We start from the raw sequence: 288,358 nt of genomic DNA on the forward strand, positions 1-288,358 counted from the left end.
ACATCCTCTTCCTTAATATCTACATTCTTAAGCTTTTCAATCCACTGCAAGTCATCCCTACAATCGCCAAGGTCCTTTTCCATATTGAATACTGAAGCAAAGTATTCATTAAGCACCTCTACTATTTCCTCTGGTTCCATGCACACTCTTCCATTGTCACACTTTATTGGTCCTATTCACTCACATTTTATCCTCTTGCTCTTCAAATACTTGTAGAATGCTTTGGGGTTTTACTTAATCCTGTCCACCAAGACCTCTTCATGGCCCCTTCTGGCTCTTCTAATTTCATTCTTAAGATCCTTCCTCTACCCCTTATAATCTTCTAAATTCATATCATTACCTAGATTTTTGAACCTTTTGTCAGCTTTTCTTTTCTTCTTGACTAGATTTACAACATCCTTTGTGCACCATGGATCTTGTACTTTACCATCCTTTCCTTGTCTCATTGGAACATATCTACTCAGAACCCCACGCAAATATCCCCTGTACATTTGCTACATTTCTTCCATATGTTTCCCTGAGAACATCTGTTTCCAACAGAATATCAAAAACAAGGGAGCATACATTTATGAGCAACAAACACAAAATGCTGCCTGGCCTGCTGTGTTCCACCAGCATTTTGTGTATGTTGCTTGAATTTCCAGCATCTGCAGATATCCTCATGTTTGAGCATACATTTATGAGTATTGGTTTATTATTGTTACATGAAAAGTATGACTCGTATACTGATCATTTAGATTAAATCATTATACAGTGCATTGAACTAGATTCAAGATTGTTTAATATCATTTCCGATACACAAGTGTAAAAGAAAACAAAATAATTGCTACTCTGGATCTGATGCAGCACAAAAAAACCCACAATAATTTAAAGAACACAACAATTAAAAAACACAATAAATACAAATACTGTATATAATATAACTAATATACAAAATTTGATTGTATGTCCGTAAAGTGATGCTAGGCACAGGAATGCCTGTGCATAAAGTGTCTGTCAGGAAATGATAAAATGGCGGTGGTTGGGGTTGTGGAGGGTGGGTTAGTGGGTGGAGGTGTTGCTCAGTCTTACTGCTTGGGGGAAGTAACTGTTTTTGAGTCTGGTGGTCCTGGCATGGTTGCTACATCGCCTCCTCCCTGATGGGAGTGGAACAACCAGTCCAGGAGTGGGATAGGTGGGATCCTTCATGAAGTTACTGGCCCTTTTCTGGCACCCTTCTGTATATATGTATATATATTCTTGATGGTGGGTAGACTTGTGCCAGTGAAGCATTGAGCAGTTTTGTCTACCTGTTGCAGAGGCTTCCTGCCCCCCACAGTGCAGTTTCTGTACATTGCAATGATGTAGTGTGCTAGAATGCTATCTACTGCACATCTGTCGAGTTTGTGAGTATGGATGTGCGTGGTCTAGCTCAGCACACAGCTCTGGGGGGCACCTGTGTTGAAGACGATGGGGAGGGAGGAGCGGTTCTGCATCCCGACTTCCATTAGGAACACCAACAGCCTCCTGTGCAGTGGTGTATTTTGACTGAGGATTAGGAGTTTGTTCATCAAGGGCTGTGGGACAATCGTGCTGAATGCCGAATTGAAATCCAGAATTAGCATTCTGTCAATAGTGTCCTTGTTTTCTTCGGGTGTCAGGGCCAGGTGCAGGACAGACACTATGGCATCTATCGTAGAGTGGTTCTGCCGTTAAGCATGTTGGTGAGTGTCTGATGTGACAGGAAGAAAGTTTTTGATACAGTATGTGTCATTGTCAGCCATTCATGGTGATGGCATCAGTGCCACCGGACAGCAGTCATTTAGTTTTAAAGGTGTAGAGTTCTTTGGTACAGGAATGATGGTGGCTGGTCTGAAGCATGTGGGAATAGCAGCCTGGATGAGTGAAGTGTTGAAGATGTCCGTGAAGACATCATTGAGCTGGTGTGCATACTCTGTGAGTACTCAGCCTGGGATGTTGACTGGCCCGGCTGCCTTATAGGAATTGATTCGTTGCTGTTGCAAACAATGGCTGCTCACTTGGGAGGGGTGTAGATTTCATGGCCGGCATTGTGTTGCGTGACTCGAAGCATGCGTAAAGGCTAGCACAAGGTAAAATGAGAACAATGCAGGATAAGGTGCAAAGGTTACCAAAAAAGTGCAGTGCAGTAGCCAATGAAGCGCAAGATTATAGCGAGGCCGAGAGTCCATCTCATCATATGAAAAATCCATTTGAGAGTCTGATAACAATAGATATGTGTGTTACATGCTTTCAAGCATTTGTATCTTCTCCCTGATGGGAGAGAATGTCTGAGATGGGTGGGCTCATTGATTATAATGCCAACTTTACTGAGGTAGCAAGAAGTGCAGACAGAGTCCATAAAATGGAGTCTGGTTCTTGTGTTGTGCTGAGCTTAGCCACAACTCTCTGTAGTTTCTTGCAATCAAATGCAGAACAGTTGCCTGACAAAAAAGTTATGCATCCAGTCAGAATGCTTTCAGTGGTGTATCAATAAAAATCAGTAAGAGTCAGTGGGGACCTGCTGAATTTCCTGAGGAGTAGAGGCATTTTTTGGTTGTGATGTCAATGTGATTGGGCCAGGACCAGCTATTGGTGATGTTCGTACCTAGGCACTTGAAGCTCCCTAACCTTTCTGAAGTCAATGACCAGCTCTTTTAAATTGTTGACATTGAGGTCATGACTCTAAACTCTGTATCTCCTTCCTGAACTCTGATTCATTGTTATTTGGGATATGGCCTACTTCTGTGGTATCATCTGTAAACTTGTAGGTGGAGTTGGAGTGGAATCCAGCCACACAGTCATGAGTGACAGTGAGTAGAGTAGGCAGCTGAGGAAGCAATCTTGTGGAGCACCAGTGTTTAGAATAATTGAGGCAGAGGTGTTGTTGCCTACCATTAGTGATTATGGTCTGTTGGTCAAGAAGTCAAGGATCCAGTTGGAGAGGGAAGAATTGACTTTCAGGATCTGAAGCTTGATGATGAACTTCGAATGTTTGGAATTACATTGAAGGTGGAGCTTTAGACAATCGATAATAGTCTGAAATTGCTTTCCCTGCAACACTCAGTTGTTCTTTCCAACTCTGACACTCAGTAACATCTAGCATCACATATTGACACTAGATCGATGCTGAGGGCATCCAAAAAGTACAGAGGGTAGCCCATTTTTAACTCTGGTCTTAGTTACAAGAAATCACTTGAGCCAATTGATTTTGCAACATGAATAGTGTGTTAAGACTTGCATTTAATCATCCATGGATTGTGGCCACTGCTGTCAAAGCCATTATTTACTGTCCGGACTTAAATTCCTTTGGGAAAGAGGTGGAATATCATTTGCTTGGAAATAGGCAACACATTCGCTGGTAGAAGGCCAGGTACCAATAAAGTACATTGTGCCACATCACATGTTGAATGGCATTGCAAGCTTACAAAGGATGCAGAGTATGGTCCAATTATAACTCTGCCTTTAGTTGCAAGACAGGCTCCAAGAACTGGACTCAATACACTAGCTGAAGGCATAACAATAAGATGGGCATTAGCTTTTGGTCAAATTTGGGGGAAAAGGAACTCTTTGGGGAGGAAATGAAAGAGTGAAGTTTCAGATATATTTTAAGGGTTTGTAGGAGATCAACATGATCTGCTCAAATTATTTCCATGTAAGAGGATTGAAAAGTGCATTACGGGTGATGTACTAAAGATATCCTTTACCATTGTTCTTGAGCACAACCAGATATGACGACTGTCAGTTTGATATGTAAGGGTTGAGTTATAACCAAACAGAGGTGGCTAAAGTTCATACAGAACAGAAAAAGATTTATGAGAATGTCACATTGAAATTTAGACTTTTTTGTGATGGCAGAATTCATGCCTAGATACTTTCCATTCTGAAGATGTCTTTTGTGAGTGATAATTGATTGTTGTGAGTTTGAAGCTGCAGGTGCTGGTGTTAGGGGAATTGACTACAGCTGTAGCAGCTGATTTGGCATGTTCTCATTTTCCAGTCAAATTGGCAGTCCCGTTGCACCAGTCAACACTATCAGAATTCCCATCCATATGCTAATACTACCCACTGTTATTCCTCCCCTTCTTTGGATCTCTTCCAGACTTTTGATAGGTGCAACAGGATTCTGGAAATATTAATAAATAAAAACCCCATGCTCCTGTCATTGAGATTCATCTTTGCAGTAGATCTTCAAATGCCAAATATTTCTGCCAACTCTTGACAGCTGAGAACATTTAAGTGCTTGAAATGGAAAACATCATATTAATAGAGGCTTTTTATATATGATTAAAGCAGTGTGCCATGGGAATTGTCCACTACTTCCACTCTGGATAAAGTAATCTCAGTGCTCTGCAATAGACCTTGAGGGTCTCCGTGAACTGGAACCTGGTGTGCTCTTGCCTCTGTCACCGTCTGTAGAATACACAAGTTTGGAGATTACCATTTGTAGATCTAGTCTCTTAACTAAAGTATTAACTACTGTAATACAAAAGAGTTTGCTGAAGCTTGAAATCCAAAGCAGCACGCACAAAATGCTGGAGGAACTCAGCTGGTCTTCTCCCTTCTCTTCCAGTCCCAAAGAAAAATTCCAGTCCACAAATGACCTGACCTGCTGTGTTCCTTCAGCATTTTGTGTGTCTTGTTGTTAATTTCTTTACCAGGGCTTGTGCAATGAAGAATCATTAAATCTTCATCACCATTTCCTGCAGTGCAGTACATTGCTGCCTGGCCAATTTGCAGCCCACTAGTATTAGAAAGGAAAACAAGGATGTACATGTTATGGGTTGGACCACCATGTGGATACACCCATGATCTCACATTGTGTATATTTTTTGGATGATAATTGAGTGGAGAGAGGGAGGGGGTAGTGCAAAGGTTTTGTTTGTCCCAGGCTGGGGCTTAGCACTCACCTTTGAAGAGATTTTGGTAAAAATTGTGGTAAAAGCAGATGTTTACAGCAGCAGTTTCTGGTTGAAGGGGAGAAGCAGGCTTGGACATGAGAATATGTTCATCCTCACCAGTTCCAAGTCCATCGCCAAAACTCTATTTACATGAATCACTTCTTATCCAGAGTGGAGAAGAAATGCAGAGTATCTGTCCTTTTCCCACTTAGTTGCTGTTGCTTGCTACTGTGCCACACTTGGCCCTTCACTAGAGAAATACTGACAACTAAGCAGTGCATTTGAGTGGTGTGCCTGTCATGGTTGAGCAGCTAGTAGTTTGTACATACTGTAAAATATGACATGAGGCTTGTAGCCATCGTGCGTGTGGTTTGGTGGAGCATGTGAATGAGTATGAGGGGCTACTTGATGGAGATACTTGATAGGTGGAATTTACAGGAACTGGTTTTGAAGGCCACTCACAGATCCTGGCACAGGAGTCAATCTTTGATCCCTGCAATAATGCATCCAAAGAATTGATTAACTCCTGATATTCATTTTTTCTCATTGCCTTTGTAATACATGCCTGAATGTCACAGCACCTCCTCTTGCTAAAGATTTCCAGCGTCATATCAAAAAAATACAAACACTCCATTTTGTACTGTTTCACCAAGTTGCATTTGCTACTGCATTAAACCTCTTCATTTGCTTAATCCAAAATGCATCTCCTCATTATAAAATGCAGGTTACTTTGATTCTGGCATAGTCCTGGAGGAGTGGAAGATTATAAATGTCACTCCACTCTTTAAGAAGGGAGGAAGGCAAAAGAAAAGAAACTACAGGCCAGTTAGCCCACCCTCAGTGGCTGGAAAAGTGTTGGGAGTCTATTATTAAGAATGATGTTTCGAGGTACTTGGAGACTATTTATAAAGTAAGTCAAAGTCAGCATGATTTCTGTAAAGGAAAATCTAGCCTGACAAATCTGTTAAGAGTTCTTTGAGGAAGAAACAAACAGGGTGGATAAAGGAAAGGCAGTGGATGCCATTCACTTGGATTTTCAGAAAGCATTTGATAAGATGCCACACAAGCTGCTGAACAAGATAAAATCCAATGTCATTACAGGAAAGATACTGGCATGGTTAGCAGAATGGCTGACAAGCAGGAGACAGTGAGTGGGAATAAAAGGGGCCTTTTCTGGTTAGCTGCTGGTGACTAGTGGTGTTCCTCGGCGTCTGTATTGGGACAGCTTCTTTTTACATTGTTTGTCAGTGATTTGGAGAACGTAATTGATGGCTTTGTGGCAAAGTTTGGGGATGATACGAAGATAGGTGGAGTGTTAGGTAGTGCTAAAGAAGCAATGTGATTGCAACAGGAATTAGACAAATTGGAAGAATGGGCAAAAAAGTGGCAGATGAAATACAGTGTTGGGAAATGTACGATAATGCAATTTGGTAAAAGGAACAATTATGCAGACTGTTATCTAAATAGGGAGAAGGCTCAAACATCAGAGGTGCAGAGGTACTTTGGAATCTTCGTGCAAGACTCCCAGAAGGTTAATTTACAGGTTGCATCTGTGGTAAAGAAGGCAAATACAGTGTTGCCATTTATTTCAAGAGAAATAAAATAGTCAGGCCGCACCTTATTGTCAACAGTTTTGGGCCCCATATCTCAGAATGGATGTGTTGTCTTTGGAGAGAGTCAAGAGGAGGCTTACGTGAATAATCCTGGGAATGAAGGGGTTATCCTGGGAATAAGGAGTATTTGGCAGCTTTGGGCCCGTATTCACTGGAATTTAGAAGAATATGGGAGAATGCCATTGAAAGCTACCAAGTGTTGAAAGGACTAGATAGGGTGGATGTAGAGAGGATGGTGGGGGTATCCAGAACTAGGGGGCACAGCCTCAAAACTGAGGGACGATCCTTTAGAACAGAGGTAAGGTGGAATTATTTTAGCCAGAGAGTAGTAAATCTGTGGAATGCTCTGTCACAGACTGTGGTGGAGGCCAAACCCATGTGTATTTGAGGGGGAAGCTGATGATTTCCTGATCGGTCAGGGCATCAAAGGATATGGAGAGAAGGCAGATGTATGGGGTTGAGTGGGATCCAGGATCAGCCATGATGGAATAGTGAAGTAGACTCGATGGGCTGAATGGCCTAATTCTGCTGCTACCTTAGAAGGTATTAGCAACTCAAAAGGAATAGACCCTCTTGTTGAGGTATTAATCAACTGAACCTTTTGGTTACATGTTTCTTGGTTTTTGCAATTATGTTAATGAATAAGCAGGATTAAATTTGTGTCTTGTGCCTTGTCTGTACCCAGCTGGCTGGGCATCTGTTAATCACACATTATCACAAATCTAATTTATTCCCCCCTTACCTGAGAAAGCACAATTTTGATTCAGTTGCATTCTTTCAATGCTTTAGCAATAGTTTTCATGGATGTTGAAACTCAATTGTTTTGGTTTTACTGCATATTTTGCTGATGTTTACCTTTTAGTTCTTAAGTCATTTTAAGCAACCTTTATGGAGTTTAAAATGTTTGTATTTAGTATCCAATAGCTAAAAATTGGCATATCAGGAAGAGTGATAATGAAGGGTGCCATAAGAAGTCTTATACATTCTGTATGTCTTAGTAAGTGGCAATTATGCTATAAGGGTGGCTGGTAAGCATATATGGTCTCCAGATTTATAGAAGGATTGAATACAAAAGCTTAGAGTTAATGCTGAATCTTTAAAAAAATAGCTAGGCAACAACTTTGGCCAATTCACTTCAAGAAGGACAAGATCATTTAAGAAGGAATGCAAAAAAAATTGCTTTAATGAATTCGGGGATAAGGAACTTCTGCTTCAAGGGCAGAATGGACAAACTGTAGTTCTGCTTTTCGGGGTAAACAAATGTATTGATATATCTGTATGAGATCCTGTTTAGTTAAAAAGATTAAATTGAATGATTGGTGCTGCAGGTTAAAAATTTTGGTCAAAAGTTTCAAGAGGATGTGAAGAAAAACTTTTAAAAAGAGTTCAAATCTGGAGCTCACGCCTGTTGGAAGTGTGAAAATAACGTGAATCAGAGCTTTCAGGAAGGAATTGGATAGGTACTCAAGGCAAAGCAATTAGCTGAAGAAAAAAAATGGAAATAGAAATAAAAGAATTATTCTAGGATCTCGAGGCCCAGTTCTACGATGAACATTTTCCTTTTAGAGCTTTAGCAGTCTTACATTTTATAATGGAAGAAGCACCACTATTTTCTATTAGAGCTGTCTCTTATCAGGAGTAGACATTGAATATCACACAGTAAATGGTTGTTTCCAAGATGTCCAATGTCCAATCTACATATAATAGATAAATGTTTTAATGACATTTTCATGGTGATAAAATTCAAAAGAGCTCTTCAAAAAGCAAGGATTATATTTCATAGAAAGTCTGCATTAATAATACATCAAATCAATTTTAAATAACTAAATATATGTCAGGACAAGAAAGGTCTACAGTGATTGGCTCTGCTCACTAGCAGATTAGTACTAACCGCGCTCCTTAACCTTGAAGTGCTTAATTATAATGGTGATATTCAAAATGCAGAATTTTCTATTGTCCTCTAATTATCAATTTAAATCAGATTTCAAAAATATGAAAAAATAAACATGCTTTCAGCATATGATTAGTTAACAGGTTGGTGATTGTTCATAACCAATCCCAGTGTTTTGCATGTTCTAAACTTTCCCCTTAATTTATTAAGATGTGGATTGATCAGATTCAGTGCTATAACTTTGAAATGAGTATGTCAATATGAGCTTAATTCACATGTCACCTGCATCGTGACAGGGCTGCTTGGCTACTGCATAATTTGAAACTTAAAATGCCAGCTGTAGATACATTTAGTATTCCATGAGCAGTCTGACAATCCACACAAACATTAACATTTCAGAATGAAATACCAACTGTGAACTTAGTCAACCAGTGAAGGACAATGTGACATCTCTTCCAGGCTGTATTTCCATTTTTAGGAATAGTTGATATTATGCATGAAAATGTCAAATACTGACAATGCAATCTTCCTCAAGTATAGTAGCAAAAGCCTTGAAGTGGCTTACAAGCAAAAACTTTAAACTCAAATTCACTTCTAACTTTGCATGTTTTGCACAATTTCTTTGAATGTTGGCCCCCTCCCTTCAAATTATTTGAGAAAAAGAAAATAATTTCCAATGATAAAAGTTTCACACTTATCAATACTACACCGTTGTACTTTGAGTACTTGTTTAGATATTCCACAACTAGTCAATGAGTCTCACTTAATAGATTCAGTGGCTGGAGGGACTATTGAATGGGGGATTTCACCAGTATGAGTGACCTTGCACCTCCGGAGTGTGGGGGTGGGGTGAGTGAGTGCATTATCGGATGAGATGCTGGTAGCTCTTCAATAAATAAAGAAGATCTGGGAAATGTTGAAAAATGCAGACTCCACTGTTCAAGGAGATTCCTCCAGAGGACTCAGTAGAGAGGCAGGAAAGGAGGATAGGGGTAGTACTTATGCAGGACCCAGTTATCTCTCCAAGTACAAGCAAGGAGAAGGATTAAACCAGAGAACTTTAATCCAGTGAGGTACCAAAAATGATTTCACCAATTGCCGAATGAACCTCAGTCACTGTCAATCAAGCACAGTTGCTCTTATTCAAATATCATTCAATCAAAAGCTGAAATTACTAGAAGCACTCACACTGCAAGCAGCAACAGTGGGGAGAGAAACAGAGTTAGCATTTTGGGTCAAGTACCTTTCTGCAGATCAGGAAAATTAAGCGGAGGAAAGCTAGGTCAGAGTGTGAACGGGAATGGAGAATTAAAGTCACGGGCATCTAGAAGGTCTGATGCTGAAGAGTCCTTGCTTTGAGCTGCAATGCAGATGTGAACGCATACTTGGTTTCTCTGTAGAGAAATCAACATCATGATCTTGGAATGCTGCTCACTAAAGCAGAAGTATGGTAAATGGAAAAGCAAACACACACAAAATGCTGGAGGAACTCAGCAGGCCAGGCAGCATCTATGGAAAAGAATCCAGTTGATGTTTTGGTCCGAGACTCTTCGGCAGGACTGGAGAAAAAAAAAATGAGGGGTAAGTTTAAAAGGTGCGGGGTGGGAGGGGAGAGAGAGAAACACAAGGTGATAGGTGAAACTGGGAGGGGGAGGGATGAAGTAAAGAGCTGGGAAGTTGACAGGTGAAAGAGATACAGGGCTGGATATGGGCGAGTCTGTTAGAAGAGAACAGAAGGCCATGGAGGAAAGGAAAGTGAAGAGGGGCACCAGAGGGAGGCGATGAGCAGGCAAGGAGATAAAGTGAGAGAAGGAAAGGGGATGGGGACTGGTGAAGGAGAGGGCAGCGGTGCCATTATTGGAAATTCGAGAAATTAATGTTCGTGCTATTAGATTGGAGTCTACCCAGACAGAATGGAAGGTATTGCTCCTCCAACCTGAGTGTGGCCTCATTATGACAGTAGAGGAGCCCATGGATTGACATATCGGAATGGGAATGGGAAGCGGAATTAAAATGGGTGGCCATTGGGAGATCCCGGTTCTTCAGTTGAATGGAGCATAGGTGCTCGGCGAAACGGTCTCCCAATCTACATCTGGTCTTGCCAATATACAGGAGGCCATGCCAGGAGCACCAGACACGGTATATAACCCCAAAAGACTCACAGGTGAAGTGTTGACTCACCTGGAAGGACTGTTTGGGGCCCTGAATGGTAGTGAGGGTAGATAGAAAAGGTTTGTTGGCGAGTGCAGTAAAATGTGATTGAAAGGAAGACAGGAAGGCGCGATCAAGGGAAAAAAGGAACACTCGAGCAGGAGGTGTCATCATCGGAGCGGATATGACAGAGACTGATAAACTGGGAGAATGGACTAGAGGTTTGCAGGATTCAGGATTGAGGAAGCGTGGTCAAGAAAGACACTGGATTCTGTGACCTTGGAAATCAGAGGAGGGAAGAATCAGAAATGGACCATGTGAACGTGAGAGCAAAGTGAACATTTATTCATTCAAACATTCAAACCCTATGCATTCACACATTTAATAATTTAAGCCACATAGACATCCCCCACAGCAAGGCTGCTTCACCTTTCGTGGAAAACTGTGCTTGGCAAATTGCAAGATGTTACAAATATCTTTGCCTCCAGCCTGAAGGAGCCCTCTGCACATATTACATTGCCATCTTTATCTGAGAGTCACTGGAAGTATTGTCCTTGCTTTGTTCTGAGGCTTCTGAGACAGATGCTGCTGCAGCAAATGAAGCATTTCAGTGAGGACGTTTTTACTACAGTTCTGCTGTCTCTCGCTGGTCTTTGGTCATGTTAGTGAAAGAGAATTGCTCCCTGAACAAAGTGGATGAATAAAACCTCTGGATGATTACTGATAAAAAGGATGTGCTAAGGTATTTAATAGTTGGCAGTGGAGAAAGTCAAAGAGAGCTGGCTACCGTAGATAACTACCTCAGGTGAACCACAAGGGGACACTGGAGACTGCTGGTATCAGTGAAGGGTCTTATTAATTTGTAGTGGAATGTGGTCTGCGGTGTGAAGTGTAGTTAATATTTCAGGTTAGTGCCTTTCAGAGCTAAAATATGGTCATTAAGCTGAAATAACTCAGTTATCTCTCTTTTTATTTCAGATATCCAGCTTCTTCTGTATTTTGCTAATACCTCATTCATCCTTTTATGCTCTTTGAAGTCAATAAGTACAGAGGTGAGGGATCATGGATTCTTGGGCCTTTGCTTATGTAATAGGTGTGGTAAAACAAATATCAGCTCTTTCTTTCAGCTTTCAGGTATAATGTCTGAGCCAGACTCATGATGTGTTACATTTGAACATAAAATCAAAGTATTAGAAAAGTTCAGTAGCTCAGGCAGCTTCATGAAGGGAGGAAAGCAGAGTTAAAATTTTGGGTCAATAATGGCATAACAAATTTCCGGCAGTTAATGTATCTATTGCTTTTGACCTAAATTCTGACCGTGCTTATTGCAAGTATTAGACACCAGGACTGAAGGGAATAACTTCCAATTTGTTCCTCTTGTGCTTTCAAGCTATTTTCTGATTGTACATTTTTGCAATTACTTATTGCAATTTTCACTTTACCAGTAAAAGAGGGTTTTATCAGCATGAGTATAAGTAGGCCACAAACTTCTGAAGCCCAGTTTAAATTAGGGAAAAGAAAAAGAGTCAAGCTTTTCATGTTCTTGCCACAAGTACATGCGGCTGAGTGAAATAAAAAATTGAAGAGTGCCAAATAACTTGTAGCTATTAAAAGTTGATTAATGCTGATGTTGTAATTCTCTTTAAAATAAAATGAATTTCACTCATTATGAATAGCTTATACTCAATGGATTTTTTTCAAAAAAAGCCCTTATTTCAAATTTCTTAATATCTGAACATAAAATTGGTTGTAACTTCAGTTAACTGTAGATTTTCAGTGGCTATGTGCGCATTTAAAATTATTTTAAATGTCCTCCAGCTGTGTAAAAAATCCATTTTTTAATTCCTTGCTTTAACTTGTGTTATCAGGTCCATACACTGCCCTTGGCTCCAGCTCTTTCTTTGAGTTCAAATTCCTTTTTCAGCCCTAGAATCAAAACAACAATTTCACACTCTAGTGATATTGGGTATGTGATATAGTGTAGGTGAAATTTATCAAGGTAAAGAAGGACAAGCTGGCTATCTTACAGTAAATCCTGACATCTAGAATTATTTTGAACTTCTTACACTCGGGCAAATGTCAGATTTCTTTGGCTATTGGCAAATCCAGGAAAATAGTTGTTCCCCTTCACCCAGAGATCTTGCTCATTTTCAGAATGCAGACTGAGGCTGAACAAGTTGTAAGGAACCAAAACTGCAAAATATTAGCACTGGACTATGTTTTGCTGACATAATGGATTGCGAATTTCTCAATTAGAATACATAACCAGATAGGCCATAGGATTTTAGGTTTCTTTGAGGTGTGCTCTGCAGGTTAATTAACCTTAATTGAATGCAGTTTCTGCATATCAGCCAATGTTATTTTACAATAGATGACATTATCTGCAATAACTACAGATAAACACTCGCACACAAGCCGATATAAGCTCTGCTTGCACGAAGCACTTCATTCATTATTTTCATGCATTGTGTATGACGGTGTATAATTGAGGGACAGCTGTTCTGTTTCAATTAGGGGTTTTTAAGAATAAATAAGAATGGTGAGCAAAGGGAGACTGAAATTCCCGACACAATGCTCAGAATGAGTGTAAGGATGTTTTGACACTTTCAAAAACTGAAATATGTAAGTCTTTGTCCTTAAGTACTGGGTAATTTAGATAAGACCAATAAAGTAGCAATTTTTAAAATGTTATATATCTCTCAAAGTATGGCTGAATGAGTATTGAAAATGAAATAATTATCTGCAACTACCCAGAGAGCAGAGCGTCATTGAACAATCACAGCTGAACTCTAATGAATTGTGAAAAACCAATGGTGCAACCACCACAGTTTTATTAGAACTCATAATATTTGGATCCCATTAAAATTCACTGAAATTTCACAAGGTAAATTGGCGTAAAAGGCTATTACTGCAGCTCTGATGTAAGCCTTCACATTTAAAAACATTTATAAGGCAACATCTGTCAGCAGGAATGGGAGTCAGCTGGCATAAAAAGCAAAAGCATGCAACTTTGCTCTTTGATGCCAGCTGTTTTAAGGGCAAGTCTCTGTTCCAAAGCAACTGCATGTCAAGTCATTCACTTACAGATCTCAAATAAGTTGAGACGTTTTACACCTGTAAAACATATAAGAATAACAAATAATGAACCACACTAGAATTTACAAACCACAAATCTAACATTTATGGTAGAATTCACCTCCATTCAGGGCCCCAAACAGTTCTTCCAGATGAAGCAACACAGGGGTTGTCTATTGTGTCCAGTGCTCCCGAAGCAGCCTCCTCTACATTGACGAGACCCACCGTAAATTAGCGGATGCTTCGCTGAGCACCTCTGCTTATCTGTCAGAAGCAGAACTTCCTGGCGGTGAAACTTTTTAATTCCAATTCCAATTCCCGTCCTGACATGTTGGTCCGTAGCCTCTCCCTGTGTCACGACGAGGATGGAGTAACACATTATATTCCATTTGGGTAGCTTCCAACCTGATGGCATGAACATCAATTTCTCCCTCCAGTTAAAAAAAATTACCCTACCCCTCACCTCTCCTTCTATTCCCCATTTTGGCTTCTTACCTCTCCTCACTTGTCTATCACCTTCCCTTGGATCCCCTCCTCCTTCTCTTTCTCCTGTGGTCCACACTCTGCTCCTATCACATTCTTCCTGTCCAGCCCTTCACCTTTCCTACCCACCTGGTTTCACCTATTGTCTTCTAGCTATCCTCCTTCTCCATCCCCCAACTTTTTATTCAGTCCTGAAAAAGGGTTTTGGCCTGATAGAGCAAGTGTTTATTAATTTCCAGATATGCTGCCGAGGCCTGACCTGCTGAGTTCTTTCACCATTTTGTACGTGTCGCTTTGGATTTCCAACATCTGCAGAATTTCTTGTATTTATGGTAGAAAAAAACACTTCGTGATGATAAAGGGAAATTAAGCATGATAATATCATCTTACCAGTTCAGATGGAAGGTCGTTCATTCTGTTACTGCCTGGAATGTTGGAGATTTTCAACATTTTCTTGTATTTTCAATTTGCGGTACTATGTTGCAGATATTGGATATAATTAAAGATGTTAAAAGCATCCCTCTAGTATGGTAACATAAGTAACCATAACCAGTAAAAGGATTCACTTCATCTATCCACAGGTTTAAACTCCTCTACTTTCTTGCGTAGGTCTGAGGTAATTTAGAAAAACTGTGATTCAATCAATTTTTGAAGTGTCCATCAGAGACAAATTGATGAAAGTTAAAATCCCACTCTTAAAGATAGCCATAATTCTTACAGTAGGCACATAAGTAAATCTTAAGAAAACATTACTCCCCCAACCCTTCAAAAACCTAACTAAATTCAAGAAGTTTTGCAGTGTTTCTATCTTTGCAACAAAATATGAAGAATACTCTCAGAAAGCAGGCGATCAAGCCATCTGCAGATTTCCTCATGTTTGAGTTGAGCACTGAGTATGGAAGGAGAAGGAGGGAGGGGATGACATTTCATTCATTGTTTTATATATCCTATATGTTTTATATTTCCACATGTAGTAGGCAAATTGTAGTGCTGAAGTTTATAGAGGTGTTGAGGTTTATTGTTCCATGAAATGATGTGCACATGTCAGATGGAGGCAGAGTAACTGAAGAGATGTACACTCCTTGCACAGCCATTTTGAGGCTTGTATCCACCTCAAACATGCTCTGGACAACACTCAAGAAACCAAGTTTGAGCAAAAGGAAGAATTCCCACACCCATGTCATTTGATGAGATCATCATTTGCCTGCACGTTTCTTGGTTATTTGGTTGAAGGAAACTCGCTGTTCCCATTGGTACTGAACTCTGAGTACTGCAGGATGGTACCTGCCTACTTGCCACCCAGAACGTATATCCAGAAAGATGCCAGAAAAGATCTGGTAGCATCATGAAAGATTCTACCCACCCTTCTCATGAACTGCTTATCCCATTTCCATCAGGGAGGAGGCTACGTAGTATCCATGCCAGGACCACCAGACTCAAAAACAGTTATTAATCTATGTATATAAGCTATCTTATGTATTTATATTTGGTGAATGTTGTATTATTTTCATATTTTTTTTTCAGCTTAAAGTCTGAGGGAAGGGCATAGCCAAGCCCATTTGTTTCTCAATCACTGGGAACTTTTGACTATTCTGGTGTTTAGTATTGTAGTTTTCTGGAGATTTTCATAAGTATTGCTGGGTAGGCCTAATTGTTTAATGCTATTGTGTAGTTGGGAAGATACCAGTTGTAGATATTACTATTAAGACCATGTATACTCTGTTCATGTTCCATAGTCTTTCAATTTCCTTTTTAATTCAGAATATGTCTGGTTGTTTGTTACTTATTGATTTGGGTATGTTATATTGTTCTTGCTTGTTTTCCTATAATATAACATCTGGAGATTGTCCAATCTGTAATAATGGATCAGTCATGATATAATTTGTAGGACTCTAACTCTAAAAGTGTATCAGTCTTGTATTTATAGTGAGGTATGGTGTCTCTAATGAGTTTATATTTTAAAGCAAGATTTTGGTGAGTGATGTTTACCACTTGACTGTGCCTGTCTTAAGGAATCAAATTGAATTAGACAGCTGCAGGATCCTGTAATGTGTTAGATTATTTCTGATTTCTCCTGGCATTTTCTGCATTTATCATCTTGAGTTTGTTGGTCTTTTATTATGTATTTTTGATATTTTTTGTGTTAACCACCTCACTGTGTATTGCCACAAGGAACAGCTTTCTTTCTGGAAAGAGGTCTCCTACTCTGAGCCAGGCATTTGACTCTTCCTTGTTTGCTCAGATCGAGGGCACATCCTTCATGGAGGGTCATGCTCTTCCCATTAGTTAACTTTTCTTCTATAGTGATAATTTCTTAATTTTTCTGGGTTATACTTTCTTTTAAGTTTAGTGGAATGCACTTCTTATCAGAATTATATATGTTTACATGGAGTGCTGAATCCTGTTTTTGTTGATGAAAGTATATTCTTATAAGTTTTATCCTGACTGTTGTGTAATTTTTTTTGTCTGTTCTTCATCTTCCTCCTTCTGTCCTGCATTGTGTAACTCTAAGTATATTTTAGTGTATATAATGTTTTCTAAAATTTGTCATCTTGGTTCTTATTTCTCTTTGCATATTTTCCAGATTGGTTTTGGACCATGATATTATGGCAAAAGAATATGATTATAATGGTAAAGTGAAATAGTCTATCACCTTTGTTATATTTTTATTATTGAGCACAGTTTAGTAGATTTTCTTAAGCCTTCAAGTAAGTTCTGTGAAAAGTTTCCTTTTATCACACTATGATCTATTTTCTTTGTTTATTGATATCCCAAAAGCGAATATGTTTCATATACATCCATCAGTTTTATTGCATCTTACTGCTCAGTCTTACACTCTATGAGCTCTGTTGGACCTTTCTTTATGTTTAACACTCTGCACTTATCTAGACCAAAGTTCATGTTCATATCTTTAGAAAATAGTTCTTCTATTTGAATTAATTACTTTGACTTCACTGATGAAGGACCGTGTAATTTAAAATCATCCATGTATAGAAGGTGTGTCAAGGTATAATTCATTTGAAAGCCTTTGATTTGTTATCCTATTTTCATCTAGATTCAGTAAATGTATTGTGTGTGGTCTCAACTTCGTCATCAGCATACTGTGAAGGCTCTAAAACTGTGTTTTTGCTAATACTGTCTGGCTGTGGAGTAGTTGCTGAAGTAATTCTATTTTCATCAGCACTCTGGGGGGAAGAGATCTTCATTACTTTCTTGTATAGTATTGCTCTGGTCTTTACCTCTTTCTACCTCTTGTGCTACTTCATATTTTATTTGCTTAACATGTCTGTGGGGATGAAGTTATTTTTTACTCTCACTCTATGTTGATTTGATGATTTTGTGCATTTCCTTGCATGAAGGAATATTATACTGTGAACTGTTGATGAAGTTTGTCCTTGTATAAGTACATAAGAAGTAATAGGTCATCTGACCTATTGAAAATGCTTAGCCATTCAATAAGATCATGGCTGATCTGGCCATGGACTCATCTCCACCTACCTGCCTTTTCCTCATAACCCTTAATTCTCTTGCTATGCAATAATCTATCCAGCCTTGTCTGAAACATATTTACTGAGGTAGCTTCCACTGTTTCATTAGGCAAAGAACTCCATAGATTCACCACTCCTTGGGAAAAGCCGTTCCTCTTCATCTCCATCCCAGATCTACTCTCCCGAACCTTGAGGCTATGTCACCTAGTTCTTGTATACTGTCATGTCAGCCTCAAGTTCCATAATGATGTATTTGCTTCCAATGACTATTTCATATGTGTCTTTCTTCTCATAACTTTTTGAGTGTTCTTAGTTGTGATGCACCATCAATAACTCACTCTGAGACGTAAAGGTGAGATATTGGCTTTTATTGACTGGAAGAAGGACCCAGCAGTGAGTGACCACCATACTACATCCTGGAGACTGAGAGGCCGGGCTCAGGCCTCGATCGCCTTTATACAGGGGCCTGTGGGAGGAGCCACAGGAGCAGTCAGCAGGGGGTGTGTCCAGACAGGCACATGTAGTTCACCACATTCACCCCCCCTTTGTTTTAAAAGAGTCCCCATGTGGCGAAGTTTTTTACAGGTTAAGTCTATCAGGTGGTCGAATCTGTCGCTGCGATCTACATAGCACCGGCTGTGATTGCACCGATGCCGGCGGTGGCGGTGATTGCACAGGAGACGGAGGTTGTGCTGGTTCCAGCCCACTAGGCGTCAGTGATCCCTCATGCATGTGCGAGGCGCCTGTTATATATGCGTACGAAACGCCCGGTATATGAGTGTCGTGAGGAGTCTGTGTAGGGCCTGGTGAGCGCGGTGTCACCTCAGGTGCTGGGTTCATAGTTACCGGAGAGTGTTCAGGGTAGTGGTCTGCTGCACCTGCGGGTGCCAGGTCGCGGATGGAGACCGTGTCCTCCCGCCCATCAGGTAAGACCACGTAGGCATACTGGGGGTTCGCATGTAGAAGGTGAACCCTCTCGACCAGCGGGGAGTATTTATTACTCCTCACACGTTTCTGGAGCAGCACTGGCCCTGGGGACGTCAGCCAAACTGGTAGGGTGGTCCCAGTGACAGACTTCCTGGGAAAAGAGAATAGGAGTTCGTGAGGGGTGGCATTGGTGGACGTACATAACAGGGAGCGGATAGAGTGGAGTGCCTCGGGGAGGACCTCCTGACATCGAGAGACCGGCAACCCTTTTGATTTAAGGGCTGAAAGTGTGGCCTTCCACACTGTGGCATTCTCCCTCTCCACCATTCTCCCTCTCCACCTGTCCATTTCCCCGGGGATTAAAACTCATGGTCCGACTAGTAGCAATGCCCCTAGCTAGTAGGTACCGGTGCAGCTCGTCCCTCATAAAGGAGGACCCTCTATCACTATGGATATAGTAGGGATACCCAAACAGAGTGAAGAGCCGGCGCAGGGCTTTTATGACGGACGTGGTAGTGGTGTCGGGGCAGGGAATGGCAAAGGGGAACGGTGAGGACTCGTTGATGACATTGAGAAAACAGACATTGCGGTCGGTGGAGGGTAGGGGGCCCTTAAAGTCAACATTCAGTCGCTCAAAAGGGCGGGTGGCCTTGACAAGTTGCACCGTGTCAGGACGGCAGAAGTGCGGTTTGCACTCAGCGCAAATTTGGCAGTCCCTGGTCATCGTCCTGATGTCCTCCAGGGAGTACGGCAGGTTCTGGGCTTTCACGAAATGGTAAAATCGGGTGACCCCCGGATGGCAAAAATGTGCATGAAGGGCGTATAGCTGGTCGAGCTGTGCGCTAGCACATGTTCCCCAGGATAGGGCATCAGGGGGCTCATTGAGTCTGCCAGGCCGGTACAGGATATCATAGTTGTAGGTGGAGAGTTCTATTCTCCACCGCAAAATCTTATCATTTTTGATTTTGCCCCACTGTTGGTTGCTGAACATGAACGCAACCGAGCGCTGGTCGGTCAGCAAGGTGAACCTTTTGCCAGCAAGATAGTGCCTCCAGTGCCTAACAGCCTCCACTATGGCCTGAGCTTCTTTCTCCACTGCGGAGTGCCGAATTTCAGAGCCTTGGAGGGTACGAGAAAAGAATGCTACTGGCCTGCTTTCCTGATTGAGGGTAGCAGCCAGAGCGAAATCGGAGGCGTCACACTCTAGTTGGAAGGGAATGGTCTCGTCCACCGCATGCATCGTAGCTTTGGCAAAGTCCCCTTTAATGCAGCTGAAGGCCGCGCAGGCCTCAGCAGAGAGGGGAAACGTGGTAGACTTGACCAGGGGGCAGGCCTTGTCTGCGTAATGGGGGACCCATTGGGCATAATAGGAAAAAAAACCCAGGCACCGTCTGAGGGCTTTGAGAGTGGTGGGAAGAGGGAGATCTAACAGGGGGTGCATACGGTCGGGATCAGGGCCAATGACCCCGTTTTCCACGACATACCCAAGGATAGCGAGTCGGATGGTTCCGAACACACACTTGTCCCTGTTATAAGTAAGGTTCAGAGCTGCGGCCACTTGGAGAAATCGTTGGAGGTTGGCGTCGTGATCCGGCCAGTCGCGACCACAGATGGTGATGTTATCCAGATAGGGAAATGTGGCCTGCTGTTGGCACTGGTCCACCATCCGGTCCATTTCCCTCTGGAAGACAGAGACACCATTCGTGACACCGAAGGGGATGCGCAGGAAGTGATAGAGCCTGCCGCCCGCCTCGAAGGCGGTGTAGGGGCAGTCCTCTGGTCGGATGGGGAGCTGGTGATAAGCGGATTTCAGATCTATTGTCGAGTACACCTTGTACTGAGCAATCTGATTGACCATACCCGCAATGCGGGGTAGGGGGTACGCGTCAAGCTGCGTGAACCTATTGATGGTTTGACTATAGTCCACGACCATCCTATTTTTCTGCCCAGTCCGAACAACACCACCTGGGCCCTTCAAGGGCTTGTGCTTGGCTCAATGATCCCCTCCCTGAGCAGCTGCTGCACCTCTGACTGAATGAAGGCCCTGTACCCCACGCCGTACCTCCTGCTTTTAGTTGCCACAGGTTTACAGTCGGGGGTCAGGTTGGTGAACAGCAGTGGGGGAGGGACCTTGAGGGTGGAGAGACTGCAAGTGGTGTCGGTAGTGCAGCTGTCGGCATGGTGCTGGATGGGACGTGTGGGCCCGTGTGTGTGTGTGGTCAGTAGTGATGAAGTCCCATAGAACTGAGGATTCCGGACAGTGAGTGGTGGGAGGAACCCGTCATATGCCATAGTCACACTTTTGAGATGGCTCTGGAAGTCCAGCCCCAATAGCACAGGTGCGCACAGTTTAGGCATGACCAGTAGCGCGAAGTTCCGATATTCTGTGCCTTGCACCACCAATGTCGTTACACAACCCGCCCGGAATGCAACCCAGAAGCCAAATTGATCCTCTGACTTACCGGCTGTGTCATGAGTCCACAGCGTTGCACTGTGTCCAGGTGAATAAAACTCTCAGTGCTGCCCGTATCAAACAGGCATCTAGTCCTGTGCCCCTCCACCAGGATGTCCATCATTGACCTTGTAAGCTGGTGTGGGGCGCTTTGGTCGAGGGTTATGGTGGCCAGAGTTGAACTGCCGTCTTGGTGCCCGGTAAACACTGGCGGGTCGGGGGCGGGGCATGCTGACGCAGACAAAGATGGCCGCCCACATCCGGGCATGCAAGATGGCGGCCCCCATGTCTCACCCGTAGCGCTGCACTCCGCTCGTAGTTTAGACTTACAGACCTTGGCGAAATGGCCCCGCTTTCCGCAGCTGGAGCAGGTAGCTTCTCGCGCCGGGCAGTGTTTTCGGGGATGTTTCCCGACTCCACAGAAAGAACACAGCACGGGCTTTCGATGGGCCACAGCCGTGATCAGGTTTGGGGAGCTCGTGGAATCGCGACTGGCAGCGGCGTTGGCGAATTCACTTGTGGGAACCGGCAGCGGCGGGGTCTGAGGCGTCCACGGAACCGGCGGGGAATTGCGTGGCTGGACAGCATCAGCGCTGTGCAGAGCAGCCTCCAGAGTGCTGGCCGTCTCGATCGCCAAGTGTAAGGTAAGATCAACTTTTTCCAGCAGCCGCTGGCGCACGTACACTGACCTCAGTCCTGTAACAAAGGCGTCTCGCACTAGCAGCTCCGCATGCTGTTCTGCCGTGAGTGTCTTGCAGTCACAAGTTCGGACGAGTGTCTGTAATGCTCGGAGAAACTCGGCGCTCGATTCTCCAGGTTGCTGTCGCCGGGTAGCTAAACAATGTCTTGCGTAGACGGTGTTCACCGGCCGCAGGTACTGTCTTTTGAGGACGTGCAGTGCCCCATCGTAGGTCGGCAGGTCTCTGATAATTGAATAAACTTTTGGGGTGACCCTCGAGAGGAGAATTCTGTGCATAACGGCAGGGTCAGTCGCACGAACCTCCTCCAAGCATGATTGGAAGCATGCAAGCCAGAGTTCAAAAGCAAGAGCTGCTTCAGGGTCTTGGGGGTCCAAATCCAATCTTTCCGGATGTAAAACGGTTTCCATGTTTTAAAACTTCCAGTCAATAAAATTGATGCACCATCAATAACTCACTCTGAGACGTAAAGGCGAGATATCGGCTTTTATTGACTGGAAGAAGGAACAAGCAGTGAGTGACCACCATACTACATCCTGGAGACTGAGAGGCCGGGCTCAGGCCTTGATCGCCTTTATACAGGGGTCTGTGGGAGGAGCCACAGGAGCAGTCAGCAGGGGGCGTGTCCAGACAGGCACACGTAGTTCACCACAAGTTGTAAGTGGACTGCTCCCTTAAGAAATACCTACAGCAATCACAGCCTGTAGTGTTGGTAGCTACTCTGGATGCTGGCTGTATTTTTTGGAGATCCCTGCTGCCTGTCCATCTATTCAGCATTACACCATGAGTCTTACTGTCAAGTCCCATGCTAGGTCCAGTTGTGCCCTAGTGATCCCCAGGCAGTTTTACTCTGTTCCATAGACATATCTCCATTTCCAAAAATGAAAGTCTATTGCTTTTTATACCTACATCCATATTTTGGTTTCAGCTGCCCATAACATGGAGAACAGACACTGACCAGAGCACTACCCAGACTGTGTACGTAAGTGCCTGGATTTATTTCTGCTTTGGTCCGTGAGTGGTATTTTATCTTCCACCTGACTGCATATCTACAGAGCATTCCCCAATCCACCACCTAGGGACAGAAAACCCTGCAAGGGGGCTATATTATTATTATACTTTTATTTTTACTTAGCGAGTGCTGGTGAAACTTAAGGTACAAGCATAGCCAAGCACATTCATTTCTCAACTGCTAGGAACTTTATCCTAGTAGTGTTTTTTGTATTGTGGCTTTCTGAAGATTGACATAAAAATATCGCTGTGTAGGCCTCACACACAATATGCTGGAGGAACTCAGCAGGCCAGGCAGCATCAATGGAAAAAAGTACAGTCGGCATTTTGGATCTTGGCCTGAAACATCAACTGTACTCTTTTCCATAGATGCTGCCTGGCCTGCTGAGTTCTGTCAGCATTTTGTGTGTGTTGCTTTGATTTCCAGCATCTGCAGATGTGCTGCATAACGCCTAATTGTTTAGTGTCATTGTGTGGTGACTTTGGGATGATACCAGTTGTAGATAATATTATTGTGAGAGTACAGTATTTACTTTAAGCAACACCCACAAAATGCTGGAGGAACTCAGCAGGTCTGTCAGCATCTATGGAAATAAATAAACAGTCGACATTTCAGGCTGAGACCTTTCTTCAGGACTGAGAAGGAAGGAGGTGGATACCAGAATAAAAAGGTGGGGGGAGAGGAAAGAGACCAGCTAGACGGTGTGAGGTGAAGATGGGTGTTTGGGAAAGGTCAAGGACTGGAGAAGAAGGAATCTGATAGGAAAGGAGAGTGGACTATAGGAGAAAGGGAAGGAGGAGGCAATCCAGGGGGAAGTAACAGACAAGTGTGAAGAGGTAAAAGGTCAAAGTGAGAAACAGAGGATGGGGGAGGAGCATATTTGTTTACTGGAAGGAGAATTCGATATCCAAGCCATCAGGTTGGAGGCTACCCAGACGGAATATAAGATGTCGTTCCTGCAACCCCAGGGTGGCTTCATCTTGACACAAGAGGAGGCCATAGACTGACACGTCAGAACAAGAATGGGAATTAAAATTAAAATGTTTGAAAAGTCCCGCTTGAGGTAGATGGAGCAGAGGTGCAAAGTGGTGTCCCAATTCATGATGGGTCTTACCATTGTAGGAGAGACTACTTCAAGAGCACCAGACACAATAGATGACTCCAGCTGATATTCAGGTGAAACATTGCCTCATATGGAAGGGCTGCATGGGTCCCTGAATAGAGGTGAGGGAGGACATATATGGGCAGGAGTACCACTTAGGCTGTTTGCAGGGATAAGTGCTGGGAGGGAGGTTAGTGGGGAGGAACAAATAAACAAGGAAATCCTAGAGGAAGCAATCCCTGCAAAAAGCAGAAAGAGGGGACGGTAAAGATATGTTTTGTGGTTGGATCTGTTTGGAGATGCCAGAAGTTGTGAAGGGTAATGTTGTTGGCCAGAAAGAATGACAATCTTCAGATCAGTGAATTCAAATGAATCAAGGACAGTGGAAGCAATCTTTGTTCTTGCCGTGTGCTTGGGGGAATGGAGGCTGCCATTTTGTGAAGACACTCGATTCTCCATTTTGTGAGCTTGACATGCTGGACTTGATTCGTGTTTTGAAGAAGACACAAAGATTCTTCAGGTTATCTGCTGGACTGGTGGTCATTTCCAAATAAGGAGTTATTTGTGAGGTGTTCTTTGGTTGGCTATAACATGCAGGATTGTGAATGCTTGAGGCGATTCGAGCTCATTGCTGACTGAGTGTGGTGAACTACATATACCTGTCTGGACACGCCCCCCACTGCTGACTGCTCCTGTAGCTCCTCCCACTGACCCCGGTATAAAGGCGATTGGAGACACAGCCCCGGCCTCAGTCTCCAGGATGTTGTGTGGTGGTCACTTGCTGCTTGTTCTTTCTTCCAGCCAATAAAAGCCTACCTTAACCCATGTCTCAGAGGTATTGATGGTGCATCAATTTTATTGGCTGGAAGTTCTAAAACATGGAAAGCATTTTTACGTCAGGAAAAATTGGACATTGATCCTCAAGACTCAGAAGCAGCTCTTGCCTTTGAACTCTGGCTTGCATGCTTCCAATCCTACTTGGAACAGATTCCCATGACTGAGACCGCTATTATGCACAGAATCCTCCTTTCGAGGGTCACCCTGAAAGTTTACTCCTTTAACGGGACCTGCCGACCTACCAAGGGGCACTAGATGCCCTCAAAAGACAGTACCTGTGGCCGGTGAACACCGTCTACGCAAGACATTGCTTAGCGACGCAGCAGCAGCGAACCGGTGAGTCGAGCGGGGAGTTTCTCCGAGCCCTACAGACACTCGTGCGGGCCTGCGACTGCAGGGGACTGACAGCGGAACAACATTCGGAGCTGCTAGTAAGAGACACCTTCGTTACGGGGATCAGGTCAGTGTACGTGCGCCAGCGGCTGCAGGAAAATGCTGATCTTACCTTACATTCGGCGATCGAGACAGCCGACATGTTGGAGGCTGCTCTGCACAACGTTGACACTGTCCAGCTGCGCGATCCCCTGCCGGTTCCGTGGTCGCTGCAGACCCTGCCACCCGCGAGTAATTCGACCTCGGCTGCTGCCACTCGCGAGTCCACGAACTCCCCGAAACCGACCACAGCTGCTGCCAGTCACAAGTCCGCACAGTGTTACTTCTGCGGCCTCAAAAAGCACCCCCGAAAACACTGCCCGGCCCGAGAAGCGACCTGCTCCAGCTGCGGGAAGAAGGGCCATTTCGCCAAGGTCTGTAGGTCTGAACCATGAGCAGGGTTGAGCAGCGCCGCGTGTGAGGCATGGGGGCCGCCATCTTGCCTGCCCGCCTCGTGTGGGACATCGGGGCGGCCATCTTTGTCAACGCCACCTCGCCCCGCCCCCGATCCACGGGTGCTTACCAGGCACCAAGACGGCGGTTCAACTCTGGCCTCCGTAACCCTCGACCAAAGCACCCTACACCAGCTTGCAAGGTCAATGATGGACATCCTGGTGGAGGGGCACAGGACTAGCTGCCTGTTTGACACGGGCAGCACTGAGAGTTTTATTGACCTGGACATGGTGCAATGCTGCAGACTCGTGACACGACCGGTAAGCCAGAGGGTCACGATGGCTTCTGGGTCACATTCCACAGACATCTGGTTGTGTAGTGACATTGGTGGTGCAGGGCACAGAATATCAGGACTTTGCACTACTGGTCATGCCTCAACTGTGTGCGCCTGTGCTATTGGGGCTGGACTTCCAGAGCCACCTCAAAAGTGTGACTATGGCATATGATGGGCCCCTCCCACCACTCACTGTCAGGAATCCTCAGTTTTGTGGGACTTCGTCATATACCCTGCTACTGACCACACACACACACCGACCCACACATCCCACCCAGCACCATGCCGACAGCTGCACTACTGACTCCACTTGCAGTCTCTCCACCCTCAAGATCCCTCCCCCACTGCTGTTCACCAACCTGACCCCCGACTGTAAACCTGTGGCAACTACAAGCAGGAGGTACAGCGCGGGGGACCGGGCCTTCATTCAGTCGGAGGTGCAGCGGCTGCTCAGGGAGGGGATCATTGAGCCAAGCACAGGTCCTTGGAGGGCCCAGGTGGTTGTTGTTCGGACCGGGCAGAAAAATAGGATGGTCTTGGACTATAGCCAAACCATCAATAGGTTCACGCAGCTTGACGCGAACCCCCTACCCTGCTTCATGGATATGGTCAACCAGATAGCTCAGTACAAGGTGTACTCGACTATAGATCTGAAATCCACTTATCACCAGCTCCCCATCCACCCAGAGGACCACCCCTACACCACCTTCGAGGCAGGTGGCAGGCTCTATCACTTCCTGCATGTCCCCTTTGGTGTCACAAATGGTGTCTCTGTCTTCCAGAGGGAAATGGACCGGATGGTGGACCAGTGCCAACTGAAGGCCACATTTCCCTATCTGGATAACATCACCATCTGTGGTCATGACTGGCTGGATCACAATGCCAACCTCCAACGATTTTTCCAAGTGGCCAAAGCCCTGAGCCTTACTTATAACAGGGACAAGTGTGTGTTCAGAACCACGTAACTCGCTATTGTTGGGTATGTCATTGAGAACGGGGTCATTGGCTCTGATCCTGACCGTATGTGCCCCCTGTTAGAACTCCCTCTTCCCACCACCCTCAGAGCCTCAGACGGTGCCTGGGCTTCTTTTCCTATTACGCCCAATGGGTCCCCCATTACGCAGACAAAGCCCACCCCCGGTCAAGTCTACCACATTTCCCCTCTCTGCTGAGGCCTGCGCGGCCTTCAGCCGCATTATAGGGAACATTGCCAAAGCAACAATGCATGCGGTGGACAAGAACATTCCCTTCCAAGTAGATGGTGACGCCTCCGATTTCACACTGGCTGCTACCCTCAATCAGGCAGGCAGGCCAGTAGCATTCTTTTCTCGTACCCTTCAAGGCCCTGAAATTCGGCACTCTGCAGTGGCGAAAGAAGCCCAGGCCATAGTGGAAGCTATTAGGCACTGGAGGCACTATCTCGCCGGCAAAAGGTTCACCTTGCTGACCGACCAATGCTCAGTGCGTTCATGTTCAGCAACCAACAGCGGGGCAAAATCAAAAATGATAAGATTTTGCGGTGGAGAATAGAACTCTCCACCTATAACTATGACATCCTGTACCGGCCTGGAAGGCTCAATGAGCCCCCTGATGCCCTATCCCGGGGAGCGAGTGCCAGCGCGCAGCTCGACCAGTTATACGCCCTCCATGCAGATATTTGCCACCCGGGGAACAGCTGATTTTACCATTTCGTGAAAGCCTGGAACCTGCCATACTCCCTGGAGGACATCAGGACGATGACCAGGGACTGCCAAGTCTGCGCTGAGTGCAAACCGCACTTCTACCTTCCTGAAAAGGCACAACTTATCAGGGCCACCCGCCCCTTTGCACGACTGAGTGTTGACTTTAAGGGCCCCCTTCCCTCCACCGATCGCAATGTCTACTTTCTCAACATTATCAACGAGTACTCGCGGTTCCCCTCTGCCATTCCCTGCCCCGACACCACTGCCACGTCCGTCATAAAAGCCCTGCGCCTGCTCTTCACTCTGTTCGGATATTCCTGCTATATCCACAGTGATAGAGGGTCCTCCTTAATGAGTGACGAGCTGCACCAGTACCTGCTGGCTAGGGGCATTGCTACTAGTAGGACCACGAGCTATAATCCCGGGGGAATGGACAGGTGGAGAGGGAGAATGCCGCAGTGTGGAAGGCCACACTTTTAGCCCGAAAGTCAAAAGGGTTGCCGGTCTCTCGATGTCAGGAGGTCCTCCCCGAGGCACTCCACTCTATCCACTCCCTGTTATGTACGTCCACCAATGCCATCCCTCATGAGCACCTATTTTCTTTTCCCAGGAAGTCTGCCACTGGGACCACCCTACTGGCTTGGCTGACATCCCCAGGGCCAGTGCTGCTCCGGAAACATGCGAGGAGCAATAAATACTCCCCGCTGGTCGAGAGGGTTCACCTACTACATGTGAAACCCCAGTATGCCTATGTGGTCTTACCTGGGCGGGAGGACATGGTCTCCGTCCGCGACCTGGCGCCCGCAGGAGCAGCAGACCACTACCCCAAACACTCCACGGTAACTATGAACCCTGTACCCGAGGTGACACCGCGCACACCGAGCCCTACACAGACTCCTCACGACACTCCTATACCGGGCGTCTCGCACACGCATATACCAGGCGCCTTGCACACGCATGAGGGATCACTGACGCCTAGTGGGCTGACACCTCCAGTCAGGCCGGAACCAGCACAACCACCGTCTCTGGTGCAATCACCACCGGCACCTGTGCAATCACAGCCGGTGCTACGTAGATCGCAGCGACTGTTTCGACCACCTGATAGACTTAACCTGTAAATATACTTGTAAGAAACTTTGCCCCATGGGGACTCTCTTTTAAAAGAAAAGGGGGGTGAATGTGGTGAACTACATATACCTGTCTGGACATGCCCCCCCCCCCCCCCCCCCCGCTGACTGCTCCTGTGGTTCCTCCCACTGACTGTGGCTCCTCCCACGGACCCCGGTATAAAGGCGATTGGAGACACAGCTCCGGCCTCAGTCTCCAGGATGTAGTGTGGTGGTCACTTGCTGCTTGTTCTTTCTTCCAGCCAATAAAAGCCTACCTTAACCCATGTCTCAGAGTTATTGATGGTGCATCACTGAGAACAAAGAGCCATGAGTCAGCAACAGTCTGTTGATGGGAAGAGGACAATAGATGGATGCTGGCTTGGATCTGAGCCAATGACCAGGTGTTAAAGGCCAGACACATGACCTGTGGCCAATAACACAGGAATGACACTTTTGAATTGATAAGCAATGGATATAAAAGTGGCTGCTTTGTGTGTGCCGGTGGCGGTAACTTCGAGGAATAACCATCGCAGATACAAGTGAGAAGAACCCTGCGTGAAGCACGTGGAGAGTGAGTCGGGACCACGAGGAACAAGGAACGCCTGGCCAGCGTAAATTCCTCCGCCCGGGTAATACCTTTGCTATTCTTTGACTATCCAGGAGAGCCAGGGATACTTAGCAGGTGTGCGCACAAGGTATTTAGTGTATGAATTCACTTATTAGTTAGTTTGAACAATAAAGGTAATTGTCAGTAAATACAGATCTCTCTGTGCCTCACTCAGAATCGTTGGAAGAGGTAGAAGCGGTATCTCTCTTTCTTTTTCCAACAATGTGTTTGTGGGCAAGGAAAAGAGGAACTACCACTATTAAGGCAGCAAGAAGAAAGGGTGAGCACGGATGTACGGGAAATGGAGGAGATACGGGTGACAGTAGAGTTTACAGTATACCCTCTTCATGTTCCATAGTTGTTCAACATTCCTCTTTTAACTCAGCATATTTCTGGTATTTTTCACATGTTGATTTCTGTATGTTAAGTGTATTTGGGATGTCTATATCAAGTTGTTCTCACTTGTTTATCCTGTAGTATTATATCTGGACAGTTTTTATGGATTGTTCTGCTATAACAATGGATCAGTCATAATATGATTTGTAGAACTCTGACCCTAAAGCTGGATCACAATTGCACTTATAATAAGATATGGGGCCTTTTATGCATTTGTCTTTTAAAGGAAAATCTTAGTGAGTGATGTTTGCCTTTTGATTGTGCCTGTGTAAGTAATCAGATTGAGATAAACTGCTGCAGGATCTTGTCATGTGCTGGGTTGCTTCTGATTTCACTTGGCATTTTCTGCATTTATTGTCTCAATTATTTTAATCTTTTATTACATGTTTTTGATGTTTTTCTGTTAACCACCTCATCCTGTATTGTTACGGGAAACCCTTCTGTGTCTGGGAAGAGGTCTCTAATTCTGAGCCCGGCATTCGATGCATTCATGTCGACATCTAGTCTGCTCAGATTGTGATATTATTATTATTATTATTATTATTATTAACATTGTTATTGTGTTCTTTATATTTTGTGTTTTTTTTTTGTGCTGCATCGGACCTGGAGTAACATTCTCCGTAAAATGTGTGCAGAAAATGATATTAAAAAATCTTGAATCTTAAATCTTACAGTTTATCTTTTCTAACTTCTGAGGTGAAGGTTGTTCTGATGTTTAGATCAATGTTAGTATTTTAGTGGTAGTCCCACCAAGCCTCCAGTGTAAACAGTAGTAATGGAGGCAACATGAGGAGACGCCAGAGAAGGGTAGAGCTTTGGTCAGGAGGGCTTCTTCTCCATATTCTTCCAGGAGAAACATTCCTGGCTCTGTTTACCCGAGGAGCATATATTGCTGAATATTTGTCTAGTCATTGTTGGTATGATGATTGAGATCTGTCACCTGCTACAGGCACAGCTCCAGTCCATGTCTGCTGAGCTCTTCCTGTTGCCCAGGCAGCAGCAGAGAATGTTTATCATCTCCATCCCCTCTGCGTTTATATGAAAACAAAGGCTTTCTATCTGAGGAGAAGGCAATGCTTCTGTCAGCAGCACATAAACAGCTCATGCAATGCAATAATGGTTCTTTCCTTACCTAAACAGAAGTGTGGTCTCTGCTGAAAAGATCTGCCTAACACACTCCTGTCAATGAAAGTGTACAAAAAGGCGTCTAACTCCTGTGCATTGCCCATTCTACCAACAGCTATACTCCAGGGACTGTCATCAACCAGTGATGGACCTGAATAGTCCACTTGATTAGTGACTGCAGGAGTATATTGTCCACTGTTCTGGTTTAAGTTGACCAGTGACTACTTAATGGCAGCAAAGAACAAAACAACGGAAAGTACTATATACCTTATTAATAATATTTTATTGATAATGATCAATGTTAACAGTGGAGGGGCAAGCGAAGGGTGGTTGAGGCAAGTGGATGTGAGCAGTAGAAGAGTGGAGGTGCAGGTGGGGCATGGTTGTGGCAAGCGGAGTAGGGATCGAAGCAGAGTCAAGGGAGAGTCCCTGAGAGTGAAAAATGACCTGTTGTCTTATTGATTTGAGTGCCAGGTTGAATTGGAAAGGTTGGGTATGGGCTGAATCGTGGCGGTGGGGTCCAAGCCCCAGAGTGGTCCGAGAACTAGGACCGATCCGATGTTTGGATGATTTAAGTGCTGGGCCAGGTTGAAAAGGTCAAGGTGCTGGGACCGGAGGGGAGGTGAGGGCTGGTTCTAGCTGGTTCTGCTTGCTGCTCTGCAAAGCTGAACTTCAGCGCTGGCTGAAGTGATTCCTGGCTGTGATCTTGTCTTGCAATATTTACTTGGCTTTGCGATGAACTGCGGCTGTTGTCTGCTCCAGCTGCAGTGATGTCTGCCTTTGTGTCTTTTGTAGAAGTCCGCTTCTGAATGCTATTTGCTTACGTTTAATGTCTGCACAATTTGATTGTCTTCTCTCTCTGTACATTGGTTGTTTGACAGTCTTACTTTTAATGGGTTCCTTTGAAGTTTCTTTGTTCTGTGGCTGCCTGTAAGGAGATGAATTTCAAGGTTGCATAATGCATACATATTTTGAAAATAAATGCACTTTGAACATAGAACTTTTGATTCATTATTCTTGAAGAAACAAATCAAGTTTTCAGAGGAATATTCTCCACATGGCTCTGGAGCTCAGTTCCAAAGCCATTTTAGGAGCTTTAATTCATTCAGGCTGCTGCATCGTTTATCAAACATCCACTACAGTGCACCATCCATTAACATCACAATACAACATAGCTATTGCCAACTTGTCAAGTGTTCCTCAAAAACACACTCTTATCCAAGACTTCCAGCTGTGGCAAAAGCCACGTCGGCTTGAGGACTGAGAAGAGCAGTGTAAATAACATGACTACGGGGATAATGAATCCCTCCTGACTTCCCAATATTTCACACTTTTGATGAGGTGATTGCAAGAAAAAAAGAGAAACTCAAATCCCTGATTATCAATTTCCAGACTACCACATCTTTGTCTGCTTAAGGATAAATCATAAATACGAGATCCAAACAAGTCAGCATATCAAATAATATTTATATTTCCAAACAAACATCGAAGCTATTTATCCTCCTTGTGTGTACCCTTAACGTCTCCTATCAGTCTTTCTCTTCATTATATTTGCACAGAATGTTTTCTCAGTGGCTGCCGTCTTTCTTCTTTTAGACATTCTTTAAAGCTTACTTAGTTCATAAAGCTCTTGGTTAGTGTTAGTTATCTGTTCTAGTATTGTCTATGTGGTGCAATGCCAAACTTTACTTAACAACACTGCCATGCATCTTCTTGGGACATTTAGCAAAATAAACATGTTACATAAATAAAGTTATTGTTTTGAATTCATGTTAATTCAATATTCCATAACTGCCAGATGTCTGCCTTTGTTCTTTTATGCTGATAACTAATTGTTAGTTTGCAAAATAATGATATAACTCACTGACCAGCAGATATTCTTTATTCATTTCTCTGTACTAACACAATTAACTCCTACATCTGCAGCTCTATGCACATTATAACAAGAAGAATTTCAAATCATCTTCATCCGATTATGTTTGTTTCCAAGCTCTTTTTCATTACTGTGGATTTCTGTCAATTTGGCCATAGGTTAAGAATTTGGGACAAATCATAAAGAGCAATAAGTAATTGAGAAAATAGCCAGCATTCCTTTCATTTAGCTGGGACACTTTGCTGCTTAATTGAGACTGGAGGATGTTGCTGAACAGTTTCTAACTAGTGTCAGTCACATCCATTTGTATGGTCATTAGACAGTATACCATGCTTAGAGCGAACAAGGTTTAAATAGCATCATCTGCATGTGTTTGTGTTCAAAAAGCAGAGATTTTTATCACTGAGAGTGTTGTGTACTTAATGTTTTAATAATATTTGTATATTGGTTGATTAACCATTTCTGTGTGTTGAAATAATTCATTATGGGTTATATGTATAAATACACTAACTGCATATGACATCACACTACCACATGATAAGTGCGTGACTTGCTTAAAAGTAATGAAGTAGTTACACCCAGACTTCCTGTATCTTCCTTTAATTAGTTTAATGTTCTGAAGTTACAAAACATAACAGATGTTGGCAAGAAATAAAGAGTAAGGCAATTCATAACTGTTTTGCTCGCCGCGGTTTCAAGCATTCAGGCTTGGAGATGCCAGACAAGGCAAGCAGTGAAAATGAAACAATTTCACTGTTTCAACAAGTTAGAAGCTATGAAGAATTTGAAAGTATTGACACAACAATATGCACTGGATGAATTCCTCCATTGATAACTACTAGGAACTAAGACATAGTTTTATAATATTGTAGTAGTATAGGTAGTGTTCTAATCTGTTTTGTATTTCATTTAAATACATAAGTTTTATACAGTTAAACAGTAGTTTGTCTTTTTAATACATTTTTCCATGATCATTCAGATAATTGGGGCAGCCACTTAATAGGGCCTAAATGTATTGGTCTCGATGAGTCTCAGTTAACCAGAATCCACTGTATTTAAAATCAGAATCAGATTTGGTTTATTATCACTGGGCATGTGTTCTGAAATTTGTTAACTTCACAGAAGCAGTACAATGCAATACATGATAATATAGAAAGAAAAAAAGTAGTAAATAAGTAAACCAATTATTGTTGGTATATATATATATATATATATATATGTGTGTGTATATTAAATAGATGAAAAATAGTACACAAACAGAAGTAACTTATATTTAAAAAAAGTGAGGTAGTGTTTGTCGGTTCAATATCCATTTAGGAATCAGATGGCAGGGGGGAAGAAACTGTTCCTGAATTGCTGAGTGTGTGTCTTTGGGTTTCTGTATCTCTTTCCTGATGGCAGCAATGAGAAGAGGGCATGTCCTGGGTGATGAGGGTCCTTAATAATGGATGTTGCCTTTCTGATGGACCACTCCTCGAAGATGACTTGGATACGAGATGGAGCTGACTAATTTTACAACTTTCTGTAGCTTCTTTTGGCCCTGTGCAATAGCCACCCCCTCCATACCAGAGAGTGATGCAGTCTGTCGGAATGCTCTCCACTGTACATCTATAGAAGTTTTTGAGTGTTTTAGGTGACATACCAAATCTCTCCAAACTCTTAATGAAATAAAATTTTTACATCCACTTTAAGAGTTTAAGCAACATTTTAAATATTGCAAATCAATTCATCCATTGAATTGTCTACATGTCTTTTAAAGAGTCCATTAAAGTTCTGGATTGAATGCATCAATTTAAGCTTTTGTAAAAACCCTAAATTTTGATGGATGGTTGCATTTCTGTTAGCATCTACTAATTATTTCTGGAATCCTTGTGGAATGGGTTGAATTTTAAGCATTAGGTTTTAAACACAAAACACATAGTTACATATTCAGCAATCTGTAAACTAGTTTATGATGCACTTAGACTCTACTCACATAACTCCTTTCATTTCTTGATGTGATTCCATTGACTGGAAATTGGTGGAAAACTGAGCAGAGTTCTATTTCTAAATAAATTTACTTGTACTTGCTAATTCAACTATGAAGCACCTAGTATTATTTTGATTTAAGTAATTTTCAATAAGTTAAAAATTACTCATAGATGAAGGACTGTTCAACATCATGCTTACTCTCCCTTTCATCCTTTTTTCTCCCTCCTTTTCCGTCAATGGTTTAGAATTTAGAACTTAGCAAATCAAGTAAATTGCAGATGTTAGCAAACTAACATAAAATACTGGAAGCCCTTCCACAGAAAATACTGGAAACCCTTCCACAGATGCTGCCTGACCTGGCGTGTGTTATCTGCATTTTCTGTTTATAATTTAAGCTGTGCTAGAAGTGCAATGTAATGTGGAACGGGGTCTGGTTCTGCCAAATGGATGTGTCACTGCAACTGCAGAGGGCAGTGTTTGCTAAAATTCCCTTGTCCTTGCACAGGGGAACCTGCTCACAAATTTTGCATCAGGTTAGACAAGCTGCAAGATGCAAAGGTCCATTAGTTTCATAACGTTGTGAAGAATAACACAAGAATGCATTAATTTAAGCTTTTGTAAAAACCCTAAATTTTGATGGATGGTTGCATTTCTGTTAGCATCTACTAATTATTTCTGGAATCCTTGTGGAATGGGTTGAATTTTAAGCATTAGGTTTTAAACACAAAACACATAGTTGTGAAGAATAACAAGTTTCACAACTTTACTAGTTATTTGTAATATTTTAAATTATTTTTAAGTCCTTTTGGTGATTTTACATTTTATTTTTTTTATTTTTACATTTTAATTTTTAAAATTTTTACATTTTATATATTTTTAAATTTTTACATTTTAATATTTTTGTATTCAAAAATATTACTATAATAACCTGTGAATGCTTCTGAATACAAAAGATATTCTAGTCTTCCCATGTGAGTTAGTTATATCTGTAGGGTTTCACTAGTTAGGTTCAGATGTTCTTGGCTAGCAGGTCCAATCTCATGAAACTGAACCACGTGAATGTAGGACTACTGAGTGATGAGTGCAGGCTGCATGCTCCAGGCGAGGAAAGCTGGAGCATTGAGATCATCCACTGCTTAACATTGCAGAAGTGATGAAACAAACCTGGTTCTAGATAACAGTCAGTTTAGACATTAGCTTTGTTGGAGTTGTCAGTCAGATATTGCTGGCCACTTACTGCAATTAAAAAAACAGGCTACATTCTTCATCAACTTTCTCATGACATTCTAATACTTCCCCCAAAATTTGCAAATGTCTCTGGTATTCAATACAGTTCTGTAATTTCCCTCAGCAGTCTTCTTATTCCCAAGAGCCTTCACAGAATGTATAAATTCCACCCTCCACAGATATCTTTTTCCATTGTTTTTGCAATGGTTAATGTTTTATACAATGACTAAATATTTCTCGTTTCCTTGAGTTCAGGCATTGAGGAACCTTTAAATGTGAACCATGCTTTTCAATGATGAATGCCAGATTTCCCCCGTCCATTTACTAATGAGGCACTGGAGTCATAGAATAATGCAACATAGAAACAGGAACCTCTACACATCTAGTCCATGCCGAACTATTAATCTGTCTAGCTTCATTGACCTGCACACAGACCACAGCCCTCCATACCCTTCCCATCCACGTACAGTACCTATCCAAGTTTTTCTTAAATGCTGACATCAAGCCTGCATCCACTACTTGTGATGGCAGATCGTTCCACACTCTCACCACTCTTTGAGTGAAAAACCTCCCCCTCATGTTCCACTTAAATGTTTCACTTTTCACCCTTAACCCATGACCTCCAGTCTCAGTCTCGCCCAACCTCAGAGTAAATGCAAGTAGTTTTTTTTTCCACCACCTGTACCCCCCATAATTTTGTATACTTCTATCAAATTCTTCTGTGCTCTAAGAATAAACTCCTAACCTATTCAACCTTTCCCTGTAACTCAGATCCTCAAGTCCTGGCAACATTCTGGTAAATCTTCTCTGCATTCTTGTTGACAATTTTTTTCTATAGGTAAGTGACCAAAGCTACACATACTGCTCCAAATTAGGCTTCACCAACACCTTATACAACTTCAACATAATATCCCAACTACAGTACTCAATGCTTTGATTTATGTAGGCCAACGTGCCAAAAGAATTCTTTACGTTTTACCTACCTGTGACACCGTATTCAAGGAATTATGGTCAAAGATTAACTATTTAATCTCTCTGTTTTATGATATGCAGGAATGCAATTATTTATGCAGATGTTTGGTGTAAATCACTTTAATATAATTTTTGTGGCAGGTCATCAAAAGATGATGTCATGAAAGGCCATCATTTTCTCATTTCTCCATTTGAATGAAACATCATTTCTGGCTTTGATTGTCATGGTCACTGAGGGTAAATATGGAATGTTAGCAGGTGGCCAATGCATTACATGCCGTGCATGGAAATCTACCATCACATCTATCATTTCCAACAAGACAATCTAATTTTGAAATGTAGATTTATATTTGAACCAATTTTCAGCCATATATATTCTAGATAGAGGTTAGATGAAATCCAAATAATTATTTATTACTAAATAATAGCATCAATCAAATAGTACAATCTGCCCAACTATAGCAGTTCAAAAGGTCTCTCATCACCACCTTCTCAAGGGCAACGAGGGATGAGAGATAAATACTAATCTTGTGACATGATTCATTTTTATGGAGGCAGCTTTGTTAAATATATAAAGCAGGAGTTATAAGTCTAAATCACTATTATCATCTATAATTCCTGTTTTAAATGACAAAAGTGGAAAGGATAATGATGTCATACTGTATCTATTCACTGAACAGCATACTCCAAGATTAAAAGAATTAAGTTTCCTATTAGTGACAACTTATGCATCAGCATTTTACAGAATAATTCCATGATTCTTAATTTGCTATCTTAAAAAGGGCGAAGCAAATAGTATTGACGGCTACTTATGCTCAAATGAAATAACAACATCAGAAGAGGGAAAGCAGGGTACTTTGAGCACTCCGGGGTTGGTGTTGACCTGTGCAGATTGGCTCAAAATAGCCAAGAGTGACTGAGCAGCACATGCTGAAATATTTTCAAGAGTGTATTATATAAACACACCAATAAAATATAAATGCTACACATGATAAAGATTATATAATGTTAAATACCACACAATATTTAACATCATGTAACAGCTTGTTTGTACGTGTTGACAGCAACATTTTGCTGCCTGCTTACATTTGGCCTTGCCTGAGAAATTGGACTGTCAAATCAACCGACTCTGGAGATTAGCGAAATTCATTTCATATTTAGTTATTCCTTTCAGCCATAGTGTAAGCTTCATTTTCCATTTGAGAGTTTTAGTTACGGCCCTGTTTAGCCTAGCATTTATTGTTTTCTTCTCCCTCTGACTCTGTTCACATTAAAGTCTGTGAACTATCGATCCACTTAAGTGTCTCTTGCTCCACACTTGGCCCATATCCGAACTCGGTGACAACAAAAATATAAATTGTGAAGAGCCTTTATGAGTGAATACGTAGGTTGTAGAATCAGTTCAGAATAGTGGTTATTGAAGTTATCTACACTGAAAGACCATTGTACATGCAAAGTATCAATTTTAGACTAAATTTAAATCACAGAAAGAATCACATAGCAGGCTTGAATACCTTCACCTCCCACAAAGCAAAACCAAGCAACGTAAATGACAGTGAGTTTTGTCTCCAAGATATGCTCGCTTTGGCCAACGGAACATGGAGGCACCTACACAAACCCTAATAATCCCTGATGACCCTGAGATCTCAGTCTCTTATGTCGATGTGAGAGAAATGCTTCAGGAGGAGAATGCACAGAAAGCATTAGCCCACATGATGTACTTGGTAGAGTACTGAAGAGCTGGGCAAATCAACTGGTTGGAGCATTTATGAACGTCTTCAATCTCTCACTTCAGCAGTCTGAATATCCACCTGCTTCAAGCAAGTATTAATCATACCGGTGCCTAAGAAGAATGTGGTAACCTGCTCCATTGACCATAATCCAGTAGCACTTATATCCACAATGATTAAGTGCATCAAGAAGGTACTCATGAAGCATATCGACTCCTGCGTGAGGAGCAACCTAGATCTGCTACAATTTGCCTACCGGCACAACAGGCCAACAGCAGATACCATTTCATTGGCTCTTCACTCAACACTGGGACATTTGGACTATGAAGGCACATATTTTAGAATGTTCTTCATTGACTACAGCTCAGCATACAATACTACTTGGATTTTCAGAAAGCCTTTGATTAACTTGCAAGTTGAGTCTGTGGTGAGGAAGGCAAATGCAATGTTAGCACTCGTTTCAAGAGGACCAGTGTATAAAGACAAGGATGTAACATTGAGACTTTATAAATCACTGGTGAGACCTCACTTAGAGTACTGTGAGCAGTTTTGGGCCCATTATCTTAGAAAGGATGTGCGGAAACTGGAGAAGGTTCAAAGGAGGTTTATGAAAATGATTCCAGGATTAAACGGCTTGTCATGTGAAAACCATTTGCTGACTCTGGGCTTTTATTCACTGGAATTCTGAAGAATGAGAGGTGACCTAATTGAAACCTATGGAATGGTGAAATGTCTTGATAGAATGGATGAGGAGAGGATATTTCCTATGGTGGGAGTGTCTAAGACTGCCTCATAATAGAAGGGTGTTCTTTTAGAATGGAGATGAGGCGAAATTTCTTTAGCCAGTGAGTGGTGAATCTGTGGAATTCATTGTCCCAGGCAGTTGTGCAGACCGTCTTTATGTAAATTTAAGGCAGAGTTTGATAAATTCTTGACTGGTCATGAGGGGAAGGCCGAAGATTGGGGCCGAGAGGAAAAATGGATCACCCATGAGGTAATTGGAGAGCAGATTCGACAGGCCAAATGGCCTAAATCTGTTCCGATATCTTATGGTCTTATTATCCCCTCAAAATTGATCACCAAGTTCTAAGTCCTGGTCCTCGATACCTCTCGGTGCAAATGGATCTTCAATTTCCTCACTGGCAGTGTCATGGTCTGGTCCGTGATGACCACGTTCTGGTTCACGGTCTGGTCCACGGACTCCGGACTCCGGGTCTTCTGGCTGTCCATTGTTTCAGTTAGGCTTAATCACAGGCACCTAATTCTTATATTGGGGCTGGAATAAAAGTGGCCCTGGATTTGAGTGTGGTTGCAGGTTTGTCTTGTCAGTATCCTGTCCTTGCCTCTGTGGGATAAGTCAGGCTGTTCTTGCTGTTACCCTACGGTGGGATCTGTCCCTTTCTGTCCTTGCCTCCATTGGCTAATTCAGGCTGTCTTTGCCATTACCCTGAGGTTGGACTGTTCCCTTCCTTCCCTCTGAAGCCTGGCCTGAAGCCCTGCCGGCAACCTCGCCTGTATCGCCGACAAGTTCAGCCGCCTCTTTGTGTCCCGCCTTGATGCACACTGAGACGTAAGGCGAGATATCGGCTTTTATTGACTGGAAGAAGGAACCAGGAGTGAGTGTCCATCATACTATGTCCTGGAGACTGAGGCCGAGCATGAGGCCTCAGATCGCCTTTATACAGGGGCCTGTGGGAGGAGCCACAGGAGCAGTCAGCAGGGGGCGTGTCCCGACAGGCACATAGTTCACCACACACCTCTTACTGTCTCTTTGTGTCACTGTGTTTAGTATCCGTGTATGAGTCCTGGCCCTATGTCCTGACTCTGTGTTCTGTGTTCCTGTGCTCCAGTCCAAAGCTCAGTGTTCCAGTGCTCAAGTCCAAGGCTCCGTGGAAGTTCCATTCCATGTTCAAAGCTCCGAGGAGGTTCCAGTCTGTGTCCAAGTCCAAGTCGTAGCCTAGGCCCTGAGTCCTGGTCTCGTCCGGGGCATAGACCATGCCCAACTATGCCTCTCCCTGCTTCTGCTTTGCTCTCCCTCGATCAAGACCAAGTCTGAGCTTCATGTCCTCGTCCAGCCCTGGAGTCCCACGCCCAGTCCTGTTGCCTTGCCATGTCCAGTCCTCACCTGGATCCGGAGTCCGAGCCCGAGTCAAGACCCAAGTTCCGTGTCCCTGTCCAGTCTCTGGCTCAAAGTCCTTGTCCAGGTTCCCAGTTCCCAGTTCCCAGTTCCTTGTCCAGGTCCCACTTTCCTACTCTAGTCCTAGCCCATGCCCTGTCTCCTAGTCTTGTCCAGCATAATTTCTTCCCCACTTCCCTTGCTTTCTTGATACACCTAGTCCTCTCCCTAGTACTTCAGTGTCTGTGTCTTGCATTTGGGTCAGTTCTCAATGCCTACCTTATGACAGGCAGAGCCCCCAGTCAGAATGGATTTGCAACATCAGCTGATGATCCTTCATCAGCAGAGCCACATCAGAGCTGTGTGCTTGGCCCCTTCTCTACTCAGTTTGTACTTATGATTGTGGGCTACATACTGCTCCAAATCTGTGTATCAGTTTGCTGATGACACCACTGTTGTTAACTGAATCAAAGGTAGTGGTGAATCGATATCTGGGAGGGAGATTGAAAATCTTACTGAATGGTGTCACAATAAGAGCCTCTCATTCAGTGTCAGCAAATCCAAAGAGCTGATTATCATCTACAGGAGGAAGATGATGATGGTCCATAAGCTGCTCCTCCTTTTGCCATATATATGATGAAATTTTAGAATCAATAGTTTCAAAAAAGGATTTTGGAATGAAGATTGGTACCGTTTGGAAAAGATATAAAAATTTAGGTAAGATAATCATTTTAATAGCATTGATTCGACCAATCAATGCTATAGACAGTAAGGACCATTTAGTGAGCAATTGTTTAACCTGGTATATTAAAGCTAAAAAATGGACATTAAATAAATCCTTATGTTTTTTAGTAATCTTAACACATAGTTAAGTAAAATAATCTGCAACCAATCTAAATTGTAAACGTCTATAAACTGGAACATGCATATTTAAAGGGAAAAGTTCACTCTTATTAAGATTCAGTTAAGATTGTGATTCAGCTGGGAGCTCAGAGAATTCGACCGTGTAGGTAGGATTTAAGCCTACCTGGTCAATACCTGTGGAGGAGGGGAACTGCGCAGGTGCGAGTGACATCAGCGTCGAGCGCGCACTTTAAAAGGCAGGATTTCTTTTCAGAGCGGGCAGCGGAGTCTGTGGAAGCAGAGTCCTGGGCTTTAGCTAAGTGGGCTTCGGCGTAAGGGGACTTCGGTAAACCTGTGTGATTGCTCGCTGAGGGGAAGAAGGTAAGGTCGCTAGGTGCTTTTTAGACTTATTCTATTAATCCAGTTCAGGTTTGGGGGAGACAGTCAGAGCAGTGGTGTGCTCCGTATGCAGTATGTGGTAAGTCAGGGTCAACACAGTTGTCCCTGATGACCACACCTGCAAAAGGTGCGTTCAGCTGCAGCTCCTATCAGCCCGAGTTAGGGAGTTGGAGCGGGAGCTGGATGAACTACGGATCATTCGGGAGGTGGAGGCAGAGATAGATAGGAGTTATCAGGAGGTAGTCACACCAAAAAACCAAGAAGTAGGCAGATGGGCGACGGTCCAGAGAGGCAGGGGGAGCAGGCAGAGAGAGAAGAGCACCCCTGCGGCCATTCCCATTAACAATAAGTATACCGTACTGGATACTGTTGATGGGGATGACCTACCAGGAATGAGTTGTAGTGGTCCTGCCTCTGGCACAGAGGTTGAACCGTCAACTAGAAAGGGGAGGAGGGAGGAGAAGAGAGCGATAGTTTTAGGGGATTCTATAGTCAGGGGGGCAGATAGGAGATTTTGTGGGGCAGATCGGGAGTCTAGGATGGTATGTTGCCTCCCTGGTGCCAGGGTCCGGGACATCTCAAATCGGGTGCAGGCTATTCTTGAGAACGAGGGCATGAACCCAGATGTAGTGGTCCATGTAGGGACCAACGATGTAGGTAAGGTGAGTGAGGGGGTCCTGCTTAGAGAGTTCAGGGAGTTAGGAATGAAGCTGAAAGGCAGGACCTCCAGGGTGACAATCTCGGGATTGCTACCTGTGCCACGTGCGAGTGAGGCGAAGAATAGAATGATTATGCACATTAATACGAGGCTGAGAGCATGGTGCAGGAAGGAAGAGTTCAGGTTTTTGGATAATTGGTCTTTGTTCCAGTAACATTGGGATCTGTTTCGAAGGGATGGTCTACATCTGAACCGGAGGGGTACTAACATTCTTGCAGGAATGTTTGCCAGTGCTGCTCGGGGGGGGGGGGGTTTAAACTAGATGTGCAGGGGGCAGGGATCCAGATCCAGAGGGTTGGTCAGAAGGTGCATGGGGTTAAATGTGTAGAAGGTTTGGGTGATCTTGAGAAGGTCATCAAAATTCAAGGTGCAATTAGCCCGATGGAAGTTCAAGGAGCTGGGTTAGGTACAATAGACAGTGTTTTAAGCAAAGAGAGGAGGAATGGGCTAAGAATTCTATACTTGAATGCGCGTAGTGTCAAAAATAAGACAGATGAGCTTGAAGCTCAGATGAAAATGGGGAACTACGATATTGTTGGGATAACGGAGACATGGCTGCAAGGGGATCAGGCCTGGGAATTGAGTGTACCAGGGTATACGTGCTATCGTAGAGACAGAAATATGGGAAGAGGGGGTGGGGTGGCTCTGTTGGTGAGGAATGAGATTCAGTCCTTAGCAAGAGGTGACTTGGGAACAGGGGAAGTAGAGTCTGTGTGGATTGAGCTGAGGAACAGTAAGGGTAAAAAGACCCTAATGGGTGTTGTGTACAGGCCCCCAAACAGTAGCGTGGATATTGGGTACAAGTTGATTAGGGAGTTAACATTGGCATGTGCTGAAGGTAATGCAGTCGTTATGGGAGATTTCAACATGCAGGTGAACTGGGAGAATCAGGTAGGTGCTGGACCCCAGGATAGGGAGTTTGTGGAGTGTCTAAGGGATGTATTTTTGGAACAGCTTGTGCTTGAGCCAACCAGGAATGAGGCTATTTTGGACTTGGTGATGTGTAATGAACAGGAATTGATAAGTGATCTTGAAGTAAAGGAGCCATTAGGAAGTAGTGATCATAACATGATAAGTTTTTATCTACAATTTGAGATGGATAAGGGCGGATCAGAGGTGTCAGTGTTGCAATTAAATAAAGGAGACTACGGAGCCATGAGGGAAGAGCTGGCCAAAGTTAAATGGGTGGATGCCCTGGCAGGAAAGACAGTGGATCAGCAGTGGCAGATATTCTTGGGGATAATACAAAAGATGCAAAAGCAGTTCATTCCAATGAGAAGGAAGGATTCAAAGAGGGGGAAGGGGCCACAGTGGTTGACAAAGGAAGTCAGAGATTGTATAGCATTAAAGAAAAAGAAGTATGACAGGGCTAAGATGAGTGGGAATACAGATGATTGGGAAAGTTTTAAGGAACAGCAGATCTTAACTAAAAAAGCAATATGGAGAGAAAAAATCAGGTATGAGCTCAGTCTAGCCAGGAATATAAAAGGGGATAGCAAAAGCTTTTTTAGCTATGTGAAGAGAAAGAAGATAGTTAAGAACAATGTTGGCCCCTTGAAGAATGAATTGGGAGAAATTGTTATGGGAAACAGGGAAATGGCAACAGAATTTAATGCGTACTTTAGATCTGTCTTCACCAGGGAGGACACAAGCAATCTCCCAGATGTATGGATGGGCCAGGGTCATAAGATATCAGAGGAATTGAGACAGATTGACATTAGGAAAGAAACTGTGATGAGTAGACTGGTAGGACTGGAGGCTAATAAATCCCCGGGTCCAGATGGTCTGCATCCGAGGGTTCTAAAAGAGGTGGCTCAGGAAATTGTGGATGCATTGGTAATCATTTTCCAATGTTCCTTAGATTCAGGATCAGTTCCTGAAGATTGGAGAGTGGCTAATGTTATCCCACTTTTCAAGAAGGGAGGGAAGGAGAAAACGGAGAACTATCACCCTGTTAGCCTAACGTCAGTCGTGGGGAAGATGCTTGAGTCCATTATTAAGGACGAAATAGTGGCACATCTTGATGGCAGTAATAGGATTAGGCTGAGCCAGCATGGATTTACCAAGGGCAAATCATGCTTGACTAATCTGTTGGAGTTTTTTGAGGGTGTAACAAGGATGTTAGACGAGGGTAAGCCAGTGGATGTTGTGTACCTAGATTTTCAGAAGGCATTCGATAAGGTGCCACATAGGAGATTGGTGAGTAAAATCAGAGCTCATGGCATTGGGGGCAGGGTTTCAACATGGATAGAAAACTGGTTGGCAGATAGAAAGCAAAGGGTAGCAGTGAATGGGTGTTTCTCGGACTGGTTGGAGGTGACTAGTGGGGTACCACAGGGCTCTGTATCGGGACCACAGCTCTTTACGATTTATGTCAACGATTTAGATGAGGGCATTGAAAACTATATCAGCAAGTTTGCTGACGATACTAAACTGGGTGGCAGTGTGACATGCGAAGAGGACGTTAGGAGAATACAGGGAGACTTGGATAGGCTGGGTGAGTGGGCAGATACTTGGCAGATGTCATTCAATGTGAATAAATGTGAAGTTATCCACTTTGGAAGCAGGAACAAGAGGGCAGAGTATTTTCTGAACGGTGTAGAGTTAGGTAAGGGAGAAATGCAAAGAGACCTAGGAGTCCTAGTTCAACAGTCAATGAAGGTGAATGAGCAAGTGCAACAGGCAGTGAAGAGGGCAAATGGAATGTTGGCCTTTATTACAAGGGGAATTGAGTACAAGAGCAAGGATGTCCTTTTGCATTTGTACAGGGCCCTGGTGAGACCACACCTGGAATATTGTGTACAGTTTTGGTCTCCAGGTTTAAGGAAGGACATTCTGGCAATTGAGGAAGTGCAACGTAGATTCACTAGGTTGATTCCTGGGATGGCAGGGCTGTCTTACGCAAAGAGATTGGAGAGATTGGGCTTGTACACGCTGGAATTGAGGAGATTGAGAGGGGATCTGATTGAAACGTTTAAGATAATTAAAGGATTTGATAGGATTGAGGCAGGAAATATGTTCCAGATGTTGGGAGAGTCCAGTACCAGAGGGCATGGATTGAGAATAAGAGGTCAGTTATTTAAAACAGAGTTGAGGAAGAGTTTCTTCTCCCAGAGAGTTGTGGAGGTGTGAAATGCACTGCCTCGGAAGACGGTGGAGGCCAATTCCCTGGATGCTTTCAAGAAGGAGCTAGATAGATATCTGATGGATAGGGGAATCAAGGGATATGGGGACAAGGCAGGGACTGGGTATTGATAGTGAATGATCAGCCATGATCTCAGAATGGCGGTGCAGACTCAAGGGGCCGAATGGTCTACTTCTGTACCTATTGTCTATTGTCTATTGTTTATAACCAGAAAAGTTACTAAACTGAGCAAGCAAGGATATAACAGCAGGAATAGATTTCTCAGGATTTGAAATATTTAATAATAAATCATCTGCATATAATGATAACCTGTGTATCACATTTCTGCGGGAAATGACAAATATAGAAGGTGAGTCATGAATAGCAATAGCTAATGGTTCTGGGCAATATCAAATAACAATGGGCTAAGATGACAACATTGCCTAGTTCCCCGAAACAACTGAAAAAAAGGGGATCTTGTATTATTGTTAAGTACCGAAGCTGTAGGGGCATAATATATCAATTTAACCCAAGATATAAATTGCGGGCTAAAATTAAATTTCTCAAGCATATTAAGTAAGTATGACCATTCAACTCTGGAATGCTTTCTCAGCATCCAATGAGGTAACACATTCTGGAGTTCTAGCTGAGGGAGTATAAAAATATTCATTAATCTCCTAATATTAAAGGACGAATAGCAGTTTTTAATAAATCTGGTCTGATCAACTGAAATAATCCGAGGCAATACATTCTCCAGTCTAGTTGCCACTATTTTCGAAAAAATCATAGAATCTACATTCAATAAGGATATAGGCCTATATGATGCACACTCAGTGGGATCTTTATCTTTTTTAAGAATTAAGGAAATAGAGGCACCATAAAAAGATTGTGGTAATTTACCTATAAATAATGCATCCTTAAAAATTTTACGTAGCCAGGGAGAAAGTATAGTGGAGAAGGATTTTAAAAATTCTACTGTATCATCATCTGGGCCAGGTGCTTTACCTGAATTCATCGAAGAAATAGCATCTTTTATTTCTTGTTCCATAATAGGAGTGTCTAATACTAAACATTCATTAGGTGATAATTTTGGAACATTCAATTTCCTTAAGAATTCATGCATTATAGCGGGGTCATCAGGAGATTCCTATTGATATAAGGAGGTATAAAATTCTTGAAAAGATTTGTTTATCTCATCATGATCAACCATCATAGTTCCATCTCATTTACAAATTCTAATAATCTGGTTTAACTGAAGAAGATTTCAATTGACTAGCCAATAGTTTACCAAATTTATCACCATGTAAACAAAAATGACTCCTAGTCTTAATTAATTAATTTTCAATCGAGGATGTTAAAAGTAAACTATGCTCCATTTGAAGTTTGACCCTTTTTTATAAAGCCCCTGACTAGGAGCAATAGAGTATATCTTGTCAATTGCTTTAATCTTATAAACCAGCATACAAATCTCTTTATTAATTCGTTTTTTCAGTCAAGTAGAATATGAGATAATTTGTCCACGGATGTATGCTTTAAAAGTATCCCATGAAACCCTGCTGGAAATTTCATCTGTAGAGTTTGTTGAAAAGAAACAAATCAATCTGTTCCTTAATGAAATTCAGGAGGTCCGAGTCATGTAGTAATACAGAATTGAATTGCCATTGTCCAAAACTAGTAGGCGTATCCATTAGAGTTTCAGTGGCGCATGGTCAGAGATGACAATGGAATCATAATTACAGGCAGTAACAGAGGGAGTTAGACGAGAGTCAACAAAAAGTAGTCAGTTCTAGAATAAATATGCTAAACATGAGAAAAGAATGAAAACTCTTTTGCCTTTGGTTGTAGAAATCTCCAAATGTCTGAAATTCCAAAATCAAGGATAAAGAAATTAATAAAGGTAGCTGTATTTGGAAGTGCCTGATTAGACTTAGATCTATCCATTGAAGGATTTAAACAACAATTAAAATCTCCACCCATTATCAACATATAGTCATTTAAATTGGAAAGGGATGTAAATAAGTATTGAAAAGATTCAGGATAATCAATATTCGGAGCATAAACATTAACCATAACCACTTTTTTATTACAGAGTAGGCCAGTGATTGCCAAACATCTACCATTTGACTCCGAAATTGTTTCGTAATGAACAAATGAAATAGACGAATCTATAAAAATAGAAACACCTTTCATTTTAGCCTGAGAATTCAAATGGTATTATTGATCTTTCCAAAATCTGAAAAAAATGCTGATTATCCTCTTTCCTCACATGAGCTTCTTGTGCAAAAATAATACCTTGAAAATTTTTTCTGTTTAATTGGATGATTTAAACAGTTTGTATTCCACAAAACAAAATTAATAATCTTATCCATCATAATAAAACCTGCAATACGGTACGTAAAGGGTTAACCAGAATACAAACTCATGAACTTGGATGAGGAGAAAAGGTTCAAAGAGGAACCAGAAGTTACGACATATCGGAAATTTTAGTAGTTTCGAAGTAGCCCAGGTGAAAAAATCTAATCTAAAAAGAAAGAAAGCCCCTCCCCCCACCCAAAAATACCTGGAAAAAAGCCAGAGATTGGCCAAGAGGTAAACTAAAGCTAAATCTATCTCCATCTCTCCTGATGGCAGCCCAAAAGATAAAAGCTTTTAAAGAAAAGCTACCCATAAAACAAAAAATATATGATGAATATTATCAAAAAAAAGTAAAAAACTACCGCTATTTTTCTTTTAGAAAAGATTTAAATCATGAAGCAGAGTACTAAGATACTAATATTTCAGAAAAAGGAGAAAGCAATCACCAGTTCATTTTGTTGATTAGTATCACACATAAACAATTGAAAATGATGCAGCAGGAAAAGAAGGTCTTATGGAAAGAATAAAGCAGGATGACATCTTAAAATGTAAAAAAAAAGAGAGCAAATGTAACTCCATTCAAAAAAAAAGAAATCGAACACCTAAACATCTACTAAATAATTTCAAAAAATAAATAAAAAGCAGAATCCCAAAAGGGAACAGAAAAGTTAATCTAAAAATACTAGAAAAATGCCTACAGTAGAAACCGGAGAAGAGAACCCTCACATTCGTGTAGCAATTTCAACGTTCACCACTTTCAAAGTCTGCCAAGTCAGAAACAATTCTGTTGGAGCCATGGTTGTTAATAATTTGTTTTTCCCATAAATCTCGTTGAAAATCATCCACATATATAAAATTAACTGCATTCTTTGTCTTTTTACAGTTCCTTCAGCATGGTCCTCAGTGAGTTTCAAAGGTTACAGTTAACCCTTCAAAGTCCAAAATAAATTTATTATCGAAGTATGTATATGTCATCATACACTACATTAAGGTTCATTTTCTTGCAGGTGTTCACAAGAAACTAAAGAAACACCATGAAAATCTATGCACAATGTCCTCCTCACCATTGAGCACACCTGCATGAAGTGTTGTCACAGAAAAGCATCAGGGACCCCCACCACCCATGTCAAGCTCCCTTCTCACTGCAGCCATCAGGAAGAAGGTACAGGAGCCTTGGGACTCACACCACCGGGTTCAGGAACAGTAATTATCCCTCAACAAAAGGGGATAACTTCACTTGCCCTATCATTGAAATGAGAGATTAGCTATCCAAGACAACACCAAAAAGGAAAACTAAAGCATCTGAGACAAGAACACCTATTCATCAATTGGTATCTTACATATTAAGAGTAGGAAATGTAATTCTTGGTGGATTTCTGAACATAGGAATGAGTTAACTTTTTTAGATAACCAAGGAAGTTCACTGATTCAACTGGATTATGGTTGATTTGCATCTAGATCTCCAACTAAATATCTTGGAACACTTGGATTTTTATTCTTTTAATTCTATCTAAAAACACAAAACTCAGTTTGGATGTTTTCTATTGACTCAAAGTTAATATGTTCATTGGGATGAAAGCCCTAGATATACACATGCTTTATGTGAAAGCTAGCTTCCTGCTATTAATTCTCAGAGTCCCAGCTCTAATTTTGAGTGTATATCCTCCTAGTCTATTTAAGACAATACATTAACATTCATCTATGAGTACACGACTTAAAAATTAATGGTAGTTGAATGAAAAGGCAGTATCATGAGCATGGATATCACTCTAAGTTAATAGTAACCAATTATTCAAAACTGCCTGAAAAAAGAATAATAAAGGGGACCAAGTAAGCAACTGATCCTTTGACTTACAGAGCACTCAAATGAATTGAAACATTAAACAGTATTGTGATGTTTTTTTTTCCATGAAAAGTGCATTGGGATGTTCAGAAGGGAAATTAATTTAGAATTCAGGATTTATAATAGATTTATATGCTAGGGTCTGGCATTTCATGGCAAGATAAGTGTGTTATCTCTCACACCAGATTAAACAAGAATGAATAGTTTGAAAATTGCCTCACCATCCTTTATCATCAGTGCTCAAGATAAAACTCTTATCTCAAAACAAAATGCTGGTACTCAGGATATGTTTGAACAATGTATAAAATATTCACTCCACATTCTGTCCATCATTTAGCAATCACAGTTACACTTCAGGCTTAAAAAAGGGGCTGCAGCAAGTGAAGGAATGAAAGAAGTAAATCAACGGTTTCAAGAAGAATTGGTCATCGTTGTTGGTCTGATTTCATCCTCTGTTACAACTACTGGGTCTCAGTTTTCTTTTAAACATGCAAATGATCATCTCTGAAATTTATTATTAATATGTAAATTTATGGTACCTTACGAAAGGAACTACTGTATTGATTTACATCAGTATTATAATAATTTAATGAAGTTGCAATATATTTTAATTTCAGAAATTGTTTATTGGTTTCAGAATAATTTTCCTGATTTAAAGGAAGATGCTGTGAAAAACTCTAGCAGTGTGCCAGGTGTTGAAGGGTGTGAGGGAAGAGAAGTGAGCGCAGTTACTGGTGGCACAATGGCATCAGCGCCGGACTCCGGAGCGAAGACTCCCAAGTTCGAATCCAAGTCAGGCCACCCCTGAGCACACTTTCCATCCGTGCCAGGTTGAGTGTTGAACTAGCCACTCGGCCTCATAAAAATAAATACAAGGGTCAAGTCAGGAACGTTCATATCGTGAACCGGTTAATCGGAAAGGAGACCAATCCTGACACAAGAATGGCTGACCGTCCGGTGCAACACTCTAAAAATTTACAATTACAAGGGAGAAGGTGCTCAAAAAGCTGAAAGACCTATAGGTACATAAGTCACCCAGGCCAGATGAACTGTGCCCTAGGGTTCTGAAAGAGGTAGTGGTAGTAATTGTGGAGGCAAGGATCAGTGGACTCTGGCATGGGTCTGGAGGAATGGAAAATTGAAAATGTCACTCAACTCTTTAAGAAAGGAGGGAGACAGCAAAAAGGAAATTATAGACCAGTTAGCCTAACCTCAGTGGTTGTTGGAGTGGGAAAATGTTGGAGTCAATTGTTAAGGATGAGGTTATGGAGTATTTGGTGACACAAGACAAGATAGAACAAATTCAGCATGGTTTCCTTAAGATAAAATCCTGCCTGATGAACCTGTTGGAATTCTTTGATGAGATTACAAGTAGGATAGATAAAGGGAATGCAGTGGATGTTGTATATTTGGATTTTCAGAAAGCCTTTGACAAGATGCCACACATGAAGCTGCATGGTATTAAGAGCCCATGGTATTACAGGAAAGTTACTGGCATGTTTGGAACATTGGCTGTTTGGTAGGAGGCAGTGAGTGGGAATAAAAGTATCCTTTTCTGGTTGTCTGCCAGTGATTACTGGTGCTCTGCAGGCGTCGATGTTGGAACCACTTCATTTTATTATATCAATGATTTAGATGATGGAAAAGATGGCTTTGTTGCCAAGTTTGCAGGTGATATGAAAATTGATGGAGGAGCAGGCAATGCTGAGAAATCAGGCAGGCTGCAGAAGGACCTAAACAGATTAGGAGAATGGGAAAGAAAGTGGCAAATGAAATGCAGTGTTGGAAAATACACGGTCATGCACTTTGGTAGAAGAAGTAAATGAGCAGACTATTTTCAAAATGGGGAGAAAATTTTAAAATCTGAGATGCACAGGGACTTGAGAGTCATTGTGCAGAACTCTCTAAAGGTTATCTTGCAGGTTGAGTCAATGGTTAGGAAGGCAAATGCAATGTTAGCATTCATTTCAAGGTCCAAAATGTACGAGCAGGGATGTGATGCTGAGGTTTTATAAGAGTATTGGGAGGCCTCACCTCCTCTTAAAAAAAATTGTGCTGGTATTGGAGAGGGTTCAGCGGAGAGCAGAGCCTCAGGATAGAGGAACGTCCATTTAAAACAGAGATGAGGAGAAATTTCTTAGCCTTGGAGTGGTGAATTTGCAGAATTTGTTACTACCGGCAGCTACAGAGGCCAAGTCATTGGGTGTATTTAAGGTGTAGATTGATAAGTTCTTGGTTATGGGGAGAAGGCTAGAGAGTGGGGCTAAGGAAGGGAAAAAAAAGGATCAACTATGATCATTTGGCGGAGCAAACTCAATGGGCCAAATGGCCTAATTCTGCTCCTAAGTCTCATGTTCAAATGGACTAAATTTTATAAATCTGCTACACTTACGTTGCAGGACCATTTCAGTTGAGAAATTATTTCAGGTAATATTTTGCTGCATTGTAGGTACCGAGGAATGAAATGCAATTATAGTGTCTTGACAACTGTCAGCAACAATCACCTTTCCTAAGCCTGTAGTTGCAAAGGCATTTGGTTTCTATTTTAAATAGATAATGGTAACCAAGATATTAGCATACAATACTTTAACAATATAAAAAGGGGTTGACCGTACTAGTTTAATAGATATGTCAAGTCAAGTCAACTTTTATTGTCATTTTGACCATAACTGCCGGTACAGTGCATGGTAAAAATGAGACAACGTTTTTCAGGACCATGGTGTTACATGACACAGTACAAAAAACTAGACTGAACTACGTAATAAAAAAAAACAACACAGAGAAAGCTATACTAGACTACAGACCTACACTGGACTGCATAAAGTGCACAAAAACAGTGCAGGCATTACAATAAATAATAAACAGGACAGTAGGGCAAGGTGTCAGTCCAGGCTTCGGGTATTGAGGAATCTGATAGCTTGGGGGAAGAAACTGTCACATAGTCTGGTCGTGAGAGCCTGAATGCTTTGGAGCCTTTTCCCAGATGGCAGGAAGGAGAAGAGATTGTATGAGGGGTGCATGGGGTCCTTCATAATGCTGTTTCCTTTGCGGATGCAGCGTGTAGTGTAAATGTCTGAGATGGCGTGAAGAGAGACCCCAATGATCTTCTCAGCTGACCTCATTATCTGCTGTAGGGTCTTGCGATCCGAGATGATGCAAATTCCAAACCAGGCAGTGATGCAGCTGCTCAGGATGCTCTCAATACAACCCCTGTAGAATGTGATGAGGATGGGGGTGGGGGGGGTGGGAGATGGACTTTCCTCAGCCTTCGCAAAAAGTAGAGACGCTGCGGGGCTTTCTTTGCTATGGAGCTGATGTTGAGGGACCAGGTGAGATTCTCCATCAGGTGAACACCAAGAGATTTGGTGCTCTTTACGATCTCTACCGAGGAGCTGTTGATGTTCAGTGGGGAGTGGTCGCTCTGTGCCATCCTGAAGTCAACAACCAACTCTTTTGTTTTGTTCACATTCAGAGACAGGTTGTTGGCTCTGCACTAGTCCGTTAGCCGCTACACCTCCTCTCTGTAAGCTGACTCATCGTACTTGCTGATGAGACCCACCACGGTCGTGTCATCGTCGAACTTGATGATATGGTTCGAGCTGTGTGTTGCAGCACAGTTGTGGGTCAGCAGAGTGAACAGCAGTGGACTGAGCACAAAGCCCTGGGGAGCCCCCGTGCTCAGTGTGATGGTGTTGGAGATGCTGCTCCCAATCCGAACTGACTGAGGTCTCCCAGTCAGGAAGTCTAGGATCCAGTTGCAGAGGGAGATGTTCAAGCCCAGTAGGCTCAGCTTTCCAATCAGTTTCTGAAGGATGATTGTGTTGAATGCTGAACTGAAGTCTATGAACATGTGTCTTTTTTGTCCACGTGGGTTAGGGCCAGGTGGAGGGTGGTGGCAATGGCATCATCTGTTGAGCAGTTGGGACGGTACACAAACTGCAGGGGGTCCAGTGAGGGGGGCAGCAGGGTCTTGATATGCCTCATGACGAGCCTCTTGAAACACTTCATGATGATGGATGTAAGTGCAACGGGACGGTAGTCATTTAGGCAGGACTTGGTATGCCTTGCTAATAGTTCAAAAACGTTGCTTTAGGTGAAGTTTTTATTTTCTCTCCCATAATAATTGCACTTCCAAGAAATCACAAATTTTGCCCACTAAAGTTTCTTCAGGATGTATTTAAGTCTTTGTGTTCTTGGGGATGACAGCTTGGTTTGTGGAAGAAGCATTCTGCATAACCGTTGCTGCATGTAGATGAATCTGTGTTTTGCTAGAGTGGAAGAGTGATGATGGTTCACAAATTGAAGTCTCATGATGCCACAAAATTGATCAGCAATTCTCTTGTTTGAAGGGGAAATTAGTTCAAAGTGCAATATGTTTTGAATGTTGCTGGTAGAAGTTAGGCTTTATATTCTGAAGTGTCATTTGCTCTGAGCTGAAAAATTTAATGGGTTCTTCCTATGCAGGTCTTAGACCAATTCTGAGAATCTGTCATAGGTATGCCTCCTTTCCTTCCATAAGGGGTCTGTTTTTGTCAGTTTCTGCCCCCTCTCTATTCTCGACAGACCCAATCATCGCACAACAAAAATCCATATAGATATTTGGGTGGCATAGACCACCCCAATCTTGAAACCAGTCATCCCAGCCTCTCATCCAGTAAACCCCACAGCCAGATAAGGTACTCCATGCACGGCTTATTGAGAAGGTAAGAAGGCATGTGATCCAAGGGGACATTGCTTTGTGGATCCAGAATTGGTTTGCCCACAGAAGGCAAAGAGTGGTTGTAGACGGGTCATATCCTGCATGGAGGTTGGTCACCAGTGGAGTGCCTCAGGGATCTGTTCTGGGATCCTTACTCTTCATGATTTTTATAAATGACCTGGATGAGGAAGTGGAGGGATGGGTTAGTAAGTTTGCTGATGACACAAAGGTTGGGGATATGGATAGTAAGGAGGGCTGTCAGAGGTTACAGTGGGACATTGATAGACTGCAAAATTGGACTGAGAAGTGGCAGCTGGAGTTCAACCCAGATAAGTGTGAGGCGGTTCATTTTGGTAGGTCAAATATAATGGCAGAATATAGTATTGGTGGTAAGACTCTTGGCAGTGTGGACGATCAGAGGGATCTTGGGGTCCGAGTCCGTAGGATGCTCAAAGCAGCTATGCAGGTTGACTCTGTGATTAAGAAGGCATACGGTGTATTGGCCTTCATCAATCATGGATTTGAATTTAGGAGCCGAGAGGTAATGTTGCACCTATATAGGACCCTGGTCAGACCCCACTTGGAATACTGTGCTCAGTTCTGGTCACCTCATTACAGAAAGGATGTGGAAGCCATTGAAAGCATGCAGAGGAGATTTACAAGGATGTTGCCTGGATTGGGGAGCATGCCTTATGAGAATGGATTGAGTGAACTCGGCCTTTTCTCCTTGGAACAACGGAGGATGAGAGGTGGCCTGATAGAGGTGTATAAGATGATGAGAGGCATTGACCATATGGATAGTCAGAGGCTTTTTCCCAGGGTTGAAATGGTTGTCACAAGAGGACACAGGTTTAAGGTGCTGGTGAGTAGGTACAGAGGAGATGTCAGGGGTGAGTTCTTTACTCAGAGAGTGGTGAGTTCATGGAATGGGTTGCCGGCAATGGTGGTGGAGGCGGATACAATAGGGTCTTTTAAGAGAGTTTTGGATAAGTACATAGAGCTTAGTCAAAAAGAGGGCTATAGGCAAGTCTAGTTATTTCTAAGGTAGGAACATGTTAGGCACAACTTTTTGGGCCGAACGGCCTGCATTGTGCTGTAAGTTTTCTATGTTTCTATAAATCCGCACCCGGGGTCCTCAGTGCAAAAAAGGCTTCTAACTGCCTTATCAACTTACACACCGATCTGCTCCAGCTAGCATTCACATATTCACTTGCCACTGATTACTCATAGCTAATGCTTCTCCTGACCTTCTTTCTACATGGGGTTATGGAGGCATATTCAGCCGAAACACAATAGATTCCTGTTTTAATTCAAATGCTCTGAACTGGTGCAGCACGTGAAAAAAATCTTTGCTTTTGTAAGGCAGATTCTGTAGCAGCTAATCCTTGATCTGTTGGCTTAACTACATTCCAAACAGAGATCCCGGCCAAGGCAGCACTTGGCTGATTGTGCACTGACTGATAAATGTGCATTTGTAGTTAGTAGCAGACTGCTGGGCTACTACTTTTCTAAGTCTTTACATGTGTGTTCTGTGTGGATCTACTAGTTTCCTAGTAGATCAAATCAATGACAAAATCAATCTGATCACCAACAGGAAAAGAAGCACGTAAACTTTTCTGTTGAGTAAGATGTGGTTTATTTTGTGTCTGCGTTAAAAATAATGTTGTACTTTTGAACTAAAATCATCAGTTAAAACGTGCTACCTGGTGGCAAGGCATGGTTAGTAGGTTTGCAGACTAATCATAAAACTGATGATAGCATGGATAGTGAAGGTTATACAAGATTGCAACAGGACCTTGATCAGAAATAATGGGCTAGAAATGGCAGATATTGTACTTTGTAAGATAAAACAGTACAGGACTTGCGCAACTATAGATCAGAAAGACCAAGATGTTCAGGTACATAGTGGCAACAGAGGTAGGGAGTGTAATGAAAAAGGTATTTGGCTTGGTTGGCTTAATTGGTCAGAATTGAATTCAGGAGCTGTGTAAAATGTTGATAAGACCAGATATGGAATGCTGCATACAGTTCCGGATGTCTTGCCATTAAACTGGAGAAAGTGCAAGATTGATTTCTGATTATGTTACCTGAACTGGAGGGCTTGGGTAATAAGGAGAGGCTAGCTGGGGTCACTTTTGAGCCTCAACCCTGGTGAAATAGGGGCATGCCTGTCCTAGCATGTGAATTCAATTTCGGTGGACTGGTCGAATGAGATCAATAGAGAGATCCATTGGCCAGGAGGGCAGTTCTTCAATGCTTCATGGAGAGTGAAGGGCATAACAAGACACAGAAGAAGTCATGGTCATCTATTGCAACTAAGGATGACACCAGTTTGTTGACGACTACTCCTAACACTGGACTTCGACTTCTGAGCTTGAGAGAATGGGGCTACCTAGGTGCAATGGCTTTTCCACTTTAGAATCTCTCCCCAACAGGTTTCCTATCATTGTTGAATATGAAGGACAACCAACCAGATAGGTTCCTGCACCTTTCCCTGGAGAATTGGAGAACTGGAAGCTGAGGGGTGACCTTAAATGGATGTATAAAATAACGAGAGGCAGAGAAAAGTTGAGTAGCCAAAGTCTTTTCCCTGGGTAGGGGCATCCAAAATCAGAGGCATGGATTTAATTTAAAGAAGAAAAATGGAACCTGCTGCCAGAATAAGTGGTAAAAGTGAGTACAAGTATGACACTTTAAAGGCATTTAAGCAGTTAAAAGTTTAGGGGAATATTGGTCAGTTTCAGGCAAATAGGACCAGCTCAGTGATGCCACTTAATTGGCATGGACAATTTGGTCCAATGGTCCCGCTTCCATACAGTACGTTTCTATAGCTCCATGTTTCTAAGAAATGGGGCTGGGATATAACCTCTTTTGAAAAGGTTCCTGAAATTGGCTGTGAATCTGCTTTAAATATTTGCTCAGAATTGGAGCTGGAATAGAAAGTGGAAGTAAGTACACTCTCTTTATTTGGAACTAAAATGAAGTAGAAGAGAGAAGGTTTACAACAGTAAGAAACCTTTGAGAACACCACAGAAAGAAGTGATTTTATTAACCTGTAAAACAGCATCAAATTTCTCCCTTATAGTTTCACTTCATCTTGGAATTAATTTTCAAGCTTTAACATTAAAAACAAATATTTTACAAAGATGTGATACAGATACTGAAATAAGCGCAATAGCTCATCTTTCACTGATTTCTGCTCAGCACAATTGTAAGGGATGAATAGATTCAGAGGCACTCAAAATTAACAGCATCAAACCACCTGGGGAAATCACTTTTCTTTTATAATTTCCACAACTATTTACTCAATGTCCTGAGTGCATGGATAACAATGAAAGGAGAACGATGACAAGGAGAATAAGAAGCAATACAAACTGAATGGCACAATGTAGGAAAAGAAATTCCTGGGACTTTGTTCACAGAAATCTTTGACATTGTGAGGCCAATTCTGAAGCAATTTGAGCGCAAACACGCCGTCAACCCAGTGTTACATAATCTGTGAATTATTGGATGTCTTAAAGTTCCACCATAATTAGCATCTGGTGAGAAGACACTCTGCTTCTCTGCCAAATAGTGCCAGAACTGATTTGAATGATAAAGAAACTGAGGAACTACTGAATCACAAAGGTAGGAGCTTCCTGGATTCAAAGATCTACCATTTTTCACAGAAAAAGAAACAGATTCATTGTTACCTGAGGACAGAGCCACCATCTAAAGAATTGAGGTTGGATGGTCTGAGGGAAACTGGCTCAACAACTCACTGATAGATGTGATACAGGTGAACTATTATTCAGTGCTGTCAATACCATCCATGGCTGAAACATTTAAAGCCCCACTCCACTAAAAGTTGAGGAAAAAAGAGAGACCTCATCTAACACAGGAGAAGAAAAGATTGCCCAGTGAAAGGAACTCTTCAAAGCCTCCTCAGCCAGAATTCTCCCTTGATGTACCTTAACCTCATCCCAGAGCAACCTTATCACCAGTCCTGAATGGCAAGGAGTCTCAAAGGTTACTTACCAACAGAACTTCAAACGAGGCCTCAGGAGTAATGATTTGTACAGATTCATCATCCTCTAGTTCAAGGAATTTTTTCCTCATCTCTGTTCTAATTGTATGCCACTCTATTTTGAGGCTTTTGTCCTAGACTCCTCCAACATAGGAAACATTATCTCCAAATCCACTCTGTCTAGGTCTTTGAATATTCAATAGGTTTCAATGAGATCCCCTCTTATTCTTCTAAACCCTAGTGAATATAGGTCCAAAACCATCAAACACTCCTCATACATTAACCCTTTCATTTGACTTATTCTGTTATTTATTATTTCATCCTAGGACTATAGTCTTCTCTAATTCAATGCTAACATCACATTTGCCTACTTTTTATCATTGACTCAATCAGCAAATTAACCTTCAAGGACTCCCAAGTCTCTTTGCACCTCTGATTTTTACATTTTCTCCACATTTTGAAAACAATCTATGCCTTTATTCCTTCCCCCAATGTACATGACCGTACACTTTCCCATTCTCCCAAGTCCTTCTGCAGACTACCTGTTTCCTCAACACTACCTGCCCTTCCACCTACCTTTGTATCATTTGCAAACTTGACTTCAAAGCCATCAACTCTGTCATCCAAATTATTGACATATAATGTGAAAAGGAATAGTTCCAATATTGACCCCTTGTCACCAGCAGCAAACCAGAAAAAGCCCCCCTGATTCTGATTCTTTGCCTTCTGCCAGTCAGCCAGTCTTCTATCCATGCTGATATCTTTCCTGTAATATCATGGGCTCTTGTTTCATTAAGCAGGCTCACGTGTGGCACCTTATCAATGGCCTTCTTAGAATTCAAGAAAACAATATTCTCTGATTCTCCTTTGTCTATTCTGCCTGTTATGTCCTCAAAGACTTCCAACAAATTTGTTAGGCCTGATTTCCCCTTGAGGAAACATGCTCTATTCTTTAATGTGTCACAAGTACCCTAAAACCTTAATCTTAACAGGACTTCGACAACTTCCCGACCACCAAAGTCAGGCTAACTGGCCTGTAATTTCCTTTCTTCTACTTCACTCCCTCGTGAAGAGTGGAGTGCAACTTGCAACTTTGCTCTTTTCTGGAACCATTCTTGAAAAATCATTACTAATTTCTCCACAGTTTCTTCAGCTATGTCTTTCAGAACCATGAGGTGTAGTCCATCTGGTCCAGGTGGTTTATCTACCTTCAGACCTTTCAGCTTCCTAAGCATCTTCAACTGCACTGACAAAGCTATAAGCAGCCCTGTGGCCCCACAGGTGACAGTACTGGCTCCCTTTCTGTTTACCCTGTATATGTCAAACTTTAGATACAACATTGAGTCATGTCTGCAGAAATTCACTGACTCCGCAACAGTGGGTGTATAAAGGGAGGATGAATACAGGGTCCCTGTGGAGGACTTTGTCAAACGGTGCAAGCTGAATCACCTGCAGCTCAACATCAGTAAGGAGAAGGTGATGGACTGTAGGAAGACAAATCCTGCACTGCTCCTTGCTACTATTGATGGTGAGCATGTTGATTTGGTGAGGACCTACAAGTACCTGGGGATGCACCGGGATGACAGACAAGTGGAGCACCAACACAGAAGCTGTGTACATGAAGGGCCAAAGTCACCTTTAGTTCCTGAAGAGACTGAGGTCCTTTGGAGTACTCAGGCCTTTCCTTCGCACATTCTACCAGTCTGTTGTTGCCAGTACAATCTTCTGTGCAGTGGTGTGCTGGGGCAATGACATCAACATGGGTGATGCCAACAAACTCAATAAACTGATTAGAAAGGTTGGCTCTATTATAGGAATCAAACTGGACACACTGTGGTAGAACAAAGGACCTTACTGAAAATCCTGGCAATTCTGGACAATGTTTCTCACCTTCTGCATGTCACCTTGGTGATAGATTTTAAACAGATTTTAAACAGTAACAGTAATAGCATTTTTAGTAATTTAGTAATAGACTATGACAACTGCGCTGCTCCAAAGAGCGCTAGATGAGTTCATTCTTACTCTTGGCCATTAGGCTCTATAACAAATCAACCTATAGCTGGTAAAGTGATGATCCCCTTCTGTTAGACTGTTTGAGGTGACTTAATTTTTATTCTTTCTTACTACTCTTCTATTTGTATATCTGTACACTTGTAATGCTACTGTGACACTGTAATTTCCTTTGGGATCAATAAGGAGTGTCCCCTAACACTCCTGAATTTCTGGAATACTGCTAGTGCTTTCTAAAATGAGACAGACACAAAATACTTACTCAGTTCATCCATCATTTCCTTGTTCCCCATTACTACCTCTCCAGCATCATTTTCCAGTGGTCCGATATCCACTCTCTTTTACTCTTTATATATCTGAAAAAAACAGTTTACCTTCATATTTCAACCTTGGCCAGCTCCTCTCTCATGCCTCTGAAAGTCACTTTACTCCACTGTAATACTGATACATCTGAATTTATCTTCTCTCTCTCAAACTGCAGGGTCAATTCTACCATATTGTGATTACTGTCTCCCAAGGGTTCCTTTACCTTAAGCTCCCTAATCAAATCTGGTTCATTACACAACACTCAATCCAGAATTGACTTCCCCTATTGGATCTCAGCATCTAAAATCCATCAAGATAGAAATAGGAGCAAGCTATAGTTGATCACAATGGCTGTCTAAGATGAAAATTTGGTATAACCAGAATATTTTCTTCACATCAATAAAAATGTGAAATGGTTTGATCATCACAATGGGAACTGATGTTATTATAGATTGTATATTAACTCAAGGTGTATCACTATCAGCAGTGATCAGAATGTTAGCGTAATCAGTGCAATCATAGATCTGTCAACATGAGAGGAAGCAAGTTTAATAAATGCAAGAAAACTATAATTAGAAATACTCTCATCAGAATCTCAGAAAATTTGATAAAATTTTCAAAAATTGTTCTTCCTTCATTAATCTATCTCACATAGAAGCATAAAGAGAATGCTCATAATCCATCTGATTGATTTATAAGAATTATTACATTATAAGTTACCTATTTTTGGCTTGATCTATTCAAGACTCATTAGGAAAGCCAGTAAAGGTTTTCACTATTGATGCAGAAGACAGCAGATGGCATTAGAGCACTGTCCTTCACTTAAACCCCTAATTACATAATCCATGAAGATGATTAGAGCAATGCAGGAAAAAATATTCCACCCCATTGTGAATGCCTGCTTCAATTTGTTCTTTGGCTATTTTTTGTAGCTTTGTTTCATTAATTGTGCTTAGGGATTCTTAATAAAACAGGTTAACCGTTTTACTTGATTGAACATCTGACAAGAACTTACACGATTAATTGAACCATCCTAATTAAAGTTCTATTTGATAATTGCAAAATATAGTCTGTGAAATATTTGTTGCTTTTGTTTGATTTTCATGTAGATGAAATATTAATTAATGTTCACATTTTCAATGCAAGCAGCCAAATTCTAGGTGAACTAATTGATCACTGAAAGTGATTTGAACACTTTAATCAGAATTTTCCAAAACACTTATGTGTCTATTTTGATTTTGCAGAATGATTAGAATGTCCATTGAATTTTAAATGCTGTTTCAATTTGAATTAATTTTATGTACATTATCTATTTATTATGGAATAATTGCTAAAGTTATCATGACGTGGAAGATTTTACAATGAATGCACAAGTATATACCCAAATGAATGAAATAAAATGTAATTAAAATATTACTGTAAAAATGTTGTGTTTAACTGTTATTTAACATGGAATGAAGCACATCAGGTCACCTTACATTTCATTTACTAATCAGTAGAAGGAAGTATGCAAGATTATTAAAAGCAATCTCCACTTGGCAAACTGACATAAGAGAACTTGACGTAGTTAAAACAATAGTTAACTAAATATTTACTGTAGCTCTAAATAAAGAGTCCTTCTTTAAAGTGGACTTTTTTCATTTCATCACTGGGGATTAAACAAAAGGCACACAGAAATGCCAGAGCAAACCAACTAATGAAACTCGACACAAAATTGACAATTCATTCAGTGCCTGTAACTACCTGGGGTAATAACTGTGCAGAAGAGAAACAGTAAATCCGAGACCAGACACAGGCATAACAAAGAAAGCAATCATAAAAGGAGGTCAAAGCAGTGGCAAAGTAGGAGACTATCAGCATGCTAATTCTATCTACTGGTATTAATTTGATGGATATAATAAATTTCATATTATATCTTCCCAAAATGGAAAGGGAGTATTTTTTAAAATTTATTGATACAACACAGTAATAGGCCTTTCCGGCCCAACAAGCCCACGCCAGCCAGTAACACCCATGTGACCTATAAACCTACTAACCTGTTCATCTTAGGAATGTGGGGGGAAGTGGAGCACTGGATGAAACCCACCCAGTCATGGGGAGAACATACAAATTTCTTACAGAGGCACTGCAACGGTATTATGCAGCCATTATGTTACCATTGCCACCACTAGCATGAGATCTGCAGACCTCCAACCTACACTCTCTCAACTGAGCTATAGGGTCAAAGAGTCAGAGAAAAGCACTACACAGAAACAGGCCCTTCAACCCCATCTAGTCCATACTAAACCATTTAAACAGCCTTCTCCCATTGTCCTCCAACAGAACTATAGACCTCCATACACCTACCATCCATGAACCTATCTAAACTTCTCCGAATCATTGAAAACGAGCTGGCATGCACCACTGTGATGAGAGTCCTTGATGAGGACGAATTGGACCCAAATTCTGGAGAACCTGAAGCAAGGCTTGAGGCATGGTATTACACTGGATATGAGCTCAAAACCAACGCTAGATGATATCATGAATATGTTTGAGCATTGAACCACAGTTCAGGTTTTCCTTAAATACTCAATTCTCGGTGCTCAAAACATGATTGCCAGTTAGTCAGACTGTCCTGAACCCTTAAAGGGGCTGTGCCAGCTGTCCATACACTAGGGAATTCAAGCATCTCAGTCCCAGAAGCAAGCGCAGTTGGGAGCGTCTCATAACACCTATCATATGATTAATTCTCTTGGGGAAGTTCCTTACCTGCTCTGTTCTATATTCTGTCTCTGCATGAATATTGGCATTGAGCATCAGAGTTGTGTAGATTAAGATCATATGATTGGGCACATGGAAATATGTTCAATGCACTTAGCTGGAGGACCAACATAGCCATTTAATCTCACTTCCAAAACAGTATTGTAATCAGCTTGACTCAGTTACTGATACTTGCAGCTCTGAATATAAATTTTAGAGTCGATCTTTCATATTGGTTGACTGTATGTTGCCCATGTAGCAGGCGTCCAACTCCGTGCAGCTGATGAATCCAAAGGAGAAGCAGATATCTGTACAATAGATCAGTGTCACGGGAGCTGCCAGTCAGAGTTGAACTCAATGTAGGACTGCCATTAGGGAATCCAGCTCTGGAATTTTCCTCGGAGTTTACTCCCGAAGCCTTCCCCTTGTATAGACACAAGGCAGAGGTTTGAGATCAGAGATTTCCTTCTCTTAGATGAGCTGCTAACCACGGCTGACAAGCTCTATCTGCCCAAAGTGAATGGTTTTATAGCACCAGTAACCTGTTTTTGCACCCTTTCCTGTCAGTAGAAACACTTCTGTGGGGCTTAGTAGCCCAGGCCTGGAGGTGGATTGGGCAGATTAAATGCTCCCTATGGCATAGGTCTCAAAATTAAACTTATGACTCTGGTTGATTCCCAAGTGATACTGAAAGAAGAATTACTCTGATCAGCATGATATTTCTGATAGAAACAATGGGCTCAGACTTGTTGATCAATATTAAAAATTTATTAAAATAATTCGAAAAATGTTTGGAGTTCAGTGGATCATTATATTAGATGGAGAAACTTTTAAAAGGTTTGCTTTCTGCAGACCATGGAATCCTGCTGTCTTTAAAATATTGACTGGAAGCTGATGTTAAGAAGCTGCTGGCAGTTCTATACTATCATTTACTATTAATATCTAGCTCATTGGCTCAGACCATTCCCAATGCAGCCAGCTAGAGTACATGTATTTTCTTGAACTTAATGATACCAGTGTAACAGACAGGACTGATGTTTACTCTTGAAGCCCCAGTCCTCAAATGGTGTAATGATCTAGACAGAATTAATCTCATCCATAAAAAATATCTGCAACCTTCCCAGCTCTACAAGCTCCCAATGCTGACAAAATATTCCAACATTGTCAAGACCAAGTCATTGGATATATTTAAAACGGAGGATGATAGATTCTTGATTAGTAAGGGCATCAAAGGTTACAGGGAGAAGGAAAGAAAATGGAGTTGAGATGGATAGTAAATCAGTCATGATGAAATGGTAGAGCAGACTCAATGAGCTGAGTAGCCTAATTTTGCTCCTCTGTCTTATGGTCTAAGACATGAGTTGTCACTACAATGAAGTTTGGTTGAACCAGAGAGAGTGCAGAGATTTATGAATTTCATGCCAGGGCTGTATATTCTAAGTATGAGGAAAGACAGCTAATCTGGTGTTGATTTCTGTGGAAAAGAAAAGGCTGTAAGATTTGATTAAGGTGTATAAAGATATTGGTGCCAAAAAAGAATAAATGGGAGGAAAGTAATTCTGGAGACTCACAAGTCTGTAGATGTTGGACTCTGGAGGGACCAACAAAACACCAGAGGAACTGGAGACACCATAGGTCTGGCAGCAGCTGTGCAGGGAAATGAGCAGTTGACATTTCAGGTCAAGACCTTTCATCTGGAACTAGTTCTCTTGGTAAAGTTTTCAAAAGTACTTTAACTCCAAGGCAACACACACCAAATGCTGGAGGAACTCTGCAGGCCTGGTAGCATCTATGGAAAAAAGTACAATCAACGTTTTGGGCCATAGATGCTGTCTGGCCTGCTGAGTTTCTCCAGAAGTTGTGTGTGTGTTGTCTCTCTTGTTATTGATTTGATTACTACACTGCAAAGTCTCTTCCAGGGATGCCTACTCTGAAGAAGTTTAAATCTTCCCTTCGACAGTTCAGTGAAATCCTCTCTCACTGCTCCCCCTCTGTGATCTCTGCTGCCCTCTGACTGTTCGACCACATGCTTACACAGATCCACTACTACATTATTTTCTTTTTATAAAGCAGTCCTGCTGAAAGGTCTTGGTCCAAAACCTCAACTGTACCCTTTTCCATAGATGCTGCCTGGCTTGCTGAGATCCTCCAGCATTCTGTGTGTGTTGCTTGGATTTCTAGCATCTGTTGATTCTCTCTTGTTTGTGATTTGATTAACTCCAAGGCTTTTGAAGTTAAAGTAATTGGAAGGATGGCTAGCAGGGAGATGAGGAAAAGTATCCTCATTTGGAGGCTGGTAGAGATCTAGAACTTGCTGTCTGAAGATTGGTAGCAGGTGCCTGAACGCCTTTAAACAGATCAGCAGCAAGTTGTAAAGTATGGAGACACACAGAACTGCAGATGCAGGAATGTAGAGCAAGAATATAACCTTCTGAAGGAACACAGCAGCTCAGGCAGCAGCTACGGATGGAAATGGACTGTTGACAGACTGAGACCGTACATCTGGATTGACAGAGTAGAGGGTCAGGGGTGACCAGTGTAAATGGGTGAGTTGTAGAGCGGGGCAAGAGTTGCCAATTGATGTGAATCCAGATGAGGAGGGATTGGTTGGTAGATGGAGTCATGGGGAAGGGTAGGGAAAAGAAAGCCCAAAAGGGTGGGAAGTGAAAAGTGGAGACAAAATGCAGCACATTGTGGAAATTAATAAGAAAGGAAAGTGGCAGAGACAAACGAGGGAGAGAAGGTGAGCAGAAGGGAACAGTGGGAGGAATGTGAGGGTGATGAGCAGTTGGAATGTGTGGGAGGGAAAGGAAATTGAATGACAGGGGCTGGACAGAAGAAAATCTGAGAGAGGACATGGTTAGATAAGGAGAGAGAAGAAGACAGAAGAGGAGCAGGTTATCCGAAACTGGAGAATTCGACGTTCATGCCACCCACGTTATGGACACATAGGTGGAACTGAGGTGTTATTCTTCTAGTTTGCACTTGGTAGCTGAGTAGGCAGGTGGCAGAAAGATCAGTGTGGGAAAAGGAAGGAGGATGAGGAGCTAAGTTGTTTATTCTGTATAGCATTGATGAACTTGAGGTCTGCACATTCTGTAATTCAATGATAAGAAATTAATTAAATGGTCCTTGGTCAGGAAAAGCAACATACAATCATGCACGGTGTGAAGCTTAAATATTCAATCATTCTATGAAGCACCTTCCAGACTTCTTCTCTTTTTATCCAACCAGATTGCTTTTTTTTTGGTGACACTTTCCTACCTTTGTCTCCAGTGATTGCTTGTGGGCTAAAAATTCAGAATAATAAAGCAAAAGTAGACAGCTCAGATATCAATGTGTATATAACTTTTCCATCCAGGACACCATGCTCTTAATTGGAAATTTAAGATGTTGAAATTAATTAGCACTTTAAATATCAACTCCAAAGTAAATGCCACAACAACATTTTAAAAAGTCATTTCATTTGACATGAAAAGTCCAAAATCAGTGCATTCAAAGCAGCACCAGCTCGAGAGACCATTGCCTTCGCATTGTTGAAGGTGCAGGGTGGTTGTGGCATAGCGTGCGTGGGCAGAAACAAGGCAGGGAGTCTTGGGCTTGAGACTGGGGAACAAGCCAATGTTTGGTCTTGAATGTGGAGCTGATTCAAAGCAGCAAATCCGAGGTGTGACGAGGCAGAGTCGGGGTGGCAGGGCCCTGATCTGAGAGCGAGGAGCGATTTCAGTTCCGTACCAGATTGAAAAGGTCAGCATGTTGGTGCCAGAAGAGAGGAATGGGCCGGTGTTCAGCTCGCTGCTCACAAGGATTACTCGTCTCTGCGCTGAACTGAGGCTGGGGCCTAGAACTAACGTGCTGCTGGATTGGCTGCAACTGGCTTCGTGGCTGTGGACTCAATTTTGTGAACTTCGTTCCTGAATCTTATTTGCTTACTTTTATTGTTTGCATGATTTGCACATTGGGTGTTTGATGGTCTTTTTTAACCGGTTCTATTGGGCCTCTTTGTTTTGTGGCTGCCTGTAAGGACACGAATCTCAAGGTTGTATATTGTATTCATATTTTGATAATAGATGTACTTTGCAATTTGAGCTTACACAATAAATTAATCTTAGTGATTTTTGGCCAGAGAATTTATCACTTCAACAAGAATAACCGAACAAATGACTACTTGTAATTTGAGAGAAGAAAATGTTACTGTGTTATTTGTATTGGAAAACGACAACATCAATTCACTAGACATTTTGAGAACTTTCACACTTACTTATAGGTTTATTTATATACAGCTGTTATTGTGAAATGAAGAAGCAGATATTTGAAACCTCAGTCACTTTTTCCCTAAATCTCCTCTTTCTGTCTTATTTGTAAGATGAAAGTCAATGAAGAAAAACTTGGCAAATTTTGCTTCATTTTGCTTTACTTAGAAATCACAGAATCCAATTTGGCAGGTGAAGCTCTGCTACAGCACCCGAAAATGCTATCCCTTGGATCTGTCCCCATACTGACTTCCTGTCTGGATCCATCCCCATACTGACTTCTAAGGCAGGACTTTGTAAAATTTTCATTTGAGCAATGTTCCACTTCCAGCGGTCAGATCTCCAGTAGTTTAATCAAAAATACTACCCAGATTATCAGTGCCACTCTCCCACCTCTTTACTTCCGGAATGAAACAACTAAACCTTGGAATATCCAACAGCTATTTCTGTCCTTATGACAGCCACGTCTGTAATGACCACACATTGCAGTTCTAAAGGCTTTTAGCAAATTTGTACCAACTCTCAGCCCATCGAGTATTGATGGATAGATATCATGCTGGCTTCTTCAGATTCTTTCCCTTGATTTTCATAGAGAAGAGCAAAGCTGAAAATTGATTCTTCACTAGCATTGTCTATAATGAATGCACTCATAAAAATTCAATTAAATTAAGTAATCTCTGTAACCTCTACCAAATAATTCTTCAGTTCCATTACTTACATTGAAATAGAGACAAGGACTTCAGCCATCAAGTCTTTTCCACCATGTAATTAGTTGATGGCTTATCTAGTCTTAATTATCTACCTGTTTTGAATCTATTTGCATTACTAGATTAGAATTCATGTCATTTCATCTGAATAAATAATTCCCACCTCACTAAAATTTATATTTTATTAAAATATGTTCCTTATATGCATTAATCTGAGTATACCTACTTGGAAATGTGTGCCTTGTAATACTAATTATAACATGCTTCTGCAAAGTTCTTTTAAAGTTTGATTGGACATTATGTCCCACTGTTTCCAGCATTCTCCTCTGTCCTCCAAAGGATGTTTTGTCTTAGCAGTCCAGGTTTTTGTGGAGTGTAGTTGTGACTGGGTAGCTGGTGGCTTTCTGATGGCTTTCCAAAACATTCATTCTTTAGATATGGAACTTTGCAATGAGATTGGGCTGGCCCATTAGACTGCAGTGGCAAAAAACAACCCAAGAAGTGACTATCAATCTTACGGCGATGAAACGGAGAAGTTGGAATAAAGGGGAGACTCTTTCAAAATTCCAGCTCAGAATTCATTCACCAAAAAGCATAGTTCTACAGGAGCAGGAGATCTTTAGTGACTTCTGAAGCATCTTAATTTGTCTTAATGTTCCAGGTATGCAGAGAAAAATACCTTGAACACACAGATGCCTTTTTCATAAACTGTCACCAAGCCATTGCTAATAGTGTTGCACGGAGGCTCTGTTAGCTGGTTCACTGGTGGCATATTTTCAACTCAGTCATGGGATTATAATAATCAGGGTAGGATAGGATTATTGATCTATCCTGCTATCCTTCCAATGCTCCCATGTAAAATATCTATTGAACTCTAGAATTTCTGAGCGCCTTGGGAAATAGCAGCAAGGGATTTGCAATCTTGTTGAACATCTCTAGTGACCCTCAGAATTGACATTTTCAGATCCTGTTCATTTTAAGCTTGCTAAATCTTTCCACTTTTCTTCTTTGTTATGGAGAGATTTTCAGTTTGCATCCTTCTTCCACATCTTTCACAAATAAGGCAGATCACTCTCTTGTATCTAGCCATCCCCCATTCCTTCCAGCAGGATAAAAAGAGAGCTTTAGTTATTCCCATTTTCTTTCGTTCTTTTCTCATCTCTTGCTATCCAGATAACATTCTGCACACCCATTGTTATTGTTTGCTGTTATTCCATGTACTTCAAAATGCAAAGCTTTTCATGTACATCTTACATTACTGTTGGCAGATGACTAACTTTAAAAATATGTATATTAAATTTTAGGTGCACCATTACATATCACGCTCAGAATTGTATAGTTACACATCATTTTTCCATAGTAATTTTGGTCATTTTTATCACAATAAACATTGCAAATACACATAAAATAATAATTTTGCATGCAAGTGCATTATAGAATATTGTTTACTGTCTTTGATTTTCAGTAAGGATTTTGAATCTAATTTTACAAACAGTTTGCAATGAATGCCACTTTAGAAAAAGTTGCTCCTGTGTCAATGCTCTTAATATAGGAGATTCTTGTAAATCTTGCTAACTTTTTGCTTAATCAGTGTTAATATTCTATAAAATCATGGAGATTCAATACAAAGAAGGTTAAATCCTAAACAAAGTGAACAGTACAAATGGGCATGAAAAGAAAGCAGTAATCACACATAACAATTTGTTAACTCTTCACCAAGCTTGCAAGATTATATTCCAATGAAAATTCATTAACAATAGAATATCTATTTTAGATAAAATGAATTACATTTTTGTTTGTATTCCATCCCTATTTCCTCTTACCAATTTTATTGATGCACTATAGAAAGCATTTTGTCTCGATCCATAACAGCCTGGTATGGCAACTGCTCTGCATGTAACTGCAAGAAACTGCAGAGGATTGTGGACACAACACAACACATCACAGGAACCAGCTTCCCTTCTGTGGACTCTGTCTATACTTCTTGCTGCCTCAGTAAATCAGCCTGCATAATCAAAATTCCCCATCCTTCTTAGACATCCTCTCTTTTCCCCTCTCCCATCGGACAGAAGATACAGAAGCCTGAAAGCACATACCACCAGGCTCAAGGCAGGTTTTATCCCATTGTTATCGGACTCTTAAATGGATCTCTTGTACTATTCGGAGGATTCTTGATGTCACAATCTATCTCATTATGATCTTGCCTTTATTGTTTACCTGCACTGCACTTTTTTGATAGGTTTGACATTTTATTCTGCATTGTTATTATTTTACCTCATTTTAGCTCAATGCACTGTGTAATGATTTGATCTGCATCAATAGTAAGCAAGCTTTTCACTGTATCTTGGTACATATGACAATAATAAACCAGTGCCGATACCAACTCTTTCGCACTGAAGTTGGGATCCACTGTTTTACTAATTTGATTTTTGGACTGGAATTAATAGCTTAAGTTAATCTTCACAATTTAAAAACTGAGCCTAACTCTGTTGGGAGCTTTTCCGTTAACAGGCTGTAGTTTCAAGCCCTGCCTAAGATTTAACTGCATAATCTAAGCTGAGACCCCAGTGGAATGCTGCAATATCTGTGCTACCATTTTATGGATGAGATGCTCAGTGGAGGGTCTGTATGGATGTTGATTTAAAGCAGCAATTATCACTCTTCGGAACAGAGCTGTTCAGGTCTCTTCCCTAAGGTTCATCCCTAAGTCCATGTCATGCAATGGAATCATGTCTGGCCCTCTTACTCTCTCCCCAAATCCAATAGTGCCTTTTATTTTATGTTTAACAATCAATTTACCTACTCCACGGTCTTCTACAGGTTCACCACACTCTGTTTTAAGATCTTTCATCATGGGAAAAAACTAAATGTCTTTCAGTATCATGTAGACCTGTAACACCATCTGTCACTTTCTTTCCACAAATGTAGACTGTCCTGCTGAGTTCCTTCGGCAGTTCAGCTTTGCTTCAGGTTCCACCAACTGTAGTCTTCTGTGCCACAGTTAATATAAATGTTTGGTGATCTCAAAGTATTATTAGAAATAACTCAATGGTATTATAGCTCAGAAGAACACAGCAAAAAAAAAGCTTACTGCAAATAATTGGTTCCATTTGGTGGGTGGATATTAGAGTAGCTGGTCTACTGCTGAGAGGGTTTTTGTTTGAATCTTTCTGGAAATTACATAACTGTTTTAGCCAGGGAAACGTTTCAGGTAATCTAACTTGTGTGGGTGGTTGAACTCAGGAGAGGAAATATTAACAATGTTTTTTATTATTTAGCGATGCTTGTCAAATGGAAAGCAGAAAATCAGTGTTCTGCTACATGGCTCTCCAAGTCAGATACAAACACCTGCTGGTTTTCTTGAAGGATAGGCTGATGGATGAAGTGTCAGAGTGTACCCTTGGACTGTAGATCTGACATTGTCAGAAGAAGAAGTGGGAAGCAAATAGGAAAAAAGAAACAATCGAAGTATACTGTATTTCTACACAACTGAAAAAGGTTATGCAAAACCAAAATTGTGTGCAGATTAAAACAACATAATTTGGCACAGCCCTTTATTAAACATAAACCAATTAAAATAGAGTAAGAAAATGAATAACATGTTTAGGACAGACAAAATAAATTATTTCTCCCCACAGAGAAGCCAGCAGCTGGAATAGTTTGCTGAATCAAGGACATGACTCATTTAACAAACAGGTGGGTGTTGTAATGGAAACGCAACAGGCTGGAATTTCAGTTGAAGAAGATCAATGAGTTAACAGATTTTCTTCATCTAAATCAAATTTGTTTAGACTTAATATGTAGCAGCCCTGAATGTGCTTACCAGAACAACATTAAACTGGTGAAAAGTCTCTTGCTTGATAAGTGCAAGCAGACCTTCTATAGACACACAGTGAAGGGTATCCTAACCCAGTGGAGAGCATCATAGTCTGGTATGGAATGGAAAAGGCTTCAGAAAGTGTTGGATACAACCCAGCCTATCACAGTACAGGCAAAACCCACCACACCAATGACTACATTTACATGGAGTACTGCCAAAGAAATCAGTATCCATCATCCAGAAATCTCACCATGCTCTTCCTACTACCATTGGTACAGAAGACCTTAGTTTCATACCACCAGGTTCAGGAACAGTTACTACCTTATGACCGTCAGGGACCTGAAGGTCATGCTGATGACTCATAAAGGTCAGTGACTCCCATGATTGGTTCTGCAGCCGAAGAATAAAGGTTGAAGGCGGAGTTGGCAAGTCTGGAAGTTGACGCTTTATGTTGGTGTGTCCATAAGTTGGAGACCCGATGTCTGCAGGTCTATGTTCAGGCCTGGAATGAGCTTGGTAAATCCTGAGGTTGGCAACCCATGCGAGTTTGGGATTTGAGGCCCGTAGTTCAAAGTCCAGTGCTTGGGTGAGTCTTGGGGTCAATACTGGAAGGCAAAGTCTGAATTTGGTGAGTCTGGAAGTCAAAGTCCAGGGTAGGAGGGGGTCAGGAAGTTGAAGCCTGATGTCTGTGAGTTTGTGATTCTGGGCCAGAGATCTGGAGGTTGGCGGTCCAAATGCAGCTCGTCCTGTAGTTAGAATCTCTCTGTGTGTTGAGGGATGAGAGAGAGGAAAAGGTCTTGTTTTGTTTCTTCTCTACATGACTCTCTTGTCCACATGTTCTTCCCCATGGTCTCCCTCCTGGTGAGGATCTCTGCCCCTAAGTCTTCCCCCTTACCACCATACTGGTCTCCAAGCAGTTTTTTCAGGTGAGGCAACACGTTACCTGCAAGCCTGTGGGGTCAACTATTGTATCAGTTGTTCTCAGAGTGGTTATGTCTATATCAGTGAGACCCAACAAAGATTGGGGACTGCTTTGTCATGCACTTTTGTTCCATTTGCCTTAAAAGGCAGGAACTTCAGCAGGCCACGCATTTCAATTTGACTTTCCATTCCCATTCCCATTCCAAAATGTCTGTCCATGGCCATCTCTTGAGCCACAATGAGAGTACACTCAGGTTGGAGGCGTAACACCTCGTATTCCATCTGGGTAGCCTCCAACCTGATGGCAATGACATAATTTCTCCCCCCTCCACCTTTTCTCTTTTTTGATTCCACGCTCTGGTTCCCCTCTCACTCTCCCTCTTCTCCTCACCTGCCCATCACCTCCCTCTGGTTGCCCTCCTCATACCCTTTCTTCTATGTTCCATTATCCTTCCCTATCAGATTTTGTCTTCTTCAGTCCTTTAACTCTTCCACCACTCACCTCGCCGCTTCTTACTTGAGTCCCCCTCCCCACCCATCATGCTCCTTCCCTCTCACCTGGTCTCACCTATCACCTACCAGCATGTACTCCTTCCCCTGCCCCTACTTTATTCTGGCTTCTGTCCTTTCCTTTCCCATCTTGAAAAAGGGTCTCAGCCCAGATGTCGACTGTTTATTCCCCTCCATAAATGCTGTGGATCTTGCTGAGTTCCTCCAGCATTTTGTGTGTGTTGCTTTTGTTCTGCTTTTGTTGTTGTTGTTCATGCTTGTGTTGTTCTGCTGAACATTTTGAACAGAATGTGTGGCGTTACTTGTGGGCAGTTCCCACCCCATTCTTCAAGATCCAAGGTTTAAGATTCAATATTCAAGACTGTTTATTGTAATTTCCTCTACACAAGTGTAAAGAGAACAAAATAATTATTACTCTGGATTAATGCAGCACAAAAAAAACACAAGATAAAGAACACAATAATGACAAAACAATATAAATGTAAATCCATAAAACAGCTTATATACAAAGATTGATTTATGTCCATAAAGTGATGCAAGGCACAGGAGTGTCTGTCTGTACCTCAGATGACTCTGACAGGAAATGATAAAGTAGTGGTGGTGGGGTGGGTAAGTGGGTGATCAGTCGTACAGCTTGGGTAAATAAACTTTTTGAGTTGATAGTCTTCGTGTGGACGCTACGTAGCCTTTTCCCTGGTGGAACTGGGACAAACAGTCCATGAGCAGAGTGGGTGAGATCCTTTATGATGTTGGTGGCCTTTTTCCAGAACCTTTCTGTATATACTTCCTCGATGGTAGATAATCTGGTGCTGGTGAAGCATTGGGTGGTTTTAACTACTCATTGTAGGGTGTTTCTATACCAGTCTCAGTGGTGTTTCTATACCATGCAGTGCTGTTTCTATACCTTGCAGTGATGTTTCTATACCATGCAGTGCTGTTTCCACACCATGCAGTGATATAGCATGTTAGGATGCTGTCTACTGCAGTATATTCAGACACAGTGGCCCCGGGGCCAATCAAGGGTGTATTCTTTTTGTCCTGTGCATCTTTTTTATGATCATGAGTGATTGCTGGAGACTAAGAACATCAAATGCTACTGTATCCAATTAACATGTTTCTCCATAGCGATGGAGCTGGACTAGACTTATTGTATACTATTGTTGTGTTGTCACCCAGAACTGTGATGTACCACTGTGCTGTGACAGCGCGTGGTGCAATTGATTGTCTTGGATGTTTTTATTAGGATTGTAAAACCCTGTTAGATATTGGTAATGTAGTATAATGCAAGTCCAGTTCACTGGTTCATTGTTGAAACTAATAGCAGAGGATCTGCATTGCCTCTCCTTCCAGAGGTGCTGCTATTCAGTGTTCATTCAGTGGAATAACAAGCTAGAACGAGACAACAGTAATGCCTCTAAGGGATTTAAGTGATATTATTTTTCTTTTATTTTTTCTTTATGACCATATGTTTTCTGACATCTGACATATGTGCTATTTGTGTCAGTGATTTGGATGATGGAATTGATGGCTTTGTAGCCAGGTTTGCGGACAATATAAAGATAGGTGGAAGGCAGGTAGTGTTGAAGAAGCTGGAAGTGTGCAGAAGAATTTCGACAGATTGGGATAATGGGCAAAGAATTGTCAGGTGGAATGCAGTGTAGTGAAGTGTATGGTCATTCTCTTGGGTAGAAGGAATAAATGTGTAGACTATTTTCTAAATGGGCAGAAAATTCAAAAGTCAGAGGGGCAAAGGGACTTGAAAGTTCTCGTGCAGGATTCTCTAAAGTTAACTTGCAGGTTGAGTCAGTGGTAAGCAAGATGAATACAATGTTAGCATTCATTTCCAGAGAAAGAGAATATAAAATCAAGGACGTAATTCTGATGCTTTATAAGGCATTGGTTAGACCACACTTGGTGCATTGTAAGCAGTTTTAGGCCCCTTATCTAAGAAAAGATGTGTTGGCATTGGATAGGATCCAGAAGAGGTTCCCGGAATGAAATGGTTAATGTGTGAGGAGGATTTGATGGTCCTGGGCCTGTATTCTTTTGAGTTTATAAGAATGAGGAGGGAACTCAGTGAAACCTATTGGATTTTGAAAGGCCCAGATAGAGTGGATTTGAAGAGGATGCTTCCTATCGTGGTGTAGTCCAGATCCAGAGGTGTCAACCTCTGAATACAAGGATGTCCCTTTAGAACAGAGATGAGGAGAAATTTCTTTAGCCAGAGGGTAGTGAATCTTTGGAATTAATTGCCACAGGCAGATGTGGAGGCCATTTCACTGTGTATATTTCAAGCAAAGGTTGATAGGTTCCAGATTAATCTAATTATCAAAGGTTATGAGAGGGGGTATGGGGTTGAGAGGGATATGATTGAATAGCAGAGCAGCCTTGATGGACCAAATGGTCTAACTGCGCTCCTATGTCTTATAGTCTCATGAAAAAAATCCATTTTAAACTGACAGAAGCTGCTAGGTATCAACTGTACTGGCTAATAGAAGTAATCCATAAGTATTATGACCATCAATAAAAAATGCATTTAATCCACTGCACTTTGTCTGAATGGAGTAACTGTCATGTTTGCTGCTTAGGGATATATAATATATTTGAAAAAATCTGGAAAAAGTGTTCTGTAAAGTGTTTCGTATACAGTACTAGTTCTTCCATAATGGCTTTTCAATGTACTGGTAACAATATCCCATTTTTTTTTACCCCATTTTATTCTCTTACTGCATATTACCTAAACCTTAATTCCTGGCTGTCTGTTTCAACATCAGACAATTAAAAATAGATTATTTTCAGTGAACTACTACAATGACTTTTTTCTGAACTCAATCCTTATCCATCCAGAGATGTGACCAGACCCTTCTGGGCAGAAGTTACATCCTTCTTGATGTGGTAATTGCATAAAGGTGTATACAATGATGTAATGTTGGCACAATGCTTCTTTGGGAGCACAAAGAGAGGATCTGAGATTATGTTGTCACTGGACAATTTATTGTTGGGCAATCCTGGATTAATCTGGTTTTCTAAGCACTCCGCTGAATTGCGATTTTTCATTCGTAAATGGACTTCTCCATCAAATGTATAAATCCAGCTAGCACTAAATTGCCAGCTTTTATCCTTTCCCCATCCAGCACCATAAATTTCTAAGTTCCTAAAGCTGGCGCACTACAGTGCTGCCTTCCTCACCTCATTATCCAAATATTCCTGGCTTCCTGAATACCAGAAGCCTCACAGCTATATCAGAACCACACCCTCTGTTCCCCCACAAAACACCATTTCCCTTTGCCATCTAAACATTCCTTTGTGGATTGTCATCAACTCTTGCTGACCGCACTTGGGTTATTGTATCCCGTTCTGGTAACTCATTACAGGAAGGATGTGGAAGCTTTAGAGAGGAGGTTTACCAGGATGCTGCCTGGATGAGAGCATATCTTATGAGGAAAGGTTGAGCAAGCTACGACTTTCCTCTTTGGAGTTAAGAGGGATAGAAGGTGACTTGATAGAGGCATATAGATGATAAGAGGTATTGACTGAGTGGACATCCCTTTTCCCAGGGTAGAAATGGCTAATATGAGAGGACGTAATTTTAAGGTGATTGGAAGAAAGCATGGGGTGGATGCTAGAGGTAGTTTTTTTTAAACGTGAATGGTGGGTGAGTGGAATGTGCTGCCGGGGTACAGGTAGAGGCAAATACATTAGAAACATTTAAGAGACTCTTAGAAAGGCACATAGATGAAAGAAAAGCAGAGAGCAATGCAGGACAGGAGCAGTAGATGGATCTTGGGAGTATCTTAAAAGGTTGGTATAACATTATGAGCCAAAGTGCCTGTACTGTGCTGAACTGTTTGACGTTTTATGTTCTATGTCCACAGTAGGCAGTGGAAGAAGAATCTCTTGGACACTAACAGGATCAATTCAATGTAACTGAAGGTAGTATGAATTCAAGGCTGAGTGGTATCAGTCTAGTTTAATATCACCATAGTAATTAATTGCTGCTGGACAGAAAAATGTGAACATTTAGCCAGCTGCTCTCTGTTATAGTACATGAATGAGTACAGAGTTAGATTCTAGTTCTTTAAATAAATTCCAGATGCAAAAGAAATGGCAGTTGCATTATCATCATGTTCATGTGAATACAAGTATTATTGTTAAGCATTAATTAGTTCTTATATAAATTACCAGTTTTTTGGTAATTTTGCTGCAGTACTGCTTCTTATCCAAAGCACCTCATGGCATCAGTATTCATATACAGGGAATATACTTTTTGAGTAAATAGTCTTTGAAATTCTGGCCTTTAATAAAAGGGAGAATACATGATTCATGAAAACATAATAACATACATATGGAAGTAATTTCCTTTTGCATTTGCTGGATTCATTTTTGACTGTTTTCATTTGTTATTAATAATTGGTCTACTAAAGTGAAATAAACCATTACATTATGTTTGGTAAGTTAAATTATATACAGAGAAATAAACTGATATTGAATGCTATCATAGTAATTGGTGCATGTAATTTTATTTGGCTTATAGTATGTATATATGAGACTAGCTGCTTAAAATACTGTTGCAACAGCTTCAGTGCATTCATGGATATACAAATAACACAATAGGTATAATTAATAATGCTAATATTATTTTCCTCGTGTTTGAAATCTGATGCAATTTACTTAGAAGTCAAATAGACTGGTTTTAGATTTAACCTATGAACCAAAAGCTCCCAAGAGGCTACTTATCAATTATTGGACCACTTAGGTGCTCAGGGTAGCTAACTAACACAATAGGATCCATTTAAAAGAAATTGCTTACAAAATTTATTCAATTTGTCCAGAGCCTACTATTTTTCTTGGTTTAGTACCCGATGTAACAATTAGTAGAATGAGTTTTTAATTAAGTTAACTAAACAACAACTTTATTTAGAAATTTCTTGGCAGCTGAAAAGAGGCATTATGTGAATGGTATGCGATGTTCCACTTGCACATGAGGAGAAGAGGGGGATGTGGAGACTGTGCGTGAAAGAGGCCAAGGGGAGGGGACTGCAGTGGATGAGAACACTGGGTTAGGGCATCATGGCAGAACTTGCAATCAGTTCTGGGTTTGCTGGACTTGGGCTTCTCTTGAGCTGTTTAGGATGACTGATTGAGCTGAGTTGTGACTGGGTTGGATATGTAAAGATTCTGATCATCGATGGGGTTTGGGTTTGGCGGGCTATACTTGGAGGGGGATTGCTTTTACAAGATGTGTCTAACCGAAGCTGAATTCTGGGTTGGATCCCAGAGGCTGCTGGTTGCTCAAGCAGGTCCCCCTCTGTTCTGACAAAACAGTGTTAAGTTGTATTGTTATCCAATTTCTATATGAGTGACCTGTGCTACCCGCAAGCCATTCATATTGAACATGAATAACAATGATGACTGTGGTATCCAGCCAAATGTTTACAAGTAATTAGCAATGTTGTTCAAAGGTTCAAAGGTTCATTTATTGTCAATGCATGCAGTATACAACTCTGAGATTCGCCTTCTCCAGATAGTCATGAAACAAAGAAACCCATGGAAGTTGTTCAAAGAAAAACATCGAAACACTACCCCCACAAAAAAGAATGGCAACATGATTGTCAACCCCCAAACCCCTCTTCCCTACGCAAAGAACCTACCAAAATGCACCAAGCGGCAACAAGAACATTAACCCCCAAACTCCCTCCTCTCACACAAAAAACCAACAAATCACACCACATGGATTAGAAAAATGGGTGAAAACACAGATTATACAAAGCACAAGACTGAAAAAGTCCGAAGTACTATCCATAAACACAGAACTTTGGTAACATCCTCTGACTGCATCAAGAGAGAGTGATATCACTTGAATGCAGAGGCCTACCCTCTGCCAATAGGCCGCCACACAGAGTCCTTCTCCAGGGCATCAGAAAGATCCATCCCAGCAGCGATTAAAAGGTAGGTCGTCGGTGCTGAACTCTCGCTCACCTTCTGCATTCACCTCAACGTTTCAATTTTCCACAATGCTTTAATCAGCAAAATGGAGTTGATCATCAGCTTTAAGTTTTTTCGCCTCAATGTCGCTCGACCTCATGCTCGTTTCCTGGAATCTTCTCAGAGACAGCAAACACTAGATCGCTGAATGAATCTCCAGATGGTAAATCACAGGCTCTAACAGTCCACAAACTCATTTAAGATGAAAAGCAGATGTAAAAGAAGTGAAATAAGCAGTTTTGTGGATTATCTGGAGGATTTTGTCCAAGGAAGCATTGTATGGTGATGCCATCTTGACCATGTTCAAAACATCTCCAACATTGGTATATTGACTGGATCCAGGAGGAGAATTTGAAATCAAATGCTAAACCTTTTAGCTTTATTGCATTCCTTTTTCTTATCATAGTTGATGCTTTAGTTTTGCCCAGTCATAGAAAGTGATGGGCACAGCCCAGTCCATTACAAACAATCTCAGACCACCACAGAATATATTTACTTGGTGCATTGCCACAAGAGAGCAGTATCTCTCATCAAAGAAACTCCACCATCCAGGCCACAGCCTGTTCTTGCTACTGCCATCAGACAGGAGAACCAGATGCTGGTTCAGAAAGAGTGATTCAGATTCAGTTTATTGTCATTTAGAAACCACAAATGCAATGCAGTTAAAAAATGAGACAACGTTCTCCGGAATGATATCACAAAAGCATATGACAAAACAGACTACACCAGAAAATCCACATAACGTTTGGCAATCCCCAATCCAGTGTTAGGAGAAGCCGCTGCTTATTAATATCGCGCTACCATCTTAGTGTGTTCCCTGGAAAGGAGCTCCAAATCCACCAGACAAACAAGACCAAAAACTAAAGCTACAAGATCTGCACAAAAACACATAGTTACAACAGTGCAAACAATAGCATAATTGATAAAAAAACAGACCATGGGCACAGTAAATATAGTCCAAAGATGTTAAAGGACTATAAGTTCAAAAGAAATCACCACACAGTTTCTACAAGTCCCCAGGGTCACGACGGACTCACCATCCCACGCCGGCAGCAGAAGGGAATACCCCCGCTATGGACTTCCACGGCGCCGCCCAACTCAGCCTCGCAGACGCAGCACACAATGAAAGTTCCGTCGAACCCAGCCTTGCAGATGCAGCACACACCAAAAGTGATCTGACCGCAGCGGACTCCGAGTCCGTCGAACCTCCGAGCTGACAACCATCCCCTCTGGCACAGCTTCTCCGAGCACCATCCTCTGCCGAGCATATTACAACTGCCCTGCCAACAGCCATTGGCAACGCGACCCCGAGGGCTGGGGGCCTGTTCTTCCCAGCAGAGTCCTGGACCTCACAGCAGCAGCAGCAACGAAGAAGGTCTTCCTGGAGATTTTCCCAATGTTCCTCCGTGCTCCCACATCCGTTTTCAATCGATTATGATTGCGCACGGCACCCCACTTCACAAATACCAGATAATCAGCTCCGGAGTGGCTGCTGCAAGCTGCGTTGCACCGCCATCTTGGAATCATAATATTACCCTACAACAGCGATTCCCAATCTTTATTATGCCAAGGACCCCTACTATTAACCAAGGGGTCCGTGGACCCCAGGTTGGAAAACCCTGCCCTGAAACAATCTAGCTCTTAAATCAGTGTGGCTATCTTTATTCACCAGTCTGATCCAATTCTATGACCTACAGACTCTTTACAACTCATGTTCTCAATGTTATTTTTATTTGCACTGCTTGTCTTCTTCTGCACATCAGTTGTTTGTTAGTCTTTGCCTGTTAAGTATAGATTTTCTTAAAATTCTATTGCATTTCTGTTTTCCTGGAAATGTTTGCGAAAATATGAATCTCAAGACGGTATATGGTAACATATACAGAATAAATTTACTTTGAATTTTGATCTTTCAACTTTGTTGTTACTGTGAATCACAACTTAACAGTGGATGAAGTAGTTGAGGTAGCTAAAGCTTAGTTGCAAATAGATGTGTTTCCTTGAAATACTAGTTTTAATAATGTTTATGTAGTACTATGTCAGGGTCATTTATGAGATGCACAACATTATATATTTGGCATAAACAAGAGGCCATATTACCCATAGCAAATACAATTGGTGAGCCTTTGGTCATATTGTAAATCTGAAAAGCTGACACTGTTCAAGGTTATTAATGCTTAGAAATAAACTGTGCAATTATTTGTTGAAATTGATATATCCATTTGTTGAAGATATTGTTACTATTTTAAAACATTCAATTATGCCTTGCTTTACTTAAACACAATGAACCTGGTTTTGTGGAAAGTGTTAACAGTACATATGTAACTTCTGACATTTTCCCAGATAACTTCCATCACCTTTGTAACTTCCACCTGAATGTGCAAGTTCTGAATTTTCCATGACCTGTCTATTCGTATACTCTGACACTAAGAAGTGGTCACAATGTTGGAGTATTTCCCCATCAAGTGATGGGAAATCTGCCCAGACAAACTGCACTTATTTAGCAAAACATTAACAATACACTTTGAAGTTTTCAAAATAACCCAGGCAGAATTTTACTCAATATTTTTGGCTAGTTGGTATAGCACTTTGTTAGTATATAAAATTACGTGCTATGTTATCTGAATTAAAAGTGTTGCATGCGTTCTTGCAATCAAATCAGATCTGAGACTTGGTGAGCCACAATTTTTCAAACTATGTGCATTACTTAATTTGCATTAAAGTTAATACATTGTATGTTTGCTCAAATGTATAATTGCATCTTCTGTCTCTCCTAATTATTTTAGCAGTAATTTTGACATTAAGGAGATCTGATTCTTAATCTTATGGAATTTCAATCAATCCCTTTTCATAGTCTGATTTTAAAGCTGTCACCATCCCTCCCCTATCATTTGACCTATTCATTCCAGTGGTCTACCCAGATTCCTATAACCTCTGATTTAATTGAAAACTATTCAAGTGGAACTTTGTCAGAAGCTTTCCAAATGTCTGAGTAAACTATTTTAGGGTTAATGCTGTCTATATCCTGAGAAATCAATGAACTTGCTGACCAGGATTTTCTTCTTCTCATTTGAAGCTGGTTGACTCTTTAATCTCAAATTCTTTCCCCTAACATCATTTCTGCAGTTATCTAATGCTCTCAGACTGTCTTCCTAAATTGTACCTGAAGTAAGCTTATTTTCTCATCAGAGCTGTTTACTGTATCTGCTGTATTTGCTGACCTACACTGGCAGCTTGTTATTGATCAATTTTAACTTTAGATGTTTTAAAACCACTCTATATCTTTAATTTCTCAGTGCCTGTATGTTATTCCTTCTATTATTAAAGGGCAATTAGAAGTTTGGCACAGAATCAATATTACTACTACATCTTATATAAAGTATTATAAAAATGAAAGTTGTTGTTGTTGCTTTCATTCACTTCTGAGCAATAAGTTAGCATTTCATCTTAAAGGGCCTTGCTCAAAAATCACCCTTGACAATAACACCTCCTGACCAAAAGGCATATCACAACATCATTTTATTCACAAGGAAAGGGCCATACATACACTGAAGCCTGTATGATAGGAAAGAGTATGAAGATTTCAGGAGTGAAGTCATTAAAATGATTCAGTAGGCAAAGGGGAACTTGAAATTAAAACAAGAAATTGGAAACAGTTTCCATTGATCAATAAAAAGCAGGAAGTTAAGAAAGGGAGTATAGTCAATATGAAACAGAAGGGACAATGCAACAGGTAACAGGCAGAAATATTAAATTATAATTTAACTTCAGTATTTATCAAGATGGTAAAGTAGGTAGGCATGACATTGAAGTGAGTGCATTTAAGATACAAATTGTGCATCTAATAAATAAGGTAAGTAAATGATTAAAAATTAATTCAAATCCTGGTCCAGATAGATTGCATTCATGTATTTAAAAAAATCTAAGGAAGTGATAGAAGAAGCATTGTTCCCAATCTTAAATAACTCACTAAAAAAGGCATAGTTCCAGTATAATAACAAAAGCTATGGTAACACCTACATTTAAGAACATGGCCTAGGAATTAGTAACTAGTCAGTTTATCACCGGGAAAAGGAATAACAGTGGTATACTTATTCAAGAAGCAAATAGAACCAGAAGTGTATTATTAATAATCCGTCTGGTTTTCAAAAGGGAAATCCTTGCTTGATGAAGTAAATGACATTTTTGAGGAGGCAATAGAATCCAGACCATGGTGAAGTAATAGGTGTTACTTATAAAGCTATTTAAAAGTCCTTAACAGAATAAGGACAGAATATCAGTGTTAGGAAACAAGAATGGATTGCTAACTTCACAGACAATATGCTAGAGGAACTCAGCAGGCAGGCAGTATCTATGGAAAAGAGTAAACAGTCAACACTCGGGTTGAGAACCTTCAGCGGGACAGGAGAAAAAAAATGAGGAGTACATTTAAAAGGTGGGAGGAGGGGAGGGAGAAATACAAGGTGGTAGGTGAAACTGGGAGGGGGAGGGGTGAAGTAAAGAGCTGGGAGGTTGATTGGTGAAAGGGATACGGGGCTGGAGAAGGAGGAATCTAATAAGAGAGGACGGAAGGCCATGGAAGAAAAGGAAGGTCGAACAGCAGAGGGAGGTGATGGGCAGGCAAAGAGATAAAGTGAGAGAGGGAAAAGGGGATGGGGAATGGTTAAGGGGTGGGAAGGGGGCATTTCTGGAAATCTGAGAAATTGTTCATGCCATTAGGTTGGAGGCGACACAGACAGAATATGAGATGTTGTTCTTCCACCCTGTGTGTGGCCTCATCACCAAAAAAAAACTTAATGGAGAGTTCAAAGAGTAGTGTGAATGTGGAAATGACTACCAGAGAGAATGACTGAATTGAAAAATATAAACAATATCCATCCTCGAGTGAGATTTCAACGTGTCTCTGATTCACTAGTTCAAGTACTAGTTAGTGACTTGACTATTATACTTCCATTGCTCTATCTCATCATGTCCCCACATTTCTTCCTTCCATTTGCTTTGCTGCAATCTTCTCACTCCCGCTCAGAGTGTACTTGGCAGTGTGGAACTGAGGCTGCAGTCTGGCTGCTCTGAGGTATGCAGCTCTCATGCCCAACTATAGTGTAAGCAGGGTAAGGCAGGCTTCATATCAACAAAATAATTTGCTTTGACTCCTGAATGATATTTGGGACTCTGTCCTGTAGCTTCCTTACACATGTAATTCATATGCATAGAAAAAAAAAACAGGTTAAAAATTCAGATGTGCACTGCCTAATCATATAATCATATATAACAATCACAGCACGGAAACAGGCCATCTTGGCCCTCCTAGTCCGTGCCGAACTCTTAATCTCACCTAGTCCCACCTACCCGCACTCAGCCCATAACCCTCCACTCCTTTCCTGTCCATATACCTATCTAATTTTATCTTAAATGACACAACTGAACTGGCCTCTACTACTTCTACAGGAAACTCATTCCACACAGCTATCACTCTCTGAGTAAAGAAATACCCCCTCGTGTTTCCCTTAAACTTCTGCCCCCTAACTCTCAAATCATGTCATCTAGTTTGAATCTCCCCTACTCTCAATGGAAACAGCCTATTCACATCAACTCTATCTATCCCTCACAAAATTTTAAATACCTCGATCAAATCCCCCCTCAACCTTCTACGCTCCAATGAATAGAGACCTAACTTGTTCAACCTTTCTCTATAGCTTAAGTGCTGAAACCCAGGTAACATCCTAGTAAATCGTCTCTGCACTCTCTCTAATTTATTGATATCTTTCCTATAATTCGGTGACCAGAACTGCACACAATATTCTAAATTTGGCCTTACCAATGCCTTGTACAATTTTAACATTACATTCCAACTTCTGTACTCAATGCTTTGATTTATAAAGGCCAACATTCCAAAAGCCTTCTTCATCACCCTATCTACATGAGACTCCACCTTCAGGGAACTATGCACTGTTATTCCTAGATCTCTCTGTTCCTCTGCATTCCTCAATGCCCTACCATTTACGCTGTATGTTCTATTTGGATTATTCCTGCCAAAATGTAGAACCTCACACTTCTCAGCATTAAACTGCACCTGCCAACGTTCAGCCCATTCTTCTAACTGGCATAAATCTCCATGCAAGCTTTGAAAACCCACCTCATTATCCACAACACCTCCTACCTTAGTATCATCGGCATACTTACTAATCCAATTTACCACCCCATCATCCAGATCATTTATGTATATTACAAACAACATTGGGCCCAAAACAGATCCCTGAGGCACCCCGCTAGTCACCGGCCTCCATCCCGATAAACAATTATCCGCCACTACTCTCTGACATCTCCCATCTAGCCACTGTTGAATCCAGTTTATTACTCCAGCATTAATACCTAACGACTGAACCTTCTTAACTAACCTTCCATGTGGAACTTTGTCAAAGACTTTGCTGAAGTCCATATAGACTACATCCACTGCCTTACCCTCGTCAACATTCCTCGTAACTTCTTCAAAAAATTCAATAAGGTTTGTCAAACATGACCTTCCACGCACGAATCCATGCTGGCTACTCCTAATCAGATCCTGTCTATCCAGATAATTATTAATACTATCTCTAAGAATACTTTCCATTAATTTACCTACCACTGATGTCAAACTGACAGGTCTATAATTGCTAGGCTTACTGCTAGAACCCTTTTTAAACAATGGAACCACATGAGCAATACGCCAATCCTCCGGCACAATTCCCATTTCTAATGACATCTTAAAGATCTCTGTCAGAGCTCCTGCTATTTCTACACAAACTTCCCTCAAGGCCCTGGGGAATATCCTGTCAGGACACGCAGATTTATCCACTTTTAAATTTCTTAAAAGCACCAGTACTTCCACCTCTTTAATTGTCATAGGTTCCATAACTTCCTTACTTGTTTCCCACACCTTACAAAATTCAATATCCTTCTCCTTAGTGAATACCGAAGAGAAGAAATCGTTCAAAATCTCTTGCATCTCCCTCGGCTCCACACATAGCTGACCACTCTGATTCTCTAAGGGGCCAATTTTATCCCTCACTATCCTCTTGCTTTTAATATAACTGTAGAAACCTATCGGATTTACTTTCACCTTATTTGCCAAACCAACCTCGTATCTTCTTTTAGCTTTTCTAATCTCTTTCTTAAGATTCCTTTTACATTCTTTATATTCCTCGAGCAATTCCTTTACTCCATGCTGCCTATATCTATTGTAAATATCCCTCTTTTTCCGAACCAAATTTCTAATATCCCTTGAAAACCATGGTGCTTTCAAACCTTTAGCCTTTCCTTTCAACCTAACAGGAACATAAAGATTCTGTACCCTCATAATTTCACCCTTAAATGACCTCCATATCTCTATTACATCATTCCCATAAAACAACTTGACCCAATCCACTCTCTCTAAATCCCTTCACATCTCCTCAAAGTTAGCCTTTCTCCAATCAAAAATCTCAACTCTAGGTCCTGTCCTGTCCTTCTCCATAATTATATTGAAGCTAATGCTATTGTGATCACTGGACCTGAAGTGCTCCCCAACACATACATCTGTCAGCTGACCTATCGCATTCCCTAACAGGAGATCCAACACTGCCCCATCTCTAGTCGGTACTTCTATGTGTTGTTGCAAAAAACTATCCTGTACACATTTCACAAACTCTAAACCATCCAGCCCTTTTACAGAATGAGCTTCCCAGTCTATGTGTGGAAAATTAAAATCTCCCACAATCACCACCCTGTGTTTACTACAAATATCTGCTATCTCCTTACACATTTGCTCTTCCAACTCATGCTCCCCATTAGCTGGCCTATAATACACTCCTATCAGTGTTACTACACCCTTCCCATTCCTCAATTCCACCCAAATAGCCTCCCTAGAGGAGCTCTCTAATCTATCTTTCCAAAGCACCGCCATAAGACTTTCTCGGACAAGCAATGCAACACCTCCTCCTCTGGCCCCTCCTACTCTATCACACCTGAAGCAACTAAATCCAGGTATATTTAGTTGCCAATCACCCCCTTCCTGCAACCATGTTTCACTAATAGCTACAACATCATAATTCCAGGTATCAATCCACGCTTTAAGCTCATCCACCTTTCTTACAATGCTCCTAGCATTAAAATAGATACATTTAAGATAATCTCCACCCTCTCCTCTCTTTTCATCCCTAACAATGCATTCAAATTTATTATCCTTTTCTTTCTTCTCCCCTTCATCTTCGGGCTGAGCGCATCCCTTCTCCATCACCTGTCTTTCCTCCCTCTCACACTGTCTATTTACTTGCTCTACTGGTGAACTAACCTCCTCTCCCATGATTTCCTCAAATTGATTCCCACCCCCCCCCCCCCGTCTTACTAGTTTAAAGTCTGCCCTGTAGCCCTAGCAAACCTCCCCACTAGGATATTGGTCCCCCTAGGATTCAAGTGTAACCCGTCCTTCTTGAACAGGTCACGCCTGCCCTAGAAGAGGTCCCAATGATCCAGAAACTTGATTCCCTGCCCCCTGCTCCAAACACACAGCCACGCATTCATCCTCCACCTAATTCTATTCCTACTCTCACTGTCGCGTGGCACAGGCAGTAATCCCGAGATTACTACCTTTGCGGTCCTTCTTCTTAACTGCCTTCCTAACTCCCTATACTCTCGTTTCAGGACCTCTTCCCCTTTCCTACCTATGTCATTGGTACCTACATGTACCACGACCTCTGGCTCCTCACCCTCCCACTTCAGGATATCTTGGACGCGATCAGAAACGTCCCGAACCCTGGCACCAGGGAGGCAAATTACCATCCGGGACTCCCGATCACCTCCACAGAACCACCTGTCTGAACCCCTGACTATCGAGTCCCCTATTACTATGGTCCTCTTTCTTCTATCCCTACCCTTCTGAGCTACAGGGCCGTCCTCTGTGCCGGAGGCCCGGCCACTGTCACTTCCACCAGGAAGGCTGTCCCCCCCAACAGTACTCAAACATGAGTACTTATTGTCAAGGGGTACAGCCACTGGGGTACTCTCTAGTACCTGCCTCTTCCCATTCCTGACCGTGACCCACCTATCTGCCTCCCGTGGCCCCGGAGTGACCACCTGCCTGTAACTCCTCTCTATCACCTCCTCACTCTCCCTGACCAGGCGAAGGTCATCGAGCTGCAGCTCCAGTTCCCTAACTCGGTCCCTCAGGAGCTGCAGTTCGGTGCACCTGGCGCAGATGTGGACGTCCGGGAGGCTTGGAGACTCCAGGACCTCCCACATCCGACACCGAGAACAACAAGCTGCCCAATACTTCCTGAAAAACTGAAAAATAACAAGAACTAAAAGATAAGCCTACTGTGCCCTTTTCTGCCTAAGCCCCCTGAGCCCAAGCCCTACACTCTGCTCCCGGCGCACTCCGCTGCCCGCTTCATAAGGCTGCGTTCTTTTTATATCTTCCCTCCTTCCCAGGCCTCCTCACGCTCCTGCGCAGTCCCGCCTCTCAGAACTCCGATCTGAGACGCAATTGGACAATTTGAAAATGGCCGCTGCCGCACTTCCTCTCAACGCCTCGCTGTCCTCTTCCAAAAGAGAACTACCTCACTCAGTCTCTCCTTTTTTATATCTTCCCTCCTTCCCGGGCCTCCTCACGCACCTGCGCAGTCCCGCCTCTCAGAACTCTGATCTGAGAAGCAATTGGACAATTTGAAAATGGCTGCCGCCGCACTTCCTCTCAAAGCCTCGCTGTCCTCTTCCAAAAGATAAATCTTTTATCTTATGATTTTCCAAATCATAATGTACTAGATGGCTGCTATTGGGTTATTAAAAGAAACATCACCATGTTTTGCATGAAACAATCTATAAACCAGAAAATAATTGCTGGGTCAATGTTTTGATGTGTTCTTTCAGCACTACTGACTTGGCCTTTGGAGGGTTCACTATATTGCTGAAGTGCTGCACTTTGCTTCCCATTCCATCTCTATAGCAGCATTGCCGACCAATCACCAATGATCCTACTCTGGTGGTGGCTTATCCCCGGCTCCTTCACAAACTCCGGCTGCTCTTTCTTTTATAAGTAGGGTTAGAAATCCAAAAGATATCAACTTTGTTAATAGACTTGAAGACAGATAGCTCCCTCAAGCTACTGAAGAATGTAAGAAGAGTCTACATAAAATTAATAGTGATGAGGAATGAAGTATCTAGTAAATGAGTATATCTTAATGTATGGCAAATGCCACAATGTGCTTCTCAGCTATGCAGTGTCTCTTTAAACCAGGACTTAAATTTGATTGGAGAAAGATATTGCGTATACTGGAAACCTGAAGCAAAAATGGAAAATGATGGATGCAGTCAGCAGATCAAGTGGAACCTGCAGGGAGAGAAATAGAGGAAACATTTAAGGTCAAAGACTCTTCATTGTAACCGGAAGAGTGAGATAGAATGTGTCCATTGATATCCAACACAAGCTTAAGTAACAGTATCTGATCTTCCATATGGGAACATGGAAGCCCTCAGAATTTAATATTGAATGTAACAATTTTTTAAAGCTATCTTCAAATTATTTCTTTTCCTCTTTTCTGTCTCCAACTGCGAGCGTTTAAACTAACGGTTACCTTTGGTTTACACCCTTTCAACAGACTTTCCACTTGTTCTCCTCTGGCCCATCATTGTAAAGTAAGGCCATTTTTTTCTCAGTTTCTGATGAAGGCTTGTTAACCTAAGATGTTGACCCTGCATCTCTGCCCACAGTCTCTGCCAACTGATTCCAGCAATTCCTTGTTAATTCAATTTAATTTGAGATCCCTCCAAATTTCATCTCAACAGATTGATGTGAAGCACCATCTCATGGGCAGGAGGGAAGGTTAAATATTATGAAGTTCAAAGTTCAAAGTAAATTTATTATCTAAGTATGTATATGTCACCATATACTACCCTGAGATTCATTTTCTTACAGGCAGTTGCAGTACAACGAAAATACAGTAGAATCAAGAAAAACTACAAATAAAGACTAACCAACTAACTATATTCAAAAGAAGGCAAACTGGGCAAATACAAAAAAAACCCAAATAATAATAAGTAACTATATAATACTGAGAAAATGAGTTGTAGAATCAGTTCAGTTTTGAGCTAAGTGAAGTTACTTAGGCTGGTTTAGGAGCCTGATGGTTGAAGGGAAATAACTGTTACTGAACCCCGTGGTATGGCGACAGTGAAAAGAGAGCATGGCGTGGATGGTGGGGGTCTTTGATGATGCATGCTGCTTTCTTGTGGCAGTGCACTTTGTAGATGCTCAATGATGGTGAGGCATTTTTCTGTGATTAATGGCTTTATACACCACTTTTTTGTAGGCTTTTCCATTATTAGGCATTGGTGTTTCCATACAAACCTGTGGTGCATCCAGTCAGGATACTCTCCACTGTACATCTATAGAACAGGACAGTACTTAAATTTATATATACATAGGGCTGCCTGTGCGGGATGCATCAAAGTAATGATTACAACAGATTGTTGCTGATGTTTAATTCAGACCAATGTTCTGGTCTGAAACTGTCAAACCTGAAAGGACATAATTACCAAGCCACATCCTCTCGAGACCCAGAACATTTTTTGGTACATGGTCTTCTGACTCAGAATTTAGTGCAGATCAATGCATTTTGATTAGGTGTAAGAGAGAATTCATGAAAGGCTAGACGCCCAAAAACAAAGTTTTTGGAATAATAATATTAGAGGAATAATATAAAATGCACTGAGATATTATAAAAGAATCTGAGAATGATGGAGCAGACACAGAAAAGAAAATAAGGATGTAAGAAACAAACACAATAGAAAATGGTTTATGAGGTGAAAAGGGTGTCACATCAAAGATACTCAACTGGTACTTTAGTTCAATCACTACTGCAGAATGTGAAATTGGTTACTGGAGATTTCTGAAGTGTATATAAAAGAGTCATTAGATGAAATGTAGATATATACAAAAGGAAACTTGATTAAAAATTAATGGAGCTCAACAGAAAAAATTCACTAGGCCAGATGTTATACATTCCAAACTATTGACCTAAAGTGGCATGATAGTGTGGATGATTAAAAACAATGTATTTTTAATAAATGTTCAGAAATAGGCTATGCAATAAAGGATCAAAGGTTTATAAATATTAGTATTCTTTTTAAGACAGTAGACCAGAATAAATAAGGATATGATAGGCTCATTAATCCTCCTTTAATGTGGCTCTGGTTACATTCCTGGAGCTCATAAACTGGAGTTTTTTTCTGTTTATACTCTAATCAGTAAAACAAAACACAGTTATCCTTTTCTCCAGCTTCCAACTTCCAACTTCCATTTCTCCAAACTGTGGTGTTTTTCCCCTCCCCCTTCTTCATTTCCCCACTCTGGCATCTTGCTTCTTCTCCTCATCTGCCTGTCACCCCTGCATGGTACCCCCCCACTCCTTCCATTTCTCCCATTATCCACTCTCCCCTCCTATCAGATTACTTCTTCTCCAGCCTTTTTCCTTTTACACTTATCAGCTCCCAGCCTCTTACATTATACCTTCTCTCCACCCACAGCTTACCTATCACCTTCTAGCTTGTCCTTCTACCCCCCTCATCCAACCCCCACCTTCTTATTCTGGGATCTTTCCTCTTCCTTTCCAGTCCTGATGAAGGGTCTCGGCCAAAAATTTCGATTGTTTATTTCCATCCAGATCCTGCCTGACATTTTGAGTTCTGCTAGCATTGCTCTGAATTTCCAGCATCTGCAGGATCTCTTGTGTTGTGCTCAAATTCTTCATTAATTTGAAGTTAGTATGATTTTCTGGAGGTGTTTGAAAAAGATGCCGGACAAAAATTTAGCATTGAAATAATGGGATATGAGAGACAAAATACGAGGGGTGATTGATAAGTTTGTGGCCTAAGGTAGAAGGAGTCAATTTTAGAAAACCTAGCACATTTATTTTTCAACATAGTCTCCTCCTACACGTACACACTTAGTCCTGTGGTCGTGGGGCATACGGATCCATTCTTTGTAGAAGTGTTCCACAGCAGGGGTGATTGATAAGTTTGTGACCTAAGGTAGAAGGAGATGAGTTACTAACTTCAATCTTTCTGCATTTTCACTCAAGGAGTTGAACTGCTCGTGCATGTAACAAGAGCGTCTTGGACCTCCAGGTGGTCTACAGCAAGGGTGATTGATAAGTTTGTGGCCTAAGGTGGAAGGAAATGAGTTATACAGCTCTTGTTACAGGCACGTGCAGTTCAACTCTTTGAATGAAAATGCAAAAAAGTTTTAATATCTCCTTCTACTTTAGGACATGAACTTATCAATCACCCCTGCTGTGGACCATTTCTGGAGGTCCAAGACACCAACCTCTACAAAGAAGGGATCCGTATGCTCCACAACCACTGGACTAAGTGTGTAAATGTAGGAAAAAGAAATGTGCTAGGTTTTCTAAAATTGACTCCTTCAACCTTAGGCCATGAACTTATCAATCACCCCTCGTATAGAGTCACAGAGCAACAGCAAGGATGTAATACTGTGGCTTTCTGAGACTCCATATTTAAGAAAGAATGTGTTGGCAGGAGACTTACAGGAATGATCCCAGGAAAGAAAAGGTAAATGTATGAGGAACATTTGATGGCTTTGGGGCTGTAATCACTGGAATTTAGAATGATGAAAGGAGATCTCATTGAAACCTATGGAATATTGAAAAGCGTGGATAGAGTGGGTGTGGAGAAGATGATTCCAATAGTTGGAGAGTCTAAGAGCAGAGAGCACAGCCTCAGATTGCACAGATATTCCATTAGTACAGAGATGAGGAGGAATTTCTTTAGCCAGAGGGTGGTGAATCTGTGGACTTTATTACCACAAGCAGCTGTGGAGACCATGCCATTGGGTATATTTAAAGTGGAGTTTGATAGGTCCTTGATTAATAAGAATGTCAAAAGTTACAGAGAGAAACAGGGGAATGGATTTGAAAGAGATTAATCAGTTAGCCGTCATTGAATGGTGGAGGAGAATTGATGGGCTGAGTGGCTTATTTCTACTCCAATGTCTTATGGTCTTAAGGAAAGGAGGAAAGAGATAGCTGGAATTGATTCCCAATGAGATAGCATGGAATCTATGGGCCCAAAGGCCACCTTCTGTACCATTTTAAATAAGAAGGCAAAATTAAAGATCTCAGTTTAATACACCAAATAATACAATGGCAGGATAGAGAGCAAAGAGGAGTGGGTGAACTGATTTGTTGGAGATTGACAGGCATGTATGTTATTAGCAGACAATGGTGGCATGCTTCTCGGATCTGTATTGCTGCAGCTTTGTCTTAGCCATGGGCACAGGATGAATGAAATAAAACATTGGTAATGACACACAAGATAGAAATCAATTTAAAATTGGAGGAAGAATGCAAAATATTGTGGAAGGATATAGGTCATTAAAGTGTACAAGTTGGTAGAAAATGCTGAAAAATGTCAAATGCTGCATTTTGTGGTGGGAAAATATCATCAGTGAGGAAAAGTCACTGTAATAGTCACTTGTGTCTTTCTGCAGACGATGTTATTTTAGCTGGTGCATTCAGCAAGGTAACATGCCAGGAGGATGAGATTCTCATTAAATCTTGTGTCAGTGATGTCATTCCAATTCTGGCTACTCGCAAGCTGTGAAAGAGACCCTTCACCTCTTATATGCTACTGAGACCCAAACTACTTGCAGAAGTCAGCTCATAGCAATGGAAAAGTGCTACAAAGTTTTCTTCATAAAATCCTTCCAAATTCACAGGAAGTGTGCCACTGTCCTCTTTCATTCCCTCACTGGTGCTCCAGGTACTCTCAGTCAGGAACATCGGGCAACTCATGTCATTTAGATGTCTGACACCAGACTCTAATATGATGACTCGATGACTCATTTGGAACTCTATTATGGGAGCATATTAGACTTAGAAAAAAATAGAATTCAAGGATGTACCCAAATCTTCCTAGAAGAAATGTAGCAGCTCCTTGACGCTTGGGAACTTCTGGCCCATGACAAAGTCAAAAAGATTTATTTGGGATAGTATTAAGAACCTCTGTGTATTAGGAACACTCAGAAGATTAAGGGGCAGAAGTTATGCCTCAACTACCCATAAACTGACCTTCCTGTCTGCTCTGTAGAAGAGTCTGCAGCACCCGCATCTGCCTCATTTACCCACATAAAACAGGAATGGAAGGAACATCCTCTGTTCTAAGTGCCTGACTTAAACATAGGATTTCATTATAACCCTGAGGGAGGCCATTCAACCCACTGAGTCAATGATGTTTAGAGCCACCACTTATTTCTTCATAATCTAACTTTTCTCCAATACTCATCAACTCCCCCCAGTTCTTTTACCATTTACCTAAACTGACAATTTCTGTCACCTATTAACCCACCAACAATCGTTTTCAGATGTGGGAGGAAACCAGAGCACCCAAAGGAAACTCGTCCAGGGAGAACATAGGAAGTCCACACAGTCAGCATCCTAGGGGAGGATTAAACCTGCGTTGGTTGAGCTGTGAATAAGCAGTACAATCTGTCTCATGGCTTGAGCCTCCTCCTAACATTCAGCCGACCATGACTAACCATTCCCATTGGTCCTCTGCCATAATCTCCAGCAGTTCTTGCCTGATCTGTCATCAATGAAATATTATTGAAGCAAAATCGAGGCTTGAATCTCAACTACAGTCTGCATATTAATATAGCCCAATGCTTATGAAAGCACAGAGGAGCATACCTAAATCTTAGTTTGACCTTTGTCTCCAGAAACAATTGGGACTTTTTTAGTAATTCCATTTTAAATGGAACTAGTCCTTGTAAAAGGAGGAATATCAAGGGATTCAGCAAAAAAATGGGTAGGGAGATGGGATTTCAGTAGATCGATGGTTATGGTGGCAGAACTGAAATCACAAATTTGCCTCATGCTCTAAGCACTGAAATTTGTGTTTGCTGACATGCTAAACAGGAGTTATGCCGATGGGGATGAGTAGCGCTCTGCACTTGACATATTGATCAATTGAAGTTAGTTTAACCAAATATCAGGAAGGCAACCAGCTTTCTTCGAGCATAAAGTTGGCTATATTGTATCATTTGGACACCATGCATAGAAGAAAACCAAGGAAGGTTCACAGTATTTCCAGGAAAATGTGAGATGACTTCTGCTCACCATTTTAACACCATTTTAATTTCAGGCAGATTTCCTCATGGAATTGTGATCTATTCTTGATGTTCCTCAATGGGAGCACCCGGAAGATGCATCATGCCGAGATGCATGAGCAGGGAAATCTGTTTCATTATTACAACTGTCATAAAATACTAATGAGAGTGCATTGAAGAATGCACGATACCATTTCTTCTCAGGAATCCCTGTGTTGAAATTCCCTCTAATGATGTTATTTCATAAACATTACATCCAAGTTACTGAGCAGCTTCGAGAATCCATTTCAGAAAAAATTCTAGATAAAGTACTTAATTGATCTGGGAACTTAATTTAAAAAATAGAGAAGTATTGAATTGTATCAGAAAAAAACTGTAAACATTAACCCTTTAAATTATATGTTCTATCAAAAGTCAATCATTTAATTGCCTTTGGATATATGGGATATACAGTATGCTATATACAGAGGTTTTACATAACACAGACTGTCTAATGTAAATAAAAAAGGGTCATAAACCTTGAAGTTCTTTTGCTATTCAAAACATATGGAAAACCGTAACAATTCAGAGTAACCACACTGGAGATTCATGTCATTATTTTCAGTAGATAGTTCTGATGAATTAAGTACCAATCCTTGAGGACTTGAACCTATGAACATGGCTACAAGCAGCAGCCTGAAAAGATCCTCAGCCTGAATAATTCAGTTCAGTGGAATGTGCCTTGCCTTGGTTTGAAATGTTTCCCTTCAGTTTAAAGAGATTAGCAGTTGCTCTGCACAGTTGTTCCCACTGAAAGGTTACTTTGACACATCCTTGAAAAGATTTCTACAGCTTTCAAGGCACAATTCCACTTCCAGGCACATGGATCTGATATATGATGGGCACCAGAAGGCCAGCAAATGAAATCCCAAGCTAATTCTGTGCCCTGTTTAATAGGGCCTCATGGTAAATCATGAATAAGTCAAGAATTTCTAAAGCGATCTAGTTTAAAATTCCTGTCAGAACATGTTACTACATATTCTGGCTATATTTGTCTTTCTGTGCTGACAGTGCTGGCTTACTCTGGTGAATATTTTGCTACTTATATTCCCTTTGCAGGCTTTTTATACAAGGAGGCAATAAATGAGATTTAAGGTGAATGTTCTTGTTCTTAGAAATGGACCACTTTATTTGCCTGTAAGAAGGATATAACACTGACTAACCATGTTCTGTTTATGTTCATGTCGATTTTGACATTGATTGTATAGTCTTTTCCTGGAGAACGAGGAACAAATGGCTTAGTGGCTATTGCAAAAATACACTATAACTGAATAACCTCGAAAATTAGTAATATCCACAGTGGCTTGTTATTGTGTGTGTGTGTGTGTGTGTGTGTGTGAGAGAGAGAGAGAGAGATGGACTTGTTGATGCTGATAGTGAGGCAGCCTTACACCTAGAAAAGTCTTTCCTTTATAGCACCAGTGTAGAGAGAAAGAAAACAAGATTAAATCTGGGCTGGGTCAGGTTACCAATGAGAGAGGATCATGGGAGCTGGGGTGGCTGTGGATCAGATTGAGGTAAGAGTTGAGACGTGGTAAATCAAAGACTCACAATCAGGGGGGTGGCTGGAGTTCAGGTCTGGGGCTTTGGGTGAGGTGATTGATGTGAGGGCATCAGACTAATCAGTATGTGTGGAGGATGTAGCATGTGCCTCTATATTGAGTGTTATTTGGGAGAGTGAATTAGTGTTAATCCTATAGACGAGGGATGGGGACAAAAAGAAAGCATAAATAAGTAATATGGGAGCATTTTTGTAGACAGCTTGATGCAAAGCAAAGTTAATGGCATTGTATTACCTGCTGCCATATGTCCCCATTAAACTATTTAATTAATAACCAATTCCAAAGAAAACAATGCAGATGTAATAAATACTCTACTGGTCAAACAGTGGTATAACTGACCCCTGTTCTGCATGCAGCAGAGGGATCAAATACACTTTCTATCCGTTCCCCATTTCTCACATCAGTCACACCTAGTACAACTAATGCCGTCTTATCCATTTGAATGGGAGACATCATCTTCATAAAAATGATAGGTGGAGGTAAGTGGTATGTTTTTTAAAACTTTAATTAATTATAATGTTTTAAATTAATTTACAAAATGTTTAATTTGGATTTAAGTGAATGAATTATGGTTATTAATATTTCTTAATTGTTTAAATGTTTTAATATTGCTTAAACGTTGTTTGCCATTCTTCAAATATTTCTGATTGTTGGAGTAATTTCATAACAGTGGAAAAAGCCTTCTAATAGCACAAAGAGCAGCTTGTGGGATGGGCCTAAGCATCTACCACTTATGCGACGAGAGCTATGTCTGGTACAATTTCCCCACCTTTTTATTCTGGCTTCTGCCCCCTTTCTTTCCAGTCCTGATGAAAGGTCTCGGCCTGATATACCGACTTTTATTCTCCTCCCCATAGACACTTTCTGAGTTCTGAGTTCTTCCAGCATTTTTGTGTGTTGCTCAAGATTTCCAGCATTAGTAGAAGCTCATGTCAAATATCAGGAAAACATATTTTTTCGAGATGATGAAGTATGATTGCATGTCAAGTTATTGTCAATGTTTGGAAGCAATTATAAATTATAATGTTCCTAATCTAGTTTTGTAAAGGAGATAATTTTTGTGTTATATCCTGCAAACTGTGGTTACAGATCATTGTAATTTTGGTTAAATGTAAAAATGGCAATCTGGATTCAATGCTTCTAACATTGTAGTAGTGAACTTCAAAAAGTCCATTATTAGTTGACCATTCTCTGAATGGTCAGAGAAAGAAAGTGCCAAATTATTCCAAAACTTAATGAATAACGTCAATTGACTTGAGGCTTAAAGATGAAAATATCTAATGTTAAAAATCAACAAACTACAAATCCTGAATATCAAAAATGAAAGCAGAATACCCTGTAAACATTCAGCAGGTCGTAACATCTGTGGAGAGAGACGCAGAGTTAATTCTTCAGGTCAACATCTCTTCTTCAGGCTATCTGATCATTATGAGTTGCTTGGACATAATGCCTCCCATTTCACTGCTTTATTTTCTGATGTGTAAAGCTGAGTGAATAGACCTCCATTCCAGAAACAACCCATAAAACTGAATGAGCCTTAAACTGGCTTTTGGACAGTTTGTGTCTTTTTCTGATATTCAGAAATATTAAACTCCAATCAAACAGATCTAACTAATTTAACTGAATTATATAATTAAACTATAAGAAATAGAATTGATTAATGACATTAAGATACTAACAGCTATAGAATATTAAACATTGCAAGGTATTTCCAGCACTTACCTGCACGGGGTTTGTAAGTATACCCATACGCATCTAGCACCCCCTAGAGTAAGGGTCTGAGCCTGGAGGAGAAGCGCCTCTGACTTGAACTCAGGTGACACTTTCTCCATCCCTGACTTTGTTGTGGTCCCCTGGCCTGTGGGAATCCTTCAAAATGCTTGGTTTTATGCATTAATCTTCAGACACTCAATCAATACTCATACCTTCAGCTTCTGAGCAGTCCCTTGGTGTCAAGGATGTCAAGAACTTTGTGAGTTCTAAGTGACTAGGGGCCAAATGTGAAAACCCAAAAATCTTACACAGCTGTGGCAGGAATGTTCATGCATTTTCTTTAAAGGAATCCACATTTTTCATTGACTCTAATTGTCCAAAATTGTCAGAGCCACTGAAAACCCCTTTTCTTCAACCCTGGTCACTATTGTATAGAATCACATCTCCCCCATAACTCACACATACCGGACCCCACTCTGTTCTTCTTGCAGTCCTCCAATCTCATAAACAATTATTCACATCACCTTATATAATATGCTTTTACTCTTATCCCTTGGTCTTAATGACCATACATGTTTGGTCAGAGCTATCTTTGTTCACATTATTTCTAATAACAATCAGGGTCTGCAGCATATCCTTGGGAAATTACAAATCCACAATCCATATCATATTTAATGGAAACAATGATACATGTATGGTGTATGTATTAGCTTCCCAGTTCTTTAAACTTTAACTTTCTCAGCCAGGCTCCACATGTTGCCCTATGATTGCTGATGCTGATGCTAGTGCTGTCACATGATGCTGATGACACAAAGATTGGAGATGTGGATAGTGTAGAGGGCAGTCAGAGGTTACAGCGGGACATTGATAGGATACAAAACTGGGCTGAGAAGTGGCAGATGGAGTTCAACCCAGATAAGTGTGAGGTGATTATTTTGGTAGGTCAAACATGATGGCAGAATATAGCATTAATGGCAAGACTCTTGGCAGTGTGAAGGATCAGAGGGATCTTGGGCTCTGAGTCCATAGGACACTCATAGCTACTACACAGGTTGACTCTGTGGTTAAGAAGGCATACGGTGCATTGGCTTTCAACAATCGTGGGATTGAGTTTAAGAGCTGAGAGGTAATATTGCAGCTTTATAGGACCCTGGTCAGACCCCACTTGGAGTACTGTGCTCAGTTCTGCTCACCTCACTACAGGAAGGATGTGGAAACCATAGAAAGGGTGCAGAGGAGATTTACAAGGATGTTGCCTGGATTGGGGAACATGCCATATGAAAATAGGTTGAGTGAACTTGGCCTTTTCTCCTTGGAGCGACGGAGGATGAGAGGTGACCTGATAGAGGTATTCAAGATAATGAGAAGCATTGATCGTGTGGATAGTCAGAGGCTTCTTCCCAGGGCTGAAATGGCTAGCACGAGAGGGCATAGTTTTAAGGTGCATGGAGGTAGGTACAGAGGAGATGTCAGGGGTAAGTTGTTTCTGCAGAGTGTGGTAAGTGCGTGGAATGGGCTGCCGGCAGTGGTGGTGGAGGTGGAAATGACAGGGTCTTTTAAGAGATTCCTGGATGACTACACGAAGCTTAGAAAAATAGAGGGCTGTGGATAAAGCCTAGGTAGTTTTAAGGTGAGGATATGTTTGGCACAGCTTTGTGGGCTGAAGAGCCTGTATTGTGCTGTAGGTTTTCTATGTTCCTATGATTACATTCCTACAATTGTTCAAAAATAAAAATCAATAACAGCTTATTTGTTGTTACACCAGACAACTTTCTAAACACATCTACTTTTTTCATTCTGTCCCACAGCCTGAATGACCTGTCTCTCTCTCTCTGACTCCAGACTCCTGTGCATCCCCTCTTCCTCTCACCCCACCAATAGCAGCTATACCTTTAACCATTTCAGACTTACAATGAAGAAGACATCTTATCTCCCCATTTCACAAAAATCCCCTAAGATCCTCTTTGAAATTAGTATTCATATTTTTCCCTGGCCACCTAAAAAACTACTTTGTTTGACTTTGAAAACAGATTTGTAATGGGATTTAGTACCATTCTAAGCTACAAGGGTTATCATTGTACAGAATTTGACCTGGCTTTGCGTAAAGCTGTCACGGGTACCCATATCCACAACACCAGTGAAACGAAAATACATGCTGAGGAAAAGTGTTAAATAATTTTCCAGAAATTACTAATCATATACAAATATTTGAACATCTTGAAATAATTCAGAAACAAATCATATAAAGTTTAGTAACTAAAATATTCTTTTGAGGATGATTTTTAAGTATTACATGTTTAAATTTGTTTTTTTTTAAACACTGTATCGTTAACAGATGCCGGCATTTGCTTCTGCCAATGTGGATTTAGAATGCACCAAATGGCATTCATCTTCTGCCATTCTAGTCATCACTAATGCTATGCCACAGATATAAAGAGGAAGCCATGAGTACATGAAGGCAATGAACCAAATAAGGATTTGAATATTCATTTTTATTCCTATTGTTTGTGTTCCAAATGGTGAAAAGCTAGAAAAAGCAGCAATTCAAGGAAACACATTAAATGTCACTGACAATACAGAAGAAAGTTAGGAAGGTTAATGCTATGTTGGGATCAAAACGGAAGATATTGAGAACACTAATCAGGTCAGGCAGCATTTCTAGAAAGGGAAATAGAGACTTTTCAGATCAAAGGTCCTTCATCAGTAGAGTTTTTATTTCAGGTTTCCAGCAATTGCAATTTTTAGTTTCTCAATTGTGATACTCCTACATTTCAGTACAAATAGATTATAATATATTTTTTAAAAAATCAAAGGTTATACAGCAATGGCTGGATTATAACTAGAACACACTGAGTATTCTAGGTGCTGTAGTGAAGGATTGGTGGCAAGGATCTGTAGATTAATGGATGTTGAATTATGATTCTGAAATTTGGTTCCATTATGTTTATAGAGCTGAATTTCAGAAACAAAGTTGTACTTGTTCACTTTATGCATTTAGCATATATAAAATACCCTAAATTTCTACCCTTTAGGCTTCAAAATTCATTTAGAGTAGTAGATTATACAGAGTACGGTATATATACATAAGTTTATAGGTTAAATTGTGATTTGGTCAAAACTTTCAAAATATTAAGGGACCAGACAGTACAGGGAGAGAGAAGATACTTCTTCTTGTCTGCAATGAGGGATTTTGTCCATACAAGCACACAAATTAGGTGAAGGAGTGGTCATTTATCACTTTAACTTAGCTGTGCCATTCAATGAAATCATTGCTGATCTGACTTAAACCTCATCTCCAAGTTCCCATATTCCCATGTTAACCCTTCCTTATCAAAAAAATTCTCTGCCTAAGAGTATAAATAACTTCCACTGTATTTTGAGGAAGAGATTTTCAAAGCTCACATTTCTCTCAAAGATAACCCAACCAGGGTTAGAAAGCTGTAACATAATGTTTACGTTTTTTTGCATTGTGGTCTGTTCATATTGAAAGTCTAGAATATCATTAATTGAGAAACAAAAGAATTGCAAATACTAGAAATCTGGAAATATTTTGCCTCACCTCAGTCATAAATGAGTAATCACTCAATTTTTAACGGGGACCCTTACTTGTGTATAATCGCACATGAGGAAATACCCTCTGCACATCCACCCTATCAAGTCCTCTTTGAATCTTTTGTTTCAATCAATATTCCACTTGTTCCTATAAGCTCCTGATTCTGCCATTTTGCCCAATTTTTCCTCATAAAATAACCTGATTATTCCAGGCTGAGGTCAAATAAGCCTTCTCTGAACTGCTTGCAATAAATTAAAAACTTCACTAAATAAGAAGACCGATACTCTTTAACTCCTGTACTCCTGAGGTCAAAATATTTTATATCCACTGCTTTCCCTTTTCCACTGCATTAGTAGAAGTGACTCCTTGAGGAATGAATTTAGGATGCACTTCAATACTCAATGGTTGGAACTCTTTTCTACATGATATTCAATGCTGGGTCAATTGCTATTAATGGATCCAAGATTGACTTTCTTTGGTTAACCAGGAGCGGTCAGGGATGTGGAGTAAAGGAAATTAAACAAAGTTAAGCTGTATTTGCAATGATGGAACTTTACATATGTGAGGGGGTAAATCACTTTGACCTGTCCTGTGTAGCTACCAGCTAAGTTCAAGTTGTCAGTCTTGAAATTATACCAAAGACAGCAGCAGCATAAAAGCACATAAAATTTACAGGAAAGATGTTCTTCTCTGCTATTTTAATCAGAATGTAGACTGGTTTATATTTATTGCTGCCTTTATTATTACTAATTATAGTTTGCAAAGGCAGAAGCTAAAACAAAATTCAGCTTAAGAGACTCTAAATTCCTCCAGCATATTGGAATGTGACCCCCAGTTGCAGCCCTTTTCCATCACTGGTGTTCATTAATGATCTACAGAGATTTTAATTTCCTGGTATGGCCTTGATTATTGTATATTCTTCAATATCTGATGGATCATGACAATCCTACTCCATTTATTCATTGATTAATGATTCCCCTTTGCAAAAGCCTATCATGTTGACCTAATTTTAATTTTCAAAACAACCTTTTACTAGTGGAACTAAAACACAAGCATACTCACTATCTTTCCAAGATAAGAATCCAGATTCACAAAGACAATTAAATAAATTAAACTTAAACTAGTTGTTATAATGGTAGCCTGCAAAACCCTTTTGGTTCTCTATGCTACTCAAGGGTGGAAATCTATAGTAATGCTCAAAATGTAGTTAAAAAACAAGTGTATACATTGCATTTTCTTATTATTCATTAATGGAACATGAGCATTGCTGGCAAGATTATCATTTATTATCCATCCTTAACTACTCTTGAGACATTTATAGTGGACTGCAAACTTGAACAACTGCAGTCAGTACTTCAAAGGATAGTCCCATAGGAATGTCCAGTAGGGAGTTCCAGTGACGATGAAGGAACTGCAACAGACAATATTTTCAAGTAAGCATAGAGTATGAACTGGAAACTAAAATGGTGATAACTCCCCTTCTTGACTGATGTGTCAGGTATTGGACATATTGTCAAAGAAGCTTTGCTCAACTACTGCAGGTTATATTAATGACAAGGTTTCTGTTAAGCAATATCGATGGAAGGAATTAACATTTGAAGTGACAGGCAAAACAATATTTAAGTAGAATACTTTGACTTGGCTGGTAATGAGCTTCCTGAATAATATTTGGCAGTACTCTCATTCAAGTATGGTGAATATTAAATCACATGTCTAGACCTTATGGATAGCAGTAGATAATGATTTCAACAATCCTGATACTAATAACTATCAGTATAATGGTTAATTTCTCTCAGTGGAGGTGACTAATACTCAAATGGTACTTATCAATCCAAGAAGATGAAAGAAAAGATTACCATTCCGAAGGGGGAAGACACCAGAATAAAAGGTAGGGGGAGGATAAAGAGGACAAGTGGAATGTAATAGATGAAGCCTGGTGTGTGTGAAAGGTAAAGGGCTGGAGAAGAAGGAATCTTTTAGGAGAAGACAGTGATCTATGGGTGAAAGGGAAGAAGGAAGGGCAACGGGCTAAGGATAAGATGTATGAGGCCAGAGTGGGGAATGGAAGTAGAGGAAAGGGGAAGGGGAAAAAGAAGAAGAAAGGTTACCGGAAGAAGAAATTGATGTTCATGCCAACAGGTTGGAGGCTACTTAGAATATGAGGTATTGCTTCTCCATCCTGAGAGTTACCTCATTGTGGCTGAAGAGAAAGCCATAGACTGACATGTTGGAATGGGAATGGAGATAGGAATTAAAATGGATGACCACCAGGAAATTCTGCTTTTGGTGGTTGGAGCGGAGTTGCTCTGCAAAGCAGTATCCTAACATGTCAGGTCTTACTAATGTAGCAGAGGTGACATCAGAAGCACCAGACACATAGATGTCCCCAACAGAAGTGTTGCCTCACGTGGAAGGACTGTTTGGAGCCTTGAATGGAGATGAGGGAGGAGGTGAATAGCAGGTGAAACATTTTCTATTGTTTGTAGGGATATGTTCCAGGAGGGAGACAAAGATGACCAGAAATGCTCACGTTCACATTGTATGAAGAGTGGTAACTCAGTTGCATATCTGGCAATGCAAACTCTAGTTATAGCATGCAGCCTTTTCCAATGAGATAACATGTAGTCCTGGTAATTCTGAGATAATTTTCTGTTCTTCATTAAATTATGGCTATTCCCCTGAAATAATAATTACAGCGACACAAAAGACTACAGATGCTGGAATATTGAACAGCAAAAAATAACTGCTGAAGGTCCTCAGTCCTGATGTAGGGTTTCGACTCAAAGCATCAACATTTCCTTTCCACTCACAGATGCTGATCGTCCCACTGAAATCCTCCAGTGGACTGTTTGTTAACAATATTGATTGTCTGGGGAATCTTTTAGGTCTTGAGTTTACACTTTAACAAATTCGATTTTAATGTTGCTCTTGGCCTTCAGGCTAGATTTCAGCTGTGAGTATCTATCCCATTTATCGCAGTAATGGTGCCTTGGAGCACTGTGTAAAAGATGAAGTCAAGGATATTTCCATGCCTGAAGAATCCCACACCATCTGCTCCAGGAGCAGTTCTTTTGGTACTGGCTTGGGTCAAGCAGATGTGGTGATGCCATTGATTTCCCCTCCCTGGGTTCATACTTGAACCTTACTGCTCTTCAACATTCTGATACTTTGGCTTAACATTCTTGTGGAGAGACTTAGGAATGTGCTGTTTGCCAGTGATGTCAGTGGTGTCCTTGTAAGATGTGCAAAATTAATCACCCCTCTATTTTGTCCAATAGCTCAGAGAATATTGACCAGAGGAACAGAGAACTCAAGACAAAGATAACTGGAAAAAGATTCCTTTAAAACTTCATGAATTAACAACTGGACAGCTTTTATTATTCCCAGCCAACATGTTGAGCATGAAAAAGTTCATCCCTTCTTTAATGAGACAGATGCACATCTGCCAGGGAGCTAACTTGACTGCTGCATAGTTTTGAACAAACTCATCCACCATCTTTTTCCATTTACTATTCCAAGTCCCTCCTTAAGCACCACTAGTCCATAGATGTGTTGACATTATCCTTCACCTCATCCAACTGCCTTTAGAGGTTTGACCTATGAAACAGGAAACTCAAGACAAAATTTTTGGAATGCGGACGGAAGATTTTTCAATGTTTGCTTCACTTAAAATCAGCAAAAAATTATCAATAAAACATTACAAATATCTGATTGCACCTTTATGCATTCAGTGAACCCTAATTACCCAAAATCATGCATAGTAAAGTCACATAAACTATATTCTCCAATTACAAATAAAATTAATAACAGCAGTTATTAATTAACTGGAATGAATCTGCAACTCATATGTATTTTTATCAGTGAGAAGTCAGTTTGGTAGTGACTAGATGTGGCTTTTTAAGTTCCCTTTCTAACAGCAGCCTCTACTACTATTTTTGCAGCAACTTTATAACCTCAAACCCGGGATTTTATCTAGGAGTTTCTGTTTTCTTGCAAGCTCAGCTATTCCTGGAAAACATGTGTAGAGCTCAGTCAAGTGATGCCAGAGGTCCAAATATCTCTGGCAATCCCAGCATGTAATGAGTTCTAACATCCCAGAGAGGAGAAGAAATGGTAGTAGTGAGAAGTCCAAAGAATTTAGTGCAATGACCAAGCACCTGGAGCAATGCCAGAAGATGGAAATGAGTTTACTCGATTTGACAAGTTCTGTGTTCAGATCATGTTAGTTTAAGTAGAAAAATGAAGCCTTGCAGCATGCACACTGTCCACACAACAGCAACATTTACAGCCCAATTCACAGGTATATAGGCTCGCACCTGCATGAGCATGCACATGCATACAGATTTAGACATAAACAGACACAGGCAAAAACACATACATAGAGAAACAAATACGTATAAAGCTATGCATAGCTCATTCACTTTGAAAGCATGTTTTCAATTGCCCTCATGCAATCTTTTCACCCTCAGAACTACTTTGTAACTCGCATAGTTGACCATCAACCCCCACACCCTTCCTACATCCATGTGTATACACACACACACACACACACACTTTTGTTCCAATATTGACATATTGCAGATATGGCGACCAAGTATAATTTGTAAGAAACTACCAGTCCTCACAGCAATGAGAAAGAGCCCCTCAGTAGTCTGGAGTTCCCCATAAGAGTCTGAATCTTTAAGAGGATGAGATCTACTCAGACTGGAACTGTGTGTATCACAAATGAAGGTTGGCAGATTTCTATACGGGTTTATTTTATTACTCTTCCCTCATGTGATGGTCTCCTGAATTTTCCTCCTAAATGCACAATGCCCTTCATCATTTACATGGCTCAATTATTTTGTTCCCCTTTATACTCATGAACTGAAGAATGACAATAAACCGTCCTGAATCTTGCTTTATCATTGTAGAGACTATCCCCACTCAGGCCGCGAGCAAGGAAGAGGAGGAAAGGTAGGAGGGCCTTTTATCATTTATGCCTGCTATCAGTCACCTGACAGATGTTAGAAAGAAGACACAAGAGATTTTGCGGATGCCAGTTATGTTGAGCAACACACAAAAAAAATGCTGGAGTTATCTCCCTATGGAAAGGAATAAAGAGTCAATGTCTCAAGCCAAAAGCCTTCATCAGGACTGGGAAGAAAGGGGAAAATAAACAGAGTAAGAAGGTGGGGGGGAGGAGAAGGAGTAGAGTCTGGGAGGTGATAGGTGAAGCCAGGTAAGGGGGAAGTTGGGTGAAGGAGGGGGCATGACTTGAGAAGCTGGGAGGTGATAGGTGGAGAGTGTAAAGGGCTGAAGATGAAGACATTTGATAGGAGTGGAGAGTAGCTCAAGGAAGAAAGGGAAGGAGGAGCGGTACCAAAGAGAGGTGATAAGCAGGTGAGATGAAGAGAAGAGCTAAGAGAGAAGTTAGAATAGGGAATGGAAAAAGATAGAGGGGGGGGGTGGTATCTACCTGCTTTCCCCCCTCACCTGTGACTTTATATCTTGTATTCATTCCCCTGGCCCCCACCACCTTAGTCTGGCTTCTCCCCCCTCCTCCACCAGTCCTGATGAAGGATTGACTATTCCTTTCCATCGATGCTGCCTGACCTACTGAGTTCCTCCAGCATGTGCGTGTGTTACTTTAAGTAGCAGTGCCAGTGGCCTCCCGATTGCTACATCCTGCGATATGTGGTGTAGATCAGCCACCACTGCCTGGAATGACCACAGGCAACAAAGCTAAATGAATCCATTTCAGACGGAGTAGACTGCAGGCACTTGGCTGCAAAGGGTGACAGATATTGTTAACAATCACTTAAACATCTATTAGCCCTTGGGCATGTTGCCCTGCAGAGAGCTGGATACCAGAGCACAGATCCCTGCATACTGATGCAGGATAAGTTGTTCCAAAATGAATCTTCCCGTCTACCCACAGGACACTAATTTATAGCAGGTATTAAAGAGTTATTCTGTCGCCTCCTGCAGAACGACGAGTAGAGCCACAGTCTCAATGTCATTAAGACCTGTATTTGATCTTGAGTTCAGGTATTATATGTTTTCCCTGTGATTGCTGTAACTGAAAGTCTTGCTGGCTGCTAAATTGGGCACTGCAAATTACCCCTTAGTATGGCCCAGAGGCAAAAGAAATTGAAAGAGTGTTGAGGGGCATATGGGAGAGAATGGGTTGCAGGAGATAGGAAAAGAAGGAGCGGTACTGCTAGGATTTCTCTGCCAGAAACTTGCACTGACCCAATCACCTGAATGGTCTGTGTTATAATGAGTACCCTATCTGTTTTCTGAGTCTAGCCTGTGCAAAAAAACACAGCATCACAGAAGAATCTCAGAGACAATAATTGGAAAAATCTCCCACCATGCCCCTGAAGCATCTTGTGGTCACTACCCAGGCAGCCATCAAGATGGCAATTCTGGGGAAAAGAATGCTGGCTCTCTTCTGCCAATTTAAATAGCACTAGATGGATCTGTTCTCCTGCATTTCTAAAGCAGAGACTACAAATGCTGAAAATGAATTGACAGGTGTCATTCTCTATGTGCCCTAAGAACCAACTGCAAGTGCCTTTAGGAGCATAAGGTTGAAGTTCAAGCAACACACCCAAAATGCTGGAGGAACTCAGCAGGTCAGGCAACATCTATGGAGAGAGATGAACAGTGGACAATTTGGGCTGAGGTTTTCTGAGTCCTGATCTGCTGAGATCCTCCAGCATTTGGTGGTACGTTATGCAAGAATTCCAGCATCGCAGAATCTTGTGTGCCTCTGCAATGTGAGTAAATGTCTGGTTTGTTGGGTATTGTGTGTATTAAACTAGTTGCATATATTAGTTAGAAATAGCTTCCATGCAGCCTCAGGATAATGTTAATTAAAGCTGTTTTTACTTTGTATTGTATGAAGTGACCTTCCATTGCCCACTGAGAATTACCATTTTCCTAGGCAAACAACATTTGGGCCTATTAGGATGCCCCTACGGCTTAGAAAAGAATTTGTTTTTCTCTCTTTGAAATGGCATGCTCAGTTAAAATAAAGCGCAAAAAAAGATTAACTTTACATTTCGCATACCCATCTTCGTGCTTTGTTTTATCTGTGTATTTTACCCCTGATTTGAAACTCATACTTATGGTAATGTGAAGTAAAAAAAATCCCAGAATAATGGTTAAATAAATTCAGACCAAGCTTTCTCTCTGAAAGGCAAACCATTAAACCTGAATTTCATGATCTCTAAAGGCTACACTTTCTATCTCCTTGACTAACGTTGCTTTCAGACACCAGTCTCCTGAGCTTAAGTAAAATGTTACATCTGTGCAGACGGCTATAAGTAGATTATGATAATTTTTTTCTTAATATTCATAAACAGATTATTTTCATCTTTTGAAATGAAGCACAGGGCTTCTAGAGAAAATGTGAGGCTAGTATATACAGCCTGGTCCTGGATCATTGTTTCTAAATTAATGTATAGAATTAGTCAGTGTTCACACAATAGTATTGCTAATCCAAGAGAGCAGAACAAAAAAAATGATAAAACCTGGACAGCACAAGCCAAACTTACTATTAGAAATAATTCCTTCACAGCTGGAATTATATCATGAAGCAGCTTATGATTCAGTCTCCACTTAAGCAGCTCCTCTTCCCCACTGCAAAGAAGCTGCAAGCAAACTGACCAAGTAATGTGTAGTTAAAAGCCTGGAAAAAATGTCAGTATTAAATGGTGATAGTTACAGCAGGCTGTATTAGATGGCCTTAATTTCCCAATTCATCCTTAACATAACGAAATGGGGCTTGTTACAATAAATATTTACCATTGAGGCATTCAAAGAAAATGAGTCACCTAGGCTTGGGTAGAAGTCTTTTTTTATTGAAATGCTGCTTTTTTCTCTTATTATTAGCTGCTATGTGTTCTGTTATCCTTGATAATTTTCTCCATTAGATACACCAAGTAGATTTGTAACACAGCCTCATAAGTGGCTAGTTCATCAACAAAATATGTTTTAAACTCCCCCAATGCTGTTCATTTTCATAATTTTGTCATGAAATATTATATAACACTGCATAAAACATGCTGAAACATTACAGTAAACACCACAAATATTGATCTCTTCAATTTGTATTAGGTAATGAATGCAAAAGTAAATTTCTTTATCATCAAGTTTTATTGATTTTGTGATTTTCAATTGCCAAATGAATTTAACATATTTAAAATTATAAATATTCAAAAGCAATATGTTTGTGAATTATTAGTTAACTTACCAATGGAATTTTTGGTTTTCTGTTTTGTCAGACAATAATTTATTTATGAAACTTAATAATCAAATAATCATTATAACTACTGTACCCATGCAAAATGAAGGCAATGGCTTAAGTAGTTATACATTTAGCTGCATAGAAAAATTTGATGGCATTGGGGATAGATATTGGATAAGCTATAAAATATATGCTACCACCCCAACTGGATCCCCTTCAACTCGCCTAGCGACACAACCAATCAACAGATGACGCAATGACCACTGTTCTACACACTGTCCTTACACATCTGGAGAAGAAGGATGCTTATGTGAGAATGCTGTTCTTGGACTACAGTTCAGCATTCAACACCATAGTTCCATCCAGGCTTGACGAGAAGCTCAGAAACCTTGACCTTGACCCTGCCTTGTGTAGCTGAATCCGGGACTTTCTGTCAAATCACCAGAGGATGGTAAGAGTGGGCTCCCTCACCTCCATCCCTCTGACTCTCAACACAGGAACCCCTCAGGGCTGTGTATTAAGTCCCCTCCTTTACTCCCTGTATATCCATGACTGTGTCACCACCCACAGCTCTAATCTGCTAACTAAATTAGCTGATGACACCACATTGCTTGGTCTAATCTCAAGCAATAATGAGGTGGCCTACAGGGAAGAAGTCATCTCTCCGACACAGTGGTGTCAAGAAAGCAACCTCTCTCTCAATGTTGCAAACACAAGGTGCTGGTTGTGGATTACAGGAGGAATGGAGACAGGCTAACCCCTATGGACATCAATGGATCTGGAGTTGAGAGGGTAAACTGCTTTAAGTTCCTCGGCATCCACCTCACCGAGGACCTCATGTGGTCTGTACACACCAGCTGTGTGGTGGCAAAGGTACAACAACACCTCTTTCACCTCAAACGGTTGAGAAAGTTTGGTATGGGCTCCTAAATGCCAAGGACTTTCTACAGGGGCACAATTGAGAGCATCCAGACTGGCTGCATCACTGCCTGGGGTAAATGTACCTCCCTTAATCACAGGATTCTGCAGAGAGTGGTGCGAGCAGCCCAGTGCATCTGTAGTTGTGAACTTCCCATGATTCGGACATTTACAAAGACAGGTGTGAGAAAAGGGCTTAAAGGACTATTGGGGATCTGGTCACCCAAACCACAATCTATTCCACCTGCTACCATCCGGGAAGTGGTACCGAGGCATAAAAGCCAGGACCAACAGGCTCCGGGACAGCTTCTTCCACCAGGCCATCGGACTGATTAACTCACGCTGATTTGAGAGTATTTTTACGTGACATTGACAGTTCCATTTATTATATATTATTATAAATTACTATGATTGCACATTTAGGCAGAGATATAATGATGATTTTTACTCCTCATGTAAGTGAAGGATGTAAGAAATAAAGTCAATTCAATTCAATATCCATCATAGCTGACTGCATTGTTCTTTTCTTTTGGTGTAACATATTTTTTCAGTCAAACTCCATCCAGAATTTAAATGAAATGAAAAAGTGGTGTGTTATTCATGTAAAAATCCAGATATGTTCTTCAGTCTCCTGCAGTGCTATTTGGTTGTTCCTTAACCACACTGGACGTCCAAATAACCTCGGAGTGAACAAACCTCTCACTTTTTGTCTCAAAGTTTCAATACATATTTCTTGGACTTAATACCCAGTAATCTACTAATATTCTTGATCCTTCTCTCCTACGCCATTTATTGCTGCATGTTTGTCTGTGAATTAATTTCCTTCTTTTACCAACCTCCCTTCCAAAGATCAGGGCCAAGAAATTCTCCTGCATGTCAGCAACGACAACAAAAGTATTTAGAAGAGCACTCTTCATACAAGTGACGTAGCTCAAAGTACTTTTCAACGGGATAAAGTGTAAACATGAAAATAAAAGACAAGAAAAATGAAGATAGCAGAAAAACTAAGTTAAATAAACCGGTTTTGAGCTGAGTCAAAAAGTGTCACCTGAATCTGCATCCCTTATAGTTTCAGATACTCAGTTTCATAGTTTAGGAGCGTAGTTTAAAGAAGCTGACTTGCCAGTTTTCTTTTGAGGGAGATTGTTTAAGAGACAGGCAGAATAAGACCTGAGAGCTCGAGGAGGTTTTATAAAACCGAAGCAATTCAGTGACATCCCAGACCATTCAGAGCTTTACAAGCAAGTAAGGGAACTCTAAAATTAATTCTAATAGATATAGGAAGCCGATGCAGAGTAGTTAGGATAGGAGTGACATACACCCTCATCCTAGTTTTAGTAAAAGCTCAAGCAGTGGCAATCTGAATTAGTTGAAGACTCATCACAAAATTTTAAGCACACCCTCAGGTAAGTTCAAGTAAAGCTGATGTATTTTGCGTTCAGATATTACAATATGGCAGATTTGGTCCATGACACATAACCCTTTGGTGACATTTGGTATGTATAGCGATGTAAAGTAATGTACAACACACTTTTTAACATTCCTTACCTATGAGGCCTGTGATTGGCAAAGGCTACTCATAAGTCATTCATTGCCATCCAGCTAGGTTATGCTATTATGCTTATTTCATCCTTAAGCTTGTCTGAGGATGCTGTTTACCTCTCTAAACAACTTTATCATCATCACTTCTAATCCTAACCAAGTATACCCACCACAGCCAACCATGACACAAGGCTTCCAGAAAGGACAATTTAATATATCCTGTAATTTCTAGCTCTATACATCTATTCTTTCCTCACTCTCAGGTCGTTGATTAGCGCTATGCCTTTTTTCTTGGAAATGGTTCCGCAGTTTGATACAACAGTTGTCAAAGCTATTGATACTCAATAATCGACATCCAATGTGGTCATTTCTGTGCTCAGGTTGTCATGTGACCAGCTGCTGGTGGCATTCTGTTCACCACAGTCAGACCAGCATCACTCCTTGGGGCGAGATGGTAGCACGGCAGTTATTACAATTGCTTCACAGCACCTGTGATCACAGAGCTGAGAACCTGTACTTCTGACCAACAAGGTGTTTCAATTACTTTTGCCTTATTTTTCTAGGTGCCGGAAACATTTATATTCTGAGACAACATATTTGATCAGTGGAATGTAGAACAGGATCTACCAATTTCTGTGAACCTCTGCATAACTCATTCAAAGTCTGAGGATTCTTTTTAAAATGTGCTCACTGAACAAAAAAATTGCCTTTTTAAATGCTTTGTGATAATGTAGTCCCTAAAGGCCAATGCTTATTTCAAACTGGAATCTCACAGACTGCCATTTTAACCAAACCAATTATCGAATGAGCATATGGGTCATTTAAATGTTCAGATATTCTACTATGGCACATTGTTCTTTTCAAGAAGATTGTATCTATTCTTACTTTGGTTTTGTGATAGTAAAATTGCTTGTTGTACTATTTAATCAAACACATGGAGAAAATCTGACTTCCATTTATTTTTAACTAGATTCCCTACTGGGTCAAATTTGTTTGAGCTGCGGCAATTTTCTTTTTCATTCTGCAATCTTATGTGTTAAATATCAAACTGGTGCACTAAATATATGTGAAGCATCAGAAAAATTGGGATATTTCATGGAAACTATAATGTATATAGGAAGAATAATCATGAGTTTTCACATTTGAGCTGTTCATTGTTTTCAAACATAGAACAGTGAGTGTTTCTTTCAATGTGAATGTACAAGCTGTCTTGGATGGGGTGACTTCTTCACTTCATTTTGTTTATTGGTTGGTATTTTGGTTAAATGTTAACCAATATTAAAATGTAAGAAGATCCATCCACTTCTTGGTCAAATCTCATCTTCCTTTAGAAGACAGGCCGTACCCTTAATACAGCAATATCCAATATATTATTAAATTTCTGAAAATCAAGACATACTCATAATGAAACAATGTGGAATCCTACCTATCAGATAAAGGAGTAATGGAATTTAGTTCACAAAGTTCAAAGTAAATTTATTATCAGAATATGTATGGTATATTTCACCATAAACTACCCTGAGATTAAGTTTTTCCATTAGGTCCAGATTGATGAAGTTGCACATAAGTATTAACCCATTCTTTGATTATGCAAAATTAAGTTGTCGTAAGTGACTGAATAGTGCAGGAGATCGAATAGGATTGTAGTAAGGAAAATGCATTATACTAAGTGGAAATCTACAAAAAAAAACAAAGTTTTGAAATGGTAATTATAGATTAGTATGAAGTACAGCTGGGAAGGAAGATATCTGGAATTCTTTGCTGCAGAAATGGTGTAACATTCCTATTCCTATGGTGAAGATTGGCTGCAAAGCTGATGAATTATTTGAGTGAATGTACCAATACAGTCATCCATGTACAGGACAACAGGTGATGGAGTGGGCCAAGCAGGACTGAAACAAGTCCTGTTTCACATATCTGCTCCACATATCCTACAAAAGATAGGCATACTTTGGGACAATGTCAGTTCCCACAGATTTTGTATATTGTTATTGATCTGGAGAAAAAGAGTGGAGTGGAAGAAAAAGTTATCTCATGTAAGAACCTGTTATTCCAAAATTAGTGTGGTGACAAAAGCAAAATCAATAAGCCTCTGTTCAGGGAAGAAATTGTTTACTTGTATTTTCAGAAGGCACTGGAAAAGTGCCGCACATGAAGCTGCTTAACAAGTTAAGAGCCTATGGTATTACAGGAAAGGTGCTAGCATGGATAGAAGATTGGCTGGCTGGCAAGAGTCCAAGAGTGGGAATAAAAGTAGACTTTTCTGTTTGGCTGCAGGTGACAGGTGGTGCTCCACAGTGTCAGAAGCACAGCGTAATGTGCTTCTTTTCACATTATATGTTAATGATCTAGATGACAGAATTGATGGTTTTGTGGCCAAATTTGTAAACAATACAAAGATAGATGGAAGGACAAGTAGCATTGTGGAGGCAGAGGTCTTAGACAGATTGGGAGAATAGGCAAAGAAGTGGCAGATGGAATGTAATGTAGGGAAGTATATGGTCTTGAACTTTGGTAGAAGGAATAAAGTTGTGGACTTTTTTATAAATGGGAAGAATATTCAAAACTCAAAGGTGCAAAGGGATTTGTAAGTCCTTGTACAGAATTCCCTAAAGGTCAACTAACAGGTTGAGTCAGTGAAAAGGAAGGCAATTCCAATGTTAGCATTTATTTCAAGAGGACTAGAATGTAACAGCAAGAGTGTGATGCTAATGCTTTAGAAGGCACTGGTCAGACTACTCTTGGAGTACTGTGAGCAGTTTTGGGCCCCTTATCAAATAAAAGATGTACCGGAATTGGAGAGGGTCCAAAGGAGATTCATGAGAATAATTCCGGGAATAAAAGGGTGAAAGTATGAGGTTAGGTATAATGGATAGATTTTTGATTAGTCAGGGCATCAAAGGTTACAGGGAAAAGGCAGAAAAGTGGGGTTGAGAGGAATAACAAATCAGTCATGTCAGGGCAGACTTGACGGCTGAATGGCCTAACTATTTTGGTCTAAGTGGAGGATTTTTAATTTATCTCGGCATCAGATGGAGATGTAGACAGATTTTTATACCACAGTGCGGATCTAAAGTTTGGAAGCAGGGACGTAGAGATGGTCAAAATGGTGGAAGGCACGTGCAGTGTCACTGAAAGAAGAGGGAAGGATTTAGATGAGAGGAGAACGAATGGAGTCAAGATGGGAGAAATTGTCAGGAAAGGTAATGTAGGCTCGATCCAAAAGCAGAACAGTAGAGGCGACTTAGTGGTAAATGATTAATAATAGACTGCAAAATAACAAGCCATGAGGGGCCACAAAACAAGTGAGAACAGAAACTAAATAGAGAAGACATTAAGGTAACTTTAGGCAGGGAGAGTGATGGCTAGGAACAACTGGCTGAGTCCCAAGAAGCTCTGCAGCTGTGCAGCTGGGAACTTTCAATGGTGGTGCACACTTTTCCTGGGTTCATGGTACTGAAAGGACGAAGCCCAGGAAGGAAATAACTCTGGTGTGGAACTGGCATTTCTCTAACTTGCAGTACAGTTGCTTTTTCAGAAGGCACTGAAGGACTAAATGACAGACAAACATATACCTGTACAGCATGTCTCAGAGGATCCCGTTAACGCAGGCTTGGAAAACAGCTGGACTGAAGGCATCATGGTGCCCAACGGGTATTGTGAGGAGGATGCACATGAGGTTGTATGCACGCCGTAGGTTCAGTTAGGTAAAGATCTGGGCCTTGCAGAGTGTTTTGAGTGCCCTATCCATCAAGAGGGGAGGGTAGTGGAACTTAATGGTGATTTTGTTGAGTCTGTTACTAACCCCGTAACTGGGTGTCTTACTAGCAAAGATAGGAGTATCCGTTGGAGTCTGGTGATACTATTTTCAACAGTATTTATTAGTAAAAATACACAAAAATAATATCTATGCAAATATACAGATAATATACATCATCAATATTAAACCTAAAAGTGCGTGTATAATAATAATCATTAAGAAATAAGCTCTATTGTTGTCTAGGGGATAATGAATTGTCCGATGGAAATATAAAGTTCAGTTCAGTTCATGCAGGCTGCGGTAGTTGTTGGTTGCTGTGTTGCAATTGTTGGAGAGAGAGAGAGAAGGACTCATCACCCAGGCAAGGGTGGACACACACACACAAGCCCCCACCGGTCTCGTAGCGTCTCTCCTGGTGCATCTGAGGGGTGTTCCCCAGACCTTACTTTTATCCCCACTCACGGGGTCTCAGGTGTCAATCAGGTTGGGATGATGCAAACCCAGCCCACTCTGGTTGCCCCCTGAGGGGTTTCAATGAATAGAACAGTACCTAGTAGACAAACCTTCTCCAAAAGACAATAGCAGTAATCAGTGGTTCCGTTCCGCTTTTGTTAGGAGGAGACATTCCACTTTGTGTATCTCAGCGTTGTCTCTCTCTCATTAACTGACATGAGCTGTTTATCAATAACAACTGTCGTGGCAGATTTCCTTTTGTCCCTTTCATTCCCTTGGTAGCAGCCTTGAAATAGTAGCGATTTGCGATTTCTCCAAAAAGGGGGGGGGGGGGGCGACTTTGCACCCTTCTGCCCATCAGAGTTGCTCCTCATTCGTAACAAGTCCACAGTCATATATGCTGGGATGAAGACTCACATCTTTCTTTTTGACAAAGATGAATCCAGCACCTGTTGGGGACTGAGATGGGCGAACAAAGCCATGTTATTGTGCTTCCCTGATGACTTGGGTCTTAGGAGGAGAGAGAGAGAATGGGTGGCTTAACGTAGTGGTGGTATCCAGACAGATGTCAATTGTGTAGTAGTGTGGTCTGTGAGGTAGCAGGGCCCTGGCTTCGCTTTTATAGAAGGTGAAGGAGAAGTCATTATATTCCTCTGGAGGCTTGGTGAGGACAAGGATTTCCTCCATCTCGGCAGATACACGGGGTGAAGTCAACTGAGGTTGCAGGTAGGTGGTCCAACAGGTGCATCCCCAACTCAGCAGTATACCTAATAACCAAGTAAAGTGAGGATCCTAGCAGAGAGCCAGGAGTAATGCAGGATGAGGTGAGTGTTAGGTGAGCTGATCAGGAGGAACTGGACGGACTCACAGTGCTCTCCAACGCTCCTATACATAGCCTGTAACAAGGATCTACCGCTTAGTAATAATGATCAGAGTGACACAGAGAGAATCTGAAATTACTGACCAGTACTTTTATTGTCTCAACAGAAGAACACATGAATGTACACAACTGAATACCTGTGTGCACACCTACTAAGTTTTATTGACCCTCCATGAACAGCCAAAGAGTAGAGAGGGTAATACCAATAAAAGGAGTCTATGCTGGCCATGTGGTCCTCTGATCTTTATGTGTCTGTGGGGACTTCCACATTCATGATGGTGGGTCTCTGGAGAGAGTTATCACTGCCACTGCATTTAAAATATCTGTTTTTATATTCAGCCTTAACAATTCAAATATTGCATTTCAGTGTTTATTGGCTATGGGTCATCTGACTGACCTTCAATACCTTGTTATTGGCTCTAGTCCAAGCCAGCATCCATTTATTGTCCATCCTTCATAGGTGACAACTAGTAATTTAATCTAAATCAGTTACCAAACTAATAACCAGCTTGAACCACTCAGGGCAGACACAGACCACACCATTCACAAACCTGCATGTTATACTATATCAAAGAACACTTCACAAATAACTTCCTATTTGGAAATAATCTCTCATCTAGCAAATTACCTGGAGCATCATCAGATCTATTTGAAAACACTGATCCAGCTGAACAAAACCATTTCACAAAATGGATGATGAAGAGCAGCTTCACAAAATGGCAGTCTCCATCTCCTTCAAGAACATGGCAAGAGAAAAGACGATTGATTTGTATGCTTCCACTGTCCTTGATTCATTTGAATTCACTGATTTTTAGACTGTAGGTTTTTCTGGCCAACAATGACTATGTAATGCCAGATGCTGAGTGTGGCATTATGGTCGGAGGGAGCTATGAGGAGGTGTCAGAGATGTGTCACATTTGGCCTCTGCAGGATCGATGTCAATTCACCAGATCACAACAGCACCACTCTTGTCAGTGAATCTGATGATGATAAAGAGGTTGGTCATTAGTGAATGGAGTACCACAAGTTCAGAAGGGTGAAGGTCAAAGTGCATAAGGGGAGTAAAAGATTAACATGATCAATTCTGTGTCAGCAGTTTGAAATTATTAGATCTAGAGAGGGTAAGGGGCTAATCAATTTGTTTCACCGACATCATTACTCCATCACTATCACTGTCACTATATCACCAAGCTCCTACCCGATGGCCCTGTTGGAACACTTTTATCATACAGATTACTGCAGCTCAAACGGTAGCAAAAGTGTCACCTTCTCAAAGACAACCTGTAAGGGGTTAACTACTGGGCTTGACAGTTAAGTTTCCATCACAAAATAAAGCTGAGGGTAGCTCTAGAGGAACAAAAGATTATCCAGGACTTTCAACAGAATTTGATATTTCTTCATTCCATAAATATGAAATTTAGTATTAGAACCAGTTTGCTAAATGCATACTATCGCATTGAGGTAGTCAACTTCATAATAATGTTTTAAATAAAAATGGGAAATACAATGTTACAAGAGAATTTTAAAAAATAATTACAGGTAATGTCTTTAAGTATTTAGCAAAGGGTCACCATGACCGTGTATTTGGGAGATGAATGAAAGAAAGTGATTAAAGAGCAAATAAGGAACATACATAGAAAAAATACATGTTTTATTTTATCGTTTATCATCTCAAGATGATAGTGCATTTCTTGCAGGCAAAGAACTACTTTTATTTTATCTGTTGCAATTCTGCGGTGTAGGAAATACTGCAGTCAATTTCATGCAACAGAATTCCACAAAGAAGGCAATATGGCAATGGCTAGATAGCACAAAATGCCGAAGGGACTCCAGAATTTCTATGTGTGTGCTTTGCTTTGGATTTGCAGCATCTGCGGATTTTCTCATGTTAATGGCCAGATCATTTGTTTTAGTGACATAACTGAGAATAAACATTGGCAGGCACACTGAGGATAAGATTGCTGCTCATCTTAGAATTCATTTATAGTGACTTGACAGAGTTTCAATTTTAAATCTTTTTTTTCTGAAGATGACAGTGCTGTACTGGAGAGTCAACCCAGATTCTTACTCTCAAGTCCTGAAGTAGGACTTGCACCCACAATCTTCTGACTTTAAAGCAAAGACGCAACAACTGAAACACAGCCGAATAAGAAGAACTGAAGTGTGTGAACATTCATATCTGGCAGACAGGGATGGTAATGAAAGTATGTGACGACATAATGAATAGAAACCACCTGAAAAGAGAATCAGAACAAATTCAGCTATAGGCTAAAGAAAGAGAGAGAAAACTGCAGAATACTAAAAGAGATCAATGAAACACCCTGATTAAAAATAAGTGCTGTTCCTTGTCAGTGCTCCCAGCAATGTTTAACATTTAAACCGGGGTCAGATTAATGAATACCTTTATATTTCACACCTCTGATCTATTTAAATTACCCCTTGAATGGTACTCATGTTGTACCCGTTGCTTCTTCGACTAAGGACAATGGAACAGGAGATTCAACACACTGGAGCTCCAAGAGTAGTACAGCTTATTTTGTGTGATATTTTTCATCTGCATTATTTCAGTGGCTTTCTTGCACATTGCTTTTTGTTATCTTTCAAGAGATCTTTATGCCAGATATTGTCAGCCCATTTCAGTTACAGTGAAAGCATTTACAAGTACTCATCAGAAAGCAGAGAGCACAAAAAGGGACATGAAAGAAATGATTACAGTAAAGCTTTCCTCTACATCCTTTACTACAAACCAACACAAGGTACAGCTAATAATGTGTGATACTTTTAAGATATCCCATTCAGAACTTCTTTCATTGAACTGGTACACAATGAAAGAAAATACAGGAGGCTGGTCAGAAACTATGACCATTTTACTGACTGCACCCAATATTATACTGAAAATCCTGTCTGCTGAACTTTCAACCTATGATCAGCAATTGATGTTGCAGGGAGCAAATGGGTCTAATATAAGAGGCAAGGCCATTCTTCAAACTGTGAATCTAATTTAGCTGATAAAATCATGCTCAAGAGTTCAGGAGACTGGCAGTGTGCATCAGTTAAGGGATGGTTGTGACTATATTTGAAACATAAATTTCCATTTACGGGATACATTGATTATTGATTGATCTTTATCTATTATCTCTGGAGGGACAGAGTGGATTTAAGCTAAAAAGTCTTGTGTTGGAACAGTAAGAGTTAAATCAGAGAGATTCATTAAAATGAAACACCTGCAAGATCAAAGAAGTTAAGCCATTCAAGTACTGGGGAAAAATACTTGCAGCTTTCAGAAACCCACAGCTGCACAGCTGGATTGACATGCAGCCATTTTCTTCAAAGTATGAAGATCAGCAACAGGTAGTCCAATATTTAATTTTATTCTCTGCCTCTTCGTATATTTTCCTATTTTGAAAGGTACATGCTCCCAAAAGCTTTTGTAATACTTAAAGTCAGTATTGCAATTCTCTTTGACATTCTCTTTGTCTTAAATGTTCATGCATTAGACAAAAAATATTTGTTCAAGCATTACTTAAATTACCGAGACTGTCAGGATATTTTGTACTGTACTCAAATATACACACAGGAGATGATTAGGACACCATGGAGGTTTTGTTTATACTTAGCATCCAATTCACTTAAATGAAATGTACATCCATATTTATGAAAAGACTGATTTATACAAAAGAAACCGGGTAGAATTTTTAAAAAATAATTCCTTTGTGATTCTGGCCCTGTAAATAACTAATGTCTCTTTAATTTGTATCTTTCCAAGCTTTGTGACCCAGACTTTTCTCTATCGGGGTAGACCATGGGTAATCAATTTGTCAATGTGAACATTCTTCTGTTTCTTGCATAATTCTCATTATAGCCTCACAGTGATTCATAAAACAAACTATGCAACAATTTGTTAGAAATGCAAGGAAAAGGGGAAAGAACAGTTATAGTAAATAAGCCTACTTAACAGATCACATAATTGGGCCAGGGAGTGTCTGCTTGCTTTGAATATAACTTACCAATTGCACACAGCTCTGCTATTAGCAAATTCTGGCAAGAGAACGGAATTGAATCACTCAGAGGATTCTATTTGGTGAAATGAAAAGAGGAGTTTCATTTACAATGTGTGTAAGTAATCAGGCAATTAATCAATGAAAGGCTATTTGAATCATGTGTCTCTTTCATCATATTCATAGTTTCATTTATAGAGAAATGTAAAAATACACAGATCAAATTTTCACATTTAGATAGAGGGATAAATGTAAACAGTAATTTTATCATCATTTAGAGCCTGCTCGGGAAGATGCTGCAATTTCAATGTTTCTGTGTATAATTAAAATTGATTTTTAGTCTTCTATTTATCCCAAGTAAAATCCTTCTTCAGCTGTTATCATTAGACATTCTCCTTGCTAAGTTGAATAATGGATTGAAGTTTTCTCAAAACTAGGTATAATCAAGATAAACTGTGACTTGTATTGAATGACCCATGGATGTCCCTGTCACAAACAAGAGAAAATCTGCAGATGCTGGAGATCCAAGTAACACACCCAAAATGCTAGAGGAACTCAGCAGTCCAGGCAGCATCAATGGAAGAGAGTACAGTCGACGTTTCAGTCCAAGATCCTGCTGCAAATGACTGCATAATATGTCAATCCTGCTGTGCAGCTGTGAGTTTCTGAAGGCTGCAAGTACTTTTGCCCAATACTTGAATGGCTTAACTTTTTTAACAAATTAATCTGAAGTCAAATCTATTTTTAGTAACAGTAACCTTGGAGCTACTGGAGTGTGATGAAAAAGCCATCGGGTTCACAAATACATTTTCAGGGTTTACCCACATGTGTGCAAAGCACAGTTGGATATGGGCACATTAAATATCCCCATATCTGATGATATGATGAAGGAAAGCAGCTATTTCAAACTATCATACAGTCCTGATGAACACACACAGAGATTTCCTAGATTGAGATGAATGACTTTCAGCAATACCAAACATTTCTTATTAGTCATAACTCCAGCCATGGTGAGTTTTATTGTTGTTTCTCATTGGTATCAAATTACCAAAGGCTTCTTGATGGTACATTCTGTCAAATGCTCCTTTGACATCTGCATTTCTACAAAGGGTATACAGCTACAATCCATCGCAAAATTGCATGCTAATTACTCAAAGCAGTGTGTTGTGAACAAAGCTAAATGATCAAATCAAATCAATAGATCAAACCTAAGCTTTGAAGTCCTGCTTGATCATGTATCTACTTTCAAAATGCTCCTCCTTAAATTTTCCGCTGTCTCAAAATTTTTCTCATCAAATATTTCACACCCTTTTCTTCTTAAGCACATCTGGGGCACTTGCTCCTGAATCAAGCCACAACACAACTTGTGTGAGGACAGACTAAAAGTTCATTCAAAACCAAACCTTTGTCTTACATCTGCACATGTTAGTTATAATTTCTGTGTTCTTCCTGGTTTTTTTTTGTATTTATAAAACAACTTCTGGTTTCTCTTCTTGCTTTAGTTTGCCAATGATATTTCACACCATCCTATACAGCAAGATAGAACTAAAAGCAGAAATAGAAACGGTGTGAGATGCTGGAAGCTCAGTGCTGCAGAAAGCTTTGAAAATGATATTCGGTGTTAAATATTGTGTGTAAAATAGAAACAGAATTGGGGAAACAAGGAGGTGGCATAGACATGCTAATTTTTTTAACTGAATTTTGATCACAATCATCAGCATATTCTCCCACTGATGTTTCTTCATTTCTATCAATGAAATTTGAGAACTAACACCTGGTTTTCAAGGGAAGATTGCAACGCTTCGCACAAAATCTTGTCTTTTTCAATTTCTGGTAACTCCCATCTTCTTTCTATAAATGAACTAGCCAGTTTTGTATGGCAACTGCTCTGTCTGTGACTTCAAGAAACTGCAGGGAGCTGTAGAAGCAGTTCAGTACATCAGAGAAACCAGAATCCCCTTCAAGGGCTCAGTCTGTACACTCCGTCGGTAAAGCAGCCTGCATAATCAGAGATGCCACCCATCCTGGACAGTTTATCTTCCCCCACCTCCCATTGGGCAGAAGATACAAAAGACTGCACAAAAGAAAGCAAGCTCAAGGACAGCTTTTACACCACTGTTCTAACAATACCAAATGGTTTCCTGGTATGATGAGGGAGACTCTTGATCTCAGTCTCCCTTATTATGACTTAGTAGCTCATTATATACCTGCACTGCTCTTCCTCTGTAATTATAACACTTTATCCTCCACTCTTTTGTTGTTTTACTTGTACTACTTCATGGCATTATTGTAATATATTGATCTGTATGAATGGGGTGCAAGGCAAGTTTTTCACTGCACATGGTTACGTTTGGCAATAATAAACCAATTTAACAATATTGGTTCCACATTTTTTCTTTCCAATGACACATCCTTACCTGCAATTTGCAACACATCACACTCCTGTGTCACCCTGCAACTCCCCTTTAACACCTCATTTTTATAGCAACCCTGCCCAAACTTCTCAGAAATAATCCCTTCATCTCATCCATCTCTTCCTTGCCTTTGTTGCAGCTTGAAGCTAACTTACTTCTCCCTTTTCAGTCTTCGATCCAAAGACCAGTATTTCTCTTTCCAAAGTTACTGAGTGTTACCAGCATTTTCTGTCTCATTTTGTTTCATTCCTTGTACTTCACTTGGTCTAAAAGGTAGACCACCTTCCCTTTCCCAACAGCACCTTGGGGCTTCTCCATCAGAATCGCAGCAGTTCAAGAGGGTGACTTGCTATTGCCTTCTCAGAGATTGACAAGAAGTGCTGTTCTATTAGCAATGACAAACCCCAAAAAAAGTAACAAATAATTTTTTTTCTTAAATTAATATTCCAATATTTATCCCCATATTTCCTTTTTTGTGCTGTCATTCCTGTCTTTTTAAAACTTTTTTTTGGTGACAGTAATTATCAGATTTCCAGATAATTATCTATGGACACGGCTGTCTGTCTTGTTTGTTATGCTTCATTATGATCTGCAGAGTTTGTGGTTTATTTTCTAGACTTCATTCCCTCTTCATTCCTAACTCAATTTACTAATCCCTGGTTTCCAATTGAGTATTTTTTCCACATATATCGAATCTCAAGCATTTGCCAAGCTGATGTAAACTTGTGCCAACAGAGCTGTATGAATTAATGGTCCCAGCTCTGTTAGATTATAATCCATGCACCTTTTATCCCAAAGCCTTCCCCAAGGTTTCCACACACTACTTCAATTTCTTTACTCACTGGTTTATGCAATCAGGAGTTACACTCAGTAGCCACTTTATTAGATACCTCCTGTACTTAACAAAGTGGCCACTGAGTGTATGCTCATGGTCTTCTGCTGCTATTGCACGTCCACTTTAAGGGCTGACACGTTGAGCATTTAGAGATGCTCTTCTACATATCATTCTTGTAACACGTGGTTATTTGAGTTACTGTTGCCTTCTTGTCAGCTTGAAACAGTCGGGCCATTCTTCTCTGACCTCTCTCATTAGCAAGGCATTTTCATCTACAGAACTGCTGCTCACTGGATGCTTCTTGCTCTTCTCACCATTCTCTGTAAACTCCAGAGAGTGCTGTGTGTGAAAATCCAAGGAGTTGAACAGATTCTGAAATACTCAAACCACCCTGTCTGGCACCAAACATCATGTCATAGTCAAAGTCACTTAGATCACATTTGATGTTTGGTCTGAACAACAACTGAACCTCTTCACCATGTCTGAATACTTTTATGCATAGAATTGCTGCCACATGATGGACTGATTGGATATTTGCACTAACAAGCAGGTGTACAGGTGTACCCAAAAAGTTGACACTTAGATTGCTGCCTTCGAGGTCATGTTACAGCAACCTCAGATCTGCAGCATATTGTTCTAATTTTTACATATGACTATGATGTTGATGTAGACCACATTTTCAGAATGTTCTGCATTCCTTCACTGGCATGCTTAATACCCGTACTGAAAAGGCAACACCCTATTCTGAAATCATATTCATGGTCCTAGCAACAGATGAGCTATGTTGAAACAAGAGATGCTACTTAAATGGTGAGCATATGGGATTGGTTAAATATATTGCTAAGGTTGTAAACAGGCTGAGCCATTAACCAAGAAGAGGGATGTATTTGGCAAAGGAAAGGGGAAAGAGGCTACAGTTGGAGAAAATTGAGCATAATTAGCAGGTATGGAGAAGTGAAGGGGATCTGGGAGGAGGGAGAGATGGGTATTATTGGTGTTCATTGAACCTTGTGTCATGCCTTGGGATAAGGCTATCAGGAAGGGCATAGAGGGAATAAAAGAAAGCCAAGGAAAATGCCTGGTGTGGGTTCTATGATCTGAATGAGAATCCTTTGTGGAACTCTCTGACTATGACTAAGAGGTAAGAGTTGAACAAGCCAATGACTGTTTGACTCTACTGTACTGCATCATTATCTCCTGGATTATTTCAATCATGGCACATGGACAATAAGTTATTTGTATGCCACAAGCTATTAATAGAGTCACATCTCTTCACTTTTACTGAATTTCGAAATTTCCATCAAACAAAGTTGATGTCAAAGCAATTACTGAGAGCGAGTGAGAACTAATATCATATAATCCCTAAGGATTTGAAGAAGTCATGAATCTAAACTAAAATATGTACAAGGTAATCCTCAATGATATAGAAATTTCACAATTCCTGACAGATGACATTTTTAGTATTTTTCTTACTTCACTCACATCTTGTTTCAGCCTTCTGACTGTATCTCACAGAACCAGGACCAGCAACCAGATTGGTCTTTAAAGCAAGAGGTTATTACTCGTTAAAAAGTGCTAGTAATGTCAATGGTCAAGATATTACACCAAGTTAAACAGAAAATGCACTTTCCGCTCTGTGAAATGACATGTTGAAGTTATACAGCAGCAAGTAACTGCAAAGGCTCTAAGAAATAAAATTTGCCGGGGTGTCATTTGTTTTTCATGCCACAGTGCAGTCCCTGTGGGTATTTTCCCTTCGTTTTCATTTCAGACATCTGTGGTCAATTTCACAGCCAATACAAACAGAGAACAGCCAAATGAAAAATGTGGAATTGATTTGCCTGAGTGCAATCCTATTTCTTTTACACTTCTTTCATCATAGGTCCTATCATCTCTGCATTTTTCAGGATTATATCTGTGGATAGCCTGTACTGTACTGATAATAGAAACTATCAGGCCTGTAAATCCTTGCTTATTGTTTTCATCAATCACATGCATTTCTACCATTGTTGACTGATATTCCTTTGTACTTAGTTCTATTGGGCTTACACCAAACAATTGCCACCCACTCCACATTGTCCTGCCAATTAAGATTTTAGTGTTGATTCCTGTGAGACATATTGGATATTGGCATTTACCAAAGTCTGCAGAAGATAATAAGAAAATAAAATCCATTTATTGGAGAGAAGCGTAAAGTCAGGCATAACAGTAGGAATAGGAATCTCAATAGGGGGATGAACAGGAGCTTCTGTGGCTGGGAAGGAGAAGCCAGGATGATATGTTGCCTCCATGTGCTAAGGTCCAGGATGTCTCAGAGTGGCTGCAAAATATTCTCCAGAGGGAGGTTGAGCAACCAGAGGTTGTGGTGCACATTGGCACTGATGACATAGGTAGAAAGGGAGAAGAGCTCCTGTGTAGGGAGTATAGTGAGTTAAGAAAAAGACTGAAGAACAGGACTTCTAACTCTGGATTATTCTCAGTGCCATGTGCTGGTAAGGGCAGGAATAGGATGGTAATCCAGAGGAATAAGTGACTGAGGAGATAGTGCATGAGGCATGGTTTCAGATTTTTGGATCATTGAGATCTCTTCTGGGGAAGGTATGACCCGTAAAAAAATGGATGGGTTACACCTGAACCCAAGGGAGACCAATATCCTTATGGGCAAGTTTCTAGAGCTGTTGGGGAGGGTATAAACTACGTTGGCAGGGGAATGGAAACCAGAGTGATGGGGCGACTGAGGACGAGCAGTTGGTATACAAGCAGATGCAGTGTATAGCGAGACTGGGAAGAAGGACAGGCAGGTGATAGGGGAAAATTGGAGTCATCAGGATGAGTTGCATGTACCATGGGGTCAAAATAGAGAAGGATGATGAATACAGGGCTGTAGGTGTTATATTTGAATGCTTGCAGAAAACAAAATAAGGTAGATGATCTTGCAGTGCAGTCTGAGATTGGCAGGTATGACCTTGTGGACATCTCTGAGTCGTGGCTAAAAGAAGATCATAGTTAGCAACTTAACGTCCAAGGATACACATTTTAACAGAAGGACAGGCAGGTAGACAGAAGGGGTGGGGTGGCTGTGTTAGTAAAAAATGAAAAAGAAGCGACATAGTATTACATGGAAAATGGGGAATCCTTGTGGGTAGAGTTAACAAACTGCAAAGTTAAATAGACTTCAATGGGAGTTATATGCAGCCCCCAAAATGGTAGCCAGGATTTGGGATGTAAATTTCAATGGGAAATAGAAAAGGCATGTAATAAAGGCAATGTTATGATAGTGATGGGAGGTTTCAGTTTACGGGTAGATTGGGAAAATCAGGTTGTTGCTGGATCTCAAGAGTGGGAGTTTGGACAATGTCTACAAGATGGGTTTGTAGAGCAGCTTGTGGTTGAGTTCATTAGGGGAAAGGCAATTCTAGACTGGGTGTTGTGTAATGAACCAGATTTGATTAGGGAGCTTGAGGTAATGGAACCTTTGGGATGCATTGATAATAATATGAATGAACTCTCTATGCAGTTTGAGAGGGAGAAGATGAAATCAGATGTATCAGTATTACAGTGGATTAAAGGGTATAACAGAGGCATGAGAGAGGAGCTGGCGAAAGTTGATTGGAAGTGGTGATGGCAGAACAGCAATGGAAGGAGTTTCTGGGAGCAATTCAGAAGGTGCAGAATAGACAAATCCCAGAGATGAAGAAATATTCTAAAGGGAGCAACACACACAAAATGGTGGAGTAACTCAGCAGGCCAGGCAACACTTATGGAAAAGAGTAAAACAATCAATGTTTTGGATCGAGACCATTCATCTGGACTTAGGATTCTAAAGGGAAGATGAAGCAGCTGAGGAATGACAAAGGAAGTCAAAGAAAACATAAAAGCAAAACAGAGGGCATATAATATAGCAAAAAATATTGGGAAGTTAGAATATTTAGAAACTTTTAAAAATCAGCAGAAGGGTATTAAAAATTCCATAAGGAGAGAAAAGATGAAATGTAATGAAATTTCAGGAGGTGCTTAACAGGATAAGAGCTCATAATATTACAGGAACAATACAAGAATGGATAGAAGATTGGCCGACTGGCAGCAGGCAAATAGTCAGAACGAAGGGGCCTATTTTGGTTGGCTGCCGGTGACAAGTTGTGCTCCACCGGGGTCAGTAATGGGATTGCTTCTTTTCACATTATATGTCAATTATTTGGATGATGGAATTGATGGCTTCGTGGTCAAATTTGCAGGCTATACAAAGATAGGTGGAGGGGCAGGTAGTGCTGAGGAAGCAGGAGGCTGAAGGAAAAAGATAGATTGTGTTGTAATGTATTATTAAAAGTAAGTTAATACTAACTGGGGAGCTGTTGGTAGCAAGAGGCGGGATCCGGGGTTGGCGGGGTCTTTACTTCCGCTCTTTTTTACTCCCAGTATGCATTGTATATGGTTCCTCCACCCATGCCGCACAAGGTACCTGGAAGCCTCTGTATTGTAAATATCATTTGCCATCCCAGTTGTCAAGTGGTCTTTTTGTAAAGTAGAAGTTACCGCATATTTTTGGCGATGAGCTAAACTGGATTTGTGGACGGGTCGGCCCCGTTTTCGATCAGGGGCTGTGAGCGGGTGAGGAGACTCGTGTTCGGATGGCTACGTTCAGAATGGTCGGTGTGTTCAACGAGCAAATCAGGGAGTGGCCGGAGTATGAGGAAAGGTTGGGCCACTTTTTCTGTGCTAATAGAATTACTGAGGAGGCTAAGAAGCACTCTGTTCTCCTGAGTTTGTGTGGGGCAAAGATGTACAAGCTGATACGGAACTTAGTTACACCGCGGAAACCGGGAGAAATTCTATATGATGAAGTGATCAAGCTCGTGGGGAACGACCACAATCCGAAGACTATCACCGAAGGCTAACGGTTCAAGTTTCACGGCTAGGTCAGTCTGTGGGTGATTTTGTGGCCGAGCTTCAGCAGCCGTCGGAGCATTGCAATTTCGGAGCCGTGTTGCATGACATGCTCCATGATAGATTAGTATGTGGCATTAATAATGACGCCGTACAACGCCGCTTGTTGGGGAAACACCACTGTTGACTTTCAAGACAGCCCTAGAGGCTGCTCAGGGCATGGAGTTGGCTGCTGATAATCCCAAGGATATACAGAAAGGATATGGGGGGGTCGCAGTGCTCTAAGTCAGAAGGGAGACTGGTAAACAGGAAAAGTGGGTGGAATGTTTTCAGTGTGGAGGAACGCACTATGTAAATGTCTGTAAATTCTAAGATACTGTCTGCCATGCTTGTAGCAAGAAGGGACATTCCATTAAAAAGTGCAGGAGCATAGAGGGTAAGGTTAAGCCTGGGCAGGGGAAAGCTCAACAGGCTCAGGCAGCCACACACCACCGAGGAGAAGCAGACGAGGAGGCAGCGTGTGCCTACAACATGTTTGAGGTGGAAACGGATGAGGGACCACCTGAACCATATTATGCTACAGTCACTGTTGAAGGAAAGGACATTAAGTTTGAGATTGATTCAGGGGTTACTGCATCGGTCATTAGTGAAAAGACCTACAGGAGGACATGGGGATCCAACCTGTCTCCCATCAGACCATCTAAACTCAAACTCAGGACCTATACGAGACAGCCCATACCTCATTCAGGGATGTTATATGTGGATATTTTGGGCGGGGGCCAGAAGGCTGAAGCCAGGCTGGTGATAGCTAAGGGCAGTGGGCCCAGTCTTTTGGGCCACGATTGGCTTTGCAAAATCCAGCTTAACTGGCATGAAATTAAGTATGCAACACGACGAAGGACATTCTGCAGCGGTATAGTGACGTTTTCAGGGACGAGCTGGGCACACTGAAGGGCGTGACCGTGAAACTCCATGTCGACCCTAAGGCCACACCATGCTTTTTTAAGCCCAGGTCAGTGCCCTATGCCATGAAAGGCAAAATCGAGGTGGAGCGGGTAAGTTTACAGGGGCTGGGCATCATTGAGCACGTTCAGTTTTCAAAGTGGGCGGCTCCTATTGTTCCAGTTTTGAAGGCGGATAAAATGGTGAGGATATGTGGGGACTACAAGCTTACAGTGAATCAGGTCTCTAAGCTGGAGGAGTATTCATTGCCACGGGTGGATGACCTATTTGCGACCCTGTCAGGGGGTAAGTTGTTCACAAAGCTGGACATGAGCCACGCCTACCAACAGCTGCTGCTCGACGAGGATTCAAAGGACTACGTCACCATCAATACGCACAAGGGATTATTCAAATACAATTGCCTGGTGTTTGGAGTGGCTTGTAGCCCTGCCATTTTCCAAACAACAATGGACTCTTTGCTGCAGGGGAATCCACATGTAGTGGTGTATCTTGATGATAGTTTGATCATGGGAGCCACGGAGGGGGAGCATCTGGCTAATTTAGAACAGGTGCTGAAGAGGCTCTCAGATGCAGGGCTGCGGTTGAAACGCGGAAATGTGTGTTCCTGGCTCCTAGTGTGACCTACTTGGGACACAATATTACAGCTGAGGGGCTTTGCCCAGTGGAGGAAAAAGTGAGAGCTATCAAGGAGGCCCCAAGCCCCAAGAGCGTCACTGAACTCAGATCAACTTTGGGCATGGTGAATCATTATGGCAAGTTTCTTCCTGATCTCTCAAAGGTTTTGGCCTCACTGTATAAGCTGCTTACAATGACATTAAGTAGCAGTGGGGTGAAGAGCAGGAGGAAGCTTTCAAGAAAGTGAAAGAACTGCATTCAGTGAAGCTGCTCGTTCACTATGACCCAGACAAGGAGATCACCCTTTCATGTGACGTTTCACCCTATGGAGTCGGGGCAGTTCTCTCACACGTAATGGAGGACCGTTCAGAGAAGCCTATTGGTTTTGCTTCACGTACCCTGACGGCTGCTGATAAGGGATATTCACAGCTAGACAAAGAAGGTCTGGCCATTGTTTTTGCGGTCAAACGTTTTCATCAGTACCTCTATGGACATGCATTCACAATTTATACGGATCACAAACCACTAATGAGCCTTTTTAGGGAGACCAGATGCATCCCACCACTAGCCTCAACCAGGATACAGCATTGGGGTCTCACATTGTCAGCCTACCAATATACTATCGTGTACAGAGCGAGTGGGGATAATGCAAACGCCGATGCGCTGAGTCGACTCCCTTTACCTGAGACGCCTGTTACTACATATGTGCCTCCAGAGACTGTGTTTTCATTGAAGAGGCTGTCCATGACACCTGTAAAGGTGACCCAGATCAAGCAGTGGACCCAGTCCTGTCTCAAGTCAAGACTTTTCCTTTACAAGGTTGACCCAGAGTTGTGGAAGGAGAGGACCTGAGGCCAAATGCAAGACCGAACTGAGTCTGCAGGATGTTTGCATTTTCTGGGGGATAAGAGTCATCGTGCATCCCCCTGACCGTTCACAGGAGGAAATTCATGAGACTCATCCTGGGGTGTCTGGAATGAAAAGCCTTGCAAGATCCTACGTCTGGTGGCCAAGAATAGATCAGGATCTGGAGAATAAGGTAAAATCATACACGCAATGTCAGACCAATCAGAACATGCCACCACCAGCTCCTTTGCACCCATGGGAGTGGCCAGTCTACTCCTGGTCTAGGCTACATTTGGACTTTGCTGGCCCCTTTATGGGACAGATGTTTCTTGTAATGGTAGATGCGCATTCCAAACGGATCGAAGCTCACTTCATGAGCAACGTCACAGCCCCCTCAACCATAGACAAACTCAGGCAAGCATTTGCAGTCCGCGGGTTGCCTGACACTCTGGTCACTGATAATGGCCCGACGTTCACCAGTGAGCTTTTCGGTGAGTTCATGCCGCAGAATGGCATTTGTCACATTCAGACGGCCCCTTTCCACCCAGCCTCAAATGGTTTGGCTGAGCGGGCTGTTCAGACAGTGAAGGAAGGCCTGAAGCGGATGACAGGAGACTCTCTTAGTGCCCGGCTTTCATGTTTCCTGTTTAAATACCGCTTCACTCCACAGACTACGACTGCATGCACTCCAGCAGAGATGCTGATGGGGCGTAGGCCTAAGTCAAGATTTAACCTGCTGCGCCCAGACATGAAGGCAAAAGTGGAGAGAAAGCAGGAAAAGCAGAAGGAGGGACATGATCAACATGCACGAGAGAGACAGTTAGAACCGGATGACAATGTCTATGTGAGAAACAATCAACAATGGCTACCTGGGGTTATTCTTAAGCAGAGTGGTCCAGTCTCCTATGTTGTTAAGCTGACTGATGGGCGTGTTTTCCGCAGACATCAGGACCATGTGCGCCTGCGTCATGATTCCGGCTCAGAGGTAGACAGTTCCATGGAGTTTCCAATGGTGAGACAGACTACTGGGGAAGCATGTCCACCAGTGACTTTGCTAGAGGGAGAGACACTGGCAGAGGGGGCAGAGTCCCCTGAAGAGGATGGACATTCTCACGCGGACACACAGACCCCACTCGTGTCCCCAACTCTAGATCCACCCAAAACATCTTCACCAGTGGTGCCTGCTGGGTCACCGGGGGTAGTGTGTAGATCGCAGCACCCTCGCCAACCTCCTGAATCTTTGATTGGATAATTTCTTTTGTTGTTAGATTGAATGTTGAATTTGCCATTTTTTTTTAGGTGTTTTTGTATTGGTAACTTGTTGCTAATGATATCACTGGTTGTATTTCCCAGTTCTTCTATATTTGGGGAATGTTGGATTTTAAAGGGGGAGAAGTGTTGTAATGTGAGTATTATTAAAAGTAAGAATACTAATCGGGAAGCTGTTGGTAGCAAGAGGCGGGATCCGGGGTTGGCGGGGTCTTTACTTCCGCTCTTTTTACTCCCAGTATGTATTGTGTATAGTTCCTCCACCCTTGCCGCACGAGGTACCTGGAAGCCTCTGTATTGTAAATATCATTTGCCATCCCAGATAAAGTTGCTCTTTTGGCCATCAAGTTGTTGAGTAGTCTTTTTGTAAAGTGGAAGTTACCAGAGATTGGGAAAATGAGCAAAGAAGAGGCAGATGGAATATAGTGTAGGGAAGTCTATCATCCTGCTCTTCACTTTGGTAGGAGAGATTAATGTGCAGACTTTTTCTAAACAGGCAGAAAATACAAAAATCAGAGGTGAAAAAGGACCTGGAAGTCCTCATGCAGGATTCCTTATATGTTAACTTGAAGGTTGAGTTGGTGGTAAGGAAGACAAATGCAATGTTAGCATTCATTTTGAGAGGGACTAGAATATAAACACAAGGATATAATCCTGAGGCTTTATAAGGCATTGATCCGACTGCACTTGGAGTATTGTGAGCAGCGTTGGGTGTATTTAAAGCAGAGGTTGATAAGTTCGTTGTTAGTCATAGCAGCAAAGGTTACAGGGAGAAGGCAGGAGAATGGAGTTGAGAGGGATAATTAGTTATGAAAGAATGGTGGAACAGACTCAATGGGCTGAGATTTCTAATTCTGCTCTTATGTCTTATGGTCTTATTTGGTTAATCATTGCAAAATATCTTTCTCAATATTGAAAATCCAGAACCAAATTTCTAGAAATGCAACAGATAGATCTGAATTTCAAAAAAGACCAAAGGCTATAACTTAGAATAGAGCAATGCAAATTGTTCAGTAAATTATGGTGACAATTTATGGAGTATCTCTTAACGGCTAAAGAATTGTATCAGTGTGTGGCATTCGGATGACACCATTGTTTCAGTAAAATGTAAGATATCATTTCCATCTTACACTTAGTGGCCTAATTATTAGGTATACCTGTACACTTGCTCATTAATGCAAATAACTAATCAACCAGTCATGTGGCAGGAACTCAATGCATAAAGCAAACAGAGATGGTCAAGCGGTTCCATTGGTCAGACCAAGCATTAGAATAGGAAAAAAAATGTGATCTAAGTAACTTTGACCATGGACTGATTGTTGGTGTCTGAAAGGGTAGTTTGAATATACAAGAAGCTACCGATCTCCTGGAGTTTTCTAGCACAGCATTTTCTAGAGCAGGGATTCCCAACCTGGTGTCCATGGGCCCCTTGTTTAATGGTATTGGTTCATGGCATAAAGAGATTGGGAACCCTTGCTCTAGGGTTTACAGAGAATGGTGAGAAAAACAAACAATATCCAGTAAACAGCAGCCATTTAAAATTCGTTTGGCTCCTCTGCTGAAATATGCAAGTATTTTCTGTCTGTGTTTTTCTGACATGGTCTTGTCTACGTCAGAAAATCTGACCCTGAGGTTATTCTGAAGGCTCCACCTGAAAAATTAAAACATGGAAGTATGTATATATAAAAAGTATAAAAATTATATATATATTACTTCTGTTGTTTACTCTATCTCATGAGGGCATAAGAAGAATTTAAGATGGGGAGAATTTAATTTGAGGGAACTGATATATAAATTTCTGTCTCACAGATTGAAACAGATTTGCATAGGCTTGATTAAAATGACTGTTACTGATTTCTGGGAAGCTTAAACTGTAAATTAAACTTGACTACCATTCCTAGGAAATACATACAAAATGCTGGAGGAACTCAGCAGGTCAGGCAGGCTATAGAAAGGAAGCAAGCAAAGTGTCAACTTCTGCTCAACATGTGATAGCCTTTTCAACTTTACTGGCTAGGAGAGCTATTTTGCTACATTGGAAAGAATCTAATCCACCTACTGTTTTTTATTGGCTCTCCTCCATTATGTCATGTCTAAGCTTGGAGAAAATTAGAAGCCGGACACTTGATACATCCTTTAATTTTGAACAAGTCTGGTGACCCTCTATTCAATATTTTCACATGATTTGATTTGTTATTTAGTTATTTATTTTTCTTTCTTCTCTTTGGGGAAAATCCTTATCCGTGAAGGTTCGGAGATGACTGGATGTTTTTTTTCTCTCTATTTTTTTAAAACTTTTTATCCTCCATTGGATTGCCCCAACTTACTTTTTCTTTCTTTTTTCTTTCTCTTTTTTTGTTTCAGTTTAGTTAGTGGGTTTTTTTCCCCCTTATCAAATAAAATTTCCAATCTTTTTTTATGATTGCTATGAGGAGTCGTAGTTTTTTTTTGACCATTGTATATATAACAGTGTAGCGGTGTGCTACACACAGCGCTAAAATAACGACACATAGTCGATGAGCTGCAGTTGCAAAAGAGATTTATTCGAACTTCGCGGCCTCGCTTTAAAGCCTTCCTGATCCCGCCCTCCCCAGTATTCACAGTCCCGTCCTGTGCGCGGGCTTTTCCCCTTGCTGGTGAAGCAGACTTGGCGCCCTTTTTGGGACTGGCCTCAATGCCGGCGTGCGCCGATTTGTGAGCCAGTACGAGTGCGCTGGGAAGTGGGTCGCCACAACAGCGTAATATTTTACCTATTTGATTTTGACATTATATACTTCCTGTTTTTAATATTGCTATTTATATGTCTTTTATACTATCTGTTTGCTAAACTCCTCCTCTGATTTTTATATTCTTTATTTGAAAATCAATAAAAAGATTGAAAACTGAAAAATGAAATGAAAGGAATGAACAGTCGACATATCAGGCCGAGACCTGTGATGTGCAAACCAAGCTAAGATGGGGTCCAGAGTTGGCCCCACTGTGAACTACGCTGCTAATGAGAGAGAGAGAAGAAGAGGGGGGAGGCATCCTGCTGCAGATGAGAGAGAGAGAGAGAGACATGATTTAATATTATGGCTCCTTAGCTGATTGTTTACCTTTACTCCAAGGACACCTTCTTTGTCTGCTAGTTAAGATTCCTGCAGAGGCAGCAAGGTGGAGCCAGTTTGATGGACAGCCGGTGTCCAGCAAGTGATGAAAAAAAGCGGGTCTGGTAAGACACAAGCAGACATGCCACAGAACACTGAAAGAGCGTTGTGCACCCACGCTGAAGGTGGGGGTTTGGAGGATCGATTCGGAGAATCGGCTCATAGTGTGTGAAGGTGTGACCGGTGGGGGCTTGTGTGTGTGTCCACCCTTGCCTGGGTGACAGGCTTACCACTGAAGAACGGTCGTGCATGGTACGGGGTCACAGTCGGTGACCATAACAGGACAGGAAGACAACCGAAGGTCAATGGCAACGGCATCACCTCTCTCTCTCTCTCTCTCATCTGCAGCAGGATGCCTCCCCCCTCTACCTCGACTAAACTAAACTGAACTGAACTCTGCATCATCGTAAGACTATTCATTTACCCCTGGACTTTGAAAGAGCTTGGTTTTGATTCCTATTTCCACACTTCTGTATATATCATTGCTAACCTGTTTTATATATATATTACTTAGTTTACTAATAAACACTATTAGTTACAGTAATACCAGACTCCAACATGTGCTCCATTTCTGCTGGTTCAGTAACCTGGTCACGGGGTACGTGACAGACCCTTCATCAGGACTGGAAGAAGAAGATGAGTAGCCTGAGTAAGAAGATTGGGGGGCGGGAGGGGAGGAAGAAGTACAAGGTGGTAAGTGATAGTGAAACTGGGAGGGGGAAGTGTGAAATAAAGAGCTGGGAAGTTGATTGGAGAAAGAGATAAAGGGCTGAAGGAGGGGGAATCTGATAGGAGAGGGTAGAAGACCAAGGAAAAAAAGGAAGGAGGAGGAGCACCAGAGTGAGGTGAGGAACTGGCAAGGAAAAAGTTGAGACATGGAAACAGGAATGAGACAGGTGAATGGGAGAGGGGGTTTGCAATTGCCAGAAGTTTGAGAAATCAATGTTTATGCCATTAGATTGGAGGCTACCCAGTTGGAATATAAGGTGTTGCTCCTCCAATCTGAGTGTGGCCTAACTGCGGAAGTAAAGGAGGCCATGGACTGACATGTCGCAATGGGAATTGGGAGAGGATTGAAATGGGTTTCTCCAGCATTTTGTGTGTGTTGCCTTGGATTAGCAGCACCTGCAAATTTTCTTGTGTCACAGTTGCTAGGAAATTGAGTTTAGTAACTTTTAAGATATGAATGCAGTCTAAACACCAATTAAATATACACCTGGGGGAAAGGGGTTGACATTTAATTTGGGGAGGGAAAAAGAGAAATGGTGGATATAATTATTTGAACTGAATATAATCCCTGGAGTTAGTAAAGTAAATATATAGGGCCTGTATTTCCACAGATTTTAAAACTAGTTTGCTATCTGTGGTTTTTAGCAGAACTAATATAAATGCAACATTTTATTGATCCATTTCTTGCTGATGTCAATATTCTAATTGCTAGGGTCTCTTTCCCATTTAACCTTAGCAGGAGAAGAGATCAAATCAATCTGCATCTTGACAATGATCTTGTAAAGTCAGCTAGTCCCTGCTTGTCTCATAGAGATGAATTATATTCAGCTTTTTGATGAGGTTATAATGTTCAAGTGGAATCTCAATCATATATCAAGCTCCCGGCCAACACAGCAGTTTCATAAACAGCCCAATCAGCTGAGGTCAATGAACAACATCTTTTTGGCCATTTGATTCAGAATTCAACATTGTACCCTGGGTGTATCACCTGCAGTAGAATGCTGCAATGCAAAATGCTATGCTCCGATCTCATGTTTAATATTGAAGTTTTTAAATATTCGTGGAATATATTTGTTCTCCAGTAATCCATTATCTGATCATGTGGAAGTCCCAGTGGTTTGGCATCTAGCTCAGTCGGTGATGTTTGCCACATTTCCTATTTCCCTGGGTTCTCAGGTTCTCCATCCAATCATTGGGCCCTTCATTCCTGTGCTCACTTTCCACCCACTGGGGCCTGGTTTGCTGTAGCTCAGCTCTCTTCACATTCACAAAGTTCTTTTGGCCAGGCTTCCTTGAAATATTCATGGTTCTCTTTCCAGATTCATTCGAATGTTACTGTGTAGCATCTTAACAAAGCCTGAATTAAATTGTATTGGAGCATTAATAAAATAACATCCAATAATTCAGCATCTGCAAAATCCCAAGCACACTGGATCAATAGTTTTAATTTCAGTGGGTCACTTCTCTCTGAAAGAACTCCAGAAATTTAATCAGAGCTTTTAAAAGTTCCATTATATCGTACAAAAAAACCATACAGAATTTAAACTAACTAACTAACTTTCTTCACTTTATTTTGTGGAACGCAAATAGAGATTCAAAAAACTATTTAAATAATTTGAGAAGTTGTATTTGGTTTTAATCATCCCTTTCCCAGTACAGTTTGGTGTTAGAAATAGTATCAGGAATGTCAGGAAATGTAGAGAAGGCTTTACGCAAACAGCCTGGGGAGGTGGATTCCTGTCAGGAACCAACACATTTAACCACCCTGAAAGGCCATGATGATAATGTTCCAGCTGTGCTTCTGCATTTCTGCTGCACTCCACTGCAAGGGTCCCAAGTTTCTGTAATCAGCACCAAGTGTGCGCCTCGATGCTGGCAAAATATGTCGCCTCCCTTCCGCTTGTAGATGGTCAAAACCTGACACATCTCAGTGGTGAACTCCTCAAATTTATTGCAGATGGTGATTTATTGTCCCAGTTAGTGGTGGCCCAGGTCAGAGTTGCCACAGTCAAGAGAGAGATGACAGGCAACTTTGACTTGATCTGTAGAATACTGAGATGGTTGCAGCTCAATGTGAAAGAAAGACTGGGACAGGAAAGTGCAACATTGGGTTAAGGATCTGAAGTGTTCAGGCACTGGAATCTGGGTTCCAAGGGAGGAGGTTGACAGGCATAAGGTTGCTGTAATAAGACAGAGCTGGTTGAGGGTGGTGATGATTTCCTGCTGCTTCTGAATCATGTCCTCATTAAAGCACACAACTTCCTTTAAGTGAGCAAACTTTGCTGGGCCAATCGTTAGTTCACCCATCCTGTCAGGAGACATAAGGGAGCTTGAACCAAACACAAAGCAACAGAGATAATTTCGTGGTGAGCGATAACTTTAACAATAAACTGCAAAAATCATGTCACATGGAGTCACAAAACAAGAGAGAAAAGATATTTAACATGGCAAGGCTAAGAACAACTGGTTGAGGCGGGCTGATTTTTTGGATTGACAAGGACTGTGGCTGAGAGCTGGGTTTAAATAGGCTGCAGATCATGAGTTGGAAATGACTGGCAGGTGAGCCCTGTTAGCTGGATAGAGATTGGAAGGAACGTGACTGTGTCAGCTTGACTTTATTTTTCCTCAGCGTAAGTAAGTAATTAGACACAATTGAAATAAGATAAAAGATAATAAGTAAGATAAAAGTCTTAATTAATTATTGTTTGTCTTTGTAGAAGTATGGAATGTTTATCTAAATATCCTGATTCACCATCCAGAATTTGAATGCAACAACTTATTCTTACTTATGTGTAATAATAAGTTATCACACACATTGTAATTATTGTTGCCTAACATTTACTTTGTAACCTGTTATGGTTTTAAAAATCTGCCAGCCTTCATTAAATTGTAAAGCTACATTCTACTTGCATTATGAATAAAAATCCTTAAAATCTCTCAGGTCATTTCAAATTGAATGGTACAGGAGGCTACTTAGCTAAATTATCATATTCAGATACACACGAAGGCTGCATCTTAAATCCTGTATTAGTTAATTTAATAATTTGTTTAATTAGATTAGTATTGTCACATATACTGAGATACAGTGAAATATTTTGTTTTGCATGCAATCTGTATAGATAACTTCTAAGCATAAGTACAATTAGGTAGAAAAAAAGGCAGAACAATTCTAATAGATGTAATTAATAGATTTGCTGAGAGCAACTTACTCTGCTGTCATCCAAGCAATATTAGTTGTTACATACCCCGTAACTGGGTCACTTACCAGCAAAGATAGAGAGGTCCGTTGAAGTCTGATGGTACTATTTTTAACAGTATTTATTGATAAAAATACACAAAAATAAGATCAATGCAAACATACAGATAATATACGTCATCAATACTAAATCTAAAAGTGCGGGTATAATAATAATCAATAAGAAATAGCTCTATCGTTGTATCATTGTCTAGGGGATAATATATTGTCTGATGGAAATATAAAAGTCACTCAAGTTCATTCAAGCTGCAGCTTTTTGGTTGGAGAGAAAGACGGAGGTTTAACTTGCCCATTCCTTTTATGATGTCAATCCTTTGAGAGTCGTTGGGGGACTGATTTCCCCTTTGTGGTTAGCTAAAGCCATGCTTCCATGGTAAAGGCCCACCGATTCCAAGGCAAATGGAAAAGGATGCACGTGGGCTTTTCCACCGGCTTTCGCTATTACGCTGTTACAGGAGTTCTAGCGTTTCTTCTGGTGCGTCTGAAGAGGCTGTTCCCCAGACCCTCTTTTATCCTGACTCACAGGGTCTCAGATGTCAATCAGGTTGGGATGATGCAATCCCTCCACCAACCCCCCCCCCCCAACCCGGTTCATTGCCTGGGGGCTTCGATGCATCGTACAGTATTCAATACACAATTCCATCTCCAAGAGACAATAGCCGTTATCAATGGTTCCGCCTTTCGGAGGCCAGGACACATTCCAAACTCTTTGTGGATTCTGCATTTCTTTCTCTCATTTCCTGGGTCTGCTAAACTGACTTAATAGTGATCTTGCAATTCTCAAAAAGGAGGGGGCCACGGACGTAACACCCCCTTTCTTCAACGCGTTTTCTACTATCGGAAAAAAATGAAGTAATACAGAGTCTCACAGGATTTTAGAATCTAACACAACACCAAAGTTTTTTCTCTACAGAGTAATACAGTTATACATTCAATTCAGAACCTAGATGGTTACCGATTGCATTGTCACTTCCTTTAATACCTTAACATCTTGTACCTTACTAAAGACTTGTAGCATCAGACTCCAATTTAGTAACCAACTATTTGTAGGTCTTATTTTTCTTTAGCAAACAAAAACTAAAGAGTTGTGATCTTAGCTTACGGGTATACTACAAAAGTTCATGCAAATACTGATCTTTATGTTGCTTTCAAACTTAACAGGCAGGCTTCCATGGGGTTGTCTTTATTATTCACATGCTTTGTCGAAATCCCATAAAACCGGCTTTTGCTATTTAAAAATGGCGTCCCCATTAACCCTCACCTCTTTTCCGGTTACTCCCATGTAGGGAGCTTGGGCACGCTGACGAAATAGGCTTTCGTCTGCTCCTTCCATAGGAGTTATTTTATCAACAATGTGTCCCAAACTTAGACCATCTTCTGAATTTCCACCCAATTCTTTAATTTTACGCAAGTTACTAGTTTTCTCTTCAGGACCCTTCAGGCTATTAGTTTTCAGTTCAAACTCTTTGTTCAAACAGCATTTCAAATTCTGCCTTTTCACACCACACTCTGGAATAACAATAGCGTGTGGGGCCCCGTTACCTTCCAACTCAACCTGTAATTGATTCGCAGGCACCTTGTTACCAAGCCATTGTCTCTGTAGCCTGGTTGCTGCCTTTGATATCAATCCAGCCTTTAAATTTTCTTCATTCAATTTGGGAACTACATATTTCCCTTTTCCTTCAATAATAATATTCATCTCCCCACATTTGATCTCCGCATTAACTTTTAACACACCTTCGAGCACAAACACCTGGGAACTCTCACTTCCCACTATTACCAAGGTTAACCCTTTCTTCCCTGAACCAAGTCTATCTGACCCACAAGGACTGCATTCCTTTTCAACTGAATCAAATACCTCAGACTTTTTCTGAGCTCCATTACTAGGTTCAGTACCACGTGCATCCACATCTTGGACACACTCAAATGGGACATTTGCCTCTTCCAGGCTTTCAATACCCGTACCCGGTTCAAATTCTAAATTCCCCTGATTCTCCCAGCTACTCTCTGGGCAACTCCCTTCTGGAGTAAACTCAACCCCATGGGCTGAAACAACCTCATCTGCCAACCCAGCAGACTTCTTCAAGGTAATGGCATCCTTTTCATCTAGGACTGCCCTCATTTCATTATCCGGAACACCTTTAGAAGTTTCAACTTCTTCAAACAGTTCTGCCAACCCAGATAGATCATCCATGTCCAACTCTGGACCTTTCAACAGCTCTGTCTGTTTCTCATCTTCATTTTGTGCCTCTAGAAGTTTTCTCCTTGCTAAGGGCAGGTCTACCCCCCTCCCTTACTCTCTTGCACTTTCCTATTCTCCGTTTTCCTGCCCTCCTGGTACAGGGTCGGTAAAAAAGTCTCGGCCAAATCGATACTGGCCAGATTTAAACTGCTCTCTGTCTCAGCTGCCTCTCTCGACATGCAGCAAGTGATCGCGCATGTGGGATAGATCTTGGAATCTAGGGGCGGGGCCGCAACGCTCACCGGCCGGCTCATCAGCGTCATTGCTGACCAAACCTTCCCACCGGCTAAATCATTACCAAGAAGGACGTCCATGTCAGTTCTCGGGAATTCTGATCGTACCCCCATTTCAACTGGTCCAGAGACTAGCTCAGAATTCATAATGACCCTATGCAAGGGCACCATTTCCATCCCTTTGCCTATTCCTTTCACAGCTACCATTCCTGTCTTGCGACCAAAATCTAGTACCTTACTGCTGATCAATGATAGTTCAGCCCCCGTGTCTCTCCAGATCCGTACTAGAACTGGTGTGTCTCCCTCCCTCACAGACACAGTTCCGTTTGACATACAAGTCTCAGACCCTTCTCGTACTCTGTCTACTCAGGGCTCTCTTGTCAATTTACTGATTACCATGGCATATCCAATAGGGACTGCTACTTTCCCTTTTCCTGTCTCTTTCCTCAGAGCAAAGCACCTAGATGCAATATGCCCTCCCTTTCCACAATTAAAACAGGTCAAGCCCGGAAATCTCTGGCAGTCTTGCCTTTCTCCCTCAATCTTACCACTAGCTCCCGGCGGGACCTCTGCCTCAGCCAGCGGGCTTTCTCGATCGTTCCCACGGTCTCTCTGGGAACTTTTATTCAAAGAAAACTTTGTCTTGTGGGTTAGGGCATATTCAGCTGTGAACCTAGCAAAGTCTGAGATGGACTTATTCGGCTTCTCATTCAAATACATCTGGATATCCTCCGAAACACAACCTTTAAATTCCTCAATCAGAATTAACTCCCTGAGACGCCAATAATCCTCGTCCACTATTTCTGCTGTGCACCATCGGTCCAAGAGCACACCCTTCTCATAGGCAAACTCGGTATACATCTGATTCCACCCTTTCTTTAAATTCCTGAACTTTTGTCTGTACGCTTCAGGTACTAACTCATAACTCCGGAGAATGGCTGCCTTTACTTTGTCATAACTCTCCTCCTCTTCCTCCTCCAGGGACAATGCCGTATATGCTCGTTGTGCCTTCACTTTTAACACACTTTGTAACAATGCCACCCACTGCTCTTTGGGCCACTTCTGGTGGCCACTGCCACCTTTTCAAAAAGCAAGAAATAACTATCAACATCTGTCTCCTCGAATGGAGGTACTAACCTCAATTCCCGACTAACATTAAACTGCTCCTCTTGGTCTGACCCTTGATCTCTTCACCCTTGCCTTAACTTCTCCATCTCCAAGTCATGTTTCCTCTGTTTCTCTGCCTCCTACTACTTTCTCGGCCCTCTCTTTCTCTTTCTCAGCTGCTTCCAGCTGTTTTAACTGAATTTCATGCTCTCTTTGTTTCTCAGCTCTTTCCTGCTTCCGTTTCACCTCTAACTCCTTTAACTGGAGCGCATGCCCCCTTTCTCTCTCGGCCCTTTCTTTCTCCTCAGCTGCTTCCAGTTGCTTTAACTTAATTTCATGTTCCAACCTTAATTTCTCCAACTCTAACTGAGCCGTCCCACTAGCTGGTACCTTTTCAGGGATATTTTCCAATACCTCAGCTGCAAACACATTCTTCCCAATATAATACTGAGTTATTGCTCTTTGCACCTCCCGCTTTTTCATGGACAACCTCACCTCTGCGAGGTTTAGCCCTTTTGCCAGATTTATCAAGTCCGATTTGGTGGCCGCCTCTAGCACTTCTAGAGTTGGGTTTTCTATAAATTCATCCACGTTCATCTTTGCTGGTTTCCCGTCTGGCTACCCGCGTAACCAGATTCAAGTTTGTACTTACAAGCCTGATTCACTGGCCTCCCAATTTGGTGTCAAATCCTGAGACGAGAACCCCAAGTGTTACGTACCCCGTAACTGGGTCACTTACCAGCAAAGACAGAGAGGTCCGTTGAAGTCTGATGGTACTATTTTTAACAGTTTTTATTGATAAAAATACACAAAAATAATATCAATGCAAACATACAGATAGTATACGTCGTCAATACTAAATCTAAAAGTGCGGGTATAATAATAATCAATAAGAAATAGCTCTATCGTTGTATCATTGTCTAGGGGATAATATATTGTCCGATGGAAATATAAAAGTCACTCAAGTTCATTCAAGCTGCAGCTTTTTGGTTGGAGAGAAAGACGGAGGTTTAACTTGCCCATTCCTTTTATGATGTCAATCCTTCGAGAGTCGTTGGGGGACTGATTTCCCCTTTGTGGTTAGCTAAAGCCATGCTTCCATGGTAAAGGCCCACTGATTCCGAGGCAAATGGAAAAGGATGCACGTGGGCTTTTCCACCGGCTTTCACTATTACGCTGTTACAGGATTTTCTAGCATTTCTTCTGGTGTATCTGAAGAGGCTGTTCCCCAGACCCTCTTTTATTCTGACTCACAGGGTCTCATATGTCAATCAGGTTGGGATGATGCAATCCCTCCACCCCCCCCCCCTCGGTTCATTGCCTGGGGGCTTCGATGCATTGTACAGTATTCAATACACAATTCCGTCTCTAAGAGACAATAGCCGTTATCAATGGTTCCGCCTTTCAGAGGCTAGGACACATTCCAAACTCCTTGTGGATTCTGCATGTCTTTCACTCATTTCCTGGGTCTCCTGAACTGACTTAATAGTGATCTTGCGATTCTCAAAAAGGAGGAGGTCACGGATGTAACATAGTAAGCAGGCATTTGATTGGTTTTGATTTTAGTGATATGTGCATTAGTTTGTACATTGGCTCCTCGAATCAGGGAAGGTACTAAGTCATCTCTCTATAAAAGCAAAGATAAAGAATTTGAAAGCATATTGGTGTAAGAAGAGAGGGCTGAAAGACGTAAGCAATTCAGAAGTTTTGGAAGAATGAGAGTGTGTAGGAGCATCTGTCCTTTAACATGGGAGAATATGACACATGAGAGGATGGCATTTCTGGAGCTGAACAGCCTTTAGGATTGCAATGTCGAACCACAGCAGTTTAGTGAATGAACTGCTGGAGCCAGGATAGTACTGAGGCTGTGGTCAGAAACACTGCTGGTCTCCTCCAGGTGGGATGTGGCTGCCTGCTTTGAAAGGGGACGTCCTTTTACAGGACATGAGGTGGAAGAGATTTCCATCATTGCATGGTACACAGTACACAATCTGGCAAACTGAAGTTGCTGGCCAGGACTAGCGCAAGATTAATGGGGAAACCCAGGGTCAGAGGGCCAAGAGGTGGAGTCTGAAGAGCAGCAACAGTAACGAGGAAAGGACAAAGAAGGAGCTAGCAGGGGTAATCCCTGCTCAGTATCCACTATCATCCCCAAGCTCAGAGGAGAAAGAGGAACCAAGCATTGCAAGCATGGGCTAATAGGGGTCTCTGATAAGAGAGGTGCTGCTATACAATCTGTAAAATCATGGCCTTGAATACAAGCCAAGTGACTCGCTTTGAACTCCAATCATTATGGACAACATGAAACACTAGTAATTAGTCCAAAAATCCAGTGATGCACCATCAAAAACTGTAGGAGACTGGAAGTGAACGATAGGCTTTTATTAACAGCAAAAAAGAGCACAACATCTCGAAGACGGAGGGCAGGGCTCAGGCCTCAATCGCCTTTATACAGGGGTCTGTGGGAGGAGCCACAGGAGCAGTCAGCAGAGGGGCGTGTCCAGACAGGTATACATAGTTTACCACACCCAGTGATGTATAAAAATCCTTCATATATAGCTTTGATTATCACACACGATTATATGAAGTCATATTGTGTCTTGCTAGTATGGAGCTATTGTGCAGAGTGTACATCTTTGAATGCTGTACTGTAAAGTACTGTTGGGAGTTGAACTAAACTGAATGAGGTTCCATGGGAAATCACTTAAGCCCTGATTTGGCAGTTGTTTCTGGGTGTACACCACTTTTAGTCTGTGTCATCCTCAATTTTGGGCAATTCTGTGATTACTTTGTAAGAGATCCTGTTTGGAATTAGCACAAGAAGCAGTCTTTTAGCACACCAAACATAGATGCCATCCAATATCAAGGCAATTTTTGCATCACTTGCTATATGTACCGTTTTGTTTACCTCTATCTTTAAGACATCTGAAACACTTAATGGCCACATATTTTTATTAAATAAACCCACTATTGTTTTTATAGTTACACAAGGCAGGCATTTTATTGTATTTGTTGTTGGGGTGTTGGTGTAGACCTTGGGAAAATATTAAAGGATCACTCTGCAGAAGCAAGTGTTTGGTTACTTCAGACGCCATAAAAAATCCACCAGGGATAAACTTCTACTGTAAAATATGAATGACTGGTTTGGTTCTCTCAAAAATCTGTATATTCCAGTATCTGATTCATATAAAAATCCAGTGGATTTATTGAATAGATTTGTGGTGATCGTTTACAAAATAGTAGCTTCATTGAGCTTAACTCATGACCTCAAGTTGGTCAATGGATATTATATCACCAAGCACAAATTCATAATCAGCAAAGTCATGCACACTGTAAAGAGAAGAATAACTCAGCATTGTGTTTAGCTGATCAAAAATCAAAACTGCAGATGGTGGAGATCTGCAGTGAAGACAGAAACTTCTGGAAATAATCAGTGATCAGGCAGCATCTATGAAGACAAGAAGAGAATTAACATTTTCTACTTGAATTGCTTTTATTAGAAATGAGAGGAATGTAGATCAGAGGTCCCCACCTTTTATATGCTATAGGCCCCTATCATTAACAGAGGACCCCAGGTTGATGTCCCCTGGTGTAGATGATCTTAAACGGCAATAAATTTTGATCGAAACCTTGAATACATACCAGCTGTTACAACAGATAGCTAGGATCCTGCTTAATTGTTGTTGTGCATTGGATAGTCTCTTCAAAGAAGTAAAATAACTGATTTAATTGCCCCTACAGGGAACAAGAAACTTCTCTTAGCATTTCTGGTTAATATTCAAAGAAACCTGCTGGCAAGACTTACAGAAAGACATTAAGCTGAGCAATGCTGTTCCTACAGTTAAATAGTCTATCATTCACTGTCAAAATCTGAGTTTTGATAAAGGCCATTTGAGCATGATACCAGTTGTTCCATTGATATTTTCTCCAGAGGAACAGCAAAAAAAAATATTTGAAACGTTATCTGAAGAACAAAGAAGCGAACAGTAATAAATTATGTTAATTTAAACAAACTATGGGCTGGAAAGATGTATGCAATGAACAAATTCCAACCTTAAATTCTGTATAACCATACCAGTGATGAGAGGAGTTGGAGGCAAAGCACAGAAACAGACCCCCTGACAAACTGAATCTGCAAACCTATCAAGCACCCATTGACACCAATCCGATATAACTCCCATTTCTATTTTTCCCACTTTCCTATTAGTCACCCCAGTATCAATTAATTAACCTACCAACCTGCATGCCTTTGAGATAGAACATTAAACAGTACAGAACAGTATACCCACAATGTTGTGCCAAACTTTTAACTTGTTCTCAGATTAACCTAACTCTTCTCTCCCACAAAGCCCTCTATTTTACTCTCATATACGTGCCTATCTAAGAGTCCTTCAATGTCCCTGTTGCATCTGCCTCTACCACCATCCCTGGCAGCATGTTTTACGCACCCACCAGTCTCTGTGTATACTCTCTACTTGTGCCATCCCCTTATACTTCGCTCCAGTCACATTAAAATGATGTCCTTTCATATTAGCCATTTCTGCTTTGAGGAAAAAGTTGATGGTTGATCAATCTATCTATTCCTCTTACTATCTTGTACTATCAAGTTACCACGTATCCTCCCTCACTCCAAAGAGAAAAGCCCAGCTCTCTCAACCTTTCCTCTAAAGATACACTGTCTAATCCAGGCAGCATCCTGGTACATCTCAACTGCATGGTCTTTAAATCTTATAATGAGGAGACCAGTACTGAACACAATACTCCAAGTGTGGCCTGACTTAATTTCATAGATTTGTAACATAATCTTGCAGCTCTTGAACTCAGCCCCCTACTAATGAAGGCAGGTAACACAATGTATATTTAACCACCCTATCAACTTGTGTGGCTTCTTTGAGAAACCCACAATGTGACTCCAAGATCCCTCTATTCCTCTTGAGGCCCTCTGTTGGTCAGGCATTGACTGTGGATGTTGCGTCCCAGCTGTCTATGTGATGTGCAGGCTAGGGCAGTACGATATGGAGAGCCCACGTAGCAGGCTCCCCTTCTCCATGCAGCTGATGATTCCAAAAGAATGGCAGAGACCAATACAGTTTGGCAGCAGTGGCATTGCAGGATTTAACAACCATCATTGAACTCCCCATAGAACAGCCTTAGGGATGCTAGCTCTGGCTTTTTCCTTGGGTTTACCCCTGAAGCTTTCCCCATGAATGGGTATAGCCGCAAAGCAGCAGAAGTTCGAGATCAGCATTTTCCTTCCCCTAGTTGAGCTGCCTACCACAGCTGACCATCCCTATCTGCCTGAAGCAACTGGTTTTAAGGCACCAGCCAGTTACTCACCTCTACCCCTTCTCCTGCCAGTAGAAACGGCTCCGCCGGGCTTAGTAGCTAAGCCACACGTGAAGATCAGGAGCTGAACTTGGTTGTTGAAGGCTATTTGAGATGCGTGCCGTTGGGAGCATTTAATAGGTAGTGGGAGCTTATCTCCTCTACCGCCCCTGGCTATCACAACCTTAAGGAACCACTCTCAGTACTGTACTCTACCTTCAAGTTTGACCTTTCTTTCCTGGTTGAACTCCATCTGCCACTTCTTGGCCCAGTTCTGCAACTTATTAATGTCCTATCAATATGAGAGGTAAACCAGGCAGTCACAGGCACAGCATGCCAACTTCACACAGAACACAGGATTGACTCAGGTTACTAGAGCTGTGAAACTGGCAGCTTTGCAAGCAGCATCACTGACACCCCACCCTCAAATGTTGCTGCACCACTAGCAGCCACTTAAATGAAGTTACTTTTAAATAGTTAAGCTGCTATCTACTACTTCATATCTGACTGCTCCTGATGGAAGCGGACCTTGGAATGAAAGAGAACAGAGACGCAAATACAGTAGGGACAGAGAGCATATGTCAGTGAACTATGATTAAAGTGTCAAAACGTAACGAGTGATCTAGCTGTGAGAATTAGAGGGAATAATGCACTTCAGTCAATGATTGGTAAATGCTGCAGATAGTAGACAAATTGTACTGATAGCTAGCTGATGAAGTCTTGAGTCCGGGGACTCCAGTAGAGATCTGAGTTGAGAGTTGGATACATTTCTTATCTGACACCTCAGCTTTACGTCAACATGGCTACTGCACGTAAAGCAGCAATATGGTGGCAAACAGTTTGTTTCTATAACTTTAATTGGCACAGGCACATGGTGACTGGTTGCAAGCTACTTTCTATAGATTTGCTAATACATTTATCTATTCTTTTAAATATAAATTCCATGACTCTGAAGGGCCTTGCACTTTATTTTCTGCCTACATGGTACTTTGTCTGTAACTTTGTTTTGCGTTCTGTTATTGCTTTTCCTTGTATTCCCTCAATGCACTGTTGTATTGAAATGAATTATATGAATGGCATGCACAATAAAGATTTCTCACTGTGTCTTGGCACATGTGACAATAATAAATCAAATTGCCATTTACCATTTACTGGTGCGACATAAATACCTTTTTGCACAACAAACATTATTTCAGGAATGAAAAGGTGGAAGCAAAAAAAAATAGTTTAATTAAAAGAAATAGTTCTGAAAAAATTAATGGGACTGAAGTCCAATAAACCCACTGAGCCTGACAATCTGCATACCTGATTAATGATGAAAACAGACACAGAGGCAGTGACTGTTGGATGTCATCTTACATGATCTGTAATTTATGGAATAGTTCTACAAATTAGACTGTAGCAATATAATTTTGCCATGTTATTTAAAAAAAACAGAAAGAGAGAACAAATAGGAAAGTACTAGTCCATTAATTTAGCATCAGTATGAGGAAATATGCTAAAATTCTTTATGTTAGATGAAGGAATATTAATGTTATATTTCCAAGTTTGCTAACGAGTCAGGTGGAATCATGAGTAATAAGGTTTCTAGTCAATATAGGCAATTTGAGAGAGAGGCCAAATGCATTCCAGATGCAGTATATTGTGAATAAATTTGAAAGAATGCAACTTGGTTAAAAAAAAATCAGAGGCCATATATTATTTAAATAGTGCTAAATTAGGAATTATTGGCTTACAAAGAATTCTGGATGTTCTTGCACAATATTTATTGAATGCAACCATGAAGGTGAAGCAAACAGTTAAGAAGGCAAATAGAATGTTAACCTTCATTTCAAATGTTTTTGAGAAAGTAGAAAGGATGTTTTTGTACAATTAGACAGGGCCTTGGTGAGACGATACTCTTTTTATTTATTGAGTTACAGTGCAAAATAGGCCCTTCCCGTGACTTGAGGAAACCCACGCTGTCACAGGGAGAATGTGCCAACTCCTTACAGACATTGGCAGGAAATTAACCTGGATCACTGGTAATGTAAAACGAGGTGCGAACAACTACCATGAAACATGCCCCCCCCCCACCCCACAACCTGCAACATGGTGTATAGTTTTTCATATAGGTTATAGAGTCAATACCGCTCTCTGAGAAATCCCATCAACCCATCCCCAAATCTATTTCCCTATCACCTTGTCCCGGTCACGTGATCATCACAGTACCACTGATTCTCCTGTGTCACCTTCACTATGGCAAATAATCTACCTATAAGTACATCTTTGAAATGCAAATAAAAACAAAGTAACTGGAAGAAATCGTCTTTCAAACTTCCTATAGAGTGTATAAGCAATATTATTTTCTTTTGATTTTCTCCAGTGAATGAATTGCAGGAGAAACATTGAGTTAGATGTAATGATTTCTAATATCTTCGTTACTCTGTGCATAACTGAATTGAATTAAGTTAAGTTATAGTGCGAGTGCATGTGAATCTTACTATAATGTGTAATGGATCATGTTCCAAGTAAGTAATCCCTACACAGCTATTATAATCTGATTCCTTGCTATCAGAATCTTTTCATAATAGTTAAAATAGTTTATTCATTGGAGTAATTTTTTTGGCTCTCTCCTTAAATCAATGCTGAACTTAAACTATGATTGTTATTTTATCAAATGATCAATAAAAGCTCATGAAACAGACCTGAGACAGTTAAGCCTCTGATATGCTGTGCAGGCAGATGCAAATTGACTGCAAACAAGGTCCTTCAGTGCCATATTTTCTACCATTTAGTAATTCAACAGAAAGCTGAATTCATAATAAAAAAATATTTTCTTTGAGAGGAAATGAGGGCAACAGCACCATCAACACATCCAGTACCATTGCGTGGTAAACTACAGTGCTGCTCCTCCCTGGAAATATCAGTGCTGCAGATCAATTTCCCATCTTCTTCATCTCATTGACTGTTTATCAAGAGTCTTGAACTCGATATCACACTACAAGATGAAGCACTTGCTGGGATCTGACAGATTTACTTGTCTGTAATGTTAACAGTTTACTCTCACTCTCTATTTATATTATAATGTTGCTTCCAATGTGGAAGCCGTATTGCATTACAAATGAGACAACCCATATGCCTCTGTGACAGAACCTCACCATGAGCAGTGGCTTTGTCCCTTGGGGCATGATGCTAAATGCCAATGCTGCCTGCCATCGTCCTGAATACAGGTTAACTGTGATGGGGACAGCACACTTAACCTTCCCTTCATGATTTGGAGAACTTTTCAAAATTATACAAGCTGTGTGGCCCTAGGGTTTGAAATATTCATAAAAATTTAATGAATGCTTTTTTAATTGGGGGAATTACTGTACTCAATATATAAGCTGTTCTATCACCAAGCAGCACATACAAGATGCTAGAGGCGCTCAGCAGGTCAGGCGGCATCTATGAAAATGAATAAACAGTCGATGTATCAGGCTGAGACCCTTCTTCAGGACTGAGAAGGAAGGGGGATGATGCTAGAACTAAAAGGTGGGGGTAGAGAGGCTAGCTGGAAGGTGAAAGATGAAGTCAGGTGGGTGGGAAAGGTCACAGCCTGGAGAAGAAGGAATCTGATAGGAGAGGAGAGCAGAGCATCAGAGAAAGGGAAGGAGGAGGAGACCCCAAGGAAATAATAGGCAGGTAAGAAGAGGTTAAAAAGTCAAGTGGGGAATCGAGGAATGAGGTGGGGGGGAATTTGTTTATCGGAAGGGGAAATCAATATTCATGCCACCGGGTTGGAGGCTACCCAGTCAGAATATAAGATATTGCTCCTCCACCCTGAGTGTGGCCTCATTGTAGCACAAGAGGAGGTCTTGGACTGACACACTGGAACAGGAATGGAAATTGGAATTAAAATGTTTGGCTGCCAGGAAGACCTGCTTGTGGTGGATGGTGCGAAGGTGCTCAACGAAGTGGTACCCCAATTTACGATGGGTCTCACAATATAGAGAGAGCTGCATGGGGAGAACTGGACACAATAGACAGTCCCAGTGTATTTGTGGGTGAAGTGCTGCCTCACCTGGAAAGAATGACTGCCTGGGGTCTTGAATGGAGGCGAGGGAGGAGGAGTATGGACAGATGTAGCAATTAGGCCATATCCTTATTTTCATGGATACTTTAAAACTATTCATCTGTAAATATATTTCCATTCTATTTGGCATTGAGGATCTTCTTTCACCTGATCTCACAACATGCCACTATGTAAAATCACAGTTAACTATACAGTATTTATTATTTCTTCCTAATATTTTTACGATAATACTTCACTTGCACCTGCTCTCATCTCACTTGTCCCACAGGAAGTTACTTCTCCCTTTCATCTATGGAATTACATATGGAATTTTCTGTTAAATTTGATGTATAAGAAAACTATTTGTTTTTGTCCTTTTGTAAAATGACACACTCGGCTGCAAAATACAAACACAATAATACACATACATGGTAAACATTATTTTAAGATTAGCCTTTGGTTGCATTTCTCAAATCTAATTCCTTCTCCTTAAGAATCCTGATTATTTTTCTAATTCAGTTTTCTGAATATTCAATGCCTTCTGTGCTGAAGTGTAACATTTAATAAAACTATCCTAAAGGTTTTGCAGAAATGGCTGATGAATCTACTATCCTTTTATTGGTTACAATGAAGATCGTTATTTATCTCTCAATTAAGATCAATTTTTCCTCTAATGGAGAGTTATTAAATTTCCATTGATACAATTTTATTATTTCTTACCAGTGGAAAGAATTGGATATCCTTCACAGCATGACCCAAAAGAGTAACAGGAGATGTCAAATCCTGTAAAATGAATTGATAAGATCTCTGTTCTAAATTACGTTCAAAGGAGGAATATGTTTCATGACAGAGTGAATAAAAGATATTCCCTTTAAGACAGATTGTAAGAACTAAAATCTCTACCATGTCCATGTTACTGCCCATGTCTGCTAGGTGTCTACAATTGCTTGTAAAAATATTGATCTGTTCAATTCAAAGTCTATTAAGTACATTAAAATCATGTTCCCCCTAGAGTGGGATATGTACTAACACTGTAAAATAATTAGCTTCATAAGATCTAAAGCTACATTAACAAGAAGAAAATGTTCAGTTAAGTGTTTCATAGGTTTGTCCAGAAACATGATTTCAAGGTGTTAGAGAAAGAAAAAGCTCAAGAAAACTTCACTCTCAGTATTTTAACTCTGACCAACTCCAGCTCCAATTCTAAATTTCAAAATTTATTAGTACTACCCCATTTCATCTCTTCAGTCCTGCTCCCATACTTCTCACATCACCATAATGTCCCTCAGTTGGTTACAAATTATTGTTCTCTGTGACTTTGCCTGTAGTACGTTATCCCAAGATACAGTGTAAATAAGAAACTAAAAGAAATTAACATAAGTTAAAATAAACTATTGAAGACAATAAGAAGCCTGAAAACTCCAAAGACCTGATGATCTCAATCCTAGAGTTTTGAATGAGGTGACTGTGGAGATGATGAATGCCCTGGTTGTTACTGGCAAATTAGAGGGTAGCAAATGTGAACCCAGTATTTAAGAATAGAGGAAAAAACACAAAATCACTCATCTGTTATTTTTCATTGGTGGTCAGGAAAACGTTGGCACCTATGTTAAAGGATGTGATACCAAGTTACTCAGCAAGTAATAGTATGATTGAACTAAGACATTTATGGAAGGGAAATTATCTTGGTTCTGTTTGAGTTTTTTGAGGATATGTCTGTCAGGTAGATGTGTAACAAGTGTACATAACACATTCATTGGCTTTCAATACCTACCATCATCCCTCAAAATGAATCAATATGCTTCAAAATCTTTATCTCAATACATGCTTGTGCAATTAGATCCTCAGTTTCCTCAATAGCAGCCTCCAGTCAGTTTGGCTTGGCAACAGCATCCCCTCCACAATCTCCATCAGCACAGGTGCACCGCAAAGCTGTATACTTAGTCCCCTGCTCTACTCACTTTGTGTGGCACGTGGCCAAGTGGTTAAGGCATTAGACTAGCGATCTGAAGATCCTGAGTTCAAGCCCCAGCCGAGGCAGTGTGTTGTGTCCTTGAGCAAGGCACTTAGCCACACATTGCTCCAGTCCACCCAACTGAAAATGGGTGAACAATGCTGGGAGCTAACCTCACGATAGACTGGCAACCTGTCCGGGGGGGGTGGTGGGGGGGAGAGTCTCGTACTCTCAGTTGCTTCACGCCACGAAAACTGGCATAAGCACCGGCCTGATGAGACTATAAGGCTTGGGACAGACTTAACTTTTCTACTCACTTCACAATTATGACTGTGAAGCAAATCATTTAGAGCTAAATTAAGAAGAAATTTCTTCACTCAGAGATAGTGTGGGAAAATGGCACTGAAATGGGAGATCAGCCAGGATTATATGGAATCATGCGACGAACATTTGGGGGCTAGGTGGTGTACTGCTGCTTCTACATTCTTTAGGTTAGTACCATAATCAAAACAGTACTGTGGTCACTCTTTGAACCCCATCTTTTTGTTTGATCATCAATTGTCTCATCTCTGGGTCCTACAGCTGCCAAATCCCCAGAATTCCTGAAGCTTTACATCTTTCTCTCAAAAAATAATCTTTAAAGTAATCTTTTAGACCAGGTTTTTGATTGCAGGACAGAAAGCTGCAAATAGAAATTCAGCCAGCCCCTCATGTTTCATGATGTAAGCCAAACTCCTCGGTTGAATTACTAAGTTGCATCTCTGCTTTCCAGCTATACTTTGAGGAGAGCATGGGAAAATCATTTTTGGTTCAGCAATTGTACTCTATGTAAAAAAGCAATGCATCATGTTTCTGAATTCCATCATGATCCCCATTTAGCCTATTAACAGCTGTTTCCCTGCAAATTCTGCTGTGCAAATCATCAAGCCATGGGAGGTGTGAAAAATAAAACAGTTTCCATTATAATTCCATAGATTTACTGATTAATAGTACTGAATATAAATGGCTGCCTGAATGGTTAATGAGTTTAAATTACCTACTTCATTTGCAGAATTACTGGCTATAGACCAATGAAATTTAAAATGACTGAATATAGAACTTAATATAAGGTAGAGGATAGTGAATATAAACAGTAAGTTAGATATACTGTAAAATGTCCTTTTTCACTCAAAGTAGATTATTTTTAAATGTGAAAATGATTAATGCAATCTGTTTCCTGGGACAATCAACATGAACTTCTTCTGAAGTAACTTAAAAAAAGAGAAAGTTAAACTTAGATCATTGAGTTAGTTAAACCAAGTTTGACAAACATGCAGATCAACAATAAAATAAGTTACGTAGATAGAAAAAACAGCTGCAATTTAAAAGAGTTAAGTGTCTGATGAGGTCTTTCCTTGCCTAGTATTTCCATCACTTTGTCTCTATCTCAATTTGCAGGCAGTAAAAAAACTTTAAGGGCATTGTGTTGCTTAAGAGCTGTGAATAATACAGAGAAAAACTCAGTTCTTTATTCTCTACTTACATGTTATTCTGAACTAAAGTTATGTTCAAATGCAATCTGCCTTTCAGAGATCTGGCTCCACACAGCAGCAATTTCTTCACACTGTGCAAGGCATGCATACCGACTTATCAACTTGGACAGTATTTCTAAGGACGCAGTGCACAAAAGGTGGAGAAAAGCATATGATAACATAGACATGTTTTATTAAGAACCACAAAACCTAATGTACATGAATAATGGAGCAAGGCCCTTGTCAAGCAGTTATTATTCAATATGAAGTGGAGCTTCAACAGTGCTAATTACTTTATTTATCCTTGTGTAATAAATTAAACATAATTTTGAACTCAACAAAACAAAGCATTTTAATCTGCACTTCCTACAGCTTCAATTTTCTCAGAAGATTTACAAAGCTAACGTACAAATAATATAGAAGATATCGGTCTGTTTACTTATTTCGTGATACAATGTGGAGTAGGCCTTTCAGGCCCTTCGAGTCATGTCACCCAAGAACCCCCAGCAAACCTGAGTAAACCTAATCTAATCACGGGACAATTGACAATGATCACTTAACGTACTGGGTATATCTCTGGACTGTGAGAGAAAACTGGAGTACCCAGGGAAAACTCAAGCATTCCACAGGGAGGACATACAATCTCTTCACCCATGAATTGAACTCTGAACTCCAGAACACCCTAAGCTATAATACTATTACTCTAACTGCTATGCTACCATGGTGCCCGAGTTTGAAGGAAAAGCTCTTATTTTAATTTAAAGATGGCACTTATTTTGAAGCCGACCACTCTCACTATTCTAAACTAGATCATGATCTGAGAAATGTGCAAACCTGATATGTGTTTCCCATTCACCATTTACCATTGATTGTTCTTTTTATTTAGAGGGTGAACATGTTTCAGGATATTTGATGAATTTTACACAGAAAGGCTTTAGAAAGAGAAAACCCTTTTATTTTTATGGTTTACAGCAAAGGTTGTTCACATTATTAGAATGTAAAAATAGTTAAAATGTTAGGAAGATTTAGCATTGTTTCTCAAAAGGTTATAAACAACAAGCAATTCCGAACATGAAAATTTATTATCACCAGAAAATTTTAAACCCATTGGCTTTGGCACTGAGAACCATAGGATGAATCCAGAAAGACTGGTGACAGTAAGGACAATTATGTTCAATGATCATTTTAATGCCTGCTTTTTATACTCTGTATCCTAGTCTTTTCCTTGACCTTCCTTTCCTTCCCACTAAACACTTTTCTTTAATACCAGAACTCCTAGACTTCCTGTAATTGGTTCATCATTCTGGCTGACTCCAAATAATTTTTTCCCTAATTTTACACCTCTGTCTTCTAAAAAAAGCCTTTTCCTAACCCCAGTCTTCTCTCTGATCTCCTATACACACCATCAGTTCAAAGTCTTATTATAACTATATCCCTGCTTCTTGTCCGCCATGGCAACATCTCAAATTTCCAGTCACTTCCTTGCATGCCCTTTTCCAGTTGTGGATTCTTCTTGCCAACATATACTGTAGGCATTGGGTCCCACCAGATGCAGAGTAGTCACTTTGCTCTCTGAATTCCTCATCCCTGAGTTGAGAGTTCACAAAACCACAATCACAAAATAGCTTCAGCAAGAAGAGGAGGCATTCAGTTCATGAACCCATGCTGGATGTACTCTAGAGTGATCCAGCTAGTCTCTTTCCTGCTAACCACCCCCCAACTAAGTACTTCCTTTCAAGTACTGAGCTAGCACACCACGATGGAAAGTTTCCTGCCTTCACATTGTGCTGCCTCATTACAACCGTTATTTTTACACCAGAATCAGGAGTCGCAGCTGTGCTTATCCAAGGTTGGCTACAACTAGAAGAACCCTGGACCATTAATTTACACTCGGATGTGTTTGAAAACATGAAAGTAGCAAAAAGGTTGTCAACGTAACAATGTATGCTTTGGTAATATCCTGTACGCGAGATGCTACAAAGCTGGAAGTATAGTGGCACAGGCAGACAAGGTGTTGATGGAGTTTAGCATGCTTACCAAGGGACTTGGGACCCTTATCTAAGAAAAGATGTGCTGGCATTGGAGAGGGGCCAAAGGAGGTTCATGAGAATGATTCTGAGTATGAAAGGGTTAACTTGTGAGGAGTGTTTGATAGTTCAGGACCAGTACTCACTGGAATTTAGAAGAATGAAAACCTATCAAATGTTGAAAGGCCTAGCTAGATAGAGTGCAGTGGAAAGGATATTTCCTATAGGAGGTGAGTCGAGGACCAGAGGGCACAGCCATTTAGTGCAGACATAAAGAGGAATTTCTTCAGCCAGTGGATGGTGAACCTGTGGAATTCATTGCCACAAATAGCTATGGAAGCCAAGTCATTGAGTATATTTAAAGTGAAGGTTGATAGGTTCTTGATTAGCCAGGATATTAAAGGTTAAAAGGAGAAGGTAGGAGAAGGGGGTTGAGAGGGATACTAGAATGGCAAAGCACACTCAATGGATGGAATGGATTAATTCTGCTCCTAAGTCTCAAGGTCTAAATGCAGGACTAGCTCAAATAGACATCTTTGTAGGCATGGACAAGTTGAGCCAAAACGCCCTGTTTCCATGTTGATCTCTATGACTTCATGATTCTATAACCAGATAGAATAGGATAAAAAAAACTCACATGTATTCTTTATCAAAGAGTTGATTGCAAAAGTTAAAGCTATTTCACTAGTGCAATGTTGAGGGAGAACTGAACAGTTGGAAGTTGCCACCTTGAAGTAGATCTTAAAGCCAGTTCAAAGAGGACAGCATGGAAAAGCAAACCATCACCTGTTCAGTTTGGAAGCTGTAAAGACCACTGGCAACATCAGGAAGGAGTTCATCATGGTTATCCCTGGTATTCTGATCAAAGTTTATCTCTTAGTCAATGCTGTAAAAAGCCCTGTCTGTCAGATCATTATCATTTTGATCTTTGAGGGAAATACTATGCACAAAATTGTCTGCAATATCCACGAATGACAATAGTCACTTCACTTCAAAGGTATTCCATTGACTGTAAATTCCTTTGGGACAAGCTGAAAGTGATGTGAAAAGTCTTATATAAATGCAAGTCTGTAATTGTTTCAGATGGCCAGGCCAACATCAGCAGAATCTCTGGTAGTGTTCTTTGTGGGGAAATATTGTCAGCAGGGGGCAGCCTTCGCCAAGTTTTAGTCCCAAGACCTTCAAATCAAAGCTCAAAAACCTGTTTTTGTTTGGCTCTATGTAAACTTCTGAAATTAATACCTTAGCTAGAAACAGTTTGTTCCAGAATTTAAACACTGAGTGAGGTAACCAAAAGAAATATTGAAATTAAGGCAAGAGAGACTGGGTATATGGCAGAAAGTCATATGGTATAATTAAGGCTAAACAAGAAGGGTTTGAGGTTGGACTAGATGGAGAGATAAAGAGGAAATATTTATTTTTTCAGAGGTTTGTGTTAAATCTCCACTCAAATTGCTAATCAACAGAGTTGAGGTACATGGAATTTGTGGAATTTTACTACATGGTTTGATAAAATGGCTTTCAGGCTCAGACTAAATGTCATATGTCATATGTCAAATGTCATATGCTGATGATACAGACTTAGATGATGTTGCACAAATGGATGAAGATGTAAAGAACCTTCAAGAAGATATAGGCAATGTTGAAAGTATGGGCAAGACTTGGTAGGATCAATATTAAGTGGAAAAATATGTAGTCCTCCACTTTGATGCACATATTAGGAAAGCAGAGTACCTTTTAAATAGCAAGAATTTGGGTAATATTAATGTTCAAAGGAACCTGGGTGCTCATTCTGTCTATGTATTACTATAACTTAAAGTAATCTTTTATGTCTTGCACTGTACTGCTACCAGAAAACAATAAAATTCACTACATATGTCAGTGATAATAAAACTGATTATGAAAGCCAATGTTCATGCACTCCCAGAAATTAAAATGGCAGAGTGCATTAAGAGGAGGATTTGGGTACAGGAGCAAAGACATCTTGCTGCAATTATACGGAGTCTTGACAAGAATGCACTTGGAGTGATGAGTATGGTTTAGTCTCCTTGGCCTAAGTAAAGGGTATACTTGGCATAGTTTCATTGGACTGGTTTCAATGCATGGGAAGCTAGCCATTTATGAACTTGAATTAACTATTTTCTAACATCCAGAAGAACAAGAGAAGAGCTCATTGAGACTTCTAGACAGGATGTAGGGAGAATGTTGCCATGAGTCTGAAAACAGCAGTAACAGATTCAGAATACAGGATAGGGCATTTTAGACGGGAAGGAAGGAAAGCTTCTAACCTATTGGAAGTGCAGTTTATTTAGTTCAATCAAGCACATCGATTGATAAGTAGACTTACTCTTATTTCTTGCATTTTTAATACATCAATTCTCCTCCCCATGGCAACATTTCAGGCAATCTACATGATCAAAATCCTTCTCCGCTGTATAAGTGCAGTGTTTGTGCACAGCACCTGCTCTAACTCCTTGACTGCCAACCTAATGCCTGGTGTTCAAAACTGCAGCAATATTCCCACATGCCTTTTAGAAATCTTTACCAACGTGTTCCGCTCTAGTGAAGGAGTTGAGAGTAGAGCAAAAGTGATTAAATGAGAAGTCTTGGCTGCAAAGGTTCCTAAGGTTATCATAGCCGGGGGTGGTAGTGGGGATAAGCTTCCACTATCTATAAAGTGCTCCAAATGGCATGTGACTCTAGTAGCCTCTGACAACCTAGTCCAACTCTTGGCCTTCACATGTGGCTTAGCTACTAGGCCTGGCGAAACTGTTTCTACTGACAAGAGAGAGGGCAAAGGCAGACCACTGGCACCTAAAAACCAGTTGCTTCGGACCAGTGGGGCTCATCAGCCTTGGACGACAGCCCACATAGAAGAAGGAAAGCTCTGACTTTAAACCTTCGCTGCCTTGCTGCCATACCCACCCTTGGGAAAGGCTTTGGGAGTAAACCCCGAGGAAGAAGTTTGGAGCCGACGTCCCTAAGGCAGTTTGATGTTGCTTACAACTTCACTCTGGCAACCTCTGCGACGACACTGGTGCCAAGCTGTATTGGCGCTTACCATACATCAGTAATGCAGAGAGGGGGAGCCTGCTGCATGGGAACAGCCAGTTCTGTAAATTTTCCCGCCCAGACTTGCGCCCTGGAGAGGACACATTCCACCAGAGGCACAAACACATGAGCCCCTCAGATCAATGGCTGCATACCTTCACAGCAAGCATTTCCAAAGCAAGCTGTTAAAAACCTGCTTACCAACACCAGAAATTAAAATTGAGGTTTGATTTATTTATTACGAGGTTTAGGAATGATGGAATGATGTAGGCAGTGTAGTAGATAACACCAGAAATGAAACACACTAGCTTTTATGTAACATTATAGAAATTACCTCACATGGTAGCACAGTAGCTTTCTAGTAGCAGTGACCTGGGCAGCTCAGCTTAAAGGACTGGAAGGCCCAATTCTGCTCCTTATTTTGATAAAAATATATATTTTTAAAATGGTGAAATGGGGAAATTGAAGATTAGGCAATAATCTGATTAATGTGCTTGAGATTATAGATCTAGATGGTAAATAGAGGAGAACAGTTTTCTCTGGTGATATGTTAGCAGCTAAGAATAACAAGGCTCAGACCATCATAAAGAGAGAAAAGAGAGGTGGACAGATCAGATAGTTAACTTTTATGCAGATTGATATCAGGAGATTTCAGGGGTTAATTTGGTTGGTCTGTTTCTGATGTGGACAGCACATGAACGTCGTGATGCCAGCGGTGATGACAGCCGCAGGAAGCAAGTGCAGTGGGGGTACAAAAATGTAGCTAACAAATTGCAGTTAAACAGAACCACACAAGTTATTTGCAGTTAGAGCCTCCTTGCAATTTTTGATGCCAGCCTGGACTTCTTAAACAGGAGATGTAGCTGAAGCTGGTCTGAAAGTGATTGTGGAAATATTCTGAGGTGAAGCATCCGCAGTAAAGGGATGAGAAGATGCAAGTATGAGTGGTAAGCGATTTCCCCACAAGGGGGCAGGATGGGACCCCAGAAATACCAAGACAGTGTAAACAGACAGAAATAATGATCTTAGTAGGAATGCAAAGTTCAAGTAAATTTATTATCAAATTCCATATATGTCAGCATATACAACTTTGAGGTACATTTTCTTGTGGGTATGCCAAATAAATGTATAGACCAATAACAATAATAGAATCAAATAGGACCACACAACTTGGGACTGCCCAATCAGAGTACAGAAGACAACAAGCTGTGTAAGTACAAAAAGAAAGCAATAATAATCAATAAATAAACAATAAATATTGAGAACATGAGATGATGAATCCTTGAAAATGAGTCTATTAGTTGTGGAAACATTTCATTGATGGGGCAAGTGAAGTTGAGTGGAATTGTCCCCTTCCGTTCAAGAGCCTGATGGTTTAGAGGTAGTAACTGTTACTGGCCTGATGGTGTGAGAACTGAGGCTCTTGTACGTTCTTACTGATGGCAGCAGCGAGGAGAGTGTATGTCCTGCGTAGTGAGGATAATGAATGCTGCTTTCCCGCAACAGCATATCATGTAGATGTGCTTGATGGTTGGGAGGACTTTAGCCATGATGGACTGGGCTATACCCACCAATTTTTGTAGGATTTTCCATTCAAGGGCATTGGTGTTTCCATACCAGGCTGTGATGCAGCCTGTCAATATGGTCTCCACCACACATCTATGGAAGTTGGTCAAAGTTTTAGATGTTTTGCTGAACCTTTGCCATCTTCTATGGAAGTAGAGATGCTGCTGTGGTCTCTTTGTAATTGCACTTAGATGCTGGGCCCAAGACAAGTCCTCCAAATTAATACATAGAGGAATTTAAAACTGCTGACCCTCTCCACATCTGATCCTCCAATGAGAACAGGCTCATGGACCTCTGGTTTCCTTCTCCTGAAGACAATAATCAACTTGCTGACATTGAGTAAGAGGTTGTTGTTATGGCACCCTTCAGCCAGATTTTCACTCTCCCTCCTATATGCTGATTCATTGCGACTTTTGATTCATCCTAAGACAGTGGTGTCATCAGCAAACCCGAAAATGGCTTTGGAGCAGTGCTTAGCCACAGACGTAAGTGTAAAGCAAATAGTGCAGGGGCTAAGCACGCAGCATTTTGGCACACCTGTGCTGATAGAGATAGTGGAGAAAGTGTTGTTCTCAATCCAAACTGACTGGGGTTTGCAGGTGAGAGAGAAAAATCGAGAATGCAATTGCACAAGCAGGTATTCAGCCCAGTTGAGTCTCTGCTGATGTGAATGCATCTTGAAAAGCAATATTCCAAATGTATAATTAGCTCCTCCAATTCTTTCATCACTGTGCCTGCATCATTTGCATATCTCTCATAATTATAAGTCATAGCTAACATACAAGCTCAGTCCTTGCAGATATGGCAAATCTCATATTCGCATCTTCTGACTTTTCAACCTTACAGAGACATTGCTGAAACTAATCGCACAACATTAACTGATGCATCTCATTTAGGACAAGGTGACTCCCAACAACTCGGACATACGTGGAAACCATAGTAAGGGTGCAGAGGGGATTTACAAGGATGTTGCCTGGATTGGGGAACATGCCTTATGAGAATAGGTTGAGTGAACTCAGCCTTTTCTCCTTGGAGTGATGGAGGATAAGAGGTGATCTGATAGAGGTGTACGAGATAATTAGAGGTATTGATTGTGTGGATAGTCAGAGGCTTTTTCCTAGGGTTAAATGGCTAGCACCAGAGGGCATAGTTTTAAGGTGCTTGGAAGTAGGTACAGAGGAGATGTCGGGTTAAGTTTTTTACGCAGAGAGTGGTGAGTGCGTGGAATGGGCTGCTGGTGGTGGTGGTAGAGGCGGAAACAATAGGGTCTTTTAAGAGGCTCCTGGATAGGTATATGGAGGTTAGGAAAATAGAGGGCTATGGATAAGCCTAGGTAGTTCTAAGGTAAGGACATGTTTGGCACAGCTTTGCGGGCTGAAGGGCCTGTACTGTGCTGCAGGTTTTCTATGTTTCTATATCAACACTGACTACTACAACTACATGTCAATAATTTGCTAGGGCACCTGGAGATCCTTCTTGATTCCATGGTCTGATTCTGCAAGGCCTTGAATGCTGTGTTAATAAATCAGGGGAGTCATAGTCTTCTGCCATTTTGCTTTGTCTTGGGCTCACATGAATTCTTTAACTGGCCTGGTTGCAGAACACTAAGGGGTTACTATGGTGATATATTTGATGCATTGCATGAAATGAGCTGCAGGCAACATTGAAGTATGTGGGGGATTCCAACAAGAGATGTACAGAGCGGTTTGGACAGAAGTTTTGGCCTGCTTCTGTCCAGTGGGGTGGGTATAATGGTGCTTCTTGATTTATACTCTAGGTGTAATATGTTCAATTGTGTTAGCTTATATTTTTGGCATTGAGGCCAAGTGATCTCCAGGATGATCAGTAACAGACAGAAGAATGCAAGAGAAATGCTAGCGAGTGAGCAATCAGGGATTACTCTAATGAAATTATAGTGGATATGTAGTTCACAGAGTAACTGGCCCAAAAGGACTGGTTGAGATTGTTCTTCAGTTCCTTATCCCAACTTTCTGACCTCCCTCTCAAGATATTTCTCCATTAGTTCTCTCATTATCTGCTGTAGAACTGCTGCTGAAGGCCGTACACAAACTTTGGAATTGTGCATTGGAATATTACTATTTGCTTTGAAGCATTCTCTGGGGTTTCTCCAGATGGCCAGGAAATGGTCCCTCCATCATATCAGTTGTCTTCCGTGTCTCATCTCATACTGGGTTTTATATACATGCATGGGCCGCGGTAATGCACCAATGTCAGGAGCCACATTTCAATGGACAACCATCATGGTCAATGAGCAGCCCTGGGCTTATTTTAGAAGATAAACTATTGAGATGCTGTACACTGTGCCAAAGTGAGACCATTATGACAGCTGTCACAATGCCAGGCCTTGTCCTACGGCAGTTCCACCCGTGAACACACAGCAGCTGGATGTTCAGGGAGCAGAATCTTTTCATATTGTTAGAATTGGCATGTGGCATTGGAAAAACAATATGACAGGTATCCTGCTCCTATCTAAATGTGAATTTAGAGGAGCAAGTAGAATTTTTGTGAAGTTTCTTCAGATCCTGTGCCATGAATTCAACTGGTGAATCTCGGAGAAATTGTTTAAGCATTATTTATCAAGTCTCACTCATAAGATCTGTTACAGTCTATGCTGAAAGATCATTGCTGTTCTGAGAATGTACTTTACCCGTGGAGATGCACTGAACTGGCAGAGGTTTTAAATGCGGCACCAACTCAAGTTTTAACTGAATGGTGATACTTAAACAGATGAGGTGACCCTATGGTGTTGTTTACAAAGACTGGGGAGGGGGTAACATTTTGACATCTTGAGCTACAATTATTCTTCAAGTAATAATACTTAAAATTTGATCAGTATCACTTTTCTTTCTTCTGGTATGAAAACTGCGGTTGTGTTTCCAACAGTAGACTATTAACTACTCTTCAAAAATGTATTTCAGTGCTTGTAGAATGTTTTAAATCATGCTATTGAAAAGTAGCTTCACTCTGGGATGTTTGTGCATTTTTTTTTTGTTTTGATGTAATTACAGAAATTAATAGTATGACTAAATGCACACAGGACTGACTGGGATCCTTCTGTGCTGTTTGAAGTTTCCACGGTAATTTCTGCTCAATATGTATGGGTGGTTCATACAGGCATCACAAAGGCAAGTTCACCACACGAGTCTGAGTATAAATAAGGAACACCTTCAGTCTCACAGGTTTGGCTAATGTTGAATAAGTATATCATGTCCACATTGTCATTCAACAACAAACAGCAAACAGTAAATGGAGTTACACAGTTATAGAAATGTACAGCATGGAAATAGACTGTTTGGCCACATTCATGTTGACTAGTGAGAATCCATCCACACTAATCCAACTCATGGCACATGGCCCATACTCTTCAATGCTCATCTGGACAATCCTTAAATGTGGTCAGCAACCCTGCTTCAATCATTTTCTCAGGCAATGTGTTCCAGGAACTCACTACTTTTTGGGTGATTGCCCCACATAACCCCTGTGAATCTCTTTTTTCTTAATCTATGCCCAATTGTTTAGTCTGCAGGTGGAAAATACAGCAGTATACATTGTCTACAGCCCTCATTATATATATGCACACAGTGGATTCTGGTTAATTGAGACACATCAGGGCCAGTACATTTTGGCTCAATTAAGCAGCTGCACCAATTAGCTAAAGTTTCATGGAAATAGTTAAAAAAGGTATAAAAGAGTCAAAGTAATTTTAACTGAGTAACAAATTATATACTTAAATAAAGTACAAAATGAATTATAAAACTACAAATACTGCCACAGAACTATAAAGCTGTGTATTAATTACTAATAGATAACCACAGGTAAATTCACATTGTGTTGCTGCCCTTGTTCTTTGGAACTTTCTGTAGCTTTTTTGGTCCAGTACACTAGCACCCTCATACCATACAGTGATGCAGCCTGTCAGAATATTCTCCATGGTATATCTATAGAAGTTTGTGTGTTTTAGGCATATTGTCCCAAATAAATGAAGGGAATACTGGCTATTTTCTTGATTAGTTTTTGTTATTTAAAAGGTGCCCCAAATAAGCAGCTGTCCCAATTAACCAATGGCCCAATTAGACCATAAAAACCATAAGACATAGGAGCAGAATTAAACCATTTGACCCATTGTCTCTGTTCCGCCATATTATAGTGGCTGATACATTATCCCTCTGAACCCCATTCTCCTGTCTTCTCCCCATGCCCTGACTTAGCAAGAACCTATCAACATTTGCCTTAAATATGTCCAATGTCCTGGCCTCCACAGCTACCTGTGGCAACAAATTCCACAGATTCACCACCTTCTGGTTTATGAAATTCTTCATTATCTACATTCCAAATGGGCATCACTCTAGTCTGAGTCTGTACCCGCTGTCCTAGACTCCCCTACAATAAGAAACATCCTCTCCACATCCACCCTATCTAGGCCTTTCAACATTTAATATTTTTCAGTGAGATCCCCAAGTCCCTTTGTACCTTGTAGTTTTTAACTTTCTTCCCAATTAGAAAACACTTTTATTCCCTTTACAAAGGCATGTCTATACATTTCCCAGCACTGTACTTCATCTGCCATTTCTTTGCCCATTCACCTAATATCTAAAGCCTTCTGCAGCCTCCCTGTTTCTTCAACTACCTGGCCCTCCACCAATCTTTGTATCATCCGCAATCTTGGCCACAAAGCCATCGATTCCATCATCCAAATCATTGAAAGATTTAAAGAAGCAGTCCCAATATCAACTCCTGTGGAACACCACTAGCCACTGACAGCCAACCAGAAAAGACATCTTTGATTACCACTCTTTGACTCCAGCCAATTAGCCAAACCTCTATCCATGCTAGTGTCTTTCCTGTAATACAATGGACTCTTATCTTGTTAAGCAGCCTCGTGTGTGGCTCCTTGTCAAAGGCCTTCTGAAAATCTAATTACACAACATCCATCAATCATCCTTTGCTATCCTGCTTGTTATTTCCTCAAAGAATTCCAACAGGTTTTTCAAGCAAGTTTTTCCTTTAAGGAAACCATGTTGACTTTGTCCTATTTTATCATGTGGTTCCAAGTACACTGAGACTTCATCTTAACAATTGACTCCAACATCTTCCCATCAACTGAGTTCTGGCTAACTGACCTATAATTACCTTTCTTCTGCCTTCCTGCCTTCTTGAAGAGTGAAGAGGCATTTGCAATTTTCCAGCCATGCCAGAATATAGTAATTCTTGAAAGATCATTACTAATGCCCCAACAATCTCTTCAGCTATCTCTTTCAGAACTCTGAGGTGTAGTCCAACAGGTCCAGGTGACTTACCTACCTTTAGACCTTTCAACTTCCCAAGCACCTTCTCCTGAGTAATAGCAACTGTACTCACATTTGCTTCCTGACTCTCTCGAACTTCTGGCATATTGCTTGGGTCTTCCACAGTGAAGACTGATGCAAAATATGTTTATATAGCCTGTATTTATATGTCTGAAAAAAACCTTTGGTATCCACTTTGATATTATTGGCTAGCCTACCAGCTTATCGCATCTTTTTCCAAACCTTAAACTTCACACCAACTTTTGCTTTATTCTATACCCCTTCTTTTGTTTTTATGTTGACTTTGACTTCCCTTGTCAGCCACTGTTGTGTCACCTTGCCTTTAAAGTTTTCTTCTTTCAGTTGCATCTATTTTGCGCCTTCTGAATTGCTCCTGGAAATTCCAGCTATTGCTCTTCTGTTGTCATCTCTACTAGTGTCCCCTTCCAATCAATTTTAGCCAGCTTCTCACTCATAGACAATTGACAATAGGTGCAGAAGTAGACCATTCGGCCCTTCGAGCCTGCACCGCCATTTTGAGATCATGGCTGATCAATTACTATCAATACCCTGTTCCTGCCTTGTCCCCATATCCCTTGATTCCCCTATCCATAAGATACCTATCTAGCTCCTTCTTGAAAGCATCCGGAGAATTGGCCTCCATTACCTTCCGAGGCAGTGCATTCCAGACCCCCACAACTCTCTGGGAGAAGAAGTTTTTCCTTAACTCTGTCCTAAATGACCTACCCCTTATTCTCAAACCATGCCCTCTGGTACTGGACTTTCCCAGCATCTGGAACATATTTCCTGCCTCTATCTTGTTCAATCCCTTAATAATCTTATATGTTTCAATCAGATCCCCTCTCAATCTCAATTCCAGCGTGTACAAGCCCAGTCTCTCTAACCTCTCTGCGGAAGACAGTCCAGACATCCCAGGAATTAACCTCGTGAATCTACGCTGCACTTCCTCTACAGCCAGGATGTCCTTCCTTAACCCTGGAGACCAAAACTGTACACAATACTCCAGGTGTGGTCTCACCAGGGCTCTGTACAAATGCAAGAGGATTTCCTTGCTCTTGTACTCAATTCCCTTTGTAATAAAGGCCAACATTCCATTAGCCTTCTTCACTGCTCATTCACCTTCAGTGACTGATGAACAAGGACTCCAAGATCTCTTTGTATTTCTCCCTTACCCAACTCTACACCGTTCAGATAATAACCTGCCTTCCTGTTCTTACTCCCAAAGTGGATAACCTCACACTTATTCACATTAAACGCCATCTGCCAAGTATCTGCCCATTCACCCAGCCTATCCATGTCACCCTGAATTCTCCTAACATCCTCATCACGTCACACTGCCACCCAGCTTAGTATCATCAGCAAATTTGCTGATGTTATTTTTTATGCCTTCATCCAAATCGTTAATGTAAATGGTAAACAGCTATGGTCCCAATACTGAGCCCTGTGGCACCCCACTAGTCACCTCCAGCCATTCCGAGAAACACCCATTCACCGCTACTCTTTGCTTTCTATCTGCCAACCAGTTTTCTATCCATGTCAATGCCTTCCCCCTGATGCCCTGAGCTTTGATTTTACCCCCCAATCTTCTATGTGGGGCCTTATCAAATGCCTTCTGAAAATCAAGGTACACTACATCCACTGGATCTTCCCCATCTAACTTCCTGGTCCCATCCTCGAAAAACTCCAACAGATTAGTCAAGCATGATTTACCCTTGGTAAATCCATGCTGGCTCGGCCCAATCCTATCACTGCTATCTAGATATGCCACTATTTCATCCTTAATAATGGACTCTAGCATCTTTCCCACCACCGATGTCAGGCTGACAGGTCAACAGGCTACATGCCTCTGTAATTCTCCTTACTCCACTGTAATACTGATAACCCTGACTTTAGCTTCTCCCTCTCAAATACAGGGTGAATTCTATCATATTATGATCACCCGTCCCAAGGGTTCCTTAACCGTAAGCTCTCGAATCAATTCCGTTTCATTGCATAACACCCAATCCAGAATAGCCTTTCCCTTAGTCGTGTCAACCACAAGCTGCTCTAAAAAGCCTCAGAAGTGCACTACAAATCACTCTTTTGGGATCTAGCACTAACCTGATTTTCCCAATCAACCAGCACATTGAAATCCCCAGACACTGTCATTTTTGAGATGCCTTTCCTATCTCCTGTTGTAATTTGTAGCCCACCTCCTGACTACTGTTTGGAGGCTTGTATATAACTGCCATCTGGGTCTTTTTACTCTTGCAGTTTCTTAACTCCTCTCATAAGGATTTTACATCTTCCAATCCTCTGTCACCTCTTTCCAATGATTTGATTCAATTTTTTACCAACAGAGCCGCTCCACCCTCTCTGTCTACCTGCCTGTCGTTTTGAAACAATGCAGATCCTTGAATGTTAAGTTGCCAACTATAATCTTCTTTCAGCTACAACTCAGCAATGCGCGCATCATACCTGCCAAAATCTAACTGTGCTACAACATCATCTACCTTATTCTGTAATCTGTGAGCATTCAAATATAATACTTTCAGTCCTGTATTCATCAGTGTTAACTATTTTGACCAGTGCAACTCATCCTGTTGGCTGCAATTTTGCCCTATCATCTGCCTGTCCTTCCTCCCAGTCTCACTACACACAACATCTGCTGGTATACGTACTGCTCCTCCTCAGCCCGATCATTCCGGTTCTCATCCCCCTGCTGAATTTGTTTAGACCCTCCCAACCAGCTCTAGAAAACCTGCCCACAAGGATAGTCATGCCCTTCATGTTCAGTTGTAACCAGATCCTTTTGAACAGGTCTTATCTTCCCTAAAGGAGATCCCAACAATCCAGAAATCTGAAACCCTTCCTGATGAACCAGTTCCTCCAGTTCAATTGCCAAATCATCCTATTCTTACCCACACTGGCCCATGGTTCAGGCAGCAATCTAGAGGTTACTACACTGGAGGTATCATTTTTCAGCTTTCTACCTAACTCCCTATATTCTCTCTTCAAGACCTCATCCCTTTTCCTACCTATGTAATTGGTACTAATATGAACCAAGAATTCTCTCACCTTTCCCCCTTAGAATCCCATGGATCCAATCCTAGACAACCCTGACCCTGGCCCTAGGGAGGCAACATACCATCAGGGTGCCTCTTTCACATCCACAGAATCTTGTGCCTACTCTGCTAACTACGGAATCCCCTATCACTACTGCAATCCTCTTTTGCTGCCTCTGTTCTGAGCCACAGCATCAGACTCAGTGCCAGAGATCCAGTCACTGTGCTCCCCCCACCTGTAGGTCACTCCCACCCCAACAATATTCTATCAGTTTTATTATTGAGGAGAACGGCTACTAATTTCCTTTCCCTCTTGGGACAGTCACTGAGGCACCTGCCTTCTGCAACTTAGAAGTGACTACCTCCCTATCAATCATCTGATTATTTTTCTGTATGAGCCGAAGGTCACCAAGCTGCAGCTCCCTATCCTTAATGCGTTCTCTGAGGAGCTCCATCTTGGTATACCTGGTGTAGATATGGTTCTCCAGGAGGGTGGAAGTTCCCCAGAATGCCCACATCTCACTCAAGGAACACAACACAGCCCCTACAGCCATTTGCACTGTACTAACTAGTGAAGAATGAAGAAGAAACCTACCAGAAACTTAACTCACCAAGGCCTGTTGAGCCAAAGCCTTCCCACCCTTACACTGGTCCACTCCAACAATGGCTTATCCCTACCTTATTTTTGTTGGCCCTTGCTAATAATTTATAATTCAATTGGGCCACTGAAAAACAGAACAGTTAAATAGTATCCATTGTGTGTGTACATGAGCCTGTGGCGACCCATTTCCTGGCACATCCGAACCGGCTCACAATTAGATAGCCTACGGGGGTTTGCGAGCACAGAGCTTTGGAGCCTCTGCGCCACGGGGGGCAGGTTGAGGGAGGCTTAAAAGTGAGGCTGAGGATTTCGAATAAAGTTTTTCCTTCGACTGCAGTTACCGACTCCGTGTCGTAATTTTAGCGCTGCGTGTAGCACACCGCTACAATTGGTGACCCCGACGGTCTAAACGATTTTTGGACCAGAAATGACCGACGCCACCTCTGTTCATGCGGTTTTGTTGAAACTGCTGGGTTTCTGGACACAGTGACCGAACCTATGGTTCCAGCAAGCCGAAGCCCAATTCCACGTTCGCCGGATCACCTCAGAAGACACCCGCTACTACTACGTGGTGAGCTCCCTCGACCAGGACACAGCGGCCCAGGTCGTGGAGTTCGTACAGTTGCCCCTGGCAGACGGCAAGTACACGGAATTCAAAGCCCTGCTCCTCAGGACTTTCGGACTCTCACGGCGCAAGCGGGCTGCCCGTTTACTGCACCTGGATGGCTTGGGCGACAGACCTCCATCTGCTTTAATGAATGAGATGTTGTCTCTGGCCGACGGACACACGTGCCTCATGTTTGAGCAGGCATTCCTGGAGCAGCTGCCCAAGGACATACGCCTGCTGCTGTCCAATGCAGATTTCAGTGACCCCCGGAAGGTGGCAGCCCGGGCGGACTTGCTGTGGAACGCAAAAAAGATGAGCGGGGCGTCCATCGCGCAGATTACCCAGCCACGCTTCCGGCAGCAAACCAGTCCAGGCCCGGCCGCAGAGCCCGCCAACCCCCGGCCCAATGAACACTGGTGCTTCTACCACCAGCGGTGGGGCGCAGAAGCCCGCCGTTGTCGCCCGCCCTGCAAGTTCCCGGGAAACGCCAGGGCCAGCCACCGCTGATGGCTACAGCAGCTGGCCATCGGGATAGCCTCCTGTATGTGTGGGATAGAAGGTCGGGACGCCGGTTTTTGGTCGATACTGGTGCCGAGATCAGCATTTTACCCCCGACGAATCCTGGTGGATTTCCCATCGATTCTGGCACCGCAGTTCACAGCGGCCATGCCCCGACACGGCGTACAGCACCACATCCTGACCCAGGGACCACCCCTCCATGCCCGCACTCGGCGGCTTCCCCCGGACAAGCTCCGACTGGCGAAGGAGGAGTTCCAGAGGATGGAGGAATTGGGGATCATCCGGCGGTCCGACAGCCCATGGGCCTCCCCCCTGCACATGGTGCCCAAAGCGACGGGAGGCTGGAGACCGTGCGGCAACTACCGCAGGCTGAATGAGGCCTGCTACCGGACCGCTACCCTGTGCCGCACATTCAGGACTTTGCAGCAAATCTGCATGGCGCACGGATCTTCTCCAAGGTAGACCTCGTCCGAGGGTACCATCAAATCCCGATGCATCCTGACGACGTCCCCAAAACGGCTCTCATCACCCCGTTTGGCCTTTTCGAGTTCCTCCGCATGCCGTTCGGCCTGAAGAATGCCGCACAGACGTTCCAGCGGTTAATGGACGTGGTGGGACGGGACCTGGACTTCGCGTTCATCTATTTGGACAAAATCCTCATATCCTCATAGCAGTCGTCAGGAGCATCTTCCCACCTCCATCAACTCTGCGCCCGACTGAGTGAGTACAGTCTAACAATCAACCCAGCCAAATGCCAGTTTGGGCTTGACACCATTGACTTCCTGGGCCACAGGATTACTAAAGACGGGGCAACCCCTCTGCCCGCTAAGGTAGATGCGGTCCGCCACTTCCCCGACCCACCACGATCAAAGGCCTTCAGGAATTCGTAGGTATGGTCAATTTCTACCGCCGCTTCCTCCCTTCAGCTGCCCGGATCATGCGCCCCCTGTTCACCCTGATGTCGGGTCCGAGCAAGGACATTACCTGGGACGAGGAGTCCGCCGCCGCTTTCGTTCAAACAAAGGAAGCTTTGGCGAACGCCGCAATGCTAGTACATCCCAGAATGGACACCCCTACCGCCCTCACAGTGGACTCATCTAACACGGCAGTCGGTGGGGTGCTGGAGCAACTCATCGCAGGTCGCTGGCAACCCCTGGCGTTTTTCAGCAAACACCTGCGGCCACCCGAGCTCAAGTACAGTGTTTTCGACCGGGAACTGTTGGTGCTCTACCTGGCCATCCGGCATTTCAGGTACTTCCTAGAAGGTCGGCCCTTCACCGCGTTCACGGACCACAAACCGCTTACCTTTGCGTTTACGAAAGCATCCGACCCCTGGTCGTCCCGCCAGCAACGCCACCTGTCCTACATCTCTGAATACACGACGGATGTCCGGCACTTCTCGGGTATGGACAATGTCATGGCGGATGCGCTCTCTCGCCCTACCGTTCATGCCCTTTCCCAAGGGGTAGACTTTGAGGCACTGGCAGAGGCACAGCAGGCAGATGAGGAAATTCCGAGTTACAGAACCGCAGTCTTTGGTTTGCAGCTCCAGGACCTCCCCGTAGGCCTGGGTGAGAGGACCCTACTCTGTGATGTCGCCACCGGCCAGCCCCGTCCCGTCGTCCCGACAGCCTGGCGGCGCCGTGTTTTCAACTCCATTCATAACTTGGCGCATCCCTCCATCCGGACAACTGTCCGGATGGTTTCCAGCAGGTTCGTTTGGCACGGACTCCGCAAACAGGTCAGTGAATGGGCCAAAACGTGCATGCACTGCCAGACGGCCAAGGTGCAGCAGCACACCAAAGCCCCACCGCAGCAGTTCCATCCCGCCCACCGGCGTTTCGACCACATTCATGTGGATATCGTGGGCCCCCTGCCAGTGTCGCGTGGAGAGCAGCACCTCCTGACTATCGTGGACCAGTTCACAAGATGGCCAGAGGCGGTCCCGCTCACCGACACCACCTCCGAATCTTGTGCCTGAGCCCTGATCACCACCTGGATATCTCGCTTTGGTGTACCGGCCCACATTACCTCCGACAGAGGCGCCCAGTTCACCTCCAGCCTGTGGTCAGCTATGGCCAGCCTTTTGGGGACTCAGCTGCACCACACAACTGCCTACCACCCACAGTCGAACGGGCTAGTGGAGCGTTTCCACCATCACCTGAAGTCGGCCCTCATGGCCCGACTGTGATGAGCCAACTGTGCAGACGAGCTTCCCTGGGTCCTACTCGGCATCTGCACAGCGCCCAAGGACGACCTGCATGCCTCGTCGGCCGAGTTGGTATACGGCGCGCCCCTGGTTGTCCCCAGGGAGTTCCTACCAGCCCCACGGGGGCAAGAGGAAGATCCCGCAGCAGTCCTGGGCAGACTACACGAGAAGCTCGGTAACCTGGCCCCCATACCCACTTCACAGCACGGACGGAACCCGACCTGCATACCCAAAGACCTGCAGAACTGTAAGTTTGTGTTTGTACGAAGGGGCGGACATCGGCCACCGCTGCAGCGGCCATACGAGGGGCCGTTTATGGTGCTCCGGAACAATGGGTCCACGTTCGTGCTGGACGTTGGGGGGAAAGAGGAGGTTTTCACGGTGGACCGCCTCAAACCGGCCCATGTGGACCTGGCGCAACCGGCCGAGTTTCCGGCACCTCGGCACAGAGGCCGAGCTCCCAAGCAGGTTCCGGCCCAGACTGTGGACATTGGGGGGCGTATCGCCGGTTCTGGGGGGGGGGGGGGTTATGTGGCGACCCATTTCTTGGCACATCCGAACCGGCTCACAATTAGATAGCCCACGGGGGTTTGCGAGCACAGAGCTTTGGAGCCTCTGCGCCACGGGGGGCAGGTTGAGGGAGGCTTAAAAGTGAGGCTGAGGATTTCGAATAAAGTTTTTCCTTCGACTGCAGTTACCGACTCCGTGTCGTAATTTTAGCGCTGCGTGTAGCACACCGCTACAATTGGTGACCCCGACGGTCCAAACGATTTTTGGACCAGAAATGACCGACGCCACCTCTGTTCATGCGGTTTTGTTGAAACTGCTGGGTTTCTGGACACAGTGACCGAACCTATGGTTCCAGCAAGCCGAAGCCCAATTCCACGTTCGCCGGATCACCTCAGAAGACACCCGCTACTACTACGTGGTGAGCTCCCTCGACCAGGACACAGCGGCCCAGGTCGTGGAGTTCGTACAGTTGCCCCTGGCAGACGGCAAGTACACGGAATTCAAAGCCCTGCTCCTCAGGACTTTCGGACTCTCACGGCGCAAGCGGGCTGCCCGTTTACTGCACCTGGATGGCTTGGGCGACAGACCTCCATCTGCTTTAATGAATGAGATGTTGTCTCTGGCCGACAGACACACGTGCCTCATGTTTGAGCAGGCATTCCTGGAGCAGCTGCCCAAGGACATATGCCTGCTGCTGTCCAATGCAGATTTCAGTGACCCCCGGAAGGTGGCAGCCCGGGCGGACTTGCTGTGGAACGCAAAAAAGGTGAGCGGGGCGTCCATCGCGCAGATTACCCAGCCACGCTTCCGGCAGCAAACCAGTCCAGGCCCGGCCGCAGAGCCCGCCAACCCCCAGCCCAATGAACACTGGTGCCTCTACCACCAGCGGTGGGGCGCAGAAGCCCGCCGTTGTCGCCCGCCCTGCAAGTTCCCGGGAAACGCCAGGGCCAGCCACCGCTGATGGCTACAGCAGCTGGCCATCGGGATAGCCTCCTGTATGTGTGGGATAGAAGGTCGGGACGCCGGTTTTTGGTCGATACTGGTGCCGAGATCAGCATTTTACCCCCGACGAATCCTGGTGGATTTCCCATCGATTCTGGCACCGCAGTTCACAGCGGCCATGCCCCGACACGGCGTACAGCACCACATCCTGACCCAGGGACCACCCCTCCATGCCCGCACTCAGCGGCTTCCCCCGGATAAGCTCCGACTGGCGAAGGAGGAGTTCCAGAGGATGGAGGAATTGGGGATCATCCGGCGGTCCGACAGCCCATGGGCCTCCCCCCTGCACATGGTGCCCAAAGCGACGGGAGGCTGGAGACCGTGCGGCAACTACCGCAGGCTGAATGAGGCCTGCTACCGGACCGCTACCCTGTGCCGCACATTCAGGACTTTGCAGCAAATCTGCATGGCGCACGGATCTTCTCCAAGGTAGACCTCGTCCGAGGGTACCATCAAATCCCGATGCATCCGGACGACGTCCCCAAAACGGCTCTCATCACCCCGTTTGGCCTTTTCGAGTTCCTCCGCATGCCGTTCGGCCTGAAGAATGCCGCACAGACGTTCCAGCGGTTAATGGACGTGGTGGGACGGGACCTGGACTTCGCGTTCATCTATTTGGACAAAATCCTCATATCCTCATAGCAGTCGTCAGGAGCATCTTCCCACCTCCATCAACTCTGCGCCCGACTGAGTGAGTACAGTCTAACAATCAACCCAGCCAAATGCCAGTTTGGGCTTGACACCATTGACTTCCTGGGCCACAGGATTACTAAAGACGGGGCAACCCCTCTGCCCGCTAAGGTAGATGCGGTCCGCCACTTCCCCGACCCACCACGATCAAAGGCCTTCAGGAATTCGTAGGTATGGTCAATTTCTACCGCCGCTTCCTCCCTTCAGCTGCCCGGATCATGCGCCCCCTGTTCACCCTGATGTCGGGTCCGAGCAAGGACATTACCTGGGACGAGGAGTCCGCCGCCGCTTTCGTTCAAACAAAGGAAGCTTTGGCGAACGCCGCAATGCTAGTACATCCCAGAATGGACACCCCTACCGCCCTCACAGTGGACTCATCTAACACGGCAGTCGGTGGGGTGCTGGAGCAACTCATCGCAGGTCGCTGGCAACCCCTGGCGTTTTTCAGCAAACACCTGCGGCCACCCGAGCTCAAGTACAGTGTTTTCGACCGGGAACTGTTGGTGCTCTACCTGGCCATCCGGCATTTCAGGTACTTCCTAGAAGGTCGGCCCTTCACCGCGTTCACGGACCACAAACCGCTTACCTTTGCGTTTACGAAAGCATCCGACCCCTGGTCGTCCCACCAGCAACGCCACCTGTCCTACATCTCTGAATACACAACGGATGTCCGGCACTTCTCGGGTATGGACAATGTCATGGCGGATGCGCTCTCTCGCCCTACCGTTCATGCCCTTTCCCAAGGGGTAGACTTTGAGGCACTGGCAGAGGCACAGCAGGCAGATGAGGAAATTCTGAGTTACAGAACCGCAGTCTTTGGTTTGCAGCTCCAGGACCTCCCCGTAGGCCTGGGTGAGAGGACCCTACTCTGTGATGTCGCCACCGGCCAGCCCCGTCCCGTCGTCCCGACAGCCTGGCGGCGCCGTGTTTTCAACTCCATTCATAACTTGGCGCATCCCTCCATCCGGACAACTGTCCGGATGGTTTCCAGCAGGTTCGTTTGGCACGGACTCCGCAAACAGGTCAGTGAATGGGCCAAAACGTGCATGCACTGCCAGACGGCCAAGGTGCAGCAGCACACCAAAGCCCCACCGCAGCAGTTCCATCCCGCCCACCGGCGTTTCGACCACATTCATGTGGATATCGTGGGCCCCCTGCCAGTGTCGCGTGGAGAGCAGCACCTCCTGACTATCGTGGACCAGTTCACAAGATGGCCAGAGGCGGTCCCGCTCACCGACACCACCTCCGAATCTTGTGCCTGAGCCCTGATCACCACCTGGATATCTCGCTTTGGTGTACCGGCCCACATTACCTCCGACAGAGGCGCCCAGTTCACCTCCAGCCTGTGGTCAGCTATGGCCAGCCTTTTGGGGACTCAGCTGCACCACACAACTGCCTACCACCCACAGTCGAACGGGCTAGTGGAGCGTTTCCACCATCACCGCCCGACTGTGATGAGCCAACTGTGCAGACGAGCTTCCCTGGGTCCTACTCGGCATCCGCACAGCGCCCAAGGACGACCTGCATGCCTCGTCGGCCGAGTTGGTTTACGGCGCGCCCCTGGTTGTCCCCAGGGAGTTCCTACCAGCCCCACGGGGGCAAGAGGAAGATCCCGCAGCAGTCCTGGGCAGACTACACGAGAAGCTCGGTAACCTGGCCCCCATACCCACTTCACAGCACGGACGGAACCCGACCTGCATACCCAAAGACCTGCAGAACTGTAAGTTTGTGTTTGTACGAAGGGGCGGACATCGGCCACCGCTGCAGCGGCCATACGAGGGGCCGTTTATGGTGCTCCGGAACAATGGGTCCACGTTCGTGCTGGACGTTGGGGGGAAAGAGGAGGTTTTCACGGTGGACCGCCTCAAACCGGCCCATGTGGACCTGGCGCAACCGGCCGAGTTTCCGGCACCTCGGCACAGAGGCCGAGCTCCCAAGCAGGTTCCGGCCCAGACTGTGGACATTGGGGGGCGTATCGCCGGTTCTGGGGGGGGGGGTGGGGTTATGTGGCGACCCATTTCTTGGCACATCCGAACCGGCTCACAATTAGATAGCCCACGGGGGTTTGCGAGCACAGAGCTTTGGAGCCTCTGCGCCACGGGGGGCAGGTTGAGGGAGGCTTAAAAGTGAGGCTGAGGATTTCGAATAAAGTTTTTCCTTCGACTGCAGTTACCGACTCCGTGTCGTAATTTTAGCGCTGCGTGTAGCACACCGCTACAATTGGTGACCCCGACGGTCCAAACGATTTTTGGACCAGAAATGACCGACGCCACCTCTGTTCATGCGGTTTTGTTGAAACTGCTGGGTTTCTGGACACAGTGACCGAACCTATGGTTCCAGCAAGCCGAAGCCCAATTCCACGTTCGCCGGATCACCTCAGAAGACACCCGCTACTACTACGTGGTGAGCTCCCTCGACCAGGACACAGCGGCCCAGGTCGTGGAGTTCGTACAGTTGCCCCTGGCAGACGGCAAGTACACGGAATTCAAAGCCCTGCTCCTCAGGACTTTCGGACTCTCACGGCGCAAGCGGGCTGCCCGTTTACTGCACCTGGATGGCTTGGGCGACAGACCTCCATCTGCTTTAATGAATGAGATGTTGTCTCTGGCCGACGGACACACGTGCCTCATGTTTGAGCAGGCATTCCTGGAGCAGCTGCCCAAGGACATACGCCTGCTGCTGTCCAATGCAGATTTCAGTGACCCCCGGAAGGTGGCAGCCCGGGCGGACTTGCTGTGGAACGCAAAAAAGGTGAGCGGGGCGTCCATCGCGCAGATTACCCAGCCACGCTTCCGGCAGCAAACCAGTCCAGGCCCGGCCGCAGAGCCCGCCAACCCCCGGCCCAATGAACACTGGTGCTTCTACCACCAGCGGTGGGGCGCAGAAGCCCGCCGTTGTCGCCCGCCCTGCAAGTTCCCGGGAAACGCCAGGGCCAGCCACCGCTGATGGCTACAGCAGCTGGCCATCGGGATAGCCTCCTGTATGTGTGGGATAGAAGGTCGGGACGCCGGTTTTTGGTCGATACTGGTGCCGAGATCAGCATTTTACCCCCGACAAATCCTGGTGGATTTCCCATCGATTCTGGCACCGCAGTTCACAGCGGCCATGCCCCGACACGGCGTACAGCACCACATCCTGACCCAGGGACCACCCCTCCATGCCCGCACTCGGCGGCTTCCCCCGGACAAGCTCCGACTGGCGAAGGAGGAGTTCCAGAGGATGGAGGAATTGGGGATCATCCGGCGGTCCGACAGCCCATGGGCCTCCCCCCTGCACATGGTGCCCAAAGCGACGGGAGGCTGGAGTTCGTGCGGCAACTACCGCAGGCTGAATGAGGCCTGCTACCGGACCGCTACCCTGTGCCGCACATTCAGGACTTTGCAGCAAATCTGCATGGCGCACGGATCTTCTCCAAGGTAGACCTCGTCCGAGGGTACCATCAAATCCCGATGCATCCTGACGACGTCCCCAAAACGGCTCTCATCACCCCGTTTGGCCTTTTCGAGTTCCTCCGCATGCCGTTCGGCCTGAAGAATGCCGCACAGACGTTCCAGCGGTTAATGGACGTGGTGGGACGGGACCTGGACTTCGCGTTCATCTATTTGGACAAAATCCTCATATCCTCATAGCAGTCGTCAGGAGCATCTTCCCACCTCCATCAACTCTGCGCCCGACTGAGTGAGTACAGTCTAACAATCAACCCAGCCAAATGCCAGTTTGGGCTTGACACCATTGACTTCCTGGGCCACAGGATTACTAAAGACGGGGCAACCCCTCTGCCCGCTAAGGTAGATGCGGTCCGCCACTTCCCCGACCCACCACGATCAAAGGCCTTCAGGAATTCGTAGGTATGGTCAATTTCTACCGCCGCTTCCTCCCTTCAGCTGCCCGGATCATGCGCCCCCTGTTCACCCTGATGTCGGGTCCGAGCAAGGACATTACCTGGGACGAGGAGTCCGCCGCCGCTTTCGTTCAAACAAAGGAAGCTTTGGCGAACGCCGCAATGCTAGTACATCCCAGAATGGACACCCCTACCGCCCTCACAGTGGACTCATCTAACACGGCAGTCGGTGGGGTGCTGGAGCAACTCATCGCAGGTCGCTGGCAACCCCTGGCGTTTTTCAGCAAACACCTGCGGCCACCCGAGCTCAAGTACAGTGTTTTCGACCGGGAACTGTTGGTGCTCTACCTGGCCATCCGGCATTTCAGGTACTTCCTAGAAGGTCGGCCCTTCACCGCGTTCACGGACCACAAACCGCTTACCTTTGCGTTTACGAAAGCATCCGACCCCTGGTCGTCCCGCCAGCAACGCCACCTGTCCTACATCTCTGAATACACAACGGATGTCCGGCACTTCTCGGGTATGGACAATGTCATGGCGGATGCGCTCTCTCGCCCTACCGTTCATGCCCTTTCCCAAGGGGTAGACTTTGAGGCACTGGCAGAGGCACAGCAGGCAGATGAGGAAATTCCGAGTTACAGAACCGCAGTCTTTGGTTTGCAGCTCCAGGACCTCCCCGTAGGCCTGGGTGAGAGGACCCTACTCTGTGATGTCGCCACCGGCCAGCCCCGTCCCGTCGTCCCGACAGCCTGGCGGCGCCGTGTTTTCAACTCCATTCATAACTTGGCGCATCCCTCCATCCGGACAACTGTCCGGATGGTTTCCAGCAGGTTCGTTTGGCACGGACTCCGCAAACAGGTCAGTGAATGGGCCAAAACGTGCATGCACTGCCAGACGGCCAAGGTGCAGCAGCACACCAAAGCCCCACCGCAGCAGTTCCATCCCGCCCACCGGCGTTTCGACCACATTCATGTGGATATCGTGGGCCCCCTGCCAGTGTCGCGTGGAGAGCAGCACCTCCTGACTATCGTGGACCAGTTCACAAGATGGCCAGAGGCGGTCCCGCTCACCGACACCACCTCCGAATCTTGTGCCTGAGCCCTGATCACCACCCTGGATATCTCGCTTTGGTGTACCGGCCCACATTACCTCCGACAGAGGCGCCCAGTTCACCTCCAGCCTGTGGTCAGCTATGGCCAGCCTTTTGGGGACTCAGCTGCACCACACAACTGCCTACCACCCACAGTCGAACGGGCTAGTGGAGCGTTTCCACCATCACCTGAAGTCGGCCCTCATGGCCCGACTGTGATGAGCCAACTGTGCAGACGAGCTTCCCTGGGTCCTACTCGGCATCCGCACAGCGCCCAAGGACGACCTGCATGCCTCGCCGGCCGAGTTGGTATACGGCGCGCCCCTGGTTGTCCCCAGGGAGTTCCTACCAGCCCCACGGGGGCAAGAGGAAGATCCCGCAGCAGTCCTGGGCAGACTACGCGAGAAGCTCGGTAACCTGGCCCCCATACCCACTTCACAGCACGGACGGAACCCGACCTGCATACCCAAAGACCTGCAGAACTGTAAGTTTGTGTTTGTACGAAGGGGCGGACATCGGCCACCGCTGCAGCGGCCATACGAGGGGCCGTTTATGGTGCTCCGGAACAATGGGTCCACGTTCGTGCTGGACGTTGGGGGGAAAGAGGAGGTTTTCACGGTGGACCGCCTCAAACCGGCCCATGTGGACCTGGCGCAACCGGCCGAGTTTCCGGCACCTCGGCACAGAGGCCGAGCTCCCAAGCAGGTTCCGGCCCAGACTGTGGACATTGGGGGGCGTATCGCCGGTTCTGGGGGGGGGGGTGGGGTTATGTGGCGACCCATTTCTTGGCACATCCGAACCGGCTCACAATTAGATAGCCCACGGGGGTTTGCGAGCACAGAGCTTTGGAGCCTCTGCGCCACGGGGGGCAGGTTGAGGGAGGCTTAAAAGTGAGGCTGAGGATTTCGAATAAAGTTTTTCCTTCGACTGCAGTTACCGACTCCGTGTCGTAATTTTAGCGCTGCGTGTAGCACACCGCTACAAGCCACAAAATTCACTGGTATGAATGAGGAGAAATGTAACAGAGGAAGAGTTGAAGTCTACAGAGAGTGGAAGATGCAACACCATTGTCCATCTTGGACCTTGCTCAGCGAACCACTGCCAAATCCTTAACCGGCCCTTCCAATCATTTTCAAACTCAATTATTATGATGCTTTCAGCTTATCCAGGACTCCATTTCATTCTATAAATCTCAATCCTCTCTGACTCATGTTGTTCTCCCCTTCTCTAACATTTCAAGTTTTAAATTCTTATTATCTTATGTTAAGTAAACAGGTTAGAGAATAATACAACAGCAAGTCAGTACTGATAGTCTGTCGTATAAAGATCAAACAAAGTTGCTTCCCAGCTGCAGAAAATCCTGGTGAAATTATCCATTCTCTTCATTGTCAATCTATTCAATTCCACCTAATTTGGCTAGTTTTAACAGTGGTTTCCCCGTAATGTTCTTAGTTCAATCTGAATAATTTTCTAGAAACTTAAGAGTTGTGATGTAAGTGGGTTTTATTGCAGCTTACTGATTGCATTTTGAGGAAAATCATAGAGTTTTACAGCCAAAACTAAGATAAACTGCTTCTGCTCTATTTTTCTGCAAATAAGTGAAACTCATTCAATGAAAGCAATGGAAATACACAGAAAATAGTAAAAAAAACTTTTAACTTAACAAAATGTATGTACAAAACACATAACTTTAAAAAATCTTACAATTAGCTTCCAATTGCTTGGCACTTTAATTCTCCATCTATCATTCTGTCATATTTGTTGGCAGCATTGTGCACTGTTTAAATGAGCTCAGAGCTTGGGGAAGTTTGTTGGCCATGAAGTGAGATGATGATTTGTAATTTTTGAAACGAAAACAGAAAATGCTAGAAACACTCAGTAGGCCAGATATCATTTTTGCAAAAGGCCCTTTGCCAGAACTCTAAAAGAAAAAACTCTAAAACATGTTATCAGGTTGATAGGCTAATATGATATGAGAGAGAGAGTGAGAGTGAGAGAGAGAGAGAGGGGGAGGGGGGGGAGGGGAGAGAGAGAGAGAGAGAGAGAGAGAGAGAGAGAGAGAGAGAGAGAGAGAGAGAGAGAGAGAGAGAGAGAGAGAGCTGATAAGTCAATATTACCCAGCAGACCTGATTTTTAAAAAATTGCCATGAAAGCGAGTTAGCTAAAATTGTTAACTCCATTGTGGAGTCTAGAAGGCTGCACTGTGGCTGGATGAGATGCTGTTCCTCAAGTTCAGATCTCATTATAACAGTGCAGAACACCACTGACATACATTACAGTGGTAGGTGGACGAAGAATTAAAGTGCCAGGCAATTGGAAGCTCAGGATCATACCTGCAGATTGAATGGAAGTGCTCAGGTTATGGATACCCGATTAGTTTTCAGTTTCTCTAATGTAGAAGAATTCTAATTGTGAGCATTAATCATAAGAGGTGAAAGTGAAGTTTTACTTTCCCCCTTGGTGAGAAGGGAAGAATTAAATGGATGGGTGCTGCACTCCTGGGATTACATTGAAATGCAAGGGAACAGTCCCTGAAATAGATGGATGTGGGTTGGGGGGGGGGGAGTGTGTCTGGTGGTGGAAAGGAAAAAAGTAGGAAATTGTAAAGAATGATGTGATGGAAAGTGAGAACCAGGGAATTTGATAGATGTTCTGCCAGGGATACATAGGGAGCAAACAGAGTGGGGTTGTAACGGATATCTGTTGCTAACACCTTCGTGGTATGAAAACAGAGCAATCCAGGCGGGGAAAAGTAGTGTGAAAGTGTAAGCAGGGTGGAAATGTTCAGTAAAGACATTTTCAAGTTCTGTGTGAGTACAGGAAACGGCACCACCAATACAGCCAACAATGAACCAAAATAAGTATTGCGGGATGAGAGTCTGAATCAGAATTAAACAATGCTTAACATATCCCACTATAATGTGAGTAACACACACAAGATGCTGGAGGAACTCAGTAGGCCAGGCAGCAATTATGGAAAAAAGTACAGTAGACATTTTGTTGGCTGTACTATTTTCCACAGATGCTGCCTGGCCTGCTGAGTTCCTCCACTTTGTAGGTGTTGCTTGGATTTGCAGCATCTGCAGATTTTCTCTTGTTTGTGACTTAATTCCCACTATCAAGTGTTGCTTAGCTCACAGCTACATCATTGACCTGGAGGAACTGAGTGGCACTAAAGGAAAAGTTATTTAATTTAGAATGAGACTAACCAGGGAATGAGTGTGTTGGTTACAGAGAATTATTTAAGGCTTTGTTCAAGGAAGATTTTTAGTTCATCCCAGAGTGGGGTGGATGTGTAGAGGAATTATAAGGCCATAATACATATGAATAGGTTACGACTTGAGAAATGGAAACTGTCAAAATAGCAAAGGCATCAGAAACGTCACATAAACAAGTGGGAAGAGACTGGTCTAGCAAAAAGAAATAGAAACAAGTTCAGTGGGTAGACTGAAACAATGGGCATTTTTGCACAATGGCTTTATTTATTTATTCATATTCATCGCAGAATAGCCTTGTCTGGCCCTTCAAGCTGCACCACCCAGCAATCTCCCAGTTTAATCCTAGCCTAATCACAGAACAATTTACAAAGACCAATTAGCATACTAATCAGAAAGTTGTTCGGCTGTGGGAGGAAATCAGAACACCCGAAGGAAACCTACATGGTCATGGCAAGAACATACAAACTCCTTACAGGCAGTGGCAGGAATTAAACCCAGATCACTGGTGTTGTAAAGCATTGTGCTAATCACTACACTACTGTGTGTTGAAAGAAACTGAATGGAACTGAAGGAGAAATTATTCAGAGTGAGAACTTGTTAAGTTCCCTGGTCTGTATGTAGTAGAATTTATAAATAAGTTTTATAACTGAATCATCTGGCCTAATCTCAAAAATTCTTAATGTCAATTGTGGATTTGATAATTATTCCATACATGATATTTTGGTGGAAACCGCTTAGAAAGAGCAGGGCATCAAATAGAAACAGAAACCCATTACAGTGTTCAATAAAGAAAAATTTATTAATGCTTTTGCTTGTGTTTATTTTATTTAGAGATACAGAGCGGACTGGCCCTTCTAGTCTCAATGAGATGCACCGCCCAACAACCCACCTATTTAACACTAGGGTAATCAAAGGACAATTTATAGTGACTAATTAACCTGCAGACCAGGACATCTTTAGACTGTGGGAGGAAACTGGAGCACATGGAGGAAACATACAAACTCCTTACAGAATGCATTGGAATTTAACTCCAAACACCAGAACACCCCTAGCTGTAATTACATCATGCTAACCACTACGCTACTCGACCATTATGCACAAAAGTTCTAAATTTCTGTGGAGGAGGAACGGAAGTATGAAATTAATAAAATGATTTTATGACAATTAAGTCATAAATGATGAGAGGAAAATTGTCTTCGTATAATTATGATTTTAGTAGACTGACCATTCTTCTAAATTGGTGTTTTTGCAATAAATATATTACTATTTTATTAATGTATTTCACATTCCATACAGTTTGATTGACTTTTTCATGAACCTAAACAATAACAGGCCCAGAGCCAAAAAAGTAAACTGACCTTTAGGAACCAAATTACTGTCAGATATTATCAGTTTTATTACTGAGAATGAATATACATTTTGTCACCTCCGTAGTCTTGCTTTAAACTAATTGACTATTTATATAATGAAGAATATGTAAATAAATGATACTTAAAACAAAATATATTTAGAGGTATTATAAAAAACCTCTTTAAGTACACAGACTGGCTGTCACTTTCCATTATTCAAATATAGACAATGCTGTGGAGCACAGCTCGAACTCTCAAGGGATACTCAATTCCAAATGAATGAATGAATAGCTATTTAAATAATTAACATATTAAATTTATCCATTAGAAACCAGCTATAACAATATTAATTTACATCTGATATCCTACTGATTTTTATGCAACTAATTTGTCTACTTGATGGTGTTAAATGATGAAACTACATAATCGTTGTAACTCCCTTACACTGTTTTTGGCAAAAAAAAAATCAGTAATCTAGTACGCAAGCAAATGTCTTAGCTTTTAGGAGATTTTTTATATGAGTTCCAAAATTATATAAAGTTCCTTCTTATTATGAATTTTTTTACTGATTCACTTGTTTTTTTTTAATTTGAGGAGCTAGAAAGTTTAACAATACATTTTAATCACCCAAGCATGCCTAGTGAGTAAACTTCATGTTGACAGAAGCAGATGAAATAGATAGGTGCAATGTAATGCAGATAAATGATGCACATTGATTGAATCAATTTGGGAAACCTAAAAATTGTTGTTTCTAAAAGTGAAATTGCAGGAATACAGAGTCTGGTGGTAAATATATCACAATCTTTTCAAAGCTTACTGTGAAGACATTACTTGCCTTTGTGAACAGAAGCATTGGATTGAAAAACAAGACATACGTGCCAATCCTTCAAAAGCTCTGGTTAAAACATAGTTGGAGTACTAAGTGTGATTCTGGCCATTGTTTACCAAAATGTCAAGAGCTTGGAATGGGTATAGAGTTAATTTACTGGGATTAAAACAAGCACAAAAGAATTATATGGAATACTCCATTGTTTTCTTGCAGTAGAGGTGGTTAAGAGTAATCTAATTAAAGGTATTCACTATAGTGACGTGAATTAATAAAGAGAGAGGCAAGTGGATCAGTAATAATTGTTAATGGATTTTAAATAACTGCTGGAAGTGGGGAAAAAGAGAAAGCATTTATTTGATCCAGTCAGCTATCAATACCAAATCTGCACAAATTGAAAGGACTGTGAAACCATAAGACCATGAGACATTGGAGCAGAATTAGGCCAGTCAGCACACTGTGTCTGTTCCATAATTCCATCATGGCTGATTTATTATCTCCCTCAACCACATTCTCCTGCCTTCTTTGCATAACCTTTGATGACCTGATTAATCAAAAACCTATAAATCTCTGCTTTAAATGTACCTAATGACCTGGCCTTCACAGAAGTCTGTGGCAAAGAATTCCACAGGTTTACCACCCTCTGGCTAAATAAATTCCTCCACATCTCTATTGTAAAATGACATCCTTCCATTCTGAGGCAACACCCTTCGATACTAGACTCTCCCACATCCACTCTGTCTTAGGCCTTTCAATATTTGATAGTTTTCAATAAGATCACCCTTTATTATTCTAAACAACAGCAGATACAGGCCCAGAGCCATCAAACACTCCTCATTCATTAACCCTTTAATTCCCAGGATCATTTTCATGAACCTCCTCTGGACCCTCTCCAATGTCAGCATATCCTTTCTTAGACAAGGGGAACAAAACTGCTCAATTCCAACTGCAGTCTGAGCAATACCTTAGATAGAAAGCTTCAGTATTACATTCTTGCTTTTATATTCTAGTCCTCTTGAAATGAAAGTTAACTTTGCAGTTGCCTTCCTTACCACAGACTCAACTAGCAAGCTGTTCTTCAGGGAATCTTCCACAAGGACTCCAAAGTCCCATTACACCTCAGATTTTTTGTACTTTTAGAAAATAGCCTACAACTTTATTCATTCTACCGAAGTGCCTGACCATATACTTCCCTACATTGTACTCCATGTGCCACTTTTTTTGCCCATCATCCTGATCTGTCTAAGTCCTTCTCCAGACTCCCTGCTTCCTCAGCATTAACTGTCCTCCACCTATCTTTGAATTGTCTGCAAATTTGGCTACAAAGCCATCAATTCCATCATCAATGACATATGACATGAAAAAGAAACCAACTCCATGCGGAACACACTAATCACCAGCAGTTAACTAGAAAAGGCCCGCATTATTTCACTCTTTGCCTCTTGCCTGTCAGCCAATCTTCTATCCATGCTGGTATCTTTGTTGTAATACCATAGGCTCTTATCTTGTTTAGCAGCTTCTTGTGTGGCACATTCCATCAAAGTATCCAAAAGAGGAACACCTTACACGGTTATGGTGTCAAGTAATAATAAATTCATCTGTTCTTTCAAAAGACTGACACAATCCTGAAGGCCTAAATACTTCCTTCAATCTAAGATTCTTGCTTTACCTGTTAATGCTTTATCCACATTTTCTTTCTCCTCAGTTATTGCAATATTGATAGACTTCTGTTCTTCTCTAACACACATTGACCTTGTCAGATTTCTTCATTTCAAATTTGTATGTCCAAATGCATTATTGAAATTCTGTAGGTAATCCTAAAATTCTATAGCCAATGTTTCTCTCCTGTTGAGATACTGAAAAAAGAGCAAAGGTGCAAGAGTATAATTTTACATTTAGTATTGATGTAGTAAGTTTTCAGAAATATATACACATAGCAAAATAATTAATGATGGAATATATTAGTTATACTGCATATCCCAGGAATTTCTCCACTACTAATGGGTCAACCCTGGAACCACATTAGTATGTCTTTTCTGTACCTTCTTAAAGATGTCACTTCCTCCTACTGTAGTGTTTAAGGACTTAATAATCTAGTTATAGCTGAGTCAGTATAACAGTAGTTTTTACTTTCTGTCCCACTGTTTATAAAGCCCAAGATTTTAAATGTGCTTGTTAAATAATTTCTCAATTTATCCTGACACATTCAATGACAGAGGACCTATGAATTGAAATCCTTTGTGCTTCTGCAAATCCAGAACTAGTTCCAGTGCCTCAGATCTTCATATACCAATCATGCAGCCAAATGATCATCTATAACTCAGCCTCCCACATCACTGGCATAATCCTCCACACCATCCAACATCATCAGCCACCTTCAATGACCCACAACATCCAGCCTTGCTCTCTTTATGCTGCTACTGTCGGGAAAGAGATACAGGAGCCTTAGTTTCCACAGCACCAGATTCGGGAACAAGTATTACCCTACAACGATGAGACTTCTGAACCAACAGTGGGCAACTTCACTCAGTTCAACGTTGAGCCATTTCCATAACCAATGGACTCACTTCCAAGGATTCTACAACTCATGTGCTCAGTATTATTTTATTATGCTGAGAATACCTAACGGATGGCTTTTTAGAGCAGCTTATAGTTGAGCACACTAAGCAAAAGGCTATTCTGGATTGGGTGTTGTGTAATGTAACAGATTTGATGATGGAGTTTAAAGGAACCCTTGGGAGGCAGTGATCATAATTTGATGGATACATACTGCAGTTTGAGAGGGAGAAGTTAAAGTCATATGTATCAGTATTACAGTGGAGTAAAGAGGAGCTGGCCAAAGTAGATTGGAAAGACACACTAGCAGGGATGACAGCAGAACAGCAATGGCTGGAGTTTCTGGGAGCAATTCAGAAGGTGCGGAATAGATGCATCTCAAAGAAGAAGTACTCTAAAGGGAGTGTGATGCAACCATGGCTGACAAAGGAAGTTAAACAGAGCATAAAAGCAAAGGATAGGGTATGTAATATAGCAAAAATTAGTGGGAAGTTAGTCATAGAGTTTCAGTCATACAAAAGTACAGCACAGGAACAGACCCTACAGCCCATCTATTCCATGCCAAACTACAAGCTGCTACCTCCCATCAACCTGCACCAGGACCATAGTCCGCCATACCCCTACAATCCATGCACTTATCCAAACTTTTCTTAAATGTTGAAATTGAGCTCTCATGCAGCACTTCTGCTGGCAGCTCATTCCACACTTTTATGTCCCTCTGAATTGAAGAAGTTTCCCCTCAGGTTACCTTTAAATGTTTCACTTTTCATCATTAACCCATGACTTCTGGTTATTGTCCTACAGAATCTCAGTGGAAAAAGCCTGGTTGCATTTACTCTGTCTATACTCCTCATAATTTTGTATACCTCTATCAAATCTCTTCTCAATCTTCTATGGTCCAAGGAATAAAGTCCTAAACTGTTCAATATTTTCTTATAATCTCAGGTTCTCCAGTCCTGGTAATGTCCTTGTAAAGTTTCTCTGTACTCTTTCAACTTCATTTACATCTTTCCCATAGGTAGGTGACCAAAACTGCACAGAATACTTCACGTTAGGTCTCACCGATATCTTAGACAACTTCAACATAACATCCCATCTCAATTCTTTGATTTCTGAAGGCCAATCTGCCAGAATCTTTCTTTATGACCTGTCTACCTGTAACGCAACTTTCAATGGATTATGAACTTACAGATCCCTTTGTTTTGCTGCACCACTCAGTGCCCTACTATTCACTATGTAAGATCTACCCTGGCTGGTCGTACCAAAGTACAACACCTCGCAGTTGTCTATATTAAGTTGCCATTTTTCAGTCTATTTTCCCAGCTGGTTCAAATCCCACTTCAAGCCATGATAGCCTTTCTTGCTGTCCACTACACCCCCAAACTTGATGTCATCTGCAAATTTGCTGATCCAGTTAACCATATTATCATCCAGATCAATGATATGGATGATAAACAACAATGGACCCAGCTCTGATCCCTGCGCCACTCCACTAGTCACAGGCCTCCAGAGAGAGAGGCAGCTATCTACTACCACTCTCTGGCTTCTCCCACAAAGCCAATGTCTAATCTAATTTGCTACCTCATCTTGATGCCAAGCAACTGAACCTTCTTGAACAACCTCCCATGTGGGACCTTGTCAAAAGCCTTGCTAAAATCCATGTTGACAATATCCAACTTCCTTGCCTTCAAATTTCCTGATAAACTCCTCAAAAACTCTAGAAGATCATTTTGACATGACTTACCACACACAAAGCCATGCTGGTTATCCATAAATCAGTCCATGTCTGTCCAAATACTTACATATCCAGTCCCACAGTATATACTTTCCCACTACTGATGTCAGACTCACTGGCCTATTACTTCCTAGTTTTTTTGTAGAGCCTTTCTTCAACAGTGGAACAACTTTGGCTATCCTCTAAACCTCTGGTACCTCATCTGTCGCTAAGAATGATTTAAATAGCTCTGCAAGGGCCCCTGCAAGTTCTGCACTTGCCTCTCAAAGGATCTGAGAGAACACCTTGTCAGGCCCTGGGGATTTATCGACCTTAACTTGCCACAGGGAAGCAAATATCTCTTCCTTTGTAATCTCTACTTGGTTCATGATGTTGATGCAGCTTTGCCTCTTTTCTATAAAAATCTGTGTCCTCTCCCAGGTAAATAAAGATGCAAAAAACTCATTTAAGATCGCCCTCATCTCTTTTTGTTCAACACATGAATTACCATTTTGATCTTCCAGTGGACCAATTTTGTCTCTTGCAATTCTTTTTCTCTTAACATATCTACAGAATCCCTTAGGATTCTCCTTTACCATGTCTGCTAGGGCAACTTCATGACTTCTTTTCCTGCTTTCTTTCTTAAATGTTCTCTTGTGTTTCTTATACTCCATAAGTACCTCATTTGTTCCTATCTGCCTACACCTTTTTGTTTCTTAATCAGGGCCTCAAGATCTCTTCAAAAACAAGGTTTCCTACACCTGTCATCTTTACCTTTTATTCTGACAGGCACATATAAGCTTTGTACTCTCAAATTTTCACTTTTGAAGGCCTCCCATTATCAAATACACCTTTCCCAGAAAACCTCCTGTCCCAATCCACATTTGCCGGATCCTTTCTCATACCATCAAAATTATACTTTCTTCAATTTAGATTCTCAACCTGTGGACCAGATCTATCTTTTTCCATATTTGAAACTAATGGCATCATGATCGCTAGATGCAAAGTGTTTCCTGACACAAATTTCTGTCACCTGTCCTGTCTCATTCCCTAACAGCAGATCAAGTATTGCCTGCATTCTCGTTGGGACTTCTTTGTATTGATTAAGGAAACTTTCCTGAACACATTTGACAAACTCTAGCTCATCTAGTCCTTTCACAGTGTGGAAGTCCCAGTCAATATGTGGGAAGTTAAAGTCACCTAACTATAAGAACTTTATGTTCCTTTCAACAATCTGCAATCTCTCCTCAAATGTGTTCCTCTAAATCCCTCGGACCGTTGGATGGTCTGTAATATAGCCCCATTAACATGATCATACCTTTCTTATTTCTCAGTTCCACTCATTGAGAATTGAGCAGCTTATTAAAAAAACAACAAAAGGCAACTAAAAAACATAAGAGAATAAATTAAATATGAAGGTAAGTTAGCCAATAATGTGAAAGAGAATGCCAAATAATTTCTTTCAGAGTAAGAGAGAAGTGAGAGTGGACATAGGTCCACTGGAAAAAGACACTGGAGTAGTAGTAATGATAGCAAAGAAATGGCCAAAGAAGTTAATAAGTGTTTTGTGTAAGTCTTCATTGTGGAAGACACTAGCAGTATGCTAAAAATTCAGGTGTGTCAGGTGGAAGAAGTAAGTGTAGTTGTTAATACTAAGGAGAAGGCGCTTGGGAAGATGAAAGGTAGATAAGTCACCTGGACCAGATAGACCACATTCCAGGGTTCTGAAAGATGTGGCTGAAGAGATTGTGGAGGTGCTGGTAATGATCTTTCAAGAATCACTAGATTCTGGAATAGCTCCAAGGGACTGGAAAATTGCAAATATCACTCCACTCTTTAAGAAGGGAAGAAAGAAAAGAAAATTATTGGCCAGTTAGCCTGACTTCAGTGATTGGGAAGACATTGGAGTCCATCGGAAGGTGAGATTTCACGTTATTTGGAGGCACATGATAAAATAGGTTAAAGTCAGTATGGTTTCCTTAAAGGGAAATCTTGTTTGACAAATTTGTTGGAATTCTTCCGGGAAATAAAGTTATGATAGAAAAAGCTAGTCAATGGATAATGTTTACTCGGCTTTTCAGGAGGCATTTGACAAAATGTCACATGAGGCTACTCAACACTATACAGCCCATGGAATTACAGGAAAGAGACTAACATGGATAGAAGTTTGGCTGACTGGCAGAAGGCAAAGAGCAGGAATAAAGGGTGCCTTTTCTGATTGGATGCTGATGACTAATGGTGTTCCACAAGGGTCAGTGTTGGGATCACTTCTTTTCACATGTCAATGATTTGAATGATTAAATCGATGGCTTTGTGGGTAATACAAAGATAGGTGGAGGGGTAGATAGTGTTCTGGAGGCAGGAAGTCTGCAGAGGGACTTAGATAGATCAGAAGAATGGGTAATGTGGCAGATGGAATGTAGAGTAGGGAAGTGTACGGTCATGCACTTTGGTAGAAGGAATAAAGGCATAGACTATTTTCTGAGTGGGGGGAAATTTTTTAAAAAAATCTGAATTGCAAAGGAATTTGGGAGTCCTCATGCAAGATTCCTAAAGGTTAACTTGCCAGTTGAGTTGGTGGCAAGGAAGGCAAATGCAATATTAGCATTCATTTCAAGAGGACAAGAATATAAAAGCAAGGATGTAATGCTGAGTATTTATAACACATTGGTCAGACTGCTCTTTTACTATGCTGAGCATTTTAGTCCCCTTATCTAAGATGTGTAATTATTGGGGAAGGTCCAGATTCACGAGAATGATTCCAGGAACAAAAGAGTTAATGTATGATGAGCATTTGATGGCTCTGGGCCTGTACTTGCTGATGTTTAGTAGAATGAAGGGGGATCTCATTGAAACCTTTCGAATATTGAAAGGCCTAGACAGTGGATGTTTCCATATAGTGGTGGAGTGTCAGAGTAGTGGGAACAGCCTCAGACCAGAGGGATGTCCATTTAGAACAGAGATGGAAGGAATTTCTTTAGCCAGGTAGTGGAAGTCATCACCACGGACAGCTGTGGAGGCCAAGTTATTGGGTTCAAGGTTACGGGGAGAATGCAGGCAAATGAGGTTGAGAGGGATAATAAATCAGCCATGATGGAATGACAAGAGTTGACTCAAGGGGCTGAATGGGCTAATTCTGCCCCAGGTCATTTGTTTTTTAAATTTTATTTGCAGAGTTTGTCTTCCTTTGCACATTCGTTGTTTGACAGTCATTGTTTTTATGTGTAATTGATTCTACTTTATTGTATTGTTGTCCTGGGAATGGCTGTAAAAAATGAATCTCAAAACAGTATATGGTGACAATAACAACTTTACTTTGTTCTATACATATAAGATGAACATGAGCCAGATCTCCAGCTCTTCATGTCTGTTTTGTATTCATAAAGTCTGCACTATTTTCATGCAAAGTACCCATATCCTTCAAACTCCTGAAAGTTCAGAACTTTTCTGTTTTGAATGAAGATATCGACTGAGCCAGATGTCTCTGGGTGTCTCTTTGATTCCAAAGATTCAGTAACTTCTTGGTAATTTTATACATACATGTATCTCACATTGCCTAATGTTCATTTTGAAATTGTGTGCCTGGTCGTTCATCACTCTGCAAAGAGAAACATTTTACCCACATCTAACCAGTCAAACCCTTTAATAATTTTGCAAGAGAATTTCTATAGTTTACTTCTTATTCTCTTTCTCAGCTTCTAAAATTTTTTTAAGAAATTCATCTTTTTCTTAACTCTGGTGGCAAAATACACCATGTTGTTTTATCTTTCTTGTCAGAATGTCCTGCGTCTTATCAGTGATACGAATGACTCAAGCACCATGGACACAACTTGAATATATCCTGGAATCACTCTGTGGCAAAAGATATGACAGACTACACTTCACTGCAGTTATGGAACCTCCTTATCACAAAAGCTTCACAGACAAAAGGCTGAAGGAACTCAACAGCCAGGCAGTATCGATGGAAAAGAGCGCAGTCGACGTTTCGGGCCTACTGAGTTCCTCCAGCATTTTCTGTGTTTTGTTCGGATTTCCAGCCTCTGCAGACTTCCCGTTTTGATTGGATCTTCTCCGTTATGCTTTCTCCTCTTCTCTCCACAGCACCACAGGTTCAGTTTTTCCCTCATCAGCAAAGAGAGCTGAAATCTTAAGTCAAAGGCCAACAGTCAGAATATTCTTTCGCAACTCTGTACAAGTTGCCGAAAGGGTACCCCTGGTCCCTCTCCCCAGCAATGCAATCTTTTCACGTTCAACACTTACTCACTCAAGACCTTGGATCGAGGATATTTAACAACTAGCCCTGATTTTCTTTTCACGGCAATTAAGTTTAAGTTCCGGCTGTCCTCGGAGAGGAAGCTGAGCTGAGAAGACCCCGGACGAGCCAGCAGCCGGCCTCGCTCCCGGCGTGCACCGCAGGGTGGCTGGGTGGGGCGCGCGCACGAGGAAGGGGCGTGCACGCAGCAGGGCACGCGCGGCGGCGGCAGCAAGTCATTGGCTGCGGCTGGGTCGCCACAAAAGGTTAAAGGGCGGCTGCTGCCGTCATTCGAGCTGGTAGAATGGCTGCAGCAGCGGGTTAGTGTTGTGGTGTTGCTGCTGTTTCTTGTGTTATGGGAGCAGGAGGCTGTGCGGCGGACGCCGTGGGGGGGACTGGGTGTCGTCGTTCTCCGTGTGGGGAGCCGGTGCCGAAGCGCGATCGCGGTGTCTATGTGGGAGAGGCGGGGGCAAGCTTGGAAACAGAGGTGGGGTCAGTGAGGGGCTAGGGTGAGGGTTTGTAGGCCCCATGCCAGGGGTCCGGGTTCTGAGCTCCAGATGAGACGTCTTGGGTCTTTTGCCTTTCATTACTCATTCACTTCACTGACGCTGCCCTTGTTTTTGTGGAGTCCTCCACCTTTTGTTTGTTCCTTTGCTTCGAGAATTAACGTGTCCTGTTCAAGGTTTCTTTTGTATTACACTAAATAGTGACCAACTTTAGACTTCTTTAGTTCCATTGCTAGCGTTAGTTCCTTCACTCTGATTTTAAAATGTGAAGTTTAACAATTAAAATTAACCTGATAGCTTCCCAAATAATCAAGTAATTTGAAGTGATCAGAAGGATGTCTGTGGGAGCAGCAGGTTATATCTCTGCGGAAGATGTAAACTGTAATTCATCTTTAATTTGATGAGCTCCGTGTTAATTCAAGAACGTGTACTGCAGCTCCTAGATCAATGTTTACGAGATGGGTAATAACTGACTCCATATTAATTGGGAATCATTTGGTTTGGATATTGTTAGCAGTTGTCTTGAGAATGTTTGAGACATTATAGAAAGAATAGTAGTTAATATATCTTTAAAGACTTTATTTTGGTCAGCTCATTTGTAAGGATTGTAGTATTCAACTCTGGTTGAAAAATTAGGTTGACATTAGTGTATTTCCTTATCAGCTTTAACCATTGATCTAATCATTTCTTAAATATTGAAAGAATCTTTCAGTTAGCTCCAGGTCTGAATTTCTTACCCTTTCACAAGACTAGTTATAACAAAGCACTTTTCTCAAATTTTATGCATTTTTTCTGTTTGATCTTGATTTTCTGTCACAGGTACTTGTATTTTTAAGTACTTTATTTCATAACTCAGTATTTTCTATTACATGGTTCTGCATTCATTTGATCATACCTCTAAGTGTTCACTTTAGAAAACCAGACGAAATGTTTATTAACCTTGCATAACTCCTACTATAATCTCAACACAGGACCAGATTCAAACTTGGGTATCTTAACCTGTATTAAATTTCATTTCATTATAACTTCTGGTCTCCTCAAAAGATTTGTATTTGGTGCTTGTATTTCTCATCTGCATTCTGCTCCTTCATGACGATTTGAGACAAAACTTAGTTTGGACTAGTACACAAACAGTGCTTGGTTCCATTTTATTACTGTCTTGATCTTTCCATTCTTTTACATTGTTTGATGGCAAGTATTGGAATAGCAGAAATTCCTCTGATGCAACATTGAGGGTACAAAGTCATTGTTCTTGGTGTTAGAAACACCACCTGTGCAGCTGTATAGTCATCTTTAACGTATTGACACTCCTTAAGCATCCAAAATTTTATTTCCACTGACAGATTTTCAGACACTAAATGGAATTGAGCAGTAGAGTAAATGCAGCATCTGTCACAGTCTCACTGAATTGCTATCCTTATTCGTGCTTTTATGTTCTTTCAACTTGATTCTACCAACAGAAAAGAAAAAGCACAGTGGTGGCAATATTTTCAAAAGTTGATGGGAAGTGATTTGTTATGGCTTCTGTTTCTAGCACTATTGGATATTCACGTCTTGTATTCCATTTGCCTCCCTTTCCAGATCTGTATTATTCTGATTTCCAAATCCAAATTGTACTCTTATTTACCGTTTACCTGCTTTCTGGGTAATGGATTTGGATGCTTAAGCAATGTGAATTGGACTTTTATATATCTTCTGCAAATATTTGCTTTAACATTAAAGGCTGAAATAGTCATCTTTAAATAAAATTGAGTCTTTCATAATTTGTCATGAAATTTAGACATCTTTTGTCTGACTATTCAATATCTTGTTTAAATGGAAGCACGGTTAAAAAAAAGGATGTTTCTGTGTAAGATTTGGAAATAATTTGTGGCATGAATAAGGGAGACTGGTGCAAGGTTAATGAATTTGATGTTCAAGGTCTGAAACTTGTCTTTTTCCTCCAAGTAGAATCTGGAAATACTGTATGTTCTTGAAAGATGGGACATAAGCATTGAAGTTTTTGATCAACAGACTGTTCACTTGTCTTTGACCAGAATAATGAACATCGGTCTTGATTCTTGGGCATATTTGTATTTGAAGCACACCTTTGTAAGATATTAGCCTTTGGTTTGCTACTTCAGTCATTGCAGTTTCAAATCTCTGGCGCATGATTCTGTATGACTGGTACAGTATGTGACATTTGTTAAATGATTAGGTTTTGTTCCACAAAGAGGGTTAGTCCATATACAAAGAAACTTCCTTAATGTTGTCGGCATTTCTAGTTCAACCATGTCAAAACAAAACTACATCTGGTCATGACATATTGAATTGTGATGCTTGGGTATAGGCAAAATTGTTGTTATGTATATCTTCATTTAAAAGTATTGATCTTTAGCAATGTTTTGAGGTTGAACTGTGTGCAATCTGTTCCATTTCTAGTTTTGAATTCAGCATTTGATTAATTCAGTAGTAAAATCTCATCCCTTCTGTGATTCTTTTTGAATTACTTCTGAATTGCAAAGCAAAAATCCCAAAATTATTTATGCTACTTCATCAGCTCTTTTCAGTATTAATTCAATCAATGCAACATTCCTTTCCTGAGTGAAGATGGGTCCTAAATATGCAATATTATGATTTTTTTGTCTTATTTTAAAGTAAAATCAACGTTTAAATGTGGCTCCCTATAAAGTATTTGCAAATCATGCTTCTTTACTTTGCATCTGAATAGTGTATGCCTTGAATTAAATTGCACTGAAATACTTGGTTGTCACATAGCTGTTGCTGCAGCACAGTAAAGACCTTTTACCTTGGCATTTCTTACAAGGCTAATTCATGGAAGTGTATTTTATTCTGGTGATCTCTAATGTACAGCAGCTTCTAAGAATGAGGTTAAGACTAATTAAACTTTTGAGCATTTTCTACCTTTTTTGCTATTGAATATTGGCTTGGCTACAGCTAGGTTTTGATTTTGTGCTGAGGCTTGAGGAAAATGTGTTGTAACATTCTTTCTGCCTGTGTTCTGGGATTAAACAAGAGCAGCTAAAATGCATATTTACCTTTGTCAGAATTTTATAAAAACAGGTTAATATTTTGGGTATGCTGTAGATTGTTTAATATTTAAATATATTTTTAGGGGTTAAAATCTGAGGGTGATTGTTTTTAAAACTTTTTCTGATAAGCAATGAGTATGTGTATCTTTTTACAGAATTGAACAAGTTTTTATTGGGACACAATGGAATTTCAAGTCCAAGCCAGAATGTCGGGATGGACCCTTCTCATGCATGTTGCATACTGCAGCAGCTTAAACGTATGTACGATGAACAGCAGCTGACAGACATTGTGGTGGAGGTAGATCATGGAAAAACGTTTTCCTGTCACCGAAATGTTCTCGCTGCAATTAGTCCTTACTTTAGGTACGCTTTTGCTGTTTTGGTAGCTAGTTGCATACTAATATTGCACATCAGCTTATGGCGTATCAAAGCAGTGGCAAAAGAGTATTGAAACTTTATTCAATCAGAGCTAAGTTGTGAAAAGTTTAAGTTTTAATTAAAAGTAATTTTGGAGATTGTTTTCCGGTGATATGCAAGTGAATGAACAAGTTGTTCGAGTTTCCAAGTTAAATATTATAAGGAGCTAAACTGGAGCATAGTTACAAAGATTCATTAGTCTTGCTATATTATAATCGTGCTATGCTGTAATCAATGGAAAAGTTTAATTTGCTTCATTGGAACTTTCAACTTGTTGATCAAAATTTGAAGTTTGAAAATTAATTCTTTGCTTACAGTTATCATTGATCATGTTGGTTCTATTTAATTCTGGGTGCTTTCATGAAGTTTCTGAGCAAGATGGTTAAGATTTGGAATTTTAGCTGTCAATTTTTATTATAATTGGTTAATATTTAGTTATTAAGGAGGGTCACTGGCACATAATTACCTATGTTAAGCTATCCCAGTGTAACATTGAAACTCTTTCAGATCTAATTTTTTTCCCACTTTTCAAATAGTTCAAAAGATCTAAACACATTGGGCATCTTAATCCTTCTCAGTGCCCAAGTAATAAATAACATTGATCAGATCTTTGCTAACTATAGTTTCTTGCTATGATTTTCCACGAATTACCTAATTGCTAGTTATTGTATGAAAATATGACTATAATGCTTAATATGTAGATAAAACTTGTTTTAAAATGAGTTCAATTTGTTTGACCTTCAATTTTATAGGTCTATGTTCACAAGTGGCCTTACAGAGAGCACACAGAAAAGAGTGCGAATTGTGGGAGTGGAAGAGGATGCAATGAGGCTTGTGTTGGACTATGCCTATACTTCCCGAATATTATTAACAGAGATCAATGTACAAGCTCTTTTCACAGCTGCTAGTCTCTTCCAGATTCCATCTTTGCAGGACCAGTGTGCTCAGTACATGATCAGCCGACTGGATCCGCAGAATTCTATTGGGGTTTTCATGTTTGCTGATGCTTATGGACACAAGGAGTTAAAAGAGAAATCCCAAGATTACATTAGAAAGAAAATTTTGTGTGTTGCCAAAGAGCAAGAATTCCTCCATTTGACTAAAGACCAGCTCATGAGCATCCTAAACAGTGATGACTTAAATGTAGAAAAGGAAGAGCATGTTTTTGAAAGCATAATTTTGTGGCTCAATCATAATAGGAACAAAAGAGAGCCAGATCTTGCAGACATTTTTGCCAAATGTATACGTGTACCTCTGATGGATGAGAATTTTTTAAAGAAAATCCCTTGCACTTTTGCACAGGCTATGGCTAGAAACTCCCCAGAAGATGGAAATAGCGAAGGGGCTGATGGCTGTAGGCCAAGACTTGGTATGACTGCTTCACAGATGATTATCTGCTTTGAAGCTGCCAGCAAACACTCAGGAAAGAAACAAACTGTGCCTTGTTTAGATATTGTCACAGGAGAAGTCTTCAAATTATGCAAACCTCCCAATGACTTGAGGGAGGTGGGAATCCTGGTATCACCTGATAATGACATTTACATAGCAGGAGGTTACAGACCAAGTAACAGTGATGTTTCTATAGATCATAAAGCAGAAAGTGATTTCTGGATGCATGACCATGCAGCAAATAGATGGCTTCCGAGAGCTTCATTGCTAAGGGCGCGAATAGGGTGCAAGTTAGTTTATTGTTGTAATAAAATATATGCAATTGGAGGTCGGGTGTATGAAGGTGATGGACGGAATGCATTAAAATCAGTGGAGTGCTATGATAGCAGAGACAATTGCTGGACGGCTGTCTGTCCAATGCCTTTTGCTATGGAATTTCACACTGCTGTGGCACATCAGGATAATATCTATGTATTACAAGGTAAGGTTGAGTGTTTTGTTTATTGTGCTCTTGTGTTAATGTCACCATTCAATATGTAGTGTACTATATTCCAATAATTGACTACTGTGGTGGGTTGTTTTAATTTGCATTTTCTTTTTGCCAACTGGTGGAAATGCATTCAAAGGCCATTTTATTAGGCGCAGTTGTGTACCTCATTAATGCAAATATCTAATCAACCAATCATACGGTAGCAACTCTGCATAAAAGCCATACAGACACGGTCAGCAGGTTTAGTTGTTGTTCGAATCAAACATCAGAATAGGGAAGAAAAGTAATCAAACTGAATTTGACCATGGAATCATTGTTGGTCCTAGTCAGGGTGGTTTGAGTACCTGGGAAGGATTTTCACGCACAACGGTCTCTAGAGCAGGGTTCCCCAACCTGGGATCCACAGACCCCTTGCTGAATGGTATTGGTCCATGGCATAATGAAGGTTGGGTACCCTGGCTCTAGAATTTATAGACAATGGTACAAAAAAAAACATCCAGTGAGCAGCAGTTTTGTGGACAAAATGCCTTGTTAATGAAAGGTCAGAAAAGAATGGCTTGACTGGTTCAAGCTGACTTGAAGGCAACAGCAAGTTGAATAACCACAGTGATGTGCATAAGAGCATCTCTGAACACACAGCACATCAAGCCTTGAAGTGGATGGGCTACAACAACAGCAGCAGCAGAAGACCTCACCAGATTCACTTCTGTATCTAACAAAGTAGCTATTGAGTGTATATCTTATAAGGTGAACTAAATTTTCCAAGCCAACTCAGTGCTGTGGTGCTGCATTATATCAACATGACTGTTAAAGCTATTCTTGCTTGTCAATGAGAGTCAGTCATAGAAAAATGCAGCACAGAAACAGTCTATCTCTGCTAATCTTTAAACTGACAATTCCCATTGACCTACAACTGGACTTGCAGCCTTCCATACCCCCACTGTCCATGTGCTTATCCAAACCCCTCTTAAACACTGAAGTTGGAGCTTGTGTTGACAGCTTATTCCACACTTGCTACCCTTTGAGTGTAGAAGTTTTCTCTCGTGTTTCCATTTAACTTTTCGCCTTCTGCCCTTAATCCATGACCTCTAGTTGTCCCACCCAAATCTACCTCTATCAAATCTCCGCTGAATCTTCTATGAACTAAGGAATAAAGTTCTAACCTGTTTAATATTTCCTTATAACTCAGGCCCTCCAGTCCCGGCAATGTCCTTGTAAATTTTCTCTGTGCTTTCAACCTTATTTGCATCTTTCCTGTAGGTAGATGAACTACACCAGGTACTCCGAATTAGGCCTCACCAACGTCTTGTGTAACTTCAACATAACATCCCATCTCTTGTATCATCCCATACTTTTAATTTATGAAGGCCAGTGTGCCAAAATCTTTCTTTACATCTTATCTACTTGTGATGCCACTCCCAATGAATTATGCGCCTGTATGACCAGATCCCTTTGTTGTACTGCACTCCTCAGTGCTCTGTATGGAGCCCTACTGTATAAGACCTTCCCTGGTTGGTCCTACCAAAGTGCAACGCCTTGCACTTGCCTACGTTAAAGTCCATCGGCCAACTTTCAGCCCATTTTTCCTGCTAGTCCAGATCCTACTCTAGGCTTCTACTACCACACTCTGGCTTCTCCCACAAAGGCAATGTCTAATTTACTACCTCATCTTGAATGCCCTGTGATCAAACCTTCTTGACCAACCTTCCATGCAGGATCTTGTCAAATGCCTTGCTGTCTGTTGACAGCATCCCCTGCCTTGTGTTCATCAACTTTCCTGGTAACTTCCTCAAAGTCTTAAGATTGATTGGACATGACTTGCTGCACCAAAGCCATGCTGACTATGCTTATTTAGTCCATGTTTATGCAAATACTCATATCCAGTCCCTTAGATGACCTTCCAGTAACTTTTCAACTACTTATGTCAGGCTCACCAGCCTATGAATTCTTGGTTTCTTTTTAGAGCCTTTATTAAACAGTGGAAAAACATTAGCTATCCTCCAATCCTCCTACACCTCACTTGTCACTAAGGATGATTTAAGTATCTCTGTTAGGGCTCCGGCAATCTCTGCACTTGCCTCCCACAGGATCCAGGAGAGCACCTTGTCATGTCCTGGGGATTTATCCCTCTTAATTTGCCTCAAGACAGCAAACACCTTCTCTGTAATCTGTATGGAATCCATGACCTTTTTGCTGTTTTGCCTCACTCCTAGACTGTCTCCTGAGTAATTACAGATGCAAAAAATCAATTTAAGATCTCCTTCATCTCTTGACTCCGCATGTAGATTACCATTCTGATCTTCCAGTGGACTAATTTTTTCCCCCTGCAATCCTTTGCCTCTAACGTATCTGTAAAATCCCTTGTGGTTCTCCTTCACCTTGTCTGCTAGGGCAACCTCATGCCTTCTTTTAGCCCTCCCTTTACTAAAGTCTTTTCTTGCATTCTTTCTAAGTATCTCATTTGTTTCTATCTGCTTATAGCTGCTGTGCACTTTTTTCTTAATCACCCTCAATATCTCTTGAAAACTAAGGTTCCCTAAACCTGTTACATTTCTGTTATTCTGAGGTACATACAAGCTTTGTACTCAAAGTTTCACTTTTGAAGGTTTCCAGGGTACTAAGTACACCTTTGCCAGAAAATGGCCTGTTGCAATCCGCTCTTTGCAAATCCTTTCTGACACCATCAAATTGGTCTTTCTCCAATTTAGAATCTCAACCCATGGACCAGACCTACCTTTTCCATTTATTTACTTTGAAACTAATGACATTGTGGTTGCTAGATGCAAAGTATCCCCTTACACAAATTTCCATCACCTGCTCTGCCTCATTCCCTAATAGCAGATCAAGTGTCACACACTCTTTCATTGAGACTTCTTTTTACTGATTAAGGAAACTTTCCTGAATATATTTGACTAACTGTCCCATCAAACCTTTTTGCAGTTTGGGAGTCCCAGTCAATAGGTAGAAAGTTAAAATCATCTACTATGGCAACCTTGTGTTTCTTGCGAAAGTTTGCAGTGTCTACAAATTTGTTCCTCTAAATGGTTTATATTATAGCCCTATGAACATGATCATACCTTTCTTACTCCTCAAGTCCACCTATAAAGCCTCACTAGACAAGTTCTTCAGTCTGTTCTGAACACCGCAGTGACATTTTCCCTGACTAGTAATGCCATTCCACTCCCTTTAATCCCTCCTGCTCTGTTGGATCTAAAACAGCAAAAATTTGGAACACTGCCCCTTCTGTAACCAAGTCTCACTAAATGGCTACAACATCATAATTTCATGAGTCTTTATTCATTGGTGAGTGACACCTCAGTCAATACCAGTATTGACACATACTTATATTATCTCTGGATACCTCTGTAGCCACACTCAGAATATCAGAGCTTATAACAGAATTCTTAATTATTTTTCTCATCTGAAGCATCAGTGAGCTACTAATTACATAATTGGCAATTTTGTGGGACTTGGAAGATAGGAGACTGTTACTTTGAAATCATTTGTGTATGCTACCTTTGTGTTTAATGGTACCCTATTTTCTCAATTTCCTGATGTAACCTGAATGAATGAGATTTTCTTTCTATTCCCATTTACTGCTTTGATTTAATAAAGAAAGTCTCTCATTTGTTTTCTAGTAAATTTTAGTGGATAGCTTTAAAAGCTTAATTCATAATTACATATATTACTTTGATTTCCTGCAAAAATTTGGATCACTTATGACTGTTCATTTGTTTCATTCCATTTCCCACACTTGTTAAAGGCTAATTTTTATCATTTGACTTTTTGCATTTCAACTTTTGCAGATAATAGAAATTGAAACTCTCAGTAACATTTTAAAAATAAAAGCACAAAAATGTGACTGGTGAGGGCACACTTATTTTACCAATAGGCTGTGATGTAAATTAGCTAATGGAGCAGACAACTGAACCAGCAATATTCTGCAAACTTTTAATATGATGCTGGATTTTTGATAATCATACAGTATTTTACTGAATAACCTGATGCCAAAAGGTCTTATTGGAGGCGTTGATCTTATATGGTCATCTGTAACTCATCTTTGTGCCATATATTTAGTTGGAAAAACCTTACCTTTATATTTTTTCTGCAACAAATTTGCTTATTAAATTGACTAACATGGTGATGTGAATATTTCTTGTGGTGCTGGACTGAGAGATTGGGTGCTAGTTGTTATTAGAGCTTTGGGATAAGATTTTTATGAACTGGTATGTTGCATATTTAGAAACATAAACATAGTTCACAATGAATGGCTTCTCTTACCCTGCTACCACACCCCACCCTCAATGTCCTCCATCATCCAACTGAAACTTAATGAGCTGCTGCCAGGTAAGTGACTGTCTCCAACATCTTTGAAATTAGACGCTAGGAAATAAATGCCCAGAATATAGAGTTCACATCACACTAGTTCCACAGCACCATTGAAATCAGGAGTTTGGGATTGAACATTTTTCTGCTATCACCACAGTAGTGTAGTTTGTAGTTAAATTTCTTTATTCGTGTATTAGGCTGATTGATACTGTCTTATAGTTTCTGATGGAGGGTAATGCACTAAGAGTCAAGACAGTCTCATTCAATTGAATATTTACCTTCATTTTTGTGAGAAACATGAATTGGACATGAAGTCTAAATAATTTAATTTGTTTTGTTTTAGGGGAATTTTTTCTGTGTTACGACCCTCACAAAGACTACTGGGGTTGTCTGACACCAATGAGTGTGCCTAGATCTGCAGGATTATCAGCTGTCTGCAATGATTTAATCTACTATGTAGCAGGAATTTGTAAAGCACATCAGCGGATGCTTACAGTAGAAGCTTATGACATCCAACTTAATAAATGGATACGGAAGAAGGATCTCCCATTAGATCAGTCCACCAATCCCTACATTAAACTCTTCTTGCTTCTTAACAAACCACATCTCTTTGTGCGAGCAACACAAGTCGTGGTGGAGGAGCATGTTTTCCGTACAAGTCGCAAGAACTCTTTGTACCAGTATGATGAAGAATCTGATCAGTGGAAGAAGGTGTATGAGTCACCTGATAAACTGTGGGACCTTGGCCGCCATTTTGAATGTGTTGTTGCCAAACTTTATCCACAATGTCTTCAGAAAGTTTTTTGATTTACTTTTGGCGCTTGCATGAAATAATGTGTAAGGAAAATGGCTGTTTTAAAAGCACTGATGAAACCGGATGGGTGCTTTTGAAAGTAGCAGTGTTTTTTGAACTGGTTCAAAAGTTTAGTTTTCTAATCAATTTTACTAACTTCACTGGTGCTGGGGAATATAAAAGTGCAATTACTTGGATTTTTTTTTAAATCTGGCTTTTTCAGTGGCATTTCTTATTGTATAGCAGTTGTCCATTGTCTGGCAATCTTAAAACTATGCAGACTAACAGGCAAAATTCAGCTTGTCAGTAAGAATTTGCTTTGCCCAATTGTATGGAAAAACTAAAGCCTTTAAGATACGGGTATAAATTTAAAGATATACAGATGCTATTAATTTTGTATCTGTATTTGTGAATTGAGTGCTTTGCATTTAGTTACTTGACATGAAAGTGAAGATAGTTTGGCTGGGTCTTAATGGGAAGGAATAGTTTCTGCATCAGTAGAAAAACCTTTACAGCTATTGGGGTCAAACCTTGAAGTCTGCATCCACGCAGAGAATAGTGATCATGTTTCTTCTCATCCTGCCCCTTCATAGTCTAAGAAATGAAATTTTCATATCTTGACACTTTGAGAACTAAAAATGTTCAGTTAACAAGTGAAGGTTCACAGCTACTTTTGAAATGAAAATAACTACTTTGTGCAGTTACCATTTGTCATAACAGTATGTAGTTCTAGGAGAGTAGGAAGGTGAAGGTCGTTTTGAAAAAAGGGCCATCAAATATATTTCAGGTTTAAATGGTTTCTGTGTGTTAGGATCATATTTGGTGTAGCAGAGTGGAACTGCAGCAATTAGATTTATGCCAAGGCATTCAATATGGTTCATTTGTTAGCTGGAATAAAGTAAAATAGAATAAAATAGTTTTTTTCTTTGTTCCCCAAACTATTCAATCCACTTTGGCTACTACAGAATCTTAAAAAAAAGAACCTCACAGAGCAGAGTATTTTTTTCATATATTGTGCTTGCAGTGCATCTTTTTCCTGTCTGATTCACTTGAAATTTTTTGTGAACTATGCCACCTAATTTCAATGAACTGGCTCATGCATAAATCATTCCTCCTTTGATCTGATTTCATATTGATTATTTTGTCTTAATAGTTTACTTTCCTTTTAATTCCATCTGCATTCTGCTCATCAATACAAGTATACATATAACACATTTTTCTATTTAATGGGTACAAGTAACAAGGTAGCCTTCCCATTTTTCTAAAAAAAAATTTCTAAAAGACTTAAATTGGTTCTAACTTAGTTCTTTGAAATTAAATTTATCTAGTGATGTCCCTTGAATCTGCATGTCTCTGGGCATTTAGGGAAAGCAGATGCATGTATTGGGAAGTAAGTGGCCCAATATGCAGTTTAGAACTTAACTCTAGGCAGAACCCAATTTGTATTTTTTAGAAATGTAATAAGACTATGACTATTTAATCTAAAAATCAGTAGACACTATGGGGGGGGGGAATAATCCTTTCCTAATCTTTCAATTACTGAAGGAGTGAAATGTGAATTTGGTTGAACCGTTTCTTATGGAATTGAGTCTAGAAATGTCAACCACCTTTAGATGTCACTTGCACTATTTTATTCATTCTTGGATGTTGAGTTTTAAATCTTGCCTGCTTCAACATTATTCCTTCAAAAAACAGGTGATTTCTAACAAACTGTGCTTACAAGTAAATTATGAAAACTCTTTCCTTCATTTGTTTGAATCACTACAACCAATTTGTACAGTCTGAAGTGGAGGTCAATGCATCTGTAACAATGTTTTTTGTACTTCACAAAACATGCAAAATCTTTAAAACTCAATGGAAAAGTGTGTATGTAGTTTACAAATAGACTGCACCTAATAAATGCCACCCATATCTTCCAAGGAAGCATGTTGGAGTTGCAATATCTGCACAACTGGAACCACTGCCTAATGGTTCCAAATTCTACCCTTGCTCTTCAGTCTCAAATTTATTTCAAAAAGGTACTTAACTCCTGGGCTTTCAAATTCAGGGAAGCCACACTGTTCTGAACTTTCTTGGTAGAGATTTTGCATATCGCATTTGCCATAAATGATTGATTTCTAATGGACTGGATATTTTGAGCTGAAAGTTCTAGTGTATAGGAATCTCAATTTGCCAACTTGTAGCATCTAAGCTTTCAAGTATCTTTAAATTCAGTTAACGGTAAATTCTTCATGGCTGTAGTGCAAAGGCAAAATCACCTAAAATAATGAGAACACCAGATAACTCAACACAATCTAATAAAAGCAATTAAATGTATCAGGAAATGAAATCCAGTTATCTCTTCCATCCAATTATATCTTCCACCCAATTGACCAGAAGGCATCCTCTGCAGTTCAGTTTGAAAAACGCAATCACTTGCAATTAAACTGAAAATTTCTGAGCAGTTGACATGTTTTTGCCAATTGTTTACGGAATAAGATGTCTGAATATAATTTCATTTTAGATAATGTGCACACTCTTGGGTAAATTCTTGAAATCTGATATACAGTGTGGACTTCCTTTTTAAGCTAAAAGTATGCGGCATGAAATCAAGTTGCAAGTGTGATAGATTCCATCCTTAGAGTACAGTGGTCATGGGAACAACTCCAGCTTAAATGGAAAATTTGAAGTTAAGTATATATGATACAAAATTTTCCAAAGTGGGATTAATATTTCATCTACAGTGAAATTTTGAATTTGTTTTGTGTTGGCAGGAATACATTCAATTTTTATTATCTTGGTATTAACTGTGAATTCCAGAGCTATGACAAAGTTAGATTTAACAAAATCTTGCATTTGAGTGGTTGATACAATGTTTGACTCTGCACAAGTGGTGCCAATTGTCAGACAGTTGGACATGAAGCATTCATACTTTTGGTAAACTAGCCCCGATTAATCTCAAAAGTTATTCCAAACTGACATGGTGTAAGTGACTACATGGACCACCAAGATAATATTTTTGGTTATGCATCTTAAAAGGGAATAATACCTTGTAGTTGATAGTTACATTTTTCAAATTACACAATTTCTGAATACTGCTTTCAGTTTCTACTCTAGGGCTTCAATTATTTGAAGCTCTTTTAAGTGTAGTCCTATCTGTATTTTTAATTAAACCACATCTTAAAGAAGGAAATATGAATTGCTTCTTTGGACAGAAATATAAAAATGGCAGCTACATTTTGAAATTAAGATGTCAAAACTTAGTATATTCCCCACATTCAGCATTAGGTAAACTTAGTGCTACATATAACATTAGGTTAATAGCAATAATGAAGGTCCTGGAAAAATGATTGTTGGTAACACCATTCTATGTATAACATTGTGTACATAAGTTGTAGATGAAGCTGACCACAACTCTGAAAATGCACAGTACCACAGAAATCCTGAGATTTCAAACTTCTTATTTCCTTTGATTCATAAAATTTTCATTATCGGGTTGCTTAGCTTGAATCTTGTGTATTCTAACCACTGTACAACTTGGTAACTGCAAACTTTTTAAAGCACCTTTCCAGGTAGTTTTGCATTAAGTGTAAGAAACTATACAGTGAAATATTTAATTTTCAGAAACTTGTTCTAAATTAAAAAGAATATTGCTGCTGTTTAGGACAATCTTTATTTATAGAGGATATCAACATTGGGGGTGGGGGGGGGAAGAGAATTAAATTAACCTGCAGTTAACTAAAATTGGTTCAGTAAATGATGCGTATTGCACCATGATATTCAACCTATCTAGCTTGCGTTGTAAAATTACAAAGCTGATTTCTGATTTTGTGAAGTTGAATACTGCATTTTTGTAAAACACCTGTTGGATTTAGAAATTTGCCCTGTAGTTGTAGTTTTTGTTCAGTTGTCAAAGCTACTCATTCCATTGTGTGCAAAGATTTAGCTATAGTTAAACATTTTTGTGACTTGACTTGAAATGTCTGTTCAGGTTTATGACTTGAATTCTGAGATGTAAATTGGCATCTAGCTGTACTTGCACATGATTTGGATGCTTTGGAATTGGTGTTCAGACAGGATAAGCTGATTTACTTGATACATGTACTGTAGTTTAAAGTACTGTGACTTGTAATGAAATGAGACTATATTCTTGAAATAAACTGATTAAAGGATGAAGTTTGTCTTGTTTTAAAATACAATTCTGTATGCAGTCATTTTTATTCCTTAACTACTTCAGATCTTTTGTCTGCCATTGTAATAAAAAATGGATATTGTATAAATTAAAAATATCAAAAATGGAGTTTAGTGTGTATATCAATAATGTGTTTGACACAAGAGACTGCAGATTCTGGAATCTGAAACAACACAATCACACCTTCAGTGTTGTTTTTCCCTCCTCACCCTTTCTGCTTTCTGCAGGGATCACTCCATATTTCACCATCATTCCCCTCTTCTCCCTCTGCCCTAAGTACTTTACCCTGAAACTGTAGAAGGTATGATACCTGCCCTATACCTAGGGACCAGGTAGGGCATAGATTCACATGCAATAAACAAAGTTGGGTAGAGGAGGTGTATGGAGTATTCTTGTGATAACATCTATCTATCATAATTTTAAACAATTCTATATGATTGCCCCCCAGTCCTGCTTTCCAAGGGAAACCCAGCTTTACAGTTTATCTTTTCCTATAACCGTGTGTCACACCAATGACTTGTACTACTGCAAAGTACTGTCCCAACTCCTACACAGTGCCCTGATTGATGAAGGCCAGTGTGCTACAAGATTTCAAAGGCGGTTTGTTGGTTGGTAAGTTAATTGGCCACTGCAAAATTGCCTTTGCGTAGATGAGTGGTAGAATTTGAGGGAGGTTTATGAGAATGTAGGAAGATAAAGATAGTGGGTTTAATGTAGTTTTAATGTGAATGGGTGGTGGATGGTTAGGATGATTTCAATGGGCCAAAAAGAATATTTCCCTCCAAGGCTCAAATGACTTCGTCCTTCAAGAATTTTAACAACCAAGTGTAGTATTCTACATTTGGTGCATTTTGTTTGAGTGTGTTCAAAATAGTAATATGTATAAGCAACAATTTGATGGTGGTGAGTGCCTGTTTTTACCTGAATCATCAGGGCTAGCTGTGAACTGAATTCTTTTAGAAGCCTGTAAAAGTGTTTAAAATACTGATGCTAGAGCTTTTGTGCCAGACTGTTTAATTTGCTCTCTTGTTCTCAACCCTAAACTACTAAACACATTGGTATATTCATTTACCTTACTTCAAAGTTATTTTGATGGAGCTAGAAGTGACTGTTAACAGCACATCCACTATAAGAGGAGCTCTTTTTGCATTTTGTTGTATGCTATGCAAAGATTCATGGCCTCAAAGCACAAGGCATCTTGCCAAAGCATTTTCTTGTTCCTGCAAGCAATGTGAGCAATGTTCGTGTGCTGATTACTAGAGAGTACAAGAAAGGTTGCAGGTGTACTGTTAATGATATTTTGCACCCTGAAGAAGCAACTAAGTTGATGCAAGTCCCATCTTCTTTCACTGCACTTCAAAGATCAGAAGCAGTGGAATTTGACCAGTTGGCCCTTCAAATTTGCTGCACTGTTCGATCATGACTGATTTATTTTTCCTTCTCAAACCCCCTCTCCTGCCTTCTTTGATGACCTTACTAATCAAGAGCTTATCAACCTGGACTTTAAATATGCCCCATAAGTTGGCCTCCACAGCTATCTTGGAAATGAATTCTACAGATTTGCCATCCTTTGGCTAAAGAAACTCCTCATCATCTCTGTTTTAAAGGCATGTCCTATTCTGAGGCTGTGTTCACTGGTCCTAGATTCTTCCACTATTGGAAACATCATCTCCATGTCCACCATATCTAGGCCTTTTGATATTTAGTAGGTTTCAATGAGATATGCCCCCCCCCACCATTTTTCTTAACTCCATGAGTTAGGAACAAAATTGAGGAGGATGGTATAGTTCTGTTGGAAGTGTCTTTTTTCAAATGAGACATTAACGGAAATGTTTATTGTGTCAGCTGTATTTGTAAGAACTTGACTCTTTAGAACTGCAGTGTTTTCTCTTGCGTCATGAGCAATATTCTTCAAAAGAAACATGACAAATTTTGCTCTAATTAGGACTTTGATATATGCAAATTAGCTGCTGCTTTTAATAGAGAGTGGAGAATGTTTAACGTACTCCATTGCCTACAAGATGTTTTATGGCAATTGAGGTCATTTGCAGGCATCTGTTTTCTTTGCGATTTGCTTAAGTGTACTTCAAAGGTTCAAAGGTACATTTATTATCAAAGTATACAGCTCTGAAATTATTTTTCTCAGTATTGCCATGAAACCAAGAAAGAAAAGAAAGCTCAATCATCAATCCCAAATCCCACCTCCCCATACAAAAAAAAGAACAAAATGGAACAGGCACATTGAACACCATCCCTCCCCAAATCCTCTTCCCACATGAAAGAAAATGAGAAAGATCGGGTGAGAACACAGAATATGAATAAAACTGTAGGACTGAAAAAAAATTCTATAGTCCCAAGTCCACATCCAAAATGCAGAAATCCTGAGCAACACTCTCTGGGCACAGTGGCAAGCTCTCTCCCACACCCTATCACCTATACAGAGTGATCAAAAGACAGGCAGCCAGCACTCACCCTCCACACTTACCTTGACGCTTCAATCTCCCTCTTTGCTTTAATTGCGAAATGGAGTCAGACATCAGCTGCCACCCGGTCTTGCTGCTTGCCTGCCATGTCGTTTGTTCACACTGGCTGTGCCTCCCTGAACCCTCTCAGGGACTGCAGAGCGTTGGAACACCTGAATGATTTCCAGGTAGAAAATCACAGGCTCCGACGGTTCCAGAAACATATTAGAGAAGAAAATCAAATGTAAAAGACATAAAAGAACTGAAATATATAGTTTCCTGATCCATCTAGAGGATGACAACTGAAGGAGCATTGTACCTAGGTGTCATCCTGACCAGAAAGGAAGTATAGGTAAATGTGTCCACTGAAACTACTTCATTTACCATGTTCATGAAAATTAGTATGAAGCTGATTCTGATGTTACTTTGTCTATATCTAAATTCAAGCAATGGTGTAGCATTTCCTTGTTATTTCTTGTATTCCCGTAGTCATTGTATTCAGTCCTCCCAGTAAATGTTAGCATAATCAGGATTATTAAAAATGGCATGTGTTAGGTTTTTATTTAGAACTAAATTATATAGATTCAGTTTTGTATAAATATGAAGGAAGTTCTATTTATATTAGGAGGTAGATACATGATTAAAATTTCAAAAAATAATTTATTTGGGCCAAGAATTTCCTGTGAAAAAAATCTACCTATTGAATGAAAATTTTATTGAGTTTAGAGAAATCCAGCCCTTGTTCATTTACTCTGGAGCTAATTGTATACAGCAGATTCTGGTTAATTGGGCCATCTATTAACTCAAACAGCCACATATTTGAGACAATTCTTAAAGAACAAAATGAATTGAGGAAATTGCTGGGTTTCCCTTTGTTTATTTCGGGCACTATGCCGCTTAATTGGACTGGGACATTTGCTGAAGTTTCTAAATAGTGTCAGTCAGGTGCACTTGTGTGGCTGCTAAATACATAAACTGTGCTGAGAGTGAACAGTTTTAAAATAATGTCAGTTGTGTGTGTTTGTGTTCAAAAAGCAGTGATTTTGATCACTGGTAGTTGGCAAGAAATAAACAACAAGTCAATTCAAAACTGTTTTGCTCACTGTGGTTTCTAGCCTTCATGTTTGGAGATGCCAGAAATGGCTGGATGTGAAAATGAGACAATTTCACAAGTTAGGAACTGCAAAGAATTAGGTTTTAACAATCACTTTGAATGTTAGAATGAAAATGGGGATTTGGAGGATGCAATTGTCGAATGCATTGTATGTAGTCAATCCATTATCTGCACTAGGGTCTGTGCTGATACGCTCAGTCAACCAAAAGGAGGCAGCAGAATACACTGTAGATGAATTCCTCCATTGATAACTATTAGGAAACATAGTTTTAAAGTGCTACACTAGTATTGTTATTCTAATATGTTATGTATTTCATTCAAATACATAATTTATTACTCAGTTAAATGGTAATTTGTCACTTTCTATACATTTTTAACAATTTCCATGAAAGTTTGGCTAATTGGGCAGATGTGTCCCAATTAGCCAGAATCCAGTGTATTAGAAGCTGAACAAACATTTCATCTGACACATACATCAGTGTTAGCAGCAGAATATGTACAATGGAAAAGCTTTAATCACTTACAATTGACTATACTTGATGCAACAAAATTTAGGTGGCTCTTAGAGTGACAACAAGCTTCATAAATTTGGATGTGATCTGGTTTCATGATCTTCAGAACATTGTAACATTCTGCATAGTAAGAAAAGAGAAAGGGCTTCGAGTGGTGTAGGAGATGTTTTTGAAGTTCATTGTGGTCTCGATTCCAGTAAAAGTCAAATTAACAGCAAAAGCACACAATAGGTGCAAATGAACTTACAAATCTGTTCAAGAGATAACTGACCAAACAGAATCTGGGTAACAGATGGATTCTGTTTTTACTAAACTTCCTTGTCCATATTGTCCATACATTGGAAAATACACAAAAAAATCACTCTATATTAACCATTCCTCCACAGTTTTGTAACAATTGGCATTAAAAACAAAAGACATGAGCAAAAACAATTACTGAAAGTGGGGAGAGCATGGAAATTCGCTGGGTTACTTGAATGAACACATGTATATATGTAGGACTTTAGAAATTCATGTTATTATGGGAGCTCCATGGGTGTCCATAAGATGAGAGTTTGCAACCCAGAGACAGTTTGTAGTAAAATACCCTGGAATTTGCAATAACAATAACTTTCATTGTAAGAGAAAAACTTGATGATAAAATCTGCAATTTGCTTTCATGCTGTTAGAAGTGGATTTTTGACTCTAATCGATGCCTTACTGAAATTCAAGGACATTCCTTACACTATCTTACACTTACTCTTTTCATACCTTTCTGGTTTATTAAATAAGATTTAGCGTACAAAATGTTCTGAAAATCAGAAGTTGCTATCAATGATTTGCCACACCATCACAGCCTTTTTATTAGTCTTCTCCAGCACTTGCTACGCAAATCAGTGAACAGATGAAAACATATAAAAAAATGTCGACTGTACTTCTTCCTATAGATGCTTGTCTGGCCTTCCACCACCATTTTGCGTGTGTTGCTTGAATTTCCAGCATCTATAGGTTTTCTCGTGTTTGCATTTATAAAAATCTACTGTGTATAAAAATACAGCTGAAAATGGCGTGTTATTTTATATACACGCAGTGGCCTCTGTGTTGCCTTTATGGCATTTGTTTAGTTTATTGTATTTTCACTTTAGTAATTCATTTGTTATCATTTTCTAGTTAAAGTTAAGACTGTTTAAAGTAAATTCGTTGTCTGTGATATATCGCGGCATGCGATGACGTCACACCCGGTTTCATCACGTCTTGTGGGAAAATACCAGTTTGGAGAAACGGGAAGGAGGGGGCACATGTGTGCAGGATCAGCAAGAGAAAAGTTTTCTTTCTACGCACTAGAAACATCAGTGAAGCAACGCCTTTTCACCATACGTTAATGTGGAAGAGTGAACAGTAAACGGTTAATCTTACTGGGACCGCCTCATTGACTGATTTAAGCTTGGTGTTTAGTTCAGAGCTCTTTTACACCTGTGCGAGAACACTACAGTGAAAAGGTGGCATTATCAGGTGTTTCAAGTGCTGCAATGATAACTCAATCCAGCATCAAATTGTTGCCATCCAGCGACAGGGGCAGCAGGGCATCAACAAGTAAGGCTGGCCATGCAAGAGCTAAGGCAGAAGCCGCCAAGGTGCGAGCATTGTACGCCAAACAAGAAGCAAAATTGAAAAAGGAAGCGGCTGCCAGAGAAGCCGAAAACCAAATGGAAAAGGTAAGGATAGAGTCAGAGTTAGAAGTGCTGACGCTACACTGAGAAGCAGAAGCTGCCAGGGTGGATGCAGAGTTAATAGAAATGCTGAAGAAATGCATGTTCTGGTTGACGTAAAATCTACTTCAGAAAAGATCAGATTGGAACACACAAGCGACTATGTCCGATCTCAAATGGACTTGAAGATTCGTTCTTCCTCCCCGTACTTATATGCTAACATCCCACCTCATGAGGAGTCTCAGAGAGGCCCAATTGCATCACATCCATCCGAGGAAGACAATTTACCCTTGCAACTCCGCGATGAATTCAAGAATGAAAGGGCTGATGACAAATACTTCTCGACACCAAACTTACCAGATTTGGGGAGAGGAGAATCAAAGGCTGAATTCAGAACAGCAAATTCCATAACAAATGTACACCTTCAGTCATATACCCGCTGACATATTCCCCCAGCCAGCATGCCACTTGCAGTTGAACCCATGGCACAGTATTTAGCACGACGGGATCTCGTCACTTCAGGACTATACCAGTTCAACGATAAACCTGAAAATTACCGTGCATGGTACTCCACCTTCACCAACGCTATCCACGGAGTCCAGCTCGGAGCAACCCAAGAGTTGAATCTTATGACGAAATGGCTGGGAAAAGAATCATGCGAACAGGTGAGACGCATACGTTCAGTGTACATTAACAACCCCAAGCTAGCCTTATGCAAAGCATGGGAGAGACTTCGGGAGTGCTATGCAGCCCCTGAAATTATTGAATTGGCACTATTCCGATGTCTGGAAAATTTTCCTAAGGTGTCAGCCAAGGACCACACTAAGTTAAGAGAGCTTGGAGATTTACTCATGGAGATTCAAGGCGCCAAAGAAGATGGCTACTCAACTGGTCTAGTATACCTAGATACTTCATTCGGAATTTGACAAATCGTGGACAAACTTCCATTTGGGCTGTAAGAAAGATGGGTGTCTGTTGGCTCAGAGTAAAAGGAGAGAACGATGGTCGATTTCCTCCCTTTGAGTATTTCACTAGGTTTGTGTGCAAGGAGATGAAGAAGCGAAATGACCCTAGCTTCATGAGTCCAGGTAGCAGTACAATTTACACCAAGCCAGTTAAATTCACTTTGAATAATTTCAACATTAATAAACCTGTCTCAGTGTGTAAAACTGAAGTCTTTACAACTAACAATGACCCTAGCAAGAATTGTCCATTGCATAACAAACCCCACCCCCTCAAAAAATGCAGAACGTTTAGGAAAAAACCCCTTGAAGAGAGAATGGCTCTTCTCAAAGAGAAAAAAATATGTTTTAAATGCTGTTCCTCTACCTCTCACCTTGCTAGAGTGTGTACGATCTCCGTGAGGTGCCCGGAATGTAATAGCACTAATCATGCATCCTGGCCCGTTACCGCAAACCGACAAAGCTCCTTCACCCTCACAACAGGACGGCGGGGAGGGAGAGGCTCTCTCCAGCACAGAAGTTTGCAGTCAAGCTCAGTCAAGCTGTTCTTGTTCAAAGATCTGCCTCACTAAGGTGTACGCTAAGGGAGCCAAAGATAAGGGCATCAATTCAGAACGTGATTCTGGACGATCAGAGCAATCGCTCACTAGTCAGACCAGAGTTCTTTGACTTGTTCAACATTGAGAGTAATCAGTTCCCATACTACCTTAGAACTTGCTCAGGCAGTGTGGAAACATATGGAAGGAAGGCAGAAGGCTTCCAGCTCGAGTCCCTGGATGGTAAAGTTGTCACCTGTCTCCCTCCACTCTTAGAGTACAATGAAATTTTGAATAACCACACTGAGATCCCGACGCCAAGTGCAGTGCTACACCAGCCACATCTCCACCACATTGCCAAGCACATCCCAGAACTGGATCCGAAAGCAGAAATACTCCTGCTATTAGGAAGAGACGTTCTCCAGGTGCACAAGGTTAGGCAGCAGGTCAATGGACCACACGATGCCTCCTTTGCGCAACGCCTGGATCTGGGCTGGGTGGTGATAGGAGAGGTGTGCCTTGGCAATGTACACAAACCGACAGTTAACACACTCAAGACCAATGTGCTAGAGAGTGGCCGCCATTCAATTTTTCAACCCTGCACAAGTTTCATGTGTATCAAGGAAGCACGACAAGGCTTTAACAAATGTAAAGTAACCGACAAGACGCTGGGTCAGTCAGTCTTCGCTCAAACTGAGCATGATAATAAAATTGCTCCTTCAGCACAAGACACCATTTTCTTAAAAATAATGGACACCTAGGTCTTCAGAGATGAAGCAAATAATTGGGTCGCCCCACTACCTTTCAGAGAACCACGCCAGCGCTTGCCAAACAACAAAGAGCTGGCAGTCAAGCGGTTCATGTCCTTGCAAAAAACCCTGAAAAGGAAACCTGAGATGCAGCAACAATACGGAGCATTTATGGAGAAGATCTTCACTAATGGACATGCTGAAGTAGCACCGCCACTGAGAGAAGGTAAGGAGTGCTGGTACCTCCCAACATTTGGGGTTTACCACCCACAAAAGCCCGATCAGATCAGGGTGGTCTTTGACTCCAGTGCACAGTGCGTTAGTATCTCCCTTAATGACGTGCTCCTCACAGGCCACGACCTCAACAATACTCTTCTCTGGGTCCTGCTGCACTTCCGGAAGGAGAAGGTCACAATCTTAGCGGACATCCAGCAGATGTTCCTTTGCTTCTTAGTACAGGAAGACTATCGCAATTTCCTCCATTTCTTATGGTACAAGGGCAATGACATTAACAAGGAAGTCATTGAGTACCGGATGAAAGTCCACGTTTTCAGCAATAGTCCATCACCGGCCGTGGCCATCTATAGGCTGCAAAGAGCCATCAGAGAGGGCGCACAAGAGCACGGTGATGACACTGTTAAGTTTGTAGAAAGGCACTTCTATGTCGATGTTGGCTTGATATCACTACAGAAAGAAGATGAACCAATCAATCTGCTCCAACTTACACAAGCCTCACTCGCTGAGTCAAACCTCCGCTTGCATAAGTTCGCATCAAACTGTCAGGCAGTAATGGAGGCCTTTCCACACGATGACTGTGCTCCGGCAATCAAAGACCTAGATCTAGAAGGAGAAACCATACCCACACAAAGGAGTTTGGGCCTCCTTTGGGAGATTACGACTGACACATTCACATTCTCCTTGCCGACCGTGATCAAGCCATTTACTTGCCGTGGAGTTTGTCAACTGTGCTGTTGATCCCTTGGGTCTACTGGCGCCAGTTACGATCCAGGGAAGAGTCTTTCTCAGAGAACTTAACTCCGTGTTCGCTGACTAGGATACTACCCTACCAGAAGACAAGCTAAGCAAGTGGGAGGCTTGGAGAGATTCACCTCAAGATCTAAAACAGCTTCATATCCGACGTAGGTACACTGCAACCTCACCCACCGAGGCAGCGCACACAGAATTGTGTGTTTTTTCGGATGCGTCTACCAAGGCCATCTGTGCTGTGGCTTACTTGAAAGTAGTCGGGAAGGATGGTCAAGTTGGAGTAGGATTTGTAACTGGTAAGGCAAAGCTCACTTCTCAGTCCAAGCCGACAATTCCAAGGCTTGAGCACAATTCCTGGCTGTGGAAATGGCAGATCTTATCGAGCTGGACAATATCAAGTTCTACACAGATAGCAAAGTAGTGCTTGGTTATTTTTATAACGAATCAAAACGCTTCTACATGTATGTTCATAATAGAGTTCAACGTATCCGCCTGTCATCAAAGCCCGAACAATGGCATTATGTACGTACAGAGGATAACCCTGCAGACCACGCATTGAGATCCTTAACTGCATCCCACGTGGCTCAGACGTCCTGGTTCACCGGACCCCCCTTTCTGTATCAGCCACCAACGGAAAAGACTCAAATGAGCGAGACACTTGAGCTGATCGAACCCAAAAGAGACTCAAAAATTCGGCCATAAATACAAACAGGAGTCACCTACCTCGAAGAATCGATACGTACTAATGAACGCTTTCAGCGGTTCTCCACTTTGAATTCTTTAGTGAGAGGACTTGCGTTCCTCATTCACACGGCTAGAATCACTGCCAATTCCCTAGTAGGGATGGACATGTCAGGAAGGTTGAGTTGAAAACTTCTGACCAAGGTGATGTGAAAATTTACCAAAGGCCAGTTACAGAAGTCATTCTACTTCTACCTAAGGACCAATTTAGAGACTGAAGTTTTGTATTATGTTCATTGTGACTCTACGAAGGTCAGGCGGGGAGTATGTTGCCTTTATGGCACTTGTTTAGTTTATTATATTTTCGCTTTAGTAATTTGTTTGTTATCGTTTTCTAGTTAAAGTTAAGATTGTTTAAAGTAAATTTGTTGTCTGTGATATATCGCGGCATGCGATGACATCACACCCAGTTTCACCGTGTCTTGTGGGAAAATACCAGTTTGGAGAAACGGGAAGGAGGGGGCTCATGTGTGCAGGATCAGCGCGGGAAAAGTTTTCTTTCTACGCGCTAGAAACATCAGTGAAGCAATGCCTTTTCACCATACGTTAATGTGGAAGAGTGAACAATAAACGGTTAATTTTACTGGGACCGCCTCATTGACTGGTTTAAGCTTGGTGTTTAGTTCAGAGTTCTTTTACACCTGTGCGAGAACACTATAGCCGCATTATTATACACACCTGTTCACCTGCACATGAATGCAAATATCCAATCAGCCATTGTGTGGCAGCAACTAAATTCATAAGATTATGTAGATATGGTCAAGAGGTTCAGTTCCCAGCGTTCCATTCCTGAGAACTCTCCATGTCAGAAATATTCTTTTTCTATAGATGCTCATACTGAATATCTCTACATACACTTGCTAAGATCTTGCCATTTCAGTGAATATTAATCATAACACTACCTAATAAGATAGTTAAACTAATAAGATATATACAGTATCCACAAAGCATTTTATTATTGTACCATTATCATCTTTAAAAATGCTTTGAAAATGTGCAGGCAAAATTGTGTAATGTTGGATTTCTGTTAACAGGTCATTGGTAATCTGGGGAGCTCCTGTATATATGAAGCAGGTTGGAAAGTGAATAAGCCAAAATTGCATTCCTGCTGACGATAAAAAGTAATCTCTTATGAACTGATACTTCTGTTTCCACTTAATCATTTGTATATTGCAATCTCGATTTCACCCTCTACAAAATGTTGGAAGGGTAATTATTTTTTACTTGTTTTACTTAAATTGCTACCTGAGTGTTCTTCAGTAAAATTGGCTGAGCAACATGCCTGATGACTTCCCTTTTGGACACCAGAGAATTTTCATAAAAGGGGATGATTACAATTATTGGCAGAGAAAGTGAAATCCTTATTTTAGAGACTGCTAGATCCTTGTAGACAGAATTCTTTACAGTGAGCAGAGAATGTGACTTTATCAACCCTAATGCAAATTCCATAATTTAGCACAATGTGGAATGATATAATGCAGGTTCAGAATCAGAATCTGGTTTAATATCACGGGTATATATCATGATATTTGTTGTCTTTGTAGCAGTAGTACAATACAATACATAACAGAAAAATATGGATTACAGTAATACATATATGTGTGTGTGTGTGTGTGTAGTTAACTTAAAAAAAGCAGGGCAAAAGTGAAAATATGAAATTGGTCTGGTAGAGTTCATGGCTTCATTGTCCATTCAGAAATCTGATGGCAGAGGAGATAAAACAGTTCCTGAACTGTTGAGTGTGTGTCTTTAGGTAAGGAAGGCTAATGCAATCTTGGCATTAATTTCAAGAGGACTCGAATATAAAAGCAAGAATGTAATGCTGAAGCTTTATAAGACACAATTGGAGTATAGTGTGCAGTTTTGAGCCCCTTATCATAGAAAAGATGGGCTAGCATTGGAGAAGGTCCAGAGGAGGTTCACAAGAATAATTCTAGGAATGAAAAGGGCACTGTATAAGGAGTGCTTGTTGGCTGTGGACCTCTACTCACTGGAGTTAGAAGAATGAGGGGGGATCTGATTGAAACCTATTGAGTGAAGAATGGCCTAGACCAGGGGTCGGCAACCCTTACCACTGAAAGAGCCATATGGACCCACTTCCCACAGAAAAGAAAACACTGGGAGCCACAAAACCCATTTGACATCTAAAATGAAATAACACTGCATATAACGTTTTTTTTGCCTTTATGCTATGTATAAACAAACTATAATGTGTTGCATTTATGAAATCGATGAACTCCTGCAGAGCAAACGAAATTACATTTCTGCATGCAACAAAAACATTTTGAACTCCGAAAAAAAGACGTTGGGTTGAAGGTTACTACATCGTTAGCCTACCTTGGATCGAAAAATTAAAAGAAATCGCGCACTGGCGGGAGTCAGGCATTGGCAGTGGTGACGTATATTAATAGCGATAAAAACACGTTGTAGCGGTGTGCTACACGCAGCGCTAAAATAACGACACGGAGTGGTTAAACTGCAGTCAAAGATAACTTTATTCAAACTACACAGCCTTGCTTTTAAGCCTCTCTCAACCTGCCCCCCCGTGGGCGCGGATGCTCCAAAAGACACGTACTCACAAACCCCGTAGGCTATCACCCTTAGCCGGAACGCTGGCAAATTGTGAGCCGGTTCGGATGTGCCAGGAAATGGGTCGCCACAACGTTTTATTTAGATTGTACAAGGTCACCATAATCTTCAAATTTAGAATTACATTTCAAAAACTAACAAACTAACATAAAATACATTTTAATTAAATACTCATCATTTATTTTCCAAAGCCACAGGGGGCCACAGCACAGAGTTGAAAGAGTCGTATGCGGCTCCGGAGCCGCAGGTTGCCGACCCCTGGCCTAGACAGAGTGGATGTGGAGAGGATGTTTCCAGAAGGCACAGATTCAGAATAGAGCAAATAAAAATGGTGAGGAATTTCTTTAACCAGAGGATGGTGAATCTGTGGAATTCATTACCACAGTCAGCTGTAGAGGTCAAGTTATTGTATATTTAATGCAGAGGTTGATAGGTTCTTCATTATAAAGGGGTCGAAGGTTATGGGAAAAGGGCAGGAGAATGGGGTTGAGAGCGATAATAAATCAGCCGTGATGGAAAAGCAGTACAGATGGCCTAATTCTACCCCAATGTTTTATGGTTTTATGGATATTAAGAACAGATTAACTCTTAAAACATAACTCTCAATGATCCATTTGGTGCTTGTCAATTATGTAGATCAGAGATTAGAATTACAATGAAACTTGTTGCACTGCCAGGTTACATCAAAACTCCCTGCCAACCAGGAAGCCTTACTTGAATGTATCAATTTCAGAGATAGGAGGGAATGATTATGTTGAGAACCTAGCATATGAAGTCTTTTCTTTTGCTTTGTCATTTTGACCAGCATTAAGACTCTGTTACTTCTGAGTTGTGTCCTTTTATTAGAAAAGACTAGACTTCAACAGAAGTTGACATTTAAGAAAAGTTTAATAGTGACATAATGCAATAAAAAGACAATGAACACAGAAGAATCATCACTAGCTTGAGGTAGTGGAATTTGTGTTCTGTTCAAAAGGTCAGTTTTCTTCAATGATTCAAAGATTCATATGTTCAGATATACATTGATGTAATTATCTAACCTTTTTTGACCCAAGCCTTAACCTTTTTCTGATATTGCTGGGTGTATCAGAATCATTTCCTATTCTATCCCCATTAATAGTGCTGATTCCTACAGCTACCTTGCCTGCAATTATTCCAATCCAACAAGTTCTTCAGTTTCTCATTCCCTATTGCATGTTTCTTGTCGTGTCATCTTCCATTCTAATACTTTCGATGTGTTTTCCCATTTCTTTCATTGGGGATTTTGCTCCATCACGGATGAAAGAATCAGCCATTTCCCTTTTATTTTCTTTACTACTTTCACACCCCTTCCCCTCTTCCCTCTCTCCCAGAACTACTGTAGGGTTATTTTCTTACCTTTCAATACACACAACTTCACAATATATCTTCATTTCAGACACCATCAAATACAATTTCCCATCCCTGTTGCTCTGATGAATCCAAATACAGTTTCTCTATTCTTCTGTTCCTCATCGCATCAGCTTTTGCTGCAAGCAAAGTAAATGTAATAATGACCCTTTTACCATCTTAGGGCTCAAATGCTTGTGAAACTGCAATTTACTTGTAGCTTTTAATTAGTGTACTAATTTCATTCTGAAATGTCCTATGGTACTATTGGAAAGCTTAGACTGAATATCACTTTGAGGGTGGGCTGACAGACTGCATCACTGCCTGGTATGGGAACTGTACCTCCCTTAATCGCAGGACTCTGCAGAGAGTGATGTGGACAGCCCAGCGCATCTGTAGTTGTGGACTTTTCATGATTCAGGACGTTTACAAAGACAGGTGTGAGAAAACCGCCCAAAGGATCATTGGGGACCCGAGTCACCCCAACCATAATCTATTGCAGCTGCTATAATCTGGGAAACAGTACCGCAGCATAAAGGCCAGGACCAACAGGCTCTGTGACAGCTTCTTCCACCAGGCTATCAGACTGATTACCTCATGCTGATCTGAGTGTATTTCTAAGTTATGTTGACTGTTCTATTTATTACAAATTATTATAAATTACTATGATTGCACATTGCACATTTAGATGGAGACGTAATGTAAAGATTTTTACTCATGTATGTGAAGGATGTAAGAAATAAAGTCAATTCTATTCAATTCAATTTTGCTTCATAATTTCGCACTGAGGTTATGATGGTATGCTTAATAGTTTTAAAAGGGGACTTCTTTAATTTTCTACCTTAAATCTCTCTATCCTTGGTCATCCGAATAGTTCTAATGAAGTTCAGTTAAAACTCAGGGAGTACCATCTCAGCTCAAGTAAGTACCGTGCAGACTTCCACATTTAAAATTAAATTCAACAATTGAAAATATTAACAACACTCCCTTTTGCTTGGATAGAAGTTGTTGATAGTGATTCTGTTGTTTCCATTACCATGTCCTTCAGGTAGGGTTTTTGTTTCTTAGCATTACCGCAAATGAGGAAAAGTTGAGTGAGCTCGGCTTTTCTTTTAGGGGTGACAGAGATGGGAGGCATTGATAGAGTGGAGAGTCCACATCCTCCCCCTGGACAGCAGTGGCCAATACCAGAGTAAATGGAGGGAAGTATAGTGGAGACGTCAAAGGTGTTTTTCCTTTTCACAGAGCGTGGTAGGTGCCTGGAACACATTGCCAGGGATCTTCAGCCGACAATGTGGTTCCAAATATATAAACCTACTCCAAAGGAAATCTACCCCTTCCCTCCAACACAGCCCATAAGCCTCCACTTTTCTCATAGCCATGTGCCTCTCTAAGAATCTTTTAAATGTCCCTATTGTATCAGCCTCTACCACCATCTGCCGTGCTGTACTGTTCAATGTCTTTTATCTTTTTTGCCTGCCTCTTGACAGACTTTCCTTCCATTATTTCCTCCCTCCATTGAGTAAGGAAATGTAGAGCGGGCTTGACCCCAAAGCAAAGCAGCAGAGATGATTCAAAGGTGAATGATCCCTTTAATAATAGTCTGCAAAAATAACAAGCCACAAGGGGCCTCAAACGAGAGCGAACTGATACTAAACACCACTGCCAACAAGGTAACTGCAGGCTAAGAGCAACTGGTTGAGGCTGGCTGGTTCGATGAGTACATGTGGATGAGAAATGGGTTTAAGTAAGCTGCAGGTGATGTGTTCGAAGTAATTGGCAGGTGACTGCTGTTAGCTGGGTGGAGACTGGGATGTGCCTACCTATCCTAGACTGATGGGACACCCCACCTGCCACACTAGGCATCCAATGGTCCAGGACAATCTGGATGGATCTAATGGAACTTCTCAATGAGCAATAAATCCAAGATAATACTGGACAGCGTCCAAGACCTTTCCTCCAGGTCATATCTCCGCAGTTGATCAGGTACTGCACATACTGTCCACAATGATGTGGGTCCATCCATCAGCAAACCGTGTATACTGGACCACTTTCCACCATCCTAGGTTCTGGAGGTGCAGGCTCAGGTGTGTTGAGTGGTCCATGGAAAATGGGTGAGGCAGGACACGTGGAAGATAGGTGTGATCATGAGTTACAGTGCCAGCTGGAGATGTTAAATGACTGGATTGATGTGATGTGTAATCTTGAAGGGACCAATGAATGGGGGCAAAAGTTTGAAAGAGTCAGTGCATAGGGGCAGATCTTGGGTGGACAGTCAGCCAGGCATGGTCCCCAGGTGGGAGTAGTCCGGTTTGGCAGCACCAGTGGCTAGCTAGCCTGGCAGCAGTAGGCACAGTTAGCAGTTAACATAGCTCTCTTTGCCATCTTCCGAGCATTCAAGCATTGGCAAACCAGGGCCCTGGTGGACAGGACCTCTACCATTGGCTCCTCCATGGGAAACAATGGAGGTGCTTAGCTATGAAGCCATGATGGGCGTTTTCCAATCAGGCATTGCTTCCATTCCTCAAAGGCCCATTTAATGGCGAGTAGCTCCCTGTCTCCTACTTCATAACAGCATTATATAGAGAAGAACTTGCATCAGAAGAAGGCATAAGGGTGTGTCTTCTCATTTAGTCCTCCAATGTGTCCACCTCCATCATAAAAGGTCCGGAGGGGTTGGATGGCAAAGGCTGGGAGAGATGAAGTATCTCTTGAGCTCCTTGAAAGCATGGTCTGTGGCAACAGCCTAAGTTATCCATGAGGTGAGGGAGATGAGAGGAGCGGCAATTTAGCTGTAGTCCCTAATGAGACAACAGTAGAAGTTGGAGAAGCCCAAAAAGCACTGTAACTGTACGACAGAACACAGTTGGGGCCATTCAATGATGGCACACACTTTCCCTGGGTCCATGGTTATGCCTTAGGGTGAAAGGACATAACCGAGGAAGGAAATGACTTGGGTGTAGAACTAACATTTCTCTAATTTGCAAGACATTTGGTTTTTGAGGAGGCGCTGAATGGAATGGACCTGGACCTTTGTGAGTTCCTGAAGATGAGATCATTGTCAAGGTAGATAAAAACATATCTGACCAGCACATCTTGAGGGAACTCGTGAATGAAGACTTGGAAGATGGTTGGACTGCTGAAACGTGTGAAAGGACTACAGGTATTCATAGTGGCCAGTGGGCGTTATGAATGCATTCTTTCATTCATCCTCCCGGTGGATGTGGATCAGCTTTTCTGCATGCTCTATAGATCCAGTTTGGTGAAAAACTGAGCTCCATGAGTGTTTCAAATGTGCTATCCATCAAGGGGGAGAGAGTTTGCAGTTCTTAATGGTGATTTTGTTGAGTTCAAGGTAGGGACATAGACCCCCATCTTTTTTGTGACAAGGAATAACTTATCTCCTTCTACCTTATACCACGAACTTATCAATCACCATTGATGAGTTATTAACTTCAAACTTTCTGCATAATCACTCAAAGAGTTGAACTGCATGTGCATGTAACAAGAGCTGTATAACTCATCTCCTTCTAACCTTAGGCTACAAACTTATCAATCACCCCTGCTGTGGACACTTTCTGGAGGTCCAAGATCCATATGCTCCACGACCACTGGACTAAGTGTGTAAATGTAGGAGGGGACTAAGTTGAAAAATAAATGTGTAGGTTTTCAAAAATTGACTCCTTCAATCTTAGGCCACAAACTTATCAATCACCCCTCCTATAGTTGTCAAATTGCAGGGAGGGTGATGGGACGTTTCTGTTCAGGTAAAACTAATGTAACCTTGGGGATAAACTGTAAACTACATTTTCTGATCAATTTATAGATAGGAACAGTCAAAAGAATATAGGAGATGTGAAATGTAAACTGTAAACACGAGGTCTGGTCTACATAACTGATAAATCATCAAGAGACACAGAATGCAGATGCTGGAATCTGGTCAAAAATGTAGGATTTCAACCAAAAATATAGACAATTTCTTCCTAGCACCTCACAGATGCTCCCTACCCTGCTGAGTTCCTCCAGCAGATTGACTGTTGCTAATAAATTAGCAAAATCTGTAAAGCTGTTAATAAAAAGTGAGAACTTTGTGTAAAAGATTATGTTAAACCTTTTAACAAACAGCCATACAACTTCGTTCCAAATAACTCAGAGAGCTTTTCAATCATTGCTTTAGATTATAAAAAATGCACTACTTAGTGGCTATGTGTATTACATTGTAACTTCTTTCAGTCCATTAAACAAGATAGCAAGTGCAACAAAATCTCCTTCAACTGTTACTTATATTGTCAGGCCCACTCTGCACTTCGTATTCAAAAGTGGCAGATTTATTAGCTAGCTGGGCTGACCCCTAACACTGTATCTCCTTTCATCATTGAACTTCCTTTCATTTCAGATGATATGCACACCATTATAAATAGCAAAATGGGCTTTATTGTTCTATGCCATTTTCACCTTGACAGTAATTCATGGTAAAATTACCAACATTTTCACAAAAGACCCTGTAATTCTTACTGGAATATGGATTGATTTCTAATAATATCTCAGAAGGCTTTCTGGGATGCTGACACAATCATAGCTACCAAATTGGCTGTCAGAGTTCTGCTAAACATCAGGGGAATTGTACTTGGCAAGCAATAAAAAAAATAACACTCCTGCTAAAATTGGACTCCTGCTTTATCTTTGAGACCAAGCTAACCAGTAGTATTTGTTAATAATAATGATGTAAGTTTAGTTTTCAAAAAAAAAGATTTATTAAACATTTTTGAGTTTATGTTTTAGAAGAATTCTCTATAAAGTTGCTTCATCTTCAATTTTGCTAGTGAAATATCAAAACTGTGTACAGTCTTTATAAATTGTGCAGACCTTTCTCATCTGCCCTATAATTTGTGATTCTTGTACATATCTGCCTGGATGCTAGTCCATCGGCTCATGTTACCCATACGCACGAATTACCAGCATCCTTGGGGAACTATTATTACACAATATCTATATATGCATCTTGTAGAATGGATCACTGCGGGACTTTTCGAGATATGATTATGTTCTCTAACCTATAGCATGGCAAGGATTCTTCTTAGGCTACCCCGTATGATTGTGCAGGACTTGCTCCATTCTTATTCAGTGGATTCTGAGGGAAATAATGAGGCCAAATGGTAACCACAGAATCTTTCACTAATGGGGAAAAGGACACTTGGTGGGTAACTTGCAAGGGAACTCTACACAGAGCTTTCTCTTGCTCCCAATGCGTCGGCAAGGTTCCCGAGTATTTCAGTGCTACTTCACTTTGAGTGGTCATGGAGCACGGATTGCCAAGAGGAAGTGGGAATGTTGCATTTTTCCCCCCAAAGAGGCTTTGAAACTTTATGGTAGAGATTAACCAATATGGCTCAAATCAAGAACTGAAGCCCTTGGGTTTAATATTACATTACCCAGTGTGTTTACTGTTGGGCATTGCATTGAAATTACTGATTGATAATTTCAAATTAGGAGTTACATCTCCATGAATGGAAAAAGTAGGAGGTATGCCATAAGTGGTTATGTAAAGGTGCATTATGGAATAAACTTGTAAAATGTGCTATTATTTATTTCTTGATATAATTACATAGCACAAACCACCACTAAATTTATACTTGATATTCTGATGATTAACCTTTGAATCTTTCTATGTTTTATCAAATAAAAAATTCCTCCATTGATCAGGGCTGGCCATGGATGTAGTGTCCAGCTGTCTAGACATGCAAGCCAGGGCAGCACAATATGGAGAGCAAGCTGATATAGCAAGCTCCCTCTCTCCACATAACTGATAAACCCAGAAGAATGGCAGAGATCAATACCGTTTGGCACCAGCTGCATTGCAGGCGTTGCCAGTCAGTGTTGAACTCAATGCAGGACTGTCTGAGGGAACCCAGCTCTGGATTTTCCCCCTCAGTATTACTCACAAAGCCTTCCCCATGAGTGGGTATAGCTGCAAAGCAATGGAGGTTTGAGATCAGAGTTTTCTATTGTAAAACAAAGAAACTCAAAAACTGACGTGTTATACCCATCAGAGAAAACATCCATCGAAAAGTTTTTCAAGAATAGAGGTTTTTGGTGGAAGCCCTGTTTGAAGAATGTCCATTATTTCACCTTTGCTTTCAGACTGTCAAGAAACATAAATAAATGATAGTCAATTGCTTTATAATATAATAGGAATAGCCAATTGCTAGGTGTTGATGTTTGGGTAAACAAAATACATAATACATAGTCGATCTGCTTTCCAAATCTGGGAGTGCGCTTTCTGGAGGGTTGAGCACTTACACTATTATGAGTAGGAAGTAAGTATTTTGAGGCTTATATACTCATTATATGACCTATTAAATTGGACAAATAACATTTGTGATGAGTTAGGTATAAGTTTTGAGAAATTAACATATGTCCATATGTTTTGTCTTGATTTCTTTAGGGCACAGCACTATAATTGTCAATTCTAGACATCTCTGCATACAATATCAATAAGTGCCTAATGTTTTAACACAACTTATGCCATTGCTTACAGTTTTTTGAAGGTATAGATTAGCATTTTAACAGATGAGAATCTGATGTGTTCTAGGATGAACTAGTGATTCTCTCCCCAAGACTGCCTTTGCAGGAAGTCTTCTGCTAAACACTAATGTTCAATCAAAGCCCTGCTCTCTACTTAAGGACTAAACACGGGTGAATGTAACAACACCTTAGTTGAGTGCTCACTGTAGCAGACAACATGCCACAGCATGGAATCTTAATGGGGTCTCTAAGAACATTCAGTGGAGAATGTCAATATTATGCTGTAATGTTGCCTTAACCAGTTTTGAAGCCAAAATCTGTCCACACAATATCAACTAATCTGTATACCATTACCATTGCCACTCATAACGATTTTTTAAAGTGAAATTTGTTAGAATTTTATGATTTTTATTGCAGTGAGAAACAGGCAATATAGTAAGTGAACAGAGCAAGTGGAAAGGAAAATAAAATGAACAAAGCAAGAATATGAGAAGGGAATAGCAATTAATATGAGGAACTCCAAATGCCTTTTTCAGGTATGTAAGATTGTAAAAGGGATGGAACTGATTAGGAATAAGGACAGGCTTTCTGACATGTGCCAGAAGATAGTCAGGGCCCATGAGAAAGAAGGAAGACCTGATCTAGCACTAGCCCTGATTCATTTTATAAACCCAGGTAGAACACAAGATCATAAGACATTGAAGCAGTATTAGGCCATCTGGCCCATTGAGAACTCTGCCATTCCATAATCACTGATTTATCATCCCTCTCAACCACATTCTCCTGTTTGCTCTCTGTAAACTTTAACACACTGACTAATCAAGAATCTATCAACCTCTGCTTTAAATATACCCGATGACTTGGCCTTTACAGCTATCAATGACAATGGATTTCACAGATTCATCACTCTCTGGGTAATGAAATTCCTTCTCATCTACATCCTTCAGATACGCCCTTCTATTCTGAGGCTGTGCTCTCTGGTCTCATTCTCCCTGGTCCTAGACTCACCCTCTATAGGATATATCCTCTCCTTGTCCACTCTATCAATGCCTTTCTATATTTGATAGGTTTCAATGAGCTCTCTCCTCATTCTTCTAAACTTCAGTGAGCACAGGCCCAAAGCCATCAAACGCTCATCATGCATTAACTCTTTCATTCCCAGCATCATTGTCATGAACATACATTGGACCCTCTCCAATGCACATCCTTTCTTAGGTAAGATGTCCAAAACCATCTTATTCTTGATTCTCTGAAAAAAGATTTGATAGTTATCTAATGAACAGCCTCTAATGGGACTGTTTAGCATTATTGGTAAGCTTCTACACATTCCAACACAATAAATTAAGGGGTTTTTACCAAGTTAGTGTTTGTTTACTATAGATCACCAAATCCCAGTTTGCTAAGTCTTAATTAGATACCTTTCTGAATCAGCTTTCAGTGCATCCTTGGTCACTGGCAAAATACTGGTGTCAGAGGTCAAAGTGAGGACAGGGCAGTGAATGAAGCACTCTGCTACGAGGCCTAATACTGTCCTGTCGCTACACAACAGGTTGAGTTTAAATTGTCCAAACCCTTTCCATTCACGTAGTTATCAAAATTTCTTTTAATGTCGAAATGGAACCCGCAAGGGTTTAATGTGATAAGTCGACTCCTACTGAATCAGCCTATCTCCTCAAGACGAATAAAATCAACTCTCTTTACTACCATGACAAATTGCTCAGAATCATCCAGCTTAAATATGGTTATGCTAATGTGCAAGTTCCAAATTTGCTGACGAGGTTCTGCCGGAGGAATCAGAGATTTTAATGAAGGTATTAAACATAGGAAAAAGAATTTCAGAGTAATGGAGGAGGTAGTGAAGTAATCTAAGTATTCCGGCTGACTCCATGCTCAATATTCCTAAATTTCTCATTTATCCGGTATTTACACAACCAAAATTCTCAACCAAAAGTGGGAAGCATTTCTAAAAATATTTAGTTAATTTTATAAAATGCTCAAGCAGTGAATTTTATTTCAAGTGTTATGCAAAATAAATGTGAAAAGATATTTTTAGTTGTGTTACATGAGATCAGTGTAATTGTAAGCTGATTAGCAGCAAGATCCTCTTTGAAGATGTGACACCATGTGATGGTAGGTACAGTTATTCATTTATACAAATGTCAGAGTCATTCATCTGATTTATTTTTGCTGGACTTTACATTATTGCTGATCAGTTTTAAAATATAGAATTGCAGTGTAAAACACTGTTATTTAAAGGGTAGGGAGAAGACAGTTTGGCAATTTACTTAAATGTTTCTGCATAGAACACTAAAGTGTGCTGGGCAGTAATTTATTTTTGAACAAATACAATGAACTTGTATATTCATGCAAATGGTAGCCCTAAGTACCACAGCAGCAAAAAATACCCTAAATGCCATTTTTTAGCCAAAATTTGATGACTTTTCCTAAAGTGACCCAAAATGTGCAAAAATGAAAATATTTTAAAACTTTATACTTTTGTACAGGTGCTACAAATTTTTATACATTGAGGGTGTTCCAGGTCAAATTTGACCTGTATCTATTGAAATGGATTTTAGATCTCTGAAACATTGATTAAGGATTAATCACCCATTTATTAATGTCAGATAGGCTATTTATACATTCTAAATAGATTTGTGATTCAAAATTTGGTATAGACATTTGTTATGAGGGGATTCTTGGGCCAGGTCAAAACTGACCTGGACCATATTGTGAAGGTATAGAATATGAACAGGATGCCTGTGTTAAAGGAATTGTGAAAGGAAAAATACTGGAGATTAGCTGAAGAAAAATGTCATTATAGACCAGCATACTTACTGTACTTTACGCCAGGTTTAGGTTGGTAGAACATAATAAGTAGGGAATCACTTTTGGCAACAAATTGGACCGATGAGTACATATTTTTATTGTCAACACATAAAGGAAAAAATGTCAGTCAATGCACGATAGATTATACTTGCAATTCTTTTCAGGTCGATGAGCTAACATTGGGAATGAGGCCCAGATCTCTCCAGATGTGATTCACTGTGCATATCTGAAGTTTGCCTAGCACCAGGAGCATGATGTTAACCAGACAGGAGTAGCTGTTACTGCATTTGAAACAAGGAGTGAACCTAACAGCAAACCAGAGAAGTAATATAAGTTACTGAACTGTCAGTATTCTGCCCAGAACCTCTGCTGGACTCAGTTCACTGAACTACAATTTTGTCAAAATGAATCACTAATAGAGAGCACAATAGCATATCTGTGCTTCAGAGCATGATGTTGCAGCCACAGGTCCCTTAAGGAACTTGTGACTCACAAGGGCTAGGGGTGGATTTAGCAATGTGGAAAATGCCCAGCCACACATGAGAGAACTTTGTCACAATCTTCTCGTTTCCCTCACACCCAACTGCAAAAACACTACACCCACCATTTTCCCTCACCCAATAAGAAAAGTTAATGCTGTCACAGAGAGTTCATTCTCTTTCCATCAACTGGTATTGCAATACCAACTGAGTAGGCAGCTACCAGTGCGAGGAATAAGGGTAAAGTTTACCAAAGTGATTCAAGTGTAAACCACCCCGACATCTTTTTAACTAGATCATTTCCCAAGTTCCCCAATTTCTTTTTTTGCATGTCATCTTCCCTTTTGATACAACATTGAAAGTGTGGTGAACTGTGTGCCTGTCTGGACACGTCCCCTTCTGACTGCTCCTGTGGCTCCTCTCACAGGCCCCTGTATAAAGGCAATCGAGGTCTGATCCTCTGCCTCATTCTTCAGGATGTAATATGATGGTCACTTACTGCTGGTTCCTTCTTCAGTCAATAAAAGCCGATATCTCGCCTTACGTCTCAGAGTGAGTTATTGATGGTGCATCAATTTTATTGACTGAAGAAGTTTTAAAACATGGAAACCGTTTTACGTCCGGAAAGGTTGGATTTGGACCCTCAAGACCCTGAAGCAGCTCTTGCTTTTGAACTCTGGCTTGCATGCTTCCAATCATACTTGGCGGAGCTTCGTGCGACTGACCCTGCCGTTATGTACAGAATTCTCCTCTCGAGGCTCACCCCAAAAGTTTATTCCATTTTTTTTTTTGAAAACTTTTTTTATTGCATTTTTAAGTAGTTACAAAATGAAGTATGGAAAAAAAATGTATATAACCCTTTCCCCCTCCCCCCTAACTGCCCTATAGAAAAAAAAGAAAAAGAGAAAAAAAAGAAAGATAGATTGCCTGGTTGTTGGAAGATCTCCACATGCTCCATGGAATTCGTAATAACTTTAATATGTATATTTATTTCTTTCCCCAAATAACCGATTGTTTCATCTTCAGAACATCTATAGATTTAATCCTGTCTTTTGTAAATAAGGGCTCCAAATTTTCAGAAATGTTTCATATTTATCTCTTAAATTATAAGTAATTTTTTCTAATGGAATACAACCATAGATTTCTTTCTTCCAAGAGTCTATACTTAAATATGTATCTGATTTCCAAGTAACTGCAATAGCTTTTTTGGCTACTGCCAGTGCAATTTTTATAAATTCTTTCTGGTATTTATTTAGTTTGAGTTTTGGTTTTATCCCTTCAATATAACCTAATAAGAGTAATATTGGATTATGAGGAAATTGTGTTCCTGTAATTTGTTCCAATAAAAGTCTTAAATTTGTCCAAAAAGTTTGAATTTTAGAACAAGACCATGTAGAATGTAAAAAAGTACCAGTTTCCTGGTTACATCGGAAACACTGATCCGATAAGTTTGGATTTAATTAATTTATTTTTTGTTGTGTAATATATAATTGATGTAGAAAATTATACTGCACTAATCTTAACCGAACATTTATTGTATTTGTCATACTATCAAGACATAGTCTTGACCAATTTGTTTCTTCAATTTTAATATTCAAATCACTTTCCCATTTTTGTCTTGACTTATGGACTCCTTGTTTAATTGCCTGTTTTTGAATCAAATTATACATACAAGATATAAATTTTTTAATACTTCCTTTTTGAATTAAAATTTCTATTTCATTAGGTTTCGGCAATAACATTGTTTGACCTAATTTTTCTCTTAAATAAGCCCTTAATTGAAAGTAACAGAATAAAGTGTTATTTGATACTTTATATTTATTCTTTAATTGATCAAATGACATTAAAATACCTCCTTCAAAACAATTCCCTATATATCTAATCCCTTTTTGAATCCAATTATATAAAAGTTGATTGTCCATTGTGAAAGGAATAAGTCTATTTTGAATTAAAGATCTCTTTGCTAATAAAGATTTTTTTGTCTCATCATCAACATTTATCTTATTCCATAAATCAATCAAATGTTTTAATATAGGAGATTCTTTCTTTTCCCGTATCCATTTAGATTCCCATTTGTATACAAAATCTTCTGGTACGTTTTCTCCTATTTTATCTAGTTCTATTCTAACCCATGCTGGTTTATCTTTCTCGAAAAAAGATGCAATAAATCTAAGTTGATTTGCTTTATAATAATTCTTAAAATTTGGAAGTTGTAATCCTCCTAGATCAAATTTCCATGTCAATTTTTCCAACAATATTCTTGACATCTTACCTTTCCAGAGAAATTTCCTCACATATTTGTTTAACTCTTGAAAAAACTTCTGGGGTAATTGTATTGGTAATGATTGAAATAAATATTGTAGTCTAGGGAATATATTCATTTTTATAGTATTTACTCTACCTACTAATGTTATTGGTAATGCCATCCATTTATCAATATCTTCCTGAATTTTTTTCAAAAGTGGTAAATAATTTAATTTGTCTAAGTTTTTTATGTCATTATCAACTCTTATACCTAAATATTTTATACCATTTGCTGGCCATCTAAATTGAGTTATTAATCGACATTGATTATAATCTCCTTTAGTAAGAGGTAAAATTTCACTTTTATCCCAATTTATTTTATCACCCGATATTTTCCCATATTCTTCTAATCTATAAGATAATTTGCGTAGTGAATGTAATGGATCTGTTAAATAAAGTAGAACATCATCAGCAAATAAGTTAATCTTGTATTCTTCCTGATTAACTCTGAAACCCTTAATATCTGGGTCCATTCTAATTAATTCAGCTAGTGGTTCTATTGCCAACACAAACAAAGCAGGTGATAATGGGCAACCTTGCCTAGTTGATCTTGTTAACTGAAATGATGTTGAAATTTGACCATTTGTCACTACTTTAGCTTTGGGATTAGTATTTAAGGTTTTAATCCATTTTATAAATGATGTTCCTAATCCATATTTTTCCAATACCTTAAATAAAAAATCCCATTCCAATCTATCAAATGCTTTTTCTGCATCTAAAGCAACTGCCACACTCATTTCCTCCCTCTTTTGCGCTAAATGGATTATACTAAATAACTGGGTTACATTATCTGCCGATTGTCTATTTTTGATAAATCCTGTTTGATCCATATGCACTAATTTTGGTAAGCATTTAGATAATCTATTAGATAAGATTTTTGCTATTATTTTATAATCGGTGTTTAATAAAGAAATAGGTCTATATGATGCTGGTTTTAAAAGGTCTCTATCTTTTTTTGGCAATACTATTAAAATAGCTGTTGAAAAAGATTCTGGAAGTTTATGCGTTCTTTCTGCTTGATATATTAACTCCATAAAAGGAATTAATAAATCTTTAAACTTTTTATAAAATTCAGGTGGAAAACCATCTTCTCCTGGAGATTTATTACTTTGAAGTGATCCCAAAGCTTCCTCAACTTCCTTCAATGTAAAAGGCGTATCTAATCCCTTCTGTTCTTCTGTATTTAATTTTGGAAGAGTTATTTGTGATAAAAATTCTTCTATCTTAACATCATCATTCTTTGATTCTGATTTATACAACTCAGAATAAAAATTCTTAAAAGCCTCATTAATTTCTAGAGGCTTAAAAGTAATTTCATTCACTTTTGTTCGAATTGCATTTATTGTTTTGGAAATCTGATCTGTTTTTAACTGCCATGCAAGAACTTTATGTGATCTTTCACCTAGTTCATAATATCTCTGTTTAGTTCTCATAATTGCTTTTTCTATTCGATATGTCTGGAGTGTATTATATTTTAACTTCTTATTAATAAGTTGTCTTCGTTTTTCTTCTGTCATATTTCTTTGAGATTCTTTTTCTAATTTTATAATCTCTTTTTCCATTTGATCTATTTCTATCATATATTCCTTCTTAATTTTAGAAGTATAACTTCCCACAATATAAATTTATCATCAACTGAATGTAAGTTTGTATCTAAAAAGAACTGAATCTGCTTTTTCATAAAATCACAAAAATCTTGACGTTTTAGTAGAATTGAATTAAATCTCCATCTATAAATTGATTCCTCTTTATCTATCATTATCATTGTCATTATTAAAGGAGAGTGATCAGACAATATTCTTGCTTTATATTCCACATTTTTCACTCTATCTTGAGTATTTGTTGATAATAGGAAAAAATCTATCCTTGAGTATGTTTTATGTCTATTTGAATAGAATGAATAATCCCTTTCTTTTGGATTGATTCTTCTCCATATATCAATCAAATTTAAATCTTTCATCAATGATAGAGTTAATTTTGCTACTTTTGATTTTGTAATAGCCTTTGTTGATCTATCTAAAACTGGATCTAAACAAAAATTAAAATCTCCACCTATTAATATTTTATCATGTGCGTTAGCCAAATTCAAAAAGACCTCCTGTATAAATTTTACATCATTTTCATTTGGTGCATAAATATTCATAAGAGTCCATAGTTCTGAAAAAATTTGACAATGTATAATTAAATATCTTCCTGCCGAATCAGTTAATACATTTTGTATTTTAATTGGTAAATTTTTATTAACCAAAATTGCAACTCCTCTCACCTTTGAGTTAAATGAAGCTGCAATAACATTTCCAACCCAGTCTCTTTTTAATTTCTGATGTTCTATATCCGTTAAATGAGTTTCTTGTAAGAAAGCTATATCTATTTTCATTTTTTTAATATATGTTAAAACTCTTTTTCTTTTTATTGGTCCATTAAGCCCATTAACATTAAAACTTAAAAAATTCAATAGATTAGTCATTATTTTTAATTATGTTACTCCAATCTATAATAATACCTAATCTTTCAACTTTCATTGTATCCTGGGAAATCTTTTTAGAAGTCTCCATGTTGCTATGTGTATCCCCACCAATCATCCAGGCAAAAGAATAGAAGAAAAATAGAAAATAAAGAAAAAAACAAAATACCCCCCAACTAATGTTGTGAAAGAAAAAAAACACAACATTACCCCCCTCTGTTGTACAGGTCATGGCAGTCGCCATGATTACACACGTGAATCCCGTAGTAACCGATTCAAAGCTCCCCAGCCCCCCCGCAACATAAAAAGTATATCTATATAAAAAACATACTATTCTCAGTTATTATTTCTAAAATTTTACTTTTCTCCCTTATATCATTCTTAAATGTCCATCAGTTCCATTCGCTATCTCTGTCTTCCTCTTTAACCATTACATTTAAAAGTCTCTACGTTTAATTAGCAAAGAGATGGGAGTTTTTGTGCGAACACCTCCGCTTCTCGATAATCAGGAAAAAATCTTTTACCCTCCTCCAAAAAAATTATCAGTGTTGCTGGGTGACGCATTAAAAACTTATAACCTTTTTACCATAAAACATTTTTAGCTGGATTGAATTCTTTCTTTCTCTTCAAAAGGTTATAACTTATATCAGGATAAAAAAGAACTGGTTTCTCTGCTATCATCAATGGACCTTTTCTTCTTTTAGCACCTTGGGCAGCCGCCTTCAAAATCTTTTCTTTATCCTGGTATCTTAAACATCTTATCAAAATTGATCACGGATTTTGATCATCTTGAGATCTTGGTCTTAAGGCTCTGTGCACCCTTTCAATCTCAATTGAAGTTTCTTCTCCCATTTCCAATTTTTCAGGAATCCATTTTTGAAAAAAATTTATTGGGTCTTCTCCTTCGGTACCTTCTTTAAGTCCAACAATTTTAATATTGTTGTGTCTACTAAAATTTTCGAGCTTATCAATTTTTCCCACGAGTTGTTTTCTTTCTGATGTCCAGGCATCATTATCATCTTCCATCTTCTTCATTCTTCCATCCATTTCTTCCACTTTGACTTCCAAATCTGTAATTTTCTTTTCCATTTTTTCCTGTTTCTTTGTCATTTTATCAAACATAGCCTCCATTTTTGTTATTTTTTCTTTAATTACTTTTAATGCATTTAATTTTTCTAATTTATGCATTATTTGCCTCAAAGTCTTTTTTGTATTTTCAGAAGAACTTTCATCTCCATCTTCGTCTGATTTTTCCAGACTCTCTCTCAGACTCACTTTCACTGTCGGTTTCAGTCGCTGCTGGGTTTTGTAGTTCTAGTTGCTCTCTTTTGCACATGCTCGTTCCTTTACGCTTGCGCAGTTCTCGTTGATCTTTCCCTTTAGAAATGGCCGATGCTGCCGCGATCTCCTGTTCTGTTTCACCGGTGGTGTGTTGTACCTGAGTCCGCGGTTCTTCGGTAGAAGTAGGCCTTGATTCTGTTCCAACTTGAGCGGTCTTCGCGGAAGTAGTTTTCTTCATCCTCTGTTTATGAGGCATAGCTTAAAACAATCCAGAGTAGTTTATGTAACCTTAAAAAAATATTGATTGACTTTTCTTCACTTAATCATTAATTTATTAACTTTTTTACGGGAGGGCTGAGTTCCAGCGTCTCGATCCTACGTCATCACGTGACGTCCCCCAAAAGTTTATTCCATTATCCGGGACCTGCAGACCTACAAAGGGGCACTGGACGCCCTCAAAAGACAGTACCTGCGGCCGGTGAACACCGTCTACGCAAGACATTGTTTAGCTACCCGGTGACAGCGGCCTGGAGAATCGAGCGCCGAGTTTCTCCGAGCACTACAGACACTCGTCCGAGCTTGTGACTGCAAGATGCTCACGGCAGAACAGCATGCGGTGCTGCTGGTGCGAGACGCCTTTGTGACGGGACTGAGGTCAGTGTACATGCACCAGCGACTGCTGGAAAACTCCGATCTTACCTTACGCTCGGCGATTGAGACGGCCAACGCTCTGGAAGCTGCACTGAACTACGCTGACGCTGTCCAGTTGCACGATTCCCCACCGGATCCGTGGACGCCTCAGACCCCGCCACCGCCGGCTCCCGCGAGCGAAATCGCCGCTGCCAGTCGCGATTCCATGAGCTCCCCGAACCCGACCACGGCGGTGGCCCGTCAGAAGCCCGTAGTTTGTTATTTCTATGGCCACAAAAAGCACTCTCAAAAACGCTGCCCAGCGTGAGAAACGACCTGCTCCAGCTGCGGAAAGCGGGGCCATTTCGCCAAGGTCTGTAAGTCTAAACTGTGAGCGGAGTGCAGCGCTGCGGGTGAAACATGGGGGCCGCCATCTTGCATGCCTGGATGTGGGCGGCCATCTTTGTCGGCATCAGCATGCCCCGCCCCCGACCCTCCGATGCTGACCGGGCACCCCGACGGCGATTCAATTCTGGACACTGTGACTCTCGACCAAAGCGCCCCACACCCGCTTGCAAGGTCCATGATGGACATCCGGGTGGAGGGGCACAGGACTAGATGCCTGTTTGACACGGGCAGCACTAAGAGTTTCATTCACCCGGACACGGTGCAACGCTGCGGACTCGCAACACGGCCAGTAAGTCAGAAGATCCATTTGGTTTCTGGGTCGCATTCCACAGACATCCGGGGGGGTTGTGTAGCGACTTTGGTGGTGCACGGCACAGAATATCGGAACTTTGCGCTACTGGTCATGCCTAATCTGTGCGCACCTGTGCTATTGGGGCTGGACTTCCAGAGCCATCTTGAAAGTGTGACTATGGTATATGACGGGCCCCTCCCACCACTCACTGTCCGGAATCCTCAGTTCTGCGGGCCTTTATCACTACTGACCACACACACACACAGTGACACACACATCCCATCCAGCACCAGGCCGACAGCTGCGCTACCGACACCACTTGGAGTCTCTCCACTCTCGAGGTCCCTCCCCCACTGCTGTTCACCAACCTGACCCCCGACTGTAAACCGGTGGCGACTAAAAGCAGGAGGTACAGTGCGGGGGACAGGGCCTTCATTCAGTCAGAGGTGCAGCGGCTGCTCAGGGAGGGGATCATTGAGCCAAGCTCAAGCCCTTGGAGGGCCCAGGTGGTCAGATGATGGCCCCACCCCCCCCCCTCACAAACTCCTATTCTCGTTTCCCAGGAAGTCTGTCACTGGGACCACCCTGCCAGTTTGGCTGATGTCCCCGGGGCCAGTGCTGCTCCAGAAACATGTGAGGAGCAATAAATACTCCCCGCTGGTCAAGAGGGTTCACCTTCTGCATGCGAACCCCCAGTATGCTTACGTGGTCTTACCCGATGGGCGGGAGGACACGGTCTCCATCCGCGACCTGGCGCCCGCAGGAGCAGCAGACCACTACCCTAAACACTCTCCGGTAACTATGAACCCTGTACCCGAGGTGACACCGCGCTCACCAGGCCCTACATGGACTCCTCATGACACTTATATACCAGGTGCCTCGCACATGCATGAGCTGGAACCAGCACAACCTCCGTCTCCTGTGCAATCACCAATGTTGCCGGCATCGGTGCAATCACAGCCGGTGCTACGTAGATCGCAGCGACAGATTCGACCACCTGATAGACTTGACCTGTAAGAAACTTCGCCACATGGGGACTCTTTCAAACAAAGGGGGGGGGGGGGTGAATGTGGTGAACTATGTGCCTGTCTGGACACGCCCCCTTCTGACTGCTCCTGTGGCTCCTCCCACAGGCCCCTGTATAAAGGCGATCGAGGTCTGATCCTCATTCTCCAGGATGTAATATGATGGTCACTCACTGCTGGTTCCTTCTTCAGTCAATAAAAGCCGATATCTCGCCTTACGTCTCAGAGCGAGTTATTGATGGTGCATCAGAAAGGTGATCTGCAGCTCCAGGGAAACAGATTTACTATTTTCTTGAAGCACTACCATATGATTCGTGAGTCTGCAGTAGTCCCAATGAGTCGTGAAAACAAATGGAACAAACCAACTTGTAGTTAAACCTTAAGCATGTCAGGATATTATATAAGAACCATTTCTATAACTGGGGTTAAAGAACATCAGTTAATTAAAAAGTGCTATTTGTTGCCTGGAAAAATTTATTCTCTACTTTTATATTTAGAAATAAAACCAAATTATTACTTCAGTGGTGAAGATACAATGGTCTTTATCATATTCTGATCTACATCACAACATAGAAAATAATCAAAAAGATTAAGCAGCGTCTATGGAAAAAAAGAAACTGAGTTTCCCATTAATGAATGGATCTGATGAAAATTTATCTACCTGAAATGATTTTTTTTCCTTTTTCCACAAATGCTATTTTCAGCAATTTCTGCTTTATTTCAGATTTCCAGCTTCTGCAAAATTTTGCCTTTGGATATATGGTGTTCAAGAGCAACGACTCTTTGAAATGCATGCGATGGTAGTTCTTCTGCAATATATTGTAATACAAGATGAAATAGAAAAGAAATGTTTGGTAACAGTGATAATTTTGTAGTCAAGGTCAGAGCTTATCTTTTATCTTGCATAGTTAATGTAGGTTATTGATTTAATTTGTAATAAATAATGACAGCCACGTTCTCCTGTGGTATGCCCCATAAATCTTTCCTCACTTCATCGTACAGACACTTGATATTAATCATGTCACCAGTGGGGAATGTAAACCTCTGCTGGGGAAATCAAAGTGAATGAGAGGATCAAGAAACAGAGATTATTTCCACTGGAGCACAGAGGACTTGGAGCAGATTTAACATGGGCAATAGCAAATGCCTAATTGATTCATTAATTCAAATAGGATAACTATGTATCCAACATGAATCATCTAAGCTTATAGTCCTTTTGGGCCATTGCATCCATTTTATCTAAAACCAACATTACCCATGTATCTAGCCTTCATACGAAATTAAATGTCCTGTTTGTGTAGCTGTATTTATTATAAATTATGGAACTTAATCAACTAAATTCAATTCATTTGGTGAAAGCTTGATTTAGCAGTTTCTAAGAATAAAAAACACCAGGAGATTCATCCTCAATCACATCTCTTAAATGCTCAATAAAGTAGTGGGTAGCAGCTATACAGTTTAGTCTCAATGGTTTAATGTTTCCATTTAATATCAGAGAATGTATATAGTATACAACCTGAAACTCTCACTCTCCTCAGACTTCCTCGAAACAGAAGGGAAAACCCCAAAGAATGAATGACAGAAAAAAATGTAAGAACCCCCCCCAAAGCCCACTCCCAAGCACTCCCCCCATAATGCATCAGCATTCAGGCCATCCACCACACAAGCAATGGTAAAGCCCCCAAAGAGAGTCCGTAGTCTACAGTGCATCAAAAACTAACTGTTCACTCCAACATTTCAACATCTCTCAGGCTCTCTCTTTCACTAACAAGGGAAAGATAGATCTCACTCTACAGCGAGATGTTACAGCCTCTCTTCCTTCTTAGGCAAACATCAGGGTGTCTTGCTTCCAACAAATGCAGAAGCCAGAATCTGGAACAAGAACCAGAAGACTGGATGTACCTGATCGAGCAGCATCTGCATAGGATGACATTTCAAGTCAGGACTCAAAAAGAAGAGGACAAATTGCTAGCATATAGCATACATGGGGTGGGAATGAATTAGAAGCTGATAGATCATAGGAGGAATCAGATGGGTAGATGGATTTGGGTGAGTGTGGTGGGAGGAGAACTCATGGGCTGTGGGCTACCTGACTTGTTTTCAGTTCAGTTCTATGGATTTTGATATGGCTGATGAGTCCAATGTGAGATCTGTGATACGTGTCACAGGTGAAGCAGGTGATGTTTAAAAGGTTATAAAGTCACAGAACACTACTGCACAGAAGCAGGTTCTTCAGCCCATCCAGTCTATGCTGTTACTCTGCCTTGTCCCATCAACCCACACCTCAACCATAACCCTCTACACCCCTTGCATCCATGCCCTCATCTAAACTTTTCTTAAATGCTGCAATCAAACCCATATCTATCATTTCTGCCAACAGCTTGTTCCACACTCACTCTTCCCTCTGAGCGAAGACGTTTCCTGTAAGATTTTCCTTAAACATTTCACCATGCATCCTTAACCTCTGACCCCTATTTCAAGTCTCACCCAACCTTAGAGGAAAAAGCCTGCTTGCATGTACACCCCGTTCCCCTCCCCATAATTTTGAATACCTCTACCAAGTTTCCCCTTGTTCTCCTCTGCTCCAGTGAATAACATTCTAATCTATTCAACCTTTCCTCCTTACCTTATAATTCAGGTCCTCAAGTCCCAGCAGCATCCTTATAAAATGACTTTGTACTCTTTCAGTCTTACTGATATCTCTCTTGTAGTTATGTTACCAGGAATGAACATAATGCTCTAAATTAGTCTTCACAAATTTCTTATAGAACTTCAACATAATATCCTAACTCTGGTACTTAATACTTTGATTTACAAAAGCCCATATGCCAAAAAACTCTCTTTATAACCTACCTATCTGTGATGAAATTTGCAAGGAATTATGGATATGTATTTCCAGATCCCTTTGTTTTACTGCACTCCTCGGCGTCCTACTGTACAAGTCCTGCCCTAGCTACTCTAGTCTGTCCTTCCAAATTACAACACCTTACACTTGTCTGAATTAAATTACATCTGCTATTTTTCAACCCATTTTTTCAGCTGGTCCAGATCGTGTCTCACACTTTGATAGTTTTCCTTTCTGTCCATTTCACCTCCAATGGACAGTGTCATCCACAAATTTGCTATTCCAATTTACCACATTACCATCCAAATCATTAATAGTGATGCAAACAACAACAGACCCAGCATTGATCCTTGCGTTGAACACTAGTAACAGGCCTCTAGACAACCATCTATTACCACTCTCTGCATTTTTTCTGCTAAGCCAAAATTGAATCCAATTTACCACAGTACTTCATCCTGATTCCCAAGCGATTGAACATTTTTGATCAGCCTCCTATGCTGGACTTTGTCATAGGCCTTTCTAAATTCCATGCAGACAATATCCACTACCTTTTCTTCATCTACTGTTCTGGTAACTTTCTTGAAAACTCTATAAGATTGGTTAGAGACAACCTACATACACTGAGTCATGTTGCCTAGCTAATCAGGCACTATCTACCCAAAAGCTAATATATCCGGACCCTTGGAATACCTTCCAATAATTTACCCATAACTAATGTCAGACTCAATGGTCTATAATTTTCTGACTTATTCTTAGAGACCTTCTTGAATATGCACAGATAACTGTGCTATTCTTCAAGAGGACCTATTTCATCTCTTGCTATCCTTTTGCTCTTAATATATTTGTTGAAACCCTTGGGATTCTCCTTCACCTTGACTACCAGGGCAGCAGCATGCCTTCTTTTAACCCTCTTAATTTCCCTTTTCTGTGTTCTCTTGCCTTTCTTATACTCGTCAAGTACATCTTTTATTCCTTGCAGCCTATACCTGCTATGCATCTCATTCTTCTTAACCAGGGCAGTATTATCCCTTGAAAACCAAGGTTCCCTAAACCAGTTATCCCTGCCTTTTTTTCTAGCAGGAACATACAAATTCTGTTATCTCAGTATTTCACTTTTGAAGGCTTCCCACTTACCAAGATCTCCTGCCAAACATCCACATCTGTCATCACAAATGCCCTTTTTCCAAATTAGAATCCCAACCCGAGGACTAGTCCTATCCTTCTCAATTATTATTCTGAGACTAAAGGGTTTATGATCACTAGATCCAAAGTGCTCTGCTAAATACACCTTTGTCACCTGCCCTATCTTGTTCACTAAAAGGAGATCCAGTTTCATGCTCACCTTGCTCAAGCTTTTGGTTCCTGTCTTTGTATGTAGGCTTAACATCTGCTTTCCCAAAAACCACTCCACTATTTGTCCTGTAGCTATAGTTCTCATTCCCTGCAACTCTAGTTTAAAACTCCCAGAGCAGAACTAGCAAATGTTCAACAAAGATATTGGTCCTCCTGGAGTTCAGGTGCAAACCATCCCATTTGTACTGGTCCCAACTCCCTGCAAGAGAGTCCAATGATCCAAAAATCTGAAGCCTATCCTCCTGCAGCATCTCCTTAGCCACGTTTTGAAACCTATTATTTTCTTATTTCTAGCCTCACTGGTATGTGGCACAGGTAACAATCCTGAGATCACCACATTAGAGGTCCTGTCTTTTAACTTAGCATCTAGCTCTCTGAACTCACATTTCAGAACTTTGTTACCCTTCCTACCTATGTCATTGGTGCCATCATGGACCAAGACCTCTGGCTGCTCACCCTCCCCTTAAGAGTGCTTGGACTCAACTCAAGATGTACCTCACTCTGGCTCCTGGAAGAAAACATATAATCTGGGAATCTAGTCTAAAGAATATCCCATCTGTCCCCCTAACCAATGCCACTTCTACTTGCCTCTTACCACCCACTTCCTTTTTGAGTCACAGAGCTAGACTTAGTGCCAAAGATCTGACAGCTGTGGCTTTCCTCTGCTAGATTATCTAACCCCCAAAGTATGCAAAACAATATATTTGTTATTGAGGGGAATGGCCACAGTAGCATGCTGTACTTGCTGCCTATCCCCTTTCCCACTCCTGACACTCACAGTTATCCGTGTCCTGCAACTTAGGTGTAACTACTGCCCTGTATCTCCCGTCAATCAAATTTTCATTTCCCAAACGATCTGAAAGTCATCTGGCTCCAGCTCCATTTTCCTAACAGGGTCTGTAAGAAGCTGCATATGGATGCGGTTATTGAAGGTGTAGTCATTAGGGATATTGGATGTCTCTCTGTCTTCCCACATCCTGCAAGTGAGCACTGCACTGTCCTAACTGTCATTCCCATTGCTCTAACTATGCATCAAGAAAGAAATAAAGGAAAAAATTTACCTTAGCTTTTGCCTCTCTCGCCAAAGCCTTTTGAGCAAAAACCTCAGCTTCATATTCTAACTCTGGCCCACTCAGACAATGGCTACTCTTACAACAGCTGATCCACCTAAACCTAACTTTTTTTAAAATATAGGTCCTTGCCAAGTTCTTCCTAACCTGCATTATCTTAAGCTCCCTGTGTATAAAATACGTTTTTTTGGGGTATTGTTATACTCCCATCATTGAAGTTCTAAGAGCTTGCTGCTTTTCAGATTCCCTCCCCTTTGTTGCAGCCAGGGAACACATAAATCATTTTTTCAAAAGAAACAACTGAAGCAAATTTGTGATCTTTTCCCATGACGGAGTTCAATATATAGTCCTTGTTTCAAGAGCTTTCCTCACAGTGGCCTTCCTTGCTGTAATATCATCAGTTTGGTGTATAGTAAAGTCACTTGTGCTAAACAACTTATTTGAGCTGTGCACTGACAAGACTTGGGATCCTGATGAACTTCAAGTTGCAGATTGTGTGATAGATGATGCTTTAGGCTTCATTGATTTTTAAAATTCCCTCAATTCAAAGAAGATCCTATGAAACTGGAAAATAGCAAATGTAACACTCATACTCAAAACAAGATCGAGTTAGAAAGGAGGGAATGACAGTCAATGAGCTTATCATCTGTGTTAGGGAAAATGTTTGATGGTACTGTTGAAGCAAGAGACCAAAATTGTCAATATTTCCCTCCACAGATGCTCTCCAATGTGCTGATTTGGTCCAGTAGATCTTGCTTGTTGTTTACCATGTAGCAAATATCTCTGGCCTCCTATAAACTTTGCAATCAAGGTCAACCTACAAGAAGCATCTTAAACTGCTTGAGGAATTCTTCCAGTGTTCATTGCAAAATCCTCCATATGGATTGGCAGAATAGGTGGATATCTACATCCTTTGCTAAGCTAACATTCTAAGCATCGAATCTCTAATCACTCACAACCAGCTCGAGTGGACAAGCATGTCATTTACGTGCACCGTAGTAGCACTGCAAAGTAACTCCTATGATCTGTTCCTGAAACTTCACTCAATTGACTTTGAAATGGAAATTAATTTTGTAATAACAATATACATACCCAGATAAACTGCACATTTAGCTCCTGACTGAGATAAGTTAGTTCTGTACAATATGTTGAATTTGTAGATTATGAACACAGCAATGAAAGTTTCAGATGTTACTCAAAAATATGTTAAAAACACTTTTACAGTTTTATAATTTGGTTGCCCTAGTTCCATATATTTGCATTATGATATTAATATGTGCATTTATTTTAATTGACCATTCTGTCTCAAAGATAGTCTTATTTATAGTCTATTTATTTTTCTAATGAGTTATTTAGTTTTTCGCAGCCTTTATCTAATCTATGACTTAACCTTTCTATGTTTTGTCTACTTGTCTCACAGATAACCTATGGGTAGCACTGTGATTCAGAAATTAGTGCTGTTGTCTCACAGTTCCAGGTACCCAGGTTGCATCCTAACCTCAGGGATTGTCTTTGCGAGGTTTACACAGACCCAGCTTTATGGTCTACTCATGCTCCCAGTTCCTGTGTTCTGATACATAGCCTCATCATAACAACACTAGTTCTGAGAAAGAGTCACACTCTGTATTTTTAGATTAGGGCAACAATTTGGAAATTGAAATAAATTATTCTAATTCAGTAAGCAACAATGAAACTTGTGAAATTATTAAACATCAATTCCAGAGCTCAGTAGTGCTAGAGTTGTTAAAAGAATTACAGACAGACAGACATCCTTTATTGATCCCAAGGGAAATTGGGTTTCATTATAACCGCACCAAGAATAGTGAAGAAATATAGCAATATAAAACCATAAATAATTAAATAATAATAAGTTAATCATGCCAAGTGGAAGTAAGTCCAGGACCAGCCTATTGGCTCAGGGTGTCTGACACTCCTAGGGAGGAGTTGTAAAGTTTGATGGCCACAGGTAGGAATGACTTCCTATGCCGCTCAGTGTTACATCCTGTGCCGAACCAGTACATTATGGAGTGGATGGGAGTCATTGTCCAAGATAGCATACAACTTTCAGACACCACCATCAGAGAATCCCATTCCACCCCCACAACATCACTGGCCTTACGAATGAGTTTGTTGATTCTGTTGGGGTCTGCTACCCTCAGCCTGCTGCCCCAGCACACATCAGCAAACATGATAGCACTGGCCACCACAGCCTCATAGAACATCCTCAGCATCATCCAGCAGATGTTAAAGGACCTCAGTCTCCTCAGGAAATAGAGACGGCTCTGACCCTTCTTGTAGACAGCCTCAGTGTTCTTTGACCAATCCAGTTTATTGTCAATCCATATCCCCAGGTATTTGTAATCCTCCACCATGTCCATACTGACCCCTTGGATGGAAACAGGGGTGACCGGTGCCTTAGCCCTCCTCAGGTCCACCACTAGCTCCTTAGTCTTTTTCACATTAAGCTGCATTAATTAATTAATGGAAAAAAACTTGAATTTATAAAATGCTTTTCACAACCTCAAATTGTTCCCATGCACACATGATATTCCCATACACACTAAAATATTTTACTTGTGAGGTTATTATTATTTATATACAAACCATTAGATCTGACAAGCAGAAGTTTGGTGATTGTCTGATTTAATGATATTGATTGAGGACAGGTGATTGTAAATATTCTAAATACCTTCATCATAGGACATGAAGTAAAGAAAAAAAATATTTCTTGCTGATTGGGAAGAATATGGAGGTGCTTTCTAGGCAGGGAATCTGCATTGAACCACTATGAGTTAATTGTCTACAAATAATTATGGAAACTAACAATTTTTATTTAAACCCTATTATATGACAATGAAAATACTGGTGACCTTCTTATTTCATTACTGAAATTAATCTTTTTGGAAAGTTTAATTTGAGCTTGTGCTATTGACTTAAAACTACAGCAGGTTCTATTTGTTAACAAATTTTGCCACCAAGGTTGTTTGAAGCAAATTAAAGCTTGGTGGCACATACATATTTTAGCATGTTCCTTAGACCATCACTTCCATGTTTTCATAAAGAATCAAGTCTTCATTCTTTATGATAACCGTGGTTATTGGCTCTTGGCTTGATTATTTTACAAACTGATTTCTCCAGTCCAATTATGTGTGGTTATTTTGTAGTAACAAGTTTTTTTTTATCCCCAACATTCTAGAAATTACCAATTAAGGTGCAATAAACATTTCTCCTTGTGGCAGCTTTGTGTTTAAATCTTTTATTTTCAACTGGTTATTAAAGGATCCTTATTTAAACTTTTGTTTTGGAGAACAGGTTTCTAGTTCATTGTAAAACACAGTTTTATACTAGGAGATGAAAGTTTTAAACAGGCAGTATCATAGGAATTAAAGATTTAAAAAAATTGAAGATTATTGGCTTTGGCGTTGTTTTTGGTGACTTTATGTATATCTTTCAATGTCACTGCTCTGTATGTGCAATCTCAAATTAAATATATCTTCAATAAAATACAAATAAGTTACTTATAAAGCAAGAAAAAGATTAAGGATATTTAGACTTAAGATTTGAAGAAGACTGTTTTTTAATTGCTCGCAATATAGAAGGTGAAAGAGCTCTGTGGAATTTAGCAAAAAAAAAGTAGAGTGATTGAAGTACCAGTAAACTTACTTTAGCACAAGAAGGCACTATTAGAAGTGCTATGTACATAGGAGAAATTATTATTAAATTGCATCAGTGCACATGTAATGCTATTATTGATGATTCTAATCATACATTCAGTTGAGGGTATGCATCAAAGGACTTGAGGGAAAGGTGAGCAAAATATTCTTCCCATGCATTAGCTATTGCTATGACTAATGAGATTATATTTGAAACATGATATAAAGTTTTACTAACTGTAGCTTCAAAAGGACACTGCTGTGCTGAAGAGCTTTCAGAAGAGCCGCTATGATTAAAGGATTTTGAAATGTTAAGCCATGACAGCAGTAGCTTAGAATGAAGTCCAAAACTATTTAATAAGCAAAGTATTCTCAATGGAAAAAATCACTCCGATACACAAATTATTCTGGATGAGGAGGAAAGGGTAATTGTGTTTTAAAAATTAACTTTTCTGAAAACTGCAGGCGATCCAATTATCTAGAATTTTAACCTTCACCAAATCACTTCACGTTGATGATGTTTTTCAGAAAGTCATTGACTCAGCAGTGGTCAGAAATTTAAATAGTGGCTATATGACTGCTCTGGCTGCAAAGATAGGCAAGAGGCAGGATATGATGAGGCCTGTGAATCAGTAACTGATTTCCAAGGCCTTTTCAACATAAACAAGGCAGGTCAGGAGATCACAGAGCCTCTCTGGATGAGTGCAGCTCCAAGAATACTCAAAATGATGAAGTGTTCATCACTCAGTGATGAAGATTTTGAGATGTTGGTGATAGAACATGTCAACTGCTGCCTGAGAAGTGACTTAGATCCGTTCCAATTCCCCTACTGGAGAAAGAGGTCCATGGCAGATGCCATCTCATTGGCTCTTCACTCAACCCTGAAACATATGGACAGCAAAGACGCCTACATCTGGATGCTCTTTATCAAATACAGCTCAGAATTCAATACCTTCATCCCCTCAAAGCTAATCAACAAGCTCTTAGACCTTGGCCTCAATACTTCCAAGTGGAATTAGATCCTCAAGTTCCTAACTTACAGACCCCTGTCAGTTTAGATTGGTAACAACGTCTCCTCCACAGTCACCATCAACACAAGACTGTGTGGTTAGCCCCATATCCATTTGCTTTACACTTATGACTGTAGAGCTAAGCACAACTCTAATGCCATATTAAAGTTTGCTGATGACACCACTGTTGCTGGCAGAATCAAAGATGCTGATGAATCAGCACACAGGACGGAGATAGACAATCTGGCTAAGTGGTGCCATAACAACAACCTCTTACTCAATGTAAGCAAGACCAAGGAGCTGACTTTTGACTTGAGGAGAAGGAAACTAATTTTCACCAGAGGATCTGGGGTGGAGAGGGTCAGCAACTTTAAATTTCTTGGTGTTATTATTTTGGAGTACCTGTCTTGGGCCTAACATGTACGTACAATTATGAAGAAAGCATAGCAGCACTTCTACTTTCTTAGGAGTCTCTGAAGGTTTGTTGTGATATCTAAAATGTTGACAAACTTCCATAGTTGTGTAGTGGAGAATGTATTGACTGATTGCAGCACAGCCTGGTATGGAAACACCAATGTCCTTGAAAGGAAAATTCTATTTTGGTTATTATTCTATAATGGATTTATTGAATATGCCCACAAGAAAATGAATCTCACGGTTGTATATGACATAAATGTACTTTGATAATAAAATTAATTTGAAATTTGAACTTTGAAAAAACAATGCACTTGTTCAGCTCCCAGTCTCTCTTCTCTTCACACTGATGCATGGCATTTTCAACATTACCATCTACAAACTGGATTGCTACAATTCATCAAGATCTCTTTAATAGCTTCAGTAAAACCATGACCTCCACTAGCAAGGAGAAGAGAGAAAGATACACATCTGAATTATCAGCTTCAAGTTCATATCAAAGTGTCACACCATGACATAAAGTTTCATCATCATACTGTATAGAGTCATAGAAAAGTACAACACAGAAGATATTCTTCAGTTCATCTAGTCTCTATTGAATCATTTAAACTGCCTACTCCAATCACCTGCACCAGAAGCATAGCCCTCCATATTCCTACCATCCATGTACATATCTAAACTTCTCTTAAATGTTAAAATTGAACTTGTGTGCACCACTTGCACCGACAGCTCATTCCACAGTTTCACAAGCCTCTGAGTGAAAAAGTTTCCCCTTATTTTCCCCTTAAACTTTTCACCTTTCACCCTTAACCCGTGACCTCTAGCTGTTATCCCACCCAACCTTAATGGAAAAAAGCCTGCTTGCATTTACTCTACTTATACCCCTCATAATTTTGTTTACCTGTATTGTCTCCCCTCAATCTTCTATGTTCCAAGGAATAAAGTCCTGACCTAGTCAAGCTTTCCTTATAACTTGCATTCTCCTGTCGTGGCAACATCTTTGTAAATTTTTTCTTTATTCTTTCAACCCTATTATCTGTAGGTAGTTAACCAAAATGGCACACAGTACTCCAAATTAAGCCTTACTAATGTCTTAAACAACTTCAGCATAACATCCCGTCTCCTGTACTCAATACTTTGATTTATGAAGGCCAATGTGACAAAAGATTTCTTTATGGCCCTAACAACCTGTGACACCTCTTTTAATGAATTATGGACCCAGAACTCCCTACCCAAAACTACTGTGGAAGTACCTTCTGCACTGGCAGTATAGGGGAACAAAACTAGAAAAGATGGGCAGAAATAATGTCTAGTGTCAGTAATGTCAGCAATGTTCTATCACCTTGAGACATCTGATTCAATTTCAGGGAAGTCCTGTCATTACTCTAGGGCACAAGACCTGGTGAAACAAATAATTGACTGAATAATCGACATTCTCAAAGTTCTTTTATATAATGGTACCCAGAGCTTATATGATAGAAGTATCAATTCAGATGCTAGGCTGCACTAACTGGTGCAGAATTCCAAGTAGAAACAACAGCCCTGACCTTTGCAGGAGAGTGAAGTATTCAATGGTAATGTTTGGGTCTAGAGATCTTGCAATTGGACTAATACTTCTGCTGACTCTTCAGTCTTCATCCATAGGCTGTTTATCAAAGTCCTTATGTCATCATTTAGAGAAGAACATGCCTGTGTACCTCAGTGAGCTGGGACTTGCACACCTCATGCAGATTCTATGATTGAATTTGATCTCTACTATACGCATGTAAAGTGCAGGTTAGGTATGCGAGTTAACAGAGTCTTAGGACTGGAGTGTTATATAAAATGCAGAAGTCACCAAACTTCAGCTTTTGCAGGCTTCAATGTCTCAACAGAAAGAACACTACAGAAACAGTAATTCCAATGGCTAGTGGAAGCGCCCACTGAAAAACTGCAAAAAATTCTGTAACCCAGTTTGAAGTAGTTCCAATCCACCCGTGAACTGTATTCACAGCTGCTGAAGCTAAATTTGCAACAGCTGGAAAGGACTTAGCTATAGTTTCAACTAGAGTATTAAGCCAGTCAGATACTTGGTATCTGAAAAGGAAACTTGTAAAACGAGGTGCCTCACTGTCTGATTATGTCAGTTCAGTTTCTCTAGTAATGTATAGAGAAATATTCTTTTAATTTGACTGAGTTTCTTCTTGCCATTGTTGACAAATATCAAGTCCTCTAGAATATTCATTGTTGCGTCCATCATAAATAGTTCCTTAAAACTGGATTTTTGTTTCTTTCTTGAGCAATGCCACATAGATTAAATCATCAAATTACTCCAGGAGTCATTTCCTTAAAAAGTGGTATGTCTGAACAACTTTTGTTATTAGAACTTTGTACTTTCCGAGTGAACTGAAGAGTCACATCAGTGCTATGGTAAGAGTGGTCATCTCAAGGCATGGCTGTACAGGCACTTATACTCTTAATTTTGTTAGAAAAATCATGAATTTTGTTTAAAGTTGAACCATTTTTTCTCTGCCTACAGATGATAATATACAGCAACAACTGAAGGCTTGTTTGTGTATGTAACATTGCCTATTGGGGACGTAATGTTATCTGTGTAACCCAGAAAATTAGCATTATCAATTGGTCTTCAACAGTAAAATTTGTTATAGGCTTGTCTCCCCATTTTCAAATTTGTAGTCAAAGTCTATCTGAAATATAATTGAGTTCATAAGGGCATAATTCTGAACTAATCTTTGTTATAAGGTATTATTCACACCACAGCACGAACTATTTGACAAAGAGCAAATAGGCAATCAGAGGACAGGCAATAATCTATGGGATTAAATCTCTTAAAAAGCTTATTGGGTTTATCAGTTTCAGTTAAGCAGGGAAAAATAGATTTTGGCTTTATCTTAACTACTGCTTCAGTACATCTTTCCATCTTATTTTCCCATGCAAAAAAATGGGATATAGGGCTTCACCGAACCATTTAGAAAATAACCAAAAATACAGAAAATTACCATGTTACCTTGAAGTTGAACAATGGAGTTAGGAATAGTGGCCATAATTGGAGAAGTGGAAATGTCTAAAATCTTTATAGCAAGTACGGTACATTAATGGGGAAGTGCAATAAGATGTCAGTCTGATGTATTAGTTTTCATTAAAAATAATGTTCTTGTTTAATGATTTCAATGTCATATTCTCATGAGTAGGACCAGTCAATGACATAACAATGTAGAAGGATCCAATGTCAAGGGATTTCTCTACTAGTTTACCTTCAATATCTCAGCTGGAATCTTTCAGTTTTGTTAGATTATTATTAATCTCTCATTGCCATTCATGTACCTATGTTCACTTCATGTGTAATGCAATCAGACTGAATGTTTAAGTGGATGTGAAAAGTCACTTCACCAGAGCAAGGACCAAGGGTTCCTGTGTATTAGTTCACATATGACCAAGACGGAATGGTCATTTAGTGAAATATAAATTAGAATCATCATTGCTTGCAGATCCCCTTAATCTAATATTCTCTGAGTCATTGTCTTAGGGGCATTTGAGCTAGGTGAGGCAATTGCATTGTAAATGTGACTTTGTCTGCAATGAAGCAGATGGTAAGTAAGGCAAAAGTGAACAATATTATTTTAAACATAAATATTAAAAAGTGAAATACAGCAAGTGCTACATTTCTTCCATAAGTTTGAGCCTGTCTTACTCTGAGAACAACAATGCATTCTGGATGTATTATACACCTACCTGAAAGGTTGCTACCTGAAAAGATCCACACCACCCAGGCCAGGCTCTTTTCTTACTGCTGCAAGTGCCTCAGGACTTGCACCACCAGGTTCAAGACCGGTTACCACCCCTCAATCATTAGGCTCTTGAACAAAATTACACTCATTCTATTTCTGGTGTTCCCACAGCCGATGGTCTCCCTTTAAGGACTCTTTATCTTGTTATTTCATGTTCTCGATATTTATTGCTATTTATTTATATTTGCATTTGCACAGTTTGTTGTTCATTGATCATGTTTACAGTTACTGTTCTATAGATTTGCGAAGTATGCCCGCAGGAAAAAATAATCTGAAGGCTGTATGTGGTGACTCTGATAATAAATTTTACTTGGAAATTTGAACTTTCAACTTTTGGGTAACGTATCTATGAGATCTTCCTCAAGTGGACAAGAATATTTTTTGTTTCTTTTCGGATCTAAATATGTGTTCTATCTTTTCAAAACATCTCACCTCACCTTCCCGTAGTGGTGTAGGGGTCCTGTGGTGGATTCATGTACCAGTCTAATATAAGGGTTTCTGAGTGGGATAAATCTTGCCGGGACAGATTTGATGTTACCTCAGGAGATGCTGTTTTACAGTCTTGATTCCTCTCTGGGTCTTGATTACCACAGTCCTAGCGATAACCTGGGGAACGAGACGAGGTTTCCATCTAGAATGAAAACTAGGCTCAAAATTATTTTTGTAGAATTTCTTTTCTTGGGCACAATCTGCTTTTGTGTCTCCAAACTGTCTTGTCAGATTCTTTTGCTTTCTGTTGAATTCCCATAAACCCTCTCAATTTCTTGAGCAGAGTTGTATTGGGTATAGGTGATAGTTGGCTTGAGTTAGCAATTAGAGGTGTATTTAAGTAGACATTGTACGTTAAAAATAAGGTGTAAAATGCTTATATACTCCTATTTTCACAATTGGCAGTTTGTTTCCTGATATTTGTACTTCAGGGACAGCGTAACCTATTTTACCTTTAGAGTAGACCAATTTTGCAGGCCTCCTTAATCTCTTGATTCCTTCACTTCACTATGCCGCATAATTGCAGCTGGAATTGAGTGCTGTATTCCACCTACTTACCTGGCCCATTTTTGACACCTTCCTCCCCTTTCACGATCTCTCCGTCTCTATCTCTGGAGACAACTTATCTATTGAAGTCTTTTATAAACCCTCTGACACTCACAGCTACCTAGACTATACCTCTTCCCATCTGTTTGCTTGTAAAAATGCCATCCCCTTCTCTCAATTCCTCTGTCTGCCTTGTTTTAATTCCAAGATGGCGGCGTGACACAGCTTGCCGCACCCACTCAGGAGCTGATTATCTGTTATTTGTGAAGCAGGGTACCGTGCACAATTATAATCGATTGAAAACAGACGTGGTAGCATGGAGGAACATCGGGAAATCTCCAGGAAGATCTTCTTCATTGCTGCTGCTGCTGTGAGGTCCGGGACTCTGCTGGGAAGAACAGGCCCCCAGCCCCCAGGGTCGTGATGTCAATGGCCGTTGGCAGGGCCGTCTTAATACGCTCGGCAGAGGATGGTGCTCGGAGAAGCTGTGCCGGAGGGGATGGTCGTCGGCTCGGAGGTTTGACGGACTCAGAGTCCGCTGCGGTCAGGTCGCTGTCGGTGTGCACTGTGTCTGCGAGGCTGGGTTAGACAGAGCTTTCATTGTGTGCTGCATCTGTGAGGCTGAGTCGGGTGGCACCATGGAAATACATAGCGGGGGCATTCCCTTCTGCTGCTGGCGTGGGATGGCGAGTCTGTCGGGACCCTGGGGACTTGTGGAAACTGTGTGGTGATTTATTTTGAACTTATGGTCCTTTAACACCTTTGGACTATTTTTTACTGTGCCCATAGTCTGTTTTTTTTTATCAATTATGCTATTGTTTGCACTGTTGTAACTGTATGTTGTAACTATGTGGTTTTGTGCAGGTCTTGTAGCTTTAGTTTTTGGTCTTGTTTTGTCTGGTGGATTTGGAGCTCCTTTCCAGGGAATGCGCTAAGACGGTAGCGCGAAATTAATACACAGCAGCCTCTCCGAACACTGGATTGGGGATTGCCAAACGTTATGTGGATTTTCTAGTGTAGTCTGTTTTATCATACACTTTGTGATATCATTCTGGAGGAACATTGTCTCATTTTTTAACTGCACTGCATTTGTGGTTTCTAAATGACAATAAACTGAATCTGAATCTGCTCCTGGGATGAGGCTTTTCATTACAGCACAAAGGAGATGTCCTCCTTCTTCAAAGAAACGGGCTTTCCTTCCTCCACCAACAGTGCTGTCTCCAACCTCATCTCTACCATTTTGCACACATCTGCCCTCACCCCTTTCTCCCACTACCCCACCAGCAATAGGATTCCTCTTGTCCTCATCTACCACCCCACAAACCTTGGTGACCAGCACACAATTCTCCATAACTTACAGCATCTCCCATGGGATCCCATCACCAAGCATATTTCCCCCTCTCCCCTTTCTGCTTTTCACAGGGATTGCTCCCTATGCAACTCCTTTGTCCATTCATCCCTCCCCACAGTTCTCTCTCCTGGCACTTATCCATGCAACCATAACAAGTGCTACCTTTGTCCCTACTCCTCCCTCACTACCATTCAGGGCCCCAAATGGTCCTTCCAGTTGAGGTGACACTTCACTTGAGAGTCTGTTGGGGTCATCTATGTATCCGCTGCTCCCATTGGTGGCCTCCTGTATATCGGTGAGACCCAATGTCAATTGGGAGACCACTTCACTAAGCACCAATGGTCCATCTGCCAGAAAAAGCAGGATCTCCCAGTGGCCACCCATTTTAATTCCACTTCCCATTCTTATTCCAATGTGTCAGTCCACGGTCTCCTCTACTGCTGCAATATGGCTACACTCAGGTTGGAGGAGCACCACATTATATTCCATCTGGGTAGCCTTCAACATTGATATCTCCTTCCAAAGGTTTTCCCTTCCCCTCTTCCCTCTTTACCTATTCCCCACTCTGGCCTTTTACCTCTTCTCACCTGCCTATCACCGCCTTCTTCCCTTTCTCCTATGGTCCTCTCTCCTCACCTATCAGATTTCTTTCTCTCCATCCCTTTACAATCTGGCCTCACTTTCTGCCTCATCCTTCTTTCCCCAACCCCCACCTCTTTTAGTCAGACATTGTCCCCCTTTCTTTCCAATCCTGAAGAATGGTCTAGTCCCATCAAATTGTTCATTCATTTCCATAGATGCTGTATGACCTGCTGAGTTTCTCCAGCATTTAGTATGTGTTGCTCTGGATTTTCAGCATCTTTAGAATCTCTTGTGTTTTGTTCCATATGATTTGTTCCATAGGCAGAGATTGTTTGCAAAGCTGTTCTATAGAATGCTTGTTTTTAACTTCAAACTGATCACTGCTTTACACTTACATTTTAAGAACTGAAGATTGGCTTCTGTTTACAACCAGAAGCTAAACAATGTTAGTTGGAAATTTACTTACAACCATTTGATCTTGCAAATGGCAGCTTCTGTGTTTAGAAAGTCAGCTTGGCAATGTATTAGAATCCCTGGCCCAGAAAGCGGATATCCATCATATTCTTCAGGTTAGTCTGTCGATAGACCTGGGCTTACTACTACTAAACTGCCAGTGGGCGTCAAAAATGTACAGATATCTTACAATATCTATACAACATGTTTGTCAAGGTTGAACAATTAATGTGTGGAAACTTTAAGTTCGGTGCAAGGTTATTAGATTGTCATTGGGTGTGTGTTTTCTGGTCGACAAATGCCAGAAGATATGAGTGACAGACATTGTTGAAATGCTTTTTGATATTTCATGAACATACAATAATACAAATATTTGCAGAACTGCATCCACATCCTTGGAATATCAATATTCCTGGCATTTTCCTTGATAGTGACCTCCTCTCACTGTCATGGCGTTCTAGAGAAAAACCCAAATGTCAGCAGACAGAAGACCTCTCTCCTTTTCTCACCCTTTGTCTCAATGTGTACAGTGTGACTGCAGAGAATCTGGTAATCACACTTTCCTGTGGTCTACAATATCCTTAATCAAACTATTAAAGGTCTGTGGATCAACTTACACAATGAAATGCAGAGAATTTAAAGGCTTGCATATTGACTTTAACCCATGCTGCATAGTTTGAATTGGTCTTATGTATTCAGAAAATTAGACGTGAATTAAATCAATAAATAACATGACTAATGCTTATTAGGTTCCAAGGTTATCAAGCCGAGGGATGTTAGTGGGGACAAGCTCCCACGATCTAAAAGTAATCCTCACAGCATGCACCTCAAATCGCCTCTCACAACCAAGTCCAGCTCCTGGCCTTCTCATGTGGCTTAGCCTCTAAGCCCGGCGGAACCATTTCTACTGACAGGAGAGGGGCGAAGGCGGGTCCTGGTGCCTTAAGACCAGTGCTTCAGGTTGATGGAGCTCGTCAGCCTGGGAAGGCAATTCATCTAAGAGAGAGAAAACTCTGCTTTCAACCCTCTGCTGCCTTGTGGAAATACCCGCTTATGGGAAAGGCTTCGGGAGTAAACCCAGAGGACAAATCCAGAGCTGGAGTCCCTAAGGCTCGTTGCCTTCAACCTCGTTCTGGCAACTCCTGTGACGTCACTGGTGCCAAGCCGTATCAGCCCTTGCCCTTTGCTTGGACAACATCAGTGGCATGAAGAGGGGAGACTTGCTGCTTGGGCAACTGCTGGTCTTCCATACAACCTTGCCCAGGAGAGGACATTCGCAAGACTTTCCAGGCGCAGATCCATGGTCTCGCGGGACTAACAGATGCCATCCAATGCTTATTAAAGCTATGATAACACAATGGGACCAGAAAATTCTGCTAGCTGTCTGCACTCTATCATAATCGCAGGCTTTGTTTGAGTGCTGTTGAATTTTCATGTGTACCTGTGTCCATACATGCATGTGTATCTGTACTGGCATGGTGGTTAGGGCTGCTACTAGAACTGTGCACCAGTGTGGTTCGTTTGTAACCAGAGTTGTTCTCCAGTGTAGTTCAGCTTATAACAGGGCCAAGCATGCATTGGTATGTTGGGGGTTAGGGTGGTAGATATGTGTGTGGCTGGAACTAGTGACCAGGGATTCAGTCACTCACGGGGGTGGGGGGCAGAAATGGATTCTAGCATTGACTGATGAATATGAGGAGCAGGGCCTCAAGTATTGGAGTGGTTAGTATGAAGCCAGAGCCTCATGAAAAGCCGTAATGGTGACAACCTGTCTCACAGCTTAGGAGCTCAGACGCTTTGACATCAACATTGCCACACCGAGTGAGTCACAACAGGTAGGAAATTGCTAGTTTAGCTGACAACGCTGTGGGTATGGGCAAACAGGAAGAGCTTTGCTGTAGTGGTGAATGACTTGGTATCTCAGCGGTTCTCCCTTGAGGCAACCCTTGTGATCCTGCAGGTAAGGCATCCTCGACCCCGAGGGACTGGCACTGAAGAGACTTCATTTTGTCCTTGAAGGTTCAAGTAAATCCATCTAACATGCAAGGTAACTAGTAAATGACTTCCTTGCTGGGATTAATTTTTCAGAGGTGAGAGAGCTTAGTTTAGCTGCTTCAATTTCTTCTGACTTTTTAGACCAACAAATACTTCACAGGCATCATAGCTGCATTTGTCATACAAGAGACACTGAAATTAAGTTATTCACTACTAAACTTTACATACCTGCCAAGCATATAAGTTTCAACTAATTTCATTTTAAAAGCTATATACAGAAATGCTACTACAACACGAATGTATTCACTCAGCTTCATAAGTGACATATTCACAAGTCTACTGTAGTTTTGATAAAGCTTTCACAAGTTTTTGACCATAAGTGGCAGTAAGACATAACCATTTCATGATTGTACAGCTTTACCTAGAATAAACCAACTAAAGTTCATTGATTGAAATGAACTTTACAAATAATTTGCTTAATATAGACCTGATGGAATGAGAAGTTTCTGATTAATGGGAGAAATTCAGACTGGAAATTGATTTTATTAAAGCAAATGGTTGATATTCACATAAAAAGCATGAAGTCTGCCTTTTTTATGGCTGAAAATCCAAGATGTTATTTATGCAGTAATGACGTGTATTACTGACCTGATATGTAGGAAGAGGGTCATAATGAGATCTCTGCGGCACCATCAATAACTCACTCTGAGACGTAAAGGCGAGATATTGGCTTTTATTGACTGGAAGAAGGAACAAGCAGTGAGTGACCACCATACTACATCCTGGAGACTGAGAGGCCGGGCTCAGGCCTCAATCGCCTTTATACAGGGATCTGTGGGAGGAGCCACAGGAGCAGTCAGCAGGGGGCGTGTCCAGACAGGTATGTTTAGTTCACCACAATCTCCACTGGTTACTCAAACTGTGCTGCAATGCCCAATCCACCTTCCTTCATACGAGGTAGACAGGTGCCTGGATCCTAATCACAATGAGAAAGCTTTTGCTAGATATGTACAAATGAAGCTTATGTGACCTAAGATTGATCCCTGATTTTGGGACCTGCAGAAAGAGATGTGTCACCACCTCCACTCTCTTCTCTCCCTCTCCCTTCCCTCTTTTTCCATTCTCCATTCTGGTTCCCCTCTTACCTCTCCTCTTCTCCTCAGCTGCAGATCATCTCATCTCTCTAAGGTGCCCATCCTCCTTCCCTTTCTCCCATGGACAACTCTCTTCTCCTATCAGATTCTTTCTTGCCCAGCACTTTACCATTTCCACCTATTATCATCTCATTTCTTACTTCATCCCCCCCTCCCATCAGCTATCACATTCGATCTTGAATTCCTTCCCTCCCCCTGTCTTCTTATTTTGGTGCCTTTCTCGTTCCTTTCCAGTCCTTCTTTTGGATCTCAGCCCAAAATCTCGACTGTATATTAACTTCCATAGATGCTGCCTGACCTGCTGAGTTCCTCCAGCATTTTGTGTGTTGCTCTGGATTTGTCAGAATTTCTTGTGTTTACTTGTCTCCAATGCAGTGTTTTCTCCCTGTGAGAAAGAGCTTTCTATGTGCATGCTGGTGATTCAGGAATATCTAGCTCCCTCTGCCTACCATCTTCTTCTGGAAGATGCAGGGTCAATGGCATAAGCAGCAGAAAGGAGGAGCATTGTACATATTATTCATCCCTCGCCAAGATGCTCCTGGTGAGAAAAATGAAAGAGCCAGATTAGATGTGTTAAAGTACTTGTTACGCATCCACTGTATCCATAATTTACTTTGTTATTCAAAATAGTTTATTATCATATTCACAGGCGCAACGAAAAGTTTACATGCAGCAGTATGGCAGGCACAGAGCATCACATAACACAACAGATTCTGCGGTTTCTGGAAATCCAGAGCAACAGACATGCACAGTGCTGGAGAAGTACAGCAGGTCAGGCAGCATCTATGGAGTGGAAGAAGTGGTCATCACTTTGGGTCGAGACCCTTTAGCAGGACTGGAAATGAAGAGGGCAGAGGCTAGAATAAGAAGATAAGGGAGGGGTTGGAGTACAGCTGGCAAGTAAAACAAGGTATGGGGGAATGGTGGGTAGGTGGGGGGGGGTGTTGCTGAAATGTGAAGCTGGGAGGTCACAGCTGAAAGAGGTAAAGGGCTGTAGATGAAGAAATCTGACAGGAGTGGAAATTGGACTCTGGGAGAAAGGTGGGACAGAGCAGGAATTAATGGACAGGTGAGGAGAAAGGAAATGGTTCAACATTCAAAGGTCAGAGTAAAATTTATTATCAGAGTACAGACATATCACTACATACAATGCCGAGATTCTTTTTCTGCAGACATACTTAACAAATCTATAGAACAGTATCTGTAAACAGAATCAACAAACTGTGCAAATGCAAAAATAAATAAATAGCAATAAATAGTGAGAGAATGAAATAACAACATGAAGAATTCTGAAAGTGAGACACCAGAAATAGATTGAGTATAGATATCCCCTTTTGTTCAAGAACCTGGTGGTGTGAGTCCTGAGGCATTTTTACCTTCTACCTGATGGCAGCAGCAAGAAAAAGGCATGGCCTAGGTGGTGAGAATATTGAACGATGGATGCTGCGCTTCTATGGCAATGACTCACATAGACAAGTTCAATGGTTGAGAGGGCTTTACCCATGATGTACTAGGCCGAATCCATTACCTTTTGTAGGATTTTCTGCTCAAAGGCATTCATGTTCTCATACCAGACCGTAATGCAGCCAGGCAGCACACTTTCCACCACACATCTATAGAAATTTGCTAAGGTTTTTGATGACATACCAAATCTCTGCAGACACTTGAGGAAATAGAGGTGCTGTTGTGCTTTCTTCACAACTATATTTATATAATGAGCTCAGGAAGGTCCTCTGAGGTAGTGACACACAGGGATTTACTGACATTCTCCACCTCTAATCTTTCAATGGTTACTGAATCCTAGACCTCTGGTTTCCCTCTCCTGAAGTCTACAGTCAGTTCCTTGGTTTTATTGACATTGAGTAAGAGGTTGTTGTTATTACATCATTCAGCTAAATTTTCAATTGCCCTCCTGTATTGCTGATTCATTACTGCCTCAGATACTCCCAACAGTTGTGTCAAGAGCGGAACCAGAATGTGGAAAGGAAAAGGCGAAAAAGGAGAGGTGGAAAAATTAGCAAAAGTTGGAGAAATCGATGTTCATGCCATGAGGTTGGAGGTTACCCAGATGGAATATGTGGTATTGTTCCTCCAACCTAAGAGTGGCCTCATCATGGCAGTAGTTGAGACCATGGATTAACATATTAGAATGGGAATGGGAAGTAGAAACAAAATAGGTAGCCATTGGAAAAACCTGCCTGTTGTAACACATAGAGCGAACATGCTCAATGAAGCAGTCTCCCAATCTATGTCAGGTCTTACCACTCTGGGAGCACCAGATACAGTAAATGATCCCAACAGACTCACAGGTGAATTGTCACCTCACCTGGAAGGACTGTTTTGGGCTTTGTATGGTTGTGAGGAAGAGGCGTAAAAGCAGGTGTAGCACTTGTCTTGCTTGCAGGGGTAAATGCCAGGTGGGAGATCAGTGAGGAGGGACAAGTGGACGAGTACGGAGTTATTTGGTGCACACTTGAATGGATAATTAAATTTTTGTAACAGTGTAGAAATCAAGTCCAAGGCTCTCATGTGTTTTGGGAACAAAATACAAGAAAGTTTCACATATTGTTAACACTGCAGCCAAGCAGAATTAAGAAGATACGATTATTCCCTGTCATTTGTGGCAACTTTGGGAAGTAACTGGGACTGTACATGATAGTGCAGACTTAGTAAGCCAAATGGCCCATTTCTGTGTAGTCTTTACCCCGTGACTTTATTTCATTCCTGCAGTTAAAATGTAACTATTCAGAAATACGTTGAACTTAATAGTCTCAAAAACAAGATGATAGAGATTGCAATGTGGGACTAACTGCTATTTTGGTTCCAATAGGCATAGCAGTTGGACCATAGAGTCATTATTTGAAAGGAGCTGAACAAGGCAAGGCCAAACTTCTTTTGGTCCTGACAGGTATATTGGGTGAATCCTGGAACAGGGGTTTAGCCAAGCTGCCATTTTGAAATAGCCATTGTGAGAGTGGCTGTTGTTGAGATGGAAGTGCTGAGGCTTTGGCTCAAGAGGATTCAGCAAGCTGGCTACACCGATAAAGGTACGGCCTTTTACATTTCTGTGTAGTTTTAATATTTAGAGATGGCAATCACATGCTCTTTTTGTAATATATGGGAAATCAGGGAAATCATAAGCATCGCTGGTGACTATACCCTGTGGGTGCTGTGTCCAGTTTCAGCTCCTGACTGACCACTTTGTGCAGCTGAACTTGCAGAAGCATCCATTATTGGTGATGTAGTCACACCTAAGGTGCAGGTAGTTGGGTGACCACCAGGAAGGCAGAGGGAGTAGGCTGAGAGTACAGGATTTCTCTATGGCATTCTCATCACTAGCAGGTATCTAATTATGAGTTCCACTGGGGGAGATGCCCTTTCAGAGGAGACCAACGGCAGCAGCAACCATATCAATGATTGGCTCGGATCCACAGCAGGAAATGGTGGAGATGAGAGTTGTGGTGTTATGAAATTTGATACTTAGGGGGATAGATTCTGTAGCTAACGTGGTGGGTTGCCTTCTGGGTGTCAGAGTTGAGGAACATTTGCTTGAATGTGGGTGAGGTCCTTAATGAGTAATTTAAATCAGTATTTACCAAGGAGGACATGGAGGATAGGCATATTGATATGCTAGAGCATTTCAAAATAAAGGAGGAGGTAGTTTTGTGTCCCTTAATGAGCATTAAGGTGGATATATCTGCAAGGTCTGAGGGATATACTCTAGATAATTAAGAGAGTCAAAAGAAGAAATTGCTAGGGTCTTGACTAATATCTTTATGCCCTCTCTAGCCACATGCAAGATTCCAGAGGACTGGTGAGTACCTAATGTTTTTCTAGTATTCAAGAAGAAAACCAGGGACAGTCTTGGAAACTTTAGACTGTTGAGTTTTTTTGTCAGTAGCAGGGAGATTACTGGAGGGAATTTTTAGGGATAGGATTTATGAACATTTAGAAAACTATGGCATAATTAGGGAAAGCCAGGATGGATTTATGCAGGCAAGTTATATCTCACTAACTTGATTGTGTTTTTGATGAGGTGATGAGGTAGAGCTGTGGATGCCTCACTTCGTTTTAATATTCAGTATTTCTGTTTTTGTCTGTTTTTAATCTATTCAATATATGTATACAGTAATAGATTTACTTATTTATTTATATTATTTAATTTAATTTTGTTCTCTCTGCTAGATTATGTATTGTATTGAACTGCTGCTGCTGCTGCTAAGCTAACAAATTTCACGTCATATGCCAGTGATAATAAACCTGATTCTAATTCTGAAATGCACAGAGACAATACACTGCTAAGGGCAGGATCCTGAACAATGCTGATGAGCAGAGGGATCTTGGGTTCCAAGTTCGTAGCTCCCTGGAACTGGTTACATGAGTTAATACAGTGGTTAAGAAGCCATATGGCACACCTGTCTTTTTTAGTCACGGTATTGAGTTCAAAAGTTAGGAAGTTATTTTGCAGCTTTATAAAACTTTAGTTCAGCTGAATCTGGAGTATTTCATATAGTTCTGGTCACCCATTTATAGGAAGGATGCCAAGGAATTGGAGAGGGTGCAGGAGAGGTTAACTGAATTCTGCCTGGATTAGAGGGTACGTGCTATAATGAACGTTTGGTCAAACTGCGGTTGTTTTCTCTGGAGCAGTAGAGGATGAGGGGAGACCAGATCAATGTTTATAAGATTATGAGGTGCACAGATAAAGTATGCACGCAGTATCTCTTTTTTCCCTGGGTTGAAATGTCTAATACCAGAGGGCATACATTTAAGGTGAGAGCGAGTAATTTTAAAGGAGATGTGAAGGGCAAGATTTTTACACAGAGAGTTTTGACTGCTTAGAATGCGCTGCCCGTGGTGGTGATAGAGGCAGATATATTACAGACTTCTAAGAGAAATCTGGATGGGCACGTGAATGTGAAGAAAATGGAAGGATATGGGCATTGTGTCAGCAGAAGAAATTAGTTTGATTAGCCACATGAGATTAATTTAATTAGTTTGGCATGACATTGTGGCTCTGTTACTGTGCCACACTGTTCTATATTCTGTGCTCTGTGTCTGAGGAAATGTCCCAAAGAATGGCAGGCATATCTTTTTCTCAGGCAAGTATAAGGTGTTGAATTTTTTCTAAGTTAAACCAGGGCAGGACTTGGATAGGGAGACCTTGGAGTACAAGTTTACAGTTCCCTGTAAGTGGTAACATGGGTAGGAAGGGTGGTAGAGAAGACATTTGACATACTTGCCTTAATTGGTCAAGGTATTGAGTATAGGAGTTGGAATATTTGGTTACAAATGCTGAGACTGCACTAGGCCTCGAACACACTCTGTACATTAAAAATGAAACTTTAAAAACACATCTCCTTCAAACGTTATCCCTCTCAACTTAAATCTATGCCCTCTAATATTTTACATTTCCACTCAGTGCTGGCAGGGGTGGGGGGGGGGGTGTAGATTCCGAGCATCTACCTTATCTGTGCCTCTTTAGTCAAGTTGCCCCTCAGCCTCTCGTGCTCCACAGAAAACAATACTCTTGTGTCCAACATAGCTAATGCATGCCACTCTAGGTAACATCCTGGCAAAGTGCTTTTGCACCGTCTCCAGAGTCGTCCATCGATAAGAAATGAACACAGTTACTCCAATTGTGGACTAACTAATGTCTCAGATAGTTCCAACGTGACTTTGTGACTTTCACACTCAATGCTCCAACCAATAAAGGCAAGCATGCTGTGCACCTTTCTTACCACTTGTCCACTTGTATTGCCACTTTCAGGGAGTTACGGAAGCTGCAGCTCCGCCATGGATAGTCCCAAGCCCGGCTGTGAAAAGAGGAGGGTTGGGCATGGGGCTTCTGTAAAAACCCAGTGCCACAGAAACACCAACAGAGGCTCCAAAGGCCTCGTCCTTGGGGGCGGAAGGATCTTAGAAGATGGGCTACATCTGGGGACAATTTGAAAGGCTGGGGATAGAGGACACTGGTGAGCTGTTAGAGGCCTACATCCCAGTAGGGGTGATGACCTTAAGAAGAAGAAGATGGATGTTGCACCCCCAAAGTGCAACAGCCCATACTTGTATGAACTGAACTCCACTTATCTTTCCTCTGCCCAGGTTTCTAGCTGATCCGTATATTCTGCTGTATCATTTGACAACCGTCCTCCTATCTACAACTAGACTAATTTCCATATTATCTGCAAGCTTACTGATCAAGCCATCCACACTTTCATCCAAATTATTATTATATTTTAAGAATGTCTAAGATTTCTGTACTGATTCTTGTGGCTCACCACCACACTCTTTAAGTTGCACCACCCAGCAATTGCTCAATTTAACCCTTGCCTAATCATGGGATAACTTACAATGACCAATTAACCTACCAACCAGTACAGCTTTGGACGATGGGAGGAAACCCACGCAGTCTTGAGAAGAACCCATGTGGGAATTGAACCCGCATCTCCTGAATCCTAAAGCGCTCTGCTAACCACTATACTAGTGAGCCACCTATGTACATTTTTGTGATCTTCCTTGCCTTCCATTCACACTATTATTTCAATCTGTTATAAGTTCTCATTTAACCATTACCTAAGAGTGTGATTGTTGTCCACACACCCTTGATTGGTAAGTATGGATCCATTTAACTAGATAATAAGCACAAATCAACATTCAAGCAGCAAGGTGAGTTTCTATAATGGCCTGGTTTGTGGTTTGAGATGCTTCTCATATATAGTAATAAATTTTTAAACAGTAATGAAAATAAACAGGGCTCATATCATTAATGAAAAGGAGTATTTCACCAAAGTAGACTTACTGTTGTGTAGTAAGTTAAAATTTAATAGTTTTGAAATCAAGATATGCACAATATATTTGGTTTCTCAGGTTATGTGTGAAGTATAAGTTTATGGTCCTTATTCAGAAAAGTATATTAAGGCAGAACCTAAAACAAATGGCCATTTGAAATGAAAGCAAATACTCTTTAAACAAAGTCTTAATGTAGGAAAAGCAAGCTGTTGCTTTATGGATTCCCTCAGAATGTAGAATAAAGCTGCAGTGTAAATCTACTCTGCAACTACTTCAGAAGGTGCTTTGAATGTAACGTTCAAACGTAATGACCAGTGACCAATAGTGACTTCTTGCAGACAGCTTACAAAACTACTGGATACTCTTCTCCTTCTGAACTGGGATCAATTGCAGACTGTAATTTCCCTTTTAAGAATGTATTTTTGGGTTGACTGAATGATCTCCTGGGGGGGCTTCAGCATGGAGTGCGACTACAACTGTCACTGGGAGTGTACCATGTGTTGATTTTTAATGGCAGAATAAGAATCCATGGTTGGTTCCATAACTCTGCACCAATTAGAGTGCCAAGCAAGATTAAAATCGATGAGGAAGAGATCAGAAAATGAACAGGTGCTCAATGCCATCTGCCTGCTTTTGACTGACCTCCCTCTCACAGCGAAAGGTGTGATCCCATGCTGCAAGGTTCAGTTGCTTCAGCAGCTTGTGGCTCATGGCAGTGGCTTGATGTTTAGTGTTTTGAGTGTTATTTGTTTGCTTTTTGCAAGATTTGTTTTTTTTTTAACCACAGGTTTGACGGTCTTGTTGCGTGGGTGTTTTCTTTAAACAGGTTCTTTGGTAGTTCTTTGTTTTGTGGCTGCCTACAAGAAGATGAAATTCAAGGTTATATACTGTGTGCATACTTTGACAATAAATGTACTTTGAACTTTGAACTTTAATCCAACTGCTCTTTAGCTGAGCCTGGAGGAGCATTCCTGCATCTTACGGACTGCAAAAGGAGCAATAAACCATAATAATTAAAATACTAATTTTATGAGAGTATAAAATACTTACTTTTGCACTTGCTAGGAAGGCCCCGGCTTCTGTCCGACAGACTTTGTTGAGCAGCTATAATGATAAAGCATTAGAGGGCACTGTATGTTCACATGCAACAGGACAAAAGGCCTCCTGTGTTTGTTATTCTCATCCCCCTACATTCTTAGTTTTACTGGTATTTTGATATGACCTATATTTTTCTTTACAAATGGAAAATAAAAACATTCAACCCATCCAGTCCATTGCAGAGCTGTCTCGCTAATTAAATTTTTTCCTTATTTCCATTTTCCTATAACCTATTTTCTCTATCATGCCCATCAATTCCCCTTTGATTCTTTTATTACTTTGCTGTATAAAGGAGGTAATTCACAAGTAAATTTGGTCTTTCCCCTAAACAAAAAGCATAAAATATACCTGGATTTAGTTGGGTTTATCTGAGATCCTCACTAGATTCTTCTTTTTGACAAGATGTCCACTGTTACCTCGGCATAATAGTGGAACAAAGACAGAAGAAGATTCCTTTGCTAAATTTGTTCTGAACAATCACACAAAGGTTAATAGAGCGTTAACCAAATACAGTTAACAATTTCTGTTACTTCAAGGAATTTTACATCATCCTCAAAAGAAGATTATTCTTCAGAGAGTTGATGTATTTGCTGTAAAAGTTCCATTTGTTTTGAAAATACAAAATACTTTTAATTGATTTAGAAAATTTGAACTCTGCAGACAAAGTTGAATGCTATGTCGCAGAGGAAGATGTTGGTCCACGCCTCTTGGAGATCTTTGCATTCTTATCTAATATAGTGATTAACAGCTAAAAAATTTGCATTTTCATTGACTTGGATGGTCAGTATGATGTCACTGTGTCACAACATGAACCAATTGCATTGCCACATTAAGGTTAATTTAGGGACGGGTGGCCTGTTCAGACTGAGGTTTTTAACCATTTATCTTTCACCCATATGTTCTGTGGCAAAATACTAAAACTTCTTGATAACAGTTCCATGACCTCTATTTCTAAAAATAATGAGGCCAGTAAGCAAATTGCAACTCTAGCAATGCAAGTTCTCATTTAAATTGAAAATTATCTTAATTTGGATATGAACCAATGTTTCTTTATTGGCATTGGATCTATAGACTGGAAATACCCCCCAAGCAGTACTCTGGGAACACCTTCACTTTTTGTAGCGCAAAGGTTCATGAAACAATTATTACCACCTTTCACAGGCAACCAGAATTGACTAATAAGTGCTTGTCTTGCCAGTGATGCATATATTCTGTAAATGAAAAAAATCTAGGAGGAAATTGTTTAGAGAGGAGTGAATCTCCAGGAATATGGACACAAGCTAATGATCACACACACACATTAAGGTCAATAAAGCCCCAATTAACTGATGTTAACAGTCTCATTATTTATCTTATGTGCTACTCCACATAGCATGTTAACCATAATTTGATTAACAACAACCCCATTAACCATGATTCCTATCCAGCATAACTCAACTAAGAACCACTCAATTATCATTGTTCTGAGGTACTTTAATGTTTCAGAGTTTACACACACTAAAAATTATGTGAAAGGTAGGTTGATCAACTAGCTGAAGTAAAACACACTCAGAGAGACACTACCTCTTTTTTTTATGAGAAGGAGACACATAATCTCAGCCAGCAGCAGCCTGGATCCAACAGCTCACCTTGGGCTGAGCCTAAAGGATAATTACTGTCCATTATTAAGACAGTCCCATTAGAAGCCACAGCCATATGATGCAAAGACTATTGAATGTATTGAAATGCTCATACCTACTTACTTTGCCCTCATCCCACTTACTCCTCAATCTCTTGAGAATCAAAAGCTGTAAGCTAAGACTGAGTGTCATGTGGCCCTAGTGGCTACTGTGACTGTATTGCAGCTCAGGACGTTGGAGCTTGAATTTCAGTCCCAGCATCCTCTGTAAGGAGGTTGTATGTCCTCACCATGGAATATGTGGGTTTCCTCTGGGTGTTCTGGTTTCCTCAGACAGTCCAAAGACAAATCGGCTAGTAGGTTAATTCGTCATTGAAAACTGTCCTGTGATTAGGCTGGGGTTAAATCGGTGGTTGCTGGCAACACAGCTTGCAGGGCTGGACGGGCCTATTCTATGCTGTATTTTGAAATAAGATGCGATTATGTGGAAAATAAAAGCTCATGTTTACTTTAGTCAGAGGGTGGTAAATCTGTGGAATTTGTTGCCATGAGTGGCTGTGGAGGCCAAGTCATTGAGTGCATTTAAGGCAGAGTTAGGTAGTTTCTTGATTAGCCAGGGCATCAAAGGGTATGGGGAGAAGGCAGGGGAGTGGGGATAACTGGAAGAATTGGATCAGCCCGTGATTGAATGGCAGAGTAGACTTGATGGGCCAAATGGCCTTCTTCTGTTCCTATATCTTATGATCTTATGGTCTTAGGGTCTTATGTTCAAAGAGTTTGAATTGAATATAAGACTGTCATCCAGCTAGTTAAGTAGAATGATGGGACCTTTCGCTTGTATTTTATTAGAAATGAAGCTTGTGCACATAATTTTTCTTGATATCTATATGTAACCAGCACTTCCTACTCCAGTCAATAAGATTTTATATCTCAATGGTCCCTTTGACACAAGAGACATTCTAAATCATTTGCCTTGCCTTGTTCCCTTAACTCCTGGTGGAGTCGTTGGGGCACCATCATGACCTTTGCACTGGTCTGTTCCTTCTGTCGCGGTTGTGTGCCAGAGCCTGGGTCACCACAAATGTTTTCCCTGTCCATTCTTTAATTTTGTTCATCCATCCTTTCCTTTGTCTGCCTCTTTTTCTTTTCCCCTCCACAGTTCCTAGTAGAACGGTCTTTGCAAGGCCTCTGGATCTTGTTACGTGGCCGTATCATCTCAGCTTTCTTTTCTTCATCGTTGTGAGAAGGTCTTCATGGGGGCCAATATGGTGCTGGATGGTCTTGCAGACCTGCTCGTTTGTGATGTGGTCCAAGTATGAGATGCCTAAGATGTTGTGATAGCATCTCATTTCCAATGACTGTATCTTCCTCTGTAGCTCTGGTGTGAGGGTCCATGTCTCACATGCGTACAGGAAGATGGAGAATACAAATGCATGCAGGAGTCTGATCTTGTACTTCATGGTGATGTTGCTGTCCCTCCATATTGTCTTGAGTTTGGATAGCACAGTCATTGTCTGTATGGTTCTTGCCGGGACTTTTGGTCTTGATCTCTCATCACTGACGATTGCCCCCAGGTATTTGAACTACTGCGCTGTCTCAAGTTTCTGACCATGGACTGAGATGTCTGTTGTGACGGCACCATAGGCATTTGCCATGAGCTTGGTTTCCTCGGCACTTATTTCCATTCCAAACTTTGTGGAGGCTCTGTCAAGATGGCTGACTAGGTTGGCAAGTTTGACCACTTTTCCTGTATGTCCATCAATGTTGTCATTTAGTTATACAGTAAAGATGACTTGGATTATCCGCCTTTCAGGTATAGGTGCAAATCACTAATGGGAAAACAAAACTGAAGATGTGGACCTTGAGCTAGATAATGGTCAAAAAATGAAAAGCAGTAAATTAATTTGAGAATTATTTTAAAAAATATCTGAAAAGTGTTTTAACTTGATCCAGCAAAGGTAATCCTTAGTAAATGCAAACATCAATTTTTAGTTTCTTTGATGAACACCATACACTTTAACAAGATAAATTCAGTGAGATGAAACCCATATTAGGTTTAGCTGAAGGGATTTACCTTTAATGGAACAATTATAAAATGTTTATGATGAATAACTAGGTGGTGGGTGGAGATACATCTCTACCAAAGGAGGTGTAAGGTGCTTCATCCCTCCACTAGCCTACAGGTCACTCTTGGGCAAGGTGTAGCACCTACTTAACCCCCTGATCAGGATCACAAAAAGCCCTGGAAGCTGGTGGTGGATGATCGTATGAGCAGCTGGTGCATATCACAAGTCCTGGTTATGTGACCACTGAGACCAGGCAGACAATCTCTGAAGATTATTGATAATGGTTGGGGTCACCCATTTTGTAAAGACACTACCCAGAAGAAGGCAAGGGCAATCCACTTCTGTAGAAAAATTTGCCAAGAACAATCAAGTTTGGCATGACCCCCCCCCCCCCCCCAAATTCTAAGCACTTTCTATAGGGGCACGATTGAGAGCATCCTGACTGGCTGCATCACTGCCTGGTATGGGAATTGTGCTTCCCTCAATCACAGGACCCTGCAGAGAGTCGTGTGGACAGCCCAGCACATCTGGAGATGTGAACTTCCCACTATTCAGGACATTTACAAAGGCAGGTGTGTAAAAAGGGCCCGAAGGATCGTTGGAGACCTGAATCACCCCAACCACAAACTACACCAGCAGCTATCAACGGGGAAATGGTACCGCAGCATAAAAGCCAGGACCAACAGGCTCCGGGACAGCTTCTTCCACCAAGCCATCAGACTAATTAATTCATGCTGATGCAAATGTATTTCTATGTTGTATTGTCTATCCTGTTATACATAATATTTATTATAAATTACTATAATTGCACATTGGACATTCGAAGGCAGATGTAACGTAAAGATTTTATGTGAAGGATGTAAGTAATAAAGTCATTTCAATCCAATTCATGGTCTTGGAATGACAATGATCACCTATGTCACATGACATGGCACGTAACGAACAGATGATGATGAATAACAAATGAAATCTACAGTGTCTATACACTGAAATGCATGCACTGTAACCATAAATCATAACCAAGTTATTATAGAAACAGGAAGTGCTGGCAAATTCCTCCCATTCGTATGAGTTTCAGCAAACCTGGTACAATATTGGATATATGCCTCTTGAGGGGATCTGTTTTGTTTGAGGAACTCTGGGTGGATGGTTAAGAAATCAGTAATGATGTAGGTATAAGATTGTGTTAATTACTGTGGCTTCATTGTTATTGGCACATCTCTCATTTATTCAACTGAGCATCCAGGAGATTCACCCATTTCCACTCACCCAGCCCCACATGCTCTCCTGTCTCTCTGTCTGTCTGTCTGTCTGCCTGTCTCTCTCTCAAACACGAACTGCCAGCATTGTCTGGCTGATGATGTTCAGTTAGAAGACTGAAGACTAAACCCAAAAAAATAAAAATGTAAGTGGTTGGTTACCCAATTCCTTCAAAGATTAAATTCAATAGTTTTAAGCTTTCAGTTAAATTATCCATTAAAATTCCAGCAGCAGCTCCTCTCCATTGCTTCTCTGCAGAATTAGTGCCTGTGTTAGCATTGACATCATGACACCTAATATGCAGATAAGCAGCCAATATGCCTCCTGGCTCTGGGTGCCTTTCTGACCTACAATACAAAAATGGAAAGCATCATCCTTTAAAAAAAAATGTTAATGACTCACCTGTTTGCCAGTAGGATTTGTCAGATTGTAGGAATTTACTGGTGAAAATAATTGCATCAGAATTATAAATAGATTAATCCCAATTGTCCAAATCTTTCAATTTCATATAGCTGGAAATTGTTCAAGGAATTTTTGTTTCTAATCTCAGACCTTATGTTTTTTTTTGACAACTGTCATTAATTGAAACACTCTGGGATTACTACACAAACGCTCTTTGTAATAGGGCAATAATCTATTTACTTTGTCACATTTTCCCTCAACCAAATACCAAAACTATTCTTCAACATACATTATTACATTTCTCATCTGAGACTTCCATTTAATTAGAATCAAAGAAGTACAATTATCTGCAAGTTTGATCTTGCAGGAAAATGTGTGTTGGAGCTGTGATGGATGAGTGATCTGCTCCAGACTCCAGACGTTTGCAACTGAAATGTGTGCATGACCCTCACTAACAGAGCTGCAGCATTCAGCTAGTATGATTGTACTGTTTAGCGTTTAAGCCCATATTAGCAAGATGCAATGCATTACTAGAATGTCTTTCTAGGGACAAAGATAATTAAGGATGAAAATAAACTCATTTGTAATCCTCCTGAGATCTCCTTCTTCCACATCCCACAATTCCTTTGTTTTAAAATTGTGGATAATTTAAGCATGCACCTCTTAGTTGCTTCCTCCTTGGTCTATAAGTTTATCTTTGTCACTTTCCACTTATAGATAATTTTCTGTTGCGTAAGTTGTTGCTGCTTAGCAGGAAAAACTGGAAGACGACATCCACTATACCTATATGACACTTGCAACTACCAGCTTGGTTCTTGAAATTCTTTGACATTGGAAAGAGGGTCTACATGTGATGTGTCATCAGGAAGAGGGAAATATAGACTGGGTCAGCAGGGGAAGGGAGCTTGTGTGCCAGAGACCAAAGGATAAGATGAAATGTGGATGAACAAAGAAAGCTGCCTCAATAAATTCAGGACAGGATTTTGTTAAAGAAAGAACAGGAAAGGGAAAATATGAAGCAAGATACTAATTTTTTTTCCAGTTATATGAAGACTAAAAGGGAGGTGGGAGTTGATATTGGACCACTGGAAAATTATGCTGGTGAGGTAGTAATGGGGAACAAAGCAATGGCAGATGAACTTAATGGATACTTTGCATCAGTCTTCACTGTGGAAGACACTAGTGGTGTGCCAGAGGTCCGTGAGTGTCAGGGAGCAGGAGTGAGTGCCATTGCTATTACAAAGGAGAAAGTGCTAGGCAAACTGAAAAGTCTTAAGGTGGATAAGTCACTTGGACAAGATGGATTACATCCCAGAGTCCTGGGAGAGGTTGCTGAAGAGATAATGGATGCACTGGTCATGATCTTTCAAGAATCACTTGATTCTGGCCTGGTTCCACAGGACTGGAAGATTGCAGATGTCACTCCACTCTTTAAGAAGTGAGGACGGCAAAAGAAAGGACATTATAGGGCAGTTAGCCCAACCTCAGTGGTTGGGAAAGTGGTGGAATCTCATACTAAGGACAAGGTTTCAGTGTACATGGAGACTGCTGTTAAAATAAGCCAAAGTCTGCATGGATTCTGTAAAGGGAAATCTTGCCTGACAAATCTGTTAGAGTTCTTTGAGGAAGTAACATGTAGGGCGGACAAAGGAGAGGCAGTGGATTCATTTACTTGGATTTTCAGAAGCCGTTTGATAAGGTACCACACATAAGGCTGTTTGACAAAATAAAATTCTATGGTGTTACAGGAAAGGTACTGGCATGGGTAGAGGAATGGCTGTCAGGCTGGAGGCAATGAGTGGGAGTAAAGGGGGCCTTTTCTTGTTGGTTGTCAATTACTGGTGGTGTTCATCAGGGGTCAGTATCAGAATTGCAAATTTTCACACTGTTTGGCAATGATTTAGATAATGGAGTTCATGGCTTTGAGGCAAAGTTTGTGGATGATATGATACGAAGATAGGTAGAGGAGTAGGTAGTGCTGAGGAAGCAATGCGATTGCAGCAGGCCTTAGACAATTTGGAAGAATCGGCAAAAAAGTGGCAGATAAAATACAGCGTTGGAAAATGCATTTTGGTAAAAGGAACAATTGCGTGGACTATTATCTAAGTGAGGAAAAAAAATCAATTATCAGAGGTGCAGAGGAGTCCATGCACAAGACTTCCAGAAGGTTACTTTACAGACTGAGTCTGTGATAAAGAAGGCAATGCAATGTTGGCATTTGTTTCAAGGGGAACAGAACATAAAAGCAAAGAGATAATGCTGAGGCTTTGCAAGACAGTAGTCAGGCTACACTTGGAATATTATCAATAGTTTTGTGCTCTATATCTCAGAAAGGATGTGTTGTCATTGGAGAGAATCTGGAGGAGGATTCATGAGGTTGATTCTGAACATGAAGTGGTTAGCATATGAGAAGTGTTCGGCAGTTTTGGACCTCTACTTACTGGAATCTAGAATAATGCAGGTGGATCTCGTTGAAATCTACAATGCTGAAAGACTAGATAGAGTTAATGTGGAGAGGATGTTTTTTATGGTGAGGGTATCCAGAACTAGGGGGCACAGCCTCAAAATGGAGGACAGCCTTTTAGAACAGAGGTAAGAAAGAGATTTTTTAGCCAGATAGTAGGGAATCTGTGGAATGCTCTGCCACAGACTGCACTGAAGGCCAAATCTGTGGGTATATTTAAGGCAGAAGTTAATAGTTTACTGATTGGTCAGGGCATCAAAGGATATGGCGAGAAGACAAGTGTATGAGGTCGAGTGGGATCTGGGATCAGCCATGATGGAATGGCAGAGCAGTCTCAATGGGCTGAATGGCCTATTCTGCTCATAAGTCTTATGGGCTTATGGTCTAAGAAGGAACTGGATGGGCACTGGGGATTGCACAAAGGTGATCGGCAACAACTGTATAGTTCTGACATGAATTGGTTGCATAAATATATTGGACACACAGAGATGGCTTGTTCTTGTATTCAAAGAATCAGCAACAGCAGAATAATGAAATGAAAACTGTTTGTATGAAGATTTAAATTCTTTTTTCCCTTATTCACTCATGAGACGTTCAAAATGCTAGGAGGATACCACTTAAGGGACCTTCGCAAATGCTTTTGTATTGACAGAAAACTACATTTTTGGCTCGTTGTTGTGCTTGGGTGAAGAGCTGTCTGTGGGGCTACTTGAGCTATTCTATAAATAAGTCTAACATAGCCATGGATGAAGTCAGGAAAATGTGTTACTTGGAGGCTACTTTACAGGTGGTGGATTACCCAGCCAACTTTTGTCAGAGTTCTATGTGATAAAGATAGTGGCTTTTCTAAAATGATCAAGGAAGCTGGCATCTTTTAGTTTGTAGAGTGATTACACTGTGTTAATGGTGGTCAGCAGAAACTCTTTTGCGTTTTAGGGAGGCAAGAAAAGCTTTATAAAATCAGGAGTTCAGTAGTTTGTTGATGAAATATCAATGTTAAAAGTTCTTGATCAAGGTCACGCCAATGCACATCCCCGGGATATATAGATGCTAAGCAATATGGAGATTATAATGTCACTGAATATCAAGAAAAATGTCAGGCTTCATCAGCTGTCTTTTTTAGTCCAAGCCTTTGTGTGCTGGGGGCAATTCTTCCTGTGAATCAAAGGGGATGGGGAGGTGAAGGAGAGTTAGTCATGCATCAGTGGCAGAAAGGGTCTGTTAGTGTCATTGCCTGCCTTAATTATCTATTTCCTTCTCCTGTTCATAATCTATCTACAACAATGTTATGAGCAAGGGCTATGCCCAAAAAACTGCCTTTTTAAGGAACATTCACGAGGTGATGACCAAGCAGAAGATCCCTTTGGAGTGCACTGGAGAGTGATAAATAAGACATTTAGTACGCCCCTGAATATTTGTCAGATTCTCCCACCACAAAGCGTATCAAAATCCTGGCATTTCCATATTCTTGTATAAAAAAATCAATGAAGTACGCGAGGAACTCAATGGACTAAGCAGCATCTGCTGGGTGGGTAGAGGGACCGTCAATGTTTCACGCCAAGACTCTGCACTAGGACTGACACTGGAAAGGGAAGAGAGTCGAGGGAGAAACATAAGGGATTGCAGATATTAGATCTGGAGCAAAATGGAAAACTGTTGGAGAAACTCAGCAGGTTGATCAGTATCTGTGGGAGGAAAGGAACTGTCAATGTTCTGGTGAAACCTTACATCCAGACTGAGTAGAGAGTGGGAAGATAGCCATTATAAAGAGAAGGAGTGTAATATATGATGATAATTCCCCCACCCCATGAAAGCCACTCAACCTACTTCATCCATCAGTTTGTTGATGTGTGCCTGTTATATCTTTCACTTTTAATTTTAGTATTATGTCAGATGCTGCAATAGTTATTGGTTTGTCTGTGCACCCACTCCTCTCCAGCATTGGCTCATTGTTGTTCCAGTAATTGATTGGTGTCTGTTGTTCCACTTATTCATTTGTTGTCATTCCAATGGCTCCTTTTATTTGTAAACTCACTGGTGCCTGCTTCACCATTAACTTAATGGCATATGTCCACTGGGGTATGAATTTATTAAATGAGCTCTTCTAAATTTATTTTTTTATTCATGAATATATGCAACACTTTTTAAATTTATTAATTGACCAGCAGCCATTTTTCTTTTGGTTTATTAACTGCTGGTGTCTCCAGTTCTCTGAATTCAATGGTGTAGATTACATTGCTCCATTAATTCATTAATTAATACTGCTTTGTTTTGCTGCGTTGTAGATGTACATCCTTACAGAGAATGGAATGTACATGATCTCTGCAACCCACACTGGTTCTGTTCTTCTTTTGTTTTGATTGTATGTCATTCTATTGGAATTCTCCACTCCGTACAATAACTTACTCAGCTCTGTAACAGTGTAGTTGCATTTTCTGTTGTCCTATGTCCAGGGTAATAGGATCATGACATCGTTTGGTGTACTTGGATAAAGCACCTTAACAGGTCTTAATTTTCAAAGAGCTGATCTATAGATGGTGTAGGGAATGTGGACACAATGATCATCAAGACAGCAGGACTGTCTGATATCAAGGTGTCTTGTAAAACTGATGTCAATAACATCAAGTGGAACACATTTTAATGGACAGAGTTATACCTTGCACAAAGGAGGATGATTATTGCGGAATACCTATCCCAATGCAGGGGCATTAGCACAAACCCAAAAGTCTTTTATTGCTTGATAAATGAACTCGCTTCCATCAGAAGATCAGAAATAGAGATATGTCCCAATGATACACCTTTATTCAATTCTGTTTGGAACTTCACAGCGAACGTAGACATCTACAGAAAGACCTATCTAATATTCATGCTGAGCTGATAAGCAGCAGTCGAAATCTGCTTCACAGAAACAGCGAGATGCGTCAAGAAAGCTTCTTACAACCCATGTTTGATTTTCATCACTGAGTCTGCCATCATCATTGCCCTCACCAGCAAATCCCACAACTCAAAACAATGAATAAGTTTAAAAAAAAGACTGCACCTACTAATTAATATTTCAAAGAAAATCTTACCCTTTTTTATTTTTACAGCTCACGGAGAGGTATTTTTGTCTTAACCTGAACTTGGAGATGACCAGAGGAGGATGTGGTGTTTATATGAAAAAATATGCATTCAGGTCTGGCAATATTTGGTCAATATTATGTTTGCTATTGATTCAAACTGTTCAGAACAATCCCCTATTGATATTAAATAAAACAGTGCAATAAGAATCAATGAAGTGTACTATATAATGCTTGCTCCCAACTGGTGTCAAGTTACAAATGAAAACTGAATACATATCAATTTCTCCTCACCCCATCCCTATGACTGATGAGCTGGTAATAATTATATTCATGAAGCTGTTTGGCTGGCATCTTAAAGGAATTCAACAGAGTAAGTTAAATCACTCTTAACTATCTTTAATTTCTTTTGCCTCTGAATTTCTCTTCAATTAGTTTTGACAGTGGGGATAAAACGGTGGGTGGTATTTTCTCAGCCTCAAGTTTAATGCTGTTAGCTTCACACCTTCTTTGGAATCTGTCCAGTGAATGTTCACAAGAATTAAGAGCAAGAATGATACCCTGGAAAGTGTTGCTTTGTTTTTCAGGAGAACAGACAAAAGTAAAACGGGTGGATTCAGAGACAATAAAATTGTATTTATCTATAGGGTTATCCTAATGCAAAACCAGGGTTTTGGCTTATTTAAATCCAACTGGTGAGGTGCAGGTGTTTTTCACTCATCTCATGGTAGCATCTTTGATGAATGCTGAGCTCCTGGAGTCATAGACCACTACAGTACAGAAAAAGGCTCTTTGGCCCATCTAGTCTGTGCCAAACTATTATTCTGCCCATCTACCTGGAACATAGCTTTCCATATCCCTCCCATCCATGTAGTTATCCAAACTTCTCTTAGCTATTGAAATTGAACCTGCATCCACCACTTCCACTGTGAGCTTGTTCCGCAGGAGGAAACTGCGAGGGACAATTGGTAAGTGTTAAGTTTGGGTTCACTTAGGACAGGAAAGAGTAATAGGCTTTGGGAAGAAACTGTCTTCAGATGTAATGGTTGAAATTTAATGTCAGGCCTATAAGACACTAACTCAGTCTTAGAATTCTTATTGAACTTAAATGAGGCTTTCATCATTTTTCGGAGTGTGAAAGCTGAAACCTTATGATCAATATATAGACCAAAATGATATATCTGTGTATTTGTGAAATTACTTCATTCCAAACATAATTGCAAATGCCTCATATTTGATCTATGAATAATGGATTTCAGAGGAGTAGGATAATGCTATTTATTGTTTGGATTTGTTAGGATCTGGGTGAGAAGTCACAGTTCTTGCTTCTGCTTGAAACACATCAACCGATAACCAGAAGCAAATTAGAGTTGTAGCCTCTTTTATAACCACCCTGTCTTCTTGTTTAAAACTCCAATAACAGCCCTTCAACAATTCCCATTGCATATTCTACAGCAAGAGTCTATTCGACAGGGATATTCAACACACTTTGTATTTTGGGTTGCAGTTCCAGAAATAATTGATTAGATTCAGAAATTACAGTAACCCTTCCAGATCAGATTGGAGCAGGGGAGAGATTAATTGGTTGAATGTGCTGCTTGTATGGTTAAATACAAATTTGATAATACCATGCCTGTTATTAATGAAAGGAAATCCTCCAAAGAAATCTGAAACAGAAAAGATTCAGGTTTATTTCAATGAAAGCATATTCACGTAAAATTTTAAACTATTTTAAGATTATGTTAAATGTTGATCCTTCAATCAGCTAGTTGCTAGAACATCATCCAAAACTGAGACCTTGGAGGCCAGCTAAAATATCTCTGCTGTTATCTAAAAAAAAATCATTGGAACTGTTGCAATGCCAAAGTTCAATCTTTCGTAATGGTAACACCCTTAAATCATTTTAATTAGTTTCAGGCTTTCTTCAATAAGTTCTAAGTGCAAGTAGAGCCAGAAAATATCTACAGTATCACATAGTTTTTCATTTCTGGATAGAAAATAATCTAACAAACTTGGGCTGATATGTGTGCTGGACTCATTACAATTCCTTATATTACCAATAGGATTCACGATCAGAACAACAAGATATACTTCATCTGTGTGGTCAGTTTTATTCATTATGATCCTTCATTCATTGTGATTGGAGCCTATTGAAATTCTTTTTTTTAAGGCTTTGCTGTCTTTTATATTCACTTTTTGGATCTGGCCATTGTTGGCAAGATCACCATTTATTGCTGATTCCTCACTACCTTGAGATTGTAAAGGTGACCCCTTTCTTGCACTGCTGCAGTCCTTCTGAAGATACGTGGAGTGCTGTCTGGTAGAGTGTCCCAGGATCTAGAGTTAGTGATTATGAAGAATGGTGAAATATGTCTAGATCAGGATGACAAGTGACTTGGAGGTTATCTACACATTCTTAGGAGAAAGAAAAGACAATTCAGTCATTCAAGCATTTCCCAAAGTTCTTTCAGGCCATGACTTCACATTTCAACTCCATTTGGCATTCTTTTTGTCAAGTTTCTTAATACATTTATCTATTAAAATGATATATCTGGCTCTTTTCACTGTAGGTACTGGGCTGACTAGAAAGTTGGATATTACCCTATTAAAGAGTCTGTTTTCCACCTTTGATTGTTAATGGAAAGAGTGCCTTCCTCGCTTCAGTTGTGCCAGCTTCTGAAGTAATTTTATTCAGGAACTGTCATCTTTCCAGTGTAATTTCATTGCGTAAATGTCTGCTCATTTGATTAAGAGGATTTTTTCTCATCAGCTTTTTTGCTGTACAAGATCTCAACTTCATATTCTGAGACAGTAAAGTCATATGTACACTGTTCATTTTTATTATCCATGAATCCCAAAGTAACCTATTATTAACCCCTATTAAGTCCACATTATATTGGAGACTTCAATTCATTTCCACTTATTTCAATTGTAAATGTAACCTATCTCATCAATTAGATCATATTAAGGAATGTATGCAGAAATTTAAAACATACAGCACACAGAGGAAGACGATCAACTGAACTGGTGACTCAACGCAAGTTTAAAAAGAAGTCTCTAACTTTGAAGGATCTGATAATACAACTCTCAATCACCTTCACTTCTCTCTCTATCACATCTGAAGCATCTGAACCCTGGATGGTTGAACTACCAGTCCTGTCTTTCTCTTGTTACAAATGAGGAGCAACTCTGATGGGTAGAAGGGTACAGAATCGCCAATGCCCCCCCCCCCTTTTAGAGAATCGCAAATAACTACTATTCCAATGCTGTTATCAAAGGAAATGAGAGAGATAAACAGCTCATACAAATTTATGAGAGAGCGGCACAGCACAGGTTGGAATGACTCCTATTGACAAAGAGAGAGATTACTGCTATTGTCTCTTGTAGAAGGAATTGTGTATTGAATACTGTTCTATTCATTGAAACCCCTCAGGGGGCAACCAGAATGGTCTGGTTGAGGGATTGCATCATCCCAACCTGATTGACATCTGAGACCCCGTGAGTGGGGATAAAAGTCTGGTCTGGTGAACACCCCTCAGACACATCAGAAGAGATGCTATGAGACTGGTGGGGGCTTGTGTGTGTGTCCACCCTTGCCTGGGTGATGAGTCCGCCACGGAATGGTCTAGCTAAAGGACAGATACGGATCAAGATCGTAACAAGGAAAGTCAGCAAGTTACTCTCTCTCTCTCTCTCTCTCTCTCCAACAATTGCAACACAGTGAACAACAACTACTGCAGCCTGTATGAACTGAACTGAACTTTATATTTCCATCGGACAATTCATTATCCCCTAGACAACGATAGAGCTTATTTCTTATTGATTACTATTATACCCGCACTTTT

At 41.2% G+C, this 288,358-nt stretch overlaps 1 protein-coding gene, 1 long non-coding RNA gene and 1 pseudogene across 5 annotated transcripts; 2 read left to right on the forward strand and 1 right to left on the reverse strand.

Moving 5' to 3' along the window:
- Positions 1 to 25,160: 25,160 nt before the first annotated feature.
- Positions 25,161 to 134,147, forward strand: LOC132378162 (uncharacterized protein K02A2.6-like; annotated as a pseudogene).
- Positions 134,148 to 146,487: 12,340 nt separating this feature from the next.
- On the reverse strand, positions 146,488 to 191,203 carry LOC132377854 (uncharacterized). The gene is made up of 4 exons (XR_009506810.1): positions 191,130 to 191,203; positions 155,239 to 155,301; positions 148,800 to 148,892; positions 146,488 to 146,784 (listed from the first exon to the last, which is right to left on the reverse strand). It is a non-coding gene; the product is annotated as an uncharacterized LOC132377854 (long non-coding RNA).
- A 7,063-nt stretch (positions 191,204 to 198,266) lies between these two features.
- Positions 198,267 to 213,166, forward strand: kbtbd8 (kelch repeat and BTB (POZ) domain containing 8). Of its 4 annotated transcripts, none has more exons than XM_059944287.1 (4): positions 198,267 to 198,302; positions 201,676 to 201,883; positions 202,690 to 203,807; positions 208,489 to 213,166. In XM_059944287.1, exons 1-4 carry the CDS (start codon positions 198,287 to 198,289, stop codon positions 208,950 to 208,952), a joined length of 1,806 nt encoding a protein of 601 aa, XP_059800270.1. In that variant the 5' UTR covers positions 198,267 to 198,286; the 3' UTR covers positions 208,953 to 213,166. The 4 variants fall into 4 exon arrangements, with proteins under 4 accessions (XP_059800270.1, XP_059800274.1, XP_059800271.1 ...); XM_059944291.1 differs by having other exon boundaries at positions 201,676 to 201,777; XM_059944288.1 differs by lacking the exon at positions 198,267 to 198,302 and adding an exon at positions 198,423 to 198,469.
- The last annotated feature ends 75,192 nt before the right edge of the window (positions 213,167 to 288,358 follow it).

This window comes from Hypanus sabinus, chromosome 19 (genome assembly GCF_030144855.1).
Source record: "Hypanus sabinus isolate sHypSab1 chromosome 19, sHypSab1.hap1, whole genome shotgun sequence".
Classification (NCBI taxonomy): Eukaryota; Metazoa; Chordata; class Chondrichthyes; order Myliobatiformes; family Dasyatidae; genus Hypanus; species Hypanus sabinus.

What these genes read in the sequence shown, in the direction of transcription:
- kbtbd8 (XM_059944287.1), top strand. An exon ending in GCAATTAGTCCTTACTTTAG is followed by an intron (nt 201,884 to 202,689) that starts GTACGCTTTTGC and finishes TCAATTTTATAG; the next exon opens with GTCTATGTTCACAAGTGGCC. An exon ending in TAATATCTATGTATTACAAG is followed by an intron (nt 203,808 to 208,488) that starts GTAAGGTTGAGT and finishes GTTTTGTTTTAG; the next exon opens with GGGAATTTTTTCTGTGTTAC.